General features: G+C 47.7%; 5 protein-coding genes and 2 long non-coding RNA genes across 11 annotated transcripts in view; 4 read left to right on the top strand and 3 right to left on the bottom strand.

Annotated features, from left to right (window-relative positions):
- Positions 1-6,945, bottom strand: part of mtpn (myotrophin) — a gene marked incomplete at its 5' end in the record, with an annotated part of 50,742 nt that extends 43,797 nt beyond the window's left edge. Inside the window, 1 exon segment of the mRNA NM_001292825.1 lies at positions 6,917-6,945. Coding sequence (NP_001279754.1) covers positions 6,917-6,925 — 9 coding nt within the window.
- Positions 6,946-26,425: 19,480 nt separating this feature from the next.
- LOC103185606 (muscarinic acetylcholine receptor M2) lies at positions 26,426-38,364 on the top strand. Its single transcript, XM_007904205.2, has 2 exons — positions 26,426-26,491; positions 36,967-38,364. Exon 2 carries the CDS (start codon positions 37,002-37,004, stop codon positions 38,346-38,348), a length of 1,347 nt encoding a protein of 448 aa, XP_007902396.1. The 5' UTR covers positions 26,426-26,491; positions 36,967-37,001; the 3' UTR covers positions 38,349-38,364.
- A 34,025-nt stretch (positions 38,365-72,389) lies between these two features.
- Positions 72,390-79,511, bottom strand: LOC103185605. Its single transcript, XR_488660.2, has 2 exons — positions 79,005-79,511; positions 72,390-74,881 (listed from the first exon to the last, which is right to left on the bottom strand). It is a non-coding gene; the product is annotated as an uncharacterized LOC103185605 (long non-coding RNA).
- Positions 79,512-92,138: 12,627 nt separating this feature from the next.
- LOC103186241 (sodium- and chloride-dependent GABA transporter 1-like) lies at positions 92,139-123,694 on the top strand. 2 transcript variants are annotated; one of them, XM_007905144.2, is made up of 15 exons: positions 92,139-92,236; positions 92,669-92,909; positions 93,247-93,378; positions 100,207-100,307; positions 100,748-100,857; positions 101,613-101,745; positions 101,892-102,026; positions 104,456-104,559; positions 107,384-107,508; positions 112,796-112,908; positions 113,364-113,495; positions 118,361-118,463; positions 119,169-119,269; positions 122,004-122,171; positions 122,472-123,694. In XM_007905144.2, exons 2-15 carry the CDS (start codon positions 92,678-92,680, stop codon positions 122,574-122,576), a joined length of 1,794 nt encoding a protein of 597 aa, XP_007903335.1. In that variant the 5' UTR covers positions 92,139-92,236; positions 92,669-92,677; the 3' UTR covers positions 122,577-123,694. The 2 variants fall into 2 exon arrangements, with proteins under 2 accessions (XP_007903335.1, XP_042190946.1); XM_042335012.1 differs by lacking the exon at positions 92,139-92,236 and having other exon boundaries at positions 92,657-92,909.
- Positions 123,695-140,429: 16,735 nt separating this feature from the next.
- On the top strand, positions 140,430-163,722 carry nampt1 (nicotinamide phosphoribosyltransferase 1). Its single transcript, XM_007905146.2, has 11 exons — positions 140,430-140,544; positions 144,053-144,209; positions 144,578-144,681; positions 147,961-148,089; positions 149,399-149,557; positions 150,565-150,701; positions 152,660-152,885; positions 153,210-153,329; positions 154,970-155,110; positions 155,694-155,828; positions 161,827-163,722. The coding sequence occupies exons 1-11, from the start codon at positions 140,491-140,493 to the stop codon at positions 161,935-161,937; spliced, it is 1,473 nt and encodes a 490-aa protein (XP_007903337.1). The 5' UTR covers positions 140,430-140,490; the 3' UTR covers positions 161,938-163,722.
- Positions 163,723-164,627: 905 nt separating this feature from the next.
- On the bottom strand, positions 164,628-180,198 carry LOC121849175. The gene is made up of 3 exons (XR_006085132.1): positions 180,102-180,198; positions 168,276-168,435; positions 164,628-165,309 (listed from the first exon to the last, which is right to left on the bottom strand). It is a non-coding gene; the product is annotated as an uncharacterized LOC121849175 (long non-coding RNA).
- Positions 180,199-180,216: 18 nt separating this feature from the next.
- On the top strand, positions 180,217-211,634 carry LOC103186244 (synaptophysin-like protein 1). Of its 4 annotated transcripts, none has more exons than XM_007905147.2 (6): positions 180,217-180,404; positions 183,441-183,513; positions 187,204-187,325; positions 194,208-194,403; positions 204,299-204,490; positions 210,965-211,634. In XM_007905147.2, exons 2-6 carry the CDS (start codon positions 183,445-183,447, stop codon positions 211,091-211,093), a joined length of 708 nt encoding a protein of 235 aa, XP_007903338.1. In that variant the 5' UTR covers positions 180,217-180,404; positions 183,441-183,444; the 3' UTR covers positions 211,094-211,634. The 4 variants fall into 4 exon arrangements, with proteins under 4 accessions (XP_007903338.1, XP_042190949.1, XP_042190948.1 ...); XM_042335015.1 differs by lacking the exon at positions 180,217-180,404 and adding an exon at positions 180,609-180,661; XM_042335014.1 differs by lacking the exon at positions 180,217-180,404 and adding an exon at positions 180,651-180,692.
- The last annotated feature ends 20,648 nt before the right edge of the window (positions 211,635-232,282 follow it).

Consider the following 232,282-nt stretch of genomic DNA (forward strand, 5'->3'; position numbering starts at 1 on the left):
GTGAAATCTTCAATAAGTGTGTGTGTGTGTGTGTGAAATCTTCAATTAGTGTGTGTGTCAGTAATCTTCAATTGGTGTGTGTGAAATCTTCAATTCGTCTTTTTGTGTGTGTGTGAAATCTTCAATTAGTGTGTTTGTGTGTGAAATCTTCAATTAGTGTGTGTGTGTGAAATCTTCAATTAGTGTGTGTGTGTGAAATCTTCAATTAGTGTATGTTTGTATGTGAAATCTTCACTCAGTGTGTTTGTGTGAAATCTTCAATTAGTGTGTGTGTAAAGATTTCAATTAGTCTGAGTATGTGTAAGTCTTCAATTAATGTGAGTGTGTGTGAAATCTGCAATTAGTGTGTGTGTGTGAAATCTTCAATTAGTTTGTGTGTGTGAAATCTACAATCAGTGTGTGTGTGTCTGTGAAATCTTCAATTAGTGTGTTTGTGAAATCTTCAATTAGTCTGTGTGTGTGAAATCTTCAATTATTGTGTGTGTGAAATCTTCAATTAGTGTGTGTGTCAGTAATCTTCAATTGGTGTGTGTGTAATCTTCAATTAGTGTGTGTGTGAAATCTTCAATTAGTGTGTGTGTAAAGATTTCAATTAGTCTGAGTATGTGTAAGTCTTCAATTAATGTGAGTGTGTGTGAAATCTGCAATTAGTGTGTGTGTGTGAAATCTTCAATTAGTTTGTGTGTGTGAAATCTACAATCAGTGTGTGTGTCTGTGAAATCTTCACTTAGTGTTTGTGTGAAATCTTCACTTAGTGTGTGTGTGTGAAATCTTCACTTAATGTGTGTGTGCGAAATCGTCAATTCGTGTCAGTGTGAAATCTTCACTTAATATGTGTATATGAATTCTTCACTTCTTGTGTGTGTTTGTGTGTGAAATCTTCACTTTGCGTGTGTGAAATCTTCAATTCGTGTCAGTGTGAAATCTTCACTTAGGGTGTGTGTGAAAGTTTCACTTAGTGTGTTTGTGAAATCTTCACTTAGTGTGTGTGTGTGAAATCTTCGATTAGTGTGTGTGTGAAATATTAAATTAGTCTGTGTGTGTGAAATCTTCAATTAGTGTGTGTGTGAAATCTTCAATTAGTCTGTGTGTGTGAAATCTTCAATTAGTGTTTTTGTATGTGTGTGAAATCTTCAATTAGCGTGGGTGTGTGTGAAATCTTCAATTAGTGTGTGTGTGAAATCTTCAATTAGTGTGTGTGTGAAATCTTCACTTAGTGTGTGTGTGTGAAATCTTGAATTAGTGTGTGTGTGTATGAAATCTTCAATTAGTGTGTGTTTGTATGTGAAATCTTCACTCAGTGTGTTTGTCTGAAATCTTCAATTAGTGTGTTTGTGTACCTTCAATTAGTGTGTGTGTGTACCTTCAATTAGTGTGTGTGTAATCTTCAATTTGTGTTTGTGTATAATCTTCAATTTGTGTTTGAGTATAATCTTCAATTAGTGTGTAATCTTCAGTTAGTGTGTGTGTGTGAAATCTTCAATTAGTGTGTACGTGAAATCTTCAATTAGTGTGTGTGTCAGTAATCTTCAATTGGTGTGAGTGTCATCTTCAATTCGTGTGTCTGTGAAATCTTCAATTAGTGTTTTTGTGTGTGTGTGAAATCTTCAATTAGTGTGTGTGTGTGAAATCTTCAATTAGTCTCTGTATGTGTGAAATCTTCAATTAGTGTGTGTGTGAAATCTTCAATTAGTCTGTGTGTGTGAAATCTTCAATTAGTGTGTGTGTGTGAAATCTTCAATCAGTCTGTGTGCGTGAAATCTTCTATTAGCCTTTTTGTATGTGTGTGAAATCGTCAATTAGTGTTTTTGTTTGTATGTGAAATCTTCACTCAGTGTGTTTGTGTAAAATCTTCGATTAGTGTGTGTGTGAAATCTTCAATTAGTCTGTGTGTGTGAAATCTTCAATTAGTGTGTGTGTGAAATCTTCAATTAGTCTGTGTGTGTGAAATCTTCAATTATTGTGTGTGTGAAATCTTCAATTAGTGTGTGTGTCAGTAATCTTCAATTGGTGTGTGTGTAATCTTCAATTAGTGTGTGTGTGAAATCTTCAATTAGTGTTTTTGTATGTGTGTGAAATCTTCAATTAGTGTGTGTGTGTGTGTGTGAAATCTTCAATTAGTGTGTGTGTCAGTAATCTTCAATTGGTGTGTGTGAAATCTTCAATTCGTCTTTTTGTGTGTGTGTGAAATCTTCAATTAGTGTGTGTGTGTGTGAAATCTTCAATTAGTGTGTGTGTGTGTGAAATCTTGAATTTGTGTGTGTGTGAAATCTTCAATTAGCCTTTTTGTATGTGTGTGAAATCGTCAATTAGTGTTTTTGTTTGTATGTGAAATCTTCACTCAGTGTGTTTGTGTAAAATCTTCGATTAGTGTGTGTGTGAAATCTTCAATTAGTCTGTGTGTGTGAAATCTTCAATTAGTGTGTGTGTGAAATCTTCAATTAGTCTGTGTGTGTGAAATCTTCAATTAGCGTGTGTGTGAAATCTTCACTTAGTGTGTGTGTGTGTGAAATCTTGAATTAGTGTGTGTGTGTGTGAAATCTTCAATTAGTGTGTGTTTGTATGTGAAATCTTCACACAGTGTGTTTGTCTGAAATCTTCAATTAGTGTGTGTGTGTGTGAAATCTTCAATTCGTGTCGGTGTGAAATCTTCACTTAATATTTGTATATGAAATCTTCACTTCTTGTGTGTATGTGGGTGTGTGTGAAAGTTTCACTTAATGTGTGTGTGAAATCTTCACTTAGTGTGTGTGTGAAATCTTCATTTGGAATGTGGTGTGTGTAATCTTCAATTAGTCTGTGAGTGTGAAATCTTCAATTAGTGTTTTTGTATGTGTGTGAAATCTTCAATTAGTGTGTGTGGGTTAAATCTTCACTTACTGTGTGTGTGTGAAATCTTCAATTAGTGTGTGTGTGTGAAATCTTCAATTAGTGTATGTTTGTATGTGAAATCTTCACTCAGTGTGTTTGTGTGAAATCTTCAATTAGTGTGTGTGTAAAGATTTCAATTAGTCTGAGTATGTGTAAGTCTTCAATTAATGTGAGTGTGTGTGAAATCTGCAATTAGTGTGTGTGTGTGAAATCTTCAATTAGTTTGTGTGTGTGAAATCTACAATCAGTGTGTGTGTGTCTGTGAAATCTTCAATTAGTGTGTTTGTGAAATCTTCAATTAGTCTGTGTGTGTGAAATCTTCAATTAGTCTGTGTGTGTGAAATCTTCAATTATTGTGTGTGTGAAATCTTCAATTAGTGTTTTTGTATGTGTGTGAAATCTTCAATTAGTGTGTGTGTGTGTGTGTGAAATCTTCAATTAGTGTGTGTGTCAGTAATCTTCAATTGGTGTGTGTGAAATCTTCAATTCGTCTTTTTGTGTGTGTGTGAAATCTTCAATTAGTGTGTGTGTGTGAAATCTTCAATTAGTGTATGTTTGTATGTGAAATCTTCACTCAGTGTGTTTGTGTGAAATCTTCAATTAGTGTGTGTGTAAAGATTTCAATTAGTCTGAGTATGTGTAAGTCTTCAATTAATGTGAGTGTGTGTGAAATCTGCAATTAGTGTGTGTGTGTGAAATCTTCAATTAGTTTGTGTGTGTGAAATCTACAATCAGTGTGTGTGTGTGTGAAATCTTCAATTATTGTGTGTGTGAAATCTTCAATTAGTGTGTGTGTCAGTAATCTTCAATTGGTGTGTGTGTAATCTTCAATTAGTGTGTGTGTGAAATCTTCAATTAGTGTGTGTGTAAAGATTTCAATTAGTCTGAGTATGTGTAAGTCTTCAATTAATGTGAGTGTGTGTGAAATCTGCAATTAGTGTGTGTGTGTGAAATCTTCAATTAGTTTGTGTGTGTGAAATCTACAATCAGTGTGTGTGTGTCTGTGAAATCTTCACTTAGTGTTTGTGTGAAATCTTCACTTAGTGTGTGTGTGTGAAATCTTCACTTAATGTGTGTGTGCGAAATCGTCAATTCGTGTCAGTGTGAAATCTTCACTTAATATGTGTATATGAATTCTTCACTTCTTGTGTGTGTTTGTGTGTGAAATCTTCACTTTGCGTGTGTGAAATCTTCAATTCGTGTCAGTGTGAAATCTTCACTTAATATGCGTATATGAAATCTTCACTTTTTGTGTGTGTGGGTGTGTGTGAAAGTTTCACTTAGTGTGTTTGTGTGAAATCTTCCTTTGGAATGTGTGTGTGTAATCGTCACTTAGTGTATGTGTGTGTCTGTGTGTGTGTGTGAAATCTTCACTGAGTATGTTTGTTTGTGTGTGTGAAATCTTCAATTAGTGTTTGTGTGAAATCTTCAATTAGTGTGTGTGTGAAATCTTCACTTAGTGTGTGTGTGTGTGAAATCTTGAATTTGTGTGTGTGTGAAATCTTCAATTCGTGTCAGTGTGAAATCTTCACTTAGTGTGTGTGTGAAATCTTCAATTAGTCTGTGTGTGTGAAATCTTCAATTAGTGTGTGTGTGAAATCTTCAATCAGTCTGTGTGCGTGAAATCTTCTATTAGCCTTTTTGTATGTGTGTGAAATCTTCACTGAGTGTGTTTGTTTGTGTGTGTGAAATCTTCTAGTGTTTGTGTGAAATCTTCAATTAGTGTTTATGTGTGTTGGTGTGTGTGAAATCTTCAATTATTGCGTTAGTGTGTGTGAAATCTTTAATTAGTGTATGTGTGAAATCTTCAATTAGTCTGTGTGTGTGAAATCTTCAATTAGTGTGTGTGTGAAATCTTCAATCAGTCTGTGTGCGTGAAATCTTCTATTAGCCTTTTTGTATGTGTGTGAAATCTTCACTGAGTGTGTTTGTTTGTGTGTGTGAAATCTTCTAGTGTTTGTGTGAAATCTTCAATTAGTGTTTATGTGTGTTGGTGTGTGTGAAATCTTCAATTATTGCGTTAGTGTGTGTGAAATCTTTAATTAGTGTATGTGTGAAATCTTCAATTAGTGTGTGTGTGTGAAATCTTCAATTAGTGTGTGTGTGTGAAATCTTCAATTAGTGTGTGTGTGTGAAATCTTCAATTAGTGTGTGTGTGTGAAATCTTCAATTAGTGTGTGTGTGTGTGAAATCTTCAATTAGTGTGTGTGTGCTTGTATGTGAAATCTTCAATTAGTGTGTGTGAAATCTTCAATTAGTGTGTTTGTGTAATCTTCAAACAGTGTGTGTGTGTAATCTTCAAACAGTGTGTGTGCGTAATCTTCAAACAGTGTGTGTGTGTAATCTTCAAACAGTGTGTGTGTAATCTTCATTAAGTGTATGTGAATCCTCGCCTTGCGTGTGTGAAACTCCAACTAGTGTGTGTTTGAATCTTCACTCAGTATGTGTGTGAATCTTCACTTAATGTGTGTGCGTGAAATCTTCAATTAGTGTGTGTGTGTGAAATCTTCAATTAATGTGTGTGTCTGTTAAATCTTCACTTACTGTGTGTGGGTGATCTTCAATTAGTGTGTGTTTGTATGTGAAATCTTCACTCAGTGTGTTTGTGTGAAATCTTCAATTAGTGTGTGTGTAAAGATTTCAATTAGTCTGAGTATGTGTAAGTCTTCAATTAGTGTGAGTGTGTGTGAAATCTGCAATTAGTGTGAGTGTGTGTGAAATCTTCAATTAGTGTGTGTGTGTGAAATCTGCAATCAGTGTGTGTGTGTGTGTGTGAAATCTTCACTTTGTGTGTGTGTAATCTTCAAACAGTGTGTGTGCGTAACCTTCAAAGTGTATGTGTGTAATCTTCAAACAGTGTGTGTGTAATCTTCATTCAGTGTATGTGAATCCTCGCCTTGCGTGTGTGAAACTCCAACTAGTGTGTGTTTGAATCTTCACTCAGTATGTGTGTGAATCTTCACCTAATGTGTGTGTGTGAAATCTTCAATTAGTGTATGTGTGTGAAATCTTCAATTAGTGTGTGTGTGTGAAATCTTCAATTAGTGTGTGTGTGTGTGAAATCTTCAATTAGTGTATGTGTGTGAAATCTTCAATTAGTGTGTGTGTGAAATCTTCAATTAGTGTGTGTGTGTGTGAAATCTTCAATTAGTGTGTGTGTGTGTGAAATCTTCAATTCGTGTCAGTGTGAAATCTTCACTTAATATGTGTATATGAAATCTTCACTTCTTGTGTGTGGGGGTGTGTGTGAAAGTTTCACTTAGTGTGTATGTGAAATCTTCACTTAGTGTGTTTGTGTGAAATCTTCCTTTGGAATGTGTGTGTGTAATCGTCACTTAGTGTATGTGTGTGTCTGTGTGTGTGTGTGTGTGAAATCTTCACTGAGTATGTTTGTTTGTGTGTGTGAAATCTTCAACTAGTGTGAGTCGGGGAGCGGCAGCAGGACAGCGCGGGGAGGAGCCTGGGCCTACTGACCCAGGTACTTAAACTCGACGCCGGAGCGAGTGCAGCCCCGGGGGGGGGGGCAGTGGAGGGAGGTGTGGGGGCGGAGCGGGGGAACTGCGACGTCATAGATTAGTTTTCAGGTGAGTGCGCGCGCACACAAAAAAAAAAAAAAAACCCTCCGCGCCCCCCCCCCCCCCCCCCCCCAGGGCTCACATCAGAGCCCACTATGGTCCTGTTGGGTTCGATGCCCCAATCTACGGGATAATGCCATCAACCTGACCGCTCGCTCCCGGTCCCCGCGTGCGCACTATGGCTGCCGCTTTGACCCGAGCCCCCTCACCCCCTCCCTCCCTCCCCCCTCCTCTCTCCCCCCAAACCCTCCCCCTCTGCATCTCTCCTGCTCTCTCCTCCTCTCTCTCCGTCCCTCTCGTCTTCTATCCCCACTTGACCCTCCCACAACCTCCCTCTGTTCCAGCCTGGGAATCCTCCGCCGGGCTCACCATGGCACTCGGCGTTGGCTGTCCAGCAGCAGCCACACCGACTGCCCCATCCCCCACCACACTGGTCACCCACCCCGGACACAGACCCGGGGAGTCAACCTCTCCTCCCTCATCCCCATCTCCCCCACCCCTGCCTCACAACCTGGACCCCCCTCCCCTCCCACACACCCTTCTGTCAACCGCTCCCTCCACATCGGACTGCAAAATGTCCGCTCCCTCTGCAACAAGGCCCTGGTCATCAATGATCTCATCCTTGATGAGAACGTTGATATCATGGCCTTGACAGAAACGTGGCTCACCCCAGGCGACACCTTCCCCCTCACGGAGGCCACGCCACCCGGCTACACCTCCCACCACATCCCCCGCCCCAACCGCCGTGGCGGTGGTGTTGCCCTTATCTCAAGGACACCACTTGCCCTATCCCCCTACTCCTCTGGCTCTTTCCCCTCCTTCGAGCACCTCACCCTCTCCCACCCCTCATTCCTCTCCCTTAAAATCCTCCTCCTCTACCGGCCCCCTAAAACCTCTCCCACCTTCATCTCTGACATTTCAACACTCCTCACATCTCTTTGCCTCTCCTCTGATCGCCTCATCATCCTGGGCGACTTTAACCTACACTTCACCCCCTCCTGCTCCATCTCCACAGACTTCTCTTCCCTGCTCTCCTCACTCAACCTTTCCCTACACATAAACTCCCCCACTCACAGTCACGGCCACCCACTCGATTTGGTGATCACCCGGGGCCTCAGTGTCTCGGATGTCACTATTACCGACAAGGCCATCTCCGACCACTACTTCATCTCCTTCACCACCTCCACCCCCCTCCCCACCTCCACCAGACCCACCACCATCTTCTACCGCCCTTGGAAGAAGTTACCCCCACAATCCCTAACCGATGCCTTGGAGTCCTCTGAACTCCTCTCCCTCTGGCCTTCAACCCTCACCGACCCTCTTCTCCTCTCTCCCTCCTCCACAATATCCTCTCCACCACACTCGATACTCTTGCCCCCATCACTTCCCGCACTGTCTCCTACTCCCGCTCCTCCCCCTGGTACACCACCCACCTCCGCTCACTGAAATGCCAGGTGCGGGCTGCTGAGCGCACCTTTGTCAAATCCGGCTTAACGGTCCACCGACAAATCTGGCTGGACCTCCTCAAAATTTACCGCTCCACTCTAGCCTCGGCCAAGTCGTCCTTCTACTCCAGGATAATCCTGGAGGCGAAGAACAACCCCAGGCTACTGTTTTCCACCACATCCCGACTCCTCCGTCCCCCCCGCCACCCCGCGCAGGTCATCTCCTCCAACCTTCACTGCGAGGAGATGCTGGATTTCCTTGAATCCAAGATCAAGGGAATCCGCTCCGCGGTCACTTCCCCTTCAACTTCCACCCACCACCCACCCCTTCCCTCCCACACTCCGACTCCTACCCATCCTCCCCTACACACCTTCGTACCCGTTTCCCCACCCTCTGTCACTGAACTCATCCTATCCCTAAAACCAACCACCTGCTCCCTTGACCCCATCCCCACTCCACTCCTTATCTCCCAGCTCCATTTTCTTGCCCCACACATCACTGACATCATAAACCTGTCCCTCTCCTCTGGCTCTGTCCCCATTCCATTAAAAACTGCCATCATCACGCCCACCCTGAAAAAACCCTCCCTTGATGCGTCGCAGCTATCAAGCTACCGGCCCATCTCCAACCTCCCCTTTCTCTCCAAGGTCTTGGAAAGAGTTGTCGCCTCCCAACTGCGCTCTTTCCTCTCCACCCATTCTCTTTTTGAACCCCTTCAGTCAGGTTTCCGTGCTGCTCATAGCACAGAAACTGCCCTGGTCAAGGTCACCAATGATATCCTGACTATCTGTGACCAGGGCTCCCTCTGTCTCCTCGTCCTCCTCGACCTATCGGCAGCATTCGATACGGTCGACCACGCTATCCTACTCCACCGCTTGTCCTCCCACCTCAACCTTCAAGGCACTGTCCTTGAATGGTTTAGCTCTTACCTTTCCCACCGTCTTCACTTCGTCTCAACGAATGGCTTCTCCTCCACCCCCCGTACTGTCTCATGTGGTGTCCCTCAGGGCTCTGTCCTCGGTCCCCTCCTCTTCACCCTCTATATGCTCCCCCTCGGTGACATCATCCGCAAACATGGGGTTAACTTCCACATGTATGCGGATGACACCCAACTCTACCTTTCCTCCTCTACTCTCAACTCCACGACCACCGATGTCCTGACAGCCTGCCTGTCCGACATCGAGTCCTGGACGAGAGACAACTTTCTTCAGCTCAACGTGCGAAAAACCGAGGCCCTCCTGATTGGCTCACGTCAGCGCCTCCGCACCTCAGGCGCTGACACCATCAGCATCCAAGGCTGCACTCTCCACCTCTCAAAGCCAGTCAGGAACCTCGGCGTTTTGTTCGACCCTGAGCTGTCCTTTCTCCCTCACATCCGCACCACAACTGGCACCGCCTTCCATCACCTCCGGAATATCGCCAGATTACGGCACTACCTCACCCCTCACGCTGCTGAAACCCTGGTTCACGCCTTTGTCACCTCAAGGCTGGACTATGGGAACTCTCTCCTCGCCGGCCTTCCCGGCACCTCCCTCCACAAGCTGCAGGTCATTCAGAACTCTGCAGCTCGTGTACTGTCCCGCACCAGGCTTCGGGACCACATCACTCCTACCCTCGCTCGCCTCCACTGGCTCCCCATCCCCCAGAGGATTGATTTCAAGATCCTCATCCTCACCTACAAGGCCATTCACGGCCTTGCTCCCTCCTACCTCTCCAACCTACTATCCCCCTACCTACCTGCCCGTACCCTCCGTTCCTCTGGCTCCGGTCTGCTCCACGTCCCCCGCCCCAACCGCCCTACTATCGGTGGTCGGGCCTTCAGCCTCTCAGCCCCGAGGCTCTGGAACTCCATCCCCCAGTGCCTTCGCCTTGCTTCCTCCCTTTCCTCCTTCAAGGCCGGTCTCAAAACCTTTCTCTTTGACCGTGCCTTCAGCTCCCCTCTCGACTCTCTTCCTCCTCCTCGCTCCTTCCCTCCCCTCACCCTGACCATTTCCCCCCTCCTCTCTCCCTCCCTTCCCTCCCCTCACCCTGACCATTTCCCCCCTGCTCGGGTCATGACCCAACTGTGCAGCGCCTTGGGACGTCCTCCTGACGTGAAAGGCGCTCTATAAATGGAATCTTGTTGTTGTTGTTGTTGTTGTGTGTAATCTTCAATTTGTGTGTGTGTGTAATCTTCAATTTGTTTGTGTAATCTTCAAACAGTGTGTGTGCGTAATCTTCAAACAATGTGTGTGTGTAATCTTCAAACAGTGTGTGTGTAATCTTCATTCAGTGTATGTGAATCCTCACCGTGTGTGTGTGTAATCTTCACTCAGTGTGTGTGTGTGAATTTTCAATCTGCGTGTGTGAAACTCCAACTAGTGTGTGTGTGTAATCTTCACACACACAGTGCTGTATGTGTGTGAATCTTCACTTAATGTGTGTTTAATCTTCACTCAGTGTGTGCATGTAAATCTTCACTTAATAATAATAATCGTTTCATTTAACATAGCTCCTTATCACGTCTTTGAGATGTCTCAAAGTGCTTCACAGATTACATTATAAAGTGCATTGACTATATATTTTGTGGGGGAAATGTGGCAGCCAATTGCTCACAGCAGTGTCCCACAAACAGTCGTGAATTGAAGTGACCAATTTATTATTGATTTTTTTGAAGAAATTATCACCATCTGAAAACAACAACAACAACAAGATTCCATTTATTGAGCGCCTTTCACGTCGGGAGGCCGTCCCAAGGTGCTGTACAGTTGGGTCATGACCCGAGCAGGGGGGAAATGGTCAGGGTGAGGGGAGGAAGGGAGGGAGCGAGGAGGGGGTAGAGAGTCGAGAGGGGAGTTGAAGGCACGGTCAAAGAGAAAGGTCTTGAGACCGGCCTTGAAGAAGGAAAGGGAGGAGGCAGCGAAGGCACTGGGGGATAGAGTTCCAGAGCCTAGGGGCTGAGAGGCTGAAGGCGCGGCCACCGCTGGTAGGGCGGTTGGGGCGGGGGATGTGGAGCAGACCGGAGCCAGAGGAACGGAGGGTACGGGCAGGTAGGTAGGGGGACAGTAGGTCGGAGAGGTAGGAGGGAGCAAGGCCGTGAATGGCCTTGTAGGTGAGGATGAGGATCTTGAATTCGATCCTCTGGGGGATGGGGAGCCAGTGGAGGCGAGCGAGAGTGGGAGTGATGTGGTCGCGAAGCCTGGTGCGGGACAGTACATGAGCTGCAGAGTTCTGAATGACCTGCAGCTTGTGGAGGGAGGTGCCGGGAAGGCCGGCGAGGAGAGAGTTCCCATAGTCCAGCCTTGAGGTGATAAAGGCGTGGACCAGAGTTTCAGCAGCGTGAGGGGTGAGATAGTGCCGTAGTCTGGCGACATTCCGGAGGTGATGGAAGGCGGTGCCAGTTGTGGCGCAGATATGAGGGAGAAAGGACAACTCAGGGTCGAACGTAACACCGAGGTTCCTGACTGGCTTTGAGAGGTGGAGAGTGCAGCCTTGGATGCTGATGCTGTCAGCGCCTGAGGTGCGGAGGCGCTGACGTGAGCCAATGAGGAGGGCTTCAGTTTTGCGCACGTTGAGCTGGAGAAAGTTATCTCTCGTCCAGGACTCAATGTCGGACAGGCAGCTGTCAGGACATCGGTGGTCGTGGAGTTGAGGGTAGAGGAGGAAAGGTAGAGTTGGGTGTCATCCGCATACATGTGGAAGTTAACCCCATGTCTGCGGATGATGTCACCAAATCGGAGCATATAGAGGGTGAAGAGGAGGGGACCAAGGACAGAGCCCTGAGGGACACCACACGAGACAGTGCGGGGGCTGGAGAAAAAACCATTAGTGGAGACAAAGTGAAGACGGTGGGAGAGGTACGACCTAAACCACTCAAAGACAGGGCCTTGAAGGTTTAGGCGGGAGGACAAGCGGTGGAGGAGGATAGCGTGGTCGACCGTATCGAATGCTGCCGATAGGTCGAAGAGGACGAGGAGCCAGAGGGAGCCCTGGTCACAGATGGTCAAGATGTCATTCGTGACCTTGACCAGGGCAGTTTCTGTGCTATGGGCAGCACGGAAACCCGATTGAAGGGGTTCGAATAGTGAATGGTTGGAGAGGAAAGAGCGCAGCTGGGAGGCGACAACTCGTTCCAGGACCTTGGACAGGAAGGGGAGGTTGGAGATGGGCCGGTAGCTTGATAGCTGCGATGCATCAAGGGAGGGTTTTTTCAAGGTGGGAGTGATAGTGGCAGTTTTTAAGGGAATGGGAACAGAACCAGAGGAGAGGGACAGGTTGACGATGTCTGTGATATGTGGGGCAAGGAGGTGGAGCTGGGAGATAAGGAGTGGAGTGGGGATGGGGTCAAGGGAGCAGGTGGTGGGTTTCAGGGATAGGATGAGTTTGGTGACAGAGGGTGGGGAAACGGGTATGAAAGTGTGTAGGGGAGGATGGGTAGGAGTCGGAGTGTGGGAGGGAAGGGGTGGGGGGGTGGGTGGATGTTGGAGGCGAAGTGACCGCGGAGCGAATTCCCTTGATTTTGGATTCAAGGAAATCCAGCATCTCCTCGCAGTGAAGGTTGGAGGAGATGACCTGCGCAGGGTGGCGGGGGGGACGGAGGATTTGGGATGTGGTAGAGAACAGTAGCCTGGGGTTGTCCTTCGCCTCCTGGATTATCCTGGAGCAAAAGGACGATTTGGCCGAGGCTAGAGTGGAGCGGTAGATTTTGAGGAGGTCCAGCCAGATTTATCGGTGGACCATTAGGCCAGATTTGACCCAGGTGTTCAGTGGCTCGTACCTGGCTCTTCAGTGAGCTGAGGTGGGTGGTGAACCAGGGGGAGGAGCGAGAGTAGGAGACAGTACGAGAGGTGATGGGGGCAAGAGTGTCAAGTGTGGAGGAGAGGGTGTTGTGGAGGAGGGTGAGAGCAGAAGAGAGGTCAGTGAAAAGCAATTTGCCAATTAATTAACAATTGGGTTCCTACTTACTGGCTAGGTAAACAGAGGCATGTGGAGTAAGGAAACTTCCCCAGGTCTCTCACTTGAGTAACCACTGGTCCACAGCTACAGGACTCCACTTTGTGCTTGTAATCTTCACTCAATGCTGTGTGAATGCCTGATTGAGCCGTTCAGTATACGCTGAATGTTTATGCTGTTCAACCACAGGGCGGGGAAGACGGGCAGTGCTGAGAGCAGCAGGTGTCCCTCCCTCCCCCAGAGATTCATAACAGTGACCCCCCCCCCTCAGTGGCTCACACACATTATTAACACTCACCAGCCCCAGTGTGAGCGCCCCTCGCCCCCTCTCTGGCTGCTGCCAGCTGGGCTTGGGCTGCAGTCTCCGCTCCATTCTCACCCTCATTCAGAAGCGATGCAGGTGTTTTGAGTGAAGTCTGGTGGCGGCTCTGTCCACTGGCGCGGGACGCCTTTCAACACAGGTAAATGTTTAGCACTGTGGTTTTGGACAGTTGTTCATTTTCAAGATGTGAAGGGGGGTGGGGGTTCTTTCTGCCCGTATCTCTCCTCAACCACAACCACAGAGCCCAAGGTGCCAAGCAAGACCCAGTTGTGGGCACATTCCCTTAGCCTCGGGTTGCCTGGTACAGAGGCCTACTAGTCTCAATTGAGTCAGCCCCTGTGGCGGTATCTGTCCAGTTCCTGTGTCAGGCAGTACTCCAGGACACTGCTGATGACAGCACAGCCAGCCTGGCTCATCATGGGACTTAGAGAGGTCTGGGGCCCCTCTTCCCACTCAGCTCTTTAACTCCGCAAGCCAAAACCTTAACTGGTAGGATGGCTTTCAGTGACAAGCTATGTGGTTTTAGCTGGATAGACTCAAGTAGATACCCCAACACACAATGTGAGAGCCCCAAGCTTTGACTCTTGCCAACCTGCTCCTAATACATTCCAGAATTAGGCAACAAGTTGTTCTCTGCCATCTCCCTATCCCACTCCTCCTTTCATTTCCTCTTCTCTCCAGCTTGGTAAGGTGTCATCATCCCCCCACCCCATAATGGATGTGCGTATGGGGGAGCTCCCTCCAGGGCGAGAGTGCGCATTCCATTCCACTCACCAGCCCCAGTCGACGTGTGGCATTTACATATGTGAGCTCCCAATCTGGTTTGGAGACCTCTTTCTGACCAAAAACAAAATCCTAGCACCCTCTGGGCTCTGTGACCCTGGCCAGACTGTTCCAAGGCTAGTCCAACCCATCCCTCACATTCCAGGTCATGCAACCCCTGAGCTCAGACAGACTGACGGACAGCGATCTCTCTTCTGCACCATTAACATGCTTGTTTGTGCTGAACAGGCATCTGGTGCTGAGATAGTCTGCGTGTGCCCAAGTGTCAGTGACTGAAGACAGAGAGCCTGATAACAGGCTGCTCTCTGCCATCTCCGTCCCACTCCCCCTTCTCCTTTCCTTTTCTCCCTTCTCTCCCGCTCTCTCAGTTTTCTTTAAACCCTCCCACTGGAAACAGGAGTTTGCTGAGGTGCAGCCGTGGATTCCCTCTCATATCAGGACATCCCAGAGGAACGTTGTCCTTGTGTAGACCTTGCTGAGATGGCGGAGAGTAAGGTGTCTTCCTCCGGTGATAGATGTGTGTGTTTGTGATAGGGGGGTTGTGTGTGTGTGTGGCTGGGCATAGGGGGTGTCATTGTGTGGGGCTGGGGTGAGGGGGATGGCACTGGTGTGTGTGGGGGCAGTAGGGGGTAGTGGCCATGTGTGTGTGGCTGGGGGAGGGGGGGAGTGGCAGTATGTTTGTGTGTGGGGTGGGTATTGGCTGTGTATGTGTGTGGGTAGCTGTGTGTGAATGGGGGTGTGTGGCTGTGTGGGGTGGGGGGGTGTTGTGAGTGTGCGTATGGAGGGGGGTGCTGTGTGTGTGGGGGGGGCTATGTGTGTGCAGGGGTGCTGAGTGTGGAGGGGTGCTGTGTATTTTGTGTGTGGGTGGAGGGGGGCTGTGTGTGTGGTGGGGGGTATGTGTGTTGGGCGGGGCTGTGTATATGCGGTGCGGCATCCTGAGGGTGTGTGGGGTTGCCTGCGGGGGGGGGGGGGTGTGTGTGTGGGGGCCTGCATGTGTGTGTGGGCGGGGCTTGTGGGTGGGGCCTGCATGCATGCATGGGCGGGGCCTGCACACATGGGCGGGGGACTGCGCGCGTGGGAGGGGCCGTGCATGGGCAGGGGGGTGCGTGTGTGTGGCGGGAAGGGGGGCTGTGCGTGTGTGGCGGGGAGGGGCGCCGTGCGTGTCTGTGGCGGGGGTGGCCATGCGTGTGTGTGGTGGGGGGCGGGCCATGCATGTGTGTGGCGGGGAGGGGGGCCGTGCGTGTGTGTAGCGGGGGGTGGCCATGCGTGTGTGTAGCGAAGGGCTGCGCGCGTGTGTGTGGGAGGCTGGGTGTGGGGAAAGCTGTGTGTGGGGGGGGTGCGGGGGCTGTGAGTGGGCGGTGGACTCTGGGTGGGCGGTGGGCTGTGTGGGGGAGGCTGTCTGTGTGGGGGTGCTATGTGTGCGGGGAGATGTGTAGGGCCGTGTGTGGGGGGCAGGAGTGGCCTGCGTGTGTGGAAGCCTGCTTGTCTGTGGGGGACCTCCATGTGTGTATGAGGGGGGCTGCGCGCGCGTGCGCGGGGTATACGCATGTGTTTGTGGGGTGCTGCAGTTGTGTGGGGGATTGTATGTGTGGGGAGGAGCCTATGTGTGCGCTGTGTGTGGGTGGCCCCGCGCGTATGTGTGGGGGGGGGGGGTGGCGTGTGTGTGTGGGGGTGTGGGTGCGTGTGTGTGTGGCCTTGTGTATGTGTGTGTGTATGTGGGGGGCTGCGTGTGTGTGGTGGGAGCTGCGGCGGTGTAGGGGTCTTTGGCTGGATGAGGGGGGATTGCGGCTGTGTGTGAGGCTGCTGTGGGTGTGTAGGGGGCTGCGGGTGTGTGGGGGGCTGTGTGTGTGTGTGGGGGCCGTGTGTGTGGGTGGGGTGCGCCGTGTGTGTGGGGGGCCATGTGTGGTGGGGGGCTGTGTGTGTGGTGGGGGCTGTGTGTGTGGTGGGGGCTGTGTGTGTGGTGGGGGGCTGTGTGTGTGGTGGGGGCTGTGTGTGTGGTGGGGGGCTGTGTGTGTGGTGGGGGGCTGTGTGTGTGGTGGGGGGCTGTGTTGTGCGGGGGGCTGTGTGTGCTTGTTGCGGGGGTCTGTGTGTCTGTGTGGGAAGTGTTCTGTGTGGGACAGGGGCTACGTTTGTGGTGTAGTGGGGGTCCTGTGGGTATGTGTGGGGGGGCTGCAGGTATGTGGGGGCGGCTGCGCGTGTCAGGGGAGAGGCTGCGGGTGTGTGGGGAGGCCAATGAGTGTGGGGATTTGGCTGCAGGTGTGTGGGCTGCTGTGTGTGGGTGGGGGGGTGGCTGTCTGTGTAGGACGCTGTGTTTATGTGAGGGGGGCCTGCGTATGTAGGGGGTCCTGAGTGTGTGTGCGTTGTGGGCCTGCGTGTGTGTGGGGGGCCTGCGGCTGTGTGGGGACGGCTGCGGGTGTATGGGGGGAAGCTGCGGGTGTGTGTGGGGCCTGCGGGTGTGTGTGGGGGGGCTGCAGTTGTTTGGGGGGGCTGCGGGTGCGTTGGTGAGGGCAAGGGGGCGGTGGGGCTGCGGGTGTGTGGGCGGGGGGCGGTGGGGCTGCGGGTGTGAGGGCGGGGGGCGGTGGGGCTGGGGGTGTGTGGGCGGGGGCGGTGGGGCTGCGGGTGTGTGGGCGGGGGGCGGTGGGGCTGCGGGTGTGTGGGCGGGGGGCGGTGGGGCTGAGGGTGTGTGGGCGGGGGGCGGTGGGGCTGCGGGTGTGTGGGCGTGGGGAGCTGGGGCTACGGGTGTGTGGGCGGGGGCGGTGGGGCTGAGGGTGTGTGGGCGGGGGCGGTGGGGCTGCGGGTGTGTGGGCGGGGGGCGGTGGGGCTGCGGGTGTGTGGGCGGGGGGCGGTGGGGCTGCGGGTGTGTGTGTGCGGCCTGCGGGTGTGTGGGAGGGCTGCAGCTGTGGGGGTGAGCTGCTGTGTATGGGTGCGGGGGGGGGGCTACGTGTGAGTGGGGCTGCGGGTGTGCGGCCTGCTATGTGTTGGTGTGTGGGGAGCGGGGTTTGTGAGTGTATGGAGTAGGAGGTTCTGCATGTTTGTGTGGAGGCTGCGGTAGTGTGGGGGAGCTCCAGGTGTGTGTGGGGGGCTGCGGGTTTGTGGGAGGGGCTGTGGGTAAATGAGCGGTCTGCGGATGTGTGGGGGAGGGCTGAGGGGGCGTGTGGGGGATGCGTGTGCGTGGGGGGGGCTGCGGGTGCGTGGGGGGGCTGCGGGGGTGTGGGGGGGGGCTGCGGGTGTGTGGGGGGTACTGCTGGTGCATGGGGGATGTGCGAATGTTAGATGGCTGAGTGGGTGTTGGGGGGGCTGCGCGTTCGTGTGTGTAGGGTCTCTGTGGGTTCGGGGGCGCTGTGGGTGTGGGGGCTGTGTGTGGGTGGGGCTCTGGGGGTGTGTGGGGACTGCTGTGTGTGGGTGGGGGCGTGCTGTGTGTGGTGAGGGTCTGTGTCTGTGTTGGGGGCTGTGTGCGAGTGTTGGGGGTTGCTGTGTGTGTGGGAGCTTGGGTTCTGTGTGGGGCGGGGGCTATGTGTGAGGGTGGGGCTGCAGGTGTGCGAGGCGGTCTGCGTGTGTATGGGGGGCTGCATGTGGGTGTGGGGCTGTGTGTGTGGTGGGGGGGGAACTGTGTGTAGTGGGGGGTCTGCTTGTGTGTGGGGTGAGAGGCTGCGTGTGTGGGGGGGGATGAGTTGCTTGTGTGTGGGGAGGTGGAGCTATGTGTGTGGGGGGAGTTGTGGCGGCGGTGTGTGTGTGGGAGGGGTTGGCTGTGTGTGCATGAGTGCGAGTCGCTACATGTGTGTCTGGGGAGGGCTGCACGAGTACGTGTGTGTGGAGGGGGGGCTTCACGTCTGTGAAGAGGGCTGCGCATATGTGTAGGGGTACTGCGCGTGTGTAGGTGTGTCTGTGTGTGTGGACATGGGCTTTGTGTGTGTGGGTGGGAGCTGTGCGCGTGTGTGTTGGCTGCGCGTATGTGTGGGGGTGGCTGTGTGTGGGGGGGAGCATGCGCATGTCTGGGGGTGGCTTCGTGTGTGGGGGTGGGGTATGCCTGCATCTGTGTGCGGGGGTGTGGCTGTGTGTGTGGGGAGGTGTAGCTGTGTGTGTGTGGGGGGGGAGTTGTGGCGGTGTGTTCGGGGGAGGGTTGGCTGCATGTGTGTGTATGCGGGTTGCTGCATGTGTGTAGGGGCACGGGAGTCTCTGTGTGGTGGGCTGACTGTGTTTGTTGAGGGTATGGCTGCATCTGTGTGTGGGGGGGTGGCTGCGTGTGTGGGGAGGTGTAGCTGTGTGTGGGAGGTGGTGTAGCTGCGTGTGTGTGTGGGGGGTGGAGTTGTGGCAGTGTGTGTGGGGGGGGTTTGGCTGGGTGTGCATGTATGCGGGTTGCTGCATGTGTGTAGGGGCACGAGGGTCTCTGTGTCGTGGGCTACTGTGTGTTTGTGGAGGGGATGGCTGCATATGTGGGGGAGGGGTTTGGGTGCATGTGTGCAGGGCGTGGCTGCATGTATGTCAGGGGGACTGCTCATGTGTGGGGGAGTGCTGCACATGTGTGGGGGCTGCATGCGTGTGCAGGGCTGCAAGTTTGTGGGGGCTGTACATTTGTGAGGGGCTGCGCGCGTGTGGGGGGATGCAAGTGTATGTGGGGGGGCTGCGCATGTTTGTGTTGGGGGCTGTGTGTGTGGGAGGTCCTGCGCGTGTGTGGGGGTGGCTGCATATGTGTGGGGGTTGTGGCTGTGTGTGTGGGGGGAGGTGTAGCTGCATGTGTGTGGGGAGGTGTGGCAGTGTGTCTGTGTGGGGTGGGGGGTGGTTGGCTGCGTGTGGGGGGGTGCGGGGAGCTCTGTGTGGTTGGGTGACTGTCAGTGTGGAAGGGGTGGCTATATGTGTGTGTGGGTGGGGGTGCTGCGTGTTTGTGAGGGGGCTGCATGTGGGGGGTGCTGCACGTGTGTGCGGGGGTCTGCGCTTGTGTGCGGGGGGCTGTGCATGTTTGTGGGAGGATGCGTGTGTGGGTAGGGGGCCTGTATGTGTTTGTGTGGGGTTATTTGTGTGTGTGGGGGGGTCCCGGGGATCAGGACCAGCGTTAACCAGAGGCAGGGGCCGGTAACTGCCGGCTGGGCCGGGAGTCTCATGGACCTTGAGGTGGGGCGGGTGTCGCGGGGATCGAGCAGCGGCCATTACTGGTCAGGGAGAGCTGCCATTTTAGACCTCCAGATTTTCCCGCCATTCTGCATGACGTCACTTTCGCCCGCCAGGTTTGAATCCCTGGTAGTACCTGCAGATTAGAATAGTACAGGATAGTACAGCCTGTACCAGTGTCTGTCTGTCTCCTTCCCTCCCACCCTCTGCCTGCCCGCCCGCCCTGTCCTTCCCCTGTAGGCTGCTCATTGCTAACCACAATGACTGCCCTCCCTCCTATGTGCCAACTCTAGCCCCCAAAGCCTCCTGCAGGCTGACAATATCCTGCTAAACCTGTCGCTTCTTGTCCCAGTGTGCGCATTTTGGCTGCCGACCTCGACCCGAACTGGCCCTCCCTCAAAATGCCCCCCCTCCCTGCAACTCTCCCGCTCTGTCCTGCTCTCTCTCCAGCCTCCCCGCCTCTTATCTCTGCTTGACCCCCCCCCCACTGCCTCCCTCTGCTCCAGCCTGAGAATCCTCCGCCGGGCTCATCGCGGCACTCGGCACTGGCTGTCCAGCAGCAGCCACACCAACTGCCCCATTCCCTACTACCGCCGCAAGCCACCCCGGACCCTGACCCCAGGGGCTAACCTCTCCTCCCTCATCTGCATCCCCACCCTCCCTCTCAACTATTCCATTACCCCCTCCCATCCCACACATCCCCCTGCCAACTGTCCATTCCGCATTGGCCTTCAAAATGTCCATTCCATCTCCAACAAGACCCTGGACATTAATGAATTCATCCTTGGTGAGAACATTGACATTATGGCCCTCACAAAAACCTGGATCACCCCAGGTGGCACCTTCCCCCTCACTGAGGCCACACCACCTGGCTACACCTACCTACATGCCCCACGCCCCAACCGTCATGGCAGTGGTGTGGCCCTCATATCCAGGGCGTCACTTGCCCTATCCCCCTATTCCACCGGCTTGTTCCCTAACACCATCTTCTACCACCCATGGAAGATCCCCCCGCAATCCCTCTCTGCTGCCCTGGAGTCCTCTGATCTCCTCCCCCTCTGGCCCACCTCTCGCAGCAACCCACTCACTGCACTCACTCTTCTCCACAGCACCCTCTCCACTACACTCAACGTCCTTGCTCCCCTCACCTCCCGAACTGCCTCCTATTCCCATCTTCACCCTGGTTCACCAGCCACCTCCGCTCGCTTAAGGGCCAGGTGTGGTCTGCCGAACACACTTGGCTCAAATCCGGCCTAACGGTCCACTGCCACATCTGGCTGGACCTCATCAAAAGCTACCGCTCCGCTCTCGCCTCGGCCAAATCAGCCTTCTATTCCAGGTTAATCCTGGAGTCGAAAGGCAATCCCAGGCTCCTGTTCTCCACTACTAACCGGCTCCCCGACATGCCTCCCCGATATTTTCTTCTGACTCTCACCGTGAGAAAATGCTATACTTCGTCGAGTCCAAAATCAACTGCCACTGCCCCCCAACTTCCAACCCTTCCCTACACCCACCCCACACAATTACACCCCCTCCTCTGTCTTCAACACGGTAATCTCCATGTAGTCCACCACCTGCTCCTTCGGCCCCATCCCTTCCCCTCTCCTTAAACCCCAACTCCACCTCCTTGGCCCACTACTCGCGGACATCATTAACCTCTCCCAGTCATCTGGTACTGTTCCTTCACCCCTCAAAACAGCCACTATCACCTCCACCCTGAAGAAATCTTCCCTCAACCCATCACAGCTCTCTAGCTACCGGCCCATCTCAAATCCCCCTTTCCTATCCAAGGTCCTTGAGAGAGCCGTTGCCTCCCAGCTTTGCTCTTTCCTTTCCTCTCACTCCCTCCATGAGCCCCTCCAATCGGGTTTCCGTGCTGCCCACAGCACAGAAACTGCTCTAGTCAAGGTCACAAATGACATCCTGACCATGTGTGACCAGGGCGTCCTCTGCCTCCTCGTCCTCCTCGACCTCTCCACTGCCTTTAACACCGTGGACGACTCAATCCTCCTCCATCGACTCCTCCCACCTCAACCTTCAAGGTTCTGACCTTGACTGGCCCTCAGATCCTACCTTTCACATCGCCTCAACATCATCATGGCAAACGTTTTCTCCTCCAACCCCTGCACTGTCTCATGTGGTGTTCCTCAGGGCTCGGTCCCCTCCTCTTCATGCTCCCCCTTGGTGACGTCATCTGCAGACATGGGGTAAATTTCCACATGTATGCAGATGACACCCAACTCTACCTCTCTGCCTCCACCCTGAACTCCAGGACTACTGGCGTCCTGACCGACTGCCTGTCCAACATCAAGTCCTGGACAAGGGCCAACTTTCTTCAACTCAACGTCAGCAAGACCGAGGCCCTCCTGATTGGCTCACGTCAATGCCTCCGCACCTTGCCTCCTTCAAGGCCGGTCTCAAGACCCTTCTCTTCAATCGTGCCTTCGGTCGCTCTCCCACCTCTTTGCCTCCCCTCAGTCCTACACCACCCCTCCCCCATGTTCAGGCCCCGACACCTGACTGTTCAGCGCTTTGGGACGTCCTCCCGACGTGAAAGGCGCTCTATAAGTGTAATTTTGTTCTTCTTGTTGTTGCTGCTGCGCGTGTGTGTTGCGGGATCTGTGCCCATGTTTGGGGTTGGGGCTGCACTTGTGTGAGACGGGTTATGTGTGCATATGTGTGAGGGTGGCTGCGCGCGTGTGTGTGGGGGGCTGCACGTGTGTGTGGGGGGGGCTGCACATGTTTGTATAGGGCACTGCGTTTGTGTGGGGGGCTGTGCGTGTATGGGGGGTGGGGGCTACATGTCTCTGTGAGGGGAGCTGCGTGTGTGTGGGGGCCTGCGAGTGTGTTTGGGGAACTATGCGTGTTTGTGCGGGAAGCTGCAAGCGTGAGTGTCTGCGCCCGTGTGTGGCAGGGGTTGCGCTTGTTGGGCGGGGTCTGCGCTTGTATGTGTGGGAGTGCTGCACGCGTGTCTGTGTGCGGGGCTGTGCATGTGTGAGGGGGGCTGCACGTTTGTGGGGGGCTGCGTGCGTAGGGGGTGGGCTGAGCGTGTGCGGGGGTGTCTGCGCATGTGTGGGGCACTGCGCGTGTCTGGGCAGGGGCTTCGCGTCTTTGGAGGGGGCTGCGTATCCATCTGTGTGGGCGGGCTGCGCATCTGTGGGCGGGAGCTGCCTATGTGTAAGGGGTGTGTGGTTTCGTGTTTGTGGGGAGGTGTAGCTGTTTGTGTGTGTGGGGTGGGTCTTGGCTGCATGTGTGTAAATAGCTGCATGTGTGTGGGGATCGATTTGTGGTGGGGTGGCTGTGTGTTTGTGGGGGATTTGGCTGCGTGTGTGTGTGGTTGTTAGCTACGCGTATGTGAGGGGGCTGTTCATGTGTGGGGCTGCTGCGAGTGCGTGAGGGGCTCACGTGTGCGGGGAGGCTGCACATGTATTGGGGGGCTGCGCGTGTGCGGGGTCCTGCCTGCGTGTCTGGGGAATGCGAGTGTGTGTGGGGGAGCTGCTCGTGTTTGTGTGTGGGGCTGCGTATGTGGGGGTTTCCTGCGCTTGTGTGGGGGTGACTGTGTGTGTGTCGGGGCTGTAGCTACGTGTGTGTATGGAGAAGTGTGGCAATGTGGGTGGGTGTAGGGCGTTGGCTGCCTCTGTGTATGGGCGGGTTGGCTGCATGTGTGTGGGGGGCCGGGGTGGCTCTGTGTGGTGGGGTGACTGTGTGAGTGTGGAGGGGATGGCTGCGTGTGTAGGTGGGGTGGCTGCATGTGGGTAGGAGGGGCTGCACATGTGTGTGGGTGGGACTGCGCGTGTGTGTGGATGGCTGCATGCATGTGTGTGGGCTGGGACTGCGTGTGCGTGTAGTGGACTGTGTTTGTGTGTGGGTGGCCTGTGCGTATGTGTGGGGGGATGCTATGCACGTGTGTAGGGGCCACTGCGCGTGTGTGTTGGGCTCCAGATGTGTTTGGGCATCTGCACGTGTTTGTGCAGGGAGCTGCGCTTGTGTGTGTAGGGCTGCGCATTTGTGTGGGAGGGCTGTGCATGTGTCGGGGGGGCTGCGCCTGTGTGTGGGTGGCTGCGTGCGTGTGGGTGGGTGGGAGGGGTCTGCGGGTGTGTGGTGGGGGTTGTACAAGTGTTTGTGGGGTTGGCTACACGTGTGTGAGGGGGGGGACGCTCACGTTGGGGGGTGCTGCGCGTATGTGGGGCAGGGGCTGCGCTCGTGTGGTGCAGGTTCTGCGCACATATATGTGTGGGTGCTGCACACGTATGTGTGGGGGGGGCTGTGTGTGTGGGAGTGACTGTTGTGTGTGTGGGGGGTGGGCTAAGCATGTGTCTGGGTGGGGCTACGCATGTGTGGTGATATTTGCTCATGTGGGGGAGTCTGCGCGCGTGTGGTGGAGGCTGCGTATGTATGTGTGGGGGGGCTTCGCGTGTATGGAGGGGGCTGCATTTGTGTGTATTGGTGCTGCGAGTATGTGTGGGGGGGGCTGCACATGTATGTTGGGGGGCTGTGCATGTGGCAGGGTTCTGCACCCGTGTTTGGGGCTGGGGCTGCACTCATGTGGGGCGGGGGCTGCGTGTGTGTGTGGGGAGCCTGCGCCTGTGTGAGGCTGGCTACGTGTGTGGGAGTGTGTGTAGTTGCATTTGTGTGGAGAGGTGTAGCTGTGTGTGTGTGTGTCTGTGTGGGTGGTGGGGGTGGGGGTTGGCTGCGCGAGTGTGGGGGGGACTGCTGTGGCTGAGTGTGTATGGGGGCTGTGGTTGTGTGTATGTGGGGAGGTGTAGCTGCATGGCAGTGGGATCACTTTGAGTGTGGAGGGGGTGGTTGCGTGTGTGTGGGAGTCTGACTGTGTGTGTGTGGGGCGGTGGATGCACATGTGTGGGGTGCTGCGCGTGTGTGTGGGTGGCTGTGCATGTGTGGGGGGGCGCTATGCGTGTGAGGGGGGCTGCACGTGTCTGGGCGGGGGGCTGCGTGTATGTGGGGATGGCTGCACGAGTGTGTATGTGGGGGGCTTCGCGTCTATGGAGAGGGCTGCTCGTGTGTGAGGGTGCTGCGCATGTGTGGGCATGGACTGCGTGTGTGTGGGTGGGAGTTGCATATGTGTGTGTGGGCTACGCATGTGTCTGGGGGGGCTATGCGTGTGTGGGTGGGGACCTGCACATATGTGGGGGAGCTACGCGTGTGCGGGGGTGTCTGCGCGTGTGAGAGGATCTGTGCATGTGTGGGCGGTTGCTGCGCGTGTGTGTAGGAAGCATGCGCATGTGTGGGGGTGGCTACATGTGTGGGTGTGTGGGTGTGGCTGCGTCTATGTGTGTGGGGGCTGTGGCTGCATGCGTGTGGGGAAGTGTAGCTGCGTTTGTTTGGGAAGGTGTAGCTGCATATGTGTGTTTGGGTAGGTGTGGCTGTGTACGTGTGTGGGGGGTGGCTGCATTAGTGTGGGGGCGGGTGTCTGTGTAGTGGGGTGACTGTGTTTGTGGAGGGGATGGTTGCGTGTGTGGGGGGCATGGCTTTGCATGTGTGAGGGGGCTGCTCATGTGAGGGGGGGTGCTTCCCGTCTGTGGGGGCTGCACGTGTGTGAGGGGCTGCAAGTGTATTAGTGGTCTGCGCGTGTGAGTGCGGGGGATGCAAGTGTGTGTGGGTGGGTCCTGCGCTAGTGTGGGGTTGGCTTCGTGTGGGCGGGGGTGCTGTGGTTGGGTGCATATGGGGGCCAGGGTGGCTCTGTGTGGTAGGGAGACTGTGAGTGTGGAGGCGGTGGCTGTGTGTGTGTGTGTGTGTGCTGGGGTGGCTACGCGTATGTGCGGGAAGCTGCACATGTTTGTGTGGGTGGCTGTGCGAATGTGTGTGCGGGACTGCATGTGGGTGTAGGGGGCTGCACGTGTGTGGGAGGGGGACTGCATTTATGTGTGGGGGGGCTGTGTATATATGTGGGGGGTGCTGCACGAGTGCGTGGGGGTGCACTGTGCATGTGTGTGGGGCTGTGTATGTGAGGGCGTGGACTGCGAATGTGTGCGTGGGGGCTGCATGTGTGTGTGTGGGGGGACTGCGCATGTGTGGGGGAGTTGCGTGTGTGTGGGGTGTCTGGGTGTGTGGGGGGGTCTGCGCGTGTGTGGGCAGTGGCTGCGTGAGTGTATGGGAAGCATACCCATGTGTGGGGGAGGCTACGTGTATGCGTTTGTGTGTGGGGGGGCTTTGGCTGCGTCCGTATGGGGAAGTGTAGCTGCGTTTGTGTGGGGAGGTGTAGCTCTCTGTGTGTGTGGAGGTGTGGCTGTGTATGTGGGGGTGGGTGGGGTTGGTTGCCTGTGTGGGGGTGGGGGCGCGGGTGTCTCTGTGTAGTGGGGTGACTGTGTGTTTGTGGAGGGGATGGCTGTGTGTGTGGGGGGGGGGTTTGGCTGTGTGTGTGTGGGGTGGTGGCTGCGCATGTGTGAGTGGGGCTGCTCATGTGTGGGGGCTGCACGTGTGTGAAGGGCTACACGTGTATTAGGGGCCTAAGCTTGTGTGTGAGGAGGACTGGGTTTGTGTGGGGGAGGGGCTGTGCGTATATGTGGGGGGTGCTGCATATATGTGGGGGGTGCTGCGTGTGTGTGTGGGGCTGCACATGTGTTTGGGGGCCTGTGTGTGTTTGTGCGGGGGGCTGTGCTTGTGTGTCTAGAGCTATGCGTTTATGTGGGGGGCGTGTGGGGGCTCTGTGTGTGAGGGATGTGGATGTCAGTACTGGCTGCTCCTTGGTGGGGCTTTCCGATCATGTTCTGCCTGTGAAGATGCCAGCTCTCCTGTGGATATGTGTGAGCCACCTGTCTCCATCACCAGCCACACTGTGACTTTATTGCCCCGATAGGAAAGGTGATCCTCAAAAACATGTTATCTTTGAAGGATACAACCATCAGATGAACCTATTCCATTTCAGTGAATCTCAACAGGTTGATCTCCTTCCCATTAGGTAGATTCCCAATCGACTGAACTCCTTCAATTATCTACATTTCTCAATACACTAAATTTCCACTGAATTAAACCTTCCCATTATACAAATAACAGTGTATAACGAGGGGTATAACATTGCCCCTTTAATGATATAGATTTCCTTATGGATTGGATGCACATTGTGTGGAATCCCTCTGGACTGAAGCTTGGAGATGTTTCCATGTTAAAGTTACTGTAGCGAATGCAATGATTATTATGGTAAGTGTCAATCAACACTGCACAATTACAAAAATTTCAGGTGTCATTGCCTTCAGCTCCAGCGAATGGCTTCCTTTCTTCCTTCCCCACATTCCTATCAGTATTTATAAGACCAGTTCTGCTTTCACTGCTCTCAATAGCGGCTGGGAGAGGAGAACAGCAGCTCCTGCAATGCAGTGCCAGTGCTGACTGAGCTCCAGCTCAGCACCCGGAGCCAGCATTCACATGGGATGAGAAGCCAAGGGTAGGAAGGAGCCCTCATTGATCGGGGCAGTCACTGACTACATACAGCTTCCTGGTAGGTCTCCGATCTTGAGAGAAAAATTGCCTAGATTATGGGCTGGATTGGGAGCTGGGAGTGGAGCGAGGCTATTGATCAGACAACAGAAAGAAATCAGGTTCATATTCTGTTGTTTGATCAAATACAGAGATATCAGCAGAGTACGGGTTGTGGGTTCTGGGATGCTGGAGAGGACTCAGGTCCGAGGGGAAATTATTGCTGGGGAGAGGTTCCTGTGGGCTACTAGTTCCATGAAATGATGATAATAATCCTTGCATTTGATGAAGTGCCTTATCACATTGTTGAGGCATTTCAGCACGCTTCACAGGATATACTCTAAAGTGAATTAACTGTATATTTTGTGGTCAAAAGCATAGCAGTTTTCCACAAACAATCATGGATTGAGTGACCAAATTATTATGATTATATAGGTGTGACTGACCCCTTGTTAGTGTCTATGACCTCAGCAGAGTCATATTCACCCTGACAGTGATCACGTTAATAACTGGATATGAAACAGACACAGAATGTGGGACAGTCACACAGAGCTTCAGACAGATGCACCAGGTCAGACAGACTCACAGGGTCAGACTGTCAGACAGACAGTCACACAAAGCATGAGGACAGACCGCCGCTGCTGTAGGGGACGTGGCCTCAATTTACCCAAACTCATGTGGTTGCTTTGTATTGTAAAGGATGTCAATGGGCAGAGGATTCGAACGCTTTGCCAGATTCTATTTCTGCACCAGCTCTGTGTGGTGTGAACCATGGAGCAGGGTGTCTGTGCAGTCTCAGCCACTGACAGGCACAGATAGAGAGCCACGGTGCTGCCATCATAGGAATGAGTTCAGCTACGTTTCCTTTGAGCACTTCAGCCTGTGTTAGAATTAATTTTGCGTCTTGCAATGAGATGGATTATTTTCAGATGTGAAATTCAATTTGTCCAAGGAGTAATTTTATATTGAAATGCAGGAGAGAAATAAAAAGATTTGTTCAGTGTTGAAGATAAGCTTTTGTCTCCAGTGCCTCCTGGACTCTGAATTACAGCTCATGTTTACACAGCGCGCTTCACGGAGGGTAGCATCTCGAAACATGGCACAGTGGCATGGATGTACATGGAACGAGAGAGAAGGGGGAGGGAAGGTGATGATCGGCTCAGGGAAAGAGGTAGGTTTTGAGGTGGGATTTAAAGATAGAGAGACGGGGGATTGAGACAGGGAATTCCAAAGGTTATAGTGGTGTAGTGACTGAAGCCACGGTCACCGATGGGGGTGGGGGGTGACACACGTTATGTGTTATCTGAGTAAAGGGGGGCAGAGACATGGGTTACGAGCAGGTCAGAGGGGTGGGGAGGTGCTGGGGTGTGAAAGGATTTGTAGTTGAAGGTGAGGAACTTAAATCGATCCGTTCAGAGACCCAATGGAGCTTGTTGAGGATTATTAATAATAATAATCCTTGCATTTAAAATAGTGCCTTATCACATCATGAGCACTTCACAGAATTTATTGTAAATTAGATTGACTGTATATTTTGTGGGCGAAACACGGCAGCCAATTGTGCACAGCAGTGTCCCACAACACTGGGACACTGCTGTGCACAATGTCTTGCAATGAGATGGATTATTTTCAGATGTGAAATTCAATTTGTCCAAGGAGTAATTTTATATTGAAATGCAGGAGAGAAATAAAAAGATTTGTTCAGTGTTGAAGATAAGCTTTTGTCTCCAGTGCCTCCTGGACTCTGAATTACAGCTCATGTTTACACAGCGCGCTTCACGCAGGGTAGCATCTCGAAACATGGCACAGTGGCATGGATGTACATGGAACGAGAGAGAAGGGGGAGGGAAGGTGATGATCGGCTCAGGGAAAGAGGTAGGTTTTGAGGTGGGATTTAAAGATAGAGAGACGGGGGATTGAGACAGGGAATTCCAAAGGTTATAGTGGTGTAGTGACTGAAGCCACGGTCACCGATGGGGGTGGGGGGTGACACACGTTATGTGTTATCTGAGTAAAGGGGGGCAGAGACATGGGGTACGAGCAGGTCAGAGGGGTGGGGAGGTGCTGGGGTGTGAAAGGATTTGTAGTTGAAGGTGAGGAACTTAAATCGATCCGTTCAGAGACCCAATGGAGCTTGTTGAGGATTATTAATAATAATCCTTGCATTTAAAATAGTGCCTTATCACATCATGAGCACTTCACAGAATTTATTGTAAATTAGATTGACTGTATATTTTGTGGGCGAAACACGGCAGCCAATTGTGCACAGCAGTGTCCCACAAACATTCGTGGATTGAGTGACCAATTTTTTTGGAAGGATTATTACACCATTAAGAGCCAATCAACTAACAACCTGATTCCTACTACTGCAAGGTAAACACGCATATGAAATAAGGAAACTTGCCTAAGGTTTCTCTCCAGCCAGAAATCAAACACGGTTCCTCTCACTTGTGAGACAAAGTTGTTAGCAACTATGCTGTAGGACTCCTCTATGGGATTTGGGTGATTGCCTGATGAAGATGGGGAATTTTTGATCAGCCAGACCTTGTGGATGATGAAACTAGGGAGAGCGGTGAGGAAAGCATTTGTGAAATCAAAGTGCATGGTGACAAAGGCGTGGATAAGTGTTTCAGCAGCTTTGATGGTGAGATAGGTTCGGCGATGGGCGGGTTGATGGCTGTGGAGGAAAGAGATCCAGGTCAGGGACTGGATGTGGAGTAGGAAGGAAAACTGTGTTTCCAGATGCAGAAGTTCTGTACAGGTTGGATGATTTGAGAGAGGTCTGGCAGGTTAAGGAGTTTGGCCGAGGATGCAAGGAGACATTGATACAAGCCAGGGAGGATGGCTTTCATCTTGTCCATATTTAGTTGCAGGAGGTTGATGCTCATCCACCTCTTGATGTCTGATAAGCAGGTGGACAGGACACAGTAATAGGGAAATCCATCAGGAGAAACTCAAGGAGATGGTTTCAGAAATCCACCGCTCGTATTCTCACTGCATATCCCCATTACACCAGAACTCACCAATCTCTACTGGTTCCGTCACAGAACAGATTAATTTCAAGATTCTCTGATTTGTCTACGAATCCCTTCCCTAACTCTCCAACCTGCTTTCTCCCACTCTACTACCAGCTGCCTTCGCTCGGCTGGCACTGACCTCTTGCTTGACCCTCATTCCCTCTGGCCCATCAGTGGCCGCACTTTCAGTCACTATTCCCAGAAGCTTTGGAAGTCTCCTTCCCCCTCCATCCTTTCTTTTAGTTCAAGAATCAAGATCCTCCTCTTTGACCGTGCTCAAGGTCAACTCCTCCCTTCCATACTCCCGCCCCAGCTTAGTGTCACGCTCTGCTCTAACACTGTGAAGTGCTCCTGCATAAAGGGAGTCAAAAAAATGTAAGTTATTGTTGTTGTTGAGATTAAGGTGCTTGAAGAAGGAGAAGAATCCAGAGGAGTAAGGGGAAAGACTTAGTGAAAACCTGGCGATAAGAGTCATGCAACTGTTGGGTTGTGAAGTATGGTGAAGCGTGTAACCGGGTGGCTTCAGTGAGGGAGAGGACAATGAAGGCCGGCCACCGCCCCCCACCCACACCCCATCTCTGGCTAAATAGTTTCAATACAAATCAGGCCAGAGATCAGGATCAGATCAAGGCAATGCAAACCCATGTACACCCCACCCCCCCTCCCCAGCCTCCGAGTTGTGTGACACCTCCCAGCCTGAGAGCAGAGCCGTGCGGAAAGAGATTTCTCATGTATTACTGGCTGCTGCTACATGACACCAGTGCTATCAATGTGACATTCCTGGTGATGTCATTCACCCTGATTCCAACACTACTGGGATCCATATGTCTGGACCAGTGTGAGAGGGTGTTTAAGTGTGGATGTGTCTCAGTGTGAGAATGCGTCAGTGTGAGCGTGTGTGTCTGCACGAGTGCGAGTGGGTGTCTAGGCCAGTGTGAGTATCAGTGTGAGTGTGTGTCTCACTGCAAGCATGTTTCTCAGTGTGAGAGTGCGAGCGCGCGTCTCGGTGCGAGAGCGCGTCTTGGGCCAGTGCAAGCGCAGATCTGGGCCGGTGTGAGCACGGGTCTGGACCAGTGCAAGCAAGGTTCTCATTGCAAGCCCACATCTCAGTACGAGGGCAAGTCTCAATGCAAGCGTGCATCTCATTGTGAGCATGTGTGAGAATGTGTTTCAGTCAGAGGTGTCTCATTGTAAACGTGTATCTTCATATGGGCATGTCTCAGTGTGAGCTTGCGTTTCAGTGTGAGCGTATCTGGTTGAGTGTGTGTCTAGGCCAGTGTGAGTATGTCTCAGTGTGACTGCGTGACTTAGTGTGAGGTGTCTCTCAGTGTGATCGTATGTCTGGGCCAGTGTGAGCACGTGTCTCGGTACCAGCCTGGGCTGGTGTGATCGTGGTCTGGGCTCCCATCACTCCCACCCTCACCCAACTCCACTGGCTCCCCATTCCTCAGAGGATCGAATTCAAGATCTTCATCCTCACTTTCAAGGCCATCCATGGCCTTGCCCCTTGCTACCTCTCTGACCTGCTGACTCCCTACCAATCTGCCCGCTCTCTCCGTTCAGCGGGCTCCAGCCTGCTCCATGTCTCCCGCCCAACCCGCCCTACCATAGGTGGCCGGGCTTTCAGCCTCTCTGCCCCCACACTCTGGAACTCCATCCCACAGTCCCTTCGCCTCGCTTCCTCCCTTGCCTCCTTCAAGGCCGGTCTCAAGACCCTCCTCTTTGATCGTGCCTTTAGTCGCCCTCCCACCTCTCTGCCTTCCTTCAGCCCTCCGCCCCACCCCCATGCTTGGGTCCTGACCCCTGACTGTCCAGCACTTTGGGACGTCCTCCCGACGTGAAAGGCGCTCTATAAATGTAATTTTTTTGTTGTTGTTGTGGATCTGGGCCGGTGCAAGTGCAGGTCTAGGCCGGTGCAAGCGCAGGTCTCAGTGTGTGCATTTTTGTCTCAGTGTGTGCGCGTTTCAGTGTGTGGCTGTGTCTCGGTGTGTGTGCATGTCTCGGTGTGTGCGGCATGTGAGTGTATCTCAGTGTGAGCATGTGTTTGAGTGTGAGCGTGCCTTGGTGTGAGTGTGTGTGTGTCAAGGACAATGTGAGAATTTCTCAGTGTGACTTCGTGTGAGGTGTCTTAGTGCGCGCGCATGTCGGTGTGTGTGTGTGTGTCCCGGTTTGTGTGCGTGTCCCGGTTTGTGTGCAAGTCTCGGTTTGTGCATACGTCTCGTTGTGTGCGCGCCTCTCAGCATGTGTGAGCCTCTCGGTGTGTGCGCGCCTCTCGGCATGGCCACGCCTCTCGGCGTGTGCGCGGCTCTCGGCATGTGCGCACCTCTCGTTGTGTGCAAGCCTCTCGGTGTGCAAACCTCTTGGTGTTTGCGCGCCTCTCGATGTGTGCGCGCCTCTCCGTGTGTGCATGCGTCTGGGTGTGCGTGCATCTCGGTGTGTGAGTGCTTCTCGGTGTGAGCGCTTCTCAGTGTGTGAGCGCGTCTCGGTGCGTGTGCATGTCTTGGTGTGTTCCCGAATCTCTGTGTGTGCACATGTCTTGATGCGTACACACGTCTCGGAGTATGCACGTGTCTCAGTGTGTACGCGTGTCTCAGTGCGAGAGTGTGTCTCAGTGCGAGCCCGTGTCTCAGTGCAAGCATATATCTCAATGTGTGACTTAGTGTGAGGTGTCTCTCAGTGTAAGCGTACATCTGGGCATCTGGGCCAGAGCAAGCGCATGTCTGGGTCAGTACGAGCAAGCGTCTAGGCCTGCATGAGTGTAAGTGTGAGTGTGACATACTGTCGGTTGTGTACTGTGTGTACAGTGAGTGAAACGTGCAATTGTTCAGCAGATCCGTCACAGTACACACAGATGTAATTTGTTGTTGTGTACTGTGTACACTGGAGAAACAGGCTGTGTGCAGTGAGGGATCTGCTGCACGAATGCCACTCTGCAACCTTCCACCCCTTGCCCTCTTGAAATCCAAATCCACCCACTCCATTGGTATAACAGTCACCTCCTCTGCCTTAAAACCGAAACCTGGATGCTCAAGCCAGATGGCGCAAATCTGGCTTCACAATTCACCACCAGCTGTGGCTCAGGTATCTCCACACCTATCACCTTTCACAGACCAAAACTGCCTTTTACTCAAAAACCATTGTGGATGTCAAAAGCAAGCCTTTCTCCACCAGCACACCCACTCACATTTCCCTCCAAAATGTTTGCTTCCTCTCCATAAAGCTCTCACGATCCATTACCTCATCCTGGAATAACACATTGACATTCTTGGGCTCACTGAAACCTGGCCATCTCCCGGTGATCCTGTCCCCCTGGTCAAAGCCCCCCCCCTACCACCTACACCCCCCACCCCAATAATTGCGGCAGTGAGGTGACCCTTATCTCCCAAATTTTACTCAGTCTATCCCCCTATTCCTCCAGTTCCTTCCCATCTTTTGACCCTGTACCACCGTCCCTGACCATCAAATTGCTCCTTATTTATCGTCCTCCCAAACTGCCCAGCTCCTTTATCTCTGACATCTTCACCCTCCTTTCATCCCTCCGTATCTGCACTGAACACCTGGGCATAATGGGTGTTTTCAACCTCCACCTATATTCTTTTTGCTCCACCTTCTCTGACTTCACTGACCTTCTCTCCACATTAAACCTCACCCTCCACATAAACTTCTCAACCTACAACTGTGGCCATCTCCTCAACCTCGTCATCACTCACTGCCTTGATAAGTCCAATTTGTCCATTAAAGACAAGGCCATGTCAGACCATTTCTTCACCTCCCTCTCCTCCCTCATCCTCCTCCACTCTTCCAAGCCCTCCAATCTTGGAAAAAGCTTCCACCCAAGCCTCTCACAAACTCTTTCTTGGATCTGTTCTCTCTCTGGCCTTCCACCTGCAGTGATTCTGATGCAGCCATCAAGCTGCTAAACGAACACCTCTCTGCAATCCTCAACTCCCCTGCCCCTTGAAATCCAGGGCTGTCTCAATATCCACCCACTCCTCCTGGTTGGTGAGGGGGGGGGGGGGAGCGGGGGTGCGGGGGAGAAGAAACCATTTGAAGAAACAAAATAATAGAAGTTTCTTAAGTAGGATTTGAACCAGGTTACTGTGGTCCCTTTGAGGTGGATGATGGAGGAAAGGCGGTAGATGAGGTTAGTATGGTGGTCTGTGTTGATCATGGCGGAGAGGTCCAGGAGGATGAGGAGGCAGAGGAAACCCTGATTACAGAGAGAGAGAGAACCTGCTTACTCCCCAATAACAGTGGTTTGGGGAGTAAGCAGGTTGGAGAGATAGGAAGGTGCCAGGGCATGAAGGGATTTGAAGAGGATCTTGAAGTCGATCCATTCGGTGATAGGAAGCCAGTGGAGCCTGGCTAGAACTGGTGTGTTCGGGGTACGGAGTTTAGTGCGGGTGAGTATGCGGGCAATGGAGATTTGGATTAACTGGATTTTGTGGATGATGGAGCTGGGGAGACTGGGAAGGAGCGCATTTGGTAGTTGAGGTGGGAGGTGACAAATGCATGGACGAATGTGGTCCTGGTCAGGGACCGGATGTGGGGTGAAAAGGACAGCTGTCCAGGTTGTAGACTGGTTCAAACTTCACCACATTGCCCACCTTCGACTGTAACTTACCTCAGATGCAGCCGAAACATTTGCCACTGCAACCCAAAACTCTGGAACACTCTTCCTCTAACCAACAGCCTTGCCCCTTCCTTCCTCATCTTCAGATCGACCTTCCGCTTCGACCGTGCCTATGGTCACCATCCCCCACACCCCGGCGTCATGCTCTGCCACTGTTAAGTGCACTGAGATGCTGCCCTGAGTGCGAACTGTTGTTGTATACTTCATGTACAACGAACGAGACAGGCTGATTAGATGACGTCAGTGGCAATGTTCAATGGAGACTGACAGAAGCTGAGAATGTGCATCCCGTTTTGCAGCTCTCCTGTGGTGACGTTGGTGGATGATTAGCAGTGAATTACGCACAATGTTCCTGTGTGCCGCATACGCTGCCTGCTTTGTGAAAGTCACCAAATGCTTCTTCTTGAAGGTTCGACATGGGGCAGAGTAAGAAGCCATTGGGGTTTAGTGCAGATAGTGAATGGGTTACACAGTCTACTCTTTGGCCTTGTGTGTTTGGGAAAGATGCAGAAATCTTTCTGTCCCTCCCTCCACCCACCTCAGGGAGCTTTGCATCTCACTGAGTTCTGCTGGGAATTAGATTCAGTGTCAGAATTCACAAGGAATGGGAATGTTTTAAAAAACATGCAGTCCTTGGTTACTCGCATAGCACAGGCTTAGGATGAAATCCCCCAAACTCTGTGATTAACTGCCTCTGACGGCAGCAGTGCCTGGCTGATCAGCACTGATAAATAGTGAGGGTGTCCTTCATATAAAATGTTTCCGACACTTCGCAGGATTCACAACAACAACAATTTATATAGCATCCTTCACACAAGGTAACGTCCCAGAGCGCTTGACAGTGGTGGAGTCTGACTCCTAGCCAGGGGTAGAGAGGGGGGAAGTGACCGTAAGCACGATCAAAAAGAAAGGTCTTTAGGCAGAATTTGAAAGTGAGGAGGGAGAGGGCAGAGCAGATTAACTGAGTATAGAGTTCCAGAGCTTCAGATGTAGTGGCTGGAAGCATGGCTACCGATGGTTGAGCGGAGGGGGCGAGGGAAGAACAGGTTTTCGGAGCCAGCTGAGCAGAGGCAGCAGATAGTGTAAACAGCTCGGATTGGTAGGGAGGTACGAGGGCATGAAGGGATTTGAAAACAAGTGAGAGGACCTTGAAGTAGATCCGTTCGGTAATTGGGAGTCAGTGCAGCCTGGCAAAGACTGGTGTGGTGGGGAATACAGAGTTTTGTGCAGGTGCTGGGATGCAAGTTCTGAATGAATTGGATTTTGTGTTTGGTGGAGCTGGGGAGATCAGCGGGGAGGGTGTTTGAATAGTTCAACCAGTTAAGTGACAAAGGCGTGGACGAGGCTTTCAGCTGCTGTGGGTGTGAGGTATGGATGGAGGCGGGCAATGTGGCGGAGGTGGGAAGCGATCCAGGTCAGGGAACGGATATGGGGTAGAAAGGAAAGCTGGGGATTGAACTTGACGCCTAAGTTGCAAACGGGTTTGGTGAGTCTGACGGAGAACACTGAGAGTTTAAGGCGTTCGGACCTGCAGGAAAGAAAACACTGATGGGATCCAACACGGCTTCTGTGTTGCCAACATTCAGCTGCAGGAAATTTGGACTCATCCAGGCCTTGGTGTCCATCAAACAGGTTGAAAGGATATCAGTGGACTGGGAGTCGCAGCTGGAGGAGGAAGAGGAGAAGTAGATTTGGGTGTCATCCGTATTCATGTGGAAGTTAATCCCGTGTCTGTGGATGACATAGCCAAGAGGGAGCATGTAAATGAGGAAAAGACGGGGTCCAAGGATGGAGCCCAGGGGTATCCCGCAGGTGAATGGGTGGGGGAGGGAGGAGAAACCGCTTGCCAAAATGTATGACCTGACAGGCACAAATAGGGTCTTGGTTAATGTCCCATCCATAAGAAAGTAGAGTTGGTGTATGTCTGCCACACTCAGAAACCCATCACTGTGCATAAAAGTCTCCAATATATGTAAGGTGCATGGAGATTTCGTTGTTTGGATTGGAATGCACACTCTCTCCCCAGAGAAATGTATCCTGCTTATCTAATTCTGGACAGTATTAGGCGCAGATTGGTAAGAGCCAAGGCTTGGGGACCCTAGAGTGTGGGGTAATTGCTAGAGTTTAACCGCCCTACCATCGGTGGTCGGGCCTTCAGCCTCTCAGCCCCCAGGCTCTGGAACTCCATCCCCCAGTGCCTTCGCCTTGCTTCCTCCCTTTCCTCCTTCAAGGCCGGTCTCAAAACCTTTCTCTTTGACCGTGCCTTCAGCTCCCGTCTCGACTCTCTTCCCCCTCCTCGCTCCCTCCCTTCCCTCCCCTCACCCTGACCATTTCCCCCCTCCTTGCTCCCTCCCTTCCCTCCCCTCACCCTGACCATTTCCCCCCTCCTCGCTCCCTCCCTTCCCTCCCCTCACCCTGACCATTTCCCCCCTGCTCGGGTCATGACCCAACTGTGCAGCGCCTTTCCTGACGTGAAAGGCGCTTTATAAATGGAATCTTGTTGTTGTTGTTGTAGAGTTTAACCAGTAAAACTACAAACTTGCCATTGAGAGCATTGTCTGACAAGCTTTCCCATTGGTTGCTCAGCGAGGACCACCCTACCCATTCAGGCTTTGGCTTGCATCGTTAACAGGAACTGAGTTGGAAGGATTCCCTTCCCCCCTGTGACTGGTCTGCAGGCTGCGCTGTCATCAGCAGTGCCCTGGAGTACTGCGGATCTGCCTGGCTCAGGAACCAGATGAGAGACAGTCACAGAGGGTGAACCTGATTCTGACTTTCAGTTATCAGCTCAGACTGAGTAGCTTTGGGATTGGCCTTGTACCATTGTGAATGTATCTCTGTTTGCAGATCAGTGCAGTGTGAGCACGAGCTTGAGGCCAGAGATGTCCAACTCCAGCCAGTCCAACGCCTCCCTCGGGAACCTCACAGGGACCTTCCTCACGGGGGGCGGGGGACCATACCAGGCAATGGAGGTGGTTTTCATCGCAGTGGTGGCTGGCTCACTCAGTCTGGTGACCATCATCGGAAACATCTTGGTGATGGTTTCAATCAAAACCAACCGGCATTTACAAACCATCAACAACTATTTCCTGTTCAGTCTGGCATGTGCCGACCTCATCATTGGGGTTTTCTCCATGAACTTATACACTGTCTATATCGTCATTGGTTACTGGCCATTGGGACCCGTGGTGTGTGACCTTTGGCTGGCTCTGGACTATGTGGTCAGCAATGCCTCCGTCATGAACCTCCTGATCATCAGCTTTGATCGTTATTTCTGTGTGACCAAACCCCTCAGTTACCCCATCAGAAGGACCATTAAGATGGCGGGCATAATGATTGCAGTGGCCTGGGTTTTGTCCTTTGTGCTCTGGGCACCCGCCATCCTCTTCTGGCAGTTCATCGTGGGTGGCCGCACTGTCCGGGCTGGAGAGTGCTATGTTCAGTTCTTCTCCAATCCAACTGTGACCTTCGGCACTGCCATCGCCGCCTTCTACCTCCCCGTGGCCATCATGACTGGCTTGTATGTCCACATCTCTCGAGCCAGCAGGAGCCGCGTCTACAAGGGCAGGAAGGAGCCCATGGCCTTGGCTGGCCCGGCCCAGGGAGAGCAGGCCAACTGCACCAGCAACGAGAGGGCAATGCAGAATGGCAAGGGCGATGTGAGCTGTGAGCAGCAGGAGGAAAAAGAGGCCTCCAATTCCTCGAACTCTCTCAGCGTTCTCCCCTCAAACCCACCAGAGGGGAGATGCAAGTCGGGACCCAGCCCCAACAGGATGGCCAGCTCCAGACTCTCCTGCATTAAGATGATTACCAAACCTCCCAAGGACAGTTACTCACCATCCACCACCGCAGTTGCCGGGAACCATACAGCCGCAGTAGAGATCCTGTCCAGCCAGTGTGAGAGCAGGGCTGCTCACCAGGTCATCCAACTCACCAAGGTGCCCACCAAGAAGCGGGGTTGCGCAACACGGGAAAGGAAGGTGACGCGGACCATCCTGGCCATCCTGCTGGCCTTCATTGTAACCTGGACCCCCTACAATGTCATGGTCCTCATCAACACTTTCTGCTCCAGTTGTGTTCCCAACACAGCATGGACCATCGGCTATTGGCTCTGCTACATCAACAGCACCATCAACCCTGCTTGCTACGCTCTGTGTAACACCACCTTCAAGAAGACCTTCAGACACCTGCTCCTGTGCCAGTACCGAAGTATCAGCTCAGCCAGATAGTCAGCCTTGTTCTGCTCCCACCCACAGAAGGAATATCCCGGTAAAATAGTTTCCACCTGATCTTCCCCAGGAAAACTATTTCACTCTGAGATTCCTCCCTCAAATCTGAAAATCCGGTGATTTGATAAGGCTGATGCGTATTCCCGTAATTCTTTTTTTGGGGGGTGGGTTGGACATCGGGGGGGACATCATCACATTTCAGTCCAGAGATCATCGCTGGTTCCACCCATCCAGAGCTTCAGAGGAAATGTCTCCCAGGTTGAAACGAGAAGCCCTCACATGTATGAACTAATCTAACCAGTGTGTTTAATGTAGCAGACCCGGTTCAGAATGCGATTATCTATATAGTACACACAATATAAAGCACATTTGAAATGTACATCCCCAGTAAATAATTTGCAATGTTAATTGGCAACATGGTGCTTAATAGATGCTTAGTGAATTAGGATCACGGTGTGTCTCAGACATCCCTGTGTTCAGCCACTCGGGGTGTCTGCAGATCTCTCCCTTCCCCTGCCCCCACTCCCATAACATCCCTGAGTAACATTTACACTGACACAGGGAAGTTTCAAATCACTTTACAACGACACTGTGGGGTCTGAGCTGGGGGGGTAGAAGAAATAATCAAAGAGAGGTTTCTTTAGATGGGTTTCAAAGCAGAGAGGAATGGGGCCAAGATGGAAGAAGGAGAGAAGTAGGGGGAGAGGAGCGAGGAGGGAAGGGTAAAGGGGAGGGAGGTAAAGAGAGGTTCGGATCTTTAACATTTACCAAACTATAATAATCCTTGTATTTGATATAGAACCTTATCATGTTGTTGCGACATCACAAAGCGCTTTTCAAAGTATTGTACAGGACATACTGTAAAGTGGAATGACTGTGTATTTTGTGGGCAAAAAGCAGCAGCACAATTACACACAGCAGTGTTCCACAAACAGCCATGTTTGTGGAACACTGATGTGCGAGTGAACAATTTTATTTGGGGGACTGTTGACCAGGAAAAACTTCCTTCTCTTTTCGAATAGTGCCAAGGGATCCTGGACTTTCAACTGAACAGGCAGATAGGATCTCGGTTTAACGTCTCATCCGAAGGATGGCACATGATATTGCTACATACGCCAAGCGCTGCATTGGAGTGTCATCTTAGACTATGTGATTCCAAGTCCTGACTTGAACTCACAACCTTCTGACTCGGAGTGCTACCACTGTGTCAGGCTGATACACACAGACACAGACGTGGCCTCGGTTTAGCAGCTCATCTGAACCACGGCGCCTCTGACATTGCAGCTCTAATCCCAGCACTGCACCACAGTGTCAGCCTGGACTGTGAGCTCAGAATATTGCCTGAGTCTCTGTGAGGAGCTGGGCTGTGCGTAGGGACCAAATGCAGATTTGGTAATTCTGTTACACCTGACCTGGCATCCCGGTATAATCTGCCACTTGGTTGCTGCCGTTCTCAAGAAGAAACCAACTTCCAAAATGGGACTGGTAAGGTTCAGGGCAGTGTAGGCGTATTATGGGCTAGTTTGATGAGTCTGAGTTGATGTCACAGCAGCTGCCAGGCTCCATCCGCTTTGTCATCTGAGGTTCACTTGGTTCACTCAGTGCCGATCATTCACCCTCCGCACTTTCTGTCGGGCTCCTCACAGTCACTGGATGCCACTGAGATGGCCTCTGAGCAGGCATGTGATCCGAGCAGGAACCAATGGCAAAGCACAATTGTAGCTTAACATTCTGCAATGACCTGCACTTGATGTTTGTCTGTGATTGCTTTGCGTGTACTGTCCACACTCAGAGACAGACTTAAATCTCAGCCAAACCCTGAATAAAATACAAACTCTGATTTCAAACTGTCTGCTTCCCCCTTAATATGTTAGTTTTCCAATAGATATTGAAATCTCACGGTTACAGACAGCAAAATCTCATTTCATCACTGATGGTGAAATCTCCCACATACTGACTGTAACATCACCCAGGTTCTAATGGTGAAATGGCCTAGTTACTAATGGTGAAATCGCCCAGTTTCTAAAGATGAAATCGCCCAGTTTCTAAAGGTGAAATCGCCCAGTTTCTAAAGATGAAATCGCCCAGTTTCTAAAGGTGAAATCGCCCAGTTTCTAAAGATGAAATCGCCCAGTTTCTAAAGGTGAAATCGCCCAGTTTCTAAAGATGAAATCGCCCAGTTTCTAAAGGTGAAATCGCCCAGTTTTTAAAGGTGAAATCGCCCAGTTTCTAAAGGTGAAATCGCCCAGTTTCTAAAGATGAAATCGCCCAGTTTCTAAAGGTGAAATCGCCCAGTTTCTAAAGATGAAATCGCCCAGTTTCTAAAGGTGAAATCGCCCAGTTTCTAAAGGTGAAATCGCCCAGTTTCTAAAGATGAAATCGCCCAGTTTCTAAAGGTGAAATCGCCCAGTTTCTAAAGGTGAAATCGCCCAGTTTCTAAAGATGAAATCGCCCAGTTTCTAAAGGTGAAATCGCCCAGTTTCTAAAGGTGAAATCGCCCAGTTTTTAAAGGTGAAATCGCCCAGTTTCTAAAGGTGAAATCGCCCAGTTTTTAAAGGTGAAATCGCCCAGGTTCTAATGGTGAAATGGCCTAGTTACTAATGGTGAAATCGCCCAGTTTCTAAAGATGAAATCGCCCAGTTTCTAAAGGTGAAATCGCCCAGTTTCTAAAGATGAAATCGCCCAGTTTCTAAAGGTGAAATCGCCCAGTTTCTAAAGATGAAATCGCCCAGTTTCTAAAGGTGAAATCGCCCAGTTTCTAAAGGTGAAATCGCCCAGTTTCTAAAGATGAAATCGCCCAGTTTCTAAAGGTGAAATCGCCCAGTTTCTAAAGGTGAAATCGCCCAGTTTCTAAAGATGAAATCGCCCAGTTTCTAAAGGTGAAATCGCCCAGTTTCTAAAGGTGAAATCGCCCAGTTTTTAAAGGTGAAATCGCCCAGTTTCTAAAGGTGAAATCGCCCAGTTTTTAAAGGTGAAATCGCCCAGTTTCTAAAGGTGAAATCGCCCAGTTTCTAAAGGTGAAATCGCCCAGTTTCTAAAGGTGAAATCGCCCAGTTTCTAAAGGTGAAATCGCCCAGTTTCTAAAGGTGAAATTGTCCAGTTTCTAAAGATGAAATCGCCCAGTTTCTAAAGATGAAATCGCCCAGTTTCTAAAGGTGAAATCGCCCAGTTTCTAAAGATGAAATCGCCCAGTTTCTAAAGGTGAAATCGCCCAGTTTCTAAAAGTGAAATCACATAGTTATTAATGGTGAAATTTCATGGTTTCTGATGGTGATTCTCCTAATATTGAAATGAATATTAACCATTTTGTGGTAAATCATTTGATAGTTTAAATCTCCTGATATTTGAAGAGGAATCTCCTAATATTTGAAGAGGAATCTCCTGATATTTGACACTGTCCTATTTTTACACTCCACATTTATATTTTACACTCCACATTTATTCCATAAATGTGAATAATTAATACATAAAATTCTAAATATATATTTAATACTTATATGATGTTCTCAAGTGCCCCTTTAAAAAGTCTCTGAGCTAACAAAACTTACAAGGATTGCTGTCAAGACAGGGAGCCTCTAAACAGCCCAGGTTTGGCTTGCAACATTTGTAAGCATGTAAGACCACGTATGCAGTTGCACAGGAAAAACCCATCTCATACCCGTCATTTAGTGGGCAGAGCCGGATCGATGCTCGGCTAACCTCGTGGTCATGAACTTTTGGATCAGCATTTGGTATGTGTGGATCTCTGGGGGACTACCAGAGAATGGTTTCTTTGTTTTTACTAACATAAATTTAAGTGCTGCTGGAGTTATAGTTTAGTGTTTAGGGCCTCTATTTCCATTGTTGTATTTTGTTTTAATTTGAGAAGAGTAAGTAGACTTAGGGTTTTTAGGGTTAATAAACTAGCCTCTGCTGATAACTCAAGTCCTCCATTCCTGGTACCATCCTGGTAAATCTCCTTTGCACCCTCTCCAATGCCTTGACATCCTTCCTAAAGTGTGGTGCCCAGAACTGAGGCCTAATCAGTGCTTTATAAAGGTTCATCATAACTTCCTGACTGTTGTATTCTATGCCCCTATTTATAAAGCCTAGTATCACATATGCTTTTTCAACAGCTTTATCTACCTGTCCCGCCACCTTCAAAGATTTACTTATATGAAACCGCAGATCTCTCTGTTTCTTCACTCCTTTAAGACTGTACCTTATATTGCCTCTGCTCATTCTTCCTCCCAAAATGCATCACTTTGGATTTTTCCACATTAAACTTTATCTGCCACGTCTGTCCATTTTACCAGTCTGTGTATGTCTATTTGCAGTCTGCTACTATCCTCACTGTTTACTATGTTTCCTTGAGTAGTATCATATGCAAACTTGAAAATTGTACTCCCTATACCCAAGTCCAAGATCATTTATCTAGATCAAAAACAGCAGTGGCCCTAATACTGACTCCTGGGGACACCACTGCCCATTACCATCCAGTCAGAAAAACAACCGTTCACAGCTACTCTGCTTTTTGTCTCCCAACCAATTCTGTATCCATCCATACCGTGGGCTTCTATTTTGCTTACAAATCTCTTATGTGACACTTTATCAAACGCCTTTTGAAATCCAAATAAACAACATCAACTGCACTATCTTCATCCACCCTCTCCATTACTTCATCAAAACACTATCAGGTTTGTTAGACACGATTTGCCTTCAACAAATCCACCTTGACTGTGCTTTATTAATCCATATGTTTCTAGGTGAAAATTTATTTTGTCCCAGATTATAGTCCGAAGAAATTTCCCCACTAGTGATGTTTGGCTGATGGTCCTGTAGTCCCTGGGTTTATGCTTCTGCCCATTTTTGTACATTTGCAACCCTCCAGTCCTCTAGCACAACCCAGGTGTCCAAGGAGGATTGAAAGATTGTGGCCAGAGCCTCTGTTATTTTCTCCCTTACTTCCCTCATCCTGTCTGGATGCATTCTGTCTGGACCGAATGACTTATCTACCTTGAGCACCGACAACCTTTTTAGTACCTCCTCTCGGTTTATCCTTATTCAATTTCTCTACCCTCTCCTCCGATACGGTGGCATTGGCTGCATCCTCTTCTTTTGTGAAGACAGATGCAAAGTACTCATTCAGTATATCTGCCTCCACAAGAAGATTTCCTCTTTGGTCCCTAATTGGATCCACCCTACCTTTGACTAACCTTTTATTCTTTATTTGCTTATAAAATACCTCAGGGTTCCCTTTTATGTTTACGTGCTAATCCTTTCTCATACAATCTCTTTGCCCCTCTTATTTCCTTTTTCAATTCTCCACTGTACTTTATATATATTCTATTTGATTATCTTCTGTATTTTGGACCTAATATTTATCATTTTTCTGTTTTATTTTAATCCCAATTTCCTTATTCATCCTTTCCCCTTGGTGGGAATATATTTGTTCTGCCCCTGAACTTCAAGCTGGAGCTTGAAGGCTTCCCATTGCTCTTTAGCTGTTTTACCTGTGAATCTTTCTTTCCAGTCCACCTTGGCTAGGTGCTAAATTTTAACTGAACTTAGTCCTCTTCCAGTTGGGTATCTTCACCTTTGATTGTTCCTTGTCCCTTTCCATAAGTACTCTAAACCTAATGATGTTGTGATCACCGTTGTACAGATGTTCTCCAACTGAAATCTGCTCCACTTCATTGCCCAGAACTAGACTCAGCACTACGTCCTTCCTCATTGGGCTGGAAACACACTGGTCCAGAAAGTTATCCTGCTCACATTTCAGGAATCCTTCCCCTTCCTTGCCCTTTACACTATTATTCTGAAGTGGCCCATTATCACTACTCTATTGGTTTTGTATCTTTCTGAAATCCGCTTGCAGATTTGCTCATCTATCACCTTCCCACTATTTGGTGGTCTATAGTATAAACCCAACAGAATAACAGCTCCTTTTCTATTCCTTAACTCTAACCAAATAGATTCTGTCTTTGGACACTCCGGCATCTTGTTCCTTTCCAGGGCCATAACCGTATCTTTAATCAACATTGCCAGCCCCTCCTTTTTTTCCTTCCCTATCCCTCCTGACTACAGTGTAACCAGGAATATTCAGCTCCCATTCCTGCCCTTGTTTGAGCCAGGTCGCTATTATTGCCATTACATCATAACCCCATGTGGCAACTTGAGCCTGTAGCTCACCAATCTCATCTGTCACTGAAATGCTGCACACTGTACACTGTCCAGCCTCTTGGGCCATCCCCCCAACATGAAAGGCGCTACACAAATGTAATCTTGTTGTTGTTGTCACACTCGGTATATTTATGCACATGACTCCAAGACCGACTAAGTCTGCTCTGTATTTTTCCCCCGTCTTATTCCTCCTTTTTCTGAATTACTCCTTATTACATTGCTATTCATCTCTCCCAGCCTTCTATGTAACTTGTTTCTCCTATCTGATACTACATCCTGATTCCGTTCCCCACTCAAAATCAATTTGAACCCTTCCCCACAGCACTGGTTAACCTCCCTGCGAGGACATTGGTCCCAGCCCTGTTCAGGTATAACCCATCCACCTTATACAGGTCCCACCTGCCCCAGAACTGGTCCCATTGATCTAGGAACCTGAAGCCCTCCATTCTGCAGCATTTCTCCAACCCTACATTTATGTGTTTGATCTGCTATTTTGATACTCACTTGCACAAGGCACTCGCAGTAACCCAGAGATCACCGCATTTGAGATCCTACTCTTTAGCTTTTTCCCTAGCTTCTGATACTCTCCCTGTAGGATCTCAGTCCCTTTTTCCCGCACATCATGGATCCTGTATGGACCATGATTTCTGGATGTTCCCCTTCCCCTTGTAGAATATTTTGCACTTGTTCCATGATGTCTTCAACCCTGGAACCAGGGAGGCAACATACCATGTGAGAGTCATGTCTTTGGTTGCTGTCTACTGTCTACTCCTTTCACCATTCTGTCCTCTGCTGCTTAGCCAATCACCCAAAATAAAAGCAGATCCGATTCTGCATTTAAATAGCGGAGCAGCTTTTCTCTAAAAGGGGCAAATGGAAGCAATATTTTTTCCGCTGACATCAGGAGTGTTATCAGGGCTACAATTAACAAAAAAAGTTTAAGGAACAGGTGAGAACGCTAACAAAGTTTTCAGACCCACAAATTAAAATTCTTTTGGAAAAGTTCGAAGGTATAATAAATAAGGGGCAATGCTTCGTTGGGTATAAACTTTACCTCATTCCAGTTATTATATGTGAAAATGCATATAGTGTGTCATTGGATACGGGCGCGCAAGTAACAGTTCTTAGTCAGAGTTTAACGAGGGAGGAGTTTAAAGAATGGTAGAAAAGATAAATTCTTGTGGCAGGGGGAGGTTGGAGCCCTTATGAACATTTGGCAGAAATTACAGACATAAAACGATCCAAGTTGATAAAGATGAACGTGGTCGTCAACCCGAAGGAAGTCATGGAGAACATGAGATTAGGATGCAATTACTTGAGAGAGGCGGATCACCATAATGTAGTAGTTTATAGCATGCACGTGAAAATAAACGCTGCTGAACAGAAGCAGGTAATTTACACACGATTGAATGCAAATGCGCTCAGTAAAGTGCTGCAAGCTTTTAGGTCCAGCATGGCCAGTCATAAATTAGACTGCGGTTTAATTCAGCGTGAGGTTAGGATACGTGGGGAAAACACAAACTGGTTCTGCAGTACTCTCTTCCTAACGACTCAATTGCAGATCTTAATATTATCCGGGAACTGGAAATTAGGAAAATAATTTCAAAGAGTGAATCTGAAACAAATTCACCGATTTCGCCAGTTCGGAAAGCTGATTGGTCCAGGCGACTTTAGGCAATTAAATAACAAAATTGAAATTGCAGCCAGGCAGACTACCCATTTAAGCAGAGACTTAGATAATATCCCTCAGGGAAACATTGGATTTGGATAATGGGTTTTGGAGCATTCTTTTAGCTAAAGAGGAGAGATGGAAAACGGCATTTTCCTTTTGTGGGCAGCAATTTCACTGGAACCGAATGCCCCAAAGATGGTGATTTAGTCCCTCAATACTTAATGAATGTATCCAACAGACTTAACTTGCTGTTTAGACAACATTTTTTCAGCAGCCGATAGTCTGATGGAACACCTGATGTAAATTAGAGGGATTGCTGGAGGGAAGCGTTTACCTCTGCAGGGTTTTAAATTAATCTCAGAAAAAGCCAAATAGGAAGATATACAGTAGACTTCCTCGGGCATACTGCTTCAGTAGGTCTCTCACAGAATCATAGATCACAGAATCATAGAATCATACAGCACAAAAAGAGGCCATTCGGCCCATCGAATCTGTGCCGGCTCTTTGAATAGAGCAATGTAATGTCAATCCCACTCACCAGCCCTTTCCCCATAACCTGCAAACCCATCCTCCTCAAATACCCGTCCACCGTGTTTTTAAAAGTTGTTATCGAATCGGCCTCCACCACCCTTTCAGGCAATGCATTCCAGATTCGAACAGCTCGCTGCGTGAAAAAATTTTGTCTCAACTTCTTTTGGATAATATTTTGAAACTGTGACCTCGAGTCACCAACACACCCACCAGTGGAAACAGTTTTTCCCTTTCTAATCTATCAAATCCCCTCATGATTATGAAGACCTCTATTAGGTCTCCTCGTAACCTTCTCTGTTTCAATGAGAATAATCCTCGCCTCTCCAGCCTTTCCTCATAATCAAGGCCCCTCATCCTGGTATCATTCTTGCAAATCTCCTCTGCACTCTTTTCAATGCCTTAACATCCTTCCTTTAGTGTGGTGCCCAGAACTGGGCGCAGTATTCTAACTGAGGCCTAACCAGTGTTTAATATAGGTTAATCATAACCTCCTGACTCTTGTACTCTATGCCCCTATTTATAAAGTCGAGTATCCAATATGCCCTTTTTACAGCTTTATCTACCTGTCCTGCCACCTTCAAGGATTCATTTACCTGAACCCCCAGGTCTCTCTGTTCTTTCACCCCCCCTTAAGATTGTATTACCAGCCTATATTGCCTCCCCTCATTCTTTCTACCAAAATGCATTACCTCACATTTCTCCACTTTGAAATTCATCTGCCATGTGTCTGCCCATTTTACCATTCTGCCTATGTCTTCCTGCAGTTGGCTACTATCCTTCTCACTGTTTACCACCCTACCTAACATTGTGTCATCCGCAAACTTGTAAGTGGTACTTGCTATATCCAAGTCCAGATCATTTATGTATATTAAGAAGAGCAGTGGTCCTAATACCGATCCCTGGAGGACGCCACTGTACACTTCCCTCCAGTCAGAAAAGCAGCCGTTCACCACAACTCTCTGCTTTCTGTCTCCCAGCCAGTTCTGGATCCATGCTGCCACTGTCCCTTTTATACCATGGGCTTCTATCTTTCTTACAAGTTTTTCCTGTGGCACTTTGTCAAATGCCTTTTGAAAGTCCATATAGACTACATCAACTGCACTACCTTTATCCATCCTCTCCGTTACCTCATTGAAAAATTCTATTAGGTTTGTTAGACAAGATTTGCCTTCAACAAATCCATGTTGGCTGTCCCTAATTAACCCATATTCTTCTAAGTGAAGATTTATTCTGTCCCGCATTATAGTCTCCAGGAGTTTCCCCACTACTGATGTTAGGCTGTAGTTCCCAGGTTTGTCCTTCTGTCCCTTTTTGTACAGGGGAGTAACATTGGCCACTCTCCGGTCCTCTGGCACCACCCCTGTGTCCAACGAAGATTGAAAAATTGTAGCCAAAGCCTCCGCTATTTGTACCCGTGCCTCCCATAGTACCCTTGGCTGTATCCCGTCCGGACCGGGCGACCTATCTACCTTCAGCCCATTCAACTTTTTCAGTACTTCCTCTCTGTTTATACTTATCCTATTCATTTCCTCTACCCTCTCCTCCGATACTGCGGCATTTGGTGCATCCAATTCTTTTATGAAGACAGATGCAAAGTACTTATTCAGCCTTGCCCTCTGCCTCCACAATAAGACTTCTGCCTTGGTCCTTAATTGGCCCCACCCTACCTCTGACTAACCTTTTTTTCTTGATATGTTTGTAAAATACTTTAGAATTCCCTTTAATGTTATCCGCTAACCTTTTTTTGTATAATCTTTTTGCCCCTCTTATTTCCTTTTTCAAACCTCTTCTGCACTTCCTATATTCTATTTGGTTGTCTTCTGTGTCTTGGGTTTGACTTTGTCAAGATAGTGCTCTCCAAGCCTGTAAAAATTCTATTAGACAAAGTAAATTTTCGCACACACAAACAAGAGAAACACCCAGACAATAACACTCTGACACACACGGACAAACAACAGACACACAAACAATCACACACATTCTCACAAACACACACACAAACAAGAGAGACACACAGACAATCACACATATTCTCACACACAATCACACACATTCTCTCAAACACATACACAAACAAGAGACACAAACAGACAATAATACACTCTCACACACGCACAAACAACAAGACACGCACACACGTTCTCACACACAAACTAGAGAGACATACAGACAAGCATACACACACACTGCCTCGCTTGTTTGTGTACGTGTAAGCATGTGTGTCACTGTCTGTGTGTCTCTGTTGTTTGACAGACAATCACACACATTCTTACACACACAAAGAGTGACACACAGACAATAACACTCTCACACACACACACACACAAACAACAGAGACACACCACCAATCACACACTCACACACAAACAAGAGAGACAAACAGACAATTACGCACACACTCACACACATACAAACAAAAGAGAGACACAAAGACAATCACACACATAAACAAGAGAGGCACACAGACAATCACACACATTCTCATACACACACACAAACAAGAGACACACAATCACACACTCAAACAACAGACACACAGACATTCACACACAATCACACACACACACAAAAGAGATACAAAAAATAACACACTCACACACGCACAAAAAAGAGACACACAGACAAGCATATACGTTCTCACACACAAACAAGAGAGACATACAAACAAGCACACACACAAAACAACAGACACAGACAAACACACTCTCACACACACTGTCTCACTTATTTGTGTGTGTGAGAATGTGTGTCATTGTCTGTGTGTCTCTGTTGTTTGACAGACAATCACATATATTCTTACACACACACAAACAAGAGAGACCCACAGACAGTCACACATAATCTCACACACAAACAAGAGAGACAATCACACATATTCTCACACTACACACACACAAACAAGAGAGACACAGATAATCACGCACATTCTCACACACACACAAAGGGAGACATCGACAATCACACACATTCTCAAACACAGGCACAAACAAAAGACATACAAACACACAGTCTCACATGCACTCTCACACACAATGACATAACAGAGAGACACACAGACAATCATACACAGTCACACACACAAACACAGACAATCACACACACATTCTCACACACAAACACAAACAAGAGAGACGCACAGACAATCACACACTCAGATACACACACAAACAAGAGAGAGACACAGACAATCACACCCATTCTCACACACTCACACACACAAATAAGAGAGACACACAGACAATCATACACACACTTACACACACACAAAGAGTGACACATGGAAAATCACACTCATTCTCACACACACACAGCAACAACAACAAGATTACATTTGTATAGCGCCTTTCATGTTGGCAGGACGACCCAAGGCGCTGCACAATGTACAGAATTTCAGACCCGATCTGGGGTCAGGCAAGGAGATGGGAGGGGAACGGGGTGAACTTAGGCATGGTCGAAGAGGAGGGTTTTGAGGCGGGACTTGAAGGAGGCTAAGGAGTGGGCGAGACAGATTAATTGGGGGATGGAGTTCCAGAGGTTGGGGGCAGAGTGGCTGAAGGCTTTCCAGTCAATGGTTAGCCGGGTGGGTCGGGGGACGTGGAGCAGGCCAGAACCGGCTGAGCTGAGGGAACGGGCGGGTCGGTAGGGGGTTAGGAGGTTGTAGAGGCAGGGTGGGGCGAGGCCATGGAGGGCTTTGTATGTGAGGACCAGGATCTTGAACTGGATCCTCTGAAGGATAGGGAGCCAATGGAGTCAGGCGAGAATGAGGGAGATGGGGTCACGGAGTTTGGTGCGGGAGAGAACACGGGTTGCAGAGTTCTGGATTATCTGCAGCCTTTTGAGGATGGAAGCCGACAAGCAGAGCATTTGCATAGTCGAGCCTGGAGGTGATGAAGGCATGAACAAGAGTTAAAGTGGCCTGAGGGGTGAGGTAGTGGCGGAGTCGAGCGATGTTAAAGAGGTGAGAGCGGGTCATGGCTTGGATGTGGGGAAGAAAAGACAGTTGAGGGTTGAATAATTCATGACTGGCTCGGTGAGTTGAAGTGTACAACCATGGAGGTTAATGCTGCCAGAGCCTGAGGTGCTGAGGCGCTGGTGCGAGCCAATCAGGAGGGCCTCAGTCTTGTTCACATTCAACTGTAGGAAGTTTGCCTTCATCAAGGACTTGATGTCCGACAGGCAGTTTGTCAGGACAGCAGTGGTCCTGGAGTTGAGGGTGGGGGCAGAAAGATAGAGTTGGGTGTCATCCGCAAACATATGGCAGTTGACCCCATGTCTGCAGATGATGTCACCAATGGGGAGCATGTAGGTATTAAAGAGGAGAGGGCGAAGGACAGAGTCCTGGGGGACGCCAGATGTGACAGTGCGGGGGCTGGAGGAGAAACCGTAAGGCAACAAAATGGAGACGGTGAGAGAGATAGGAATCGAACCAGGGAAAGGCAGTACCGTGAAGATTAAATAAAGCAGAGGGGTTGTGTATGAGGATGGAGTGGTCAACAGTGTCGAAGGCGGCAGAGAGGTCGAGGAGGATAAGGAGGCAGAGGGAGCCCTGATCACAGATGTTCAGATTGTCATGAGTGACTTTGACCAGGGCTGTTTCCATACTGTGGGCAGATTGGAAGCCGGATTGGAGGGGTTCAAAGAGGGAACGGCGAGAAAGAAAGGAGTGGAGCTGGGACGGAACGACTCGTTCCAGGATCTTGGAGAGGAATGGGAGGTTAGAGAACATACACAAACAAGAGAGACACACAGACAATCATACGCACTCTCACACATGCAAACAACAGACAATCACACACAATCTCACACACACACAAATAAGAGAGACACAATCGCACACATTTTCACACACACACACACACACAAACAAAGAGACACACAGACAATGATACACACTCTCACACACACACAACAGAGAGACACTGATAATCACAACGGCGAAGTCTCTGAGTGAAGTCCATTTGCCGCTTACACCATACTACGCATGCGCATCTGGAGCTGCTCCACCTACAGTGACGTCGGGTAAACAGCTGTGCGGCCCGGGACCCCGAGACACATTCACAGAGCGTCTGCGGCGGGTTTCAGGGTGAAGTGCAGCCGCACGTTTGGCTCAGGGTGTAAGCAATAGGACTGATAGTATGAGCCAATTTTCATGGACATGATTAATCCATAATCTCGTCGGTGGTAATATCTGGATTATCTCCGACATAAAAATAAACAAATGGAAAAGTAAATGAGTGGCTGAAAGAGTGATGTTGCAAGGAGGCGTTCCATTTCATTGGACACTGGTATTAGGTCAGGAAGGAGCTGTACTGCTGGGATTACACTTGACTGGGAAAAAGGTCCTCACAGGAAAAAGATAAATAGGATTGCAGATAGGATTTTAAACTAGTTGGGTTTGGGACAGTTTGGGTGAAAATAACTATAACCTAAACCTAAGAAAAAGAAGGGATGACAGCAAAGGTCAGAGTACAAAAAGTAATGAAAATAACATAAACCAGGAAGAAAAAAAGTTTTAGGAAGTTATCACAAAAACTGTGACAAGTGTGGGGAGTGGGATTAATTTGAGCAGATCTTTCAAAGAGCCGACATGGACACGATGGGCTGAATGGCCTCCTCCTATAGTGTATAATTCTAGGATTCTAAGCCAAAAAGTGTGAGAAAAACACCATCAGGGCATATGGGCAGAGCATGGACAATTACCCGAGTACATGTTCTGTACACAAATGCACGTAGCATAAAAATATAAAACAAGTGAGTTAGAAGCATAAATTCAGCTTAAAGGATATGATGCAGTAGCCATTACAGAGACCTGGCTGCAAGCTGGCCATAACTGGGAGTTAAATATTCTAGGCTATAAGATCTTTAAAAAGGATGGAAATTGGGAAAGGAGGTCTAGCAATATTGATAAAAGGCACAATTACAGCAGTAGAAAGAAGGGTTTGCAGTATGGGTGATCATGCCGTGGAAACACTATGGGTAAAATTAAGTAACAGCAAAGGAGGTCATTCTACCCATAGTGTTTCCACTACTATGCAGTACTATTAGTAAAAACAATGGGGTTATAATAGGAGATTTTATTTTTTGCATAGACTGGGAGAAGCAGAGCAACTCAAGTAGTAAAGGCAATGGATTTCTAGAATACATTCAGAACAGTTTTCAGGAACAATATGTTTTAGACATGCCAAGGAAACATGTCATACTAGATTTGGTCATGAATAACGTACCAGAATGAGTTAACAATCTGTCTATAATGGAACATCTTGCAAATAGTGACCATAATATGATTGACTTTGATATAAGGTTTGAGATGGAGAAGGGAGAGTTGCAAACCAAGGTTTTAAAGTTAAGTAAGGAAAACTTCAAGGGGATGGGAAATTAATTGACCACAATAAACTGGGTTGAAGTGTTAATGGGTAAACCTATAGACAAACAGGGTGTAGTATTCAAGAAGTATTTGGTACAATACAAAACAACAACAAAATTACATTTGTATTTCATGTTGTGAGGATGTCCCAAGACACTGGAACCAGTACATACCCCAAAAATGCAAAATGTTCGCTTGTGTAGTTAAGCAATCATGGTCGACAAATGAGGTAAGAGACAGTATCAAGCTAAAAGGAAAGGATACACGAGCGTGGTCCGACTGGTAATCATATCCAGCTCGACAGATAATTTTATCCAGCCCAAGATCATTTCCAACATTCCAACTTCCGCCCCCTACCTGGTGAACATTGCAGCAGCAGGAGCCGACAGAGAGGGGATGGGGATGAGAGTATCAGAGAAAGAGTGTGAGAGAGAGTATGAGAGGGGGGAGAGAATGATTGAGAGGGGGAGAGAATGCGTATGTGTAAGAGTGGGAGTGAGAGGTGAGAAAGGGAAAGAGAGAGGGGGAGATTGAGAGAGACAAAATGTGAGGAAAAGAGGGAGAGAAATAAATAGAGGGAGAGATTGAAAGAGTGAGAGGGGATAGAGAAAGTGTGTGGGAGAAGTAGATGAGGGAGTTGAGAGTGATTGAGAGATAGCGTGAGATGGAAGAGAGAGTGTGAAAAGAGAGAGAGGGTGTGAGAGTGTGCAAGTGAGCATAATTAGTGGAGTCCTGTAGCTCAGTGGTTAGAGCACTCGCTTTGCAAGTGAGAAACCTGAGTTCAATTCCAGGCAGGGCGAAACCTTGGGCAAGTTTCCTTACTCCACACGCCTAATAATAATCGCCCACAAATATACAGTGAATTCACTTTACAGTGTGTTCTGTGAAGCGCTTTGGGACATCCTCCCGACGTGAAAAGCACTATATCAAATGCAAGGATTATTATTATTATTATAATTGAGAGTGGGTTAGAGAGTGATTGTAAAAGAGAAAGGGGAGAGTAATTGAGAGAGCATGAGGAGGAGAGAGAAAAAAAAGTGAGAGGGCAGAGAGAGAAAGAGATGAGAGAAGAATTGAGGGCAGCATTTTGTAGTCCACTGTCAGGACAGATGATCAGAACTTTCCTCGGATGCCATGGGGAAGGGTGGGTGGGGAACCAAGGACAGACACCAAGCGACATGCCTTGCAGTTTCCTCTCTCTTTCCTCAATGAGAACTCCTCTTCGTTCTTCCAACTTCACCCACCCTCCTCACCTACCTCTGTGACCTCTTGACCCATCTGTTCCCTTTGCAGAACAAACACTAGTTTGCTTCATGTCCCCCCACCCCATCTGCCTCACCATCGCCATTTCCCCCCACTCTCTGGAGCTCCATTCCTGGAGTCCCTCTGACTAGCTCGCTCCTCCCCTCTTTCAAGGCACGTTAAGACCTAACTCTTTGATCATCTTTTCCCTTTCACATCCCACCTCTCTCAGCTCCACTCCCAGTTCCAGCTGAAAGTGTTGAGCACTTTGAGATGTTCTTCCAACATGAAAAAGGTGCTGTGTAAATGTTGTTATGTTTCTGGAAGGGAAACACAAAATATCGTGTGATCTTCCTCAAATAAGGAATCCGGCCCACGGCACCCAAAAGGTTAGATTACATTAATGTACACTAATACAAGGAAAAGTGGAAATCCAGCGAACTGGGACAGCTATAAAAAGCAACGAAGATACAAAGAAAGTATTTCAACATTTTCTTTTCAACATTTGCAGCTCCCTCTTGGTGACATCATCCATAGACATGGGGTCAACTTCCACTGGATGCAGATGACTCCCAACTCTACCTCTCTGCCACCACCCTCAACTCCAGGACCACTGCTGTCCTCACAGACTGCCTGTCAGGCATAAAGTTCTGGATGAGAACTAACTTTCTTCAGTTGAATGTCAACAAAACCAAGGTCCTCCTGCTTGGCTCCCGTCAGCGCCTCCATACCTCGGGCGCTGACGGCATCCCCCTTCATCGGTACACTTTATACCTCATGGAACCAATATGGAACGTCGGTGTACTATTCGACCTTGAGGTGTCCTTTATCTCCCACAGCCATGCCATACAAAAAGGGGCAGAAAGATAAACCTGGGAACTACAGGCCAGTCAGCCTAACATCACTAGTGGGGAAACTTCTAGAGACGACAATACAGGACAAAATAAATTTTCACATAGAAACATATGGGTTAATAAAGGACAGCCAACAAGGCACATCATGTCAAACAAACCTGATAAGAGTTTTTTTTGATTAAGTAACGGAGAGGGTGGATGAAGGCAATGCAGTTGATGTAGTTTATATCAATTTTCAAAAGGAGTTTGATAAAGTGCCACATAAGAGACTTGTAAGCAAAATAGAAGCCCTCGGTATTAAAGGGACAGTGGCAGCATAGATACAGAACTGGCTGGGAGACAGAAAGCAGAAATTGGGGTAAATGACTGTTTTTCTGACTGGAGTTGTGTTCCCCAGGGGTCAGTATTGGGGTCGCTGCTGTTTTTGATCTATATAAATGTCCTGGACTTGAGTATAGGGAGTATAGTTTCTAAGTTTGCAGCTGATACTAAGCTAGAAAAAGTAGTATACAATGAGGAGGATAGCAGCAGACTGCAAGAGCACATAGACAGACTGGTAAAATGGGCAGACACGTAGCAGATGAAGTTTAATGTGAAGAAATGCAAAGTGATGTATTTTGGGAGGAAGAATGAGGAGAGACAATATAAGCTGATGGTACAATCTTAAAGGGGGTGAAGGAATAGAGAGACCTGGGGGTTCATATCAGTAAATGTTTGAAGGTGGCAGGAGAGGTAGATAATTATTAAGTACAAGTTGTTGTTATAATACTAGCTGTACCCATTGCAGCTACACTTGCAACCAGAGTGTAGATTCCATATTGGATATGGAATATCCACAGCGCCACTTTGACTCAGCACTCAGTGCGGACATCTTCCTGACTTAAAAGGAGCTTTGCAAATGTAATTTTGTTGTTGTTGTTGTTGTTGTGGATCAACACACAAACAGACACACAGAAAGACATTTCATTTATATCTATGCTCAACTAGGAGGACTACTGTGGGAGGACTCCTTTTGGGAGGACGAAGTGGGAGAACTCGGTGCTTAAAAAAATTGTTGTTGCTATGGCTTAGCTTTGTCTGTGTTCTTTATTTTGTTGCTGCCACTTGGCTACATGTGTGCTCTGTGACGTAGGATGCCACAGCACCATGGTCAGCCTGCGCAGCCATCAGGTGTAACTGCAGTGCGTGGATACATATATAGGTCCTCTGTGCTACTTTGTTCTGTGTGCCAGAGCACCACTTTGACTCGACGGCCACCAGGTGTAACTGCAGCAAAAAATGCAAAACTGAAAATAACTCATGAACTCAATAACTCAGGACATACCTGAAAACAAATATGCCCATGTCACTCCCAGTTAGAGCGCAGACAGACATTGTTGTTTTATTAGTATAGATAGATAAATGACTTGGATGAAGGAACAGATAGTTTTTTATCCAAGTTTGCAGATGACACAAAGTTAGGAGGCACAGTAAATTGTGTAGATGGGAGTAGGAAGTTAAAAAGGGACTTAGACAGATTAAGTGAGTCGACAAAATTGTGGCAGATGTTCAATGAGGGGATGTGTGGATCATCCACTATGGATACAAAAAAGACAAAACAGAATATTTTCTTTATGGTGAGAAACTATGAACTGCAAAGTGATTTAGGTGTCCATGTACACATATCACTAAAAAATAGTTTACAAGTACAAAAAGTATCCCAAATCACTGATGGGATTTTGGTTCTCTATCTCAAGAGGGCTAGAATGCAAAAATGAGGAAATGATGCTTAAGCTGTATAGAGCCTTGATCGGACCACATCTGCACTACTTTGTTCAGTTTTGGGCACTGCAACTCAGAAAGGATATATTAGCCCTGGACGGTTGCAATGTAGATTCACCAACATGAAGGGTTAAATAAAATTATGAGGACAGGTTGCATAAACTTGCTCTTGAGCTTAGAAGGTTGAGAGGTGCGTGAAAGGCGCTATACAAATGTAATTTTGTTGTTGTTGATCTGATTGAGATGTTTAAAATGATAAAGGGATTTGATAGAGAAGCTACAGAGAAACTGTTTCCTCTGGGGCGGAATCCAGAACAAGAATAACGTTGAAATTAAAGCTAAGACTATTTAGGAGTGAAATCAGGAAGCATCAGGAAGTAGTGGAAATCTGAAATTCTCTCCCTCAAAACCCTATGGATGCTGATTGAAATTTTAAAGACTGAGGTGGATAGATATTTGTTAGGTAAAGGTATCAATGGATATTGGGCAAAGGCGGATTATTAGAGATGAGGTACATATTAGTAATGATATAATAGAATGGTAGTACTGTCTCACAGTCCTCTCCCAATGTTCGCTCTGTCACTGTGCGCTGTGTCACTGTGTGCTCTCTCACTGTACTCTCTCACTGTGCCGCCTCACTCTGTGCTCTCTCACTGTGCTCTCTCACTGTGCCACCTCACTCTGCGCTCTCTCACTGTGCTCTCTCATTGTGCTGCCTCACTCTGTGCTCTCTCACTGTGCTCTCTCATTGTGCTGCCTCACTCTGTGCTCTCTCACTGTGCTCTCTCATTGTACTCTCACTGTGCGCTCTCTCACTCCTCTCTCTCATTGTGTGCACTCATTATGTTCTCTCCCACTGTGTGCCCTCTCACTGTGTGATCTCACTGCAATCTGTCACTGTGTGCTGTATCTCTGTGTGCTCTCTAACTGTGTACTAACACTGTGTGCTCACTCACTGTGTGCTCTCTCGTGTTCTCTCACTCGGTGCTCGCTAAATGAGGTCTCACTCGGTGCTCTCTCATTGTGCGCTCTCATTATGTGCTGTTTCACTGTGCTCTCTCACTGTGCTCTCTCACTGTGCTCACTCACTGTGTGCTCCCTCACTGTGTGATCTGTCACTGTACTGTGTCACTGCGTACTGTGTCACTGTGTGCTATCACTGTGTACTCTCTCACTCTCTCACTGTGTGCTCTCTGTGTACTAACACTGTGTGCTCATTCGATGTGTGCTCTCTCACTGTGTGATCTCACTGTGTGATCTGTCACTGTGTACTGCCTCACTCTGTGCTCTCCCACTGTGCTCTCTCACTGTGTGCTCTCTCACTGTGCTCTCTCACTGTGTGCTCTCTCACTGTGTACTCTCTCACTGTGTGCTCCCACTGCGCTCTCTCGCTCTCCTCTCTCACTGTGTGCTCTCTCACTGTGCTCTCCCACTCTGTGCTCTCACTGTGTGCTCTCTCAATATGCTCGCTCAGTGTGCTCTTTCACTGTTCTCTCACTGTGCACTCTCACTGTGTGATCTCACTGTGCGTTTTGTCACTGCGCTGTGTCATTATGTGCTCTGACTGTGTATTTTCTCACTGTGTGCTGCTGCACTATGTGTTAACACTGTGTGCTCACTCAACTGTCTGCTCTCTCATTGTGGGCTCTCACTCGGTGCTCTCTCACTTTGTGCTCTCTCATTCTGTGCTCCCTCACTCTATGCTTACTCACTGTGTGATGTCACTGTGTGTTCTGTCACTGTGCGCTGTGTCAATGTGTGCTCTCACTGTGTACTCTCTCACAGTGTGCTCTCTCACTGTGCGCTCTCTAACTGTGTACTAACACTGTGTGCTCACTCACTGTGTGCTCTCTCATTCATTGTGAGCTCTTACTCGGTGCTCTCACTGTGCGCTCTCATTCTGTGCTGTCTCATTGTGCTGCCCCACTCTGTGTTTTCTCACTGTACTCTCTCACTCTTTGCTCTTTCACTCTGTGCTCCCTCACTCTGTGTTCCCTCACTTTGTGCTCTCTCACTTTGTGCTCTCTCACTCTATGCTCTCCCACTATGTTCTGTCACTGTGCGCTGTCACTGTGCGCTGTGTCGCTGTGTGCTCTCATAATGTACTCTCTCACTGCGTGTTCTCTCATTGTGCACTCTCATTCTGTGCTGTGTCACTGTGCTCTCTCACTGTGCTGCCTCACTATGTACTGTCTCACTCTGTGCTCTCTCACTGTGCTCTCTCACTGTGCTGCCTCACTCTGTGCTGTCTCATTCTGTGCTGTCTCACTGTGCTCTCTCACTGTGCTGCCTCACTCTGTGCTGTCTCACTCTGTGCTCTCTCACTGTGCTCTCTCACTGTGCTGCCTCACTCTGTGCTGTCTCATTCTGTGCTGTCTCACTGTGCTCTCTCGCTGTGTGCTCACTCAGTGTGTCCTCAGTCACTGTGTGCTCTCTCACTCTGCTCTCTCACTGTTTGCTCTATTGCTGTGATCTCTCATTGTGTGCTTTCTCACTGTGTGCTGTCACTGTGTGCTCTCGCACAGTATGATCTCACTCTTCTCTCACTGTGCGCTCTCTCACTGTGCTCTCTCGCTGTGTGCTCTATCACTGTTCTCTCACTGTATGCTCTCTCACTGTGTGTCTCTGTCCTCGCACTGTGTGTTATCTCACTCTCCTCTCTCACTGTGTGCTTTCACTGTGTGCTCTCTCACTTTCCTCTCTCAGTGTGTGCTCTCTCACTGTGCTCTCACACTGTGTGTTCTCTCACTGTGTGCTCTATTGCTGATCTCTCACTGTGTGCTCACCCACTGTCTGCTCACTCACTGTGTGCTCTCTCACTGTTCTCTCACTGTGTGCTCTCTCACTCTCCTCTCCAATCGTGTGCTCTCTCACTGTGTCCTCAATCATTGTGTGCTCTCTCACCGTTTGCTCTCACTCTAGTCTCACTGTGTGCTCTCACTGTGCTCTCTCGCACTTGTGCTCTCTCGCTGTGTTTTCAGTCACTGTGTGCTCTCTCACTCTGCTCTCCCACAGTGCTCTCTCACTGTGTCCCCTCTCACTGTGTGCTCTCTCACTCTGCTCTCCCACAGTGCTCTCTCACCGTGTGCCCTCTCACTGTGTGCTCTCTCACTCTGCTCTCCCACAGTGCTCTCTCACTGTGTGCCCTCTCACTGTGTGCTCTCTCACTCTCCTCTCTCACTGTGTGCTCTCACTGTGTGCTCTCTCACTTTCCTCTCCCAGTGTGTGCTCCCTCACTGTGCTCTCTCGCTGTGTGTTCTCTCACTGTGTGCTCTCTCACTGTGCTTTCTCACTGTCTGCTCTCACTGTGCAGTCTCACTCTGCTCTCTCACTCTCCTCTCTCACTGTGTGCTCTCTCACTGTGTGATCTCACTCTTCTCTCACTGTGTGCTCTCACTGTGGGCTCTTTCACTCTTCTCTCACCGTGTGCTCTCACTGTGTGTTCTCTCACTCTTCTCTCGCTGTGTGCTCTCCTTCACTGTGTGCTCTCTCACTATGTGCTCACTCACTGTGTGCTCACTCCCTGTGTGCTCACTCACTGCGTACTTGCTCACTGTATGCTCATGTCACGCACTGTGTGCTCTCTCTCACTCTGCTCTTTCACTGTGTACTCACTCACTGTTTGCTCTATTGCTGTGATCTCTCACTGTGTGCTCACACACTGTGTGATCTCACTCTTCTCTCACTGTGCTCTCTCACTGCGTGCTCTCTCACTGTTTGCTCTATTGCTGTGATCTCTCACTGTGCTCTCTCACTGCGTGCTCTCTCACTGTGCTCTCTCGCTGTGTGTTCTCTCACTGTGTGCTCTCTCACTGTGCTTTCTCACTGTCTGCTCTCACTGTGCATTCTCACTCTGCACTCTCACTCTTCTCACTGTGTGCTCTCACTGTTCTCTCACTGTGTGCTCACTCAATGTGTGCTCTCTCACTCTGCTCTCTCACTGTATACTCACTCACTGTTTGCTCTATTGCTGTGATCTCTCACTGTGTGCTCACACACTGTGTGATCTCACTCTTCTCTCCATGTTCTCTCTCACTGCGTGCTCTCTCACTGTTTGCTCTATTGCTGTGATCTCTGGCTGTGTGCTCTCTCACTTTGAGCACTGCGTGCTCTCTCCCTCACTGTGTGCTTTCACTGTTCTCTCTCATGCTGCTCTTTCACTGTGTGCTCTCTCACTCTCCTCTCCCAGTGTGTGCTCACTCACTGTGTGCTCCCTCACTGTGCTCTCTCACTGTGTGCTCTCTCACTGTGTGCTCCCTCACTGTGCTCTCTCACTATGCACTCTCACTGTGTACTCAATTACTATGTGCTCACTCACTGTGTGCTCTCTGGCTGCTCTATCGCTGTGTTCTCTCACTGTATACTCCCTCGCTCTGTGCTCACTCATTGTGCTCTCTCACTGTGTGCTATCTCACTGTGTGCTCCCTCACTGTGCTCTCACTGTGTGCTATCTCACTGTGTGCTCTCTCACTGTGTGCTTTCTCACTGTCTGCTCTCACTGTGCAGTCTCACTCTGCTCGCTCACTCTCCTCTCTCACTGTGCTCTCTCACTATGTGATCTCACTCTTCTTTCGCTGTGTGCTCTCGCACTTGTGCTCTCTCACTGTGTGCTCATTCAGTGTGTGCTCAGTCACTGTGTGCTCCCTCACTGTGCTCTCTCGCTGTGTGTTCTCTCACTGTGTGCTCTCTCACTGTGCTTTCTCACTGTCTGCTCTCACTCTGCAGTCTCACTCTGCTCTCTCACTCTCCTCTCTCACTGTGTGCTCTCTCACTGTGTGATCTCACTCTTCTCTCACTGTGTGCTCTCACTGTGGGCTCTTTCACTCTTCTCTCACCGTGTGCTCTCACTGTGTGTTCTCTCACTCTTCTCTCGCTGTGTGCTCTCCTTCACTGTGTGCTCTCTCACTATGTGCTCACTCACTGTGTGCTCACTCCCTGTGTGCTCACTCACTGCGTACTTGCTCACTGTATGCTCATGTCACGCACTGTGTGCTCTCTCTCACTCTGCTCTTTCACTGTGTACTCACTCACTGTTTGCTCTATTGCTGTGATCTCTCACTGTGTGCTCACACACTGTGTGATCTCACTCTTCTCTCACTGTGCTCTCTCACTGCGTGCTCTCTCACTGTTTGCTCTATTGCTGTGATCTCTCACTGTGTCCTCTCTCACTTTGAGCACTGCGTGCTCTCTCCCTCACTGTGTGCTTTTACTGTTCTCTCTCATGCTGCTCTCTCACTGTGTGCTCTCTCACTGTGTGCTCCCTCACTGTGCTCTCTCACTGTGTGCTCCCTCACTGTGCTCCCTCACTGTGTGCTCCCTCACTGTGCTCTCTCACTGTGTGCTCCCTCACTGTGTGCTCCCTCACTGTGCTCTCTCACTGTGTGCTCCTTCAGTGTGTGCTCTCTTACTGTGTGCTCCCTCACTGTGTGCTCCCTCACTGTGCTCTCTCACTGTGTGCTCTCTCACTGTGTGCTCCCTCACTGTGTGCTCTCTCACTGTGTGCTCCTTTACTGTGTGCTCTCTCACTGTGTGCTCCCTCACTGTGCTCTCTCATTGTGTGCTCTCTCACTGTGTGCTCTCTCACTGTGTGCTCCCTCACGGTGTGCTCTCTCACTGTGTGCTCCTTTACTGTGTGCTCTCTCACTGTGTGCTCCCTCACTGTGCTCTCTCACTGTGTGCTCTCTCACTGTGTGCTCTCTCACTGTGTGCTCCCTCACGGTGTGCTCTCTCACTGTGTGCTCCCTTGCTGTGTGCTCTCTCACTGTGTGCTCCCTCACTGTGCTCTCTCACTATGCACTCTCACTGTGTACTCAATTACTATGTGCTCACTCACTGTGTGCTCTCTGGCTGCTCTATCGCTGTGTTCTCTCACTGTATACTCCCTCGCTCTGTGCTCACTCATTGTGCTCTCTCACTGTGTGCTATCTCACTGTGTGCTCCCTCACTGTGCTCTCACTGTGTGCTATCTCACTGTGTGCTCTCTCACTGTGTGCTTTCTCACTGTCTGCTCTCACTGTGCAGTCTCACTCTGCTCGCTCACTGTGCTCTCTCACTATGTGATCTCACTCTTCTTTCGCTGTGTGCTCTCGCACTTGTGCTCTCTCACTGTGTGCTCATTCAGTGTGTGCTCAGTCACTGTGTGCTCTCTCACTCTGCTCTATCACTGTTTGCTCTATTGCTGTGATCTCTCATTGTGTGCTTTCTCACTGTGTGCTGTCACTGTGCGCTCTCGCACTGTATGATCTCACTTTTCTCTGTGCGCTCTCTCACTGTGCTCTCTCGCTGTGCTCTCACTGTGTGCTCTCTCACTGTGTGCTCCCTCACTGTGCTCTCTCACTATGTGCTCACTCACTGTGTGCTCACTCCCTGTGTGCTCACTCACTGCGTACTTGCTCACTGTATGCTCATGTCACGCACTGTGTGCTCTCTCTCACTCTGCTCTTTCACTGTGTACTCACTCACTGTTTGCTCTATTGCTGTGATCTCTCACTGTGTGCTCACACACTGTGTGATCTCACTCTTCTCTCACTGTGCTCTCTCACTGCGTGCTTTCTCACTGTTTGCTCTATTGCTGTGATCTCTCACTGTGTGCTCTCTCACTTTGAGCACTGCGTGCTCTCTCCCTCACTGTGTGCTTTTACTGTTCTCTCTCATGCTGCTCTCTCACTGTGTGCTCTCTCACTGTGTGCTCCCTCACTGTGCTCTCTCACTGTGCTCTCTCATTGTGTGCTCCTTCACTGTGTGGTCTCTCACTGTGTGCTCCCTCACTGTGCTCTCTCACTGTGTGCTCCCTCACTGTGCTCTCTCACTGTGTGCTCCCTCACTGTGCTCTCTCATTGCGTGCTCCCTCACTGTGCTCTCTCACTGTGTGCTCTCTCACTGTGTGCTCCCTCACTGTGCTCTCTCACTGTGTGCTCCCTCACTGGGCTCTCTCACTGTGTGCTCCCTCACGGTGCTCTCTCACTGTGTGCTCCCTCACTGTGTGCTCCCTTACTGTGCTCTCTCACTGTGTGCTCCCTCACTGTGCTCTCTCACTGTGTGCTCTCTCACTGTGCTCTCTCACTGTGTGCTCTCTCACTGTGTGCTCCTTCACTGTGTGCTCTCTCACTGTGTGCTCCTTTACTGTGTGCTCTCTCACTGTGTGCTCTCTCACTGTGTGCTCTCTCACTGTGTGCTCTCTCACTGTGTGCTCCCTCACTGTGTGCTCTCTCACTGTGTGCTCTCTCACTGTGTGCTCCCTCACTGTGCTCTCTCACTGTGTGCTCCCTCACTGTGCTCTCTCACTGTGTGCTCCCTCATTGTGCTCTCTCACTGTGTGCTCTCTCACTGTGTGCTCCTTCACTGTGTGCTCTCTCACTGTGTGCTCCTTTACTGTGTGCTCTCTCACTGTGTGCTCTCTCACTGTGTGCTCTCTCACTGTGTGCTCCCTCACTGTGTGCTCTCTCACTGTGTGCTCTCTCACTGTGTGCTCCTTTACTGTGTGCTCTCTCACTGTGTGCTCTCTCACTGTGTGCTCTCTCACTGTGTGCTCCCTCACTGTGTGCTCCCTCACTGTGTGCTCTCTCACTGTGTGCTCCCTCACTGTGTGCTCCCTTACTGTGCTCTCTCACTGTGTGCTCCCTCACTGTGCTCTCTCACTGTGTGCTCCCTCACTGTGCTCTCTCACTGTGTGCTCCCTCACTGTGCTCTCTCACTGTGTGCTCTCTCACTGTGTGCTCCTTCACTGTGTGCTCTCTCACTGTGTGCTCCCTTACTGTGTGCTCTCTCACTGTGTGCTCCCTCACTGTGTGCTCTCTCACTGTGTGCTCTCTCACTGTGTGCTCCCTCACTGTGTGCTCCCTCACTGTGTGCTCCCTCACTGTGTGCTCCCTCACTGTGCTCTCTCACTGTGTGCTCTCTCACTGTGTGCTCCCTCACTGTGTGCTCTCTCACTGTGTGCTCCCTTACTGTGTGCTCTCTCACTGTGTGCTCCCTCACTGTGCTCTCTCACTATGCACTCTCACTGTGTACTCAATTACTATGTGCTCACTCACTATGTGCTCTCTGGCTGCTCTATCGCTGTGTTCTCTCACTGTATACTCCCTCGCTCTGTGCTCCCTCACTGTGCTCTCACTGTGTGCTATCTCACTGTGTGCTCTCTCACTGTGTGCTTTCTCACTGTCTGCTCTCACTGTGCAGTCTCACTCTGCTCGCTCACTCTCCTCTCTCACTGTGGTCTCTCACTGTGCTCTCTCACTATGTGATCTCACTCTTCTTTCGCTGTGTGCTCTCGCACTTGTGCTCTCTCACTGTGTGCTCATTCAGTGTGTGCTCAGTCACTGTGTGCTCTCTCACTCTGCTCTATCACTGTTTGCTCTATTGCTGTGATCTCTCATTGTGTGCTTTCTCACTGTGTGCTGTCACTGTGCGCTCTCGCACTGTATGATCTCACTTTTCTCTGTGCGCTCTCTCACTGTGCTCTCTCGCTGTGCTCTCACTGTGTGCTCTCTCACTGTGTGCTCCCTCACTGTGCTCTCTCACTGTGTGCTCTCTCACTGTGCAGTCTCACTCTGCCCTCTCACTCTCCTCCCTCTCTGTGTGCTCTCACTGTGCGTTCTCACTGTGTGCTCTCTCACACTGCTCTCTCAGGCTCTCTATCACTGTGCGTTCTCACTGTATACTCCCTCGCTCTGTGCTCTCTCACTGTGCTCTCTGACTCTCCTCTCACTGTGTTCTCTCTCACTGTGTGCTCCCTCACTGTGCTCACTCACTGTGTGCTCTCTCACTGTGCTCACTCACTGTTTGCTCTCTCACTGTGTGCTCTCTCACTGTGTGCTCCGTCACTGTGTGCTCTCTCACTGTGTGCTCTATCAGCGTTCGTTGTCACTCTGTGCTCCCTCACTGCACTCTCTCACTGTGTGCTCCCTAACTGTGCTCTCTCACTGTGTGCTCCCTCACTGTGCTCTCTCACTGTGTGCTCTCTCACTGTGTGCTCCCTCACTGTGCTCTCTCACTGTGTGCTCCCTCACTGGGCTCTCTCACTGTGTGCTCCCTCACTGTGTGCTCCCTTACTGTGCTCTCTCACTGTGTGCTCCCTCACTGGGCTCTCTCACTGTGTGCTCTCTCACTGTGTGCTCCCTCACGGTGCTCTCTCACTGTGTGCTCCCTCACTGTGTGCTCCCTTACTGTGCTCTCTCACTGTGTGCTCCCTCACTGTGCTCTCTCACTGTGTGCTCCCTCACTGTGCTCTCTCACTGTGTGCTCTCTCACTGTGCTCTCTCACTGTGTGCTCTCTCACTGTGTGCTCCTTCACTGTGTGCTCTCTCACTGTGTGCTCCTTTACTGTGTGCTCTCTCACTGTGTGCTCTCTCACTGTGTGCTCTCTCACTGTGTGCTCTCTCACTGTGTGCTCCCTCACTGTGTGCTCTCTCACTGTGTGCTCTCTCACTGTGTGCTCCCTCACTGTGCTCTCTCACTGTGTGCTCCCTCACTGTGCTCTCTCACTGTGTGCTCCCTCACTGTGCTCTCTCACTGTGTGCTCTCTCACTGTGTGCTCCTTCACTGTGTGCTCTCTCACTGTGTGCTCCTTTACTGTGTGCTCTCTCACTGTGTGCTCTCTCACTGTGTGCTCTCTCACTGTGTGCTCCCTCACTGTGTGCTCTCTCACTGTGTGCTCTCTCACTGTGTGCTCCTTCACTGTGTGCTCTCTCACTGTGTGCTCCTTTACTGTGTGCTCTCTCACTGTGTGCTCTCTCACTGTGTGCTCTCTCACTGTGTGCTCCCTCACTGTGTGCTCCCTCACTGTGTGCTCTCTCACTGTGTGCTCCCTCACTGTGTGCTCCCTTACTGTGCTCTCTCACTGTGTGCTCCCTCACTGTGCTCTCTCACTGTGTGCTCCCTCACTGTGCTCTCTCACTGTGTGCTCCCTCACTGTGCTCTCTCACTGTGTGCTCTCTCACTGTGTGCTCCTTCACTGTGTGCTCTCTCACTGTGTGCTCCCTTACTGTGTGCTCTCTCACTGTGTGCTCCCTCACTGTGTGCTCTCTCACTGTGTGCTCTCTCACTGTGTGCTCCCTCACTGTGTGCTCCCTCACTGTGTGCTCCCTCACTGTGTGCTCCCTCACTGTGCTCTCTCACTGTGTGCTCTCTCACTGTGTGCTCCCTCACTGTGTGCTCTCTCACTGTGTGCTCCCTTACTGTGTGCTCTCTCACTGTGTGCTCCCTCACTGTGCTCTCTCACTATGCACTCTCACTGTGTACTCAATTACTATGTGCTCACTCACTATGTGCTCTCTGGCTGCTCTATCGCTGTGTTCTCTCACTGTATACTCCCTCGCTCTGTGCTCCCTCACTGTGCTCTCACTGTGTGCTATCTCACTGTGTGCTCTCTCACTGTGTGCTTTCTCACTGTCTGCTCTCACTGTGCAGTCTCACTCTGCTCGCTCACTCTCCTCTCTCACTGTGGTCTCTCACTGTGCTCTCTCACTATGTGATCTCACTCTTCTTTCGCTGTGTGCTCTCGCACTTGTGCTCTCTCACTGTGTGCTCATTCAGTGTGTGCTCAGTCACTGTGTGCTCTCTCACTCTGCTCTATCACTGTTTGCTCTATTGCTGTGATCTCTCATTGTGTGCTTTCTCACTGTGTGCTGTCACTGTGCGCTCTCGCACTGTATGATCTCACTTTTCTCTGTGCGCTCTCTCACTGTGCTCTCTCGCTGTGCTCTCACTGTGTGCTCTCTCACTGTGTGCTCCCTCACTGTGCTCTCTCACTGTGTGCTCTCTCACTGTGCAGTCTCACTCTGCCCTCTCACTCTCCTCCCTCTCTGTGTGCTCTCACTGTGCGTTCTCACTGTGTGCTCTCTCACACTGCTCTCTCAGGCTCTCTATCACTGTGCGTTCTCACTGTATACTCCCTCGCTCTGTGCTCTCTCACTGTGCTCTCTGACTCTCCTCTCACTGTGTTCTCTCTCACTGTGTGCTCCCTCACTGTGCTCACTCACTGTGTGCTCTCTCACTGTGCTCACTCACTGTTTGCTCTCTCACTGTGTGCTCTCTCACTGTGTGCTCCGTCACTGTGTGCTCTCTCACTGTGTGCTCTATCAGCGTTCGTTGTCACTCTGTGCTCCCTCACTGCACTCTCTCACTGTGTGCTCCCTAACTGTGCTCTCTCACTGTGTGCTCCCTCACTGTGTGCTCTCTCACTGTCTGCTCTCACTGTGCAGTCTCACTCTGCTCTCTCACTCTCCTCTCACTGTGTGCTCTCACTGTGCTCTCTCACAGTGTGCTCTTGCACTTGTGCTCTCTCGCTGTGTGCTCACTCACTGTGCGCTCAGTCACTGTGTGCTCTCTCACTCTGCTCACTCACTGTTTGCTCTATTGCTGTGATCTCTCATTGTGTGCTTTCTCACTGTGTGCTGTCACTGTGCACTCTCGCACTGTGTGATCTCACTCTTCTCTCACTGTGCGCTCTCTCACTGTGCTTTCTCGCTGTGTGCTCTAGCACTATTCTCTCACTGTATGCTCTCTCACTGTGTGATCTCAGTCCTCGCACTGTGTGCTATCTCACTCTCCTCTCTCACTGTGTGCTCTCACTGTATGCTCTCTCACTTTCCTCTCTCAGTGTGTGCTCTCTCACTGTTCTCTCACTGTGTGCTCTCCCACTCTTCTCACTTTATGCTCTGTCACTGTGTGATCTCAGTCCTCGCACTGTGTGCTCTCTCACTTTCCTCTCTCACTGTGTGCTCTCTCACTGTACTCTCTCGCTGTGTGCTCTCTCACTATGTGATCTCACTCTTTTCTAACTGTGTGCTCTCTCACTGTTCTCTCTGTGCTCTGTCACTGTGCGCTCTAACTGTGTATTCACTCACTGTTTACTCACTCACTGTGTTCTCTCTCATTGTGCGCTCTCACGGTGCTCTCTCACTTTGTACTCTCTCACTGTGTGCTATTTCACTGTGTGCTCTCTCACTGTCTGCTTTCACTGTGCAGTCTCACTCTGCTCTCTCACACTCCTCCCTCACTGTGTGCTCTCAATGTGCATTCTCACTGTGTGCTCCCTCACTGTGTTCTCTCACTGTGTGTTCTCTCACTGTCTGCTCTCACTGTGCATTCTCACTCTGCACTCTCACTCTTCTCACTGTGTGCTCTCACTGTTCTCTCACTGTGTGCTCACTCAATGTGTGCTCTCTCACTCTGCTCTCTCACTGTATACTCACTCACTGTTTGCTCTATTGCTGTGATCTCTCACTGTGTGCTCACACACTGTGTGATCTCACTCTTCTCTCCATGTTCTCTCTCACTGCGTGCTCTCTCACTGTTTGCTCTATTGCTGTGATCTCTGGCTGTGTGCTCTCTCACTTTGAGCACTGCGTGCTCTCTCCCTCACTGTGTGCTTTCACTGTTCTCTCTCATGCTGCTCTTTCACTGTGTGCTCTCTCACTCTCCTCTCCCAGTGTGTGCTCACTCACTGTGTGCTCCCTCACTGTGCTCTCTCACTATGTGCTCTCTCACTGTGTGCTCCCTCACTGTGCTCTCTCACTATGCACTCTCACTGTGTATCAATTACTATGTGCTCTCTCACTGTGTGCTCCCTCACTGTGCTCTCTAACTGTGTGCTCTCTCACTGTGTGCTCCCTCACTGTGCTCTCTCACTATGCACTCTCACTGTGTATCAATTACTATGTGCTCTCTCACTGTGTGCTCCCTCACTGTGCTCTCTCACTGTGTGCTCTCTCACTGTGTGCTCCCTCACTGTGCTCTCTCACTATGCACTCTCACTGTGTATCAATTACTATGTGCTCTCTCACTGTGTGCTCTCTCACTGTGTGCTCCCTCACTGTGTGCTCTCTCACTGTGTGCTCTCTCACTCTCCTCTCCCAGTGTGTGCTCACTCACTGTGTGCTCCCTCACTGTGCTCTCTCACTGTGTGCTCTCTCACTGTGTGCTCCCTCACTGTGCTCTCTCACTATGCACTCTCACTGTGTATCAATTACTATGTGCTCTCTCACTGTGTGCTCTCTCACTGTGTGCTCCCTCACTGTGTGCTCTCTCACTGTGTGCTCTCTCACTTTGTCCTCCCTCACTGTGCTGTCTCACTATGCGCTCTCACTGTGTACTCAATTACTGTGCGCTCACTCACTGTGTGCTCTCACGCTGCTCTATCACTGTGCTTTCTCACTGTATACTCCTTCGCTCTGTGCTCTCTCACTGTGCTCTCTCACTGTGTACTCTCACTGTGTGTTCATTCACTGTGCACTCAGTCCCTCTGTGCTCTCTCACTGTGTACCTCACTCTGCTCTCTTACTCTCCTTTCTCACTGTGTGCTCTCTCACACTGCTCTCTCAGGCTACTCTATCACTGTGCGTTCTCACTGTATACTCCCTCGCTCTGTGCTCTCTCACTGTGCTCTCTCACTCTCCTCTCACTGTGTTCTCTCTCACTGTGTGCTATCTCACTATGGTCTCTCGATGTGTGCTCTCCCACTGTTTGCTCCATTGCTCTGATCTCTCACTGTGTGCTCTCTCACTGTGTGCTCCCTCGCTGTGTGCTCCCTCGCTGTGTGCTCCCTCGCTGTGTGCTCCCTCGCTGTGTGCTCTCTCGCTGTGTGCTCTCTCGCTGTGTGCTCCCTCGCTGTGTGCTCCCTCACTGTGTGCTCTTTCACGGTGTGTTCTCTCACTGTGCTCCCTCACTGTGTGCTCTCTCACTGTGTGCTCTATCACCGTGCATTGTCACTCTGTGCTCCCTCACTGTGGTCTCTCACTGTGTGCTCTCTCACTCTTCTCTCGCTGTGTGCTCTCCTTCACTGTGTGTTCACTCACTGTGTGCTCTCTCACTGTGAGCTCTCACTCTGCTCCCTCACTCTCCTTTCTCAGTGTTTGCTCTCTCACTGTGCTCTCTCATTCTCCTCTCACTGTGTGCTCTCTCACTCTGTGCTATCTCACTGTGGTCTCTCACTGTGTGCTCTATCACCTTGTATTGTCACTCTGTGCTCCCTCACTGTGCTTTCTCACTGTGTGCTCTCTCACTCTTCTCTCGCTGTGTGCTCTCCTTCACTGTGTGTTCACTCACTGTGTGCTCTCTCACTGTGAGCTCTCACTCTGCTCCCTCACTCTCCTTTCTCAGTGTTTGCTCTCTCACTGTGCTCTCTCATTCTCCTCTCACTGTGTGCTCTCTCATTCTGTGCTATCTCACTGTGGTCTCTCGCTGTGTGTTCTCTCACTGTGTGCTCTTTCACTTTGTGCTCTCTCATTGTGCTCCCTCACTGGTGCTCACTCACTGTGTGGCTCTCTCTGTGTGTTCTCTCACTAACATAACATAACATGTAGGAGCAGGAGTAGACCATTCGGCCTTTCGAGCCTGCCCCGCCATTCAATCATGGCTGATCTTCTAATCTAACTCCTGCTAATAACCTGACCCTGCCTTATCCCCATATCCCTTAATCCCTTTTGCAATAAGAAATCTATCTATCTCAGTCTTGAATATGTTCAAGGACTGAGCGTCAACAGCCCTTTGGGGTAGTGAGTTCCATACATTCACCACCCTTTGAGTGAAGAAGTTCTTCCTCAACTCAGTGCGAAAGGGCTGGCCTCTGATTTTAAGGTTGTGACCCCTGGTTTTAGTTTCTCCAACCAGGGGGGGAAACAATCTCCCACTATCTACTCTATCATGCCCTTTGATGATCTTATAGGTTTCTATAAGATCCCCTCTACTTCTTCTATATTCTAGAGAATATAGGCCCAAATTGGTCAGCCTCTCCTTGTAACTCATCCCCTTCATCCCTGGTACTAACCTAGTAAATCTACACTGCACCCCCTCCAAGGCAAGCACATCCTTCCTTAAATAAGGAGACCAAATCTGCACACAGTATTCCAGGTGTGGTCTCACCAGGGCCCTATACAGTTGCAGCAAGACTTCCCTACTCTTATACTCTAATCCTTTCATAATGAATGCTAACATACCATTCGCCTTCCTAATTGCTGCTGCACCTGCAGACTAACTTTCTGTGATTGGTGTACAAGGACACCCAAGTCCCTCTGGACGCTAACACATTCCAATCTCTCCCCTTCTAAAAAATAACCCGCTCTACTGTTCTTGCTACCTAGGTGGGTGACTTCGCACTTCCCTACGTTATACTTCATCTGCCACCTACCTGCCCAATCACCTAACCTATCTATGTCTCGCTGCATTTTTTTAATGTCGTCCTCTGTGTTGACACTTCCTCCAAGTTTTGTGTTATCAATATTAACTTTGATGTCCTCATCAAGATCGTTGATGTAGATGGTAAATAGCTGAGGCCCAAGGACTGATCCTTGTGGCACTCCACTAGTCACATCCCGCCAATCTGAAAAGGACCCGTTTATCCCTACTCTTTGTTCCCTACCCGTTAACCATTCCCCAATCCACGTTAATATGCTCCCCCTGTTGAACCCAGGATGTAGTCGCTGTAGCTAGGATTAAACAAACACTCACAAACAGAGTTAGCTCAGAAATATTGTTCATTTAATACTTGCAGCAAGGAGAGGGAAAGCGAGAGGCAATACAATAGCACGTCTCTCAGAAGAGTTAGTACTCTCCCTCTACCAATGGGGCAGTCCCATTAGTTTATATATATGATTATTTGCGATCACCTCATGCTTAACTCGTGTCTCAAACAATTCTTGCTGTTGATTGACAAGCAACATTCAATCATCACAAGCTTGATTATACATTTGCAGACAGTACAAGGACACTGGTTCTGCTCTAATTATCTACACTGTTGCTCAAAAACAACTCTAATCTTATCATTGTCGAGACACTCTGTACTTCACGTGATTTAGTGCCTTTTCATTTCCCACACTCCTCCCTTTTATCCTTACTTAGGATAACTCAATTTCTTGTCTTGTCTCACTTCTTCCTGGCTCTAAAAATGCAAGCTTCTTTGCAGTGCTCTTGGTATATTGGTTACAACAGGTTATAAGTATTTTAATGAGTACATGCAAAACAATAATGATCATAATTATTTTGAGTGAGTACATTACTCCGGTCTTAATCCATCCTTCTAATTTGTCAAATAGACCCGTAAACCAACCAAACAAACCCCAGCCTTGATCGTTATTAATGATTCCTGCAGCGTCTTTCCCTGTTTTATTAATTTGGTCAGTATAATTAGAAATTTGCCCCGAAAAGTCATCAATTGACATAAAACATTCTGGTCCGATTAACTTACACACTCTTTCCGTATATGCAAGTACAAAATCTAAAGCCATACGATTTTGTAATGTCATAGCCCTAATTTCTTTCATTTCCTTATTAACCAATGCGAGTGCTGCAGATGTGGCATTAGCAAGTTTCGAAACATCGGCAGCCAATTCCTCAATTTGATCTAAGGCACACATCATTCCGTAATTGGGTAATAGCGCACCGAAAACCCGTGTCCATGTAGACTGATGATTGGTATAGAATGAATCAATTGATCGGCGCGTTCGGAGGCCCATCTCAGTAAGCATTTGTTTAGCCAATCGGATCATCGGTAAATAATGCCCTAAAGCACAGAGACCCTGAAAGTCAGCAGGTAAGTAATCATAAATTGTATCATTACAGTTCCATTTAAAACTCTGTAGTGCTGAGGGAATAGCACATTTTTTGGGCAGTCGAATATGACACCATGCGTTGTACAGCTTGTTGCAAATTTGTTTCACAATTCAGGGGATAGGTAGAGAAATGTGAATTTTCAGTACTGTATGCAGAGTGTCCATAGTCATAAACATTCTTGCATAACTTGGCATTCAAATTTCCGAGAAAAACTGGCCACTGGAGCTACTTATACATAAGTTATACAACCCAAAAACAACAGTTTACCGCAGTCACGATTACATCCACCATGTACAAAAGGTTTGTTGTTACACGTGATATGTGTTGGCTGCGATTTAATTAGAGAACATTGAGTCCCATTTTCATCAATTCCCAACAGTTTCATCATACTGCAAAACTCACAGTGTGTCACAGGTATAGTCATCATAGGGAATCCCATGTGCACTGACCGAGGAGACATTCCACAAACATAGTGATGTGAGTTATTTTTATGATCCACAAACGCTGAAACCATTTGAATAAACATATTGTAAATTTTGAAGGGCTTAGGAGGAGATGAATCGGGTAGAAGAATGAAAAGTAAATTTGATTGGGAATAAATTGGCATCTGTGATTTGCATATTGGTAAGCTTCGAATTATTAACCGCAGAGGGATAAACACTAGGAAATCCATTGCTGCTTGAGTCACCACTTTCCTTAGAACCATTATTATTGTATATAATAAATTCATCCGTACCAGTTCTGTTTGGACGGCAAAGGGGTTGAGTAGTACAGTTAAATATAGCATGACAATAACAAAGTTTAAATGAATATACTAGTATACAAGTAATAGATCTATTACAATTGTTAGATAAAAGGGAATAACATTCAGTTAAATTGCTACACATAACGACGGAGTTGTTAACTGGCATAGAAAAGCTATAACACGAGGTGATCATGCAATTAGTAGTGTTTGAGTAAGTACTGGACCCAACACCGAGAGATCTAACTACGAAGGAAAATAAAACAATACACATTAATAAACACCAAATACGCGTCAACTGTGACAGCACTAATTGGAGGAAATAGAAGATAAACTGGAACTGCGGCTGTGACCCGACCCTTGACTCACGTCGCTCTGCTCGCTGTCTGAGTCTGTTTCTTCCTTGTCCTTCAGTCTCAGCATGTCTACATCCTGCACTGGCGCCTTTTTGCAGTGTGAGGCATGTACCCATGTTGATTTTTCTTGTACTTTCACTGCAGTAAAGGTTGTTAGTAATATTTGATAAGGTCCTTCCCAACGGAGAGAAAGTCCACCTTTACGTTTGAGCACCTTCACATATACAAAATCTCCTGGCACAAACGGTGACAAGCTTCAGTTGCAGCCGGTTGTTGGAGCTCTTGTATCTGTTTTAAAAAACTGCATAAACATTTGGTGAGTGCAATACAATACGTAAGCATAGCATCTTCCATATGATGAACATCATAATCAACCTTTTCTGGTGCATCGAACATCATTGGCATACTGTGGCTGAAAACTATTTCATGTGGAGATAATTTGAGAGTCCAAGAGGTATGTGCTCGCATTTGCATGAGAGCAATAGGTAATACTTGTGGCCACCTGTTTCAGTAGTTAATTTTGTTAATTTTAATTTCAAAGTGCCGTTTGCTCTTTCCACAACTCCTGCTGATTGCGGATGATAGGAGCAGTGAAATCGCTGATCAATTTTTAATACCTTGCAGACTTCTTTTACGACTCGCCCAATAAACTGTGGACCATTATCACTTGACAATCGGAGAGATACTCCAAACCTCGGAATGATTTCTTTAATCAAGTATATGGCCACAGTGTAGCATCATTGTGCCTGCAAGGGAAAGCTTCAATCCATTTAGAGAACATATCAACAACTACGAGAATATATTCAAGTCCCATTTCTTTGGGTAACTGAATAAAATCCATCTGTAAATGTTGAAACGGACCCCGAGGTGGGGGATGAGCCGCCATGGCTACAGGCTTAACCTTACCTGGATTGTTCTTCTGGCAAATAACATAATTAGTAACGACTTGATTTAAATAAGGTGTTAGTCCTACAGCATACCAGGTTTTAGTTATCCACTTAAACATCGACACTGTTCCTTCATGTGTAAACTGATGGACCAAATGAACAATCCATGGATATAGTATTTTGGGAAGTACAGTCCTTCCATATTCCTTGATTATTAATATAGCAATTGTCCTTTTTCCAACTAGACATTTCATCGGTAGAGGCTTGGTACTGTAAAGTCCATACTTCATTTAGTCCAATTGAATTAAGACAATCGATATCCAAATAATCTTTTAAAGTACACATCGGTACCACACTTGTATCATCTGATAATGCCGTTGATTTAGTTATCACATCAGCCAGCCTGTTCCCTTGAGAGACTGTGTCAATGCCAGTGGTGTGTGCATTACACTTCACTACTGCTAATCTTGATGGTAAAAGAATAGCTCTTAGTAAATTAAAAATATGCTTCCCATTTTTAATAGGCAATCGGTAGGGGTGAGGAATCCTCTTTCTTCCCATAATCTGCCAAAATCATGACATACTCCAAAAGCGTATCTAGAGTCTGTATAAACATTAACGTTTTCCCTTCTGATAGAACACATCCTTTTGTCAATGCAAATATTTCTGCTACTTGCGCAGATGTATTAGTTGGTAACTTATTACTTTCTACGATCTCAAACTGTACATATAGCATAGGATGAGCATAACTTTCCATTTGGGTTGTAACAAGCTGATCCATCCACATACCACTCATTGTCTGCATTAGTCAGTGGGGAATCCTGTAAGTCAGGTCTTGGTTTTGTTTCTAGATATATAATTTGTTGACAGTTATGTGGTTCTCCTACTGTTTCAATTGGTAATAATGTGGCTGGATTTAACGTATTGCATCGCTTAATTGTCAGGTTAAAATTTGACAGTAAAACAACTTCATATTTGCTAGACCTAGCACTGGTTAAATGCTGAGTTGCATGTTTTAATAAACAAGCTTCCACTGCATGTGGAACATGCACTTCCATTGGGTGATTTAAAGTGCTTATTTCTGCTTGTATAACAGCATAATATGTTGCAGCAACAGCTTTCAGGCATCCCGGAAGCACTAGCTACTGGGTCAAGTTTAGTTGAAATGTAAGCAATAGGTCGCTGTTTTCCACAATGATCTTGAGCTTGTGCAAATCCTCCCTTTTTATGTACAAATAAATGAAAAAGTTTCTCATAGTTTGGTAACCCTAGTGCTGGCGTATTCTGTCGTGCCAATTTTAAATCATCAAAAGCTTTATTTGCTGTTTCTGTCCACTGCAAAGGCTCTGGTGATTCTGGCTTAGATATGTCCAACAGTGGTCTGGATAATGTAGCATATTCTGAAATCCACTGTCTACAATAATTAGTCATTCCCAAAAAATGTTTCATTTGCCTGATTGTATTAGGCTTAGGTAAATTACAAATCCCTTGTATTCTTTTCTCACTAAGTGCTCTTGTAGCTTCACACAATTGGAACTGCGGACCTTGGGGCGGAGGCATTCTGTAATTTCCCTGATTCTAACTACCTTGAGGAACTGCAGAGCGAGGTTGCCATCCCAGGGGGGAGTAGCCTTTGCCCCTGCCTCTTCCTCTGTTCATGCCTCTACCTCTCCCCCAATACTGTTGCTGAGTGGGTCCAGAAGGCTGTACCCATTGTTGAGCCATCAGAAATTCCGCAGCTTTCTTTTCTAAAGCTTTAGAGTTTTTTTTCTTAAGTGCTTCTGGCAATGTTTTAAAACTGGCAATACTTCATCAACCGTTTTTCCTTCCCATCCAATACAAATTAATTTAATTTTTTCCTGTAAACCAGGATTGCAATTTTGCACAAGTGCAGCAACAAAAGGTGATTGATTATTTTCCAAATCCGCTATTCCTGAATTTTCTTTAAAAATTGTTCTCCATCTACCCACAAAGTCCTCTATATCCTCCCCATCTTTCTGTGTACATCCTGAAATTTTAGACCAGTCGCTTCTGAAGGGAAACGTTACATTCAATATATCAATTAATTCTTGTAATAACCCTCTGGGGGCTGGAATTGTGTTATCTGCGACTCCGCCAAATTTCTGTACTAATTCATCAATTACTTGTTTGCTCTTCATGGGACCTAGCCACCCTTCCAAGAACACAACCCAGTCCGGGAATGTTGGATTGTGGCACAAGTATATCAGTTTTAGCTGATGAACAGCTTTTTGGAAATCAGATTTCGGGTTTACTGTAGAGGTTACTAAATCTTTTATTTCAGAAGCCGACCAGGGTCTGTACACTTCTATTGTGCTTCCCATAGGTCCTGGAAATGGTCTCATTGGTAACATAGGTCTCTAGATAATGGTCCTCTGGTCATATCTCTTCCAGTTCCAGATTGTCCCAATCTGTCTGGCAATCTATGGTAAGACGTGGTAGAACTACCGTTACTCCTGCTTGTAAACGAGTAGTAGTCTGGTGGTGGAGGGGGCACTGGGACTGATCCTGTCTGCTCTGTTATTGAACCTGAGTCTGCTGGGTATGTGGACGGAGCAGGGGACGGGGCGCTTGGAGTGGGATTAACAACAATTGAGGGATATTGACAAGGATATCCTATTGCTTGGCAGCCTCCTCATCATCCTTTCTTTTCTCTTCATCCTCTATCTGTCTTTTCTTTTCCTCTGCTTTACTTTCTTTACCTTCTTTACTTTCTTTATGTTCCATTTGCAACAGTAACCTCTCGACATTCCCTCCAAATTTCTCCAGAGGCTGAGAAGCATTCCCTTGCTTACTTTTCTTTACACTTTCCTCGTGCCTGCATTCACTTTCAGTCACCCAGTCATTAAATGCAGACATGTGAGCCTGCATATCATGCCTACATCTACACTTGCCAAAACAACCTCCCTTCAACAATTCTTTTGTTTCAAGTTTAAGTTTTAAGTACCGCAGTCTGTCTCGGTTAAACGAGCCATCGGCTGGCCAACAGTGTATGTTCCCTTTTGTCCATTTCTCCCACATCTTAAGGTACTTTACAGTCTCTTATCCATATTTATTCAACATGAAGGCACAGGGTGTTCCCTTAGGACAGACCTCCAATTTGGATGAGTTCTGACCCATTTTGTTAGTATTTATCACAAGTTTTTTTTTAAAAATGCATAAACAAAAATCGAAACAATAATACACAAATTCCGTATCTTATACTTTAAAATGGCCTTAAATCTTTTACTTTCTTATACTTTAACTGCATGCTTTTCTTATACTTTAAAACCTTTTATTTTCTTATACTTTAGCTCATACATTCTTATACTTTAAAACCTTTTATTTTCTTATACTTTAACTCGTACGGGACTCGAACCCTGGTTAATTCATACTTCCTCAAGCGTACACTTTTCTGGCCAGTTCATTTCCTAGAACAGACTACAATTTAGACACTAGATGGTAGTACCATCAACACCAGGAGCGGAACAAAATGGTCAAAACTGAGAGTAAACAATTTCAATGTAAATAAAGGCTTACCGTTTGTATACCGCGGTGAAATTATTCACTAACAATCCCTCCCTTAGTCGTCCGTTTCCCGAATGCTCAGGCATACCATCTCGGTGAAACCTCCAAATTGTCGAACCCAGGATGTAGTCGCTGTAGCTAGGATTAAACGAACACTCACAAACAGAGTTAGCTCAGAAATATTGTTCATTTAATACTTGCAGCAAGGAGAGGGAAAGCGAGAGGCAATACAATAGCACGTCTCTCAGAAGAGTTAGTACTCTCCCTCTACCAATGGGGCAGTCCCATTAGTTTATATATATGATTATTTGCGATCACCTCATGCTTAACTCGTGTCTCAAACAATTCTTGCTGTTGATTGACAAGCAACATTCAATCATCACAAGCTTGATTATACATTTGCAGACAGTACAAGGACACTGGTTCTGCTCTAATTATCTACACTGTTGCTCAAAAACAACTCTAATCTTATCATTGTCGAGACACTCTGTACTTCACGTGATTTAGTCCCTTTACATTCCCACAAGACCAATTCCATGGGCCCTTATCTTTTGGACTAACCTTTTATGTGGCACCTTATCAAATGTCTTCTGGAAGTCCAAATAGACCACATCCACTGATTCACCCTCATCTAGTTTACTGGAAATATCCTCAAAAAACTCTATGAGATTTGTCAAACATGACTTCCCTTTTGTAAAGCCATGTTGACTTGGCCTAATTATATTGTGCTCCCCTAAATACCGCACTACCACATCCTTAATCAATGATTCTAAAATTTTTCCTATCACTGATGTGAGACTAACTGGCCTATAGTTTTATACTAACTGGCCATCTTTTCCTAACTGGCCATCTTTTCCTTACCACCTTTTTTAAATAGTGGTGTGACATTTGCGATCTTCCAATCCATGGGAACTGTTCCAGACTCCAAGGAATTTTGGAAGATCAGACATAAGGCCTCCACTATCTCATAATCTACCTCTTTTAAAACTCTGGGATGCAAGCCATCCGGACCAGGGGATTTGTCACTTTTTAGTGCTAACAGTTTCCCTCGCACCAATTCTCTACTAATGAAAATGTCCCTAAGTTGCTCCCTGTCCTTATCCCCTTGATGCATCTCTATTGTTGGCAGGCTTGTTGTGTCTTCCAGGACGAAGACAGATGCAAAGTACCCATTTAGGAACTCTCTCACTGTGTGCTCTCTCACTGTGCTCTCTCACTCTCCTCTCTCACTGTGCGTTCTCGCTGTATGCTCCCTCGCTCTGTGCTCTCTCACTGTGTGCTCTCACTGTGTGCTCTAACGCTGCTCTCTCACTGTGTGCTCTATCACTGTGCATTCTCACTGTGTGCTCTCTCACTGTGTGCTATCACTGTGCGCTCTCGCACTGGATGATCTCACTGTTCTCTCACTGTGCTCTCTCGCTGTGTGCTCTATCACTGTTCTCTCACTGTGTGCTCTCTCCCACATTGTGTGCTTTCACTGTTCGATCTCATGCTGCTCTTTCATTGTGTGTTCTCTCACTCTCCTCTTATATTGTGTCCTCACTCACTGTGCTCTCTCACTGTGTGCTCTCACTCTGCTCTCTCACTCTCATTTCTCACTGTGTCCTCTCTGACTATGTGCTCTCACTGTGTGCTATCTCACTGTGTGCTATCTCACTGTGTGCTCTATCACTGTGCATTCTCACTGTGTGCTCACTCACTGTGCTCTCACTGTTTGCTATCTCACTGTGCGCTCTCTCACTGTGCTTTCTCACTGTCTGCTCTCACTGTGCACTCTCACTCTGCTCTCTCACTCTCCTCTCTCACTGTTTGCTCTTTTGCCTTGAACTCTCACTGTGTTTTCACCCACTGTCTGCTCACTCACTGTGTGTTCTCTCACTGTTCTCTCACTGTGTGGCTCTCTTTCTCTTCCCTCACTGTGTGCTCACTCACTGTGCTCTATCACTGTGCACTCTCACTGTGTACTCACTCACTGTGTGGGGTAAGGAAACTTGCCCAAGGTTTCGCCCTGCCTGGAGTTGAACTCAGGTCTCTCTCTTGCAAAGCACACAGTATTTTCTTACTGTGTGCTCTCTCACTCTCTCACTGTGCACTCTCACTCTGCTCTCTCACTTTCCTCTCTCACTGTCTGCTCTCGCACTGTGTGCTCTCACGCTGCTCTCTCGCTGTGTGCTCAGTCACTGTGTGCTAGTCACTGTGTGCTCTCTCACTGTGTGCTCTCTCACTGTGTGCTCTCACTGTGTGATCTCACTCTTCTCTCACTGTGTGCTCTCACTGTGTGATCTTACTCTTCTCTAGCTGTGTGCTCACTCAATGTGTGCTCTCTCACTTTGCTCTCTCACAGTATCCTCTCTCACAGTACTCTCTCACTTTGTGATCTCACTCTTCTCTCACTGTGTGCTCTCTCATTGTGTGATCTCACTCTTCTCGCACTGTGTACTCTCACTGTACTCTCTCACTGTGTGTTCTCTCACTGCTCTCTCACTGTGTGCTCTCACTGTGCTCTCTCACTGTGTGCTCTCTCACTGTGTGCTCTCACTGTGCTCTCTCACTGTGCGCTCTCACTGTGCTCTCTCACTGTGTGCTCTCTCACTGTGCGCTCTCACTGTGCTCTCTCACTGTGTGCTCTCTCACTGTTTGTTCTATTGCTGTGATCTCTCACTGTGTGTTTTCTCACTGTTTGCTCTCTCACTGTTTGCTCTCTCACTGTGTGCTCTCTCACTGTGTGCTCTCACTCTGTGCACTCTCACTCTTCTCTCAATGTGTGCTCTCTCACTCTTTGCTCTATTGCTGTGATCTCTCAGTGTGCTCACTCACTGTCTGCTCACTCACTGTGTGCTCTCTCACTGTGTGCTCTCTCACTGTCTGCTCTGCACTCACCGTATGCTCTCTCACTGTATGCTCTCTCACTGTTCTCGCACTATGTGCTCTCTCACTGTGTGATTTCACTGTGCGCTCTTACTGTGTGCTCTCTCACTCTCCTCTCTCACTGTGCACTCTCTCACTCTCCTCTCTCATTGTGTGTTCTCACTGTGTGCTCTCTTACACTCCTCTTTCACTGTATGCTCTCTCACTGTATGCTCACTCACTGTTCTCTCACTGTGTGCTCTCGCACTGTGTGATCTCACTGTGCGCTCTCACTGTGTACTCCCTTACTGTGTGCTTTCTCACTGTGCACTCTCACTTGGTACTGTTTTTTTCACTGTTCGCTCTCATATTGTGTCCTCACTCACTGTGCTCTTTCACTGTGTGCTCTCTCACTCTCCTCTCCCATTGTGTACTCACTCAATGTGTGCTCCCTCACTGTGTGCTCTCTCATTATGTGATCTCATTCTTCTCTCACTGTGTGCTCCCTCGCTGTGTGCTCTCTCACTGTACTCTCTCACTGTGCGCTCTCTCACTCTCCTCTCTCACTGTGTGCTCTCACTGTGTGCTCTCTTACTCTCCTCTCTCACTGTGTGCTCTCTTACTCTCCTCTCTCACTGTGTGCTCTCTCACTGTGCTCTCTCGCTGTGTGCTCTCTCACTGTTTCCTCTATTGCTGTGATCTCTCCCTGTGTGTGCTCTCACTGTGCACTCTCACTCTGCTCTCTCACTCTCCTCTCTCACTGTGTGCTCACTCACTGTACTCTCTCACTGTATACTCTCTCACTGTACTCTCTCACTGTGTGCTCTCTCACTGTTTGCTCTATCTGTGCGCTATCTCACTCTCCTCTCTCACTGTGTACTCTCTCACTGTGCTCTCTCACTTTGTGCTCTCTCTCAAGCTTCTCCCGTCAGACGCAAAGGCGGTTATCAGACATCAATTCCTGGATGAGAGCTAATTTTCTTCAGTTGAACGTCAACAAGACCGAGGCTCTCCTGATCGGCTCCCATCAGCGCATTCACATCTCAGGCGCTGACAGCATCACCATCCATGAATGCACTCTTCACTTTGCTAAGCCAGTCTGGAAACTTGTCATCTTGGTTAACTCCCAACTATCCTTTCTACCATTCTACCACACATCTGTGCCGTGACCCGCTCTGCCTTCCCCCACCTCCGCAACATCATCTGGCTGCACAATTGTCTCACACCACAGGCCACTGAACCGTTCATACACTTTTTCATTACATTGAGGCTTGACTATGCAAACTCCCTGCTTGTCGACCTCCCCAACTCCTCCCTCCATAGACTGCAGATCATCCAGAACTCTGCAGCTGTGTCCTCTCCCGCACTAGGCTGCATGACCCTATCACCCCCATCCTCGCCTGACTCCACTAGCTTCCCATCATACAAATACAGTTCAAGATCCTGGTCCTCACCTTCAAAGCCCTCCATGATCTTGCTCCCCAGTACCTCTACGAACTACTAACCCCCAACCATCTTGCCCGCTCCATCCGTTCAGCGGGCTCTGGCCTGCTTCACGTCCCCCACCTCGCTCTCCCCATCATTTTGGGCGGGCCTTTTGCCACTCTGCCCTTACACTCTGGAACTGCATCCTGCAGTCCCTCTGTCTCACCCCCTCCCTTGCCTCCTTCAAGATCCATCTCAAGAGCCTCCTCTTCGAGCATGCTTTTGAGCCCCTTGCTTCCAACCCTGCCCTCCATCCTCCCCAATCCTGACTTCCAACTTGGGTCCAAAACTTGACTGTCCAGCACCTTGGGACATCCTCCTGACGTGAAAGCCGCTACACAAATGTAATTTTGGTAGTGTTGTTATCGTTGGTGATTCAGCCTATGGGTGTCGAGCCTACACAGATGACTTAACTAAGTGGGCTGTGAAAAATTGGATGAACGATAAGGGAAAACTTTTGTTCCACAAGCAATATTGGCAACAGATTGGGAGAAGAAAAAGCAGAAATTTTTAACCCAAGTTTGGCACACGCCTGGACACCAAAAAGATGGTGTGCACAATAGCGACAATACCTGCTCGCTCGCTTTGCATGCTACTTGAACAAGCTGCCACAGGCTGCCAAGCTTAATAATAATAATAATAATAATAATAATAAGCTATCAGTAACAGGGGTGGTAAACTGTGATTTTACTTCTGACCCTGAATTAATTAAGTTAGCGACACTCCTGGAGTCAGGGCAAATGGAGAAACTTCCATTCTGGGCCAGAGGTAAAAAGCTTCTGGTGGAGGGGTTCAAGTTGTACTGATGAAGGGAGACCTTAAATCAATTTATTCCACCAAAACGAGTAAGGGGGTATTTAATTATGATGGCCCATGTGATCGTCTCCACAATGGGAGAAAAGGGACCAGGGAAATTCTAAGGGAATACTGGTGGCCCAATATTAAGAAGGAGGTTAAAAACTACGTGGTGGGTTGTATGTGATTCATTCAAATTAATCCAAACTCAGTGCCATGGAAAACTCAAATCGGGCATGTCCAAATGGGGTGCTCCTGGGAGAAGGTTTATTTCGATTTTATCGGACCCTTGCTGAAAACGGGCGGGCGTGATCGCCATTTACTCGTGTTCATTGACTATATGACTGGATTTACCATAGCCTTCCCCTCCAAGAGGTGCACGGCTAAAACCATATTCCAGAAAATAACAGACCAACTTATCCCCAGAAACGGGGTTATGAAAATTCTCGATTCTAACCGTGGAAGCCGTTTCACAGCAGACATAATAAAGTCAGTAACCCATAATCTGGGCAGTTGACATAATTTACATGGACCTTACCATCCAGAGAGCTCTGCAAAAGTTGAGAGGACTATCATACTCATAATAAAAATGCCCTCAAAAAGGTGTGTATCCAGAAAGGACTCAGATGGGACGAGCGAATCCCCTGGGTCTTGATGGGGCTTAACAATAGACCCCTTTTCAGTGACACCTTTTACCTCTTCCATGGAAGACAAATGATTACCGCACTTTGTAGACTCCAGCGGAAATCTCTACCTTGTAGCTAGAGGACTTTGAAGTGTCTTTAATTGATATCATAACTCAGTATAATACACGTCACCATTCTGAGAACACTTGCCACTACAAGCAAGGTGATTTGGTCACTTGGAAGACACATTACAGGTCCAGGACATTTCGAGAAAGATTCCACAAACCCAGCAAAATTGTGGAAGTCCTGAATCCTAAAACAACAAAAAATCCTCACTTCCAGAGGTAAACAGATAATAGTTTCAACCAACCAAGTCAAACAAGCATGAGCTTGTTTGACTTGGTTGGTTGAAACTATTATCTTCATATAAAACATTCAGGGAGACAATGGCGTGCAAGCCAATCCTTTCCTCGTGGTTCAGATATTGAGGAATGTGAGAATGGAAGTGCCATTTGAAAACTGGACAGTATAAACACCGAGAGGTGACAGTCAAATACACTTGTCAAATGTTCAATGGTAACATCTGGAAATAGTATTCTAAATTCTGGGATTGACCTGCTGATTATCAAAATTGAGTAATAATGAGCTGCCTTGTCATACATAAGAATATGTTTTTTATAGCAGTAACTGGCATAAGTCTCTGAGAACAAGATACTGTCTTTCTGTCTTCTGGCTGAACTTGAAGTGCATGCTCTTAGCAGATAGAGAGAGAACAGCAATAGCCATCCTTGGAGAGTGGTATGACAGAACAGAAAGTTTTGTGACAAACGTTTTGTTGGACTTTTGAATTCTTTCCTCCTGCAGATCGATAACCAAGATGTTATTTTCCAAACATATTAATTATCGAGAGCAGGAACTGTCATGGTTATCCTATTCTTGTAGTGTTTAGTAATGTGCAAATAATATAGATGTATAATTACATAATATTTTTAAGGGAAATGGGGAGGGCTGCCCCTTTAAATGGATTCTGTTGCAGAAGCTGCTTGCAAAAGACGTAGCAAGAGAGTACATTAGTTATACGAGCTGCAGCAATGTACAGGTCGAGGGTTGTTTGATTGACAGTCAGTTAACAAGCTGCCTGGAGAGTAAAATAACACGTGGGCGCCAGCACGGGAAAAGGCCCGAGCATTTGCATCATACAGTGGGAGGAGCCACACACCTATAAAAGGCAATGCTTGGCGCTCCTCATGGTCACTAATATCTCTTTACTAATGTTGTATTGTGCTGCATGTTGATATAGTTATGTGTGTCAGTTATATTTGATTCCATTGTTGTTTATCTTAAATTGTTATGTTCCTTATATGTAAGGTATCCTAGGGTTGCTCGGTCTTGATAAAGACCTATTGTTTCTACTGAATGTATTCTCGCGTTTCTGTAATATTCTAAAACAAGCAAAGAAGTAAGCACTTCAGAGAGTAGCTGTCGACATAGGAGCTCTGCTAGTGCGAGCAGACTCTGATTAGACATTCCAGTTACCAGACATTGGAGTTAACGGGGAATACTGATCTGTGTGTAACTCTGACTCGGTTGAGTCACCTTTGAATGGGGATTCACACCGACAGAGTTAGGAGAGAGCAGAGACCACTTAGTACGAACGTGCTACTAAAATTCACACGTACATTAAGCAGTGAGAACTGTTGCACGGATAAGGTAGAGGGGTCTCCAGAGGAGGGAAACAACCGTTATCAGGATTATTAATGTCACACCCTCCGCCCTCAAACCTCCAATAACAGATCCTCCCATTTCATTCCATTCAGCACTTCCCAGATCAGTGGCAGGTGGTTACAGGCACACAGTAAACTCTACATTGTCCATCCAAACTCTTAGGTCTCGGTAAGTTACACTCTTGACTTAGTGAGTTACTCTCTGCTCTCGATGAATTACTGTAGTTTCTTGTTATATCCCAAGGCTCGATGTGTGCCCAGTCATCATGTGCGTTATCTCCCCATTAGGACAGGCTTTTTCTGCAGCCTCAAAGACCTTGGTTGGGTTTGACATGGATACATTGTGTAAGTCAGGTATTGATCCCTGGTCATGTGGAATTGTCAACAGGGTTCTGAGTTATATGATTAGACAAACACAAAAATTCATTAACAGAATCTTAAAATAGAGCAGCCTCAGGGCCAGGGGGAAGGGACAAGGGTGGGGAAGGACGCCTGTAAACCATCCAATCCTGGGCCGCTCACATCTGCCTTTCCCTCCATCGCTCGATTCACCCACAGCCGCACCCATTTCACTCAGGGTCAGTCAAACCGAGCAGCATTTGCTATTGGAGAGATTAGTCCCGAGGAAAGGTAAGATTTTCAATAGAACCATAGAAATTGAGTTTAACCAGATAAAACCACACAGCTTGCCATTGTAAGTGCTGTCTGACAAGCTTCCCACTGCTTGGCCAGCTGGGACCATCCTCTACATTAGGGTTAGTTGTTAAGTTGCAGGTGGTACTTTCACACAACTTGTGTTCCTGATGTCCCCATGTACTGGAGTTGTCATTTAGTACTACTACTGACTGTAGTCTTGAAGCAATGATTTTGTTTTAGAAAATTTACATTCAAACTTGCTTTGGGGAGGAAAAACTTAATTTTATCAGGGGTAGGTAGCATTTGTCGTGAATTTCATCTTAGGCTTTATGGGTAGGGATTTGGGGATTTAGGGTTAGTCATAATTTAAAGCATTTTCCTCTTTTAGAGTCAGTTTTTTATGGTTTGGATTAGGCCTAGGAGTCTAGACTGCATTCCAAGCTGTATTTTTAAAAGGATCTTGAGGTTAAAGTATTTGGTTGATGATAGTCATAGTTTGAGCATGTGGTTATTTGATTCAGGTTAGCTATCATTTGAAAATTTAAACCTTAGTAGTTAAGGTTAGTTTTTTGGTCTTCGTTAACTGTACAGGCTGGGCTAATACATAATTACATGGAGTCCTGTAGCTCAGTGGTAAGAGCACTTGCCTCGTGAGCGAAAGACCTGGGTTTGATTCCTGGTAGGGCGAAACGTTGGGCAAGTTTCCTTACCCCACACGCCTCTGTTTACCTAGCAGTAAGTTGTTTACCTAGCAGTAAATTGGATTATTGTTATAATATTTAGAAAGAGTTTTCTACGTTTTATGAATTTAATGTTTACCAGGTTAATACCTGTATTAGAGTCCAAATTGTAGAGGTTCAAGAGTTCAACAGCTGCTTTTGGGGGCCATAAACTATTTTTTAATTAAGTGAAGGTTTTGTGGTCCCAAAGCCAGCAGGTCCCAAAGGGTTATTCTGTTTTGTATGTTTAACACTGTTACCATCTATCTGCCTGGTTTGGAGTTCAGGTATTCATCTTGTGGAGTCCTGTAACTCAGTGGTTAGAGCACTCCTCTTGCAAGCGAGAGACCTGGGTTCGATTCCCAGCGGGGTGAAACCTTGAGCAAGTTTCCTTACTCCACACGCCTGATAGTAATCCCTAAAGAAAAAAAACTAATAATTTGGTCACTCAATCCACGACAGTTTGTGGGATACTGCTGTGCGCAATTGGCTGCCACGTTTGGCCCACAAATATACAGTCAATTCACTTTACAGTATATTCTGTGAAGTGCTTTGAGATGTCTAGAAGATGTGAAAAGCGCTATATCAAATACAAGGATTATTATTGTTATCCCAAAGGTGCAGTCTCCTGTGCAGAAGATATTTATTTCTGTAATCTAAATTACTATTCAATTAAAATAATTTTAAAAAATTAAAGAAACTAAAGAATTAAAATAAAAAATAATTAAAAATAAACGGGTGTGAAGTGATTTGTACATGAGCATGAAGATCTTGAAATGGATTAGTTCTGCAATCTAATGATGCCTAACGAGAACTGAGATGATGGACCTGTGGAGTTGGGGTGATGGGGGTGGAGTTAGGATAATTGGGGATAGAGTTAGAGTTCTGGGGATGGAGTTAGGATGATGGCAGTGAGGAGTGAAGGTGAAGGGGGGAGTTGGGATGATGGGGGTGGAGTTAAGGTGATGGGGGTGGAGTTGTGGTGATAGGGGTCTGGAGTTGGATTGATGGCAGTGTGGAGTTGGGGTGATGGAGGTGGAGTTTGTGATTGGGGGGTGGAGTTGGGGTCATGGGGATGTAGTTGGTGATGGAAGGTGGAGTTGGGGTGATGAGGGGTGGACTTGTGGTAATGGGGGTGGAGTTGATGATGGGGTTGGAGTTCGGTTGATGGGGGTGGAGTTGGGGTGATCACAGGTGGAGTTGGAGTAATGGGAGGGTGGAATTGGTGATGGGGGTGGAGATGGGGTGATGGGGGATGGAGTTCGTGAGGGAATGGAGGTGATGATGGTGTGGAGTTGATGATGGGGATGGAGTTCGGGTGATGACCGGTGGAGTTGGGGTAATTGAGGGGTGTAGTTGGTGATGGGGGTGGAGTTGGGATGATGGGGCTGGAGTTGGTGATGGGGTGGAGATGGGGTGATGGTGGTGGAGTTGTGGTGATGGAAAGTGGAATTGTGGTGATGGGGGTGGAGTTAGGATGATGGAGGTGAGGAGTTAGAATGATGGGGGTGGAGTTAGGTGATGGGGGGTGGAGTTGGTGATGGAGGTGGAGTTGGGGGAATGGAGGTGGTGATGATGTGGAGTTTGGATGATAGGGATGGAGTTCGGGTGATGGATTGGGGTAATTGGGGGGTGTAGTTGGCGATGGGGGTGGAGTTGGGATGATGAGGATGGAGTTGGTGATGGAAAGTGGAATTGTGGTTATGGAGGTGAGGAGTTAGTATGATGGAGGTGAGGAGTTAGAATGATGGGGGGTGGAGATGGGGTGGAGTTGGTGCGGGGGTGGAGTTGGGGTAATGGGGATGGAGTTAGAATGATGGAGGTGAGTTAGAGTGATGGGGAATGGAGTTGGTGATGGGGGGTGGAATTGAGGTGATGGGGGTAGAGTTGGAATGACGGGGTGGAGTTGGGGTGGAGTTGGGCTGATGAGGTGGAGTTGGTGATGGGGTAGAGTTGGGGTTATGGGGGTGGAGTTGTGGTGATGGGGGTGGAGTTAGGAAAATGAGGGTGAGTTAAAGTGATGGGGAGTGTTGTTGGTGATGGGGTGTGGAGTTGGTAATGGGGTGGAATTGGATGTACTTGGTGATGGGGTGGAGTTGGGGTGATGGGGTGGAGTTGGGGTGATGGGGTGGAGTTGGGGTAATGGGGTGGAGTTGGGGTGATGGGGTGGAGTTGGGGTGATGGGGTGGAGTTGGGGTAATGGGGTGGAGTTGGGGTGATGGGGTGGAGTTGGGGTGGAGTTGGGGTGATGGGGTGGAGTTGGGGTGATGGGGTGGAGTTGGGGTGATGGGGTGGAGTTGGGGTGATGGGGTGGAGTTGGGGTGATGGGGTGGAGTTGGGGTGATGGGGTGGAGTTGGGGTGATGGGGTGGAGTTGGGGTGGGGTGGAGTTGGGGTGATGGGGTGGAGTTGGGTGATGGGGTGGAGTTGGGGTGGTGATGGGGTGGAGTTGGGGTGGTGATGGGGTGGAGTTGGGGTGGAGTTGGGGTGATGGGGTGGAGTTGGGGTGATGGGGTGGAGTTGGGGTGATGGGGTGGAGTTGGGGTGATGGGGTGGAGTTGGGGTGATGGGGGGGGTGGACGGCTGTGATGGGGGTATGGAGTTGGCGGTGATGGGTGTGTGGAGTTTGGTGCGGGTGAGAATACGGGTGGAGGAGACGTGAATGGTGGACCTGGGAAACCAGGCAGCAGATAGGACATTGGAGAATATTATGTCAAACTTGCATAAGTCATATTGTTGAATGCTAATTAATAAATAAGGACCAATTGACTAAAACCAATGGAAGGTGAACAGGAGGGAGAGAAAGTAGGAAGCAGGGAGAACTGAGTAGAGGGTGTTTGGTGTGATTGTGTAACTGGAGACCAAAAATAAGAGTATTCTACACATTTTTTTTGTTGAGAACATAACAGTATCATATATGACTCATGTAAAGTTATGTACAAGTCAGATTTTATATGACTTATACATAACAAAAACACAAGGACTGAACTGGCTGGAGACATTAAGGCAAGGTTTCAAAATAGAATTTTTCAGGCACATCATTTTTCAAAACAGCCAATTTCCTGTACTTTTCAACCTGTTTTATTAGCTGTAAATGTTTTATTTGAACGTTCCTGTTGCCTTCTCTAATTTTATTGTATTTTTCTTGCAAATGATACAAATGTGTGAATTATTTTAGAGTTGAAAGGATATCTTAAGAGTCTATTCAGTCATAAATCGATGTATTATACTTCTACTTTACACCAATCTTTTGGCTGTTGCGGGCTGGATTCCCCATTTGAGAAAGGCCCCTGGGCCGTTTAAGCAATATTTTGTGTTTCCGGAATGCCTGGAAGTGTGGTCAAAGAGTGAGATCTTGAGGTGCCTTGAAAGAGGGTTGGGAGGAAGCAAGTAGGAGGTACTCCAGGAATGGAACAGAGAGTGGGGGCAAAATGGTGATGGTGGGGCAGATGGGGTGGGGGGATATGAAGCAAGGTGTTTGCTGGGGTCGGGAGGTCGCAGAGGTGGGTCGGTAACCCGAGGACACCGATTTAAAATAGTTGTTAAAAGAAACAGATGGGAGGTGAGGAGAAATGTTTTCACACAGTGAGTTGTTTGGATCTGGAATGCATTGCCTGAAAGGGTGGTGGAAGCTGATTCAATAACAACTTTTAAGAGAGAAGTAGATAATTATTTGGGGAGGACAAGTTTGCAGGGCTATGGGGAGAGAGCGGGAGAGTGGGATTGAATTGGATAGCTCTTTTCAAGGAGCCGGCACAGACATGAGGGGCCTAATGGCCTCCTTCTGTGCTGTATATTTCTATGATTCTATGAGATAGGGTGGGAAGTGGGTGGCGGATAAAGGACATAAGGAAGATTTTCACTGGGAAAAGAAGAAGCTTTCTGTGAGGAAACTGCACGGCACTTGTCCTTGTTGCCCCCCCGCGGTGACCAATTATTATTATTATTATTATTATCTGTCCTGACAATGAACCTCAAAATGCTGACCTCACTTCTCTCTTTCAATCACTCTCCCTTCTCTATCTCACGATACTCTCCCTCTTTCACACACACTCTCTCAATTACTCTCTCTCCCCTCACATTCACAATTACTCTCTCGCTTTGCTTTGTCCCTCCCTCTCTATTTCTTTCTCTCCCACTTTCCCTCACATTCTCTCTCCCTCTCTCTCAATCACTCTATCAATCACCCACTCTCAATCTCCTCTCTCTCTCCCCCTCTTTCTCTGACACACCTCACACGCCCTCTCACACAGTCTCGCTCTCTTTCACACCCCTCCCCCCATCTCACACATACACACTCTCCACTCTCGCTCCACTTCACTCCTCTTTCAATCCCTCTCTCTCCCAATCAGTCGTGCGGGTCACTATGTGCAGCGGCTGAAGCCGGCGGTTGCTCAGGACGTGGTGGATAAGGTGACGCGCTTTACTGGCTCCGAGTCGAAGCTTTTCTCGCTGCTGCTTCAAACGGAATAATATGCGCTCAGTAACAGCAGCTCCTGAAACCACCACAGGCTCCAGGCACGACATGTGGAGAGTTTCCATTCATAATAACTGTGACCTGCCCCCCCTTTCCTCTCTCTCAGCCCCCCATTTTCCTCTCTCTCAGCCACTATTGTGAATGATGATAATGATTATCAAAAGCTAAAAGCCACTATTCAGTAATCTTATCTGATTATAATGTTTATATCTCCGAAGACCTTTGAGATTATCAGAATGTCTTTTGTTCTCAAACACTGTTGTTGACAGAGGTGTGAGCCTGACCCTCACTCCATCGCTGGTGATGGAGCCTGACATCTCCTTTCTATTTAGCTGTGAATTTTTCTGTTGTTCTGGGTGACATGGAAGGATCCAGTGATGGGGAAGACGGGGGAGGTGTCGTTGGAGATCGGCTGCCATCCAGACCTCCGTGAGGTCCTGCCCAGGGAAATGGTTGAGCCGAAAGGCAAGCAGGCCGTGAAGAGAAAAGCCATCCCAGAGAGAGGAGCATGGAAAGGGAAGTTTGACTTCCTGCTTTCCTGCGTGGGGTATGCCATCGGACTCGGGAATGTCTGGAGATTCCCGTATCTCTGTGGGAAAAATGGAGGGGGTAAGAAATCCATCCATTCGACTTAAAAACGGTCACTTCTATGAACATAACCTGAACTTTATATGGTTTCATCCTTAAGCCCATTCTACTGGACATCTGCGATAGTGGAAGGTCAGCGCGACCATTCTCAGCTTGCTCCATGCTGAGTTTGCTGCTCTCAGCCTATGGCTTAATTAATGCCTTCCCAGGATCAGCCAGGGTCCCTGCTCCAGTCCCTCTACTGGAATGTCAGCAATGATGCCAATCTGTGATTGTGGGGACAGTCAATGCTCCTTTAATGCAAGTGTGTTTGCCTGAAGCATATGACATGCTAACGATTCCCTGTCTCCTATTCCAGGTGCCTTCCTGATCCCATATTTCCTGACACTGGTATTTGCTGGGATCCCTTTGTTCCTACTCGAAACTGCTCTGGGTCAGTACACATCGATCGGAGGCCTGGGAGTCTGGAAGCTGGTTCCTATGTTTAAGGGTCTGTATTTCTCCACTAATGACTGACATAATATTGAGAGTTGCTATTTGGCAATTGCTTAATAATAATAACTCTTGCATTTGATACATTGCCTAAGTAAGGAAAGAGTTAATGGTTAAAGGTTTCTTACTGCTGTTTTTGCACTCTCCGGGCTCTGAAGGAACGGTTAAAGATCCTGCAAATTCCTGATGAGATGGTCAATGCTGTAAGCTTGATACCATTGCTGGATGACCATATCAGTTGTGGTACATGTTGAACAAAAAATTCACATATTGAAAGATCATTGTTTGCAATGCTTTGCACTGGGACAGAACCCCATCTGAGGGTGTTTTATGACTTTTGGGATGTCATAAAATAGAAATTAGCATTTTTGGGAATGAGAGCATGACGGACAGATAAGGTCTCTGGTACATACCACCCTGCATGTAGAAGTTAGACCTTTTGGGTTTAAAAGAAGATTTAGTCAGTATTAGTGAGTTGCAGATCTGAAGACTCCCAGTACCTATTCTCTCCCAGAGACGGTAACCCTGGTTGCTACCATTATTGCCCATTGCGATACTCTCAATATTCTTCCGCAATTATTGACTGTTGAACTGTAGTAAAGGAAACAATTATTTAACATCTAAATTGTATGCATACAATTGTCTTAAAGTAAAATTACACCTATAACTGCTATGATTCCCCAAGGAATAAGCTACACCACAGTGTGGATATATTTCCAGTTGTTTAATTCAAGTCTCAATCCAACTGACACCCGTCTGCCTCTGAACACCTTCGCTGACCTCAGTCGCTGGGGTTTATATTCAGAGATTCAGTCCATCAGGTGATTTGACACCTGATCTCACTGAGGCCAAAATTTACACCAGATGTCAATAAGCATGAATCTTTTCAGAAAGAATGTCTGACATTCATTGCATTCTCTCTCTTACATCTCTGGACTTTCTCCTGAATCTCTTCTATTTTTTTGTTATCAGTCTAGTATCTCTTTGTTTGTTATCTTTCTTCCTCTGTTGCTCTCATCATTATGCCTTTTATACATGGCTTCTTGTACAAACTCTCTCCTTCCTCAAAATCTTTCTAACTGATGCTTCTTCAGCTGTATCAATCTTGAAGGTTTGTGAACACTTGTTTGTTCTATTGGGTTAGCAGTATTCCAGGGCTCTCTGATGACTGCACACCCAGCCTGGTTCATTGGCTGTATTTGGAAGGGCAGACCAGTCACTGGGGGCAGGGACTTTTCCCATCCTACTCCCATAACCCTGCAAGTTAAGCCCCTAATGTGATCCTAGCGGGAAAGCTTGCTCGGCACTATGCAGTATTAGCTGACTAGACTCCAGCAGACTTTGGGACCCCCACGTCTTGGCTCTTGCCAACCTGCTTTCAGGAATAAGGTAAGCAGAATGTGTCCCTCCAGAGAGAGTGCGCATCTCTGCAATTTCCATGTGTAGGTGGGATGCATGGAATTCTCAGTTTGATTTTAATACTCTTAAAGCATTGTGATGGATTTCAGCATTAGGTCAGACACCCGACTGACCAAAATAAATTATTGTTCTGCAGAAGCACCGCTTTCAATCCTGGCAATGATATCTATGGACACATGTCATAAAAGCTTAATGTTGGCATTCAGATTAAAACTACTATTTTTCTTGTTCCATTTCTCTTCCTGCTCTTTTTCTCACTCAAAAAATGCTTCTATTTTTAGACATCACCTGAATGGTTCAGTTCTTACATTAGAATACATTAGAATATACAGTACAGAAACAGGCCATTCGGCCCAACTGGTCTATTCCGGTGTTTATGCTCCACATGAGCCTCCTCCTCCCCTTCCTCAACTAAACCTTCAAGCATAACGTTCTATGCCTTTCTCCCTCATGTACCTACCAAGCTTTCCTTACATACATCTATGCTATTGTAGCCATACTTAGCATAAAACATGCCAGCCATGTCACCATACCCAGAAACCTCTCCATCTCCTTCTGGTCTTGGTCTTTTCATAGTTGCTTCACCCTTGTCAATGTCAATATCCAATCCTTTCGCTTTATTCGGGGTCATAGATATTTGGCCTCCTGTTATGAAAATTCACATTTATCTTCTCATTTAGCTTTATGTTTTACTGTCTCCATATTCCCTCAATCTTCTATCATGCCTTTCCTGGATTCCCCATACACCAGTGTGCCCGAATTCACTGCACCCTTTAATTCATCCATTGTCTGACTCATCCTCTTCTGGAATACTTCCTATGCAGTTATGATCTCAAATGGCATTTGCAAAACACTATCACCCGAACAGCATGTTAAATAATAATAATCCTTGCATTTGAAATAGCGCCTTATCACGTCTTTGAGACATCTCAAAGCTCTTCACAGAATATACTGAAAGTGAATTGACTATATTTTGTGGGCAAAACATAGTAGACAATTGCACACAGCAGTGTCCCACAAACAGTCGTGGATTGAAGTGACCAGTTTATTATTATATTATTTTTTGAAAGAATTATTACCCCAAGAAAAGCGAACTGCCAATCGACTAACAACTGGGTTCCTACTTACTGCTATGAAAACAGGCGTGTGGAGGAAGGAAACTTGCCCCAAATTTTGCCCTACCGGGAATCGAACCCAGGACTCTCATTTGCGATGCACTATTAATGTTGTTGAAAGTGCGCTTTTTTCTGCTAGTTTCACTTCTCGGTATGATTTTGAGAAATCTAACCAATTAAATCTGCAGCTGAATATCGGCAAGATGGAAGCCATACTGTTTGGCTCTTACCAATGGCAGATGAGATTTAATGTGAAGAAATGCAAAGTGTTGCATTTTGGTAGGAAGAATGAGGCGAGGCACGCAATTGGCTGCCGCGTTCGCCCACAAATATACAGTCAATTCACTTTACAGTGTGTTCTGTGAAGCGCTTTGGGACGTCCTCCCGACGTGAAAAGCGCTATATCAAATGCAAGGATTATTATTATTATTATTATTATAAGCTAGCTGGTACAATCTTAACAGAGAGACCTGGGGGTCCATATAAGCAAATCTCTGAAGGTGGCAGGGCGGGTAGATACAGGTGTTAAAAAAGCATACAGGATACTAGGTTTTATAAATAGGGGCATAGAATTCAAAAGTCAGGAGGTTATGTTGAATATTTATAAAATGCTGGTTAGGCCTCAGTTGGAGTACTACATTCAGCTGTGGGCACTGCACTTTAGGAAAGATGTTAGGGCATTGGAGAGGGTGCAAAGGAGGTTTACCAGGATGGTACCAGGAATGAAGTACCTTAGTTATGAGGAAAGGTTAGTGAAACTAGGATTATTCTCCCTAGAGCAGAAGAAGATTAAGAGGGGACTTACTAGAGGTTTTCAAAATCATGAGAGGATTTGATAGGTTGAACCGGGAAAGACTGTTTCCACTGGCCTGTGGGTCAGCAACCCGAGGACACTGATTTAAGATAGTTGTTAAAAGAAACAGAGAGGAAGTTAGGGAAAAAAAATTCACCCAGCGAGTTGTTCGGATCTGGAATGCATTACCTGAAAGGGTAGTGGAAGCCGATTCAATAACAACTTTTAAAAGAAAAGTAGATGGGTATTTGGGGAGAACAGGATTGCAGGGCTGTGGAGAGAAAGCAGGCCGGTGGGATTGAGTTGGATTGCTCTTTTAGGAACCGGCGCAGACGCGATGGGCCGAATGGTCTCTTTCTGTGCTGTATGATTCTGTGATTCTATGATCAACGTCTTCTCTCCTGCAGGTCTGAACTTCTCAACCTCCCCAGGCTCTCCCTCAGATTTTCTGAACCTGTGTGAAACTTAGGCATCAGATTCGATCCACAGTTTTCCTGACCAAGATCATTTTTTTCCTCCTCTGCCACATTACCCACCTCTGTCAGTACCTAGACAACCAACACAGCTGAAACCCTCGTCCACGCTTCGTCACTTCCTGGCTGGACTATTCCAATGCTCTCCTTGTTGGTCTCCCCAGCTCCACCAAAATCCAATTCATTCAAAATTTCAACCCCCGGATACTCATGAAGCACCATACCTCCATCACACCAGTCCTCGCCAGGCTCCACTGGCTCCCAATCACTGAACAGATGGATTTCAAGATTCTCTCACTTATTTTCAAATCACTTAACTTCCTCACACCTCCCTACCTATCTGGCATGCTTACCCCCCCACTTCAGCACCCGCTCCATCTGCTAGGCTGTCTCCAGCCTCCTATTTGTCCCTTCATTCCACCATCGGTGGCTGTGCCTTCAGCCACTGCACCCCAAAGCTGTGGATCTCTCTCTCTCAATCTCTCCACCTTGTCCCCTCCTTCCCCACCTTCAAATCCTGCCTAACAAGCTTCATTTTTGATTGAACTTATGGTCACCTCCCCGCTTCCCTCTCCCCCGGTTCGTTGTCAAACTCTACCACTGTGAAGCACGCCAGGACGCTACCCCATGTGAAGGGCGCTATATAAATGCAAGTTATTGTTGTGTTGCAGCTGGACATGAATACTCTCAAGTTCCAAAGTTCCAGAGTTCCATAAGGTTCTTTCTTTATGGCTCGGTTTAATTCCTGGATTCTCTGTTTTCCCAAAGCCTCCTTTTACTCTTCTCATTGGCTGAATTGCAAGTCAGGTCTGGCTCCCTCTTTCTACCTAAGTCTCTATTCTCCTTTTATCAGACCTACACCTCCAAATCCATCTGCTGATTCTTCCATTCTTCTCTTTGTCTTCGGATTCTGGATTTCATTCAGTCTTTTCACAACTGCTAGTTGCTGAATACCCAGCTCTCCAAATTCACCTTGATGATGCCAATGTGCACATTGATATGATATATTTTCCTTCTATATATTTTATCTCCAAATTTACTCTCTTGTTCAAACGTATTTATTGCTGCCTCTTGTTGATTTATCTTCTATATTCTTGGATCTCCTATGCCTTGAATAATTGTTGTCTTATGTTAACCCTTCTTCAACTATCTATCTTGAATGCTGTAATTTACTTCCACCTTTAGCAGTATTCCCCACATGTCTTGTGTGCATCACAAATATACCGTCAAGTCCTCACATTCCCCATCTACTGGTCCTCGCCATTTAGTTTCTCACGTCTCCATATTCACAGGTCCTCCACAATTTTAACAGAATAGTATAATATTGAACAAAAGTATCCTGTGGCCATCATTTCCGAGCTCCACACTCTTCATTATTAGATTATTATTATTTATTGTTAGGTACTCCATTTCTAAAACTCAGCTTTGTTCCATTCCTTTAGACACATCGACCTTGCAAAGATATCTGGTAATCAGCTCCACTAAACCATCTTCTTGTCAATTGTCTCTTCCTGTTACCAACATCCAATAACTGTCAAAATCTCCTCGCCTTTATCAAGACTCAAGCAGTTTGTTTTAAACAAGTCTGAAAAAGTCTGAGAAAGTTTGTTTTGCAGCCAACACAATGTCTTATCAATCGTGATATTGAAACTTTGTGTTCTGTAAACATGCTTTCACGGTTCACAGCTGCAATTTTTCTGAAGAAAACAGGTCCATGAACCTTTGAGATTTTTCTTTGGTCAACCCTTTGGTCAACTCAAGCAATCCATGCTTACAGGGAGATCAGGCAGAGTGAATTGAGGGTTGATGTCTGACCTAACATTTTCTTAAAAAGTGATTGATAAATCAATTACAGTTTTCACACTGTAGGTCTTCGGAAAAGTTTATATTCTATTAAAACAGTTCTGTTTTGAAACCAGTTTGGTTGTGCCATTCCTTGTCTACTTCTCAATCTACTTCGCAATCATGTTTTCTGCAATAAGTACAGTAGCGTGCAGTATTGTATATGGAAAGAATGGGCTTTAATATGCATGAGTAAACATGCATGCCTAATGTTACCAGCCAGTTCAGTACTTGTGTTTTTGTTATGTCTAAATCATGTGTAATCTGACTTAATACATAACTTTACATAAATCTTACGTGATACGACTTATTCACGTTTCGCATAAGTCATAAATCATACTAAATGTTTGGTTCCAACTTGTACGACTTATGTGAAGTTTACTGTAATCAGAGACTCCATGATGTTTACTGGCAAATCTTTTGCAGTCTTCCTTTTCCTGCCACACGGGTGCCTCCCTGTTGTTTTGAATTTATTGTCATATTCAAAGTTGATCATCTTCTGACAGCGTGTTACAAGGAATAAGGTACACCACATCATGGATGGCTTCCAAATTGGTTAATTTGAGTCTCAATCCATGAGTCAACTTCTACAACCTGTCTCCCAATTCCTTCTCTAACCTCAACCACTGGGCTTTCATACTCAAGAGATTCAGTCCATTAAGGTTAACATCTAATTTCACTGAACCCAATAATTGACATCAGATGTCAATAAATGTGACAATAACATTCAAACCCTCTGACAGTAATTGCTTTAAAGTGTGTGTGTCTGTGGGCAAAAGCGGTAGCATGTTCCGGAAACGGCCATGAAGTGAGTGAAAAGTTTTATCAACAAGGATCAAAAAATCCCTTCTTTCCAATAGCATTGTGTGTTCCTTAACAATATCTTTGATATTTTGAATATTTCTCTTTGTATTTGACTTAATACAAATACATTTTATGTGGTACTGATTCACTTATGGTATCAATCACATGTGTTGATACATGTTGTATTGATCACATATTATGTTGCATTCATCGTATGTTTTATTGATCATGTGTTGTGTTGATCATGTCTTGTGTTCTGTTATGTATTAAGTTGTATTGATCACTTGTATGGATCACATTTTATATTGATCACATGATGCATTGATCACTTGTATTGATCACGTCTTGTATTAATAATTTCTTGTGTTGGTTTGTGTCAGGAGTGGGGATGGCTGCTGTGGTCCTGTCTTTCTGGCTGAACATCTATTACATTGTCATAATTTCCTGGGCGCTCTACTACCTCTTCAATTCTTTCACCTCGGTGAGTCAGCCTTTGTGCTCTTTTCCTGGTGCTGCTGTGCCAGACTCTCTGAACTTCCCTGTCCTGTGCATGTCACCGAGCGGCCCTGGAGCCGTGAGCTCACCACATGTCAAATCCAATGACCTAAGATCGTCCCCAGCCAGCGCTCAGAGCCTTCAGCTTAATAATAATATTCAGTCGCGTCACTAGCTGAGAACATTTCCGCTGGGCTTCTGTACACCAAGCTTCACTGTATCTCTAACCCTGACCTGGGAATGTGGATGAACATTGTAGAGGGAGCTTTACTGTGTCTCTAATCCTGACCTGGGAATGTGGACAGACAGTGTAGATGGAGTTTTACCTCGTCTCTAGCCCTACCTGGGAGTGTGGGTGGACAGTGTTGACATGTTGACCACTTCATGTGTTGACCTGTTGATGTGTTGATGTATGATCTGAACTAGGAACTTCCTTGGCAAAACTGTGACAATGTGTGGAACACCAAATCCTGTTTCTCCAATTTCTCGCTCCTCGACACCACCAACCGGACCAGTGCAGTGACAGAGTTCTGGGAGTAAGTATGCACCACATAGTAACCCCCCACCCATCCCGACCCCCCCACCCCACGAATTTACCAGAACCTGAACATCCTAGGAAATAGCATCCGCCTGAGTGATCAGAAACACAGGCCAGAGAGACAGATAGAACCATAGAAATGGATCCATAGAGGAGACCATTCGGCCCATTAGGGGTCAGCGCTTTGTTCCATCAAGAAGCAGTCCAGCGTAATCCCAGTTTGCTACTCATTTCTATCTTCTCTAATCCCATTCCTCTTTGTATATTTTTCCAGTTCTCTTTTAAGTCATCATCTCTACCCCCAGGAACTCTCAATCCAGGTTGGAGACTCAGCAAACTTCACTGTGCTGGAATATCAACCTAGTCTGTGAGCTCAAAATCTTCAATGTGGGGCTAGAAGCAACCAGCTTCTGAGTCGGAGGCAAGAGTGTGAGCGATGAAGGTGTGCTGCTTAATCTGGAGTGATTAAGAATGCAACAACTACAACTTGTACAGAAGCCAAAACAATGAATAATATCTCAAAGCATTCACAGTAGCAGAGACAGATGGGAGGTGGTGGGGTGGTGGGAGGAGAGAGGTGGGAAAGGGGAGGAGACCATAGGCATGGTTTTAAACTGGACCATGAAGAGAGATCCAAAGGGGCGAGACAGAGGCATCAAGGAAAGGAGTTGTAGAGGCTGGAGTAGAATGTGTAGAATCAGATTGCAGAGGGTGTTAGTTTCAGGGTGATGACTGTGGGTTGCTATGTTTCAGGAACAACATGCATCAAATGACCAGCGGTCTGGAGGACCCGGGCTTCGTGCGATGGCCTCTGGCAGGCACCCTGGCGCTGGCATGGGTCCTTGTCTACTTCTCAATCTGGAAAGGAGTGGAATGGACAGGAAAGGTAGGGCTCAGAGTGCAGAGTATCCCTCACACTGTCATATACCATGCTGAACTCAGTGTCCCTGATATTCGGACCTTCACTGTGGAGAGCCTGTTGTTCTAAGCAGGTGTGGTGCTGATGGTTCTCTTTCTCCACTCTCTGACCAGGTTGTGTATTTCTCAGCTACGTACCCCTATTTGATGCTGATCATTTTATTCTTCCGTGGAGTGACACTACCCGGTGCCATTGAAGGCATCTTGTTCTACATCACGCCCGATTTTAGCAAACTCTCCAACTCTGAGGTGCGTCTGCTTGGAGCTGCAGAGCCATAATCTGTGATTGAATGGATCAGGTTACACTGTGTCCAGCTCTTCAGTCTTCTCTGAAGACTGAAGAGCCCTAGCTTGATTGGAAGATTGCAAATGTAACACCACTGTTTAAGAAGGGTGGAATAGAAAAGATGAGGATCTATAGACCAGTTAGTCTGACATCAGTGGTAGGGAAAATTCTTGAGTCCTTAATTAAGGATGTCATTATGGGATTCCTGGAAGACCATAACAAGATTAGGCAGAGTCAACATGGCTTTACAATCTTTTAGAGTTTTTTGAAGATGTATCTAGCAGGTTAGATAGGGGGGAACCAGTAAACGTAGTATATTTAGATTTTAAAAAGGCATTTGACAAAGTGCCACACAAAAGGCTATTGCACAAGGTTAAGGCCCACGGGATAAATGGGAGCATATTAGCATGGATTGAAGAGTGGCTAACGGGTAGAAAACAGAGAGTAGGGATAAACGGGTCATTCTCGAATTGGCAGGATGTGACTAGTGGAGTGCCACAAGGATCAGTGCTTTGGCCTCAGCTATTTACAATTTACATCAATGATCTGGACGAGGACATTGAATGTAACGTATTTAAATTCGCGGATGACACTAAACTAAGTGGGAGAGTAAGCTCTGGGGATGATGCAAAAAGATTGCAACAGGATATAGATAGGCTCGGGGAGTGGGCGAGTAGGTGTCAGATGGAATTTAATGTGGGGAAGTGTGAAGTTATTCACCAAGGTAGAAAAAATAGAAAAACAGATTATTTTCTAAAGGGGGAGAGATTAGATAGTGTTAATGTTCAGAGGGATTTGGGTGTCCTTGTACACCAGTCTCAAAAAGTTAGTTTGCAGGTGTAGCAAGCAACTAAGAAGATGAACGGCATGTTAGCGTTCATTGCAAAAGGTTTAGAGTACAAGAGTAGGGAAGTCTTGCTGCAACTGTATAGGGCCTTGGTGAGACCTCACCTAGAGTATTGTGTGCAGTTTTGGTCTCCTTATTTAAAAAAGGACATACTTGCCTTAGATTCACGAGGTTAGTTCCTGGGAGGAGGGGACTGACCTATGAGGATAGGCTGAATAAACTAGGGCTGTATTCTCCAGAGTACAGAAGAATTAGGTGACATCTTATTGAAACATATAAGATTCTTAAAGGGCTGGATAAAGTAGACACTGAGGGACTGTTTCCCCTGGTAGGAGAATCTATAACCAGGGGTCACAGTATTAAAATTAAGGGTCAGCCTTTTAGAACAGAGTTGAGGAAACATTTCTTCACTCAGAGGGTAGTGAATTTATGGAATTCACTACTCCAGAAGGCTGTAGATGCTCCTTGAATATCTTCAAGGCTGAGACTGATAGATTTTTTAAAAATTGAGGGATTAGGGGATATGGGGATAGGGCAGGTAATTAGAGTTAGGTCAGAAGATCAGCCATGATCTTATCGAATGGTGGGGCAGGCTCCTAATTCTTACGTTCTTATGTTCTTGTCTAATCGTTGCTCATAACACATTCCTTTAAAATTGGTGATCATCAGAGGGGATCTAATAGAGCTGTACAAAATTTTAAATGGGATTGAAAATGTCAAACCAGATCAATGCTTTTGCATGCACCCAGTGGAACAAGAGGACACTGGTTTGGAGTTGAAAAGAGCAATTTCAAGACAGACACCGGAAAGTCTTTCTTTAGCCAGAGGGTAATGACTGGAACAGGATTACTAGGGAAGGTGGTTGAGGCTAGGACCCCAGACTCATTTAAGCGTATGGTCGGGTGGAAAACCTCGCGCCTGGGGATTAATCCAGCTGTGTAAAATAGAATTACACATTGTGTGCACATGGTACATAATACAGCTGTCTACACATGCTTAATACAGCTGTGTTTACCAATAATGTATACATTTTGCATAATATAGCAACCATAACTTACATTTACACAATGCCATTCACACAGGATCATGTCTCAGAGCACTGCACCCGCGGGTTTCACATTAGTACATTTGTTGACACTGAGCGATGGGAAGGTGACCATAGTTGTTTTTCTAGTGGGAGCTAAAGACAGATAAAGAAAGGATGAGGTAGAGGGATTGAGACAGCGAGTTCCAGAGGTTAGTCGTGTAGTGACTGAAGGTGCAGCCACTGGTGGTGGCGAGGAGGGGGAGACATGCAGCAGGTCTATGTTAGCTGAGTAAAGGGGATGGCAGAGGAGTGGGATATGAGCAGGTTAGAGAGGTGGGGAGTGCTGAGGCGTGAAGGGATTTGTAGGTGACGGTGAGGAGCTTGAAATCGCTCCATTCAGAGACAGGGACCAGAAGAGGATTGTGGAGTGGATGCGGAGTTTGGTGAGGGTGAGGTTGTGGATTCTATAGTTCACCAATGTTTGGAATGATTAGTATGGTTTGGTTATTTCTGGGCAGGTCTGGCTAGATGCAGCTACACAAATATTCTTCTCCTATGGCTTGGGACTGGGATCTCTGATCGCTCTGGGGAGTTACAACAACTTCCACAACAATGTGTACAAGTAAGATTAACATGTGCAAAATCAACGTGTGTATGATCAACATGTGCAAAATCAATATGTGTACAATCAACATGTGTAAAATCATCATGTGTACAATCAACATGTGTAAAATCAACATGAGTAAGATTAACGTGTGTATGATCAATGTGTGTAAAATTAACATGTGTAAGATTGACGTGTGTCCGATCAACAACAACAAGATTACATTTGTATAGCGCCTTTCAGGTCGGGAGGACGTTCCAAGGCGCTGCAAAGTGTACAGCATTTCAAACCCAAGCTGGGGTCAAGGTGGGAGAAGGAAGGGGAGGGGAAGGGGGGTGACCGGTGGCATGGTTGAAGAGGAGGGTTTTGAGGCGGAGGGGGCGAGGCAGAGTGATTGGGGGATGGAATTCCAGAGGTTGGGGGCAGAGTGGCTGAAGGCTCTCCCGCCAATGGTGGGGCGGGTGGGTCGGGGGACGTGAAGCAGGCCAGAACCGGCTGAGCGGAGGGAGCGGGCGGGTTGGTAGGGGATTAGGAGGTCACAGAGGTAGGATAGGGCGAGACCATGGAGGGCTTTGTAGGTGACGACCAGGATCTTGAACTGGATCCTCTGAAGGATAGGGAGCCAATGGAGTCGGGCGAGAATAGGGGCGATGGGGGTCACAGAATTTGGTGCAGGAGAGGACATGGGCTGTAGAATTCTGGAGTATCTGCAGCCTGTGGAGGGAGGAATTGGGAAGCCGACAAGCAGGACGCTTGCATAGTCAAGCCTGGAGATGATGAAGGCATGAACAAGAGTTTCAGCGGCCTGAGGGGTGAGTTAGTGGCGGAGTCGGGCAATGTTACGGAGGTGAGGGAAGGCAGAGCGGGTCATGGCTTGGATGTGGGGAAGAAGACAGTTGAGGGTCAATCAAGACCCCTAGGTTCCTGACTGGCTTGGTGAGTTGTAGTGTGCAACTCATGGAGGTTGATGCTGCCAGATCTATATGTATAAGATAAATGTTGTGAGTAAACATTTGGAGGCAATAATTAGGAACTAGGTTAGCAAATACTTAGATAGGCATGGGTTAATTAGGGACAGTCAGCATTGGTTTGTGAAGTGCAGATCGTTTGACTCATTTAAAAGAATATTTGAAGTGGTAACAGCAAATGTAGATCAGGCCAATAATACGGTAGTATATTTGTATTAATATTGTAGGGCAAATAGTATATTTGTTTCCAGAAGTCGTATGATAAAGTGCCGAATGGGGACTGGTGGACAAACTCAGGAATGGGGGAAATGTGGTGCTTTGGATAGAAAGGATATAGAAAGCTGAGAGTCGAAAGCAAAGGTTGTTTTCCAATTGAGGAAGGTAGTTACTGGTATGTCACAGGTGGCTGTTGGGGCCTCTCCTTTTTTCTATTTATATCATTGACCTCGACATGGATATCGGGTATCGGGGGTATGGTATCAAAGTTTGCAAATTATACCAAGCTAGGCAGTATAGTGAATAATGATGAGAATGGCAAGAGCATTTAAACAAGTTAGAACAATGGGCTGATCTGTGGCACATGAGGTTCAGTGACAGGAAAGTGAGGTGATTCATTTTGGTCGCAAAAAAACGAGGGAAGAGAGTATATATTAAATGGCAGTTTTTTGCATGGAGCATATAGTACAAGAGTAAAGCAATAATGATAAATGTGTTTAAATCATTGGTTAGATCACAGCTGGAGTATGGTTTTCAGTGTTCCTCACTTCAGGAAAGATGTTAGGGCCTTGGAGGGGTGCAGAGAATGTTTATGAGAATGATTCTGGGAATGAAGGGCTACAGTTATGAGGAGAGATTGGAGAGGCTGGGTCTGTTTTCATTGGAGAGAAGAGGTTGATGGGTTTTGCAGTGTAAATAGGGAGAAGTTAGTTAGTTAGTTATTGTCGGTGACAAGGGGACATAGTTATAAGATAGCCACATAAAGAGGGAAAGGGTAATATATGAGGAATATTTTTCCCCAGAGAGTGATTGGGGTGTGGAACGCACTACCAATTAGGCAGTGGAGGCAAAGTGCATTATAGGCTTAAAAAGTGGAGTGCACATGGTATGAAAGATGGGCTTGACCGGGTGTGAAGATAAGGCGAGTTGGAGGGGCTAAAGTGATCTCCTTGCTCTGTGAGCTGATTTGCCAAATGGCCTCCTTCTGCGCTGTAGATTTCTATATTTCCATGTGTACCGTCAACATGTGTAAGATTAACATATACAAAATCAAAGTGTTTACAATTAATCTATGTGAAATTAACGTGTGTGAGATTAACCGCATGTATATTAGCGTGTGTGAGATAACCAAGTGTGAGATTAATATGTGCAAAATTACGTTCAGTACAAGCCCAGGGAGCTCCCCTCATACCAGTCTGGCCCAATCAGCAGAGCTCTTACCTCTGGGTCAGAAGATTGTGGGTTCAAGACCTACATCAGAATTTGAGCTCACAGCCTAGGCTGTCACTCCAGCTCAGACATGCCACCCTTTGGATGAAATGTAAAACCAAGATCCCATCTGTGCTTGTTTAAATGGACATTAGAGATCCTGAGGTTCTATTACAAAAGAGAAGGGAGTTTCTCTCTTCTGGAGTCATGGCCAATAATCCCTCAAATAAAATTGGTCATTCATTTAGTGTGTGGCACATTGCTGTGTGGCAAATTGGCTGTTGCATTCACCCACAAACACACAGTCATAACTCCTCTGTGTGCATATGCTATGAAGCGGTTTGGGTCATCCACTCGACATAAAAGGCGATGTATGAGATGTACAATTGTTGTTGTTACAGAAATGGTCACACTGAGTATGGATTGAGTTGTGTGTTTCCTGTTGGCAGGGATTCCCTCATTGTGTGTTTTATAAACTCCTGCACCAGCATGTTTGCTGGTCTCGTCATCTTTTCCATCATTGGCTTCATGTCTTACATCACCAAGAAGCCAATCCAGGACCTTGCTTCATCAGGTAAACCTCTGTCTGTCAGTCTTTACAGTTTACATTTACACAGCACCTACATGTCAGGAGGATGTCTTAACACTCATCCTACTGGCCAAGTGCACAATGCTTGCTGATGAGCTCGGACATTGGATCCTTCAGATTTCACACGCTCTTCACAAGGCCATTCACCAGTTTGGTCCAGTATTATTGGATCACTAGATTAATCCCTGATCTGAAGGGACTGAGCTGTGGTGAGAAAATGTGGAGATTGGGGTTATATTGCTTAAAGCAATGGAGTTTACAGGGAGATGTGATTGAGGTGTGTAAAATAATGAGAGGAATTGACAGGTAAAAGAGTGGATTATTCCTCCCTCTGGTAGAGGGATTGTTGCAAGGGGCAGAGCCTTACATTCAGAGCCAGGATTGTTAGAATAAAGGAAGCGTTTCCTCATACAGAGCATTGTGAGGATGTGGAACGCTCGTCCCAGAAAGCTGTGGTGAAGAAACAATAGGTTGGTTTAAGAATCTATGTTTAATAATTAAATTAAACATAGATAATGACTGGGGTAGTAGAGGTCCTGTCTGTGACTATTCAGGTGGAGTGAGTTAAAGACCCAATGGCACTATTCAAAAAGAGAAAAGAGTTTCTTGGGCCGACAAACCGCCAATAAAATTGCTCATCACATCATGGCTGTTTGCAGGACATTGTGTATGCAAAATGGCTGCTGCATTTGCTGACAAATACACAGTCGTTACACCTTATACTAAATCCTGTGAAGAAGTTTGAGATGTTTTCCTGATGAAAAGCTGTGTGAAATGGAAAGTTTATACGTATTATTATTATCAGTCTGTGATTTGGAGTCTCCAGTCAGGTGATGGCAATGAGCAAGTGAATACAACAGCTGATACATTTGTTCTGCATTATCAAATCCATCAAACCCTTCTGTTCACCCAATGACAGGAGTGGCAGCTTCCCCATCGATTTATCATTAACCCTCCCTGTTTGTTGAGCTAATTAATGAATTCCCTGCGGCAGTGATTAATTTAATCACAATTAAACTTCTCACCCAATGAATAGAGAGATAGTGATTTTCCACAGAGACAGCTCATAACCGACTTTCACTCTCCATCTGACTCAGAATCATCCCTATATCATCCCCAAATCACCTCTGTATCACTCCCACATAACCCCACATATTACTCCATATCATCCCCATATCATCACCATGTTACTCCATATTACCCCATATCACTCCCATATCACCCCCATATCACCAACAACGACAAGAACTTGGATTTATATAGCGGCCTCCAAGCCGGATGGCATCTCAGAGTGCTTCAAACCAACACACGACCCCCATATCAACTTCATATCACACCTATATCACTGCCTTATCACCCCTGTATCCCTTGTGGAGTCCTGTGGCTCAGTTGTTAGAGTATTCGCCTCGCAAGCAAGAGACCTGGGTTCAATTCCCAGCAGGGCAAAAGGTTGGGCAAGTTTCCTTATTTCACATGCCTCTGTTTATCCAACAGTAAGTAGGAACCCAGTTGTTGGTCGATTGGCAGATCGTTTTTCTGTGGGTAATAATTATTCCTTCAAAAAAACACTTCAATCCACAACAGTTTGTAGACACTGCTGTGTGCAATTGGCTGCCGCTGCTGCGTTCCGCCTACAAAATATACAGTGAAATTCACTTTACAGTATATTCTATGAAGCACTTTGAGACATCTCGAAGACTTGATAAGGCGCTATATCAAATGCAAAGATTATTAATATAAGAATCATAGAATTATAGAGCACAGAAAGAGGCCATTCGGCCCATCGTGTCTGCGCCGGCTCTTTGAAATCCAAATCAATCCCACTCTCCCGCTCTCTCCCCATAGCCTTGCAAACTTGTCCTCCCCAAATAATGATCTACTTCTCTCTTAAAAGTTGTTATCGAATCAGTTTCCACCACCCTTTCAGGCAATGCATTCCAAATCCAAACATCTCACTGTGTGAAAAAAATTATTTTCACCCCCTCTCTGTTTCTTTTAACAACTATTTTAAATTGGTGCCCTTGGGTTACCGACCCACCCGCCAGTGGAAATAGTTTCTCCCCGTTCATCGTATCAAATCCCCTCATCATTTTGAAACTTCTATTAAGTCTCCTCTAAACCTTCTCTGTTCCAAGGAGTTTCCTCAGTCCAATCCCTCCGTCTCCTCAATCATTTTGTTTGCTCTCTTCTGCAGACCATGTCCTCTCCCGCACCAGGCTCCACGACCCTATCAACCCCCTCCACTGGCTTCCCATTACAGAGGATACAGTTCAAGATCCTGGTCCTCACCTTCAAAGCCCTCCATGGCCTTGCGGCCCCCCGCTGCTGCGACCTCCTAACTCCGTTGGTAAGGACCAACCTGCCCGCTCCCGCCGCCCAGGAGCCTGCTTCACTTCCCCTGCCTCCACCATCAGTGGGTGGGGCTTCAGCCATTCTGCCCCACCCTCTGGAACTCCATCCCACAGTCCCTCTGCCTCGCACCCCCNTTACCTCCCTCAAGACCAGTCTCAAGATCCTCCTCTTCAACCATGCCTTCGGTCACCCTCCTTCACCCCCCTGCCCCCCACACTCTCCGATCCCGACCCCGATTCAGTACTGTATACATGACATAGCTGTGTGCAAATTGGCTCCCACGTAGATCTACAAAGTGCTTTGGGATATTCTCCCGACGTGGAAGGCGCTATACAAATGTAATTTTGTTGTTCTGTATTCTCTCAATTGCAGCAATATCCTTTTTTATTTTTTGTATCACCCCAATATAACTTCTTAATCAGCGCCTTATCACTCAAGTATTGCCTCTCTATCACACTGGTTTTTGCTCGCATTACCAGAATTGTAAACTGTCCTGTGCTGACGTATGCTGCTTTTAGATGGCCAGATTTCCAAGGTGTTATTCATGTTTAAACTAGTCGTGCTCGTATGAGTGATCCCAGCGCCTTGGTACGTCTTTCCAACATGAAGGGTGCTTATACAAGTGTAAGTTGTTGTTGTTATACCTGGTGCCAGCGTGGCACATTCAGAATTATCAGAGGTGCTGTCCTTTGAATGAGACAATAAACAGAGGTCCTGCCTGTGCCAGTTCAGGTGAAAGTTAAAGATCCCACAGTGCTGTATGTAGGACATAGCTGTGTGTAAATTGGCTCCCACGTTGGCCTACAGAGCACAGTTACTCCACTTTACAGTGAATTCTGTAAAGTGCTTAGACATACTCCCAATGTGAAAGGCACTGGGTCAATGTAAGATTATTAATGTTATTATTACACAATTGGAGCATGTCTTAAAGCACAGGGAGAGGGAAGAGCTCACACAATAAAGAGCGAGCCTTAAACCAAGACTTGATTTTTGTGGGTGGGCAGCGGTGAGTTTCACATATCGGAAACCCATCACATTATCATGCTTGAGTATCCAAACCAAACTGAGAATTCCATGCATATTGCATAGATAGACTGGGATGAAATGCGCACTCAGGAGGGGTGCATCTCGCTTACTTAATTCCGGAGAGTATTAGGCACAGATTATAATAATAATAATCCTTGCATTTGATACAGCGCCAAATTACGTCTTCGAGATGTCTCAAAGCACTTCATAGAATATACTGTAAAATGAATTGACTGTATATTTTGTGGATGAAAACTCGTAGCTAATTGTGCACAGCAGTGTCCCACAAACAGTTGTTGATGGAGTGACCAAATTTTTAGTATTATTTTTAAGGGACCCTGAAAAAGTGATCCGCCAATTGATTAACAACTGGGTTCCTTCTTACTGCTAGGTAAACAGAGGGGTGTGAAGTAAGCAAACCTATGTTGACGGAAGCCAAGACTTGCGTAGCCCAGTGTGTCTGTACTGTCTGGTAAGCTTTCCCGCTGATAGCACTGTCTGGCAAGCTTTCCTGCTGCTCGTCTGGCTAGGAGCATCCTACCAATTAGGATTTTGGCCTGCAAGTATAACTGGAGCTGAATGGGAGGATTTCCTGCCCCCATTAACTGGTATGCCCTTCCAAGTCCTGCTGATGAGTCAGGCTGAGTGTGCTGTCATCAGCAGTACCCTGGATTATTGCAGACCAGCCTGCTAGAACCAAACTATCGAGACCACCACAGAGGGCTGGCTCGACATTCCGTTGCCAAACATATCACCTCCAAGGAAACCCCCACTTACCTGTCCCCCCAAGGAGGATAAAAACTTGAACCACAACTGAGGCACACTCCCTGACTGCCTGGCCCAGCTCCTGCTGCTGGTAAGTGATACAGCAATAATTATAATTCCATTTACACAGCGCCTTTACATCGGAGCACGTTTCAAAGCACTTCATAGGATTCACTGTAAGCTGCATTGACTGTGTAAATTGTGGTGACTCTTTTAAGTATAGTGACTGCAAAGTGTAGTGACTGTAAACTAGTGGTGATGAAAACTGGAGCAAAAGGCAATGGGAGCGCAGTTGAGAGGAGTGAGGGCAAGGTGGGCAAGGGGAGGGAATGAGGGGAGTGCAGACAAGGGGCTGCACAGGCAATGGGAGCGAGGGAGAGAGGAGTGAGAGAAGGGGGAGCGAGGGAGGGAGATGTGATGCAAGGGGAGTGAAAGAAAGTGGAGCAAGGGAGAGGCGAGGGAAGCATCAGCCTGCTTCACGTCATCCACCCTATCAATCCGAATGTGGTCAGGCTTTCTGTGTGTCAGCCTGGCACAGTGGGAGCATTCCTGCTTCTGAGTCTGAAGGCATGGATTCAGGTCCCCATGTTGGGATTTGGAATGATATAGACTAACTGAAACTCCAGTGCACTGCTAGGGGAGCGCTGCATTGTCAGAGATGCCATCCTTCACATGAGATGTTCCCATCTGGTCCCATCTGCCTGTTCAGGTGGGCATTAAAAGATCCCATGGTGCTATTCAAAAAGTGAAGGGAGTTTCTCCCAGTGTTCTGGCCAACAATCCCCCAAATAAAATTGGTCAATCACTGTTTGTGGGACATTGCTGTATGCAATTGGCTGCCACGTTTGATCCACAAAATTCACAGTATATCCTGTGAAGAGCTTTAACAACAGGATAAAGGCACTATATCAAATTCAAGGATTATTACTATTATTATTTCTCCCCCCACACTTTGGAACTCCATCTCAAATCCCTCCTACTTCCTACCTCAACTCATACTGGATCTATCTTTCCCCAAATCACACCCATAACAGGACTGTTAAGCATTTGGGACATCCTCCTGACGTGAAACACACTGCATAAATGTAAATTTGTATTGTATTGTGAATTGTTGTCATTTCATACCCAGGTCCTGGGCTGGCTTTCCTCGCCTATCCACAGGCTGTGACCCAGTTGCCGCTTTCCCCGCTCTGGTCCATTCTTTTCTTCTCTATGTTAATGATGCTGGGGCTCGATTCCCAGGTAAGAATGGCAGAGTATGGTGAAATGCATGGATGTTAAAGGGATATTATTTGATTGTCCATATCAATGACAAAGAGATACCATTAGACCATTGTTTATGTCAATTTGATGTCAATTATTTTTCTAACGTTCCCCCCATTGACCTCTCTGTCCCTGGACTCGACTCCTCTCTGCCCCTGGTCTGGCCTCCTCTCTTCCCCTGGTCTGGACTCCTCTCTTTCCTTGGTCTGGCCTTCTCTCTGGCCCTAGTCTGGCCTCATTTCTGCCCCTGGTCTGGACTCCTCTTTGCCTCTGGCAGTCTGGGATATTGCTGTGTACAATTGTTTTGCCGTGTTTGCCTACAAATGTACAGTCACTCTATTTCACAGTAATTCACGTGAAGTGCTTTGAGGCATTCTTCTGACATGATAAGGTACTATATCAAATGCAAGGATTATTTTATTATTTGCTTGCAGTTCTGTACAATGGAAGGTTTCATCACTGCCTTAATGGACGAATACCCCCAGTTACTCCGAGCTCGAAAAAAGCTGTTCATTTTTATGATGTGTTTCATCTCCTACATCATTGGATTTTCCAACATTACCCAGGTTAGATTCGGCATGAGTACTTTGCTCCCATTCCATCTCAAGGAAATATTTGTTATGTGAAAGACTCTATACATTGTTGGTTATTGTAGGCTGACACTAGGGCAGTACTGGAGAGGTTTCATTGTCAGAGGTGCAGTCCGTTGAATGAGACGTTAAACAGAGGTTCTGTCTGTTTGATCAGGTTCACACTAAAGATCCAATGGCACTATTCAAAAAGAGAAGGGAGTTTCTCCTGGTGTTCTGGTCCACAATTCCCCATTTTTTTCCTGATAAATCAAATTGCTCCTTTGCATCATGGCTGTTTGTGGGACTTTGTGTGTGCAAATTGGCTGCCTATAAATACGCATTCACTAATCTTTACAGTAAACTCTGTGAAGCAGTTTGAGATGCCCTCCTGGTGTGAAAAGCTGTATGAAGTGAAAGCATTATACATATTATTCTCAGTCTGTGAGTCAGGGTCTCCAGTCAGGTGATGCCAATGAGTGAGTCAATACAACGGCTGTCACACTTGTTCTGTGTTATTGAATCCATAAAAAAATTATTCTGTTCACCCAATGACAGGATTGGCAGCTTCCCGGTCATTATCCCTACCAGTTTGTTGAGCTAATTAATAAATTCCCTGCAGCAATGATTAATTACCGCCTCATAATTAAACCTTTCGCCCAATTAATCCAAAGATAGAAAATTTGCACAGAGACAGTCCACAACTGACCTTCACTCTCCATCTGACTCATAGGGAATCACAACAACGATAACAAGATTTGATTTGTATAGCACCTTTCACGTCGGTAGGACGTCCCAAGGCGCTGGACAGTGTACAGCATTTCAGACCTGAGCTGGGGTCGGGGGGGAGAAGGGAGGAGAAGGGGGGTGGCTGATGGCATGATCGAAGAGGAGGGTCTTGAGGCGGGACTTGAAGGGGGCTAAGGAGGGGGCAAAGCGGAGTGATTGGGGGATGGAATTCCAGAAGTTGGGTACAGAGTGGCTGATATAAGAATATAATGTAATATAATGATATAACAACCATATAATAATAATAATAATCCTTGCATTTGATATAGCGCTTTTTCATGTCTTCCAGACGTCTCAAAGTGTTTCACAGAATATACTGCAAAGTGAATTGACTGTATATTTGTGGGTGAAACGCAGCAGCCAATTGTGCACAGCAGTGTCCCACAAACAATCGTAGATTGAAGTGACCAATTTATTATTTTTTTGAGGGATTATTATCAGGAGTGTGGAGTAAAGAAACTTGCCCAAGGTTTTGCCCTGCCGGGAATTAAACCAGGTCTCTTGCTTGCGTGTGCTCCAACCACTGAGCTACAGGACTCCACACATTATCCCATAGAACCCCATATAACCCCAGAACACTCCATATTATGCCATACCACCCTATATCATCCCCGTATCTCCCAATATCACCACCACATCAACCCCATAACAGCCCCATGTAATCACCATATCACCCTCATATCACCACTACATCACTTCAATATCACTACACCCCAATATGACTACTGCATCACCTCATATCACAGAGTGGTTGCAGAGATTTTGGAGAGGGAGAGAGAACAGCCATATGTGTGGTTCATGTTGAAACCAATGACGCAGGAAAGAGTAGACTGCAGGTCCTACAGAGGGAATTTCAGGTTTTAAGAGGCAGATTAAAGAGCAGGATCTCAGGATTCCTCCTTGGGCTACATGCCAGTTAGTACACAAACAGGAAGAGAGTTAAAGGTGCGGTGGAGAATTGGTGTTGGAGGGTGGGGTTCAGATTCCTGGGACATTGGGCCAATTCTGGAGAAGGAATAACTTGTACAAGAGGGACAGGCCTTATCCGTGCAGGGCTGCCAGTGACACCAATGTCCTCGCTGGGAAGTTAACTATGGCTGTGGGTTGGGTTTAGTTCAGCAGGGGGAGGGAACAAAAAGCTGAGAGAATAGAAAACAATGAGGAAAAATGGGTAGAGAACTTGAAAAAGACAGGCTTTTTCAAGTGGAGAAAATAGGGGCAAGACAACGGAAGGTGAAAAAGAAAGTGTCAGGAAAACAAGCTACAAAACACAGGTGAGGAGAGAGCAAAGGAGACAGATTAAACTCTGTGTTTTGTAATGCTCTGAGCAGAATAGAATTGGGACTGTAGCGACAGGAGAAATACTGAACATCATGGGTAGATCAGAAACTTCCTGCAAACTGCTCAAAATTGGAAACTAACCAACAACAACAACAAATTTACATTCGTATAGGGCCTTTCACATCGGGAGGACGTCCCAAGGCACTGGACAGACAGATGCAAGCTGGGGGTCGGGAAGGGTGGAGGGTGGGGGGGGGAAGGAGGGAGATCAAAAGCATGGTCGAAGAGGAGGGTCTTGAGATGGGTCTTGAAGGTGGCAAGGGAGAGGGTGAGGTAGAGGGACTGCAGGATGGAGTTCTAGAGGGTGGGGGCAGAGTGACAGAAGGCCTGCTCGCCAATAGAAGTGCGAGTGAGGCAGGGGACATGAAGCAGGCTGGAACCTGCTGAGTGGAGGGGGTGAGCAGGATGGTAGGGGGTTAGGAGGTCACAGAGGTAGGGGGGAGCAAGACCATAGAGGGCTTTGAAAGTGAGGATCAGGATCTTGAACTCTATCCTCTGTCTGATGGGAAGCCAGTGGAGTCGGGCGAGGATGTGGGTGATAGGATGGGGGAGCCTAGTGCGGGAGAGGACACCGGCTTCAGAGATCTGGATGATCTAAAGCCTATGGAGGGAGGATCTGGGGAGGCCAGCAAGTAATGAGTTTGCAGTCAAGCAATGTAATGTAATGAAAGCATGTATGAGGGTTTCGGTTTCGGTGGCCTGGGGTGTGAGACAGTGACAGAGCTGGGCGATGTTCCGGAGGTGGGGGATTGGTGAGCGGGTTACGGCACAGATGTGGGGTAGAAAGGATAGTTGAGGGTCAAACAAGACACCAAGGTTCCGGACTGCTTAGCAAGGTGGAGTGTGCAACCATGGATGGTGATGGTATACATTAGCAGGTATAATACATTCAGGTGGGCTAGGGAGGGTAAAACTGGAGAAGGGGCAGCCTTGGTGAGCAAGGGCATGGAATTAGTTGGGGGAAAGAATATTTACAGGAAATATGTATAGAGTGAATCCCTGTGGGTTGAAATTACAGATAAAAAGGGATTAAAAAGTGTCACTATATGGGGGAAAGATGTTCAGGCCCTGGAGATGGTGCAGAGAAGATTCACGAGGGTGTTGTCTGAAATAAGGAAATACAGTAATAGGGAAGGCTTTTTCCATTGGAGCTCAGAAGGCTAAAACGGGTTATGATAGAGGTATTTAAAATGATGGGAGACTTAGATAAGGGAGAGATTATTTCCTGTGGTCTTGAACTAGAGGGCGTAATATTAGAATCAAAACTAGGAGGTCCAGATGGAGATTAGGAGGATCTTTTTAACACTGAGAGTGGTGGTAGTGTGGAATTCTCGGTTGGGTCGGCACATTGTAAACAAAACTGGACACATGGTTAAGAGAGAATAAAGGTGTGGTGGAGAATTGGATATGAGGAAAAGTCAGGATATTGGACTCGGGTTACAATCTAGGCACTTGTAATAGAATATATAAAAACCAGTCAGACTGAATGGCCTGTTTATGACCTGTACCTTATATGAATCTATAGATGTATTCAAGAGGAAGCCAGACTTTCACATGATGTAGTAGTGATGAGAAGGGTATAGGAGGGAGTAAGGAGTGGGTTGAGACACATGTGGGGTATAAACACTGGCACGGATTGGTTGGGCTAAATGGCCAGTTTCCATTGTATATACAATGTATGCAGAGTCCTGTAGCTCGGTCGCCTCGCAAGCAAGAGATCTGGGTTTGATGCCCTTCAGGGTGAAACGTTAGGATAGTTTCCTTACTCCACACACCTCTTGTTTACCTAGCAGTAGGTAGGAACCCGGTTGTTATTCGATTGATGGATCGCTTTACCAGGGGTAATAATTACTTAAAAGAAAAAAATTGCTAACTCAATCTCGACTGTTTGTGCTGTGTGCAATTGGCTGCCGCATTTCGCCCACAAAATATATAGTCAATTCACTTTACAGTATATTCTTTGAAGCACTTAGAGACGTGATAAGGTGCTATATCAAATGCAAGGATTATTATTATATCATCCCATGTCACACCCATAACAACATTACATCAGTCCGAGGGGAAGAGGTAGTGGTGGAAGTCTGCATTATTATTACATGTTTTTTACATATGTAATTATTATTACATATTACTTCTATATCATCATGTATCTCCCCTATATCACCCCAGTATTACCCCCTATATTGCCTGGATATCACCACAATATCAGCACTGGATCACCTGCTAATTATCCCTACATCACAACAAAAACAAGCAGTGGGGAGGTGGCTGTAAGCACAGTCAAAGAGGAAGGTTTTCGGGCAGAATTTGAAAAGGGGGAGAGGGGGGGCAAAGGCGGAGCAATTGAGTGTTCCAGAGATTCGGGACGTAGTGCCTGAAAGAACAATTTCCAATGTTGGGGTGGAGGGTTCAAGGGACGAGCAGGAGACTGGTGCCAGTCGAGCGGAGGAATGGGGAGTGAGGAGGTCGGTAAGAAGGTACCAGAGAGTGAAGGGATTTGAACACGAGTGTGAGGATCTCGAAGGATCACCCATGTATCACTCCAATATCACCCCTATATCAACCTCATATTGTCCCTTATCAGCCCCTCGGGATATTGTGCAGAAATTGAGAGCCTAAGAATACACATTCACTTCCCAAAATTGTGCTTGATTATATTTCAAATGTATGATTATTTTTATGAATTTATGTTGTGTATTTCCTAACAGTTTTTGTTTTATCATTACCCATAGGGTGGCCTCTATGTATTCAAACTATTTGACTACTATTCTGCCAGTGGAATGAGTCTTCTCTTCCTGGTCTTCTTTGAAACTATCTCGATATCTTGGTTTTATGGTAGGTGCCCAATTCTGTTAAAACAGTAAATTGTATCCAAACCAGGCTCTGAATGGTGAGCTCTGAATGTGATGGAGTCCTGTAGCTCATTGGTTAGAGCTGTCATCTTGCAAGCGGAGACCTGGGTTCAATTCCCGACAGGCCGAAACTTTGGGCAAGCTTCCTTACTCCACACGCCTCTGTTTACCCAGCAGTGAATAGGAACCGGTTGTTGGTCAGACACTGGCTGATCACACTGATGGCTGACCAAAAGAAGTGAGTGTTGCAAAATTTGACATCCAGTGTTAATATTAAGTGATTCCGTGTCAGGCACTGTGAAAGCCAGAGTGACAATTTGACCCAGCTGCTCATCAATAAAGCTATGTTCTTCAGCACTGACTCTTCATGTTACACACACAGAGAGGCACAAGGAAGCCATTCAGACCATTGAGTTTGTTCCACTAAGTTTATTAGATCTCAGCAGATCTTTTAATCCCAAATGTACTGCCCTTTCGCCATCCACCTTATATTCCCCAATCTTTGTCTCTTGTTTAAATATCTCTCTCCATTCCATCTCTCCAACAGTCTGGATAAACTGTTTAACATCCTCAGAACTCTGTGTGAACAAAAAACTGACAGCACTGAGTCCAGCCATTTTGCCCACTGAGTGTTTGCTGCTGGTTCTCTGTGTCACTATGGTGTAAATTCTGATGTTATTTTCCACAGGAGTTAACAAGTTCAATAAGAACATTGAGGAGATGATTGGGTACCAGCCATGCTTGTGGTGGAAGCTGTGTTGGGTTTACTTCACCCCAATGGTTGTCCTGGTAAGATTGTTTTCATCTAAATCCCTTTTCTGGAGAAGATTATTCTCCGGGGTGTTTTGCTTGTCAACAGAATGTTGAAATCGAGTCCACCCTCTGTGCTGGTCTCTACTTCAGTTCTTGATCCAGACGGGCCCACAGTACTGAATGAATCATAGAATATTACAGCACCAAAGGAGGCCATTCGGCCCATTGTGCCTGTGCCGACTCTTTGGAAGAGCTACCCAATCAGTCCCACTGCCCCACTCTTTCCCCATATCCTTGGAAATCTTTCCTTTTCATGTAGCTTTCCAATTCCCTTTTGAAAATTGTTATTCAATCTGTTTCCACCACCTTCAGGCAGTGCATTCCAGACCGTAACAACACTTGGTGTAAAAAAAATTCTCATCTCCCCTCTGGTTCTTTAGCCATTATCTTGTATCATGTATCCCCTGGTTACCGACCTACCTGCCAGTGGAAATAGTTTCTCCCTATCTACTCTTAAGAAAATCCCTCATAATTTTGAGCACCTCTATTAAATCTCCCCTTAACCTTCTCTGCTGTAAGGAGAACAACTCCAGCTTTTGTCATCTCTCCACATAAATAATGTCCCTCATCCCTGGTACCATTCTGGTAAATCCTCTCTATATCTTCTCCAAAGCATTGATATCCTTCCTAGAGTGTGATGCAGTTCGCCCAGCTCCACTGGCTTCCCATCCCCCAGAGTAGAGTTCAAAATTCTCACCCTCGCCTTCAAGGCCCTCTATGGCCTTGCTCCTCCCTACTTCTGCGACCTGCTGACTTCTTATCAACCTGTCCGCTCAGCAGGCTGTGGCTTGCTCCATGCCTCCCGTCTGGCCCGCCCCACCATCGGTAGTTGAGCCTTCAGCCTTTCTGCCCCTACCCTATGGAACTCCATCCCACATTCCCTTCACCTCACTCCCTCGCTTACCTCCTTCAAGTCACGTCTCCAAACCCTGCTCTTCGACCAAGCCTTCGGCCACCCTTCTACCCTCCCTGCCCTCCACCCTCCCTGATCCCCAACTCGGGTCTAAATCCCTGACTGTCCAATGCCTTGGGAATCCTCCCTACGTGAAATGTAATTGTATTGTTGATGTTGGGCTTTTTTTGTCTGCCGAGTGTCTTGACACATGTAGAAATCCATCTCCATACTAAAGAGTATCTAAACCAAACAGAGAGTTAAGGGCGTCCTACCTATTAAGTGACAAATGACATTCTGTCCATCTGCACCCAGAGCTCCCTCCGTCTCTTCATCCTCCTTGACCTCTCTGCTGCTTTCGAGACCATTGACAACTCTATCCTCATCCACCGCCTCTCCTCCCACTTCAAACTTCATGGCTCTGTCCTTGACTGGTTCAGATCATACCTCTCACACTGCCTCCACTTCATCTCCACAAACTGTTTCTCCTCTAGCCCCCACAAATCTCGTGTGGCTTTCCTCGGGGCTTTGTCTTTGGTCCCCTCCCCTTCAATATCTATATGCTCCCTCTTGCTGATATCATCCACAGACATGGGGTCAACTTCCACATGTATGCGGATGACACCCAACTGTATCTTTGTCTCCACCCTTGATTCCAGGACCACTGCTGTCCTGACAGAATGTCTGTCAGACATCAAGTCCTGGACGAGAGCCAACTTTCTTAAGTTGAACGTCAACAAGACCAAGGCTCTCCTGATTGGCTCCTGTCAGCACCTCCACACCTCAGGCACTGACAGCATCACCATCCATGGATGCACACTCCACCTTACTAAGCCAGTCCAGAACCTTGGCGTCTTGTTTGGCCCTCAACTGGCCCACTGTGCCTTCCCCCACCTCCGCAACATTGCCCATCTCCACCAATGTCTCACACCACAGGCCGCCGAAACCCTCATACACGCATTCATTACATTGAGGATTGACTATGGAAACTCCCTGCTTCTCGGCCTCCCCAATTCCTCCCTCCATAGGCTGCAGATCATCCAGAAGTCTGCAGGCCATGTCCTCTCCCGCACCAGGTTCCATAACCCTATCACCCCCATCCTCACCCGACTCCACTGGCTTCCCATCACACAGTTCAAGATCCTGGTCCTCACCTTTAAAGCCCTCCATGGTCTTGCTCCTCCCCTACCTCTGTGACCTCCTAACCATTCTGTCCGCTCCCTCCACTCAGCGAGCTCCGGGCTGCTTCACATCCCCCCACCTTGCCCACCCCACCATTGGGGGCATGGGCCTTCTGCCACTTTGCCCCCACCCTCTGGAACTCTATCCCGTAGTCCCTCTGTCTCGCCCCCTCCCTTGCCTCCTAGCTGTACAAATATCAAGAAAGCTTACCAGACAGTGCTATCAATGGCAAGGTTTTAGCTGGATAGACACCAGCAGTACCCCAACTCACATTCTGGGGTTCTTAAGCCTCGGCTCTTGCCAATCTGCACCTAATACTCTCTAGAATTAGTTCAGCAAGATCTCAACACCCTCCTCTTCGACCGTGCTTTCAATCATCCTACTTCCCCACCTGCCCTCCACCCTCCCCAATCCCGACCCCCAGCTCGGGTCTGAAACTCTGACTGTCCAGCACCTTGGTACATCCTCCTGACGTGAAAGGCGTAGTAGTGTTGTTGTTGTTATAGTATGCAAATTCCAGAGTGTTTATTGATTGATATGCACACTCTCTCCCTGGAGGGATGCATCCTGCTGAACTCATGAGCCTGATAATGGAATGGATTTATCTCTCAGTGTGTTTTTGTCTCTTCCTTTCAGGGAGTATTTCTCTTCAGTGCTGTCCAAATGACCCCCCTGACATTGGGTAAATATGTCTACCCCTTGTGGGGCCAGGGGGTGGGCTGGATCATGGCGCTCTCCTCCATGGTGCTTATCCCCGGTTACATGATCTACATGTTCTTTATGACCAGAGGAACCATCAAACAGGTACACCCCATTACTGACTGACTGTTAGTGATAGATACACCCCAATATTGACTGACTGCAATTCTTCTTTACTCAGAGGGAAATGATTGGAACAGGAAGGGTGGTTAAGGCCAGGACACTGGGACTAATTTAAGAACAAGTGTGATGTTTTGATAGGGGAATGTTTGGGTTGAGATTCTGAAAGGATCTGAATGGGGCTGAGATGGGCCAAAAGATTATCTTCACCTGAACCTCTCATATGATTATTTTTCATGATCGCAGTTGGGTTTTCTTACATTCCGATCTCTTGTCTCTCCACAGCGTTTGAAGGTGATGATGCAGTCCAGGCTGGATGCTCCCATGCATACCAATGGGCTGAAAAGCAACCTGTCTCTGACAGGAGGTGTGGCTGACGCTGCTGTGTAGCCAGTTACTTGGAAGCCCAGAGCACCGGTTACTTCTCATTTTGTCCTCGTCACCAGAAGCATGGTTTAGATTAGGTCTGATCCTGAGTTGAGCTGCTTGATAATACTTTAATTGGGTACAGGGGATAATTTTTTTTGATAAATCCCACCCATAAATGATAACTTTTTTTAAAAAAGGAATAAAATCACGACTTTGGATAGATTGAGCCAGGGTCACTCCACCCAATGAGGTTATCCTCAGATCCTGAACCTGCCCAGTCCACTTGATCTCCTGATATTCCTCACAGATATATCTGCAGTGCCAAAATCCATATACACAACATTCACTTCAGCGCTCTCTCCACCAAAGGCAGTCTGACTTGTGTGCTTTTATAAATTTAATGTCTATTTTTCTAATTTCCTCTATACTCCAACACCTTGGGACGTCCTCCCGACGTGAAAGGCGCTATACAAATGTAATGTTGTTGTTGTCGTACTGGCAACGCCTCTCTACCCCCGGCCTGGGATTCTCTCTGCCCCTGGCCTGGGATTCTCTCTGCCCCCGGCCTGGGATTCTCTCTGCCCCCGGCCTGGGATTCTCTCTGCCCCCGGCCTGGCTTTTCACTGGAGTTGAATTCCGTGGGAGCTGCTTGTCCTCCAGTAGCAGCCGGAGTGGCCATTATAGCTATTTGAGCCTTGACAGTGATCAACCTCGCTGTCTCTTTCACCCACTCCGATATATATACACATCAATATAGACACACACAACCAATAGAGGGCACTGCAGAGCGAGCAGGAACAGGGAAGGAGCCGTTGCTGGTTTCACTTACCCAAGCAGCTTTGAGCAGCAAACTCAGCACAGACTGGGATTCACACCAGTGAGCACGTGCTGCGTGAGCTGCAGCTCTGTCCACTCCAGTACTGCCTGGCCTCAGCGTGGCTTGCAAACCACTATAGTCGCACTCCCTGCAGCATATCCCTTTTAAGAATTAAAGAGCAATTATGAAAGAGCCAATGAGATAAAGACAGGAAGTACAAAAGGACACTGGGTGTAGAACAAATTGGCATCAGTGTATAGTTGGTGGTGTGTAGTTAGTAGATTGGAGGCTTTGAGTTGATAATAAAGAATCTTACTAACGTGCTTTGCATTAAGAATCATTACATCCTCTCATCTAAAGCAGCATTGAAACTATCATGCCCTTCACTCTCAATCCCTGACAAATGTATTAATTCTCATAATAAGCTGATTGTTCCACATATCTATATGTTTACAGGGAAGTTTTAATTTCTGAAGGCATATTTAGCCCTTTCGCTTTTATTTCTGTGCTTACAGTTTGATGTCTGTATTATCTGTATATCCTCTCAGCTCCTCCTTCATGGTTCTATCTTTGTCTATCTATCCCAACATCTCTACTTCATATCTGCCAGCGGCTTCTTCTCCTCCTGTCTGCACTGTGACATGCGGCGTTCCTCAGGGCTCTCTGTCTTCAGTCTTCTCTTTTAACAATTGCTCCTGTTTGATGATGTCACTCACAGGTTTGCAGGTTAACTTCCATATGTATGCAAATGACACCCAACTCTGTCTCTATCTCCACCCTCAACTCCAGGACCACTGCTGTCATGGCCAATTGCCTGTCAGGCATCAAGTTTTGGACGAGAGCTAAATCTCTCAACTGTCCGGTGCTTTGGGACTTTCTGACATGCAAGCCACTATATATATATGCGATTTCTTCTTGTTTGACTGGATGTCTCTCAGCATTTTAAAGACCAACAGTGACTGAGGGGGTGTGTCTCAGTGACAGCGGGTCTCAGTGACTGGTGTTAATAATTTGACAGGCGGTGGTAAGAGTATAATGTTTATTGTCTAAAACCAACAGCAAAGCTTACTATCCATACTTAACTTTATGACATACACTGTTATAATACTAAACACGACAAAGTATATAGATCAGGTAATACAAGGACGACAACACAAGCTCAGGCACCGTTCCGTACCCCCGACGAAACAGTAAACCTGTAACCACACTTCAACACACAGAAAAGATCAGCCCCTGGAAAAATCTCAGGTCCAACTGACTCTTGGGAATACCAACACTTCATAGAGACTGGTGCCAAGTAAACCGTCGGACCCAACCAGTTACACACAGCAATATTTAACCGACAATGGTTACACAAATCACAGAGTGGCTCCTGTAAACTTGACAGAAACAATCAGCGACTAACCCAGCACATCACTCGTACTGCCTAACCTGACTTTTGGGTTTCAAATGGACCAGCCACTACTACTGTTATTACTTCTCTGCCTAGCAAACAGAGCCAAAAACATACTACTCATTACTCCTCCTTTTCACTTTTCATGGTCACTTTCTTACTGGAAGTAAATTTCCTCCACCTGTACATATACATAGATACAGTAGAATTGATATTGATTCCACTAGGAAGCGTGCTGACCCTCTACACATCTCCAACTATTTCAAAGTTGCATCTTTCATGTGTTTCTTACTCCACCTCCCCTTGTCACAGAGATAGCCCCCATCCTTCATAGGCTGCTGTGCAGAGAGAGATATGAACAAATTCTGGGCAGCCTTCCACAGCCTGCTTGTTTCTCAGCTTTGAGATAGGCAAGTATCTGAGGCTGCAGCCTTTTCTTTCTGTGGTCCATTGTTCTTATATCTATGCTCAAGCACTCAATTGCTGATTATCTCAGAGGAGTGAACATCTTCCCAGGAAAATATAAAATGTAATCAGAAGCTAACCTCAGCCTGTCCAGCAAAGCTACTTTTACCCATTTAATTATCAAACCTTTTGGAACATTCGGTTGCTGTTTGAAATATATCAAGGCACCCTGATGATAGTCGGTATATTTCAACAATGACTTCAATGACTGTGGGGGATGTCTCAATGATTGGGAAGAGGGTCTCAGTGTTTGGGAGTGGTGTCCCAGTGACTGGTGGAGGGGGTGTCTCAGTGACTGGGGGGGGTCTCAGTGACTGGGGGGGGGGTCTCAGTGACTTGGGGTTGGGGGGTGTCTCACTGACTCAGGCCGGTTGTCTTAGTGACCTGGGGGTGTGTGTCTCAATGACTGGTGGGGAGAGGGGGGTCTCGGTGACTGGGGGAAGGGGTGTGTCTCAGTGACTGAGGGGAGGGGGGGCTGTCTCAGTGTTTGGGAGTGTGTGTCTCAGTGATGGGGGGTGGGGGTGGTGTTCCAATGACTGACGCCAGGTGTCTCAGTAAATGGGGGGGAAGAGTCTCAGTAACTGGGTGCGGTTTCTCAATGACTGAGGGGGAGGTGGTGTCTCAGTGAGGGGCGTGTGTTTCAGTGACTGGTGGGCTGTCTCAGTGAATAGGGGCGTGTCACAGTGACTGAGGAGAGAGGGTTGTCTCAGTGACTGGGAATGTGTGTCTCAGTGACTGGGGGGGGGTGGGGGTTGTCTCAGTGACTGGGAGAAGTTTCTCATGACTGAGGGGGAGGTGGTGTTACAGTGGGGCGGGGTGGAGTCTCAGTGACCGGGAGCGTGTCATAGTGACTGAGGGGGGGAGGGTGTATCTCAGTGACTGAGGGGATGTATCTCAGCTACTGGGGTAAGGTCTCAGTGACTGGGTGGGGTGTCTCAGTGACTGAGGCCAGGTGTGTCATGGGTGAGGGGGGGGTGTTGTCTCAGTGACGGGGGGTGGTCAGTGACTGGAGAGGGAGAGTTTTAGTGACGGGGGGGGGGGTTGTCTCAGTGACTGGGAGCGGTTTGTCAATGACTGAGGGGGGAGGTGGTATCTCAGTGGAGGGGGGGTTGGTGGGGGTGGTATCTCAGTGACTGGTGGGGTTTCTCAGTGAACGGGAGTGTGTCACAGTGTCTGAGTGACTGGGGGCATGTGTATCTCAGTGACTGGGGGAAGGTCTCAGTGACTGGGTAGGATGGGGGCATGGGTGTCTCAGTGACTGGGTGGGATGGGGGCATAGGTGTCTCAGTGACTGGGTGGGATGGGGGCATGGGTGTCTCAGTGCCTGGGGGTGGTGTCTCGGTGATGGGTGGTGTGTACCTCAGTTACTGGAAACATGTCTCTCAATGATTGGGAAGTGGGGGTGGTGTCCCAGTGACTGAGGCCGGGTAAATGAGGGCGGTTTCTCAGTGATGGGGTGGGGGTTCTCAGTGACTGGAGGGGGAAAGTTTTAGTGATGCAGGGTTCTCTCAATGACTGGCAGTGGTTTCTCAATGATTGAGGGGTAGGAAGTGTCTCAATGGTGGGTGTGGTGTCACAATGACTGGGAGGGGTATCTCAATGACTGCAGGGTGTTTCAGTGACTGGGGAGGGTCTCAGTGATGGGTGGGGTGTCTTAGTGACTGTTGGGGTGATGTCTGAATGACTAGACAGGGTATGGTGATGCTGACTCTTGACAGGGCGGGGGTGTCTCAGTGACTGGGGCGTGGGTGTATAAGTGACTGGGAGGGTGTCTCATTGACGGGGCGTCTCAGTGACGGGGAGGAGGGGGTTGTCTCAGTGACTGGGCTTGTGTGTCTCAGTCACTGGAAGGTGGGGGTCATGTCCCAGTGACGGAGGCCAGGTGTCTCAGTAAATGGGGGGGGAGAGGTTCTCAGTGATGGGGGGGGGGGGGGAAGAGTTTTAGTAACAGAGGGTTGTTTGAGTGACTGGGAGCGGTTTCTCAATGACTAAGGGTAAGGTGGTGTCTCTGGGGGTGTCACAGTGACTGGGGGGGGTGTATCTCAGCGACTGGGAGGTGGGGGTGCTGTCCCAGTGACTGAGGCCGGGTGTCTTAGTGACTGGGGGGGCTGAGGGTGCTCAGTGACTGGGGGCGGTTTCTCAATGACTGAGGGGGTGTGGTGTCTCATTGATGGGGGGGGTGGTGTATCTCAGTGACTGTGAGGGAAGGAGGTGGCGTCTCAATGCCGGGGTGGTGGGGGGACACGTCTCAGTGACTGGTGGTTGAGGGTGTTTCAGTGACGGTGGGCATGGGCAGTGTCACTGTGACTAGGGGGGGTGTGGGTGTCCTAGTGATGGTGAGCGGTGTCTCAGTGACTGGGGGCAGTCTCTCAAGGTGGGAGTGGTGTTTCAGTGACTGGGTGTATCTCAGTTATGCAGAGTGGGGGGTGGTGTCTCAGCGACTAAGGCTTGGTGTCTCAGTGCTGGGGTGGGAGGATGCGTATCAGTGACTGGGGGAGGGGGTGTCTCAGGGATGGGGGGGATCTCAGTGTCTGGGGGGGATCTCAGTGACTTGGGGGGGTGTCTTTGTGATGGGGGTGGTGTCTCAGTGACCGAGAATGGTTTCTCAGTGACTGGGGGGGCGGAGTGGTGTGTCAGTGACTGGGATGGGGGTGTCACTGTGACCGGGGGAAGAGGGTCTCAGTGACTGGGGGCAGTTTCTCAAGGACTGAGGTGGGAGTTGTGTCTCAGTCATTAGGTGAGTGTATCTCAGTGACTCAGATTGTGGGATGGTGTCTCAGTGACTGAGGCCAGGCGTCTCAGTGCTGGGGTGGGGTTTGAGTTTCAGCCTGACTTGGGGGAGTTCTCACTGTGACTGGGGGAAGGAGGTCTCAGTGGTTGGGGGGGTTCTCAGCGACTGGAGTGGTGGGGGGTCTCAGTGACTGGGTGGGTGTCTCAGTGACTGTGGGCGGTTTCTCAAGGACTGAGGTGTCTCAGGTGTCTGGTGTCTCAGTCACTGGGAGGGTGTATCTCAGTGCCGGGGTGGGGGGGTGCATCTCAGTAATGAGGGAGGGGGAGTGATGTCTCAGAGACGGTGGTCGGTAGCTCAGTGTCTGGGAGCGGTTTCTCAATGACTGGGGGGGAGTGGTGGGATGTGTCTCAGTGACTGGGTGTCTCAGTGGCTGGGGCAGGCGGGGAGCTGTTCCTTGATGGGCTGAAGGTGTCTCAGTGACTGGGAGCGGTTTCTCAATGACTGTGGTGGGGGATGTGTCTCATTGACTGAGGCCAGGTGTCTCAGTGACAGGGGAGAGGGGCATCTCAGTGACTGGAGTGGGAGTTTCTTAGTGATGGGGTGGGGGGAGTTGTCTCATTGACTGGGTGAGTGTCTCAGTGACTGGGTGGGTGTCTCAGTGACGGGGACGGGTGTCTCAGTGGCTGGGAGGTGTATCTCAGTGAATGGGGGAAGGTCTCCGTGACTGGGGGAGATTTCTCAGTGACTGAGGTGGGGGCTGTCTCTTGACGGGGCAGGGGTGTCTCTGTTTGGATTCTCAGAGCTTTTACCGTGTCTTCTTTCTCGTGTTCTGTGCCCTCTTGCCAGCCCTGCCACTGTTCTTCTTTCCCGGTTGTTGTTGAGGAAGGGAGTCGTCCATGCTCCGTTCACTGTCCTCATGCTTGCTGTAAGCAGTCAGACTCTTCCTCTTCTTCCGAGGAGGTGTTGGAGGTTGGGGAGTTGCTTGTCTCCCCCTCCTCTCTGACATAGTGTTATGCCGGTACACCAACTGGTTTCAGGCAACAACAAGGGCCACCTTCACTGAGTTGATGATCCTCCAGGTGCACTCGATGTCAGTCTTGCCAGGTGTCCCCGGGAAGAGACTGGACAGCACTGAGTGATGTGACAGCGGGTCCCCGGGGCGAATCACAAAAGCAGCCAGTTCATCTGTTTTCAGACGGCCTTTGCGTACTTGCACTCCAGTAGGAGGTGTTCCACCATCTCCTCACCTCCATAGCCATCCTGAGGGCAGCATGTTGTGGCAACAAGGAAAGACCTGACGTGGAACGCCCTGTTTATTGTCAGCCAGGCTGTGTCCTGATGTTTGTTGAACAAGGATGGTGATGAGGCATTCTGCCAGACGAGTCTGACCATCTCCTGGGATACCTCCCTATCAGGTCCATCACTCCTCTTACCTGACGGTCCTCATCAAATCCTGCACGGACCACAGGGTGATTGTGCATGGGTCCACAATGTTGTAAGATTGCCTTGGCCAGGATCTTAAGTTACATTGAGCAGCGTAATCGGCCGCCAGTTCTTAATCTCCTTTTCCCCTTCTGCTTATGGAGGAGGGTGACTATGCCTTTTCCCATGAAGTTTGTCATGCTCCCTGCCAGCAGCATACTTTTGTATGCTCCCAGCAGATCTGGGCCTATCATGTCCCACAGAGCTGAGTAGATCTCTACAGGGAGGCCATCGCCACTGAGGGTATTAATGGTCTGGAGGGCTTTGAATGCCCTGGTCACCTCGTCCAGAGAGAGGTGCTAGACGGGAGCTCCAGGTATTCCAGGTGCTCCCATCCAGTACCTCGGTGATGGCCGACAGAAAGTCGCGGGAGGCCTTGCTTTCCATGGGCTTCTCATGGTAAGTTCGGCATAATAGGATCTTGAGATCCCCTATATGTCTCCCTGCGCCATGTGTACAAAGCCCATCTCATCCCTCAATCCAGCAATCGCAGAGCTGCCTCTGTTCGCTTTCTGAAAGAAGAAACATGAGCATGTCTCAGCCGACCACACTTGCAGGAAGACCCCAGGACAGGCAAAAGGATGTGGAAATTAAATGCGAAGCTGCTAACCCCCTGAAAATATGGACGAGTTGAGGAAACAATACTAAGGCTGGCAAAGCTTAGGGGACTTCTATTACTCCTCCACAGACTAGACTGGTGGGATATGGTTAAGTAATGGATTAAGCAGTTCGCAAGGGTGTACAGTTCACCAGAGCCAGACATGTCCCGACTCCAGACCAGACTACAGAGCCTGCTTCGGTGGCAGGTCGAGTGTGCCAACGTCAGGGAGGAACTCAAGGAGGTGAGGGGTCAACAAGCCTCACTCTTTGCCTCTGAGGTTTCCAAATTTATCTCCAGAGTCTGCTTATTGAGCAGGGTGAGACATTTCATGCTTCTTTCACGAAAACAGCAACCGGTGCTCGATTATCACTGAAACTCTATTCAAGCCTGATTGAAGTCCAGCCCTTGTCAGCTCCTTTATATACTCTGTAGGTTGAGTGCCAATAATCATAAAAGCAGTCACAGGGTTTATCTCCGTCACATACCACCGTATCGTTTCAGTCGTCTCATCTCCAGGATCTCAATTCACTTTCGAATGTGGGAAAACATCAATCTGCTTCTTCTTTGTCTGAAGCAGGGGCTTCACTTTTGGTTACCATAAATAATGAGTTTGACTTTGGGAGATTGGATTCGTTTCCAAATCTATATCTACATATCTATAGATCTATATATAGAGACCTGGGTTTGATTCCCGGCAGGGCACACCCTTGGGCAAGTTTCCTTACTCCATGCCTGATAATAATCCCCCCCAAAAAGCAACAATAATAAAATTGGTCACTTCAATTCACAACTGTTTGTGGGACACTGCTGTGCGCAATTGGCTGCCGCGTTTCACCCACATATACAGTCAATTCACTTTACAGTATATTCACTTTACAGTATATTCTGTGAAGCACTTTGAGATTTCTATGCGACCTCCTACCAACCCGCCCGTTCCCTCCAATCAGCCGGCTCTGGCCTGCTTCACGTGCCCCAACGCACCCACCCCACCATTGGTGGGAAAGCCTTCAGCCACTCTGCCCCCAACCTCTGGAATTCCATCCCCCAGTCACCTCGCCTCGCCCCCTCCTTAGCCTCCTTCAAGTCCCGCCTCAAGACCTTCCTCTTCGACCATGCCATCGGCCACCCCCTCCCCTCCATCCCCCCCGACCCCAGCTCGACCCCGACCAACGTGAAAGGCGCTATACAAATGTAACCTTGTTGTCTAGAAGACGTGAAAAGCGCTATATCAAATGCAAGGATTATTATTATTATTATTATACACACACGTCATTTAGATTAAAGTTTGCAGACAGTAAAATGCCTCATTCAAGACTTGATTCTTTCAAGTTATCTCCCAGGGTAATCTGAAACGTGGATTGCTGAGTGATGTTTTTTGACAGGTAAGTGTTCCTACAGCACTCTTTTGTAAGATTCTAAATGGAATGAGATAGCAGGACAAAATGACACAGGTTTACAGTTGGAAAGGGCAATTTCAGGACTCACACCAGGAAGTATTTCTTTACCCAGAGGGTAATTAATGACTGGAACAGGTTACCAGCTAATCCCTAGTGTCCAACGACACTGGGACTCATTTAAGAAACAGCTTGACACTGTGATGGGAGGACATTCGGGTGGGGATTCTGGAGGAGATCATGTGGTTTGAAAGACCTTCTTCATCTGAATTGATCTTGTGATCTTGTTCCAGGGTGTCTGTTTAATTAAACAATTAAACAATATGTTTAATTGTTTCCAGCGCTGTAATGTACTTAAAGGGGATGACATTGATACACACATGAGCTGTAAAGAATAAGTAGAAGGTACAGCTCAGAAACAGGTCATTTGGCCCATCCATCCAGCTGGTATTTATACTCCACATGAGTGCCCACCCGAGATCCTATCTAGTCCCATATCCTGGCTTTTTCTCCCATTTCTCTCAATTGTTTCTCTCTTAACCATGTGTCCAGCCTTGTTTGAATGTGCACATGGTTGCTGAGACTGACAGAAAATTCCACACCGCTCCCGTTGTTAAAATTTTCCTCCTAATCTCTGTTCTGGAATCCCAATCAAAAAACTTTAATGCCCCCAAGTTCCTACCCATCACTCCCCACCTCCCACCCTCACAACCCCGACCACCTGAAATAATCTCTGCCTGTCCACCTTATCTAAGCCTCCCATTATCTCGAAGTCTGAGTTCCAAAAAAAAAAGCCCCAGTTTATTAAGCCTTTCCTATAACTGCATTTCCTCAATCCAGGCAACATTATGGTTAATCTTCTCTTCAACACCTCCAGCGCCTTAACATCTTTCCTGTAATGAAGAGCCTAAAACTGCACACAGTATTCCAATGTGGCCTGACCATTGTTTTGTACAGATTCAACATGATTTTTATCCTTGTACTGTATTCCCCCAGCTACAAACCCTAAAACCCATTGGCATTTTTTAATGACCTTATGGAGGCTCACCTTCTTTAGTGACCTCTAAATCTGCACTCCTAGATCCCTCTGTTCATCTACTCCTTTAAGATTTGCCACCTTTGAGTTATACTTTCTTCCTATGGTTTTCCTCCCAAAATGAACTACCTCACACTTTTTCCCACTGAACTCTCTCTGCCATCCTATCAATATCTATCCTATCTAATTTATTGTATTTTATTTTAATAATAATAATAATCCTTGCATGTGATATAGCGCTTTTCACGTCGGGAGGACGTCCCAAAGCGCTTCACAGAATACACTGTAAAGTGAATTGACTGTATATTTGTGGGCGAACGTGGCAGCCAATTGCGCACAGCAATGTCCCACAAACAGTCGTAGACTGAAAATGACCAATTTATTATTGTATTTATTTTGGAGGGATTATTATTAGGCGTGTGGAGTAAGGAAACTTGCCCAAGGTTTCGCCCTGCCTGGAATTAAACCCAGGTCTCTCGCTTGCAAAGCGAATGCTCTAACCACTGAGCTACAGGACTCCATTTTTGGTCCTCCTCGCTCTTTATGTTAAACCTGGTACCCATTAAAAATGTCAAGTCACTTTTCAAAAAGAGAAAGGAGTCCAGGCCAACAATCCCCAAAAAGAAAATTGGTCATTCATTTCATGGCTGTATGTGGGCCTTTGCTGCTGTATTCACCTACAAATACAGAGCTACACCATTTCACAGTTAATCATGCAAAGCACTTTGTCCTTCCGATGTTATACCAAATGCAAGGACTATTATTATTATTATTATTATTGTGATTCTCCTATCTTTGTATCATTTGCTAACTTTCAGATTTCTCCCTCTACTCCTAGATCCAAATCATTGATATTATGAGAAAGTAATGGTCCCAGAACCAGATCCCCAGGGAACACCACTCACCACATCCATCCAATTTCAGGAATTTCTCTTAACTTCTACTCTTTGTTTACTCTTCTGTAGCCACATCTCTATCCATTCAACTGCTTCTTTCATCCCATATGCCCTAACCTTAGCCAAAGTCTTTTGTGTGGTATCTTGTCAAAAGCCTTCTGAAATTCTGAAAATCCCTCTGCATCTTTATTTCCCCCTCCAAAAATTCTATTAGGTTTGTTGCTGATTTTTTCCAACTATATTTTCCTCCTCAAGAAAACTAGTGATGGAGCTGACAACAGCCCTGCAAAACCACAAACCCAGCTTTAACCTCCAAAACCCTTTCCCATTCAGACAAACAATGTAAAAGGCCATCAAAAGATCGGCCTCCATTTCTCTTTACTTGTCCTCAACCATCTTCACTTACATGAAGCCATGAACCTCCTACCTCAACCCACTCAACAACACTCCCACTCCTCTGACCCCTGCTGGCTGACTTAGTCAACTAGTCCCTCTCCTTAGGCTCTGACCTACTTCCCCTCAAAACCACTGTTGTCACTTCTCTCCTCAAAAAAACCCTCGAACCTTACAAACTTCTTGCCCATTTCTAAATTGCCTTTCCTTGCTAAAGTTCTGAAACACGTTGCAAAGCAACTTCACTCACACCTCACCCTCCAATCCAGTACTAGCCATAGTACAGAGAGGGCTCGTCAAAGTCATTAATGATGACCTTCCTCCTAGTCCTCCTGGACCTCTCCATTGCGTTTGACTTAAATGATCATTCCATCCTCCTCCATTGCCTCTCCTCCCTCAACCACCTCAGTGGGACCACATTTGCCTGGTTTAAGACCTGCTTAACCAACCATCATTACTTTGTATCTGCAAATATTTTTCCTCCTACCCCTGCCAAGTCACCTGTGGCGTACATCAAGACTCCATCCTTGTCCCCTTTCTTTTCCTTATTTACATGCTCCTTCTGAGTGATGTCATCCACAGACACGGGGTCAACTGCCACATCTATGTGGATGACACCGAGATCTACTTCTTCTTTCCCCTGTGACTCCAGATCTGCTAAAGTTCTGGCAGCTTGTTTGTCTAACATCAAGGCCTGAATAAGCACAGACTTCCTGCAGCTCAATGTTGACAAGATGGAAGCCATACTCCTTGGCTCCCATCACTTCTCTCCTGCGGCTCTGACCTCCTCAGCCTATCCCTCAGGCTTACTGAATCTGTGCGGAACTTAGGCATCAGGTTCAATCACCAGCTGTTCTTCCTACCTCTCCTCTGGACCAAAACGCTTTCCTCCGACATATTACCCATCTCTGTCATATTGCCCGCACCCAACCGTACCTAATGCATCTGAAATGCTCATCCACAATTTCAGCACCTCCCACCTCGTCCTCCAATGTCCTCCTCACCAGTCTCCCCAGCTCCACCATACACAAAATCTAACTGATTCAAAACCCCCATATTCGCATCCACGCTAAACTCCATAGCCTCATTTACACCAATCCTCGCCAGGCTTCACTGGCTCCCTATCACAGAACAGATTGACTTCAAGATCCTCATACTCATCTACAAATCCCTTCATGTTCTGGTATTGCCTAGCTTTCTGACATAATTATTCTCACTCCACCATCTGCTGCCTCCGCTCGGCTGGGTCTGGCCTCCAACTTGTCCATTATCCCTTCCGTTCCACCATCTTTCAGCTACTATGCCCCGAAACTTTCAAACTCAATCCCTCTGCCTTGCCCCCTCATTCCCCATTTTCAGATCACGCTCTTTGACCATGCTTATGGTCATCTCTCTCCTCTACCTGGGTCAGTGTCAAGCTCTGCCACTGTTAAATGCTACAAGATCTTGCCCTGTGAGAAGGGTGTTATATGAATGCAAATTGTTTTGTTGTTGAATGAAGACCAATCTCATCCTTCCATCATTCCCCTAACACTGAGGATCATCCTCTTCCGCCCAACCCATTACAACATCATCTTGATCACAGACACACCTTTTCTCTCTCCGGTCTGCCTGTTTTGTTGCAATTTCCACCCTTTGTTCTGTAGTCTTAACACCTCCATTCTCCTGCTTTGTTGCAATCCCTCCTTTGTTTTGATCACTAACACCTCTTTAACCCACCATCCCTTGTCCCCAACCCATTTTCTCCTTTGTTTACCTGGCCCTACCTTCCACCTCTCTGTTAGCCCTTAAAAGCCTCTCCCTCCCAACATGCTGCAGTTCTGACGAAGGGTCATGGAGCCAAAAGTTTAACACTGCTTATCCAGCTAGGACCATTAGGGATTTGGCTTTCAGGGTTAACAGGACCTGAGTGGAAGTAGTCCCTGATCTTCCAGGTCTTGCCGATCAGCAGGGCTTTGGAGTACTGTGGACCCGCCTGGCTCAAGAACTGAACTAGAGATTGCCACAGAGGGTGAGCTTGATTGCTAAAATGTCACATTGGAGTCAGTTCAGCTCCAAGAAGACACAATTTACCTCTGTAAGGAGGAAAGTCATTGTTGGTCATTTGACATCTAACAAGCGTGGCTTTGAGTATTCACTAGGTGGATGGCATTTACCAGGAACTTCTTGGTGGACAACACAGCTCATCAAGAAATGTGTGAGAGCATTGCCACCATCTTTCTGACTGCAGCTAGGCCAGCCCATAAGAGAGGACTGTTTGCGCACAGGTTTTATGTGCCACGATCTTCACCTGCATTGGGATCTTATTGTTCCTGAAGAGAGACAAATGCAACCAGAGTGCACTTCACTGCACAATCCTTCAGGTCCTGAAGGACAGTGTCAATGTCACACCACAACCCCTAATATTGATAAGTATCAACTATTGAGACCAATGCCCCTTGTATCTTCCAATCAATATCCTTGAGCCATGCAGAATCATGATTCCACACTCGGGGGCAACCAAGTTGGCCCAGTGTTCAAAATGGCAGGTGCCATGCAAAATATCCCCACGTGAGTCAGCAGTACAATATCATCTGCGAACAGACGTACTATTATCCTGTCAGAAAGCCCTGTAAACCAAGGCTGTCTTCCTCAATGTCATACAACAAGTCGTTGATGAACACATTGAACAGGGTGGGTGGTAATGGGCAGCCTTATCCCCTTTTAAGAGGAATTGTCTCAGTGGCAAAAGGTTTTTCATTGATGTTGTATGTAATTGGAGAATGGAACTCCGTCACTCTTACATGGATCTTGGAGCTGGAATACACATTGTGGATGGAACCCAAGATTTGGCCATGACACCTAGTTTTACATGAGAGCTTCATAAGGCACTAGACCAAAGGGCCTTGCAGACGTCAATAATAATAATAATAATCCTTGCATTTGATATAGCACTTTTCATGTCTTCTAGACGTCTCAAAGTGCTTCACAGAATATGCTATAAAGTGAATTGATTGTACATTTGTGGTCGAAACGCGGCGTCAATTGTGCACAGCAGCGTCCCACAAACAGTTGTGGATTGAAAATAACCAATTTATTATTGTTTTGTTTTTGGAAGGATTATTATTAGGCGTGTGAGGTAAGGAAACTTGCCCAAGGTTTCAGGAGAACAGAAACCAGCCTGCTTCTTCCTGATCAAACCATGAGCCTCCAATGTATGCAATAAAAATGCAGTGACTATCTAAAGTGTCACTTCAAGATCCACTGAATTCAGGGAAATTCCTCTTCAGTTCTTGATCTCACTAGGGTCACCCTTCTTGTGGATAGAAATCATGATCATACTTTGGAACACTGACAGAATGCGTGCCTCAAAGAGAGTCCCGTTGACTAGTGCTAGGAGGGCAGCTCTGAGGTGAGTTAGAGGTTCCTGTCTTAGATCTGTAAGATCCTCACCATTCTACAATCCTCCCCCTCCTCCGAGCAGCTTTTAGGAACTCAGCATTAATGCCATTTGCACCTGCTGCCTTGACATTAGCAAGGCTCCGTAGTGTCGAGGCCACTTCTTCCCAACCGACTGGGTGGTTAAGGCCTTCAATCTTTCCATGCCTCTCACAAACTCTTCCATCCTCTACGCAGACGGATCTCTGCTACAGCCTGTTGGGTCAGATGGCAATTGTACATAATGCTCTCTCTAGACCCCAAGGATACCTTGTGGGTCAGTTGTAGAACACCGGGCTTGTCCAACATTGGCACAAGCCCAATTTCCCCTCCAGCCATGACTGACGACAGAATTCAGGCAGCAGAAGAAAGGTATGGGATCATTTTCGCCCACAAGTATATGGTCAATTCACTTTACAGTCTATTCTGTGAAGCGCTTTGAGATGTCGAGAAGACGTGAAAAGCACTGTATCAAATGCAAGGATTATTATTGTTATAGAGTTGCGCCTCCATTTGACCCATTCTGGAGTCCTGTAGTTTAGTGGTTAGAGCACTCGCCTTGCAAGCAAGAGGACCTGGGTTTAATTCCTGGGAAGAGTGAAACATTAGGCAGATTTCCTTACTCTGTATGCCTTTGTTTACTTAGTAATAAGTAGGAACCCAGTTGTTAGTTGATTGGCGGAACGCTTTTCCGAGGATAATAATCCCTTTTTTAAAAAAATTGGGTCACTCAATCCATGACTGTTTGTAGGACACTGCTACCGTATTTCGTCCAAAAAATTTACAGTTAATTCATTTTACAGTATATTCTATGAAGCACTTTGAGACATCTCAAAGATGTGATGAGGCGCAATGCAAATGCAAGTATTATTATTATTGATCTCAGTTTTGGAGAATATTAGAAAAATGAGAACTAAAACTTACAACTTAGTTGTAAGTTTCCTTTGCTGCAGTTCTACCTTGCCCCTAGGAAGCTTTCAAAACCACTTTAAAGGCCCTTTACTTTCACCTTTCCCTTTATGGTAGTTTGACAGTGTCCTTCTTCAGGGATGAGTGCCTTGCAGGTTGCAGCTTTGTTTCCCTACAATCTCAGCTGTAGAAGCAATAAAGTCCTTGCCTACATCATCAATCATTGAGCTCATGCTATCAGCCCTCAGACAGAATCAGTCTAAGACTTCCTGGTCAGCAATAGCCCTCATCACCTTGATGATCACTCATTTCCAAAAGAAATACCGACGGCTCCAGCCTGACAGTCACCATGTGTCATAGTGTCAGCACCCACCCTAAAAGTTCAAATGCTGCCCTCTTGACACTGAAAGTGACCGGTCAGTCGTCAGAGGTTTCCCAACTGATGTCAATCAACAAAATTGAAGAATGCAACAACAATAGATCATATAGTGGTAAGTGTTTTGGCACATCTTATGCTCTCTCTCAACAACAGGTTGAATTTAGACACTATCATGAAACAAAAACAACAACATTGCATTTGTAAAGCACCTATCATGTCGGGAGGACGTCCCAAAATGCTGAACAATCGAAAATCAGGACCCGAGTGTGAGTGTCGGTAGGGTTGGGATGAGGGAGGGCAGAGCAGTAGGAGGGCATGGTCGGCAAGGAGGGTCTTGAGTCGTGCCTTAAAGGAGGCAAGGGAGGGAGCAAGGCGAAGCGGGGTGGGATGGAGGTCCAAAGGTGGGGGCAGAGAGGCTGAAAGCCCAGCCGTCAACTGTAGGGCGGGTTGGGCGGGAGACATGGAGCAGTTTGGAGCCTGCTGAGTGGAGGGAGCGGACAAGTTGACAGGTGGTCAGCAGGTCAGAGAGATACAGGGAGCAAGGCCGTGGAGGCCTTGAAAGTGAGGACGAGGATTTTGAATTCTATCCTCTGGGGGATGGGGAGCCAATGGAGCTGGCCGAGGGTGGGCATGATTGGTTCACGGAGCCTGGTGCGGGAGAGAACATGAGCTGCAGTGTTCTGGATGATCTGCAGGTTGTGGAGGGAAGAGTTGGAGAGGCCGAGGGAGTTTCCGTAGTCGAGCCTAGAGGTGACAAATGCATGTGTGAGGGTTTCGGCAGCCTGAAGGGTGAGACAGTGGTGGAGTAGGGCAATGTTGCGGAGGTGGGAGAAGTCAAAGTGGGTCATGATACAGATATGCGGGAGAAAGGACAGTTGAAGGTCGAACAAGATGCCTAGGTTCCTGACTGGTTTGGTGAGGTGGAGTGTGCATCCGTGGATGCTGATGCTTCCAGTGCCTCTTTAAACAGTGAAAAGGCTTCTCAATGAACGTCAGCACAAGTCTTACCGAAAGCAAACCTCTCTTCACCCACTCACTGATCCATGTGGACCATTCATGGCTTTGGGGTCAGCCTGGCTCAATGATAGCGCTCTCACCTCTGAATCAGAAGGTTGTGGGTTCAAGCCCCATTTCGGATCTTGAAATCACAGTCTAAGTTGAGAGTTCAATACAGTGGTGGGGGTGTGGGGGGGTGCAATGTTGAGGTGAGACATTAAACTGAGGTCTAAGGTGGATGTTAAAGGTACCCTAACCCTAACTGGCACAATTCAAAAAGAGATGGGAGTTTCTCCCGGTGTCCTGGCCAACAATCTCCAAAATAAAAATTGGTCATTTGTTTCATGACTGTTTGCAGGACACTGCTGTGTGCAAATTGGCTGCTGCGTTCACTGACAAAACACACAGTTCACTTTACAGTATATCTTGTGAAGCACTTTGAGATGATGTTATATCAAATGCAAGGAATGTTATTCTGTGTAAACTGATCCTTCCACTGAGTGATCACAATGGGGGCGGGGCTAGGAGTGATTGACGGGCGGGGCTGTGAGTGATTGACGGGCGGGGGCGGGGCTGTGAGTGATTGACGGGCGGGGCTGTGAGTGATTGACGGGCGGGGGCGGGGCTGTGAGTGATTGACGGGCGGGGGGGCGGGGCTGTGAGTGATTGACGGGCGGGGCGCGGGGCTGTGAGTGATTGACGGGCGGGGGGCGGGGCTGTGAGTGATTGACGGGCTGGCGGGCGGGGCTGTGAGTGATTGACGGGCTGGTGGGCGGGGCTGTGAGTGATTGACGGGCGGGGGGCGGGGCTGTGAGTGATTGACGGGCGGGGCGGGCGGGGCTGTGAGTGATTGACGGGCTGGCGGGCGGGGCTGTGAGTGATTGACGGGCGGGGGGCGGGGCTGTGAGTGATTGACGGGCGGGGCGGGCGGGGTTCCCTCCCTCGCTCCCTCCCTCCCTCCCTCGCTCCCTCCTGTCCGCCGTGTGTCTCCGAGTCTCTCTCTGTCTCTGCCTCTCGGGAGTCGCTATGGACAGCCGCAACGGCGATTTCAACATCCTGCTGGCGACCGACTCCTATAAGGTGAGGCCGGGCCCGAGCCCGCGGTCTGTGACAGCTGAGGCCGGGGTTGGGCCTAGTGCTGGCGGAGGGAGGCCCGCGGTCTGCACACTGATGTCCTTTGTTGCCCAGACTGACAGCCCCATAAACATCCCGAGACACCAGTGTGTGCGTTCGCAGCCTATTGTCCAGTGTATATGTGTTAGCACTATCCATTAGGCCCATGTTACAGTCGTTATTGTTCTCAAGGTTTCTTGTTAACAGGAATGACTGGAGGGAAACGAAAGTGAAACCTCCAATTACTGCCTATGATTTGTGCCGAGTTACAAATTAAGTCTTACCTTTCACTGAACCGTATCCCCCCCTCAAAAAAACAATTCCAATTCCCAGGTTTGATGGTCTGCTTTTATTCTTCAACTGAAAGCAGAATTGTTGTGAAACAAAAACAAGAGAGCTGAGAAAACTCAGCAGGTCAGGCAGAATCTATGGAGAAAGGAAAGTGAGTCAACCTTTCGGGTCCATGACCCTTGGTCAGAATTGTTGTGTTGAATTATTGTTTTGCGTAGCTTGTAATAAAGTGAATATTACATGGATTACAGAATTATACAGTAGTGCACCAGTAATACCAAAAGTCTGAGATGTCAGTTACTGGAAATGAAAGTTAAACACCCACCAGATTAGGAAATTCATAATTTGTGCAAAATTAGCTGACTCAGGTTGAGAGCTAATTTTGCATGGATTGGGTGTTATTAGCTGAAGAACAGAACACTTTTCTCTCTTCACACAGTATTAACATCAGATATACCATTGCCAGGAGAGCCTTCAGCCACTCTGCCCCCAATCTCTGGAATTCCATTCCCCAATCACTCCACCTCGCCCCCTCGTTAGCCTCCTTCAAGTCCCACCTCAAGACCCTCCTCTTCAACCATGCCATTGGCCACCTCCCCTCCCTTCTCCTTCCCTGACCCCAGCTCGAGTCTGAAATGGTGTACACTGTCCAGCACCTTGGGACGTCCTCCCGATGCAAAAGGTGCTGTACAAATGTAATCTTGTTGTTGTGGTACAATTGGTGGCCCGAATTCTGGTATCTGGCCCGCCAGATGATTTCATCCAGCCCAGGACCATTTCCAACTTCAGGCTGCCCGCTCCTTCTCTCCCCGGCAAACCATCCTCTTGTGGCAGCAGTAGGAGCCTGCAACAGAGAGGACCCAACGCGGGGAGCGGGATTAATACTGGTCATTGCTGCAATCGGTCAGGAAAGCCCCCCCGAGCTGAGGGGATGGCAAGGTCTCCTTAACAGGATAGTACCAGGAATGAGGGACCTCAGTTATCAGGAGAGACGAGAGAAGCTGGGATTATTCTCCTTGGACAGAGAAGGTTAAGAGGAGACTTAATAGAAGTTTTCAAAATTATGAGGGGATTCGATATGGTGAACAATGAGAAACTATTTCCACTGGCGGGTGGGTCGGTAACCCAAGGACACCAATTTAAAATAATTGTTAAAAAAAACAGGGGAGGTGAGAAGAATGTTTTTACAGAGCGAGATGTTTGAATCTGGAATGCATTGCCTGAAAGAGTGGTGGAAGCCAATTCAATAACAGCTTTTAAGAGAAATAGATAATTATTTGGGAAGGACAAGTTTGCAGGGCTATGGGGAGAGTGCAGAGGAGTGGGATTGAACTGGATAGCCCTTTTCAAAGAGCTGGCACTGACGCAATGGGCCAAATGGCCTCCTGTGCTGTATAATTCTATACTGCTATGATTCTTACCAACCATGTTCCTCCCAACCTCCAGCTCCTGTCGCTGCCAGGAGAGGTCGGTTTGCCAGGGAGGGAGAGGGTGCCCGGAAGTTGGAAATAGTCTCAAGCCAGATGAAATCATTGTGATTGACACAGAGAGAGTGATTGAGAGAGTGTGTGTGTGAGGGAGAGGGGAATTAGAGAGAATAATTGAGAGAGGGAGAGCAGGTGTGTGATGGGGGGAAGAGACTGATTGAAAGAGGAGGAGAGAGAGTGTGAGAAGGCCGAGGGAGAGTATGTGGCAGAGAGGGATTGAGAGAAAGTGCATGAGATGAGAGATTGAGAGAGACAGAGAATGACTGACAGAGAGAAAGCATGAGGGAGAGAGAGAAACAAAGAGTGAGAGAGAGCAGAGAGAGAGAAGTGACGGCAGAGTTTCATGGTTCACTGACAAATGGAGCCTTCCTTGACTGCCGCTGTGGGGACCAAGGACAGACACCGAGTGACGTGACATGCAGTTTCCTCACAGAAAGCACCCTCTTCCCCGGTTAGAAACTCCTCTATGTCCTTCATCCCCTCCTCTCCCCCACCCTACCTCTGTGACCTCCCAACCTAACCGCTTCCTGTGCCTGGCAAACACCGGCTTGCTTCATGTCCCGTCCCCCCACCTGTTCTGCCCCACCATCACCATTTTGCCTTCTCTCTCTGGAGTCATCCCGCTCAGCTCCTGTTAACTCTGCAAGCCTAATGGGTAGCCTGGTCACAGCTAGACAAGCAGAGGGAAAGCTGGCCAGACGGCAATAGTAATAATCCCTTCAGAAAAAAAATAATGGTTTTGTGACGGCTGCAGTGTTTCGCCCCAAAAAGTACAAAGTCAATTCACTTTACAGTATATCCTGTGAAGCGCTTTGAGACGTCTCAATGACATGATGAGACGCTATATCAAATGCAAGGATTATATTTTTATCATAAGAAGCTTCCACTGCATTGCTGAAGGTGACATCCTTTGAATTAGATATATAAAACTGAATCCTACTCAGTCCGAGACAGTTTGCATGTGAAACTTATCACCATGCTTAGGAGTATCCAAACCAGACGGAGCGTTCCATGTATGCCACGTATACATAGAAGTTTAACCACATGTTATATGCACATTTCCCTTGAGGGATGCACTCTGCTTACCTAATCCCAGATAGTTGGATGCAGTTTGGTGAGAACCAAGCTTGGGGACACCAGAGTGTGCTTTGGGGTAACTTTAACCATCTAAAACTGCATAGCTTGCCATTGAGATTCCAGCTGCTTGTCCAGTTAGAACTATCCTACCTGTTAGAGCTCAGTGTGAACAGGAGCTGAGCGTGAAGAATCCCTGCCCTTACTCTTCCCTCCGAGTCTTGCCGATGAGCCAAAGTGGATTCAATTCTGACATTCCATTACTAAGCATGTCACCTTGAAGTAAGCTCTACTTCAAGGAGAACCTGCTTACCCCCACCAATGACCTTCCAGGTCCTGCGATGAGCAAGGCTGGCTGTGCTGTCATCAGCAGTGCCCTGCAATACTGCGGACCCACTTGGCTCAGGATCCAGTCAACTGAGACCACCACAGAGCTGGCTCAATTCCGACATTCTGTTGCCAAGCATGTTCACTTGAAGCCAATTCAGCTCCCAAGGAGACCCTGCTTACTATCCCCCCGAAGGAGGTATGTAGTCACTGTGAAGTGCTTTGAGATGCTTAAAACGTTGTAGGTGCTGCATCAAATGATAAGATTATTATTTCTCCTTTCTCCTTTTGGAAAGGTGACACATTATAAGCAATACCCACCCAACACAACCAAGGTATATTCCTACTTTGAATGTCGTGAAAAGAGACCAGAAGAAATGAAAAACAAGAAGGTGAAATATGACGAGACTGTCTTCTATGGTTTACAGTACATTCTGAAGAAATATTTAGCAGGTTTGTCCATCTTTCATGAAGTCTTTTGAAAGGTTTTGATTGCCTTTTGTATTTAAGAGTACCTTAGTGTTACAGCGCAAAAACAGGCTGTTTGGCCCATCTAGTGTATGCTAGTGTTTATCTCAACACAAGACGCTTAATCTAATTCCACTCTCCCTACTCATTTCCATATAATAATGGATTTCTTTTGGGAGTTCCAGACTTGTTCTGAGACGCTATCCCGAAGGGTGCTATATAAACGTAAGTTGGTGTTGTACCTCGTAGCTATGGCAAGATGCAGTTAAATGTTAGGCGCACTAAATTTTGCCCAGAATTCAAGACATGAGAATTGGCTTGTTGCTCTGAAATAAATGTCCTTCCTCCAACAGGCACGGTTGTGACCCGGGAAAAGATACAAGAAGCCAAAGAGGTTTATAAGGAGCATTTTCAATATGACGTGTTCAACGAGAGTGGCTGGAATTACATTCTGGAGGTAGGCATCCATTTAATTTGTTGAAGAATTTGAAATGTTCAGGAGTTTTCTAGGTGCTTGTGCCTGGACTTTCAAGAATAACATAAGAACATTCAGCTCCTCGAGCCTGCTCCACTATTCTACAGGGTGACCGAAATGTCTTATTTTTAAGATACCCTGTTATCTGAAAAAAATCATAATTTCTTTAAGATTGATTAGACATTGTAATGGTATCACGACTTTTTGGTTATCATGGATCCAACTTCTCCCTACACAAGCTGCAGACGATCTAGAACTCTGTAGTCCTCTCCCATACCAGACTCTGCGCAAGTCTTATCATTCAGCAGAATTTTGCTATTTGCCAAATCCAGGATCAAACAGTGTGGTGAATTTGTGACAAACATGGAAAGCAGCTCCAGGGAGGGAGGCTCTGACCTACACTGATCTGTCGCTGAGCACCTCGGAGGCGGCTTTACAGCGAGCACGTCTATTTGCCAAAGCCCCTCAGCTGAGGCCCTGGATTAAGAAGCTGGTGCTGAGTAAGCCTGGTACAGCATTGCACTTAGATCTCAAGAACATCAAGATGGCTGGCACGTTGCAAGCTGTCCTGTAAAGATCCTCCCACAGCCTGAAATCCAATGTCCATCAGATAGCTGATGTGAAATATCTGAGGCTTGGGGTGACAGCTGCTGGAAGGCATTACCTGGCATTTGAGTTTGTGAGCTCACATTCATCCATCCAGTGCATGGAATCCACCTTGATTGGTTTGGGGAGAAGTGAGCAGCTGTTGCTCCAACTGGTGGAACCATTGCTCAATGGGAAGGGATGTGTGTCCGAGCTGGGCATGAAATGTTACTCATGCACTTCATGCTGAGCTATGCTGTCCACCAGGAAACTCACTGCTATGCATAGTGAGATTATTGGATGTCAAATGATTATCGGATGATTCTCGGATATCAAATGAACTATCCTCTTTAGGGGATAACATAAATCAAGAAATATTCAATGAAGAAAATTTATTTTGCTGGCCAACCAAAAAGATTAGCCACCGCTGGTTTAGACTGTGAGCTCAATGTTCCAACATGGGGTCTGAACCCACAACCTTTTGACCCAGAGGCAAGTGCTATTGTTCAGTGCTCTGGGTCTTCAACCCCTTGTGAAGAGCTCTATGTAAATGCATTGTCGTTATTGCTACTAGTTGATCAAGACTCTTGTAAAGTTGCTCTTCTTCGTTTTTGATTCCCTGACGTGCCTTGGTCTCGGAAGTCGAGTTCCTGAGCCAGGCAAGTACAGCACTCCAGGACACTGTTGATGACAGACCAGCCAGCCTGCCTCATTGGCAGGACTTGGTAGAGCTGACCAGTCACTGGGGGTAGTTTTCCTATTTTTCCCTCTTTCATGCTCTTTTCAATTGCTATAATTGTAAATCAATGTCCTTAAATCATCTTCAGCAGAATTGATTTCTCACCATTTATCCTTTCATTATCTTGAGTATCTCCGTTACATTAACCCTGCTCGGATGGGACTGATATAAGGAGTTTCTCATTGTAAACAAATTACATTTGCATCGGCTTTTCACTTTGAGAGGACGTCCCACAAGGTGCTGGACAGTCAAGGATATATACCCGACTGGGGTTCGGATCAGGAGTAATGAAGGGCAGGGAGGGTGAGAGTAGGAGGTTGACTGAACTCGCGATTGAAGAAGGGGGTCTTGAGACGTGCCTTGAAGGAGGCGAGGGGATGGTGTTCCAAATAGTGGGGCTGAAAGGCTGAAGGCCTGACTGCTGATGGTGGGGCAGGCAGTGCGGTGGATGTGGAGCTGCCAGGAGACCGTTAAGCGGAGGGAGTGGACAGGTCAGTATGGAGTTAGCAGGTCACAGGTAGAGAGGAAGAAAGGCCGTGGACGAAGATTTTGAACTTAATCCAGTAGATCCAGGCAACGATAATAATAATAATAAATAATAATCCTTGCATTTGATATAGTGGTTTTCACGTCTTCTAGACGTCTTAAAGCGCTTCACAGAATATACAGTAAAGTGAATTGACTATATTTGTGGGCGAAACATGGCAGCCAATTGCTGCAACATAGTCGTGGATTTAAGTGACCAATTTTTTTATTATTGTGATGGGGGTAATAGGTTCACAGAGCTTGGTGCAGAAAAGAACACGAGCTGCAGAGGTCTGAATAATCTGCAGCTTGTGGAGGGAAGAGTTGGGAAGACAGAGGACCATGGGAGTTAGCATAATTGAGCCTGGATATGATGAATGGTGGATGAAGGTCTCGGGGTGGGTGGGGGGGCTGAACAGAGAGGCATTGGCGGAACTGGGCAATGTTGCAGAAATGGGGGAAGGAGGAACAGGTCATGGTACACATGTGGGGTATAAAGGACAGTTGAGGGTCGAACAAGTCGCCAAGATTCTGGACTGGCTCAGTGAGGTGGAGTGTGCATCCATGAATGGTGATGTTGTCAGTGCCCAAGATGTGGAGGCCCTGATGGGAGCCAAACAGGAGGACCTTGATCTTGTTGACATTCAACTAGAGAAGGTAAGCTCTCATCCAGGGCTTGATGTCTGACAGACAATCCATCAGGATAGCAGTGGTCCTGGAATCAAAGGTGGAGGCAGAGAGATAAGAGTTGTATGGCATCCACTTGACATGTGTAAGTTAACCCCATGTCTGCGGATGATGTCACCAAGGGGGAGCATGTAGATATTGAACAGGACAGGACCAAGGATAGAGCCCTGAGGAATGCCATATGTGACAGTGCAATGCCTAGAGGAGAAGCCATGGACACAATGGGATTCTGTCGGGACGGGATCAAATAGGTCCAAGGGTTTTCTTCATCTTTTGCAAAGGGCGCAATCTTAAAAATCATGCCAAAGAAGGTTACAGCTGAGGTTCGAAAGCATTTCCTCACACAGAGGATGTGGAATGCTTTGCCCCAGAAAGCTGTAGAGACTGAATCAATAGGAATATTTAAACAAGAGACTGGGGGAGTAGTGATATTAAGGAGTGTGGGAAAAGGGCAGGGTTTTGGGAATGAGCTGCCAAGATCTAATAAACTGGAGTTTATTTTGAGTTCTGACGAAGGGTCGTGGACCCGAAACATTGACTCACTTTCCTTTCTCCATAGATGCTGCCTGATCTGTTGAGTTTTCCCAGCTCTCTCTGTTTTTGTTTCTAATAAACTGGAATAGGTTGATGGTCTGAATGTCCTCCTCCTGTTGCTGCATTCCTGTTGTGGAACCTCTCTTATGAATGTGAATTATTTGAGTGGTTAAATGTTTTCTTCTTGGCAGAAGCATGAGGGTTACCTCCCAGTAGAAATAAAGGCGGTTCCCGAGGGCAGTGTGATTCCCCGGGGGAACGTCCTCTTCACTGTTGAAAATACTGACCCAGAATGCTACTGGCTGACAAACTGGGTGGAGGTAGGTCTAATTTCTCTAACCTAGTCCAGTCTTTTCAGTAATTTCTTCAGATTTATGTAGTTGTTATTTGGGGGGACATAAAAGAGGTGTTTTTGAGGCTAAGCTGGCTCCAAGGTGACATATTTGGCAACAAAATGTCAGATTTGTTCAACCATTTTGTGGTGGACTCTAGTCCAGTTCCTGAGCCAGTCAGATCGCAGTACTCCAGGGAACTGCTGATGTCAGCCCACTGATCCACAGGACAACAACAACAACAAGATTGCATTTATAGAGCGCCTTTCACGTCGGGAGGACGTCCCAAGGCGCTGGACAGTTGGGGCGGGACCCGAGCAGGGGGGAAATGGTCAGGGTGAGGGAGGGAAGGGAGGGAGCGAGGAAGGGGTAGAAAGTCGAGAGGGGAGGTAAAGGCACGGTTGAAGAGAAAGGTCTTGAGACCGGCCTTCAAGGAGGAAAGGGAGGAAGCAAGGCGAAGGCACTGGGGGATAGAGTTCCAGAGCCTCGGGGCTGTGAGGCTGAAAGCCCGGCCACTGATGGTAGGGCGGTTAGGGCGGGGGATGTGAAGCAGACCGGAGCCAGAGGAACGGAGGGTACAGGCAGGTAAGTAGGCGGATAGTAGGTTGGAGAGGTAGGAGGGAGCGAGGCCGTGAATGGACTTGTAGGTGAGGATGAGGATCTTGAATTCGATCCTCTGGGGGATGGGGAGCCAGTGGAGGCGAGTGAGGGTGGGAGTGATGTGGTCCCGAGGCCTGGTGCAGGACAGTACACGAGCTGCAGAGTTCTGAATGACCTGCAGCTTGTGGATGGAGGTGCCGGGAAGGCCGACGAGGAGAGAGTTCCCGTAGTCCAGCCTTGAGGTGATAAAAGTGATAAAGGACCACAGAATCCTCTCACTCAGCTCCTGTTAATTCTGCAAGCCAAAGCTCTTACAGTGGTCCTAGCTGGAGAAGCAGCGCAAAGTTTCCAGACAGTGCTTTCAATGGTAAGCTTTACAGTTTTAGCTGGTTGAACTCCAGCAGTTACTCCAATGTATGTTCTGGGATCCCCAAGCCTTGGTTCTCTCCAACCTGCATCTAATACTCTCCAAAATTGGGTGAACAGGCAGCTTCCTCAGGGAGAGAATGCACATTCCATTCCAGATAAATTCCCACACAAATGCTGAACTCTTGACACCTGTGTCAGTGAAACAAAAGCAATGCTTACTTTGCAGAAACCTCCCACCCCTTCCATGTCTATGGTTCAATTAAAGATCTCCCAGAGGGTTCAGACATTGCATGTTTTTTCATTGCTCCTCCTCATTTTTCACTTCCAGACATGCCTTGTTCAAACTTGGTATCCAATCTCTGTGGCCACCAATTCCAGAGAGCAGAAGAAGATTCTAGCCAGATACTTGCTGAAGACCTCCGGCACTTTGGAAGGACTGGAGTACAAGCTTCATGACTTTGGCTACAGAGGCGTTTCATCACAAGAGGTACACATTTCTGGAACAAGTTATGGAGTAGAGTTTAAAAAAAACACAGTGGTAAAACCAGGAAGAGGAGCAACTTTATTAGACTCTTGATTAATTGGTAGCATTAACAACAATTTGCAATTATATGGAACCCTTCCATGGGCTTGAGTCTCGGAGCACTGAGCAGTTGTCTCTGGATCAGAAGGTCATGGGTTCAGGCCTCAAGTCAGATCACAATCTGAGCTGACAGTGTAATGTGGGGGGATACTGTATTTTTGGAGGTGCTGTCTTTTGGATGAGACGTTAAACTGAGGTCCTGCCTGCCTGTTCAGGTGGACATTAAAGATCTCATGGGGCTATTAAAAAAGAGAAGAGAGTTTCTCCAGTTGTTCTGGACAATAGTCCACCAGATAAAATTGGTTATTCACTTGAAGGCTGTTTGTGAGATGTTGCTGTGCCCAAATCAGCTGCCCCATTTGCCTACAAATACACACTTTACACTAAATTCCGTGAAGCACTGTGAGATGTCTTGACGTTCTCATAAGGCGCTATATCAAATGCAAGGATTATTATTATTATCTGAAGGCATCACCTCCAACAATGCAGCACACCCCAGCCTAGACTATGAGTTTAAAGTCCCGACATGGGGCTTGAACCCACAACCTTTTGATTCAGGTGAGAGTGAACCTGGTACAGAACTGTATAGAACAGATCATACAATCCAATACAATTTACAATTATAGCACATTTCACCTTGGGAGGATATCTCAAAGTTCATTACACTGATGGCTGGATACCTGAGCTAGGTGGGTGGCAGCTGAAGAGGGTGAGGAAAGGGGAAAGATGACCAAAATTGCAGCCAAAGAATGCGTCATTTTTTTTGAATGTAGGGAGGGAGTCAAAGAGATTCTTAAGATGAAGCTGTAGATAGGATAATGGCCATCTGCGTGAGGCAGGTAGGGCAGGGGATCTTGTGGCAAACACGAATCTGTACCAACAATGTCTACACAGAAACAATTCTCTTTCAGACTGCAGGAATAGGAGCTTCTTCTCACCTGGTCAACTTCAAAGGAACGGATACGGTTGCAGGAATCACTGTAATAAAGAAATATTATGGAACCAAAGACCCAGTGCCAGGATTTTCGGTTCCAGCAACAGAGCACAGGTATCGCCTTTGAGATCAACAAGTTATTCAATCGTCAGGGCCTTGTTTTCCAGGTCTTGCAATTTCCATAAATTTGTATTTCAATCACTATGACTTTTCCAATCGCTTCTCATCACATCACCTCATACGAGTCTGGCTCAATTGGCAGAGCTCTTACCTCTGGGTCAGAAGTTCAAGCCCCACGTAAGAATTTGAGCTCACAGCCTTAGCTGTCACTCCAGTTCAGACATGCCCTCCGACAGATGAGAGGTAAAACCAAGATCCCGGCTCTGCCTGTTCAGGTAGACATTAAAGATCCCATGACTTTCCCAATTTCCTAGCCGACAATCCCGCAGATAAACTCATTATTCTTTGGCCTACAAAACCACAGAGACTATACTTTGCAGTAGATCTTGTGAAGCTCTTTAAAATGTCCTGATGTAAAAGGTGTTGCATCAAATTTGTGGATTATTAATTATTTCTCATTGAATTCATGGTCGGGTATGGGACCTTGCTGTGCACAAACTGGTCACTGCGAATGCCAGACAGTAAATCCCAGAGAATCATGGACATTTACAGAGTAGAAGAAAGCATCAAGTCTGCACCAGCTCTCAGAGCTATCTTTTAATCCCACTGCCCTAGGCCCATAAATTTCATATGTGGTATTGAGGGTGGAAATATTGTAACAGAATGAGATTAGGTTTGCACTGCAGATCTGAAGGCATTCGGATTGGAAGGTCTAGTAAACTGATGGAATGGGTTTGATGGACCTCCTCTCGTTCCTCAATTATATGAAACATTTAATGGTATTAAATGCAAGAATTATTAAAATTGACCCAGGCTCTAACCCTGGTCCTTTATCGATCTAGGTGTTATAATAATAATAATTCTTGGATTTGATATAGCGCCTTATCACATCTTTGAGATGTTTCAAAGTGCTTCACAAAATATACTGTAAAGTAAACCGACTGTGTATTTTGTGGGCAAAACGAGGCCACCAATTGCGTACAGCAGTGTCCCACAAACAGTCATGGATTGAGTGAACAAATTATTAATATTGTTTTTGAAGAGATTATTACTCCCGGAAAAGCAATCTGCCAATCAAGTAACACCTAAATTCCTACTTACTGCTGGGTAAACGGAAGCATGTGGTGTAAAGGAACTTGCCCAACATTTCACTGTACCGGGAATTGAACTCAGGTTCTCTCGCTTACGAGGCGAGTGCTCCAAGCACTTGGCATGATAATCCACGAGCACAGGGTTAGCTGCCTTGTGTGTTGACAGATTGGCCAATGGTGGCCAACCTGAGCCAAGCAGACAGAAATAACGATGTATCAGCGACCACAGGAAAAATGTTGAAATGACTTGTCTTAATTTCAAGAGGTCTCCTTTAGCTGGATCATTACTGTTAATTCCCATGAAAGCTTTGCGTAACAGTTGCATGTCCGTTCATGATCAGAAATGCCTGCTGGTGTTTGCGTCTGTGGCTTCCATCAAAAGGGGGCTAAGCCTCCTCCACCATTGTCGATCACTGACGGAAACCAGACACTTTTGGGGCTAGTCCCAACGGCTCTCTCCCTCTCCACCACCCTGCCATCTTGCGTCCCCTCCTTCCCCTGCCGGCCCCCGCCCTCTCGCGCCCCCCACCCTCATGCATCCCACCAGCCCCTGTCCTCGCGCGCATCCCGCTGGCTCACGCTCACCCCTCTGGGGCCCCTGCCCACTCGCACCCACCCCTCTGCTGGCCCCCACCCTCTCGAGTCCCCTCTCCGTCTCGTGCCCTGCCGGCCCCCACCCTCTCGTCCACTCCGCCCTCTCCCCGTTCCGCCCTCTCCCCCTGCCCCTCTATCCCCATTCCACCCCCTTCCTCTTTCCTGCTGGAGGCTAGAGCCGCTGTAAGTTGGCTTGGATGATTTTCACTCTTTTGTTTGCTGACGTGAAAGGCGCTATACAAATGTAATATTGTTATTATTGAGCAGCACAATCACTGCCTGGGGAAAGGATGGTGAAAAAGATGCCTTTGAACATATTGTGAAGATGTTTCCCACTGTGCCTGTGTCTGTGGTCAGCGACAGTTACGACATCTATAACGCCTGTGAGAAAATCTGGGGTGAACAGCTGAGGAGTTTGGTTGAAAGGAGGAGTCCTGGTGCTCCACTTATTATCCGGCCTGATTCAGGAAATCCCCTCGATACCGTTTTACAGGTATTTGCTTTGTCAGCTGTCTCCACACTGACTGGAAGCAGCCAAAGTGTGGTCGTGGAAATGGGTCATCAGCAAATTCAAACTGGCAACAGCGCTAATCTCTCTCTCTGTCTGACTCATTCTCTCCCTTGACTCATTCTCTTACTCATTGTCTCTCTACATCTCATCTCTCTCCCTCTCTGTGTGTCTCTCTCTCTCTGTCTTTTATTGTTTCTTTCTCTGACTCTCTTTCTGATTGGCTCATTCTCCCTCACAGTTACATTTACTTTAAAACTAATTCTGTCAGTTGCTGTTATTAAATGGCAGAATCTTTTGCTCTAATAGGTCCTTGACATTCTTGGGCGGAAATTTCCAACAACTGAGAACTCCAAAGGTTATAAATTGCTGCCTCCTTACCTGCGGGTCATTCAGGGCGATGGAGTGGACATACACAGTCTACATGAGGTATGAGCACCCACACTGGCACGGCACTGCTCACAACGGTCTGTTCATGTGTAGAAACATCTACTTAGTCTACAAAGGAGACAGCACGGAAATAGGCCACTAGCTCCAACCAGTCTGTGTCGGTGTTTATACTGCTCCATTCCTTGCTCCCTCCTATTCCCTTCCATTCCCCTCCCTCATGTGAAGGTCTCATTTCCTTTTGAATGCATCAAAACTATCTGATTCAAGCACCTCTTCAGGGAGAGTGTTCCACAATCTGATGACCCTCTGCTTTAGGTAGTTCCTCCTAAATTCTTGTGAATCTGCTAGTAACTATTTGTGTCCCCTAGTTACAGACTCTCCAACCAGCGGAAACTGCTTATTCATGTGAACCTAATCTAATCCTTTTATAATTTTAAACATGTCTATTAGATTCCCCGCTCTCCCCCCCCCCCCCCCCCCCCCCCACCAAAAAAATCTTGTCTCTAGTGAAAAAGGGCCCAACCTAAATAATCTAACCTGACAGCGGTAACCTGGCAGCCCTGGGATCATCCTCATAAACTTGGGAAAATCTCCCCTCCTTCGCCTCTGATGCCCTTTCTTTGCAAATCTATCTGGAGATAATTGAAATCACCCAGAATTATAACTTCTGTTTTTCTCCCTTATATGTTGGCATATTTCTTCTATGTACTACATTTCCACTGTTGGGTGGCCTGTAGCTTACCCCCAATACCGTGGCCTGTATTTCAAAATTCTACCGCCTGTATCCTTACCCGCACCAAACTCTGTAGCCCTCTCTATGCCAGGCTGGACTGGCTTCTTGTACAGAACAGATCAATTTCAAAATTTTTACACTCGGTCAAAATCACTTCATGCCCTGGCACCTCCCTAGCTCTCCAACCTGCTTGCACCTCACTCCACTACCTACATTCTCCGTTCAGCTGGCTTCAGCCTCATGCTTGTCCCTCGTACACTCCAATATCAGCGGCTGTGCTTTCAGCCACTGTGCCCCAAAACTTTGGAACTCAGTTCAACCATTTTGCCTCCTCATTCCTCATCTTCAGATCTCACCTGAAGATGTTCCTCTTCTGCAGTGGTCTCCCCAGCTCGGCATCACTCAGTCACTGTTAAGCACTCCGACATGCCACTCCGGGTGAAGCATTTCATATAAAATCAAGTTGTTGATGTTGTAGATTACTCCTTATTTTGTTATTGGATCGGCCATGAATCACAACCCGCGGCTTGGTGATATCTCGAACTAGCACTACACAATGTACAATTCAGGATTCACAGAATGTGAGACAGACACTCAATCTCCAGCACCTTCAGATTGTGGGCCTCCTCTTCTTCAGTCTTCTCATCCTCCTACACTTCCATAGCTCAGGATTGAGGTTGCCTCACCACTATTTGACTTGCCTGGGTTCTCTGCTACTCTTATTTAGTAGATTCTGGACCACAGCATCTTGCAGCCTGTTTCACTTTGGGTGACTACCCCAAAGTACTTTTCAGTGATAATAGGGATCCCTGAGTAGGAAGGAACGGATTGGGGAGTTCAGGATGTCAACCAGATGCGCTGTTCAAAACTATGAAGTCCAACAAGGTTTTCAATTGAAGAATGAATCTTCCTAAAAGTAACAAGCTTTTTTGTTTTAATGTTTTAGATTGTACAGGGACTGGAAGAAAAGAGGTGGAGCATTGAAAACATTGCCTTTGGATCTGGGGGTGCTTTGCTGCAGAAAATGACAAGAGACCTTCTGAACTGTTCATTCAAATGCAGTTATGTAGTAACCAACGGCCAGGGGGTACGTTTAGTCTTACAAAAACGTGGTGGGGGAGGGGCAGTGCTGGTGTAGGCAGAGGTACTGCTCACACACCAGGATCTCACTGGTTAGAATGCTGCTTTGTGCTGAGTTTGATGCTCTTAAGCTATTCAGGGCTGTATGAGTTGGCGAAACCAGCCAGGGATCCTGTTTCTGCTCCCTCTGCAATGCCCTCTACTGGATATATGCCTGTGTATCTGCGTGTGTGTATCATTCGTGTCTATTATGTATGTATCGTGTGAAAGAGACAGCTGGATGGGGAGAGGTCAGGCTCGCCGGTGACGTCCTCTACAGGCTCGAGCTACCGACGCTCGCTGCTGAGGCTCACATGTATATAATGGCCACTCAGGTGGCTACTGGAGAACAAACCGCTCCCATGGAATTCAACGCCAGAGAGGAGATCAGGCCAGGGGCAGAGGGGCAAATACCCTCATTGAGGGGAGGGAAGACACATCTCTGGCACAAACTGATGAGTCCTTAGTCACAGTACGAATATCTAATTGTAATCTCCCTTGTTAGATTGCACCAATTAAGTGCAGCAGAACTAATTTGTTCCTCTCTTTAGATGAATGTTTTCAAAGATCCTGTCATGGATCCAAACAAGCGATCTAAAAAAGGCCGTCTGTCATTGCATCAGACCTCCTCCGGGCAGTTCATTACGCTAGAAAAGGGAAAAGGGGAGCCTGAAGAATATGGCCCGGTAAGTTGATCTGTGCTAGATTCAGGTCTTATTACAATTTTTTTTTTTTTTATCTAAGCATTAGATGAGAAGCAATTGTTTGCTAAAATGTACCAGGTTATTGTGTTATGCAAATGGGTGAAGACTCACAGAGCTAAGAACAAGAGAAAAACAGAAAACATCTCTGGCAGACATTTTTATAGCATTTTGTCTCAAAAAATGTCGCAAGCCTTGTTATCAATCAAGCATGTTGCTGAATTGGTACAATATAATTTTATTTATACAGCACAGGGTGAGAACTGAAAAAGTGGGAGCCAGGTAGTAACGACAGAGCGATAGAGTTGGGTGTCATCCGCATACATGTGGAAGTTAATCCCATGCTTGCGGATGACATCGCCGAGTGGGAGTATGTAGCTGTTAAAGAGGAAAGGACTGAGAATAGAGTCCTGAGGATTGCCAACGTGACTGAGGAGAAGCCATTTGAAAAAACAAAGAAGTGATGCTGGGACAGGTAATAATGAAACCAGGAGAGGACAGAACCTTGGAAGTAGAGCTGATAGGAGCAGTGGTGGAGAAGGATTGCGTGATCAACAATGTCAAAAGCGGCAGAGAGATCAAAAACAATAAGGCAGAGATGGAGAGAACGTGATTGGTAACTTTCACCAGGGAAAATTCTGCAACAGTTTGCACACAGTGCAAATGTGCCTCAAACAGCCATGAAGCGAATGTCCAATTCTATAGAGGTACAGCTCAGAAACAGGCCATTTTGCACCCACCTACTGCTCCGACCTACTATCCCCCTACTTAACTGCCCGTACCCTCCGTTCCTCTGGCTCCGGTCTGCTCCACATCCCCTGCCCAACCGCCCTACCATCGGTGGCAGGGCCTTCAGCCCCTAGGCTCTGGAACTCCATCCCCCAGTGCCTTCGCCTTGCTTCCTCCCTTTCCTCCTTCAAGGCCGGTCTCAAAACCTTTCTCTTTGACCGTGCCTTCAGCTCCCCTCTCAACTCTCTACCCCCTCGCCCCCTCCCTTCCCTCCCCTCACCCTGACCAATTCCCCCCTGCTCGGGTCCTGACCCAACTGTCCAGCGCCTTGGGACGTCCTCCCGACGTAAAAGGCGCTCTATAAATGGAATCTTGTTGTTGTCCATTTTGGCTGGTGTTCGAATTCAAGATCCTCATCCTCACCTACAAGGCCATTCACGTCCGTGCACCCTCCTACCTCTCCGACCTATTATCCTCCTACTTACCTGCCCATACCCTCCGTTCCTCTGGCTCCGGTCTGCTCCACATCCCCCGTCCTAACCACCCTCCCTTCGGTGGCCGGGCCTTCAGCCTCTCAGCCCCTAGGTTCTGGAACTCCATCCCCCAGTGCCTTCGCCTTGCTTCCTCCCTTTCCTCCTTCGAGGCCGATCTCAAGACCTTTCTCTTCAGCCATTCCTTCAGCTCTCCTCTCGACTCTACCCCCTCCTCGCTCCCTCCCTTCCCTCCCCTTGACCATTTCTCCCCTGCTCGGGTCCCGAACCAACTGTCCAGCGCCTTGGGACGTCCTCCCGACATGAAAGGCGCTCTATAAATGCAATCTTGTTGTTGTTGGTGGTGTTTCCACTCCACACATGTGCCTATTCTAGATCCCATGTTGAGTCCCATATCCCGGCTTTTCCCCACATCCCTCAACTTTATTCCCTCTTAACCATGTCTTGTTTGAATGTGCACATGGTTGCTGCCCCAACCATTGACTGTGGCAAATACTCCACTCCCTGTGTGAAAATTTTCTCCTAATCTCTGTTCTAAACCTCCCAGTTCTGATTCTAAAACTATGCCCTTGATTTCTAGATTCCGACCACTGGAAATAATCTTTCCCTGTCCACCCTACCTAAGGCTCTAATCATCTCGATCATAAACCCCTCTCAGCCTTCTGATATTGAAAGGAAAAAAACAGTTTACCAACCTTTCTCTATAACTGCATTTCCTCATTCCAGTGCAAGGTGGAGTCCTGTAGCACATTGGTTAGAGCACTCACCTCCAAAGCAAAGGGACTTGGGTTTGATTCCCGGGCAGGATGAAACGTAAGGCAAGTTTCCTTACCCCACATGCCTGTTTACCTAGCAGTAAGTAACCCGCTAGGGTTGTTAGTTGATTGGCAGATCGCTTTTCCGGAAGTAATAATTCTACAAAAATATATATTTGAATTATTTGGTCAATGACTGTTTGCAGATACTGCTGTGTGCAATTGGCTGCAGGTTTCACCCACAAGTATAGTCAATTCATTTTACAGTACTTTCTGTGAAGCGCTTTGAGCTGTCGCGAAGATCTAATTATTATTATAATGTGGCCTAGCCATCGTTTTGTAGAGATTCAACATGACCTCATTATCCTTGAGGTATTCCCCTTGCTATAGATTCCAAGACCTCATCGGCTTTTTCTAATGACCTAGCTCACTGCCTTCAGTGACCTGTGAATCTATGCTCTGAGATCACTGTTCATCTACCCCTCTAAGATTTGTCGCTTTTAAGTTATACGTTCTTCCTTATGTTTGTCATCTCGAAATGAACTACTTCATATTTTTTCCCGCTGGTTTCCATCTGTCACTTGTCTGACCACTCAGCCATCCTATCAATTTGATTTTGATTCTCCTCAGTATTTATTATTCCTCCCCTTCTCTCCTCCCTAAACCTCACCTTCCACATCACCTCACCGACCCACAACCGTTGCCACCCCCTCGACCTCATGACCTTGCCATTTCCAATCTGTTCCATCACAGACAGGGCCATCTTGGACCACTTCCTTATCTCCCCTCTTCCAATCCCTGGCCCATCACAGACAGGGCCATCTTGGACCACTTCCTTATCTCCCCTCTTCCAATCCCTCCACCATTTTTTTCTGCCATTGGAAAAAGCTTCCCTCTCAGTCCCTCAAAAATGCCCTCTCTTCCTCAGACCTCTTCTCCCTCTGTCCCTCCACCCACAATGTTCCTGATGCAGACATCAAGCTGCTCCACAACCTTGAACTCCCTGGATTCCCTGAAATGCAGGGCTGTTTGAAAACCTACCCACTCCCCCAAGTATAATGGTCACCTCCATTCACTTAAAACACAAACCCAGATGCTCAAGCACAGATGACAGAAATCCGGCTTCACGAGTCACCTCCAGCTGTGGCACAAGAACCTCCGCACTTACCGCCTCTCCCTTTCACAGACCAAAACTGACTTTTATTCCAAAGTCATCCTGGAGGCCAAAAACAATCCAAATACACTGTTTTCCACTGTCCATCACCACCTCTGTGCACACCCTCAAGCTCCCTCTATCCTCTGCCTCTGGCTCCTCTTCCTCCTGGATCTCTGCCGCAGTCGACACGGTGGCCCACGCCATTCTCCTCCACCGCCTCTCCTTCCTTATCCACCTTAGTGGGACCTCGTTCCCATGGTTTCAGCCCTACTTAACCAATCGCTTCCATTTAATGTGGCTTGTGGTTTCTCCTCCCGCCCCCACCTGGTCACCTGTGGGGTACCCCAGAGCTCCTTCCTTGCCCCGCTTTTCCAAATCTACATTCCATGTCTGGCGATGTCATCTGCAGACATGGAGTAAACATCCAAATGTATGCGGATGACACACAAATCTACTTTGCCTCCTCCAGTATCGACTCCAGGTCTGCCGATGTTCTATCAGCCTGTTTGGCAGACATCAGGGCCTGGATGAGTGCAAACTTCCTGCAGCTAAATGTGAACCAGACTGAAGCACACTCTTTGGCTTCCATCAACGTCTTCACTTCTGTGGATCTAAACTCCTCAACCTCCCTGGGATCTCCCTCAGACTCACCGAACCAGTGTGCAATCTAGGCATCCGGTTCAACCCCCAGCTGTCCTTACTCCCCCACATCCAGTCCCTGACCAGGATTGCCTTCCTCCACTTCGGCTACATTGCCCGCCTCCAACTATACCTTATCCCAAATGGGGCTGAAACTCTTGTCCATGTGTTTGTCAACTCCCACCTTGATTACTCAAATGCACTCCTCGCTGGTCTCCGCAGCTCCACTATGCAAAAAATCCAGCTTATTCAGAACTCTGCTGACTGCGTACTTACCCGGACCAAACTCCATACCTGTCTTACCAGTTCTGGCCAGGCTCCACTGGCTCCCCATCACCGAATGGATCAACTTCAAGATCCTCACACTCATGTTCAAATCGCCTCACTCCATGGTACCTCCCTATATCCGACCTCCTCACTCCTCAATCCACCACCTGGCAACTCCGCTTGACTAGCACCAGCCTCCTCCTGCTTGTCCCTCATACCCTCCACTCCATCATCGGAGGTTGCGCTTTCAGCCAATTCACCCTAAAACATTGGAACGCTCTCCCTCAATCCCTCCGCCTTGTCCCCTCGCTCCCGTTTTTCAAGTCCTGCATTAAAACCTTCTTCACACAGGGAAGCGTGCCAGAGCGCTTGACAGTGGTGGAGCGTGATGCTGAGCCAGGGGAAAGGGGAGCGAACTGTAGCCACAGTCAAATAGGAAGGTCTTCAGACGCAACCCAAAGATAGGGAATGAAAGAGCAAGGTGGAGGAATAGATGAAGAGTGTTCCAGAGTTTCGGGGTATAGTTGCTGAAAGCACGGCCACCAATGGTGGAACGGAGGGAACAAGGCACATACAGAAGGCAAGTCGAACAAAGGCAGTGAGTTGGTGGGGGGCAAGCAGGTCGAAGAGGTAGATAGGTAGATGCCAGTGCATAAAGGGATTTGAAAACGAGTGAGGATCTTGAAACTGATCCATTTGGCGATGTGGAGCCTGACTAAAACTGGTACAGAGAATACGGGCGGCAGAATTTTGGATCCTGTGCATGGTGCAACTGGGGACACCGGCAAAGAAGGAATTTGAGAAGTTGAGTCGGGAGGTGTCAAACGCATGGACAAGTGTTTCTGCTGCGTCTGAGGTAAAGTACGGTTGGACGCAGGCAATGTGGCTGAGGTGGAGGAAGCCGGTCCTGGTCAGGGACCGGATGTGGGGAATGAAGGACAGCTGTGGGTCAAAGAACCTGATGCCGATGTTGCGCACTGGTTTGGTAAGTCTAAGGGATAGGCTGGGGAGGTTGAGGAAGTCAGAGCCGTAGGATAGAAGGCATTGACCGGAGCCAAGGAGTATGGCTTCCATCTTGTCAACACTAAGTTGTAGGAAGTTTTTGCTCATCCAGGCCCTGATGTCTGCCAGAGACGAGCCGAGAGAACATTGGCGGACCTGGAGTCCCAGCTGGAGTAGGAGAAGTAGATTTGTGGGTCATCTGCATACATGTGGAAGTTTACCCCATGTCTGCGGATGACAGTGCTAAGAGGGATGAGTCTATGGATGAGGAAGAGTCGGGGGCCAAGGTTGAAGCCCTGGGGTACACCAAAGGTGACCAGGCGGGGGCAGGAGGAGAAACTGTTTGTGGAGATAAAGTGAGCATGGGATTTCATGAAAATCATGTTTGGTCAGCCACATGTCTGACACAGGTGGAAACTCATCACCCTAATTAAGAGTTTTGCCCACAAAATATATAGTCAATTCACTTTACAGTATGTTCTGTGAAACGCTTGAAGACTTCTCAACGACGTGATAAGGTGCTACATCAAATACAAGGATTATTATTTCCAAATCAAACTGGGATTAAGAGTTCCATATATGTATTGGAAATGGAAATTTCCCTGAAATGAAATACACCCTCTATCCCAATGGGCGGTCAGGGGTTGGGGAGAGGTCAAAAAGGTCAACTTCTGGGTGCTGCTATCATCACTTCCTGCTCTTTATATACATGAATTGCTTAAGTCATTTGTACATAAGAAGTGATATTAGTTACATTTCCTATGCACAGCTTGCATGCTGCAATGTGCAGGAGCGACTCTAACCCTACGATACAAATCACACATTTTTTGTGTGTCTCGGTTGTGACCCGCCGGCAGAGATGGTGCAGCAAGCTGACAGTTACAACAAGGCCAGGACCTCCCTGTATTATGCTAATGACATGTCTCCATGTTGTGTGTTGCCAGGACTTACTGCACACCGTTTTTAAGAATGGCAGAATTGTGAAGAGTTACACCTTCGACCAAGTTCGAGAAAATGCCACGTTAAAGAAAAAAGATCTTGAAGAGCTCCCGTGACGACGTGATTTCCACGAGATTGTAAACATGTCTGCAATGAGTGGCTCATTGCGTGTGCATGTGTGGATGTGTGTTTATCCTCAGTTGTGGTAACTTGAAACAAATTTCTAGAACCACTTCATGCTGGATCGTGTGTAAGGACACAGCAAATGAGTCAACAAACAAAAAGCCCCAATGTTTCCACCGGATTGCTTCAGTTCGACCCTGGGGTTTGTGACAACTGCCCCCCCCCCACAAACACACACACCCACAACCCCACCCAGACAAACCCTCCCCTCCACACACACAACACCCCCCACACACACACACACCCACAGACTTCCCTGCTAACCCCCCCAAATTTCCACATGTAAGTGGGATGCATTTAGTTTGAAGTAAGTTGTTTCGTGTAGATACTCTTAAGCATAGTGATGGGTTTCCGCATGTGTCAGACACCTGGCTGACCAAAAAGAAAGCACCCTCCCCCATGCACAGCCCCCCGTGACACACTTCACACACACACACACACACAAAATAACCCACTAACACACACACACACATAACCTCTACACAAACTACCATAGAGTAACTCATTTGGATACTGATTATCTGCTGCCTGTACAGTGAGATGTAAATGGTTGAGAATCATACACAAAATTAGGAATTATGAAGATGTGCAAAAAAAAATTTGCTTCCCATGTTGACTGCACCTCTCATTACAAAGGACATGCTGAGAAACACGATTAGAAATGGGCCAAAGTTGGGAAATATTTTAAAATATATTTTTGATGTGTATATAATATATGCCTTTATTCAAATTTTTTGTGTTTTAGTATTCAGGAGAATATTTCTTTTTATGAGGTTCTGATGTCTAATTTGAATGTGGAGGCAGATGGAAAGATGGAGAAACTACAATCTTGTTTGTAAGTGTGGATGGACCATTTGGAAGCCTGGCCCTCTTCTGCTCAGCTTTTCCTTTTGGAAGGAATGATCCAAGTAAAATACTTAATGCTGTAGTATTCCCCCCCCCCCCCCCCCCACCAATTTACCTGCTAGAATTGTAGGGGGTTTCAACAGACCTTCACTTTTAACACACCAAAAGAAGCTGTCACAACTGCCTTTGCAGGTACCAGCCGGGATTCATATCAAAAGTCGGCGATTGTGCTGCTCTAGTAAATAGATGTTAATCAGACTTGCAATGTATTTGTTCAGCTCACTAATCCTTTCATTCACAACCATTTCACTTCTATCCCCAAACCTAACCTTTCTCAAATCACATTTAACCCAGTGCTTTTCATTTTTGCCTTGTTTGTACAATTTATTTTTGCCTCGTTTGTAAAATTTTAAATCCCATTAATTTTAAAAGTAGTTGCGGTAAGGCTTGAGATGCTGGGAACTTGCTGTTTATTGTCACCCTGCACAATAGCTGGCTTTCAGGGTAGTGTGTAAGGCAGGGATTCAGGCTGGAAAGATATGTTAAATAGGCAAAAAAAGACAAAACAGTAGAATCAACCCTTTAAAAAATGTCCCTTAAATTCTTAAAGCTGCTGTGGTCAGTGACATGCTTGATAGTGTATCTATGTTGTATTTCATGTCCCTAGAATTTTTGAAAATATTAGGTTTTTTTGTATTCCCTGTTGTGACAAAACTCCAAAACATTACATATTGTTCCTTAGACTATGCAATAGGATTGTTTTATAACAATGCACAGAAAATACTATCTTCTATTTATCCGTACACCAATAGCTTCACAGTTCTTCACACCATAGGCAAAATCATGTGAGAATAAACCCATATGCTAATTAATTTGTGTTAACATCATTTTTGTCTTCCCCACACCATGACCCACAAGTAAAGTGCATGAATAGAGGGAATTCAGTCAAACTGCTTTCAGAGCAGATTTGCAGGTGATTTGTCTTCTGTTATCTCAGACCCAGTGCCGAGAGGAGAAAATCAGGGGATACAAATTGATCTCAGCCACAAGTTATTCAACAGAGAAATAATCCTTGCATCTGATCCAGTGTCTTTTGCATTAGTGTAAAACTGTTTCACAAGATACACTGTCAAGTATTAGTGACTTTATTTTGTGGGCAAGCTTGACGGCCAATTTGTGCACAGCAATGTCCCATAAATAGCTAAGAAGTGAATTACCAATTTTATCTGGGTGACACCGGGAGAGAAACTCACTTCTCTTTGAGGATTGCCATGGGTTCTTTAACATCCACCTGAGCAGGCACAGAGGGGAGTTCAACGTTTCATCTGAAGGATGGCACCAGCCACAAAGCAGCATATTCCCAGCAGTGCATTGGAGTGTCACGTTATGAGTTCCAAATCCTGAAGTGGGGCTTGAACTCACAGCCTTTTGATTCAAAGGTGAGAGTGGTGCTACAAACTGAGCCAGGCTGACACCTCTTGGAACAAGTGAGACATAAATGCAATTCTAAGATGTTGCTTTTGTTTAGCTGGGTGGCTAACACACTGGGAAACAAGTGCTTTTGTTTAGCTGGATGGCTAACACACTGGGAAACAAGTTCACCCTGAATAATAATAATAATAATCCTTGCATTTGATATAGTGCTTTTCACGTCGGGAGGACGTCCCAAAGCGCTTCACAGATCACACTGTAAAGTGAATTGACTGTATATTTGTGGGCAAACGCAGCAGCCAATTGCGCACAGCAATGTCCCACAAACAGTCGTAGATTGAAAATGACCAATTTATTATTGTTTTTGGTTTTGGAGGGATTATTATTTTGTATCTCCACGATATGGCTCACTCCCCCCTTGCAGTGTACTTGGTGACCTCTGTAATCAGTTCTTACTAATGCAAGAACTTATCGCTCAGTGTTTCTTGCTACCAGATCGACTATTAGTCGATGCAAACTGGGAAGCTTCAGTCAATAAGAGGTTTATATTTGAATACCTCTTTGACCTAGGCTGAACATGTTTGTGTTAATCCCTCTTATATTGTAAATTAACAGAGAGCTTGAATTAAGAAATGGTTAAGAAAACTCGACGGTATTTGTATGGTTCGTTCAGAATCCAAATTCCTCGGAAATAGTTGAAAGTGATTTCAACAAATAATAATGAATTACACAAATAACTAATCAACTTAAAAAAATGCTAGCTAACAGCTTATTAAATATGAGGTTGATGTATGTGCACTGAACCAACTCTTGACTCAGAAGGTTTGTTCCTCTGGCCAGTCAAGATATATTGAAGCACTCTGAGACGCTGTCCGGCGTGGAGGGCGCTATATAAATCCAAGTTGTTGTTGTTGTACCTTTCTGATGTTATCAAGTAAAAAACAAAACTAGGAGTTTCAGGTATATTGGGAAATCTTCCAGGATTGGAGTTCAAAAGGGGAAATGTCCGTCAAAGCTGGTGGAACCTCCTGCGAACAAAAACAACAAAATTACATTTGTATGGCGCTTTTCACGTGGGGAGAACGTCCCAAGGTGCTGGACAGACAAAGAGTTTTGGACCCGAGCTGGAGGTCGTGGAGGGCGGGCTGGAAGCAGGGAGGTCAAAAGCACGGTCAAAGAGGAGGGTCTTGAGATGGGTCTTGAAAGTGGCAAGGGAGGGGGTGAGCTGGGGGGTGGAGTTCCAGAGGGTGGGGGCAGAGTGGCAGAAGGTCCACCCGCCAATAGTAGGGCGAGCGAGGCGGGAGATGTGAAGCAGGCCGGAGTCCACTGACCGGAGGGAGCAAGCAGGATGGTAGGGGGTAAGGAGCTCACAGACGTAGGGAGGAGCAAGACCATAGAGGGCTTTGAAGGTGAGGAACAAGATGTTAAACTGTATCCTCTGAAATGGGAAGCAAGTGGAGTTGGGTAAGGATGGGAGTGATAGGGTCACGGAGCCTAGCGCAGGAGAGGAAACGGGCTGCAGATTTCTGGATGATCTGCAGCCTGGGGAGCGAGGAACTGGGGAGGCCGACAAGCAGTGAGTTTGCATAGTCGAGCCTTAATGTAATGAAAGCATGTATGAGGGTTTTGGCGGCCTGTTGTGTGAGAGTGCCAGAGCCGGGGGATGTTGCAGAGGTGGGGGAAGGCAGAGCGGTTCATGGTGTAGATGTGGGGTAGAAAGGATAGTTGAGGGTCAAACAAGACACCAAGGTTCTGGACTATCTTAGCAAGGTGGAGTGTGCAACCGTGGATGGCAATGCTGTCAGTGCCTGAGGTGAGGAGGTGCTGACGGGAGCCAATCAGGAGAGCCTTAGTCTTGTTGATGTTCAACGAGAAAGTTAGCTCTCATCCAGTACTTGATGTCTGCCAGACATTCTGTCAGGACAGCAGTGGTCCTGGAGTCAGGGGTGGAGGCAGAGAGGTAGAGTTGGGTGTAAGAGCCCTGAGGAACTCCGCACGAGACGGTGCGGGAGCTAGAGGAGAAACCGATAGAGTGGTTGACGGAGTCAAAGGCAGCAGAGAGGTCAAGGAGGACGAGGAGGCAGAGGGAGTCCTGGTCGCAGATGAACAGAATGTCATTTGTGACTTTGACCAGAGCTGTTTTTGCGCTGTGGGTGGCACGGAAACCCAATTCGAAGGGCTCGAGAAGGGAGAGGCGGGAGCGGAAGTAGTGGAGCTCAGAAGCAACGACTCATTCCACGATCTTGGGAGAGGAAAGGGAGGTTGGAGATGGGGTGGTAGTTTGGGAGTAGAGATGGGCCCAGGGACGGTTTTTTTAAGGATAGGAGTGATGACGGCTGTTTTTTAATGGGGTGGGAACAATACCAAAGGACAGGGAGAAGTTTATGATGTCAGTGAGTAGAGGGGCAAGGAGGTGGAGCTGGCAGGTAAGGAGAGGGGTAGGGATGGGTCGAGGGAGCAGGTGTCAGTTTCATACGGGTTATGGTAGTGATGAGAGAGGAGGGGGAGACAAGTTCAAAGGTGTGGAGGGCGGGATGGGTAGGGGCCGGGGTGGGGGAGGGAGATTTTTTTCCATGGGCAGTAGCAGAGGAAGGTGGGTTGGGTGGCGGTAGGGAGAGGGACTGAAGAGTTAAGGGAGATGAAGTGATGGTCCGAGATTGCTTTGTCAATGATGGTGATGTCCGAGACGGTGAGGCCCCTAGTGATCACCAGGTCGAGGGGGTGACCGTAAACGTGGGTGGCGGAGTAGATGTGGAGGGAGAGATTGAGGGAGGAGATAAGGGAGGAAAAGTCAACAGAGATCGAGCAGGAAGGGGTGAAGTGAAGCTTGAAGTCGCCTAGGATGAGGAGGCATTCAGAACAGAAGGAGAGGGAAGATAGGAGAGTGTCGATGTCCGGGATGAAGGTGGGGGAGAGCTTGGGTGGGGGGGGGGGGGGACGATAGATGAGGAGAATTTTGAGGGAAAGGTTAGAGGGGTGATAAAGGGTAAGGTGCTCAAAGGAGGGGAAGTTTCTAGAGGAGTGTGGGAATAGGCTGAATGGGGACCGGGAAATGAGAGCCACACTGCCACCATGGCGGTTAGGTCGTGGGGTATGATGGAAGGTGTAGCCAGGTGGTGTGGCCTCCCTCAGGGGAAAGGTGTTGCCTGGAGTGATCCAGGTTTCAGTGAGAGCAAGAATGTCGATGTTTTCATCGATGATGAGATTTAGGATGGTGAGGGAGTGGACATTTTACAGACCAATGTGGAGGCGACAGTTGGTGGCAGAATGTGGGGTTTGAGGGGGGCAGGGGTAGGACTGACAGGGAGGGTGGGGATGTCGATCGTGAAGGAGAGGTTGGCCCCTGTGGTGGGCCTTGTGGCGAGAATGGGGGATAGGGCAGTCAGAGTGACTGCTGTTGGACAGCCAGCGGCAACTCATATGGCGGACCTGACGGAGGATTCGTAGGCTGGAACAGGGAGGCAGTGGGGTGGTCGAGCAGGGATAGGAGTCGGGGAGGGCGGTGGGAGAGGAGGACCGAGCGGGGGTAATGGAGGGTAAAGGACAGGGGTGGCATTATGGAGAAGCAGCTCGGGTCAGTGGCAGCAGCCAAAATCTGCACGCCAAGACTAAGAGCGAACAGCAGGGGGGGTTAGGGGAGGGGTCAGCGAGTGGCAGGAGTCATCATGGGGAGAAAGGACAATTATAGTTCCAGTGGGTCCAGGCTGAGAGATTCAAAGGTGCGGGCGGATGTGACATCATGCGGCAGCCGGGCTCTGGTTGGTTGTTGACCAGGAGAGTCAGCGATGGCCGCCATGGCCACGGTGGTGAATCCCACGGTGGCGAATCCCACATTGGATCCCCATGGCTTGGGTAGGTGGGCCTCGGTCCCCGCATTGGATCAGGACGCCGTTTGGGGCATCGGACGCCGCCCTAGTGCTGGCCTCAAGCCCTGGTCGGCCTCACTCGTCTGTAAGCCAGGGGCCCTACTCCAAGTGTTGAATTGAGACCTCACTCCAGGTGTTTATTCAGGCGTCGATTAAGGCCTCACTCCAGGCGTCGCTCATGTGAAGTCGTCTCGGTCCCCATTCAAGGCCGCCCGTCGCAGGGGGCCTCAGACCCAGGAAGTCTTGCCCTCCCCCGCTCAGCTCCAATGGGCCTCCAATTGAGCCTACCTGCCAGGATTGCAAAAAATAGGATTTTTCACCCTGAATAACAGAAAGCTTGTTCCAGGCTTGATTTTCCAACATTACAAATTGCTGAAGCATCGTCTTAAGGGTTCCATCGAACCGTTCTACCAGCACATAGCACATCCTGTGGGTGGTAGACCAAGGTCTTAATGGAGGTTATTTTAAATTCCTTAAGAACTGACGGTAGGAGATGAGACATGAGTCCTGGACGAGAGATAACTTTCTCCAGCTCAACGTGCGCAAAACTGAGGCCCTCCTGATTGGCTCGCATCAGCGCCTCCGCACCTCAGGCGCTGACAGTATCAGCATCCAAGGCTATTCACGGCCTTGCTCCCTCCTACCTCTCCAACCTACTATCCCCCTACCTACCTGCCCGTACCCTCCGTTCCTCTGGCTCTGGTCTGCTCCACGTCCCCCGCCCCAACCGCCCTACCATCGGTGGTCGGGCCTTCAGCCTCTCAGCCCCGAGGCTCTGGAACTCCATCCCCCAGTGCCTTCGCCTTGCTTCCTCCCTTTCCTCCTTCAAGGCCGGTCTCAAAACCTTTCTCTTTGACCGTGCCTTCAGCTCCCCTCTCGACTCTCTTCCCCTCCTCGCTCCCTCCCTTCCCTCCCCTCACCCTGACCATTTCCCCCTCCTCGCTCCCTCCCTTCCCTCACCCTGACCATTTCCCCCCTGCTCAGGTCATGACCCAACTGTGCAGCGCCTTGGGACGTCCTCCTGACGTGAAAGGCGCTTTATAAATGGAATCTTGTTGTTGTTGTTGTTGCACTCTCCACCTCTCAAAGCCAATCAGGAACCTCGGGGTTCTGTTCGACCCTGAGCTGTCCTTTCTCCCTCATATCTGCGCCACAACTGGCACCGCCTTCCATCACCTCCGGAATGTCACCAGACTATGGCACTACCTCACCCCTCACGCTGCTGAAACTCTGGTCTACGTTTATCACCTCAAGGCTGGACTATGGGAACTCTCTCCTCGCCGGCCTTCCCGGCACCTCCCTCCACAAGCTGCAGGTCATTCAGAACTCTGCAGCTCGTGTACTGTCCCGCACCAGGCTTCGCGACCACATCACACCCACTCTCGCTCGCCTCCACTGGCTCCCCATCCCCTAGAGGATCGAATTCAAGATCCTCACCCTCACCTACAAGGCCATTCAGGGCCTTGCTCCCTCCTACCTCTCCAACCTACTATCCCCCTACCTACCTGCCCATACCCTCCGTTCCTCTGGCTCCGCTCTGCTCCACATCCCCCGCCCCAACCGCCCTACCAGCGGTGGCCGGGCCTTCAGCCTCTCAGCCCCTAGGCTCTGGAACTCTATCCCCCAGTGCCTTCGCCGCTTCCTCCCTTTCCTCCTTCAAGGCTGGTCTCAAGACTTTTCTCTTTGACCGTGCCTTCAGCTCCCCTCTCGACTCTCTACCCCCTCCTCGCTCCCTCCCTTCCCTCCCCTCACTCTGATCATTTCCCCCTTGCTCGGGTCCTGACCCAACTGTACAGCGCCTTGGGACGTCCTCCCGACGTGAAAGGCGCTCAATAAATGGAATCTTGTTGTTGTTGTTGTTGCTGTGAAGCCATGAGCTGGGCCAACAGTTGCTACATTTTTCACTGGTTTTGTTTTTCTTTGTATGTGCAAGTCACAGTTCACTGCTCTCTTGAGCAGAAAGCCCAGCAGCATGAAGAGGGAACTGAGTGAGGTAGAAATAATATAAAACATGTCTGGGAATATGCAGCTGAGACCAGTTGCATACACAATGTGTGCCATGTGAGAACTCCAGAATGCTTTGGGTGCCCTGGACAAACACATGTATAGGAAGTGCTTCCAACTACTCGAGCTGGTTTCTGAGCTCAAGGAGAGGCTGGTGTCACTACATAGCATACAGGAGGCTGAAGAGTTCATGGATCAGGAGGTGGTCACCCCACAACCACAGAGAGTTCAGAAGGAGAATGAGTGGGAGACCACCCAGCATTGTAGGAAGAGGGGATGGGCAGTGCAGCAATCCCAAGAGTGTGGCACTCACAAACCGATTCTCTGTACTGAATAACGGTGAGGTCGATGACATCTCTGAGGAGGGGAGTCAAAAGCAAATGGATGCACAGAGTGACACAGGGGAGAGTGTCAATGCAATTGACATTGGGGACACAATGCTCTTTCACATCAGTAGTCAGGCGTTTCTGCAATCAAAGACGTGACTCTCGCATGGTATGTTGCCTCCCTGGTGTCAGGATTGAAGACATCACGGAACAGGTGCAAAACATTCTACGTGGGTAAGGGGAACATCCAGAAGCCATGGTCCATGTTGGAATCCATGCCATTGGGAAAAAAAGAGCTGAGATCCTACAGGGTGAGTATCAGAACTTAGGGAAAAAGCTAAAGAGTAGGATTCAAAGGTGGTGATCTCTGGATTGCTACCCAGTGCCTCATGCGAGTGAATATCAAAACAGCAGGATCAAACACATGAATGCATGGCTGGAGAAATGGTGCAGAAAGGAGGGCTTCAGGTTACAGGATCATTGCGACCAGCTCTGCAGCAGGTGGGACCTGTACAAGGTGGATGGGGGTTACACCTGAACAGTGCTGGGACCAATGTCCTCGCAGGGAGGTTAACTGGTGCTGTGAAGGGGAAGGGTTTAAACTAATTTTGAGGGGGGAAGGGAATCAGGATGTAGTATTAGAGAGGACAAACAAGTCACATAAAGGACTGAGTGAGATGAATAGCAGTGTAATAAGGAGTTGTCCAGAAAAAGGAGGGATTAGACGGGGGAGAAATGCAGAAAAGACTAAGTTGGTCTTGAAGTGCATGTGAGTAAACTCACGGACTGTGACAAATAAGATTGGTGAGCTGCAGGCTCAAGTTGCTACATGGAGTTTATGATGTGCTGGCAATAAAGGAGACCTAGCACAAACAAGGGCAGGAATATGAATAGGAAAGGGCTGAATATTCCTGGCTACAATGTATTCAGGAGGGATAGGGAAGGGAAAAAAGGGAAGGGGGGAGGCAATATTGATTAAAGACACGGTCATGGCCCTGGAAAGAGGCCCTGTGCTAGAATGTCCAAAAACAGAATCTATTTGGTTAGAGTTAAGGAGCAGAAAAGGATAGGTTACTCTGTTCGGTGTATACTATAAACCATCAAATTGTGGGAAGGAGAGAGAGATGAGAAAATCTGTAAGCAGCTTTCAGAAAGATGCAAAGCCAATAGAGAAATTGGATAAGATAAGAATAAACCGAGAGGAGGTACTAAAATGGTTGTCGGTGCTCAAGGTAGGTAAGTCACCCGGTCCGGATGGGATGCATTCTAAGTTACTGAGACAAGTAAGGGTGGGAATAACGGAGGCTCTGGCCACAATCTTTCAAACCTCCTTGGATCCTAGGGTTGTGCCAAAGGCCTGGAAGGTTGCAAATGTTACTCCCCTGTACAAAAACTGGCAGAAGGATAAATCTGGGAACAGGACGGTCAGCCTAACGTCAGTAGTGGGGAAACTTCCAAAGACTATAATCTGGGACAAAATAAATTTTCACTTAGAAAAATATGGGATAATAAAGGACAGCCAACATGAATTTGTTAAAGGCAAATCATGTCTAACAAACCTGATAGAATTCTTTGATTAAGTAATGAAGAGGGCGAGTGAAAGTAGTGCAGCTGATGTAGTTTATCAAAATTTCAGATGACCCACAGCATGGAAACAGCTCTGGTCAAAGTCACTAATGACATTCTGAACATCGGTGATCAGAGCTCCCTCTGCCTCCTTGTCCTCCTCGAACTCACTGCAGCCTTCGACACTGTTGACCAATCCATCCTCATACACCACCGCTCTGCTTTACTCAGTCTTCATGGATCTCCCTTGCCCGATTCGATTCCTATCTCTCTCACCTTCTCCACTTCATTGCCTCTAACGGTTTCTCCTCCAGCCCCCGCACTGTCACATCTGGTGTCCCCCAGGGCTCTGTCCTTGGCCCTCTCCTCTTTAATATCTACATGCTCCCCTTTGGTGACATCATCTGCAGACATGGGGTCAACTTCCACATGTATGCGGATGACACCCCACTCTCTCTTTCTGCCTCCACCCTCAACTCCAGGACCACTGCTGTCCTGACAGACTGCCAGTCGGACATCAAGTCCTGGATGAGGGCAAATTTCCTACAGTTGAATGTGAACAAGATTGAGGCCCTCCTGATTGCCTCGCGCCAGCGCCTCAGCACCCCAGGCTTTGGCAACATCAACCTCCATGGTTGCACACTTCAACTCACCAAGCCAGTCAGGAACCTTGGTGTCTTGTTCGACCCTCAACTGTCTTTTCTCCCCCACATTCAAGCCATAACCCACTCTGCCTTCCCTGACCTCCATAACATCTCCCGACTCTGCCACTACATCACCCATCAGGCCGCTGAAACTCTTGTTCATGCCTTCATCACCTCCAAGCTCAACTATGCAAATGCCCTGCTTGTCGGCTTCCCAACTCCTCCCTCCATAGGCTGCAGATAATCCAGAACACTGCAGCCCGTGTCCTCTCCCGCACCAAACTCCATGACCCCATCTCCCCACTCTTGCCCGACTCCATTGGCTCCCTATCTTTCAGAGGATCCAGTTCAAGATCCTCGTACTCACATACAAAGCCCTCCATGGCCTCGCCCAACCCTACCTCTGTGACCTCCTAATCCCCTACCAACCCGCTCGTTCCCTCCACTCAGCCGGCTCTGGCCTGCTCCACGTCCCCCAATCCACCCGCCCTACCATTGGCAGGAGAGCCTTCAGCCACTCTGCCCCCAATCTCTGGAATTCCATCCCCCAATCACTCCGCCTTGCCCCCTCCTTAGCCTCCTTCAATCCCGCCTCAAGACCCTCCTCTTTGACCATGCCATCGGCCACCCCCTTCCCCTCCCCTCCCTTACCCCCCCCCCAACCCCAGCTCAGATCTGGAATGCTGTTCTCTGTCAAGTGCCTTGGGACATCCTCCCAACGTGCAAGGCGCTATATAAATGTAATCTTGTTGTATATAATTTTCAAAAGGCATTTGATAAAGTGCTACATGAGAGACTTGTCAGAAAAATTGAAGCCCACAGAATTGAAGGAGTGGTGGTTAACGATTGTTTTTCTGACTGGAGAGAAATGTGCAGTGGTGTCCCCCAGGGGTCAGTATTGGGACCACTGCTGTTTTGGATCTATATAAATGACCTGGATTCGGGTATAGGGAGTACAATTTCCAGATGATACTAAGCTAGGTAAAGTAGTAAACAGTGAGGAGGATAGTAGCAGACTGCAAACGTACATAGACAGACTGATAAAATGGGCAGACAGGTGACAGATAATGTGGAGAAATGCAAAGTGATGCATTTTGGGAGGAAGAATGAGAGGCAATATAAGCTGATGGTACAATCCTAAAGGGGGTGAAGGAACAGAGAGACCTGGGGGTTCATATATGTAAATGTTTGAAGGTGGCAGGACAGGTAGATAAAGCTGTGAAAAAAAAGCATACGACATACCAAGCTTTATAAATAGGGGCATAGAATACAAAAGTCAGGAAGTTATGATGAACGTTTATAAAATACTGGTTAGTTCTCAGTTAGAGCACTATGTTCAGTTGTGGGCACCACACTTTAGGAAGGATGTCAAGGCATTAGAGAGGATGCAAAGGAGATTTACCAGGATGGTACCAGGAATGAGGGACTTCAGTTATCAGGAGAGACTAGAGAAGCTAGGATTATTCTCCTTGGAGCAAACTTGTCCTCCTCAAATAATTAAGACAAAACTTAATAGAAGTTTTCAAAATTATGAGGGGATTCGATAGGGTGAACAATGAGAAACTATTTTCAGTGGTGAGTGGGTCGATAACCCGAGTATACCGATTTAAAATAGTTTTTAAAAGAGGGGAGGTGAGTAGAATTTTTTTGCACAGCAAGTTGTTCGGATCTAAAATGCATTGCCTGAAAGGCTGGTGGAAGCCGATACTTTTAAGTAGATAATTATTTGAGGACAAGTTTGCAGGGCTATGGGGAAAGTGCGGGGGAGCGGGATGGATTTGGATGGCTCTTTTCAAAGAGCCGGCAGACAGGATGGGCAGAACGGCCTCCTTCTGTGCTGTGTGATTCTATGAGGGACAAAAGTTGCTCATCTGTAGCCAAAGGCGAACCCAATTCTGACAGTATATGTAGGAGGGAGTGTGTCACGACGGAAAAAGAAAACTTAGTTTTCTAAAAAACAATAGTTTTTTTTTAAAAAAAGGTTTATTTTGACAAATATTTTTTAGATAAAAATGTTTCACTTTCCCCATTAAATACCACACTCTCCCTTTACCTCCATTACATGCAAATCATTATTCACTTCCTGTCCCGCCCGTCAGTCATTCCTCATTTCCTTCCTGTCCCGCCTCTGCATGTCAATCATTTCTCACTTCCGGTGCGTTGGGCTGACCCTGACAGTAGCTCCGCCCCCTGTCATTGCTGCTGCTTTTCCGCTCTCCTCCCCGCAGTGATTGGTTTCCGCTCTCTCTCCCTTTCTTTATATTATTCTCTGCTGCTTTCTCACTCTCCTTCGCCAATTTCTCTCTCTTCTGCCACTTTCTCCGTCACTTTCCCCCTTTTCTCTGCCACTTTCCCTGTTTTGGTCGGGCATTCAGCATCTCCAGCCCGGGGTCAAAACCCGAGTGTCCAGCACCCTGGGACGTCTTTTCGCTATACAAGTGTAATTTGTTGCTATTGTTTTCACTACCACTTTCTCTTTTCTCTCCCACTTTCTTTTCTCTGCCACTTTCTTCACCACTTTCTCTTTTCCCTTACACTTTCTCTTTTCTCAAGGTTACATACAACAGATTACACTTGTATTCACTTCACATTGGAACGACGTCCCAGGGCACTGGACAACCACGGGTTTTGGAGTTAGAGTCAGAAGGAGAGGAGGGCAGATGGGGGTGGTAGGGTGGTGGAAGGCACGATCGAAAAGGAAGGTCGTCAGACGCACTTGAAGCAGGCAAGAGGAGGTGAGGCGGAGAGATTGCAGGGTAGAGTTCCAGAGTGTGGGGTCAGAGATGCTGAATGCCGACTTCCAATTGTGGGGCGGGAAGTGCGGTGGACCTAAAGCAGGCCAGTGTCTGCCGAGAAGAGGGAGTGGACAGGCTGATATGGGTTAGGGAGTTCAGAGAGATAGGGGAGAGAAGACCGTGGAGGGCCTTGAAGGTAAGAACAAGGGTTTTATACTTGATTCTCTGAGGAATGGGAGCCAGTGAAGCTGGGCAAGAACAGGGGTGATTGGGTCCTGGAGCCTAGTGTGGGAGAGGGCATGAGGTACAAAATTCTGAGTAATATGCAACTTGTGGAGGGAAGAGTTGGGAAGTCCAGTGAGCAGGCAGTTGGCGTAGTCAAGCCGGAATGTAATGAAACCATGGTTCAGGGTCTCGAGGGCCTGCAGTGAGAAGCAGTGGCAGAGGTGGGCTATGTTGCGAAAGTGTGGAAAGGCGGAACGGGTCACAGCACGAATGTGGGATTTGAAGGATAGCTGAGGGTCTAAAAGGACACAGAGGTTTCAGATTGGCTTGGTGAGGTGAGATGAAGAGTGCAGCCATGAATGGTGATAGTGTCAGCGGCTGAGGTGAGGCACTGCAGGTAGCCAAGCAGAAAGGCCTCTGTCTTGCCAGCAATGAGTTGGAGGAAGTTGGCACTCGTCCAGGACTTGATGTCAGACAGACAATTAGCCAGGACATCAACTGTTCTGGAGTCGAGGGTGGAGGCAACAAGATGGAGTTGGGTGTCATCTACATACATGACAGTGCGGGACTAGAAGAGAAGCCATTGCTGGCCATTAAGTGCAGACAGTGGAAAAGGTAGGATTGGAACCATGCAAGAACAGAATCATTGGGTGGAGGTGAGAGGAGATGCGGTGGAGAAGAATAGAGTGGTCAACATTATCGAAAGCGGCCGAGAGGTCAAGAAACATGAGACAGAGAGAGCACTGGTCGCAGGTGTACCGAATGTCATTTGTCACTTTGACCAGGGCTATCTCTGTGCTGTGAGCAGCACAAAACTCACATCAAGGTGATGTTGCTTTTCCTCATAGAGTCCGCCATGATCCCCCTCCAGAAGCACACTGTTGTACGCTTCCAGAAGATCCAGGCCAATCTCATCCCATAGCTGGGTAGAGATCAAGAGACCATCACTTCTGAAGGGACTTGATTGCTTTAGTCAGTTCATCCAGAGAGTGGGCGATCCAAGGGCTTCCTACTCCATTCGTCCAGCACCTTGGTAAGGGTCGACAGGAAATCATGGGAGGCCGTGCTCTCTATCGGCTTCTCATAGTACAGGTTGGCGTAAAAGGACTTGGCGGTCCTCTGCATGCTGTCCTGCACCGCGCACACAGAGCCATTCTCATCCTTCAATCCAGAAATCAGAGTTGCCGCTGTGTGCTTTCTGGAAGAAGCTTGAACACTTCTCGTCTTGGGCTATCATGCGGACTCTGGAGCAGAAAATCATCTTGGAAACCTCGAAGGCAAAGAGCGAGGCTTGCTCACCTCCTCAAGTTCCTCCCTGACATCTGTGCCTTCAGCCTGAAGTTGCGCGAGGCCCTGCAGTATGGTCTGGAGAGTTCATTGGTCGGGCTCTGGCTAATCTTACACCTTTCTAGACAAAAAAAAATCTTAATTATCTTAATATGTCTCACCATTCTGCCAACGAATCTTAGAAGTTCCTCAAGGATTTACATCCTCTATATACTTCTGCAATTCAACAATTTCCAGGATTAATAATTTCACGTTCAATTTCCATATCCCGTTACCCATCCCACTGCTTTCCCACGCTTCCAGGTCAGCCAGCATGAGGTGGTGGTCAGAAAATAACACCAGTTCGAGATCTGTACTCCTGACTGTGTACTGTGTTCCTCAAGGGGAACAGGAAATTGATATTTGAAAGAACTGACTCGTCTGGCCTGGAAAAGGTAAACTACTGTAGTGCACCATCCGCAAGGGCCTTGAAGATGTCAAGCAGCTGCGTGTCCATCACCACTTTTAGGAGAAGCTTGGACATGATGTCATGTCAGTCCTATTGGATCTTCCAACTGGCTCCAAGATGCAGTTGAAATCACCTGGTCTGGATGTGACCAACAACAGAGAAAACATCTAGAACAGCGCCAGGTGCTCTTTCTTCCCCATGGGGCGGGGTGGATATACATTAATTAACCTAATTTGAGCATCTGATCCAAATACTCACAATACTCCAACCATAATCAACCCTGACAAAGCTCTGCCTTTTGACAGCGAGACTCTCCTCTTACACTCCCAAACCCCCAGCCCTATGCTGATACTCAATTAACCCTTAGGACTGGTGCCCAATTGTCATGGCCCTTGCAGCTTCCTTTACACTTAGTACTAAAATTTGCAAGTACAACAAGGAGTGAAAACCATCGCAGTATGCCTCATACACAATGTCTCAATCACACTTTTGACACGTGTCTCATACACTTTATCTCACACACACGGTATCTGTATTCCTGCCCTCTAGCTCTCTTTCCACAACAACCTTCCTTCTTCGGTCACTCTCCTTCACAATTCCTTCTCTAATATCGCAAACACCCTTGTCCCCATCATCTATCCCAATACTTCTTACTCCCACAAGACCCCTGGTACATTACCCACTTCTGCTCCCTTGAGTCAAAGGTTTGTGCTGCACAAGCTCAAATCCAACTTAATGGTTTACTGCCAAATTCTGCCTGGATCATTCATACCAAAATCTGCTGCTCCAATGGCTCACCTCAGCCAAATTGTCCTTCTATTCCAGAATCATCTCGGGGGCTGTAGAACCCCCAGTCTCATCTTCTCCACCTCAAACCAGCTCCTTCACCCACTTTCTCATGCTCCACCCACCCTCTCCTCCAACTCCAAATACAAGATGATGCACTTCCTAAGTTCCAAAATCTGCCCTCACGTCACCACTTCACCAACCACCCCCAGTCCTGGTCTCCACCTGACCCTTCCTCCACATTTTCAACCATGTCTCCCTCTCCTCCGATCATTTACCAAATGAGGCCACCTGCTCCCTCAACTACACCCCGACCTCTCTCCTGACCTCCCAACTCCACCTCCTTGTCCACCTCTCTCTGTCAACATCATCAACCTCTCTCTGTTCACCCCCCACAGTTCCCCCATAAAAACTGTCATCAACTCCATCTTCAAAAAACTTTCCGTCGACACATCGCTGTTCCTTAACTACCATCCTATCTCCAACCTCACTTTCCTCTCCCAAGATACTGGAATGATTAAGCTTCCCAGCTATGCTCTTTCCTCTCCCTGCACTCACTGCATGAACGCCTCTGTTCTGGTTTCTCTGCTGCTCAAAATACAGAGACTGCCCTGGTAAAATTCTCAAATGACATTCTCTCCATCTGCCTCCCTCTTGAACTCTCTTCCTCCTTTGACACAGTCAACCTTCTCCGCCGTATGTCCTTTCAGTTCCATCTTTGTCTGGTTTCGTTGTTACCTATCCCAACGTCTCCACTTACTATTCGCCAACAGCTTCTCTTCCCACCCGTGCAGCATCCTGTGCGACATTTCATAGGGCTTTTTTTTCGGTCCTCTCTTTAATATTTACACATTCCCACTCAGTGATGCCATCCACAGGCATGGGGCTAATTTCCATATATATTCGGATTACACCTAGCTGTACCTCTATCTTCATCCTCAATTCTAGGACCACTGCTGTCCTGACTGTCAGACATCAAGTCCTAGATGAGAGCCAACTTTCTCCAGTTGAACGTTGACATTGACAGAGGCCCTCCTGCTTGGATCCCACATTAGCGCCTTCTCACCTCAGGTACTGACGGCATCAATTACATGGATGCGCATTCCAACTCATCGAGCCAATGTGGATCTCGCTGTCCTGTTCAGCTCTCATGTTCCTTTAAAGTCCACATTCCGTTCCTAGACCCGTTAACCTTTCCCTTACCTCCACAACACTTCACTCCTTTGCCAAGCAGGAGCCAAGGCCCTCCTGCTTGGCTTCCATCAGCATCTCCTCACCTTCTGGTGCTAACAGCATCACTATTCATGAATGCACTCTCCACTTCATGAAGCCAGTATGGAACCTTGGTGTACCGTTCGATGCTCAACTATCCTTTAAATCGCACATCCATCCCATGACCGTTCTGCCTTCCTCCACAACACTGCTCGCTTCCACCACTACCTCTCCCCTCAGGCCGAGACCCATTTGTCAGGTCCATGTTTGACTATGCTAATTCCCTGCTTACCAGACCTCCCAACTCTTCCCTCCACAAGATGCAGATTACTCAGTCTGCAGCTGGTGTTGTCTCCTGTACCAAACTAATCACCCATTCTCGCTCAGCTCCATTGGCTCCCCATTCCCCAGAGGATCAAGTTAAAGATCCTCAAAATAATTTTTAAAGCCCTCCACGGTTTTGCTCCTCCCTACCTTTGCAGCCTGTTAAAACCTTAACAACCCGTCTGCTCCCCCCGCTCAGCGGGAACTGGCCTGTTCCTCGTCCCTCGGCCCGGCCCGGCCCGGCTACCATCGGCCGTCAGGCTTTCAGCCTCTCTGTGCCCACCCTCTGGAACTCCATCCTAGAGGCCCTCCACCTTGACCCATCCTTTGCTGTGTACAGGACCCGTCTCAAGATCCTCCTCTTTGACCTTGAGTTTGTCCACACTCCTCCCTTTACCTTCTTGACTCCAACCGCAGCTCTGGTGCAAATCTTCAACTGCCGGATTTGGGCCGTCCTCCTGATGTGAAATCCGCTGTAATTTGTTGTGGCTGTTGTGCGCCTCTCTGTCTGTGTGTGTGTGTCTGGGGGCGGGACTCTGGCAGTTTCTGAGGAGAGGAGGTGGGAAAGAGACTGAAATCCAGGCCGCGGCTGTAGCTCCAGCAATCCGGGGCCTCAGTGAACCAGTGACGGGGAAACATTGAATTACATACCGCGGCTCCGGGCCTCAGAGACCGAGAGACTTATTAACGTCGACATCCGGTTAGTGAGAGAGTACGGGGTGTGGGTGTGGGGGTCGGGGTGCGGGGGGGGTGCGGGGGGGGGTGTGGGGGGGGTCGGGGTGCGGGAGGGGGGGGCGGGGGGCGGGGGGGGAGTCGGGGTGCGGGGTGCGGGAGGGGGTCGGGGGGGGGGCGGGGGGGGAGTCGGGGTACGGGGTGGGTCGGGGTGCGGGGGGGGGGCGGGGTCGGTGACGGGCAGTGGCTGTGTGGGGCTGTAGTGGATTGGTTCAGTGGTTTGATGTGTGTGGTCGGGGATGTTGACCGAGGGGTTGTATGTGTGTGTTTGTGGGGGTCTGGTTTGTGTTTGTGGCGGTTGGGGGGTGGGGGGGGGGTTGGGGGTGTGCGCGGGGGGGGGGTTGGGGTGTGCGCGGGGGGGGGGTTGGGGGTGTGCGCGGGGGGGGGGTTGGGGGTGTGCGCGGGGGGGGGGGTTGGGGGTGTGCGCGGGGGGGGGGGTTGGGGGGTGTGCGGGGGGGGGGGGTTGGGGGTGTGCGCGGGGGGGGTTGGGGGTGTGCGCGGGGGGGGGGGTGCGCGGGGGGGGGGTGTGCGGGGGGTCGGGGGGAGGATGCGGAGTTCGGGAGGTGTGCAGATGTTGGGGGGGGGGTGCGGTGTCGGGCGTACGGGGGTCGGAGGGGTGTGAGGGGAGGTAATTCTGTGTGGGTGTGGGGTGTTGGGGGGGTTGTGTGCTGGGGGATGTGGGGGGAGTGGGTTGTGAGAGGTCAGGGTGCGGTTGTGTGTATGGGGGGATGTTGGGAGCTGGTTGGTCTGTGTCGGGAGTTGGTTGTGTGTTTGCGAGGGGTGTTGGGTGATGCTGGTTGTGTGTTTGGGGGGTTTTGTGTGTGGGAGGTGTCGGGATGTGTGTAGGGGAGGGTGTCGGACGGGGTTGTGTGGAGGGAGTTGGGGTGCGCACATGGGGGTTTGGGGTGTGCATGCGGCGGGGGTTCGGGTGTGTGCGTGGGTTTGGGTGTTCACACAGGGGAGTTCGGGTGCGCGCGAGGTATCCGGCTGCGCGCAATGGGTGGTGGAAGGGATTCATGTGCATGGGCTAGGGGAGTTCGGGTGCGCAGGGGAAGAGTTCGGGTGTGTATGGGGAGGGTTTTAGAGTGTGCGCGGGGGGAGTTCGGGTGTGCATGTGGGGATTTGGGTACGCACGAGGGATCCAGCTGCGTGCAGTGGGTGGGGGATGTCGGGTGCATGGGGGAGTGTTTGGGTGCGCACGGGGGTGTTCGGGTGTGCGTGGGGGTTGTTCGGGTGCATGGAGATTTCGGGTGTGCAAGGGGGTTTGCGGTATACGTGGGGCACTTTGGGTGCCCGCAGGGGGTTGCGGGTGTGCATGAGGGGTTGCAGATGTGCGTGGGATGTGTTCGGGTGTGTGTGACTGTGCATTTGTGGATGTTTTGGGTGTGCGCAGGGGGTTCGGGTGTGCGTGACTGTGCGTTTGTGGATGATTTTGGTGTGATATGCTGGCCGGGCGAGTTGGGAGTGCGTTGGGGGAGGCGGGTGGTCGGGGGTATGCTGGTATGGCAGGCAATCGGGGTTGCGCGGGGTCCCGGGGTTCGGAGTTGTGCTGGGGGCACGGTCGGTGTTGCGAAGGGGGCGCTTGGGGTTGCACTTATTGGGGGTGGGGGCGCTATTGGGGCTGCGCTCATGAAGCGGGTGGTCAGGAGCGCGCTTGTTGGGGGCGCAGTCGGGGGTGCGCTTGTGGGGGCGGGTCAGTCAAGGCGGTATGTGTGGGGGATGCGGTTGGGGGTGTACTTGTGTGGGGGAGGTTGGGGGTGCGCTTGTGGGATAGGGGCGGTCGGGATGCACTTGTGGGGGATGGTCAGGCGTGCATTTGTGGGAGAGTATCGGTTGTGCGTTTGTGGGTGCGGTCGGCGTGCGTGGTGGTGGGGTGTCGGGCGTGAGGGGATGTCGGCTGTGTGTTTGTAGGGGTTGGGTGTGTGTTTGTGGGGATTGGGTGTGTGGTGGGTGTTGAGTTAGCTCATAAAAAACAAATAGCCTATTCTTGAAGGTCCTGGGATGTTCACCTGGTCCTTATTGTGTCCTCCTGCATTCCTGTCAAACATTCATAGTATTGTATACTCCCAACTATCCCAGTATCCCAACTACCCAGTTCCACACGGCTGTCACCCGTTCTAATACCTCCTATTTTGTTTGCCAATGCGTCCCTTTTCCCTATTCCTAACGGTAATGGTAAGTAGCTGTTCCTGTCACGGCTACACTCCTTCCCACCTCTGTGACTTGCTTATTCTGTATCAACCTGTCTGCTCTCTCCACTCAGCAGGCTGTGGCCTGCTTCACGTCCCCCGCCTTGCCAGCCCCACCATTGGCTGGCCTTCAGCCTCTTTGCCCTCACCCTCTGGAACTCCATCCCACAGTCCATCTGCCTTGCTCCCTCCCTTGCCTCCTTCAAGACCCATCTCAAGACCATCTTCTTCGACTGTGCCTTCAGTCACCCTCCTATCCCTACCCACCGCCTCTCCTGATTCCAACCTCTCGCACTAGCTGAGGTGCGGTTCCCTAACTGTCTAACACCTTGGGACATCCTCCTGATATGAAAGCTGCTGTACAAAAGTAATTTGTTGTTCTTGTTTAGGGAAGTTGAGGTGTGTGTAGGGGGTGTTGGGGTGTGTGTGGGGCTGGGGGGTCGGATTGTATGTGCAGGAGTTGGAATCTGGTTGTGTGTATGATGGGGGTGTCGGGGTTGTGTGTATGGGGTCGGGGGGAAGTTGGGGTGTGATTGTGTAGGGGAGGCTTCGAAGTTGTAGTTGTGTGTGTGGTGGGAATGTTAGAGTGAAAGGTTGGGTGTGTGGTGGGGGTTCATTGTTTGGGGGGGTGTCGGTGCGTGTGTAGGGGGTTCAGGGTTGGTGTGTGTGGGAAGGTCGGGTGTGTGGTGGGGGCGGGGTATACTTGTGTGTGGCGAGGGTGTCAGTTGGGTGTGTCAGGGAAATGGTGGTGGGGAAATAAAGGGTGGTAAAGGCTCTGGTTCGGATGAGCTCTGACTCCTGCGTTCTCTTGACAGGGATATGACAGTTTTACAGCTAGATTTTGGGCCACTGAAGGAGCCAATCGGATTCATTAAATTGCTGGAATGGGTGAGTGGCCAGAGAATTAACAACAATAATAACAAATTACATTTATACAGCGCCTTTCACATCAGGAGGACTTCCTAAGGTGCTAGATAGTCAAGGATTTGTACCCGAGGCTGGGGCTTTGAATAAGGAGGCGTGGTGGGCAGGGAGGGTGTTCAAGGCACACTCGAAGAGGAATGAGCTGGATTTTTTGAATAGTGGAGTGAGGAGTTTGTTTCAATAATCCAGGCGGGAGGTGACAAACACGAGGGTTTTAGCTGCATTTGGGGTAAGGTATGGTCGGAGGTGGGCAATGTGGCAGAGGTGGAGGAAGGCGGTCCTGGTCAGGTACCGGATGTGGAGGAGGAAGGACAACTGGGGGTCGAACCGGACGCCTAGATTGTGCACTGGTTTGGTGAGTCTGAGGGAAAGGTTGAGGAGTTTAGATCCGCAGGAATGAAGACGCTGACAGGAGCCAAAAAGTATGGCTTCCATCTTGTCCACATTCAACTGCAGGAAGTTTGCGCTCATCCTGGTTCTGATATCTGCCAGACAAGCCAATAGAACATCGGTGAACCAGCAGTCGATACTGGAGGAGGCAAAGTAAATTTGTGTGTCATCTGCATACATGTGGAAGCTTACCCTATAAGGAAGTGGTCCGAGATGACCTTGTTCGTGATGGACAGGTTGGAAATGTCAAGACCATATGTGATGACGAGGTCGAGGGGGTGGTCATGGTTGTGGGTCAGTGAGTTGATGTGGAGAGTGGGGTTTAGGGAGGAGAAGAGGGCAGTGAAATCCGAGAAGGTTGTGCAAGGGGAGTTTAGGTGGAGATTGAAATCACCCATTATGAGCATGTGATCAGTGCAGAGGGACAGAGATGAGAAGAGAGCTGAGATATCAGTGAGGAAGGAGCCAGGAGGTTTGAAGAGGTGGTAAACCAGGAGAATTTTGAGCGAGAGATAGGAGGGATGGTAGAGGTTGAGGTACTCAGGAGAAATAGCCAGAGGATAAGCCAAGGAAAGCTTGGGAAATGAGCTTGGTTGGTGAGGTGAAAAGTGTAGCCAGGAGGGGAGGTTTCAACGAGAGGACAGGATCAGATTTCCATGAACCCAAGAATATCAATGTGCTTATCCACGATGAGGTTGTTGATAGTAAGGTCTTTATTGGAGAGGGAGCGGACATTTTGGAGGGAAATGTGGATAGGTTTGCTGTGAGACGGTTCTGTCACCCTTTTACGTACTGAGTGGCCTGCCTCTGTGTTCAATCCTCACTAATGAATGCATGTCCCTATAACTAGGTGTAACTTGACTGATGAGTTCTTCCACAATGACAGGTACTACCAATTACTATTTAAAGCAAACTGGGAAGCTTCAGTCAATCAGAGGTACCTTTGTGACCTAGGCTGGACCTGTTCGTGTATTCCCTCCTTCTTTGATTTATACAGAAAGCTCGATTTAAAGCACATTTAAGTTAGTACAACAGAATTTTATTGTAGCTTCAATGAAATCCACAATCCTCAGCATTAAATCTTAAACAACATGATAAATATCAACAAACACAACTATGAGATAACAGACATTAATCCCAATTAAACTACACACACTAGTAGCCACTTGCAATGAAGTTAATGTAAAGTGCACAAAGAACCAACCTCTGACTACTACTCATTAATATTCAGGACACATACCGTTGTTGTCATCAGGTAGAAAAATAGCGACCACGAGCATATTGTACTCGTTTTTTTTATGGGCATCGGGCCCCTCCCCAAATTAGGGTACCAAATGGTAACTGTATGGCACCAATCACTTGATGTAATCGGTGCCTTCCTTATGGTTCAATCAAATCCTCCCCTCAGTTGCCCAACAGGGGACAAGTACACTTCCAATCCTTTATTTGCATATTAGAATAGTAAGTTACCCACCAAATTGTTGCAATCAACGCTAAAGTCAGACTTGATGGCACCATAAATATCAAAAACATTAAATACATTTAAAATGTTTTTAAAGCACTACTCAATATATTTAAACAACAGCCAGGCATAGAAAACAAAAGGGGTGACTGTGGCAGCTGGTGGGGGGCGTGGAGGAGAGAGTGGTATAGAGAGGATTTGGGGTCATGGGGGAGAAATTACTGTGGAGTTTGAGGAACAGGGAGAGTTGAGTAAGGTATGTATGAGAAGGGGGGAAGGGGTGTTTGCCTTTTGGAGGCGGTTGGTGTGAAGAAGGTGAGCAATGGGACAGTTGGGGTGGCTACTCTGAGACAACCAACATCAGGACCCACGATGGGCCTGGCGGATGATGTCCAGGCTGCAGCAGAGGGAGGTAATAGTGTGGTCCAGGAGAGAGAGAAGGCGAGGAGGGTGGTGGGAGAGAAAGACAGAATGGGAGTAACGGATAGTGGGGGTAGGAACACAAACATTTTCAGGGGAGCGGTTTGGGTTGGGGCTGAAGCCAAAACACGCATGCAGGAAGGGGCAAGGCGAGGATGAGGATTTTGAACTCTGTCCTTTAGGGGATGGGGAGCCAGTGGAGCCAGGCGAGGGTGTGGGTGTTAGGGTCTGATGTGGGAGAGGACATGAGCTGCAGAGTTCTCAATGATCTTGCAGCTTGCGGAGGGAAGAGTTGGAAATGCCGACAAGCAGAGAGTTGAGCCTAGATGTGATGAACAACAACAAATTACATATGTGTAGAGCCTTTCAGGTCAGGGGGACATCCCAAGGCGTGCATGAGAGTTTCGGCAGCCTGAGGGGTGAGGTAGTGGCAAAGCCGGGCGATGTTGTGGAGGTGAAAGAAGGCAGAGCAGGTGATAGCATAGATGTGGGATAGAAAGGACAGTTGAGGGTCAAACAAGACGCCAGGGTTCCAGACTTACTCAGTGAGGTGGTGATGCTGTCAGCGCCTGAGGTGTGGAGACGTTGACGAGAGCCAATCAGGAGGGTCTCGGTCTTGTTGACATTCAACTGGAGAAAGTTAGCTCTCATCCAGGAATTGATGCCTGACAAACATTCTGTTAGGATAGCAGTGGTCCTGGAATCAAGGGTGGAGACAGAGTTGGGTGTCATCCGCATACATGTGGAAGTTGACTCCATGTCTGCGGATAATGTCACCGAGGGAGCAAATACAAGTTGAAGAGGAGAAGGCTAAGGACAACTCTGAGGAACGCCCCACGAGATGGTGCAGGGGCTGGAGGAGAAGCCATTTGTGGAGACAAAGTGGAAACGGTGTGACAGATAGGATCTGAAACACTCAAAAGACAGAGGGAGCCCTGGTCGCAGATGGACAGAATGCATTTGTCACTTTGACCAGGGCTGTTTCTGTGCTTGGAAAGGAAAGGGAGATTGGAGATGGGGCCGGTAATTTGAGGCCGGGGGCAGGGAGGAAGCCAGGGGCAGAGGGGGTCTGTGGGCGAGGGGGTGGGGGGCCAGGGACAGAAGGGTCAGAGGGCAGGTGGGGGCTGGGGGCAGAGTGGGGGGGTCGGGCGCAGAGGGGGGGCCGGGAACTGACTTGCAGCAACAACATTCCTTCTTCTGTATGAACGTCTTTACAATAACACTGCTGCATTTAGATGGAGTGTTTAGTGTTTAAAAAGATAACAAAGGATTAAGAGTCAGTGGTTTGCAGAAAAATAAGCCTTTTTGAAACCGTTATCAAATTTATCTCTATCACCTGATGAGTTCCTCTTTCCCTCTTCCCTCTTTCAATTTAAATCCAGATATTTGCAATTTTTGGATTTGCAACATGCGGGAGATTCAGTGGGGAGACGGCAGTCAGCATGCGCTGCAAAGCCAGCAACAACACTGTGACATATTCTGCTGCCTTCCATTATCCATTCAGGTACGTGCCTTTGGACTGCGTTAAGTGTTAGGAGAGCGAACACCCATTTTCTCCAACACTTTTCTCCGCTCCCCTGCCCCCTTTTCTCCGCTCCCCTGCCCCCTTTTCTCCGCTCCCCTGCCCCCTTTTCTCCGCTCCCCTGCCCCCTTTTCTCCGCTCCCCTGCCCCCTTTTCTCCGCTCCCCTGCCCCCTTTTCTCCGCTCCCCTGCCCCCTTTTCTCCGCTCCCCTGCCCCCTTTTCTCTGCTCTCCTGCCCCCTTCTCTTCCCCCTCACCCCACTCAATCAGTGTGGAGACAGCAGGGGTTGAATTATGCAGAATCTTCAGATTTCTCTGAACTACGGTATAAAATATTTGTGACATTCAGAGAAATTTGGCCTGTTTCTGCCAAGTACCTAGCCTGTGCAGGTCTGAAATCCATCACCTTTTCAGTACTTCTATCCTCCCATCCTTTCAACTTTTCTTTCAAAAACTCCATGTTTGTCTCCATTATAGTACGGTATAACTCACGTAAGTCTTATCTTTATAAATTATAAAAACGCCCAAGTCATATATTCACCCGCGTCCCATTCAGTTTACTATCAAAAACACTCAAATTTCAAATTACTTACCTCCTAACACCTCTCCCCTACCCTCCATCAGTTACTCCTGCGCTTGAATCGTGGGAAATGACATCCTGACCCATCGACATATGTGCTTTAGGCTGCATTGAATCACGGGAAACGTAGTCTACATCTGTCAACGCATACGCAGAAGAACTTCATTCCCCGCGATTCAATGCGATTCCAACGTTTCCCAGTAAGTGTTCTTGTGATTGGATCACGGGAAATGTCGTCTTAACCCGACACTGTACTTCATAGAATTATACAGACAGAAGGAGGCCATTCGGCCTATCATGTCTGTGCCGGCTCTTGAAAAGAGCTATCTAAATCAATCCCACTCTCCGGCTCTTTCCCCATATTCCTGCAAACTTGTCCTCCCCAAATAATTATCTATAGTTTCTCCTTGTTCACCCTATCAAATTCCCCTCATAATTTTGAAAACTTCTATTAAGTCTCCTCTTAACCTTCTCTACTCCAAGGAGCATAATCCTTGCTTCTCTAGCCTCCTGATAACTGAAGGCCCTCATTCCTGGTACCATCCTGGTAAATTTCCTTTGCACCCTTTCCAATGCTTTGACATCCTTGCTAAAGTGTGGTGTACGGAACTGAACACAGTACACTAGCTGAGGCCTAACCAACGTTTTATAAAGATTCATCATAACTTCCTGACTTTTGTATTCTATGCCCTTATTTATAAAGCCTAGTATCCCATATGGTGGAGGAGACCCTCACTCCCCTAGGACTCAGTTATAGCAGCCTATCGCTGTATAGGAGCCATGAGAGAGGGGTACTGGAGCTATCGGGAGGCCAGAGTTCAAGAAAAGGACCACTCCCAGAGGAGCCCACACACAGCCACCCTTCATTCATGCTAAAAGTGATTGGGTGACAGTGCGACGGGGCAAGAAGAGGGCTTGTTCAAGGCAGAGCACCCCCAACAGAGTACCAGTCTCTAATCGGTACTCAACATTAGCTATCGAGAGCGTGAAAGCCTCTCGTGAGTACAGCAGTGGACATTCTGTCCAACAGGACAAGGGCATGGTTCACAAGGGCAATACAGTTGTGATAGGGGATGCAAATGTAAGAGGCACTGACAGGATCTTCTGTAATCAGAATCGTGAGGCTAGGATGGTTTGCTGCCTTCCTGGTGCAAGGGTAGTAGACTTCACAGAGCGCATGGACAAGATTCTTCGGGGAGAAGGAGAATATCCAGAAGTCGTGGTCCATGTGGGGATCCACGATATTGGTAAGAAGAGGGCTGAGATGCTCCAGAGCGAGTATCAAAAGCTGGGGAGCAAATTCAAGTCCAGAACATCCAAGGTGGTGATCTCTGGGTTACTCCGGGTACCTCAGGCAACAAGGCACCATAATGAAAGGATCAGGTGCTTGAACGATTAACTGGAGAAATGGTCCGGAAAAGAAGGTTTCCTTTTTCTGGACAATTGGGACCACTACTGGGGGAGGTGGGATCTTTAACTTGAGGATGGGCGGCACTTAAGCAAGGCAGGGGTGAGCTTCCTTGCCAAGAGATTACCAAATGCTGTAGGGGCTGATTTAAACCAGTGTCGAGGGGGGATGGGTATCCAAGGATAAACAATGGATTAGAGATTAGAGGAAAAAGACAAGTGGGAAGTGTAGAGCAGGTACAAGCGGACAATTTCCTCAAATGCATGTACCTAAATGCACGTAGCTTAGGGAATAAGGTTGATGAGCTGCAGGTTCAACTGGCGGAAGGGTTTACGATGTGGTGGCAGTAACCGAGACATGGCTCAAGCCAGGACAGGAATGGGAGTTAAATATTCCAGGATATTATGTGTTCAGGAAGGATAGAGAAGAAAGAAAAGGAGGAGGGGTGGCAGTATTAGTTAAGGATACAATTAGAAAGGAACGAGGCTCTGGAGGGCCCGACAACAGAATCCATCTGGTTAGAGATAAGAAATAAGAAAGGAGTGGTTACACTGATAGGGGTTTACTATAGACCACCAGACAGCGGGAAGGAGATAGAGGAGCAGATCTGCAACCAGATCACGGACAGATGTAAGGCGAACAGAGTTGTGATAATGGGGGATTTCAATTATCCCAATATAGACTGGCAAAATAGCAGCGCTAAGGGCAAGGCAGGAGAAAGATTCATAAACTGTGTACAGGAAAATTTTCTTGAGCAGTATGTCTCCAGTCCTACGAGGAAGGAAGCATTGCTGGATCTAGTCCTGGGGAATGAAATAGGTCAGGTTGAACAGGTTTCGGTAGGGGAGCATCTAGGTAACAGTGACCATAATATTATTAGATTTAGATTACTCATGAACAGCGACAAAGCACAGTCAAAGGTGAAAATGCTTGACTGGAAAAAGGCTAATTTTGATGGGCTAAAAAGGGACCTAGAGTTGGTGGACTGGCAAGTAAGACTAGCAGGTAAAACGACTCATGAGCAATGGGAGATCTTCAAAGATATGATAGCTCAAGGTCTAAATAGATATATTCCCACAAAAGGGAAATGTGTGACAACCAAGCCAGCCTGGATGACCAGGGATATTCTGTCTTGGATGAAAAAGAAGACGGCGTACAACAATTGGAAGACGCATGATACTGAGGATAGCAAAGCACATTATAGAGAATGCAGGAGTGATCTTAAAAGAGTGATAAGACAGGCTAAAAGATCGCATGAGAAGAGGTTAGCGGGTAACATAAAGGGGAATCCTAAAATATTTTACAAGCACATAAAGGAAAAAAGGTTAGTTAAAGGTAGGGTGGGGCCAATCAAAGACAATGACGGCAATCTTGTTGTGGAGGCAGAGGGCATGGCTGATGTACTGAACGAGTACTTTGCATCTGTCTTCACAACGGAAATGGATGCCCCAAATGCCGCAGTATTGGATGAGAGGGTAGAGGAAATAGATCAGATTACTATAGACAGAGAGGAAGTTCTGAAAAGATTGACTGGGCTCAAAATTGATAAGTCACCAGGACCAGATGGGTTTCACCCAAGGTTGCTGTGGGAGATACGGGTTCAAATAGCGGAGGCTTTGGCCATTATATTTCAATCTTCATTGGACACAGGAGTGGTGCCAAGAGACTGGAGAGTGGCTAATGTTACCCCCTCTACAAAAAGGGGCAGAAAGACAAACCCGGAAATTACAGGCCAGTCAGCCTAACTTCGGTAATAGGAAAACTACTGGAGACCATAATCCGGGACAGAATAAATCTCTACTTAGAGGAACATGAGGTAATTAGAGACAGCCAACATGGATTTGTTAAAGGCAAATCTTGCCTAACAAATCTAATAGAATTTTTTGAAGAGGTGACTGCGAGGGTTGATGAGGGAAATGCGGTGGACGTTATTTACATGGATTTCAAAAAGGCTTTTGACACAGTACCGCATAAGAGATTAATAAAAAAANTTAGAGGCCCACGGTATTAAGGGGACAGTGGCAGTTTGGATTAAGTGACTGAGTGACAGAATGCAGAGGGTGGTGGTTAATGGGTGTTTCTCGAAATGGAAGGAGTTGTGCAGCGGTGTCGGTATTAGGACCACTGCTCTTTCTAATATTAATGATCTGGACTTGGGCATAGAGAGCACTATTTCCAAGTTTGCAGATGATACAAAGTTAGGTAGGGTAGTAAATAATGAGGAAGACTGTAACCAACTGCAAGCAGACATACACAGAATGGTGGAATGGGCTGACATGTGGCAAATGGATTTCAATGTGGATAAGTGTGAGGTGATACACGTAGGTATGAAAAATGATAGGAGGCGATATAGACTTGGTAGCTCAATCTTAAGTGGGGTGAATGTACAGAAAGTTCTGGGTGTTCAAGTAAGCGAATCATTAAAGGTAGCGGGGCAGGTAGATAAGGCAGTAAAAAAGGCATTTGGTGTACTGAGCTTTATTAGTAGGGGCATAGAGTATAAGAGTAGGGAAGTTATGGTTAATCTATACAAAACACTGGTTAGGCCTCAGCTGGAGTACTGCGTCCAGTTCTGGGCACCTTACTTCAGGAAGGACATTAAGGCACTGGAAAGGGTGCAGAGGAGATTCACGAGAATGATACCAGGAATGGGGAACCTTAGCTATGAGGACAGGCTGGAGAAGTTAGGACTTTTCCCATTAGAGCAGAGAAGGTTACGCGGGGACCTGATAGAGGTCTTCAAGATCATGAAAGGTTTCGACAGACTAGATAGGGAAATGCTGTTTCTGCTGGTAGGTGTGTCTGTGACCCGTGATCACAGTCTTAAGATATCTGCCAAAAGGAGCAAAGCGGGGGGTTAGAAGAATTTTTTTCGCTCAGCGAATTTTTCGAATTTGGAATGATCTGCCTGAAAGGGCAGTGAAGTCCGATTTGATAACAGCTTTTAAGAGAGAACTGGATAGGAATCTGGGGAAGACGGGTTTGCAGGATTATGGGGAGAAAGCTGGTGATTGCGGCAGTGGTCCCAATACCAACTCCTGGGGGGCACCACAGTACAATTCCCTTCAATCGAAAAATAACCGCTCACCACCACTCTCTGCTTTCTGTCTCCCAGCCAGTTCTGTATCTATGTTGCCACTGTCCCTTTAATACCGAGGGCTTCTATTTTGCTTACAAATCTCTTATGTGGCACTTTATTAAATGCCTTTTGAACTACATCAACTGCGCTACCTTCATCCACCCTCTCCGTTACGTCATCAAAAAACCCTATCAGGTTTGTTAGACACGATTTGCCTATGAGAAATCTGTGTTGCCTGTCCTAAAGTTTTCAAAATTATGAGGAGATTTGATAGGGTGAACAAAGAGAAACTATTTCCATGGTGGGTGGGTCCGGAACCCAAGGGCACCGATTTAAAATAGTTTGTTGAAAGAAACCGAGGGGAGATGAGGACAATTTTTTTCACATAGCAAGTTGTTCAGATCGTGAATGCATTGCCTGAAAGGGTGGTGGAAGCCGACTCAAAAACAACTTTTAAGAGAGTAGATAATTATTGGGGAGGACCAGCTTGTAGGGCTATGGGGAGAGGGCGGGGGAGTGGGATTGATTTGGGTAGCTCTTTTCCAAAAACCCGGCACAGACACGATGGGTTCCTTCTATGAATCTATATTCAGCTCGCATTCCTGCCCTTGTTTGCACCAGGTCTCCGTTATTGCCACTACATCATGTGGCAACTTGAGTCTGCACCTTACCAGTCTTATTTATCACACTCCATCCATTTACGCACATGCACTCCAAGACATTTCTCCTCCATCTTATCCCTCCTTCTTCTGGACTACTCCTTATTACATTGCTACTCGTGACTCCCAGCCCTCGATGAAACTTGTTTCTCCTCTCTGATGCTACAACCTGATTCCCTTCCCCTCCCACCCTCGAAATTAGTTTGAACCCTTCCCCAAAGCACCAGTTAACCTCCCTGCGAGGACTTTGGTCCCAGTCCTGTTCAGGTGTAACCCATCCACCTAGTACAGGTCCCCCCTGCCGCAGAGCTGGTCCCAATTGATCCAGCAACCTGAAGCCCTCCTTTCTGCACCATTTCTCCAGCCATGCATTCATGTGTTTGATCCTGCTGTTTTGATACTCACTTGCACAAGGCACTGGGAGTAATCCAGAAATCACCACCTTTGCGGTCCTACTCTTCAGCCTTTTCCCTAGCTTCTGATACTCTACATGTAGGATCTCAGCCCTTTTTTTTCTCTATGTCATGAATCCCAACTTACCAGCTGTAATTATGAATTACACTTACCAGCTGCATTAAATTACGCATCTGCATTGTTGATTGATTAAATCAGATTTTCTACAATTTCTACAGTTTACCTGCGACTCAGACTCCATGTAAGTCATAATAAATGTTATGGTCCCAACTGATACGACATATGTGAGTTTTACTGTATCTATTTTATCCCCTGCCAATGATCAGTGACAGTCAGCGCTGCGAGGCTGTGACACATGAAAGGTTCAACTATCTTGAGTGTACAAGAGCTGACTGCTGAGCAGACAGCATTATTACAGGATGTCCCAGCACAGAAACCAGCCATTCTACTTATCAGATCTCTGCTGTGTTTGTCTCCACAGGAGCCATCTCATACACTCTCCTGTTCCTCCTCTCTCCTCCTCTTTGAGTGACTGTCTAATTTCTTTTTAAAACAATTTGATGACTTTGCCTCAACTGTAGTTTTGGCAGAAAATTCCACATTCCTACTGCCCTCTGTATAAAGGGTATTTCCTACCATTCTGGTTAATTATTTTGGCGGTTCGTGCCTTTCAGATTTCTGGTGACAGTGAAGTGTATTAAGTGTCAATTTTGTTTCTATATTCAGGTTAAACACGGTTATCCTGGTCCAACAGAATACATGTAATCAAACCATGAACACGTACCTGACGGGAGATATGTCATCCTCGGCAGAGTTTTTTGTCACCGTGGCAGTCTTTGCCTTTCTCTACTGTCTGGCGGCCCTGGTGCTGTATGTCGGCTACCTGCACGTGTACCGTGATGGCAACCGCGGCCCAATAATTGTGAGTCTTTCAATGCATCTCAGGTGTGAAATTGAGATCAGCCAAGTGTGTGACCCACGTAGAAATCCATCACTGTGCTTCAGAGTCCCCAAACCAGACAGAGCCTTCCACACAGGCAAGCTTATGACTTTGTCCCTAGAGGGACAAAACCTGTTCACACAATCTTACGTTATAGTTGAGCGCCTTCATGACATGGTAGTAGTAATAGTTTTAAGAAGATTTGAGCCTTAATATGGTTATATGGTTACCTGTGTGAAAGTGCTGTATAAACGCAAGTTATTGATGTTACAGAGGAGTCTCATCAATACCTGGCAATTGTAATATAGGTACAGGCAGGCGGGCAGGAAGGAGTTGAAGAGTTGATGCTTCCCGCAGATTATTTTTCCCACTATGTATACACACATACTTCCGAGCACATGCACACCCGCCCCCTTCCCCTTGCCTACCCGCCCCTCCCATTGTCGCCTCCCCCAGCCCTCGAGCCTCCCAGGTAGCTAGATTTAGGGGTTAGCCACCCACTGCTTATATGGTTATATTGCATTGACAGTGTTACATAACGCTCTGTAATAGCTTATACTAACAACTTCAGCGAATACTTCAACACACATTCTAGGGTCCTCAAGCCTTGTCTCTCACCAACCAGCCCATAATACTATCTGGAATTAAGTAATCAGGATGCCTACCTCAAGGGAGAGAGTGCACATTTCATTCCAGAAACAGATATTTTCATGTGGTAGTTATGTATGTCAAGCTCTGTTCTAGTTCAAGACTTTAAGCATGGTGATGAATTTCAGAGTGTCAAATACTCAGCTGACTGAAAAAAACAAGATCACAAGATTTGTCTGGACAAATCCATCGCATTTGATCTCATCCCTCCAGAACACCCACCCTACCATCCCCCCATCACAGCATAATACTGCTTTTTTATCTTAATGTTCTTTAGTCAATAACAAATGCTGCTTTATTATAAAGATTTTATCTGGCCCAAGATCTTTTTCAACATTCCAACTTCCGCTCCCTCCCTCCTTGGTGAAGGTCCTTTCATGGCAGTGGCAGAAGCCAGCAGTTGGGACGACACAGAGAAGAGGAAATAATACCAGCCTTTGCTGCAGTCTGTACCCGAGCTGAGAGGAATGCAAGCGCGTCTCCTTATCCACCGCGTCGTTAGCAACTGCCGGCTCCTGCCATAGCACATAGTGTACCAAGTAACTGATTGTATGATGGGTGGGGGGGAGAGAGAGGGGAGAAAAGGGGTAGAGAGTAGGGATTGAGGGAGAGTGTGATTGGGAGAATGTGAGGACAGAGAGAGAGAGAGTGTGTATGTGTGAAAGGACACAGTTTGTATGACAGAGGTGAAAAAAGGGAGAGAGAAAGACTGACTGAGAGAAGAGAGAGTGTGAGAGAGGGAGGGTGTGAGAGGACATAGTGTGTTTGACAGAGATGAAAGGGGGTGAGAGAGACTATGTGAGAGAGAATGATTGAGAGAGGGAGAAAGAGAGTGTGAGGGGGAGAGTGTGTAAGTGAGAGGTGAGAGAGAATGAGGGAGAGGAGAGAAAGAAACAGTGAGGAGAGAAAGTGATTGAGAGAGTGTGAGAGTGGATAGAGAGAGTGTGTGGGAGAGAAGGGTAATAAGAGTAATTAGAAACATAGAAATAGTAGTGGGTCATTCAGCCCCTTGAGCTGTTTCCGCCATTCTATAAGATCATGGCTAAAATAGTTTCCCTGTATCTACCTATCGAATCCCTTTATTATTTCAAAAACCTCAATTGGATTAAAACGCAAGGGAATAGAGACCAAGTGTATGCAACCTGTCTTCATAATTTAACCCTTTAAGCCCTGGTATCATTCTGGTGAAGCTGCGCTGCACCCACTCCAGAGTCAAAATATCCTTCCTGAGATGCGGTGCCCAAAATTGAATGCAGTACTCCAGATGGGGTCTGACCAAGGGTCCATACAGTTGAAACATCTCCTTTATATTCCAGCCCCCTTGAAATAAAGGCCAACTGTGGGCGAGCATCTGGATAACAGTGATTACAACATCATTAGCTTTAGGGTAGTTCTGGAAAGGGACAAGGAACAATCAAAAGTGAAGATACTCTAGTGGAAGAGGGCTAATTTCAGTGAATTGAAAAGAAACTGGAAAGGAAGATTGGTTGGTAAAATGGCTAACAAACAAGGAGGAGATAATTCAGGCAAGACGAATACATTCCACAAAGGGGAAAGATAGGGCATCCAAAGCTCAATGGATGATGAAGGAAATCAGGATTAAAATGAAACAGAAAAAGGAAGTTTATGATAAATGTCAGGTCCAAATATAGAAGATAATCAAACAGAATATAGAAAGTACGGAGGAGAAGTAAAAAATCAAATAAGAGGGGCAAAGATATTGCATGAAAAAAGATTAGCGGTAATATAAAAGGGAACCCTAAAGTATTTTATAAGCATATAAAGAATGAAAGGTTTGTCAAAGGTAGGGTGGGGCCGATTAGGGACCAAATGCATGGCATGGCTGACGTACTGAATGAGTGCTTTGCATCTGTCTTCGCAAAAGAAGAGGATACAGCTAATGTCAAGGTATCGGAGAAAAGGGCAGAGAAATTGGATAGGATAAAAATAAGCAGATTGGAGATACTAAAAAGGTTGACGGTGCTTAAGTCACCCAGTCCAGATGGGTGCATCCTTACTGAGAGAAGTAGGGGTGGAAATAACGGAGGTTCTGGCCACAATCTTTCAATTCTTGGATAGCGAAGTGGTGCCAGAGGACTGGAGGGTTGTAAATGTTACTCCCCAGTACAAAAAGTGGGAGAAGGATAGACCCAAGAATTACAGGCCAGTCAGCATAATGTCAGTAGTGGTGAAACTTCCAAGAGATGATAATCCAGGACAAAATAAATTTTCACTTAGAAAAATATGGGTTAATAAAGGACCGCCAACACAGATTTGTTAAAGGCAAATCATGTCTAACAAACCTGATACTTTTGATGAAGTAATGAAGAGGGTGGATGAGGGTAGTGCAGTTATGTAGCATATATGAATTTTCAAAAGTCTTTTGATAAAGTGCCACAATAGACTCGTCAGAAAAATTGAACCCCACAGAATTAAAGGGACAGTGGCAGCATGGATACAAAATTGGCGGGGGGAACAGAAAGCAGAGAGTAGAAAGAACAGTTGTTTTTCTGACTGGAGAAAAGTATATGGTCGTGTCCCCCACGAGTCGGTATTAGGACCACTATATAAATTACCTGGACTTGGGTATAGGGGGTACAATTTCCAAGTTTGCAGATGATACTAAGCTAGGAAAAGTAGTAAACAATGAGGAGGGTACATAGACAGACTGGTAAAATGGGCAGACACGTGGCAGATGAAGTTTAATGTGGAGAAATGCAAAGTGATTTGGGGAGAAAGAATGAGGAGAGGCAAGATGATACAATCTTAAAGGGGGTGCAGGAACAGAGAGACCTGAGGGTCCATATAAGCAAATCTTCGAAGGTGGCAGGGCAGGTAGATAAAGCTGGTAAAAAAAAATATAGGATAGACCTCTGGCACCATGATGAACATTTATAAAATGCTGGTTGGGCCTCAGCTGTAGTACTGTGTTCAGTTCTGTGCAACACGTTTTAGGAAGGATGTCAAGGCCTTGGAGAGGGTGCAAAAGAAGATTTACCAGGATGGTACCAGAAATTAGGTACTTCAATGATAAGAAGAGACGAGAAAAGCAAGGATTATTCTCCTCGGAGCAGAGACAGTTATGGGGAGATTTAATAGAAGCGTTCAAAATGATGAGGGGATTCAGTAGGGTGAACAGGGAGAAACTGTTTCCACTGGTGGGTGGGTAACCAGAGGACACAGATTTAAAATAGTTGCCAAAAGAACCAGAGAATGTTTTTCACACAGCAAATTGTTCGGATCTGTAATGCATTACCTAAAAGGGTGGTGGAAGCCGATTCGGTAACAACTTTCAAGAGAGAAGTAGATAGATATTTGGGGCGACAAATTTGCAGGGCTATGGGAAGAGCCCTGGGGAGTTCAATTAATTTGGACAGCTCTTTAAAAGAGCCGGCAGGGACACAATGGGCCGAATGACCGTCTTCTGTGCTGCGTAATTCTATGATCCCATGATCCCAGGAAAGTACCAGGAATGAGGAACTTCAGTTATCAGGAGAGGCTAAAGAAGCTAGGATTATTCTCCTTGGAGTAAAGAAGGTGAAGAGGAGACTTTATAGAAGTTTTCAAAATTATGAGGGGATTCGATAGGGCGGACAAGGAGAAATTATTTCCACTGGCGGGTGGGTCAGTAACCCGAGGACACCAATTTAAAATAGTTGTTTAAAAAAAACAGAGGTAAGGAGAATTTTTTTTACACAGTGAGTTGTTTGGATCCGGAAGGCATTGCCTGAAATGGTGGTGGGAGCTATTCGATAACAACATTTAAGAGAAGTAGATAATTATTTGGGGAGGACAAGTTTGCAGAGCTATGGGGAGAGCGCGGGAAAGTGGGATTGAATTGGATAGCTCTTTTCAAAGAGCCGGCAAAGACATGACGGGTCAAATGTCCTCCTGTTCTGTATAATTCCATGATTCTATTATCTACCCTTCACAAATCCATGCTGACTCTCTTTGATTAGCTCATACGTGTCCAAGTACTCAGTCATTCTGTCCATGGTGAGAGATTCCAGTAACTTGCCCACAACTGAAATTAAGACGGGTCTGTAGTTACCTGGTTTCTCCCTCTCTCCCTTCTTAAATAATGGAGTGATATTTGCAATTTTCCAATCCAAGGGCACAGTTCCCAAATAGAGACCTTTGAAAATTATGACTAATGCATTTCATCCTAATTGGGAGAGGGAGAAAGAGTGATTAAAAGGGGGTGGGGGGGTCAAAGAGAGAGTGTGAGAGGGAAGAGAGCCATGCAGTTTCCTCACAGAAACCCCCCACTTTCCCCAGTGACAAACTCCTCTACGTCCTTCATTCCCCCCTCCCCACCCTACCTCTGCCACCTCCGGACCTGGCCATTCGCTTTGAAAAGCAACCAGCTTCATATCCCCCATCTGTCCCATTTTGCCTCAGCTCTCTGGAGTTCCATTCCTGGAGACTCTCCGACTTCCCTCCCTCCTTCCCGTCTTGCTAGGCATGTCAAGATCTCACTCTTTAACAGTGCTTTCGGTCCTCTTTTCCACTCCCATCACATCTCCCTCAGCTCTCACCCCCAGCTCAGGTGTCCAACCGACAGTGTCGACCGCTTTGAGATATCCTGCAAAGGTACTGTGTAAATGTTATAAATATTGCTAATTCGGCTCGCGGACCTTTCTCAAATAAGGAATCCAGATCCCAGCAGACAAAAGATTGGACCACCCTGATATAAAGTAACATTGTACTGTCAGTATGCTGGTCAGAGCATCACAAAACTAAAATCAAGTTTCCTTTTTATTCCCTGCTGCCCACAAAGGATGGTTGTGAGCATTGGTAAGTCATGTAACGTTTCATAAACCCTGGTGGTCAACTTTGTTTCTCTTGAACAGCAAGTGGGCTATACAAATGTAATTTGTTGTTGTATAATATCATAGATTGTTCCAGACTAGAAACAGACTGTTCGCCCCAACAGAATCGCACCGCTATTTTTCTCCACATGAGACGCCCAAATCTAATCCCACTCTCCTGCTCACTCCGTTTGCCCCCTGCATACACCTTCATTTGACAGGAGATCTCATATTGTCGCACTTTGCTAACATCTCCAAATCTGAAGGTTGTGGTGTCAAGCCCGTTTTGAGGCTGATGCTCCAGTGCAATGTATTGTTGGAGACGCATCCTTCAGATGAAACATTAAACCAAAGTCTTGTCTGTGCCTATTAAAGAGAACGTTAAATATCCCATGGCACTATTCAACAACAACAACAAGATTCCATTTATAAAGCGCCTTTCACGTCAGGAGGACGTCCCAAGGCGCTGCACAGTTGGGTCATGACCCGAGCAGGGGGGAAATGGTCAGGGTGAGGGGAGGGAAGGGAGGGAGCAAGGAGGGGGGAAATGGTCAGGGTGAGGGGAGGGAAGGGAGGGAGCGAGGAGGGGGAAGAGAGTCGAGAGGGGAGCTGAAGGAACGGTCAAAAAGAGAAGGGAGTTTCTCCTGGTTCCAAGCTGACAGTTCCTCAGATAAAATTGGTCACTCACTTCATGGCTGTTGTGGAACATTGCTGTGTGAAAATTTAGCTGTTGGATTTGCCTACAAATACAGTCATTCAAATCTTGTGAATGCTTTGAGACGTTTTTAGGACATGATAAAGCATTGTATCAGATATAAGATTACCTCTGTTATCTAATTCCCTTTTAAAAGCATTTATCTCAGTTATGGTTTGTGACAAGAATTCTGCATTCCCACCACAATCTGTAGATTTTTTTTCTGCCTTCCGTTTGGCTCTTTTTGTGACTAATTGTTTGGGAACAACCTTAACATCGTCATTCAAGGCATTGTTGACTTAACATCTTTGCATTGTTCATTTTATTCTAAAATGTTTTGGTAAATCAGCGGGCACCAGACATGCTTAGTGTTAACAATTTAATGTTAAGTGTCCACATTGTGTGGTTCGAAGGGTATTAAAGTTTTTTTATGGGTTTCATATAGAGGTTAACCTCATTTTGAGTTAAAATGAGCCCTAGTCTTAGGTCATACAATGGCTCAAACTCCACATCGGGGACTTTAAGCTCACGGTCTTAAGCTGACACTCCAGTGCAGTACTGGTGCCGTCCTTCAGATGAGACATTAAACTAGGTCCTGTCTGTGCCTGTTCAGTTGGACATTAAAGATCCTGCATTGCTATTTGAAGAAGGGAAGGGTGTTTCTTCCGGTGTCCTGACGGACAATCCTCCAGGTAAATCAGTCATTCACTTCATGACTGTTGTGGAACATTGCTATGCACAATATTAAATAGTTGTAGTTAACATGGTCCATTCTTTCCTCTTGGGACACATCACTTTCTGTCATTGTGTCTAGTCCACAATTGGACATGAGATGTTTCCCCATCAATCTCATCCTGAAAGCAAGCCGAAATAGTGGGGTAATCCTGCCACCATACAAATCATTGGTGAGACCGTACTTAGGGTATTGTGTACATTCTGGTCGCTGTAGTACAAAAAGGATATGGAGAAATCAAGAGGATACAGAAGAGGGCAAACCAGAACGATTGAGCGAATAAAGGGACTGGACTATGAGGAGTGACTAAGTAAATTGGGTATGTTCATGCTGGAAAAGAGAAGATTGAGAGGCGACATGATTGCTGTCTTTAACGTTTTAAAGGGGCAAGACGATGTAGATCAGGACAGGTTGTTTCAACTAGTCCAGAATAGTAAAACCAGAGGACACAACCTGTGATTGAAGGCAGATAAATTCCGTAACGAATCTGCGGAAATACTATTTCAGCGAGCGAATAGTAAACCTGTGGAACAGGCTCCCTAGGGAGATGGTGGAAGCAGGAAATGTTTATTCCTTCAAACATAGTTATCTTTAGGGAAATAACATTATGGGATATAGTACATAGGTACATAGGTTAATTCAGGACATATGTGCATGCAACCGCCAGGAGGGTAGAAGACGAACTAGATGGACCTTGGCCTTTTTTTGGTCGAGCATTTCTTATGTTTAAGTTGTCGATTCCTTCTTCCTCGGCGGCCCCTTAATCAGTGATCAATAAATGGGTTGTGGGTAACACAGCGGAGCTAACATTCCTCGCACCGAGCATCCGCAACCGGAGCCACTCCGCCCACAGTAGCAGTGTCAAGCAAACAACACGAGAGGCCTGGGGTCTAGCACACAGTGTGTACTATAACAATAATAAATTACACTTTGTATAGCGCCCTTCATGTCGGAAAGGCATCCCAAAGCACTGGAAAGTCAGGGTTGTTTTGGACCCGATCTGGGGTCAGGGGGTGTTGGACGACATGGGAGTAGGAGTGGGAGAGTAGCTGAAGGCACGGTCGAAGAGGAAGGTCTTTTAGACGGGAATTGGAGGTAGGAGAGGGTGTGAGGCGGAGGGATTGTGGGACAGAGTGTGGCAGAGATGCAGAGTGCCTAACTGCCAATGGGGTTAGGAGGTCAGAGAGGGGAGGGCGACGTAAGACCACGGAGAGCTTTGAAGGTGAAAATGTGGGAATGTACTTGATTCTCTGAGAGATGAGGAGCCAATGAAGTTGGGCAAAAACGGGGATCAGTTTGCTGAGCCTGGTGCAGGAGAGGACACAGACTGCAGAGTTCTAGAGAATGATCTGCAGCTTGTGGAGGGAAGAGTTGGGAAGTCAAGCGAGCAGGCAGTTGGCATAGTTAAGCCAACTGTAATGAAAGCATGGATCGGCAGGTCTGTAGCGGGGCCTAGCACACTACGGTTTGTAGCACATTTCCTGCACTTTTCTATTAGCCCAGGTGAAAACCCATTGAAGTGATTGCATATCCGCATCTAAGTGGGTGTGATGTGTGTGTGGGGGTTAATGTCTTAATAGGATAGAGAAATGCTCAAAGAGTGTATATAAGGACAGCTGACTGCTTAGAGTGTATGTTGTGTGTATGTGGGGGGAGGATGCGTGGGGATATGGTGTATTTGGCTTCTTGTGTGAGTGGGGTATTGCGTGTGGGCAGGGGTGTTGCGTGTGGGCGGGGGTGTTGCGTGTGGGCGGGTGTTGCGTGTGGGCAGGGTTGTTGCGTGTGGGTGCGAGGGTATGGTGTTCACTCAGAGGGTAGTGAATTTGTGGAATTCTCAACCCCAGAAGCCTGTGAATGCTCTTGAACATATTCAAGACTGAGGTTGATAGGTTTCTAAAGGATAGAAGGATTAAGGGATATAGGGATAGGGTGGGTAAATGGAATTAAGTTAGATCAGCCATGATCTTATTAAATGGTGGGGCAGGCTCGAATGGCCTACTCCTGTTCCTACCTCTTATGGTGCGCGCAGTGGGGGATGTGTGCGCAGGAGCGGTGTGTATGGGGGAGTGCTGTGCGCGGAGGGATGTTGTGTGCGTGGGGGCAGGGTTGTGTGTGGGGGAGTATTGTGCTGTGCGTGGGTTGTGCTGTGCGTGGGTTGTGCTGTGCGTGGGTTGTGCTGTGCGTGGGTTGTGCTGTGCGCACGGGGGGAGCATTGTGTGCACGCGGGGGGCTGTTGTGTGCACGCGGGGGGCTGTTGTGTGCACGCGGGGGGCTGTTGTGTGCACGCGGGGGGCTGTTGTGTGCACGCGGGGGCTGTTGTGTGCACGCGGGGGGCTGTTGTGTGCACGCGGGGGGGTGTTGTGTGCACGCCGGGGGGTGTTGTGTGCACGCCGGGGGGTGTTGTGTGCACGCCGGGGGTGTTGTGTGCACGCCGGGGGGTGTTGTGTGTACGCGGGAGGTGGGAAATGTTGTGTGTGAGGGAGTGCTGTGGGGGTTGTGGGTGGGGTGTTGTGTGTGGGTGGGAGGTGTGTGTGTACACGGGGGAATGTGTGTGGGGGGAGTGTTGTGACGTCATGCAGGAGGTTTTGGGCCGTTAGTCCAGGCGGGAGATTTTGAAAATGTTGGTTTGGCGCCTGGAAAACTCTTCGTCTGAATGCACCAAACCCTCGGCTCCTCGCCGGTCACTACCTCACCCGTGGCCTAGAACCCTCGCTGGTCACTACCTCACCCTTGGCCTAGAACCCTCGCTGGTCACTACCTCACCCGTGGCCTAGAACCCTCGCTGGTCACTACCTCACCCGTGGCCTAGAACCCTCGCTGGTCACTACCTCACCCGTGGCCTAGAACCCTCGCTGGTCACTACCTCGCCTACTTTTCTTACACCGAGTAGGTGAGCGAGACAGATGGTGTGGGGAATACAGTATCTACGTTTTTAACTTGAGCTGTGTGGATTTTTCGACTGACACTTAATTTCTCATAATTATTCTGTAGGACTTTGTTGTGACGGTGATCTTTGCCTTTCTGTGGCTGGTCTGTTCGTCAGCCTGGGGAAAAGGCCTGAGTGATGTGAAGTACTCAACAGATCCTGAAGTCCTTAAAAACATTGTCGACGCTTGTCAACTTGGATTTGCGACCTGCTCAGCGGGTAGCGTGTCCGGAATGGGAAGCCTTAATGTTTCTGTGGTAAGTTGCACTCTTTCCTTCCTCCCTGCCACCCACCATCCCTCGCTCCTATCTTGAAACTGTTCTGCTCCTTCTCAATCCATTGGAGCTACGACATTGCAGACACCCTCTGGAATCTTGCTCAAGTGAACATTATTTATGCAGGAACACAGACAGACATCGAGTGTAAGAGCCTAGACAGTCTAGCATCACAGTCTATCCCAATCCTGTCCTCCCCAGACAAACATATAAAGGGAGAGGTTCTGAACAACAATGCTTCCCAGAGTGGAGCATATGGAGTAATTTACCAGAAGTAGGGCTGTTAGAGCAGAGACCATTGTGGGCATTTAAAAAAGAATTGGACAGGCACATACAGAGGGCAGCAGGGAAATGGTTAAAGAGCAGGGATTTGGAATAGGGTGGACAGCTTTCAAGAGCAGTGTGGTCCAGCAGGTGACAAGGTGGATAATTTCATCCAGCCCAAGACTATTTACAGTTTTAGGCCACCCGTTCCCTCCCTCCCTAGTGAAGCATTCTATCATGACAGCGCAGGAGATGGCAATTGGGAGGATACAATAATGCATTCTGTCTCCCAGCCAATTTCATATCGATGTCGAGCTGAGGGAGGGGTTTCCTGACAGACAACTCGGTCTCCTTATCCACCATGTCCTTACCAACCGCTGGCTCCTACCACTGTGGATAGTGACCTGCACTGCTGATTGAGAGAAAGAGGTGGAGAGAGTGATTGAGAGAATGATTGACAGAGACAGGGAGAGGACAATGATTGAGAGAGTAATTGAGAGAGAGAGTATGAGAATGTTTGTGAGAGAGAAAGGGGTGAGATGGAGTGATTGAGAGGGAGCATGAGGGAGAAGGGGAGAGAGATGAAAAACAACAAGAGTAAGAGAGAAGTAAGGGCAGCATTTTGTGGTTCACTGTCAGGACAGACAATCGGAGCCTTCCTCGGCCATCACGGAGGGGACCGAGGACAGACACCAAGTGACATGTCATGCAGTTTCCTCACAGAAACGCTCTCTTTCTCCAGTGAGAAACTCCTCTACTTCCATCATTTACCTTCACCTCCCCATCCTACCTCTGTGACCTACCGACCCAGCCATTCCCTTTGCCCTGCAAACACCAGCTGGTTTCATGTTTGCCTCCCACCTCATCTGCCATTTTGCCCCATGCTGTGGAGCTCCTTTCATGGAGTCATAGAATCATAAAATATTGCACAGAAGGAGGTCATTCGGCCCATCATGCCTGTGCCAGCTCTTTGGAAGAGCTACCCAATCAGTCCCACTCCCCTGCTCTTTCCCCACACTTGGAGTCCTGTAGCTCAGTGGTTAGAGCACTCGCCTCGCAAGCGAGAGACCTGGATTTGATTCTCAGCAGGGTGAAACCTGGGCAAGTTTTCTTATTCCTCACATCTGATAATAATCCCTCAAGGAAAAAAACCCAATAATAAATTGGTCACTTCAATCCATGATTGTTTGTGGAACACTGCTGTGTGCAATTGGCTACCACGTTTTGCCCACAAATAAACAGTCAATTCTGTAAATTCTGTATATTCTGTAAAGCGCTTTGAGACGTCTAGAGGAAGTGAAAAGCACTATATCAAATGCAATGATTATTAATATTATTATTATTGCAAATTTTTCCAAGTACTTATCTAATTCCCTTTTGAAAGTTGTTATTGAATCTGTTTCCACCATCCTTTCAGGCAGTGCATTCCAGACCGTAACAACTCTCTGTGTAAAAAAAGTCTCCTCCTCTCCCCTCTGTATTTTTTGCCAATTATCTAAAATCTATGTGCCCTGGTTACTGACCCACCTGCCAGTGGAAATACTTTCTCCCTATCTACTCTATCAAAACCTCTCATAATTTTGAACACCTCTATTAAATCTCCCCTTAACTAAAGTCCCTCATCCTTGGTACCATTCTGGTAAATCTCCTCTGCACTCTCTCCAAGGTCTTGATATCCTTCGTAAAGTGTTGTGCCCAGAATTAGGCACAATATTACAGCTGAGGCCAAACCAGTGACTTACAAAGGGATAGCAGAACTTCCTTACTCTATGCCTTTATTTATGAAGTCAAGGATCCTATGTGCTTTTTGAACAGCTCAATCAACCTATCCTGCCACCTTCAAAGATTGTGTATTTGAAGCCCCTCCCCAGGTGTCTCTGCTGTTGTACCCCCTTTAAAACTGTACCATTTATTGTATATTGCCTCTCATTTTTCCTCCCAAAATGCATCAGCAGCAGCAACAACAAAATTACATTTGTATAGAACCTTTCATGTCGGAAGGACATCCCAAGAACCTCACACTTCTCTGCATTAAACTTCATCTGTCATGTGTCTGTTCATTTCACCAGTCTGTCTATGTCCTCCTGCAGTCTGCTACCATCCTCCTTGCTGTTTACCATGTTCCCAAGTTTTGTGTAACTGCAAACTTTAAAATATTGCTCTCTAAACCCAAGTCATGCTGAATCCTATAACTTAGTGGTTAGAGCACTCGCCTCGCAAGCAAGAGGATCTGTGTTCAATTCTCAGCAGAGCAAAACCTTAGGCAAGCTTCCTTACTCCACATGCCTCTGTTTACCTAGAAATAAGTAGGAACCTGGTTGTTAGTCGATTTACGGATTATTTTTCTGGGTGTAATAATTCCATCAAAATTTTTTTTTAAATAATCATTTGGTCACGACTGTTTGTGTCACACTGCTATGCGCAATTGTGCTGTGTTCAATTCACTTTACAGTATATTCTATGAAGCGCTTTGAAACGTCTAGAAGACGTGATAAGGCACCATATCAAATTCAAGGATTATTATTATTGTTCACATATATCAAAAAGAACAGTGGACCCTGGGGAACACCAACATACACTTCCCTCCAGTTTGAAAACAGCCATTTACCACTACCCTCTGCTTTCTGTCTCCCAGCCAATTTCATATCCATGTCACTGGCTCTTTTATCCCATGGGGTTCAGTTTTGTTAACTAGTCGATTAAGTGGCACCTTACCACATGCTTTCTGAAAGTCCATATGCACTACATCAACCACTTTCTTCATCAGTCCTCTCTGTTATATCATCAAAGAACTCAATTAAGTTTGTCAGACACGATTTGCCTTAAACAAATTGTGTTTACTGTCATTAATTAACTTATGTTTTACTAAGTGAAAATTTATTTTGAACCGGATTATGGTCTCTAGAAGTTGCTCCACCACCTATGTTAGGCTGACTGCCCTGTAGTTACCAGATTTACCGTGGAGTCGGTGGTTAGAGCACTCGCTTTGCAAGTGAGAGACCTGAATTCAATTCCAGGCAGGGCGAAACCTTGGGCAAGTTTCCTTATTCCACACGCCTAATAATAATCCCTCCAAAAATACAAATCAATAATAAATTGGTCATTTTCAATCCATATGACTGTTTGTGAGACATTGCTGTGCGCAATTGGCTGCCGCGTTCGCCCACACATATACAGTCAATTCACTTTACAGTGTGTTCTGTGAAGCGCTTTGGGACGTCCTCCCGACGTGAAAAGCGCTATATCAAATGCAAGGATTATTATTATTATTTATTCCTCTTTTTTGTACAGGGAAGTAACATTTGCAACCCTCCAGCCCTCAGGCAATTACTCCCATATCCAAGGAAGATTGAAAGATTGTGGCCAGAGTGTTGGCTATTTCCACCCTCACTTACATCAGCAATTGAGGATGCTATCCCATCCGGACCAAGCTGCGGCTTGAGGGTCTCCGTAACTATCGACTCTCCCCCTCACAGGCCAAAACTGCCTTTTACTCCAAAACTATCTTGGAGACCAAAAACCAACTAAAGACACTCTTCTGCACCATCCGTTACCTCCTCCGCGCACACACCACGCCATCCTCATCTACCACCTCCTTCCTTAGTGGGACGCACTAGCCTGGAGTCCTACCTAACAAACATCCTTGACTTTGTCTCTTCGAATGCTTGGAGACTGGGAACGAAAAGGCTAACCCAAAGAAACATGTCACACAATAGGTGGTAGTTTGACATATTGTATTTATGTTGGTCTTTGCACCTCCATTGATGCCATCTATCCATATCCCAAATCATTTTCCTATAATCCTCTTCCTTTTCAATACCTCCAATCAACCCTTTGAGACAAAAAAAACTTCCAAACTTTCCTATTCAGGTTCCCAATTATAATTGTAAATGCCCTCTTGTCCTTGAAATAGTTTGCAATGGTTTCTCAGGAGTTAGCTGTGATGTTTGGGGAGTGTGGTTGGATTTCAATCCCTCAGATCTTTGCGTGACCTGTATTTATAACAACAACAACTTGGATTTATATAGCGCTCTCCTCAACGGATGGCGTCTCAGAGCGCTTCGCAGTAATGGATCACGGGGCCAAGCCAGGGGCAGAGGGAGGAAGGTGACCAAAGGCGTGGTCGAAAAGAAAGGTCTTCAGCAGGGACCTGAAAATAGGAAGAAAGGGAGCGAGGTGAAAGGAGTGAGGAAGAGAATTCCAGAGCCTTGGGGCATAGTGGCTGAAGGCACGGCCGCCGAGGGTGGAGCGGAGGACTTGGGTGACGAGGAGAAGGCCAGATCCAGAGGAACGAAGGCGATGGGTACTGTTTTGAGGAGCAAGCAGGTCAGAGAGGTAGGGGGGTGTAGAGGAGTGGAGGGATTTGAATACAAGGGTGAGGATCTTGAAGTCGATCCTTTCTGGGACATGCAGCCATTGCAGTCTGACAAGGATCAGGGAGCGGAGTTTGGTGCGGGTGAGAATGCGGGCGGCAGAGTTTTGAATGATCTGGATTTTATGGATGGTAATAATAATAATAATCCTTGTATTTGATATAGTGCTTTTCATGTCTTCTAGACGTCCCAAAGCGCTTCACAGAATATACTGTAAAGTGAATTGACTGTATATTTGTGGGCGAACGCGGAAGCCAATTGCGCACAGCAACTTCCCACAAACAGTCATGGATTGAAAATGACCAATTTTTTTTATTGTTTTGGAGGGATTATTATTAGGCGTGTGGAGTAAGGAAACTTGCCCAAGGTTTCGCCCTGCCTGGAATTGAACTCAGGTCTCTCACTTGCAAAGCGAGTGCTCTAACCACTGTGCTACAGGACTCAAATGGATGGGAGACCAGCGAGGAGGCAGTTAGAATAGTCCAGCCGAGAGGTGACAAAGGCATGGACTAGGTTTTTCAGCAGCTTTCAGAGAGAGGTATTGGTGGAGATGGGCGGAGGTGGAAGAAGGCGGATGGGGGGAGGAAGGATAATTGGGCGTCGAACCTGATGCCTAGATTGTGTATGGGTTCGGAGAGTTGTAGGGAGAGGTCGGGTAGGTGGAGGTGGTGAGAGCCGTGAGAATTTAGACATTGACGAGAGCCAAAGAGTATGGCTTCCGTCTTGTCAACGTTCAGCTGAAGGAAATTTGCACTCATCCAGCCCCTGAGATCTGACAGGCAGGCTGACAGAACATCAGGGACTGGGGGTCGCAAAGAGAGGTGGAAAAATAGAATTGGGTGTCGTCCGCGTACATGTGGAAATGTGCCCCATGTCTGCGGATGACATCCCCAAGAGGGAGCATATAGATTAGGAAGAGGAGGGGACAAAGGATGGATCCTTGGGGTACCCCGCAGGTGAGAGCGGGAGGAGAAGCCATTTGTGCAGATGTACTGCTGGCGGTTTGTGAGGTAGGACTCGAACCAGGCGAGTGCGGTCCCACTGAGGTGGATGATGGAGGAGGATGGCGTAATCGACTGTCGAACGCCGCGGAGAGGACAAGGAGGCAGAGGGATCCCTGGTCACATCCTTGCATGTGATATAGTAACTTTGTTGTTGAGACATCTCAAAGGGCTTCACAGATATACCGTATTGTCGTCTTGTGAGCAAATCTGTACATACTCACTCAGACTGCTGGAGACTCCATGCTGGTTTTCTTTATTGGCTACTTTGGGATGGGAGTTCTTGGGATCTGTAAATAATACAACTATTAACCATAGGACCACTTCCAGTTAGCAACAATGTCCCTTGTGAGTCACAATCCAATGTATTGCCAGGGAGAGGACTGTTATGTTTTCAACACTCTTTTAGAAGAAAACTATTTTATTCTCAACTCACAAGTTACAAATCAAACAATCCAACTAGTTAAATGGTGCTTATTTTCTTAAAAGGGTATGAAACAAGGACTACATTGTCAAAGTTCAATCTCCCTGTTCAGATGGACGTAAAAGATTGGGCAACCCAATTGGAAAAGAGAAGGAAGTTTCTCTTCACAATGTCTGGCCAACAATTCCCAAATAAAATTGATCAATAACTTTATGGCTTGTGCGAGACTGTGTATTTGTTTGGCAAATATGGCAGTAAATTTGCACACCAGCATTCTGTGAAGTCCTTTGGGATATTTCAAGGTGATAAAATGGTGTATCAAATGCAAGGATTATTATTATTATTTGCATTACTTTATTTGAAGCAATGTAATGGGTTTGTTTCCCCTTTCCAGGTCTTTGGCTTCCTCAACCTGATCCTGTGGTGTGGAAATGCATGGTTTGTATATAAGGAGACTAGTTGGCACACTACTCCAGAGCCTTCTGTGCCGAATCCAGGGAATGTGCCACCTCAGAATCCATAGGGATTCAGTTTGGGCATGATGTCGGCCTTTCACTAAAACAGGCAATAGAAATCACATTACACATAACACTGCATTAGCTTGTTGTACATTTTGTCTTGCTGAACATATTTTTGTTGTGGAATGAGATGAAACAGATTGATGATTTTTTAACCAATTGTGTGGGTTCTCGATTCAGTGCTGGCAATGATCTTTGCATGTAGATCTGTGTCACTGTAGAGCCCTGTACAATATGATGTTTATTTGCATTGTTGCTGTGGTGATTAGTAAATGGATCCCTAAAATTGCCTTCAACTGCACTTGACCACAAATGAGCCACAAATGAGCAAGTCAGGCAGGAATTATTCCCACTGGGTTAAGCCGTATCCCTCGCGGGATGTGTGACAGAGTCAAACTTCATCAGTTACCCCAACTCTGGATTGCCAAAGCCTTGGATCTTGGCTGGCTCTTGCCAACCTGGCCAAGTACCTTCTGGGATTAGGTAATCCAGGTGGATGGAATGAATGCACACTCCCTCCCTGCCCCTTTACGGAGGCAGGGAGAGAGAGTGCATTCCATTCCAGACACAGGGAAACTTCCATAACATGTGAAACTCTGTTTGGTTTGATGAGGAGTTTCAATGGGTTAGACTGACCCAAAAAACTCCCTGGCTTTCTCATGTTCTCATGTTCTTCCTGAAAGAATGTGGGAAAGGCGTAAAGAGTGAGCATAGATGATTTAGTAAATGAGAGACACTGATATTAAATAGGCTTCACATGAAACACTGTGTTGCTGTAAAGATTGTTTTTTTTCTCTCTATTGCTCTTTCATATGGTGATTGTTAAACAGTTTGCTTTGAGGCTGTGCACACTCTCCATTTCTCTCATTCGAAAGATGAGTCCTCCTCACCTGATTTGTTTCATTTGCTTCATATTCATGTGAGTGTGTTGAGATGCTTAAAGTGGATTGTGAACTGTTTACCAGGACCTTGAAATTGGTTGTGGTGAGGGTCAGAATATTTCGAACTTGACACTCTTAAGGTGCCAAGCTTCTGACTCACAAGTGTTACAGTCCAGAGGCCAGGGATGATCAGCGGGAGACATGCCAGAATACATTTGTGCTTTTTTTCAAAAATTGATTTTGGTCATCAAAATTTTAACTTGTATTTATGTTAAAAGTATTTATTTGAACACAAATCCATTTTAACCAATTTTTTTAAATTACTTTTTTTTATCTTAACTTAAAATTTTAATTCATCCAATTTGAACCAAATCTCCTCAGTGCTCCCTTGAAATCGTTATCAGAACCTGCCTGCTTGGATAATTCATACTCCTGTTTGGAGAATTTCAATTGCAATCGCTCAATCAGTTTCAACTCCACCCCCCACGAGATTGATACTGATGCTCCAAAGGCACTGGTGCCATTATCTTTAAAAATGCCGCTGTTCAGGAAGTCTTGCTCCTGCATACCTGTGGAAGGCCACATGGCAACAACAATTCCAACAACAAGATTACATTTGTATAGCACCTTTCACCTCAGGAGGACGTCCCCACCTATATCGTACCACAAAAAAAATGTGCTTTGGAATAAATCTGCTGTTTACTTTCACTTACGTTGGGGCATCTCCTTTATTTGAGAGATGGAGAATTACAGAAATCACAGGGGAAAATGTAATTTTACAAAAATGTCAATAGAAATAAAATTTCAAGTGGTTTCAATATAAATGTCGAGTAAAATTACTTTTGATGACATCTCTGCACAAACATGAAACAAATTAACATTTCATGGAATTTCTGTAAAAATGTCGAATAATATGAAATTTCAAGTGATGTAATTGAATTAAATGTTATTCAAGAGAAAACATCAAATTAAATAAAATTTCAAGTTGTTTTAGTACAAGTGTTAAAGTAAAATGACTATGGATGACATTTCATCACAAACACTTCTAAAAATGTCGATTGAAATAACATTTGAAATGATTTCAGAATAAAGGTGGTGTAAAGTTACATTTGATGCGATTTCTGCACAAACATGCAACAGAACCAAATTTAGTGGAATTTCTGTAAACATGTCGAGTTGAATAACATTCCAAGTGATTTTTGGAACAGCTGTTGAGCAAAGAAACATTTCATGGAATTTCTGTATAAGGGCTTTAAGGTACAAAGGTGGAGTAAAATGATATTTGGCTACCCTGATATGGGGCTCTGCTGATATTGGGCTGCCCGTTATTGGGCTACCACGATATTTTGACTACCACAATATTAGGCTACCCCGATATTCGGCTACCACAGTATTGGACTCCCCCAATATTGGGCTATCCCGATATTGGGCTCCCCTGATATTGGGCTACCCCCATATTGGACTATCCCCATATTGGGCTACCCCACGATTGGGCTACCATTATTGGACTCCCCCAATATTGGACTACCAAATATTGCGCTCCACCAATATTGTGCTATCCTGATACTGGGCTACCCGATATTGGACTACCCCCATGTTGGGCTACCCTGATATTGGGCTACCCGAATATTGGGCTCCATCGATATTGTGCTACCCAATATTGGACTACCCCAATATTGGACTATCCTGATATTGGATTACCCCGATCTTGGGCTCCCCTGATATTGGGCTACCACGATACTTTGACGACCACAATATTTTGTTGCCCTGATATTAGGCTACCAAAATATCGAGCTTCCGTAATATTGGGAAACTGATAATGGGCTACCCTGATATTGGGCTACTCCAATATTGGATTATACTGATATTGGTCACCCGATATTCTTCTCTCCCAATAGTTTCCCCGAAATTGGTCTCCCCCGATATTGGTCTCCCCCAATATTTTGTGACCCTAATATTGGTCTCCCCCGATATTGGGCACCCCTGATATTGGGCACCCTCGATTTTAGGCTACCCCGATGCTGGGCTAACCCGATATTGGACTCTCCTAATATTGGGCTACTTGATATTGGGCTCCACTGATATTGGGCTACTCCGATATTGAGCTATCTAACCCCTTTATTGGGCTTCCCCGATATTGGATTACTCCCATATTGGGCTAACCCGATATAGGGCTAACCGTTATTGTGCTCCACCGATATTGGTTTACCCCAATATTAGGCTACAACAATATTTGGCTACCCCAACATTGGGCCCCTGTGATATTGGGCTACCCGATATTGCACTTCACAGATATTGGTCTACTCCAATATTGGGCTAACCCGATATTGAGCTCCCTTGATATTGGGCTTCCACATTTTTGGTCTTCCCCGATAATGTGTTGCCCTGATATTGGGCTACCACGATATTTGCTTACCCCAATATAGGGCTTCCCCGATATTCGGCTTGCCTGATATTGGGCTCCCCAGATATCAGGCTGCACAGATATTGGGCTACCCCAATATGAGGCAACACCAATATTGCGCTATCCCGATATTGGCTGTGCCAATATTGGGTTCCCCATTTATTGGGCTACACTGATATTGGGCTACTGTGATATTCGACTCCCTGATATTGGTCTCCTCCGATATTGGGCAACCCGTATATTGGGCAACCCTGATATTGGGCTACCTCAATATTGGGCTACCCAGACTTCCCCGATATTGGGCTACTCGTTATTGGGCTCCACCAATATTGGGCTGCCCTGATATTAGGCTACAACAATATTGTATGGGGCTACACCGATATCGGACTGCCCCAATAATGGGCTAACCATTATTGGGCTAACCATTATTGGGCTCCACGGATATTGGGCTAACCCAATATTGGGCTCCCTTGCTATTGGGCTACCACGTTATTGGGCTTCCCCGATATTTGGTTACCTTAACATTGGGCTACCCCGATATTGGACCAACCCCATATTTGGCTACCCCCATATTGGGCTACCCCAATATTGTGCTACTCTGATATTGCACTCCCTTGATATTGGGTTACCACATTATTGGGCTTCCCCGATATTGGGATATCCCGATATTGGGCTACCCTGCTATTGGGCTCCCTTGATATTGGGCTACCACATTATTCGGCTACCTCCATATTGGTATACACCGATATTGGGCTATTCCGAAATTCAGCTCCCATGATTTGGGGCTATCACAATACTGGGCTTCCCTGATAATGGGTTACCCCAATATTGGGCTACCCCGATATTGGGCTTGCCCGATATTGGGCTTCCCAGATATTGGACAACACCAATATTGGGCTACCCCGAAATTGGCTACGCCGATATTGGGTTCCCCAGTTATTGGGCTACACTGATATTGGGCTACCGTGATATTCGGCTCCCCTGATATTGATCTCACCCGATATTGGTCGACACCTATATTGGGCAACCCCGATATTAGGTTACAACAATATTGGGCAACCATGATATTGGGCTACCCGTTTTGAGCTCCACCATTATTGGGCTACCCTGACATTGGGCTACCCAGTATTGGACTCCCCTGATATTGAGCTCCTTGTTATTGGGCTGCATCGACATTGGGTTACCCCGATATTAGGCTACAACAGTATTGGGCTACCCTGATATTGGCCTCCACCGATATTGGGCTACCCGATATTGGGCTCCACCGATATTGGGCTCTCTCGATATTTGGCTACCTGTTTTGGGCTTCACCAATATTGGGCTACCCCAATATTGGACTACCCCCATATTGGGCTATGCACATATTGGTCTCCCCCAATATTGGTCTCCCCCGATATTGGTCTCCCCTGATATTGGTCTCCCCGATATTGGTCTCCCCCAATATTGGTCTCCCCCGATATTGGTCTTCCCTGATATTGTACTACCCCCATGTTGGGCTACACCCATATTCGGCTACTCCAATATTGGTGACCAATATCAAGGTAGTCCAATATCGGGATATTCCAATATTGCCAGAGCCCAGTATCAGGGAGAACAATATTAAGGGAGACAAATATTTTGGTAAAACAATACAGTGGTAGCCCAATATCGGGGTAGCCAAATATCGGAATAGGCGAATATCAGGGTAGCCCAATATTGGGGGAGCCCAATATTGCTGGAGCCCAGTATCGGGGGAGAACAATATTGGAGTAGACCAATATCGTAGTAGCCCAATATCGAGGTAGCCCAATATTCGAATAGCCGAATGTCTGGGTAGCCCAATATCAGGGAGCCCAATATTGCTGGAGAACAATATCGGGGGAGAGCAATATTGGGATAGCCGAAACTTGGAATAGCTGAATATCGGGGTAGCCCAATATCAGAAGAGCCCAATATCTGGGGAGCCCAATATTGGGGGAGTCCAATATCTTGGTAGCTCAAGTCAAGCCTCGATGTAATGAATGCGTGTATGAGGCTTTCGGCAGCCTGCAGTGTGAGACAGTGGTGTAGCCGGGCATTGTTGTGGAGGTGGGGGAATGTAGAATGGGATTCGGAAGGCAGAGCGAGGACAGTGTGGGGAGGAGCCGAGGCCTAGCGGAGGGTAAACAGCAGTCGCTGATTCGAAAGGGGGATTGGAGGATCTGCAGAAAAATGACAAGTGACGTCACACTCAAATGACAAAACCAGAAAAAAAACTAAATAAAAACTTAAATAAAAACCATAATACAGAGTGAGAGAGAGAGAATGGGATGGCAGGTGTTGTGCAATGACTGCAGTATGTGGGAGTTGATGGAGGGCAGCCTGAGCCCGGGCGAATACATCTGCAGCAAATGTCTGAAACTGAGGAAGCTCCAGTTCAGAGTAGCTGAGCTGGAATCCGAGGTGCAGACATTGTGCAGCATTAGGGAAGGTGAGAGCTTCCTGGATAGTTTCATCCGGGAGATAATCACTCCCCTGAGGCTCAGTAAATGTATAGATTTTGCTACTAGTCAGGGACAGGACAGTGTGACTGACAGTCAGGCAGATAAGGGAACCCCAGAGAGAGTGGTGGAGAAGCCTTGGGCTTTAACCTTGTCCAAAAGGTACAAGGTACTTGCAACCTCTGTGGACAAGGAAGTTTGTAAGGAGGAAGATGGGCAAACTGGCCCCAGCATCTCTATACAGAAGGCCACACAAGTGGGGGCAGCAAATCGGAATGTGGTTGTGATAGGGGATGAGACAGTCAGGCAGACAGACAGACTGTTCTCTGCAGCCGCATCCAGAAGTCACGAAGGCTTGAAGACAACGCCAGGGTTAAGGACGTCTCTTCAGGGCTGGAGAAGAATTTGAAACAGGAGGGGATGATCCAATTGTGGTGATCCACATAGGAACCAACAATATAGGTAGGACTAGTAGTGACGACCTGAGGAGTGAGTTCAATGAACTGGGAATGAAATTAAAATGAAGAGTGATAACCTCCTGCTTACTACCTGAGCCACACGCAAATTGGTACAAACAAATTAAAAAGTTAAACACATGGCTGAAAGAGTGGTGCGGGAGGCAGGAGTTTTGCGCTCTGCGACGCTGTCCAGCGTGGAGGGCGCTATATAAATCCAAGTATTTGTTATTTTATGAGCTCCACCTTAACCGGGCTGGCACAAATGTCCTGGGAAAACAATTAAATAGGGAGATAGGCAGAGCTTTAAACCATTAAAGGGGTGGGGCACGGGGGGAGGGAGGGTTACAGCTACAGTTTAACATAAACCGACAATGTAAAGAACAGACATGGCTGTAGAGCAGAGTAGGACTTGGGAGATAAAGAACAGAGTGTGTTAAGTAGGGACATCAATAAATGAAATAGGGCATTAACGAGTAGGAGAAATAGTAAGAAGTCAAAATAAAATGCGCTATATCTGAATGCACGAAGCATTCATAACAAAATAGACAAATTAAGTGCACAAATAGAGATAATGGCTATTATTGAGACGTGGTTACAGGAAGACCAAGGGTGGGAGCTAAACATTTCAGGGTATTTGACGTATAGGAAAGATAGGCAATGTGGAAAACGAGGTGGGGGGTAGCCCTGGTAATAAATGATGAGATGAAAACAGCAGAGAGGAAGTATTTTAAATCAGAAAATAAGGATGTAGAGTCAGTATGGGTAGAGGTAAGAAACAACAAGGGGTAGAAAACACTAGTGGGTTTAGTTTATAGATCCACAAACTGCAGTTACGGTATTGGGCAGGGTATTAATCAGGAAATTAGAGGAGCATGTCGCAAAGATAATACAACAACAACAACAAGATTCTATTTATTGAGCGCCTTTCACGTCGGGAGGACGTCCCAAGGCGCTGTACAGTTGGGTCAGGACCCGAGCAAGGGGGAAATGGTCAGGGTGAGGGGAGGGAAGGGAGGGAGCGAGGAGGGGGTAGAGAGTCGAGAGGGGAGCTGAAGGCACGATCAAAGAGAAAGGTCTTGAGACCGGCCTTGAAGGAGGAAAGGGAGGAAGTGGCGAAGGCACTGGGGGATAGAGTTCCAGAGCCTCGGGGCTGAGAGGCTGAAGGCCCGGCCACCGATGGTAGGGCGGTTGGGGCGGGGGATGTGGAGCAGACCGGAGCCAGAGGAACGGAGGGTACGGGCAGGTAGGTAGGGGGATAGTAGGTCGGAGAGGTAGGAGGGAGCAAGGCCGTGAATGGCCTTGTAGGTGAGGGTGAGGATCTTGAATTCGATCCTCTGGGGGATGGGGAGCCAGTGGAGGCGAGCGAGGGTGGGAGTGATGTGGTCGCGAAGCCTGGTGCGGGACAGTACACGAGCTGCAGAGTTCTGAATGACCTGCAGCTTGTGGAGGGAGGTGGCGGGAAGGCCGGCGAGGAGAGAGTTCCCATAGTCCAGCCTTGAGGTGATAAAGGCGTGGACCAGGGTTTCAGCAGCGTGAGGGGTGAGGTAGTGCCGTAGTCTGGCGATATTCCGGAGGTGATGGAAGGCGGTGCCAGTTGTGGCGCGGATATGAGGGAGAAAGGACAGCTCAGGGTCGAACAGAACACCGAGGTTCCTGACTGGCTTTGAGAGGTGGAGAGTGCAGCCTTGGATGCTGATGGTGTCAGCGCCTGAGGTGCGGAGGCGCTGACGTGAGCCAATCAGGAGGGCCTCAGTTTTGCGCACGTTGAGCTGAAGAAAGTTATCTCTCGTCCAGGACTCGATGTCGGACAGGCAGCTGTCAGGACATCGGTGGTCGTGGAGTTGAGGGTAGAGGAGGAAAGGTAGAGTTGGGTGTCATCCGCATACATGTGGAAGTTAACCCCATGTCTGCGGATGATGTCACCAAGGGGGAGCATATAGAGGGTGAAGAGGAGGGGACCGAGGACAGAGCCTTGAGGGACACCGCACGAGACAGTGCGGGGGCCGGAGGAAAAAACATTTGTGGAGACAAAGTGAAGACGGTGGGAGAGGTACGACCTAAACCACTCAAGGACAGGGCCTTGAAGGTTTAGGTGGGAGGACAAGCGGTGGAGGAGGATAGCGTGGTCGACCGTATCGAATGCTGCCGATAGGTCGAGGAGGACGAGGAGGCAGAGGGAGCCCTGGTCACAGATGGTCAGGATGTCATTGGTGACCTTGACCAGGGCAGTTTCTGTGCTATGGGCAGCACGGAAACCTGACTGAAGGGGTTCGAATAGTGAATGGTTGGAGAGGAAAGAGCGCAGCTGGGAGGCGACAACTCGTTCCAGGACCTTGGACAGGAAGGGGAGGTTGGAGATGGGCCGGTAGCTTGATAGCTGCGACGCATCAAGGGAGGGTTTTTTTAAGGTGGGAGTGATGGTGGCAGTTTTTAAGGGAATGGGAATAGAGCCAGAGGAGAGGGACAGGTTGACGATGTCTGTGATATGTGGGGCAAGGAGGTGGAGCTGGGAGATAAGGAGTGGAGTGGGGATGGGGTCAAGGGAGCAGGTGGTGGGTTTCAGGGATAGGATGAGTTTGGTGACAGAGGGTGGGGAAACGGGTACGAAGGTGTGTAGGGGAGGATGGGTAGGAGTCGGAGTGTGGGAGGGAAGGGGTGGGTGGTGGGTGGATGTTGGAGGGGAAGTGACCGCGGAGCGAATTCCCTTGATCTTGGATTCAAGGAAATCCAGCATCTCCTCGCAGTGAAGGTTGGAGGAGATGACCTGCGCGGGGTGGCGGGGGGGACGGAGGAGTTGGGATGTGGTAGAGAACAGTAGCCTGGGGTTGTCCTTCGCCTCCAGGATTATCCTGGAGTAGAAGGACGACTTGGCCGAGGCTAGAGTGGAGCGGTAGATTTTGAGGAGGTCCAGCCAGATTTGTCGGTGGACCGTTAGGCCAGATTTGACCAGGTGCGTTCAGCGGCCCGCACCTGGCTTTTCAGTGAGCGGAGGTGGGTGGTGAACCAGGGGGAGGAGCGAGAGTAGGAGACAGTACGGGAGGTGATAGGGGCAAGAGTGTCAAGTGTGGAGGAGAGGGTGTTGTGGAGGAGGGTGAGAGCAGAAGAGGGGTCGGTGAGGGTTGAAGGCCAGAGGGAGAGGAGTTCAGAGGACTCCAAGGCAGAGGTTAGGGATTGAGGGGGTAACTTCTTCCAGGGGCGGTAGAAGATGGTGGTGGGTCTGGTGGAGGTGGTGAAGGAGATGAAGTGGTGGTCGGAGACGGCCTTGTCGGTGATGGTGACATCCGAGACACTGAGGCCCCGGGTGATCACCAAGTCGAGTGGGTGGCCGTGACTGTGAGTGGGGGAGTTGATGTGGAGGGAGAGGTTGAGCGAGGAGAGCAGGGAAGAGAAATCTGAGGAGATTGAGCAGGAGGGGGTGAAGTGCAGGTTAAAGTCGCCCAGGATGATGAGGCGATCAGAGCAGAGGCAGAGAGATGTGAGAAGTGTTGAGATATCAGAGATAAAGGTGGGAGAGGTTTTAGGGGGCCGGTAGAGGAGGAGGATTTTAAGTGAGAGGAAGGAGGGGTGGGAGAGGGTGAGGTGCTCAAAAGAGGGGAAAGAGCCAGAGGAGTAGGGGGATAGGGCAAGTGGTGTCCTTGAGATAAGGGCAACACCACCGCCACGGCGGTTGGGGCGAGGGATGTGGTGGGAGGTGTAGCCGGGTGGTGTGGCCTCCGTGAGGGGGAAGGTGTCGCCTGGGGTGAGCCAGGTTTCCGTTAAGGCCATGATATCAACGCTCTCATCAAGGATGAGATCGTTGATGACCAGGGCCTTGTTACAGAGGGAGCGGACGTTTTGTAGTCCGATGTGGAGGGAGCGGTTGACAGAAGGGTGTGTGGGGAGGGAGGGGGGTCCAGGTTGTGAGGCAGGGGTGGGGGAAATGGGGATAAGGGAGGAGAGGTTGGCTCCCCGGGTCTGTGTCCGGGGTGGCTGGCGAGTGTGGTGGGGAATGGGGCAGTCGGTGTGGCTGCTGCTGGACAGCCAACGCCGAGTGCCACGGTGAGCCCGGCGGAGGATTCCCAGGCTGGAGCAGAGGGAGGTTGTGGGAGGGTCAAGTGGGGATAGAAGGCGAGAGGGACGGAGAGAGAGGAGGAGAGACGGGAGAGATGCAGAGGGGGGAGGGTTTGGGGGTAGAGAGGAGGGAGGAGGGAGGGAGGGGGTGAGGTGGCTCGAATCATAGTGGCAGCCATATTGCGCACGCGGGGACCGGGAGCGAGCGGTCAGGTGGATGGACACATTATCCCATGGGGTGGGCCCTGATGTGAGCCCTGGGGTGGGGGTGGGGGTGCGCAGAGCATTTTTTTTTGTTGCGCGCGCACACTTCTGAAAACTACAACTATGACGTCAGCGGTTCCCCCGCTCCGCCCCCACCCATTCCCTCCTCAGCCCCACACCCTGCTAGCTGCACTCCCTGCCGCCGCTCCCTGTCTGGCTGCACTCCCTGCCGCCGCTCCCTGTCTGGCTGCACTCCCTGCCGCCGCTCCTTGTCTGGCTGCACTCCCTGCCGCCGCTCCCTGTCTGGCTGCACTCCCTGCCGCCGCTCCCTGTCTGGCTGCACTCCCTGCCGCCGCTCCCTGTCTGGCTGCACTCCCTGCCGCCGCTCCCTGTCTGGCTGCACTCCCTGCCGCCGCTCCCTGTCTGGCTGCACTCCCTGCCGCCGCTCCCTGTCTGGCTGCACTCCCTGCCGCCGCTCCTTGTCTGGCTGCACTCCCTGCCGCCGCTCCTTGTCTGGCTGCACTCCCTGCCGCCGCTCCCTGTCTGGCTGCACTCCCTGCCGCCGCTCCCTGTCTGGCTGCACTCCCTGCCGTCGCTCCCTGTCTGGCTGCACTCCCTGCCGCCGCTCCCTGTCTGGCTGCACTCCCTGCCGCCGCTCCTTGTCTGGCTGCACTCCCTGCCGCCGCTCCTTGTCTGGCTGCACTCCCTGCCGCCGCTCCCTGTCTGGCTGCACTCCCTGCCGCCGCTCCCTGTCTGGCTGCACTCCCTGCCGCCGCTCCTTGTCTGGCTGCACTCCCTGCCGCCGCTCCCTGTCTGGCTGCACTCCCTGCCGCCGCTCCCTGTCTGGCTGCACTCCCTGCCGCCGCTCCCTGTCTGGCTGCACTCCCTGCCGCCGCTCCCTGTCTGGCTGCACTCCCTGCCGCTGCTCCCTGTCTGGCTGCACTCCCTGCCGCCGCTCCCTGTCTGGCTGCACTCCCTGCCGCGTCGAGGTTAAATACCTGAGAGGTAGACCCAGCTCCTCCCCGCGCGGTCCTGGCGCCGCTCCCTGACTGGAGCGGCGAGTGGGTGATTTTAATCTTCATATAGACTGGGAAAACCAAACTGGCAAAAGCAAATTTGAGGCTGAGTTTATAGGATGCATCAGAGATATTTTTCTAGAACCAACCAACCAGGGAACAGGCGATCCTAGATCTTGTTTTGTGTAATGAAATAGGGCTAATCAGCAATCTGGACGTTAAGGCTTCTCTAGGGCAGAGTGACCATAACATGATGGAATTTAACATTAAGTTAAGTGATATAGTTGAATCCGAACCAAGTCTTAAATTTAAACAAAGCCAACTTTGTAGGTATGAGAGAAGATTTGGCTAAAATAAACTGGGAAATCAGATTTAAAAATATGACAGAGACCAGAAATGGCAAACGTTTAAAGATATAATACATAATTCCCAGCAATCACGTATTCCCTTGAAAAATAAAAATACCATGGGAAAAGTGGTTCAACCTTGGCTAACTAGAGAAATTAGGGAAAGTATAAAATTAAAAAAGGCCTATAATACTGCCAAAAAGAGCAGTAAACATGAGGATTGGAAGGGCTTTAGAGAACAGCAAAGGAAAACCAAGAAACTGATTAAGAGTTCTGTGGCTCAGTAGTCAGAGCACTCGCTTTGCAAGTTATTACTTTCATCCATCCTTACAGTTTCCCTCTATTTTTGAATTTTCAGTGTCCTCTAATGTGAAGACAGAAGCAAAATATTCATTGAACCTGAGTTCAATTCCAGGCAGGACGAAACCTTGGGCAAGTTTCCTTACTCCACACACCTAATATGTGGGACACTGCTGTGCGCAATTGGCTGCCGCGTTCGCCAACAAATATACAGTAAATTCACTTTACAGTATATTCTGTGAAGTGCTTTGGGACGTCCTCCCGACGTGAAAAGCGCTATATCAAATGCAAGGATTATTATTATTATTAATATTATTAAGAGGGAAAATGGAATATGAGGATAAACTAGCTAGGAATATAAAGACAGATTATAAGAGTTTTTACAAGTACATAAAGAGGAAGACTATTAAAAGTGAATGTGGGTCCATTACAGGCAGAGACAAGAGAAATTATAACGGGCAATAAAGAAATGGCAGAGTCATTAAACAAATATTTTGCTTCTGTCTTCACATTAGAGGACACTGAAAACTCAAAAATAGAGGGAAACTGTAAGGTTGGATGAAAGTAATAACCTAATAAGTATGAATAAAAATCAATTAATAAAGGTGGAAAGGGCAGATCTAAAAAGTGCAAACACAGCAGCAGTAAAAAACGGTATAGACCGGCAATCACCCCGGCTGGACTCAAACACTGAAACAGTCAATGAAAGATAACATATGCACCGAATGAACAGACTCTCCATCCGAAGTAACAGTTTCAAGGACAGGAGACTGGTACCCACACGATAAAGATGGGAAAGCATGTGAGGAATCTGAAACAGATAATGGCCTATAATGAACAATAGTTGGTAAGGGGCCAGGAAGGCCGGAATACCATCACGAGGATGGTGCTTGGCCAGTTAGCAGTGGACAAGGGATCAGGGAAGGAGTTGAGTCAGTAAGACCTAAACAGGTGTAAGAGAGCAAAGGTCGTACAGATAACAACAAGAAAGGACAGTGGCCAGGCATGATCAGGCCATTGTCTCGACGTTGCTAAGGGTATAAAATAAGAAGGAGATGATAGCAAGGTGTCACAGTAACGGCAGCGGCAATCACCTGGCAATCACTTCTGGGGAGAAGAGCAGAAGAGCATAGAGCAGACAACAAACTAGCAGCTCTTCCAGTCAATCACACTGATCATTGGAGAACTCTGGACTGTGGACTTCAGGGGAAAGATCAACTAAGGCAGAATAGCACAGACACACCAGAGGGAGACAGTGTAGCCGAGAGAGAGAGAAAGAGAGAGAGAAAGAAAAGGAAGCCTTGTCACAGACTCCAGTTGGATTTAACTGCTGACCCAACCTCCTTTCCCATCACGCTGCTTCTACCCAACCGGGGTGATTGACTGCTAATTACCGGTAGTATAGTTTTGCACTTCCACACATCTATGCATAACGCACCCTCTTTCGCTTAAATCCTTTGATATTATGTGATTCAAACTTATGATTTATCGAATTGTATTCGTGATTAGTATGCGACCGACTATGGGACTGTATGTGATCTATTTAGCTTAAAGTGTAATGTTCATTTAACCCTTAAGGTATAACCAATCACTAACCCTTATGACTCTTTAATATTCGTGATGTAAGTTGCAACCAGTTATTTTGATTAAACTTAAGTATACTGTCAAATCAGTGTTCAAATCTATGTGTGTATCTATCCAGCCATCGTCGCTACAGTTTACAGTTGGCGAGCCAGCCCGGAGGGTACGTCCTAATTTGTTAGTCAAATTGGGAACCAATATGGCTGGTCGCCCAGTGAACCTGTTTCGGTAGAGATGACGATCTGAGATTCATTAACAAACACGTGAACAATACAATATTCACCATGGGTAACAACATTAAACTGTGAGGCCTGACAATAGTCGACCAATATACTGATAAAATAGTGGATAGTGTACTGAAAGAGGGGCTAAAAGGGCTGTATGGGATCATACAGCACCACCCACATCCTTTTCAGGGTGCAATCGAGTGGTTAGACGAGATGGGAGGGACGCGATCGCGCAAGTCCGCAGAACATATCCTACGATACGCTATATATGCACCATGAAGATAAATTACGCAAACGTGCAGAAAAATGAAGAGCAGATACAGCTCATCCAGGAGCAGACCCAGGAAGAAAAGAATAGTATGAAGGATAAGTGCCAGGCCCTGCAGGATAACATGAGGGATAAGTGCCAGGCCCTGCAGGATAACATGAGGGATAAGTGCCAGGCCCTGCAGGATAACATGAGGGATAAGTGCCAGGCCCTGCAGGATAACATGAGGGATAAGTGCCAGGCCCTGCAGGATAACATGAGGGATAAGTGCCAGGCCCTGCAGGATAACATGAGGGATAAGTGCCAGGCCCTGCAGGATAACATGAGGGATAAGTGCCAGGCCCTGCAGGATAACATGAAGGATAAGTGCCCTGCAGGAAAAAGCTGAGGAAAAGTATCAGACAGTGCGAGACGAGGCAGAGAAAAGATACCAGGAGATGGTGTGTGAGTTCCGCGTTAAACAGCTGACCTGGAGGCGAACCTGGCGGAGAGGAAAGGAAAGGAGGAGAGGAAAGCTGAGGTGCGCTTCCAAGTACAGAAACTGACGGATGATAGTACAGATGGCCACGCAACAGAGACAGGAGACGGCCAGCAAAGCACAAAAATGTGACGACCTGTGTAAGACTGTGGAAGTACTACAACAGAAATTAAGTGATGCGCTCTGCAGGAGGAGGAAGAGAGAAATAAGCCAAATATGGAGGATGACCACAGTGAATGCCTCAGACGGATAGCGGAGCTGCAAACCGCACTGGGTCACCGGCACACATTTGTAGAGGCTATAGAAGAGATACCTGCAATGGTGCCCCCCACTTCGGTAGTAACCAAAAAGCCTGAACCAGTATTACTGCGTAGAGCAGTTAAAGAAACCCATAAAATTGAGTGTCCGCAAGTAGAAGTATTTACTGTGATAACGTTGTTAGGCAAGATTCCCGCGGGGAAGCCTTTCGCTGGGACATGAAATCCTTTGTGCTTAGAAAACTAGGACTTGAAGCACATTTTACTAGGAGCAATAGAGCCAGAGTTGCAGGGACGACTTCCCGAGGAAATGTTTCTATCGGGAGTTTCATTTTTAGCAATTGAGGGAAGCAATCGAGGTTGCGCTGGGTATGAACTTTGTGGATGTAGAGCGAGTACTGTACGAGACGAGTCAGGATCTTAGAGAACACCCCCTGGTATTTGATCAGAGATTAGTCGAGCTATTTGATCTGTCACAATCTTACAACCCAGACGATGATGAGACGTACTCTTCCAAAATATAAACAGCACCGTAAGGTCCGATCCACCTTGGGAATGGCAGTGTCAAGCCACTCTGGGTGGGGAGAAATAATCTCAAAAGTGACCCAGGCGTGGGATATGTGTCGAATGGAGCATACAGACACTGGGGCATATGATTGCGGGAGAATGGATATGCCAGAAACCATAAACGGTCCTTCCCACCGACAGTGCCGACAGTACCCAATATCTCGGGAAAGCCTCCCGTATGTTGCGGACAATCAAGTCACTGTTGGATCAGGGAGTCATTCGCAAAGGCATGTTTACCGTAAATTCTCCAGTATGGCCAGTCCATACCTGATGGGAGCTTGATTACCAATTGATTACACAATTGTTAGCCAGCACCTTAACAAGGTCACCCTTGTGCGCAGGAAGGTCACCCTTCTTGCGCACCAGTGGTTAGTTGGACACAGTGGTGCCAAGAGACTGGAGAGTGACTAATGTTACCCCACTCTACAAAAAGGGGCAGAAAGACAAGCCCGGATATCACAGGCCAGTCAGCCTAACTTAGGTAATAGGAAAGCTACTGGATACCATAATCCAGGACAAAATAAATCTCTACTTAGAGGAATTAGAGACAGCCAACATGGATTTGTTGAAGACAAATCTTACCTAACAAATCTAATAGAATTTTTTGAAGAGGTGACTGTGAGGGTTGATGAGGGAAATGCGGTGGACATTATTCACATAGATTTTAAAAAGGCTGTTGACACAGTACCGCATAAGAGGTTAATAAAAAAACTGGAAGTCCACAGTATTAAGGGGACAGTGGCAGTTTAGATTAAGAACTGGCTGAGTGACAGAAAGCAGAGGGTGGTGGTTAATGGGTGTTTCTCGCAATAGAAGGAGGTGTGCAGCGGTGTCCCCTAGGGATCGGTATTGGGACCACTGCTCTGACTAATATATATTAATGATCTGGACTTGGACATAGAGAGCACTATTTCCAAGTTTGCAGATGATACCAAGTTAGGTAGGGTAGTAAATAGTGAAGAAGATTGTGACGGACTGCAGGCAGACATACACAGAATGGTGGAATGGGCTGACATGTGGCACATGGATTTCAATGTAGATAAGTGCGAGGTGATACACTTTGGTAGGAAAAATGATAGGAGGCAATATAGACTTGGTAGCTCAATCTTAAGGGGTGTGAACGTACAGAGAGACCTGGGCGTTCAAGTAAGCGATTCATTGAAGGGGCAGAGCAGGTAGATAGTGCAGTAAAAAGGGCATTTGGTGTACTGAGCTTCATTAGTAGGGGCATAGAGTATAAGAGTAGGGAAGTTATGGTTAATCTGTACAAAACATTGGTTAGGCCTCAGCTGGAGTACTGCGTCCAGTTCTGGGCACCTTACCTCAGGAAGGATATTAAGGCACTGGATAGGGTGCAGAGGAGATTCACGAGAATGACACCAGGAATGGGGAACCTTAGCTATGAGGACAGGCTGGAGAAGTTAGGACTTTTCCCATTAGAGCAGAGAAGGTTACGCGGGGACCTGATAGAGGTCTTCAAGATCATGAAAGGTTTCGACAGGCTAGATAAGGAAATGCTGTTTCCGCTGCTGGGTGTGTCTTAAGATATCTACCAAAAAAAGCAGAGAGGAGGTTAGAAGAAATTTTTTCACTCAACGAGTTGTTCGAATTTGGAATGATCTGCCTGGAAGGGCAGTGAAGTCCGATTCGATAACAGCTTTTAAGAGAGAACTGGATCGGTATCTGGGGAAGACAGGTTTGCAGGGTTATGGGGAGAAAGCTGGTGATTGGGGTTAATAAAAGTCAGTAGCTCTGTCAAAGAGCCGGCACAGACTCGATGGGCCGAATGGCCTCCTTCTGTGCCGTAACATTCTATAATTCTATGATTCTATGATTCTAGTAACTCTCCCACGTTATTAACCAATCTGCCAAGGACTGCCCAAGTGTTTTCGATCCTAGATATTTCCAATGGGTTCTGGAGTGTCCCGGTGGCAGAGGAAGATCAGTACAAGTTCGCTTTACGTTTGACACCAATACACCAGGACTTGTGTTTCTTCATGCCTGCACCATATTCCACAAGCGCATGGCGGCGATTCTGAAGGGGTGCTTGCATTCCGAATGTGTATTCCAGTAGGTGGATGATGTACTGATTGCTACGGCAGACAAGCAGCAGCATTTGGAAATCTTGGCTGATGTAATCCAGCGGCGACAAGAAGCGGGTTTAAAAATGAACCCTAAAAAAAGCTCAATTGATGCAACCTACTGTCACCATTCTGGGCAGCCAACTATCTAAAACAGGGCAAACACTAGATGACCACGGGGTGGAGATCATACAACCCACTTCCAAAACTGTCCTGCAATCATTTTTTGGGATTGGTGAGGTACCAGTGGTCCTTTATATACCATCTTTCGTATAAAACCTTTGCAGGAACTCCTTAAATGGGTGACGATTCCTTGCTCCAGCAAGGATACACATACAGCAGCAGTGGAAGCACTGAAGCAAGGATTCTCCCAGGCTACATACCTCATTTCACCCAACCCACTTCTCCGTTCCATCTGGAGGTGGCTGCATCCCACCCGTACTCTGCCAAATGTACCATGGCTACGTTATGCTTTCGCCTTTCATTGCTTTCACCTCTCACATATTAACTGGAATAGAAAAGGGGCCTGATTCCTATGAATGACACCTACTCGCAACATAGTGGGCAGTAAAGCGCTTCACCTTTATTACAGGTCTACAGCATCTGGTACTCCATTCTCCATTCTACACACTCCTCTCAGCCTACTTTTAAATCCAGGGGATTCCCACGTTTCCTGACAGCAACTGAATCATTGGACTTCATTGTTAATGGAGCGAGACCTTGATATAGTCACGCATCACCCTGTTGCTTCACATGTCAAACTACGAGGGGGAACCTCAGCACACAGCACCGAGTCCCTCGGCCGGTGGAAGGAGCAGTAGACGTTTATATCGATGGCTCATCCTTCCATGACAAGGGCACACTACACAGGGTTCACAGTCCTGACAGGGGAGGACAAGGAATTTCTGTTTAACTGTACACGCCACTCAGCCCAATATGCTGAGCCGCTCTCAATGCGGCTGTCACAAACACCGCTGAAATGGCTGCAAACATCTGGTTGGATAGTGTTTATGTTGTCAACACAGTCACGTTGCTTCCCCTGTACGTGGCCAACGACTTTAAATCAAAGGACTGTAAGCCGCCAGTCCACCATCAGCTGTTGCGCAACATATGGCGACTCCTGTCCAATCGACAGACATCTCTGCACTCGGGTAAAGTGAAAGGACACTCCAAGGCGTCTGGCCCACAGGCTCTCGGAAATTCGGCTGCGGATCGAGCTGCCAAGTAGGCCACCACATGGTCCCCACCGGTACTGTAGTCAGACTGTGTGGAAATGATTAACAGTGCACAACAGAGCGACGGGCGACTTGGGATCTCTGCAGCAAACCCAAGACCCCGACCGGCAAGTGATGGCCTGGCTCAACAAGGGAAAACCCGACCCTCCTCCCACTGATTGGACACATGGGTAGAGCAAACCTCAAGTGACTAGGGTCTAAGCTCATGTGTGCTCCCACAGGGAAATGCCCGGTGGGCACTCACACCGCACTGCCGGACATGTTGCTACTGCAGTCACCCTTTAACTCATTTTGTGTAACATGTGGTGGCCATCGGTGGCTGCTGACATTACAACACGGGCACGGTAGTGTCTGATATGTCTGCAACATAACTCATCAAAGCTCAACAACCAAGTACTACTGGCTTCCACCCCACCTCCGGAAGACCCGTGGACCCACCTACAGATTGACTTCATCAGGCCGTTATCACAGACCAAAGGAGGTTACAAATTCTGCTTGGTAAAAGAGGTGGCTGCAGAGATAGTTTTGTTTTTGTTTTTGAAGGTTTTGTTTTTGATCTTCCAAAATTCCCTGGATTCTGGAATGGTTCCCATTGATTGGAAGATCTCAAACGTAACACCTCTATTTAAGAAGGTTGGGAGACAAAACTGGGGAACTATAGGCCAGTTAGTCTGACATTGATTGTAGGGAAAATTCTAGAGTCCTTAATTAGGGACTTCGTTGTGGGGTACGACATGGTTAGGCAGAATCAACATGGCTTTACGAAAGTGAAATCATGTTTAACAAATATTTTAGAGTTTTTTCAGGATATAACTAGCAGGTTAGATTGTGGTGTATTTGGATTTCCAGAAGGCATTCGACAAGGTGCCAAGTAAAAGGCTGTTACATAAGATTAGAGCTCATGGAATTAAAAGTAATATATTAGCATGGATTTGAGAGTGGCTAGGAGGAAGAAAACAGAGAGATAAACAGAGGGATAAACGGGCCCTTCTCAGATTGGCAGGATGTGACTAGTGGAGTGCCACAAGGATCAGTGCTTGGGCCTCAATTATTTACAGTCTATATCAATGATTTAGTTGAGGAAATAGAACTTAACATATGTAAATTCAAGGACGATAAGAAGCTAGGTGGGAGAGTAAGCTGTGAGGATGACACAAGAAGAATGCATGGGGAAATAGACAGGCTTAGGTGAGTGGGTAAGAAGGTGGCAGATGGAATATAATGTGGAGAAGTGTGAAATTATTCACCTAGGTAGTAAAAATAGAAAGGTGGATTATTTTCTGGAGGGCGACAGACTAGAGGGGGAGCGAAGTAGTGTTAGTGTTCAGAGGGATATGGGTGTCTTTGTATACCAGTCACAAAAAATTAGTATACAGGTACAGCAAGCAACTAGGAAGCCTAATGCCATGTTGGCGTTTGTTGCAAAAGGGTTAGAGTACAAGAGTAGGGAAGTCTTGCTGCAGTTGTATAAGGTCTTGGTGAGACCGCACCTAAAATATTGTGTGCGGTTTTGGTCTCATTATTTAAGAAAGAACATATGTTCCCTTCGAGGGAACGCAGCATAAATTCACCAAGTTGGTTCCTAGGATGAGGGGGGCGTTTACCTATGAGGAGAGATTGAGATTGAGTATTGAATATAGGCCTATATTCTCTAGAATATAGAAGAATTAGAGGTGATCTTATAGAAACCTATAAGATTCTTAAGGGTCTTGACAGGGTAAACTGTGAGACTGTTTCCCTGGTTGAAGAATCTAAAACTAGGTGTCATAGTCTCAAGATGAAGGGTCAGCCTTTTCGAACTGAGTTGAGGAAACATTTCTTCACTCAGAGGGTGACAGACAGGCAGACACTCTTTGGCTGAATGAAAGTTCTCTCCAGCTCCTTGGTATCTCCCGAGCTCTCTGTAGCTGTCTGGTAGCTCGCTTGCTGAAAGAATGCCCACTCTCATCCAATTCCCGAACAGAATTTTCAATCTGTTCTCCTCACTCCGTTCCCTCCTCACGCTTCTGGGCTCTCTGTTCGAGTGCATTTTGACAAATATTTTTTAAAGCGTTATTTTCCTGTACGTTTACACACTAAATCTATCAGATACGATTTTGCAGCAAATTTGTACCTTTTATGTACACATTTATTTCACTCGACACTGGTACAGAAATTCCGTGAATTTCTTCCGTGTTTGTTTGTGTGAAAATAACATAAGGGCTGTTTTTACTTCATATTTATACATTAAGAGGCTTGTAATTGAATTTCACTTTGGTGAAACCTTATTTTGGTGAATGAAACAGTTTGTATTTGTTTAAATAACACAGTTTAAATATTATTTTATTCAATACTTTTATAAAAATTGCATGAATTGATAACCTTAACTTACAACATGCATG

This window comes from Callorhinchus milii, unplaced genomic scaffold (assembly GCF_018977255.1).
Source record: "Callorhinchus milii isolate IMCB2004 unplaced genomic scaffold, IMCB_Cmil_1.0 Scaffold5, whole genome shotgun sequence".
Classification (NCBI taxonomy): domain Eukaryota; kingdom Metazoa; phylum Chordata; class Chondrichthyes; order Chimaeriformes; family Callorhinchidae; genus Callorhinchus; species Callorhinchus milii.

Excerpts from the sequence above, each read along its gene's own strand:
- LOC103185606 (XM_007904205.2), top strand. The coding sequence starts at position 37,002 with ATGTCCAACTCCAGCCAGTCCAACGCCTCCCTCGGGAACCTCACAGGG.
- LOC103186241 (XM_007905144.2), top strand. The coding sequence starts at position 92,678 with ATGGGGAAGACGGGGGAGGTGTCGTTGGAGATCGGCTGCCATCCAGAC. Across the intron at positions 100,858-101,612 it reads GCAGTGACAGAGTTCTGGGA|GAACAACATGCATCAAATGA; the intron begins GTAAGTATGCAC and ends GCTATGTTTCAG. Across the intron at positions 112,909-113,363 it reads TGCTGGGGCTCGATTCCCAG|TTCTGTACAATGGAAGGTTT; the intron begins GTAAGAATGGCA and ends ATTTGCTTGCAG.
- nampt1 (XM_007905146.2), top strand. The coding sequence starts at position 140,491 with ATGGACAGCCGCAACGGCGATTTCAACATCCTGCTGGCGACCGACTCC. Across the intron at positions 140,545-144,052 it reads TGGCGACCGACTCCTATAAG|GTGACACATTATAAGCAATA; the intron begins GTGAGGCCGGGC and ends CCTTTTGGAAAG. Across the intron at positions 155,111-155,693 it reads TAGTAACCAACGGCCAGGGG|ATGAATGTTTTCAAAGATCC; the intron begins GTACGTTTAGTC and ends TCCTCTCTTTAG.
- LOC103186244 (XM_042335014.1), top strand. Across the intron at positions 194,404-204,298 it reads GCAACCGCGGCCCAATAATT|GACTTTGTTGTGACGGTGAT; the intron begins GTGAGTCTTTCA and ends ATTATTCTGTAG. Across the intron at positions 204,491-210,964 it reads GAAGCCTTAATGTTTCTGTG|GTCTTTGGCTTCCTCAACCT; the intron begins GTAAGTTGCACT and ends TCCCCTTTCCAG.